Below are 215,425 nucleotides of genomic sequence, written 5' to 3'. Positions count from 1 at the left end.
ATATATGATAAGACTGTAATTTATAGCAATACCCGCGCGATGTGCGATCTTGTTGTGGAGAAATTTCCCGACGCCGGAAGACGAACGATCATTCCAACGACAGAACAAGAAAACTAGAGCCAGGGGAAACAAATCGGACCGGATATCACGCTTCGCTTTACGATGGCGTTGGTCAGTATCAGTTTTAGATAAAAAAAGGCACAGGTGGTCAGGTCAGGTTTGCACATATCCTTCCCAAACACTCTTTTTCCTTACAAAACAGGAAGCCAAACGAGAGCATCACGCGGCGTTCAGTTATTCCCACCTACGGTTCCGGATCGATGGAGTGGTTCGGCTTGATTTTTCCCGTCCGTTCCGTTGTGTTTTGCTCGTTTTTGTTGCGGAAGGAAGTACCGATTGTTATGATTGTGCTTGCGTGGCTCTTTATAGCTTTTACTGTGCTGGAAAACGGAGCTTTTTCGTGCGGTAAAAAATTTAATGCACGCAGTTAACTCTTTTGCCACCGCAAACCATCGGAACGAACGTTCGGATGGAGGAAGAAGTCACCGGAGAAAAAGGAGAGAACACGCTGTGTTGCAATCTGTACGCGTTGCGATCGGTTCGATTAAAACAACACATAAATCGACAGTTTAGTTTTGTTTTCCACCGGGGAAAACCGGCTCGGGCTGGTTAGCAAATAAAAATAAGATAAGAACAAAAGTTAAAAGCAAGCCTCGGGCAAAGGCAAGCAAGAAATATTCTACTGGAGCGGAAAGGTGGAAGAGCAAAGCGAACTATTAATAGGCAATTTAAAAAAAAGAAATCATACCTGGAGTTTAAAATTATGAACCAGAGGAAAAAAAAAGCAGAAAGATGTAAGATATTTGTTTCATATATATAATAATACGCAATATACGGTTGGCGGGCAAAGAGAAAAGGGAGGTAGGAAGGAAAAATGTCTCACACAACGATCGCTACCAGTCTACCACCGACCCGAATGCCCAGTCATGCTTCGTTATACAATCAGATAACGTTGTTTTTTTGTTTGCGGGAAGGGATGGGACATTGGGGGATGGTACGACGAAAAAGGACACTGTCTGGAGCAAATGCACGACGCGCAAGAGGAAACGAAAAGCAATGCCCGCCTGATGAATCAAAAAACCGCAGTTAACAAGAAAGGACATCGATGGGAGGGAACGTTTGATAGGAGACCGTGTGAGAGGGAAGGAAGGAAAGCAAGAAGAAACCACAAACACACACACCCACAGAGCAAAACAGCAGAACACCAGTTGATCGAGCAGTCGATGCGAGTTGGATTTCAAAGCGGAGTTCAACCGGATTTCGGCCTGCCAGAGCTGGAACACATCAGCCCATTATATTTTCTATTTTGATCTTCTGTTTTTAGACTCCCAAAAGGAAGGCTGGTGTTTGGGAAAACACTGCTCCGCCGAGGCAGCCATTCATCGAGTTTTCGGATCGCACACACTTTCAGAAAGGACACACTTCAAAGCAATGTGAAAATCTTGCCACCGAGCGTTTCCTCGGATGGCCATATTCCCCCACCCCAGTCCCACCCGGGCACCCTGGAAAAAAGGAGGAAAAAGTGTGTAGACATCAGAGGAGAGGGAGAGAGAGAGAGAGAAAGGGAGCGTTGGTAGGGAAAAGATGTGATTCTCTTCTCACGTTGGCGCTACGGTTAGTTGTAAATATATGTATAAACGATTGGGCGACGGAAAGGCAAATGTGGAAAGTGGTGGAACAAAACAAAACAAACAAACAAACAAATCGAAAAACAAAACACACAGACACATGATAAGAAACAATGAATGGTGAAATAGAGAAAACAAATATAATGATACGAAAATGTAAAAAAAAAATCGATAACTGAAGCAAAACGAAACAAACTTAATATGAAAATTCGATCACAAGCAGCAAAACCGGAACACGAACGTTTGGCCAGGAAGCGGAAAGTAAGCGAGGGAAAGAAAACGATGAAAAACCCCCGTGGGGGGGGGGGCTCGACGGCATGCGGTTGGCGGAATGGAGCGGAAGTCCCGAACCCGAACAGTTTGAAAGTATGAATGGGGGGAAAAAAAGGTTAAATGCAAATATAGTATTTATATAAATAAAAACGATGAATCCAAACAAAGCTGGAAAGGGCCGCACGTGGTTTTATATATTGATTCCGAAATAAGGACATGGTGTTGGTAGGGGTTTTTCTTTTCTAAATTAAAGGCTTATTGTTTTCATATCTATATTTATTCTTAAATCAATAAACCGTTTTTTTGTAATAAATTTTTTTAAACTTTCGAAGTTTCAACAAGTGACGCCCTCTATGAAATTAAACATGCATTGCTTTAGACATGATCAGTGGCGCCCTCTATTGTACAGAAGCTCAAGCTTAGAGACTGGATCTGCTACTGATCTAGTTTTTCCATCGATTTTCTACTGATTTTCCGTACTGACGGGTAAGAAAACTGGAAGTTGATAAACACAGAGTTTTGTGGGGATTTTTTTTTCCAGAATTCAACGTAATAAAGTAGTTTAAGCTCTGCGCTCTCGATTCCAAGTGAAGGGTTACACAACGTAAACAAATCGCTACCCGTCCACACGCAATCACGACGAAATTAAGACTCATACCAAGAACGATGCGCGACCTAACGGTACATTTGGCGAACGACGCGACAAACCGCGGGGTGCGAAATCACTGTCCCCGACGCCTGCCCTACCCTTGGACTTGGCCAGCACACACCGACAACAACAACAACAACCAATCGGCCGAGGCTGAGGTCATTCATACACCGCATGCAACTCGCACAACGACGCACAACGCGCTCTGTGACATCAGACGAACTCCATCATTCCCTCCTTCCACCAACAAACCCACCTTCATTTTTTCCTCCCATTTTTTTCTGAAACAAGAACGATGGTAGTGGAGGGTGTTTAAGAAGAACGTTTTCGTTGCAGAACATTAAGCGATTTCTTTCCAACGAGCGGAGAAAAGAATGAGATCATATGCGGTTCGAATGCAAGGCTTTTGTAAACTGCAAACCGTAAGGCGAAACAGTCCCAAACCCTTTCTAATCCCCCGCCTCACCTTTTATCCTCGGGAGAGAGGGAGGTTGGGAACAAACAAAAACATCCTCGGACGTCCAGAACGCAATAAACGGGGTGACCGAAAACCTGTCCCGCCGGGTTGGCCCGGGAACCAGTTTCGTATCTCCGGGACGCTTTGTCACGGCTGTCCCGGCCTAATTTCGTCCCCCCCCCCCCCCCCCCCCCCATCCCCCCCGGCAGACATCCAAACAACACCGACGATGGACAGAGGAAGTTGATGGGGGGGAGGGAAGCTAAAGTGAGATGGATTTGTCTAGCTGTTGTTTAGTTTGTTTTTTTTTAGCACACCCGCCCGGTGAAGATCCCTCCGAAAACCGGTATGCTCAGCCCAATGGGACATGTTCGGTAACATTTCGCAAAAAAAAAAAACATAATTAAAATACGACTCCAATTTCAAATGCTAAAGAACCGTTAAAGCCAAGGCAATATTTATTCTTTATGATAAATAAAGTAGGAATTACGATCGATTCAGCAATCAACCACCGACCATCGACCTTGCCTGGTGTCCGAGGGGGAAAAACTGGAGCGAGCGCACCGGATTAAAAACGAAAGACTTCAACGATCGCGTAGGCGACGAACCGCACTTGCCCGACATGTGTTTGTCATTTTATTTATGGTTTTAACAGCGATCGGTTTGTGGTGGTTGTTGATCGAGAAGATCATCCGGCAATCCACTTTAATCCCCCCCCCCCCCCCCCTCCTCCCCTCCTCTAGCCGTGCTTTCCTATTTTACAACATTCACTAGCTCTATTTTTCCTCTTCGGTTTTATGTTTTATTGCAAGAATTTTACTAGGGAAAAGTTTTCCAAAGACGAGTGCTCGGGCAGTGGTCGAGAAACACTTTCGGCCCGGCCACAAGTAGCGCCGGTCCGCGCCGGTCCGCGGGTTATTGAACCCGCCTTTGAAGCTCTACCTCGGTTTTGGTTTGGTCGTGGAGTGCTCGTGTGTGTGTGTGTGGGGTGTGGGGTTTTTTTTCGGCTGTTTGTTCACTCTCCCGTGAGCTGATGTGTTATTTTGTGTTGTGATTCAACCCCCTTCCTCCCCTTCAGTCCCCGCCCGTCCACCTCACGACGGCCTGTTGACCAAAAGATGTTGTGTGAGCTTCTTCTTTACCATTACGTACGTCACCGCGGTTGGCTAGATTCTGGACCATCCACCCTTCCCCCTTCCCCCTTGAGCCGGGAATGGAAAGTAATGCGCAAAACGTGGTCAACGTGGCCAGCTCACTTCGGTTTGCCCAACCGTACAGGAAAAGGCCAGAAAACAGTTACCCGGGACCGTCTTGCGGTTGGTAAACCGTGGTTCTATGTTTGCTCCATCATTTCAGAACGACAAATAATAAAACACATCACTTTATCTATATATATTCCCGTTTTTATACTGTCTGTTTTAATTTAATCTTTTTAATCTTAAATTTTCTTTTTTTAAATATATTTTGTTTACGTCTTTTTTCAATCAGGTAAAATTTAACAAAAGGAAAATGAGTCACACTTTTTGTTCCTATGAGGTATCCGTGCCGAAGAAGGCGAAGGAAAACATTTGTTAGTTAGTTATTGTGCAACAAACCCAGATCCGTACCGTTGAAGTCTTTCAAACTAGAATAAGTTCACGAAACACCCTAGAACCAAACCTATGGAGGTCACATCGCAACACATCTGGTAAACAACAAGTTAAAGTGAGAAACACCCAACCGGTCGACAAAATAAGGTGAAGAGCCGCGCCTCGTGAAAAAAAAGGGAGTCACATAACAGTGCAGTTTGTAAAAGTTGCTCATCAAAAAGCCGGGAACGAAAAGCGAACGAGAACGGAATGGACGCGAAGAAGAACGGAATGAAGGCTGGCTGTCGAAAATGTTCGAACCGCGGCCTTTGGAGAGGCCATCGGATCGCCAATACCGTGCCGAGTGGCGGGTGAAAGAATCGGGCGCACAAGAACGCACCGACCCGAACAACAATGTAAACAAATTAAGATGGAAAAAGCAAAATGAATGGGAGAAAGGAACAAATCTGAGGGTGAGGGCGAACGCGCGAGAGCACGTAAAAATAACCGGAATTAAAATGCGGTAGAAAGACGGAGGGCAAGAAGAAAACGCTAGCAGTAATACATAACAATCAAAAACAACACTATCGGAGGAGGGAGAGAGAGGAAAAGGGAACGAGTGAAAGACCAGCGTAAAAGGGAGCCATCGCGCCATGCCAACGTGGCCCCAATCGTTGGAAGAAAAGTGCGATGCGATAGAACGGGATGCGTTCGTGAAGGGAAGATGAAATGTTAAAAATAACATAAAACTAACACAGAAAACCGCACGGGAGACGAAAGCGACTCGGGTAAAAGAACGGAAGTTGGAGACGACGATGGCCCAGAGTGGAGGGTCGAAACCAGAATAAGAAGCTTGCCATGCGTAGCAGCAATAGGAACAAAGGGAAAGAGGAAAGGGGAGAAACTGAAGAATAAAAGTAGCCAAGAACTGGAATGCTGCGGTGCAAATTGTTGCAAAACTAGCTCGGTCCGAAATGGCGCGGTGTATAGAAGAACAAACTTCATCGAGAAGGATTAAAAACTAAAGCCCACAACAATACCAACCACCGAACACTGCGCAATATTCGCATTCGACAAGCATACAAAAACCCACAAAATATATCGTATGTATGCAGGAATAATTTCAACTGCAGCAGAAGAGGTTGAAGATAAATAAATAAATAAAAAAAACACAGCTTTATCAACCCATCAAACGGGGGGGCAGGAAGGGATGCGTCACGAAATGGGGGAGGAAACAGGGCGGGAAGGAGCGCGGAAGAAGAATCTTGATTGACAACTTGGACTTCTTCGGACGGTCGTAACGGTATATGATTTCATTTTCAAACGAACCTGGTGAACTGGTTGGAAGAATTCTTAAAGTCATGCCCAGAGTGCAGGACGAGGGGAGGGGGGAAGGGAAGAAGGACGTGTAATACTGGACGATCGCGGGCGCACGCGTGTTAAATCGATGTATGAGTCTGTGTGTGGGGAAGGAATTTGGATGAGCGCTCGGACGCGTTAAGATTCTGGCAAGAAGATGGAAGACACGAGGAGGTTAGAGCGGGACAGCATCGTAGTCCACTGTCGCGGAGGAAGTGGGTATGGGAAGTACATGTCCTGCTAGGTAAGGTTGTTTTGTTCGTTGTTTTCTTTCGTTAATCTTTGCATTTTATCGTCTTTTATGTGTATGAGGAAATTTTTCCATCGCCGAGATTGCTGGCGTTCTTCTCGCAAGGGATGGAGGCGTAGGAAGTGGTGCGGAGGGGAAGGGGATAGAGCATTTTCGCTTCGTTAACCCTTCAAGCGTAGTATTTGATCTTCAAGATTCAATCCATTATTTGTTGAAGATCTGAATGAGTGAGGTAGCTCTCCAAACAGTTGTATCCAACCTAGCTTAACTTGTCACAAATATCACTCAGTAGTTCTCTGTAGCTCAATGTCAGCTGAGTTATTCGAGTGAATTATTTCATTAACTCCATCGTGAGCTCAATGCTTTAAAAGTGATTCATTAATCGCAAAATCTCTGCTCGGTTCAGTGAGCTAGAACGCTTACATTAACAACACAGTATTTTCAAACAAAATTGTTTTTTACCACCGAAGATTGTTTGAACGTGGAAGATTCATGGACCTTTCCAAAACTCCTCCCATATCAGCACTCGTGATGAGAAAACTCCAAAATTTCGGGAGCAGATCAGATCATTTGCTCTCAGCCAAAGAACGGATCAGATCAGAAGAGCATAATCTCCAAAGCCATAATGGTGCATTTGCTCTCATATTTTCGGATCAGATCAGATCATATAATCTAGCGAGCAGATCGGATCATTAGAACCTATTCCTTCTTCTCAGCACTAATCAGCACAATGAGCTAGACAGCTCACATCAACGACTCAGTATTTTCCAAACGTCTCCTCAATTCAGTGTTCGATTAAGGTCAGTAACTCAATAAGCTCCGCGGCTCATTTCGGCTAAGCGATTTAATATCCTCTGGTGTTGGCATTCGGATTTATGGATTCAGAATGACAATTCCAAATAAATCTTCAAAGATACATGAATCTCCAGTCATGAATCATGAACGAATCCCTACTCAAAAGGCACAACTCTAGTTAGGGCGAACCTTACAAGGCTCAGTGGATTGTCTAGTTTTAAGCTAGAAAAGAAGATGCTCGATTCTTTATTCGAGGCACTCCGGTTTGTTGATTAAAGGTTGGTTGAAGGTTGTGTCTTCAAGGGTTATAAACCGTATTCTCCTCTTCAAGCGCTAATAAAGGTCCGTTCTCCAACTTTGGCTATTTTCGCCCCACTGCGGAAAACATTCAACAAACATCGGCTAGAGCTAGCTAGGTACAGCTTGTTCGCAAACTCTTGCAAGTACAAGTACGCCCCCTAATCGTTGAATCGGCTCACCGGTAGGAGCACGTAGGGTTGAAACCACCACGGTGGATGATCAGCTTCGGCTTCTTCCCGCGATGCACGCAGGTGAATCGAACGAACCCACATAATAATGAGGGAACGAAACAGCGGGATGGAAAACAGAATGCGGCAAAGAAGCAGCAAACCCCCAGCGCACGGGAGGGCGGAAAGGAGGCAAGGGGGGGGGGGGGGGGGCGGGTGGTTCGGATGGTTGATCGAAGCGGAACAGAACAGGAAGCGGATCGTGGAGGAAATCAGAACGCGTGGAAGAATCAGAAGAAGCACTCCTCGCTCCGAAGAGAACGCCCCGAACGGACGTGATTTTTCACTTTTCTCGACGAAGTCTATTGGAGTGGATGAGGGAGAGGGAGGGGGGAGGGGTGGTCGTATGCTACGCTAAGCACCGTTTATGTGGCTGAAGCTACATTCAAGGGTCGAAGAAGCGAGAAACCTTCGTACGGCATTCCGGCGAAGCGGTTCGCTAGCGAAGTCTAGCGTCGGAGTCATTACTGGGCAAGCAGTGCAAGCACACTCCTTTTAACCTTACCCATGCCCTTGGAGAGCAGTTTCCAGACAAGATGGTCCTCCCAGGTCGCCTTTCCGCGAGAGAAACAAAATGCCTGGTAGCGGAGTTGAAAGCATTTAAAGCACAGTCGACATTTGAAGCGAACCCAAAGCAACCCTTATCGTTCCCTTTGTTCATTTAAAGTACAATTATGCAATGCAAAATTACAAATTATTCGAAAATGAAGCATTCAGCACTTTTCAAAGTAAAATAAGATGAACGGAGTTAAAAAATCAAAGAAAAACACACGCTAAACAAGAAGCTGTCACTCGTTACTCGAACGAATAGAGTAGTGAGACTTTCTTCTTCATAAGTCTTACGAAACGGAAAGCTCCAGAAAGCAACAATTGGAGTGAATAAGGAATTTCCAATTTAATTAGTTCTCGAGACATAAACTAAAAGACGGTAATTTACTTTTTGATTTGGAAAATAGCTTTTTTAAGAAAAAGTCTAACGAAATCCAGTTGAACAATGCTAAGTACTACAAAGAGTAAGACAATCCATTCTGTTTTGAATACAACTTGAGTAATTTTACTGTTAATTGAAAGCTGAATACATTACATAAGTTTATTAAACTGTAGGCTTCATAAATTGTTTTTCTCTCTGAGGAGTTTATTTTATTCGTTGGCATACATTGTTATTGCTTTCTCTACACCTTAGCTTTTTTTTATTTTAACTCTTACTTGTAATAACATTAAAGAAATCACTTTTATAATTTAGTGTTAGTTATCTCTCACATTAACTTGGAATTTAGTTCGTGATATAATCTGTAATATAATCCAGTATTTCAGTGTTATTTAATCATTGTACTCCTAAAGGCTTTCAATGGTAGTTCAGTACTCTATTGCTTAACAGCTGTGGGTCGTTTATTATGAATTTCGGGAGTTTCGTTCTGCATTTGTTGGAGCTCTTTTAAAGTGTGCAGTGTGTTAAAGTATTCCACACTGCGATTCTGAATTATATTTCGTATACTAGTTGCGTTTTAAATTATTGGGTTTGGTTTGGTAAACCAAATGTGACATTATATTTTGATTTTCACTTGTTGGGGAATTTTAGTTACTAGTTTATGTACAATATTGTTCTCCTAATGTACGTTTGCGATGTGAACTAATTTCTAAAGATTAGATTAGAAACTAAGATTTCCTAAATCTCCATTCTCCTCAGACAAAACTCTTTCAACGTTAACCAAAGTTGCACATAATTTCATGAAAGTCTTAAAACATTCATCTTCTATCGACGCTTTGTAATAGGCTTATGACGTTTAAGAAAAACAATATGAATAGAAACCTTTGTGTTAAACAAGTTTTGCAATATCAACAAGTTGAAAAATTCTTCACGGAACGTGCGGTTTTGATTATTCCTCCAGGTTTCAACCCTTACACACATGCTACCGCGATGGCAGCTGCCGTTTGAAAAACGAAAAAACATAAAACCAAAAGAAAAGTATTATAAAATTGTCTAAGGAATAATAAAGCAACCTGTCGATGAACGAGCACAGAACGAACGGAAAAGCTTTTGCCGGCACATATGCAAACATAATCAACCTACACACACACACACATGCATGTGGACGATAAAGCAACGAATAATTGGGGCAGGATCGCTTTCCTAGAAGCAACATAAAAATATGAAACGAAACAAATGGCTGCCATGGCGAACGCATTCTCGCGTGCGATGAAGCCGCGCTACAGGGTAGAGGGAAGCAATAGGATCCAACGTTCGCTTCCTACTTCTAGTCTTCAATTTACCCCCACCCCCTTGCCCCCGCCATTGTCCACTTCTCGCGACGTTCTCAGCGAGTTGAAGAAGCAGGAAAAGCAGTGAAAAGTCTAAGCAAGAAAAACAGGCGGCTGGCAACACTGGCCGCGTCCAGCCTCTCCCCAATAGTAGCCACGTATGCCCGCACACACACACACACACACGCACACGGGCACACACCAGCACCAGCAAGCATACAAGTCCTTCGTCTTTCACAAGCCAGCTCTTTTTCGAACGCGAACATGAAGACCTGACGGCGTATAGGTTCTAAGCAGGTTCTTAAGACTCCAGTGTTTCTCTTCTCTCCATTCCAATCTTCTTCATCATGTTTCTCTTTCTTTCCCTCTGTCTGTGTCTCTCTTTCTATCTCTCTTTCTCTTTTTCTCTCTGCATTCATTTCGGTGTTCCGGGAATGTAGAACTTGTTGGTGGCTGAACGCCGATTGCTGTTACTATAACTGTAGTCTTCGCATTGCGATTCCCTCCCCATCCCTCCCCCATTACCTTCCGCAAAACCCACACTAACACACACACACACGCGCGTGGCCCTTCTTCGCCCTACGCCTTCGAGGTTCGTTGCAAGCGACGCCATGTTCTCGCCATGTCCATCCATTCGTCCACGTCCAATTTCAGTTCTTGGCTGCGCTGCTCGCCCCATTCTTCCCAGCGTCCCTATTTCGCCCCCCTCCCCTCCCCCAACACTCCAACTGGGGGGTGGGGAAATGGAAAGAAGCGAAGGAAAAGAAAAGGAAAATCATGTTCCGCGATGGCCGATCAAACTTCTGCGCCATTCCTCAACCAACCCCCCACCCCCAACCCTTCCCCTTGTGGGTTCCTCCTGCTACAGTGTTCTGTTTTTCCTTGCACCGCACTGCTTTCCTTACTTCCAAGCCACAAAAAGGGGAGTGAAAAGCGCGAACGAAAGAAGGGGATGGACAGAAGAAGGAAAAAAACACCATGCACATGCCAGCTAAAATCCCGCAGGCTCCAGCCACGAACAACAACAGCAACCGAACAGCGAACCCGTTCAAAAACCCAACCCCGGGGAGAAAAACCGGTCTCTCGGGCGGGATGGAAAGAAAAGTCGAGCCTGAACCTGGGGGGGGGGGGGAGAGAAGAAGCCATCGAGAACCAGAACTGAAGCTGGAAGAACTGTGAAGAAAAGCGATGAGAGGAATGGTAAGGGGGGGGGGGGCTGGGAAGAAAACCAGCTTGAGGGAAAGAGACAGCGACAATTAAATGGGGAGGGAAGAACTATCCGGTAGGGCGGTTTTAGTTGGCGGCGTCCATCTTTCTTTCGGCCGGGGGGGTACGACTCGGGTTCTCGGGTCACCTTCACGCGCGCACACACACACACACAAGCGCACGCAAATCCACACGGAAAAAGCGCCACAACAACCAGATTCTTCTTGCGTTCTCCAGCCAAACGTCGTTTTTTAACCTAATTTTCGTACGGCATTAGGAATCCCTGCTCGTCTATTCTCGGAAAGGGAAGTGGAGAAGGAGGGGGGGGGGGGGGGGGATGGGAGAAGTTGTACGTGTTCTGGCGTTCTTCGCCATCACACATCTCCGTTCCGTTGTTGGCCGTAGCATTTAGTGGCGATTTGGGGAGGAGGACTTTATTTTTCGTTTCCTGTCCCGTCACCCGGTTTGTCACCCATGGATGTGGGTGGAGGGGGGAGGGGGAAGAGGGGGGGGGGGGTTTCATTCTTTCGCGTGAAGAATTAGAAAGTTTCGTCGCGCACCACCAACAACAATCTCGGCGGCAACAACTCCGAGCCGGGAGGCACGAACTCCGAAAAAACGAACAAGGGAGGCAGGAAGGGTAACATTCGAAAAAATCAAACAGCCCCGAACAGCTTGCTAGAATAGGTGAAATGTTATAAAAATTCTTCTTCCCCAACCCTACCACCTACGACGAAACCCGTAAGGCGTAGGAAAACATTTCACAAAAAAAAACCAAAGGTTCGTCGCTTGACCAAAGCGGGGCGAGCGTTTAAGTCTTTCGTACGCCTTTCTCGGCATGCAGCCGCTGCCGACGGTGTGTCCCACATTTCAAAAAACCCCTGGGCGGGGGGGAGAGGGGGCGTTGATTAAAATTCTAAAAATATCATCCCACCTCCAGAACCTTCCCTCCCCCCCCCCCCCACCCCTTTTTTTACCCTGGGCCCGCGCTCCGTCTGAAGATCGGGGAATGTGCCTACCAACGTGGCCCGGTCGTGCTCCCCCCCCCCCCCCTCCCCCCACCGGTTCTGGCCTCAAAAGCCCTCCACTGTCTTCTTGTTTGTCTTGTGCTTGCTCCGATCGATTGCTTTTCTTTTCCAACCAGAACGCTGACGCAAGAGTCGCGTATTCCGTACGCCTTGCTTGCCGATGCGTCGCACGTTCTGACGAAAATACGGCAAAAGAGAGGGAGAGAGTTTTCTCTATCCGAAAAGCAGCTTCAGGAGCAACCCGCCAACAAAAACTAGTTGCTTTCATGAATCAATCAATTCAAAAAATCAGTAGTCTCTAAACTGATGTCTCTAATCAACGGTTTAACCATTGTACCAATGCTTTTCCTTCATTGTATCTACGTTGATTTTTCTTTACTTCCTTAATTACGTCGTAAGCGAACATTGTTTGCGATTTTGTAAATTGGCATCGCAGGCTGGGACGAATTCAAATAATTTCTTAAAATCAAGGAACTGTTGTGAAACTATATCGGAGTTTCCAGTGAGCTAATTGTATATTCTTAGAAAATAAAACTCAATGTTCTTCTGCTCCCTTACTGGAAGCAATTTGCAATTTATGAAAACCTTATTTAATTTACATACAACTTGTTTTTGTTTTTCTCTGCAACAAACAGCTTCAAAAGGATTATATGTTCATTCTAGATACAAAAGAGCTTTTTTCCCATCTTATAAATATTGTTCTTGTATTGCACAGGCTTTAATTATTGATTTGGAATATTTTATTGCCATAATTCTATTCTTTACCTTAAAGCAAACAATGGTTTACGATTTTTATCATTTGCATTTGCATGGATTAAATCAGTTTTGAAAACGAAGGACGTGTTGGAAATTTATATCAGAGTGTTCGATAGTGTACGAGTGTAGTTTTAAGTCAAAATAATTTTTTTTTTCAACTCTCTTTCTGGATAGCCTTTTGTTTGTAGAAATTGTAACATTTCTTCAATCCAAAAGCCACTAAAACAGGATCGTAGTTCACGATTATCAACGCCAAAGAAAGATAGACAACTTTTGGGTTTGTTTTTGATCACGTTTTCGGCATTGAAGTTTAGATAATCAATTGATTGAGAAGCAAATTAATTTGAACTTTAAGAAATCATAAATCAACCGCTTGGCCACCGAACCAGAGGCACGTGAAAGAAATGTTTTGATTGATTAAGCAAACGTTTTTCGAATTTTCACATTTGGTGGAAATACATTCGCTCGAGCGCGGATGAGTTTTGCTCCGTTACGGCAGACGGCTGAGATGTTTTCGTCCAGCTCGGAGCAGTGGAGTGTTTCCCCCTTGTGCGCGTGTGTGTATGTGTCTATGAGTTCTTGAACGCTAGCAACAGAAGCAGCAGAAAGCGGCTGGCTGAGATGTGGTCAGCAATCTTGCAGCGCGAGCCACCATTATCGCTATCGCCATCGTCATCAGGTTCGGGGCGTCCGCGTGCCACGAGGCCATCGTTCCTTGCGCCGTGCACAACATAATTGCAACTCGCGAACAGGTGAACGACGCAGGAAGAAACTGCTTCCGAAGACGGTGCGAGTGCAATTCTGCGTAAACCGCTGTTTCTCGTTTTGCTCGCTCATCATCTTGTTTATTTAGACACGCCTGGAGGGGGAAAAGGGGAAGGAAAAGGGCCTTCTTTCGCCGGACCAAGGAAAGGGAAAAAAAGAGGGAAGTGAGAGAGAGAGGGAGAGATATTACCGTGCCCAACAAGCATTCTGTGCCAATGAGAAATACAAACAAGTGCCTTTTCCCTTCGGACCGGACCCATTCTTCCCGTCCCCAGCATGGTTCCAGCCTCTCCAGGGCTAGATTTGCAATTTTATTGCCATGAGCTCAGCACTTCCATGATTATTTTTCATGCCCGCTTTGTTTGTTGTTACCCCGAGTCAATAAATACATCTGCGTACGGCGACGCACCGACATGTTTAATCAATTTACACATTGTTTCAAAAGGACTAAACGACAGCACAACACACTAACGTTATTCAACACGGTGTACAATAAGTTCTAGTACAAATGAAAACGTTGAGCATTGATTTTCTTGTTTATTCGAATTTCAATTAACTCAGTTTTTGCATATACACCCTTTTCCTATAAGTGAAATTTGAAGAATGAACAATGAAATCTAATTGTCATAGAGAATGTATTTCCATGACTTGTATAAACATAGTAGAATATTACAAAAATACGTTGAAAGTGCATAAATAATTAAATTGAACACGTCGTATACTTAAATACAGCTACGCAATGCAAGGATGTCCTTTTCCTATAATTGAAAGTTAAGAATGAACCATGAATTCTAATGCTTGGATGCATTTTAATCAATTGTTTTAAAAACAGTAAAATATCGCAAAAATATGTGGAAAATGATTGAATAATCACATTGGACTAGTCCGATACCTGAATACAGCTACCCAATGCAAGGATGTCCTTTTCTAATAATTGAAAGAATGAACAATCAATTCTAATTATCAAACAGAACGAATAAAAATGAATTGTGTCAAACCAGTAGAAAATAAACTTAAATACAGCAAGGATGACCTTTTCTTATAATTTAAATTTAAGAATGGAACATTAATTCTAATAATCAAACTGAATGAATTACCATGAGTTGTTTCAAATCAGTAGAATATCGCAAAAATATGTAGAAAGTGATTGAATAATAACATTGGACACGTCGTTTACCTAAATACAGTTACGCGCCGACGCCTTCTAATTCATCTGTACGAAGTTTCAAAGCAACAAAACGACATACGAACGCTTTTACAATGTTACCTCCTCGTGATAATGCACTGTACCGGTAAAAAACAACGGTCGGGGCAGCAAAAGGCCCCCGTCGTAAATCGATGACGGGCCGCATTCGGCCCACCGAAGGCGGCCCTAATGAGTAGCGTACAAAACAAACCGCCCACTAAAACATACAAAAAATACAGAAAAAAGGACACACGGAGGGGGAAAAAAACGAGCCAAAGAAAAAAAAAAGGTGATGCGATAAAAGAGCAATAAAGATAATTCGCACCACCGACTCGGGAAGGACTCAGCCCTCCGGTGCCTGGGGTTTCTACCTGCCGCAAGCGCATCCCAAAAGCACCACCATTGATTATCGCCGAAGCCTTTCGTTCCCGGGTTGCCGGGTTTACCCTTTGCCTAAAGGATCCTACCTGATGGGAAGCCGCTTCCTACCCGCACCGCACTACCGTTCCATTAAGAAAACAGGATGCTCGAAGCAAACGATGTCCCAAGGGTAATCCTTTGGATTCAAATTGGGAGAGCGAAGAATTTGTCACCAGAATGAGGCAGAGGAAAGTCCCGCAATTAACTAGAGGGTTTTTCTTTTCGTGAGGGGGCGGGTTTTGTTTTGGAAAACAGTTAGCGGTGCCCATGATTGCTTGTAATTACTTCATGGAAAGTACCGTGGGCCGCGGAATGGGGCGGGTAACGGGGAAAAAGGGGGCTTCCAAGTTTATCGGCGTGCAAATACCTTTTGTTTTGTTTTTTTTCCCGTTCCATGCCAAAAAGGATACAAATATACGAAGGTTAAGTTTTTGAACAGAAAGTGAGAAAACGCTGCTTGCAAATATGTCGTCATTAGCGTTAGGGGAAAAACATTCCCGCTTTCCGAGGGTGGAAAAGAACGCCCCGGAAAAACGGATTTTCTCCCCAATGCTGGTGAGATTTGTGCACGAAATCCTTCTCTGGGTAAGAAAAAAAAGACCCAAAGGGGGGTTAAAGGGAGACAGAGGTAAGTTGTCCCACCCCTTCCCCTCGATCTCCTTGGAAAAGGGGTTTTATTCCAATGTTTTCCACCTTTCGGGGGTGTTGGTTGTAATTTTTCCCGCAACACAAACACTCACACACACACGCAGTGCAAGAACGCGCTCGTTCCCCGAGAACTTGACTAGTGACTTGGATGCGCATAGGCGAGGAACCCGCCACTGGGGGAAAGAAAAATGCGACCAGACCAAGGCGCGCTGGATGAGTCTGGAAAATTCTTTCCCCACCGTGATTGTTGGCTGTTGCGTGAAGAAGAAGGAGGAGGAGGAAAAAACAAGCCGGGAAGAAGAAGACGGAAGGAAGGAAAAAAACAAGCCGGGAGGAAAGCGGGCTGAGAGACGAAACGGACGCGAGAACGAATTTCACACAAGCGTGGTGTAATAAAAGCGCGATTGTACCGTTAGAAATGGGAAAAACGAACCGGCAGGGTTTGGGAAGCAAGGCAGTGGAAGAAAGCAGCACTGGGAAGCGTAGGAAAAGAAACCCCAGGGTGGTGGATGGGGGAAGGGACTGGGGAGAGAAGATGTAGTAACGAGCGGCGGAACGAACTCAACTCTCCGGTTCGTGTTGAGCAGGAAAACAAAACACAAACGAAGCTGTTCGCTAGCTAGAGCGCATAATGTTTTTCTGCACTTAGAATTTTGCCCTATGCGCCTGTGTGAGTGTGTGTGTGTGTGTGTGTGTGTGGATATATTTGTGGGGTGCATTTTTTTCTTTTTCCCTTTTTCTGCGGCACACAGAAGCGAAGATAGAAAACGGGGGAATCGGAATGGGAATCTGCTGGATCACTCAAACATAATTTAATTGAGGCAATTTATAATACTTACATTGCCGAGCAATATGTCAGACACGAAGTTAATGTGTGCTACTGGTGAAGATTAATTGATCGGGGTGTTTTCTTTCTTATCTGTCTTAGGATGAGAAGAGGAATGTATATTTAGCGAAACAGGATTTCGCTAGACAAATATGACTGATGCCTATTATATGAAAATGAAGTAGGAAAAACGTTTCTGGAACCCCCTTTTTGTGTAATGTACTCAGTAATGTACCAGCAGTGTCGTTTTTGTGATGTACTCAGTTGTCTACTTAACGCAGGTTTAACAAAAAAGGTTTGTTTACAAAACAAAGTAGCTGTCAAAATATCAAAAGAGTCATTCGTTCGTTCAATTCCGAAACCCATTCCGAAATTGTTGGTCTTTCAAGGAGCTAGGAAGGGGGGGGGGGGGGGGGGGGGGGGGTGGAAGATGGACACGTACGGACCATTTCCCCCCGCGATTTGCTCCTTCCCTTTCCACCTTTCCTTTTCGTGTCGGAACGGCATATGTCATACAAGCAAGTGTGTTGCTCCGAATATATAAATATACACACATCCGCTATTTTCTCGAGCGAGCACGACAAATGCCCCCCCCCCCCACACCAACATTTCCACCCTTGTCATAAAGGCACACACCTACCGACACACGCACATCGGCAGTAAATGATGCGCGCATCCGTTAACCTGCGCCCGAAACTCGCCAAAAAATTCGCGCATCCGGTTGCTCGCACGAAAGTTCAACAAACTTGCGCGCCGGGGTGGAAAATTCGCCTCGGGCGCGTGTATGTGTTGGTTGGTATTTTGGATTGGCCACGGGTGGAACGGTTTCCACGCGGTTCTAGTTTGAAGCTGCGTTTGCGTTGAAGCAAGCAAACTTGCGTTTCCAGATTATTGTCTCGGGAGAGCAAAGGTTGATTCTTTCCCTGCTGAACGCCCCAAAACACACACTACGTAACTTTTTCACCACTCAAATTAATTAAAATTATTCTTGTCTTTAATTTATTCTTGTCTATATTAGTTCTTAACTAACTTTTTAGCTGTGTCTACACTGAAAAACACCTTTTCTCTGATGCGGTTAAAATATGAAGAGTCTTAAAAAATGTTGAGGATTATCTTTGGCAATGTGCAAGACAATTTGTTAGCTAACCATTTATTTTCATGGTCCTCTAACCACTTTGAAAGATTTTCCTCTTTTTGAATAAATTCTCAATCTTTTCAAAAGAATTCTAGGATTAATCAATAATTTTAGGCTCGTTGTTTCAGGTGAATACTGTTATTTTTGTATACAGCATGAAAGAAGTTCATTTTAATACTTTATCTTGCAATTTTTATCATCAGAAAATCAGAAATAAAAAAATATCAATCAAGAACGCGATTATCAAACACAGAATTTGCACCAATTTTCAATTAAGATACATCTGATTGTCAACTAACTGAAAACTCTTCAACGAATTACTTCCGAAATGGGATAAATTTGAGAAGAAATGTAATCAAAATTTCTACTAAAAGTGATACTGCCATTTTTGTACAAAAAAAAACAACTTTTGCGAAACATCCTTGAGCAGTGGACAAGACGGGACAAAATCGCGTGTAAATTTTCACCCTTTTTGAACCTCTAGCCAACACTTGTAGATGACATTTACCACGGGCAATGTGAAATGCTTCTTAAGCGCATCTTTTATCGTGTTTGCGTAACTTCTTACGTTACTATTCAAATCGTTTTAGGCTGTTTTGTTTTGCGTTTTGCCAGTAGATCAATGGAAATATGTGTTTTACTTTGATTATTTACGAATATGCTTGAGTTGAACCGAAGCGTAATGAGGGAAAGATGTTGTTTCCTTGCTTCTGAATGTTACTCTTGATAGTTCTCAATTCTCTGTAAATCAATTTCTTCGTCAATTCTCTGTAAATCGATTGTTTTCATGTTGTACTATCTTATGTGCAGTGCTCTAACGTATTTGGTTAAACTTTTAAAACAATCTAGAGATTTTTTAATCAAACTATATATTACAATAAGGAAACAATTTTGTTAGAAGAAGCAGCATTAAGAAACGTTAAGTCCAGTGCAACTAAGATTATTGAATGTTGTTAAACGATGTAATAATGTTTCGTGGAATCGATGAAAGTTGCTTTAATTTAATTTGCGTTCAAAGTGTTGAGTTTTAAACGAATGTACACATACGTGCACCTTAACATTTTCCACATTTTACAACCGTGTGTTTCCTCGACTTGCAATTTCCTAAAACCCAGTTAACTTGATTTGCAAACGTGTATACCTTTCATGAAAGGCGAATAAAAAGATGCGAATGTAAGGATATCGTGTTTTTATCCTGTTTTTTTTGTTGTTTCTTGGTAACTCAGAGGCCTCCTTCCCTGGGATCGCCCGAACCGTCCGCTTCCCAAGGCCGAACCTAGATTTCCCTCCCTCTTTTGCGTCCTGGAATTCGAAACCCGACCGAAAACGCAGCATCCCGAAACGATGGGCACGTTGGGTTTTCCTCTTTTTCGTTCGCTCGAAAAGGGAAGGACTCGAGAAGCAAAGTCCTAGCGATCCTTGTTTGGCCGGGACGCCTGCCAGCCGACGTCTGGTGCGTGGGAACACGGAACAGGTGTGCGTGTTGAGGGTTTTCGGTTTTGGGCTTTCGGGTTCGTCCGTAGGTGAACTTTTTTTCTTCCCTCCGTCTCTACTCGGCTCGACGCAAATCTTAGACCCATCGCAAAGGTAAGGCCCGGCATCCTCGAAACCGAATCCGATCCCCCTCCCGCGCGCGCCTTCCCCCTCGACCGAAGAGCCAGCCTCCCTTCGGTAGCTAAAATAATAAACCGTAGATTTTCGTTTGCTTTCCGTTGGATCGCCCTGCAAACGCTCCCTGCCTCCAACCAACAGCTTCTTACATTTCTTCTGTCTTCCCTTCGATGGGATACACTTTTCGGGAAAAGGACGACGGAACGCAATCCGACGCAGCAACAGCAGCTCAACGCAAAGAGATAAAAACGTCCTGCGCACCCTCAGGATAATTATTTGTTTTGACGTTTTTTTTGTTTCCCCTCTCTCTCTCTCTCTCAGATCAAATCAACGAAATCAAGGAAACACTCGCCTGCTTGAGTAGTATATTGACAAAGGGATGTTTGCACATGGAAATACGATCCTTGATGGGGTAAAAAAGGACAAAAAGATTATTCGTACGAAATAAATGAAACAGCTTTTATACTAAGCGGCTTAGGAAATAAAATGATTTATCTCTAACCCGTTAGTGTTTTGATTATTATGTTTTTAAATCTGTATGTTGCTCACAGCTTTAGCGAAACAAACTCTGTTGCTGTCCATTAGAACATTTGAACAAAACGTTTGTTATATTATTTATATATTATTTGGTTTTTGTTATTTATAAAATAGCTAACATTGTTGTACATTGTTTTATCAATCAACATTCAGCCGTTGCAACACGCTGTTGCAGCACTACGCAATAAAGATAAATATAACGTACCAATTTTTGTCTTTAAAACAACAAGATTTGTCTTGTACGCATTCATTATTGCCTTTCAGTCATGTGCTTTCACTTTTGCTGAACACTTTCATTTTGTAATGATAAATATAGCGTTTTAATTTAATTGAGGAGAGCTGTAATTTAATCTAATTTTGAGTCCTGATTAAAAATGTGTATTTTAATCTGATTTGAAATGTTATAAATGATATTGCAACATAAAGTTGGATGATGAGTGTAATGTATGTTTTGGCGCCTTCAACTTATAGCTTCTTAGGGTCCCTAGAACACTTAACCAGCCTCTGTCCAAGGCATCTAGCTTTTACGTAAATACATCAATTAATGTATCCTAAACAGCAGGTTTTGTCTTCCATGCATCCAATTTTGCCTTTTAGTCGTCTGCTTTTGTCTCACATTTTATTTTATGATCCCATCCCTTAAACTGTTTGCTTGTTTCGCATGAGATTAAATATGACGATTCCTGTAAAAAAAACCTACGAAAAAGAGTGTTATGAATAATTGTTAAAAAAATAAAAGTTCGGTAAAGTTCGAAGTTTAAAAATACGGAATCAAAATAGTACTCGGAACAGCGAAAAGAAAGTGTAATGTCAATCGAAAGCATACATTTACATACATATGTATTAATGTTTATAGTTGTGAGAGCTCCTCGTACCAAGAATAATCAGTATTATCTTTCTATTATTTACTTCTGTGCTGCAAGAGATTAGAAAAAGAAGACTACGTGGCAAAAATTGACGAGTCATGTCAAAACTAAATGCCCAAATGATAAAACTGAATGTGCTATTTAAAAAAAAAAACAAGGTACCATAGGGTCAATTAACGGATGCCTTTGGTAATAGAAATCTATCATAATTTATTTTATATTACTTTCAACAGCTTCGGCTGCTCCTTCTCCTCGAGCGTTACTTGCCAGCCTTCCTTCCAGTTGATTACATTGTCGCAACCGAGCGACGTCGGATGGAATCCGGATGAATTCGGTGGCCAGTTTTTCCAGGAGCCTCTCGCTGGAGCTCGTCTTGGTGGCCGATCGTCCGATCATCACTCAAACCCAACGCATAGACAACTCCAGCGAGTGATGGTGGTGGCTTCGCAAGCAACAACTACACCCTACCCTTCGCACCCCCCTCCAAACCCCTGCAGAGAAGAGCCGAAAGCCAACCGGTAGCAACGCGTTTGCCCGGTTCCACACGTTCGCGTCCGCTTCATCCTCACGCCGCCTCGCCGTTCTGCGTTCTGTTCTGGAAACAATTAAATCCCGTTACGGCTTTCCTTCCTTCGGGAGGGTGCACTATCGCACCTTCGGACACCCCTCCTTGGTATGGGATGAGGAGTGGCTGGGGGGAATGAAGCTGGGCAAGAGCGGCCAAGATCCGGTTGCTTTAGGCTTTGCGTTCTTATGAGCGCTAGAATCCCCCACCTCGAACCCCAACCCCGTCGGTAATGATGATGGACTGACTGTTGCTGCTGCTGCTGCTTGTGGCTGGTAGAGAAGCGGGTGGGAAGGGAGGGAGAGGGGGGGGGGGGGGAGGGAAGATGGTGCCGGTAGTTCATTACCACCGCTAATCATGGCAGTGGCACCCAGCGGATGAAGAATATGATGTTGATGATGCTGCCTCTGCTGCCATGCGGAGCGTAAAGCTCACCAACCTCCTCCAAATCCCCCATCCCCCCCTCCCCTCTTGCTTACGGAATGGAAACTGTGGTTTCCACCTCAATTTTCCAACCCCACCACCATCTGTTGGGAGTTGTTCCTGGGCCTTGCTGGCGGAACGGCCAACTTCTACCGAATTCTAAGTCGAGAACCGGCACCAGCGGCGCGAAGCGTTGCAGTAAGAAAATTCAATCGATCGGAAAAGATTGATGGAAAGTTCCGACCGAGGGAAGGGGCGTTTTGGGAAGCCCGGATCGAATGAAGCTAAATTAACAGACCTTTAAAAAAAAGTGTAAAATGAATGAAACGAGTAAAAAGTTAGTTAATAAAACAGAACAAGAGCAAATGAATCTGTTTGTGGTTTTTAGTGCTCAACAAGATAGGAAGCTGAATGGAATGATTCATTTAGAAAATGTATATTAAAGGGATCAGTTTTGATAATTTGTTAAAAAAAATGAGGAACATTTTCAGATGGTTTAAAGATGATGAAAATACACGGATAAACAAGAGAACTGTCGTGAATATTTTCAACGAGTAATGCTAAAAGAATTATCAAAATGTTTTACTTAAAACTAAAAACTAACTTAAAAAATACTGCAAGCCATACAGGGTTGACTAACTTATCAAATTGATACATAGAGAGTTATATTATGAATTCAATAAGCATTACGTATAAGTTTTTTTTTTTTTTTATGTGGCACGACATCCCCTAGTGGGACAAGGCCTCTCTCCGAAGAGAGTTTGTGTGACCGAAAGACGGTATATTATAGATCGGTGGTCAGCCGTTCGTAATACCGGAGGGTGCCAGACTCGAGATTCGATCCCACACCTGTGGTGTGGTGTTTCCTCGCGCTACCGCTGCGCCATGGGCACCCCCTTACGTATAAGTAAGTAATGACAAATTAAATTAATAATATTGAAAGAGACAATGTAAAGGATGTAAAACAATATTTAATAGCCTAAAATTAAGAAAAACGTAAACGTATGAAGGTAATTTTGTCTATATTTATTTTGAACTGTTATTTTATTCATATGAACTACTAAAATGAATGTTAAATAGTTACTTAGTGAACGTTTTTGGGAATTAAAGTTTCTTAGGCGCCTTAGAATCGTTTAATCCACCACTAGAAGAAGGATTTGCCTATTTTTTTGTTACTTTCAAAACACTTTTAAGTAAAATCCTAACCTCTACAACCTTCCCGAGCACATTTTTCTTTCCCGTTTGATCGGTTTACCCGTTTGCGTTGTCCCATGGTAATTTTAAACCATGTTTTTGTTGGTTTTCGGATCGTGGAGTACTTCTGGATGACGTTTGAGATCAATTTAAAAAGATTGACAATTTGTGTTTGACGTTTCGGTTAGGAATGTGTACGTTTTTAACGATGCTTCAATGGTTTCTTCACCACCATAGTTTTGTGCGATCGGAATTGTTTCATTCTCTCTAGAAGCACATACATACACACAAATACATACGCAACCGAGCACAAAATAACAACTTTCCCCAAACCATGGCGCATGATAGACTTCGCGAACGCTACGATTTCGATGCTTTTCACATGCTTCGGGTGCTCTTTCGCTAGTTTTTCCTTCCCTTCAACCCCTCGTCTAACATACTTCGGGGGGACGAGGCGGAAAAGGGAGGAGGTGCTGCTGGCTCACCACACCGTTATGGTTTTTTACACTTGAGAACAACCATCCAAGAACGGTTCGGAAAAGCAACGCGCAGCCCTCCGGGTTCGTTGGCTCGCTGGTGATGAAAGTCAAGGGAAAAGGAGGACGAGGTGAAGGAGGGTGAACCGAGGGGGAAATGGAAGACAAGACGAGTGAAGACGCTTGTCATGGCGTGATCGAGAAAAACAGAAGTAAAACCCAATGGTTGCTGCGGTTCTTTGCCTTCCCCGTTCTTGTTTTTCCTCCGGGTTGCTGGCTCCCGTGATAATTATTTTTCCACCATATCTCCACCCTTCCCCCCATCACCTTCCGACCAAGCACGCCGCGCACTTGCTCGCCCCACCGCAGGGGGAGGGGTTAGCAGACGAAAAAGTCGTAATAAAATAATTTACTGTACCGTGGAAGCGCTTGAGCCGTGAAAAAACGCATCTCCTTGCCAAAGCCCAAACCACCATCCCCCCCCCCCCCTCCCCACACCACCCCCTTTTTCTTCTCCTCCTTGCACTTGGCAGGGAAGACAATCTCCAATCCGTTCTTCCACGCCACGCCATTGTCTAGTGCGCGGCCACTTTTCCTTCCCGCTCCCGCTTCACCTTCTCGCAACGCAAACGTTTATTTTTGTTCTCTTGCTTTTTTTTGTTTTCTTTCCGCAAAAGAGGAAAACTAAACTAATCCTAGCGCGTTTGGAACTCCACGGTGGAAGTTGTACCCAAGGAAAAATCAAATTCGCCATTCTTTTCCCACCGAAAAACCTGGCGGGAAAATGTCTCGATCGAAGCAAGACACGTTTGGCTGAATGCAAGGGAAAACATTTGTTTTTTTTTACTAAAACACTTTTGTTCTAATAATATGTAAAAAAAAAGGTTCGTCGTCGGACGTGACGCGCAAGTCTTTCAGTGCGATACCTGATATTTCTGTAGCGAGCGGTGAATTTAGCCGATCCTTTCGGGGTTTTGGGATTAGTTTATACTAAATCTATTTGTTTTCTACCGTCTGCAACAGGTTTTTTTTTTGTTGTTTTGCATAAAAATATCCACGTACGCAAGCCAGCTGTTACCCGATTTCGTTATTCGAAACTGCTTCCATTACAAACTCCATTCGTTAACGTGTTTAAACTCGTATATACTGTGGTATACATTTATAAATGGTTTGAATCTAATGAAGCCAACATTCCGTGCTTGTGCGTTAGCGACGAACCCGAAAGTAAATTAGTTTTCCCCTCTTCGCGGCTTCTGCTTTGCGTTCTATTCGATTGCTTTTTGTTTTGTATTTTTATTTTCGCCACCTCAACAACCGTTACCCGGGCCTTTTTCCCGGGCGGCTTTCCTTAGCGTTGTTTGGCGAAATTCGTCAATCGCCAAAACCTTGTTACCGCACGCTCATTGAAATCTCCAACCGATTGCTCGATTGTGAGTGTAGGAAAGATTCATAAATTGAGAAAAAAAACGCGAGAGGTAAACGTTTGCTGTATCCTTTTTTTTTAATGGCAATTTTTGTCGAAGGTTGTCGATGGGTTAGTCCTTGCCAATTTCGACTACCCGCACGGTACGGTAGGCGACGAACCCGTGTATCCTTTCCAAGGTGTTTGCGAATAAAAGTGTTAAGTAAAAAAAGGATGAAGTCTCGCTTTGTCGCTAAAAAACATACCAACAAAAAAAACCATAGCTGGGTACCCTTTCCCCCGCCGGCCGTCGTAACCCTGTCGCCGTAACCCTTGTGCCTTTCGTGTCCTTCGGGACGGATACTTTTTAACGATCGGTCTACCCTCCCGGTGCATTAGGGAAGGGAATAAAAAAAAAAGAAAAAGGCAAGGAGGAAAACACAAAACGTGCAAAACGGAATCTGAAGATGCCCCTTTCGGCCAATCCATCAACGGCGGGCGCGACCGTAAAAGAGTATTCGCAAACAGACACACACACACGCCGAGTTCGCTCGCTTCCCCTAAGGCTACCCCTTCAATAAAACCGACCGGTGGAATATAAAATAAAACCGGCAGCAGCAGCAGCAGCAGCAGGCAAGCAGGCAGCGAACCCCTTATACCTTACGGTACATCGTCATTTTTTTTTATTACGATTTTGGCGAAGGAAATTTTAGCAATTACAATAAAAAAAAACAAACCCTGAAAGCGGGCGGCCGGGTGGGAAGAATTGAGGGAAAAAAGGGGCAACCTCCCACCCCCCACCCCCCGGGGACCTCTCGGACGGTTGATTAGCCGAACCGAACCGATGGATTAGAGTTCTTGCCGAAGGGTTAGGGTGCCGACTACCGCTACCGGTGAGGGGTATTTGGTTTTTCTCTTCGTCTCTTGATTTTTTTGCCAGTCGCCAGGCCGCTTTTGCTATTACTTTTGCATCTTATTGCACATCCTCCCTGGGGGGGGGGGTAGAAGAAAAACAAAACAAAAAAAAAACGGTAAAGTTCCAGTGAAACACCGGGTCACCTGTTGGAGGATGCAAACACAAAATATGGTTGAGCCTAAAAAAGCAAAGCCTTACCGCCATAAACACATCACATTTTGGCATCATTGGCTGCAGTCTCCATCGACGAATCTCACGTGACAATTGGCGAGTTAGGGTTTTGGGCGACGGACGGTTTTTTTTATGGCACCCACAGAACCGGGAAAGATATGCAAAACAACAACAGATTAAATACGATGAGCGGGAAAAGGCCTGATGAAAATCCGGTAACGGTTTAACAATTCGAGATGGTGCAAAAGGGTTCGTCGCCTAACGTCTTTCCGGGCGAAAATGTTTTATTTTGGAAAATCGCCAACAATTCGCGAAATCAAACGCGAAATCGCGCCAACAAACAATCGCAACACTTTGTCTATGCTGCGTGGTGGCGAAAAGCACTGTTAGCTTGAAATGAGTGGAAGAACAGGCGGAGCGGTTCGTCGCCGGCGGTCGCGCACAAGTCTTTCGATCGATGCGAAGCTGCGATAATTCGGTATCGAATTCGGCCCAACCGTACGGGATGTTGGGTTCAAAATTGGCCGCAATTTTCACATTGCCAAACTGACGACGTGAAGGTGCTGCGTTTGTTCTTCCCTCCCTCCCTCCCTCCCTTCATTTCCATATTGGAAAATAACAAATAACAACAACAAAGCTAATGAACGATTCCAAGAACAATAGAACGAGGCTCCTTGGTTGGCCGGCGCAGATGTTGCAAACATGGCACCTCCAATCAACCTCCTCCCACCCCCTTTCTCTTCACTCCAACTTCCTCCGCTTCTGTTCCATTTTCCTATCGTATATCGGCAGGGAAATTTCTCGATCGACTCATCAACCGGCATCTGGCATCTGCTGCGCATCCGTTTGCACACTTCGAGGAACGACGAATTTTCTTTCTCATTCTTCTAGTGTGTTTGTGTGTGTGTGTGTGACTGTGTGTAGGCACACTGTTTTAATTTTCTTTCTCGCGCCTTCCTGCAAGGCGAAATCGTTTCGCTGTTCCGGCAGCTCCGGTTCCGCTTTCGGGGCCCGGGAACAACATAACAAGACGGGCAACAAGGGGTTAAGGTGGGAGGGAAGGCCAGCCAGCAGGCACGCAGTTACACGATCGCGAGTTCGTTGACTCACTTCCGTAAGGTTCTTTTCTCACCTCACCTCACCGCTCAAATCGCTCGCATCTGTTACGGTTCCGTTCCGTTCTCGTTGGATTACGCGGCTTTCGCGTCGGGTTCGGGTTTTCTCGTACCCTCACCCCATCCCCTCCCCCATCGACGATTGGTGGGCGGAAATACTGGCGTTTTGGGAAAAGCTTTCCGCCGAAGAGCCTCGCACCATATGCGGCACGGTTTCGGAATGGGGAAGTGAATTCCTTGCGCGAAGAAAAGCGTCGAAGCGGAAAACGCCGAACTGCCTCTCGTCTACAGCTGGCTCCTCCGGTTCGCGTTTCGGGAAGACGATTCCTGACGAAGGAACGAACCAACTGCAAACGGTTATCCTGTTCGTTTCGGTCCGTTTCAACATCCTTTTCGCATCCGGTTCCGGTACCGAACAGCAGGCACGGTATGGAGGGGGTTTTTCCAGAACTCTTTGAAGGCACTCGTTCTTTCTAGACATGTAGGAAATGTCAAAAATAGTTTTTTCGGATTTTTTAAAAAGCTAGATTATTTTTCCGCTAATCTAACGGTAACTGGTAATAATTTTCATCCCAAACCGAAGAAATGAATCACAAATTGATTCGTCAATGTGTCGTGTTCATCAATGCAATGATTCGTAGTGCAGCATCGATGCCAACCAACGGCAGTTTTATATCACGTTAACGAAAGACTTCAATGCAACGTGCAGCGGCGAACCTGCTACATCTTCCTTTCTATTTAATTTCCTCCTCTCTCGCCGGGAATAATCACGAAACGGTGTCCCTTCTCCCGTGCAGTGATGTGCACGTTCGGCTGTCACGGTGATTATCCTCCTAGAACCCGCGCCGTAAACGTACCGTTCGTTTCGAACGCCTCCCAATCGGGAGATGATTGGGTTTGTTCGGTTTGGGTATTGGGTGTTTTCCCTTCTGACTGCCACCGTAAGTGCAATGTGTGAAATTCATAAAATGTCATACGTAGCGGACCGCGCGTCCCCTTTTAATCCCCCTGCGGTACTTACGGCCGAAGGGAATGTCGTAATGTCGTAAAGGATTATCTTAATGTAATTGCGAAAGTCTATTTTCTTCCTTTAGAAGCAGCGAGTGAGTGGCTATTTCCCTTTTTTTGCCCCGTTCGCCCGGGGGCCCGAAATGAGAAATGCTCGCATCTTTCCTAGCCACCTCGCCTACCACCTACCCCGCTCCTCTTTAGCGTGCAAAAAAACAAAATGGGTAGAACCAGTGAACCATCGGAATCATCGATTCGTCGGCAGTGGGGCCGCAATTAAAGCTCAAAAGAAAAGTACCGTTTCGGGGCGCATCGGTGGCTGATGGTACGATGTTGATGCCCTAATCTAACCCCTCGCGCGCGCGCTCTCTCCCTCTCCCTCACCACCTTTATGACTTTGCCCGTTCGAATCCATCGAACTGTCGGTCCCGGCTCGGCATTGTGGCGCAAGTGACGCCAGAGGAGACGGGGAGAAATTTCCTAACAACAACAAAGCCCCCTGGTGACCGGTGGAGGGTAAAACGTACGCACTCAACATTTGCTCTCCGCGCAAGCAATTTTGGGGGGGAAAACAGGCAATGCGAAGAAAAGTCAAGCACCAGCTTCTGCAAGATCTTCCTATGATGGCGGTGGAGAGAAATGGATGGGGGGGAGGGGGGTCAAAGAGGTAGCGAGTTTTTGGTTTCCTTTTTCTCGCGTGTATGGAGTTCCCCACACCCAGCGAGGCTGGAGGCCAAAAACGCGCTGCAGAAACAAAGGATTTCGTGTGCCGGTATTCTGTCTTCTAAACGAAACTCCTGAGCGGGAGGGGGTATGGAAGGATGCTAAAACAGGATGAGGAAAGGGAAGGGGAGGAGGGTTGGATTTGGGGGTTTTTCCAGAACGAACACGGGTCGAGCTAAGTTAAATCGTTCGAGAGAAAAAAAAAAGCAGACGACGAACCCTATCCCTCGGCGAGAGAAGGAACCGAAAACAAAAAATGACCCCAACCGAAGGAGGTGAGAAAAAGTGCTTCTTAAGAGCAGGGAAAACATCTGCCGGCGATGATCGCGTTGATGATGATGCTGCTGCTGATGACGATCATAACCTGGCATCATCGCTCGACAATCGTTTCCTTTCATCCATTTTCGTTCGCGCAACCGTTGGATAATCCTTTCTCGCGGGGGGTGGTTGGGAGCAGCGAGTGGAAATGGAGTGTTGAGGTCACTCGGGGAAGGAAAGTGGGGAGGGGAGGAGGCCAGCCGGGAACAATTGTCGGTGGCAAATAGACGGAACGCCGGGCCGGCGATGATTAGACGCCGCAGGTACACACAGAACGGACGTGCGTGTGTGTGTGTGTGTGTGTGCCTCACCATTAGGCGCCCCCCACCCCCTCTTCCTCTTCCACTTCAATCGAGTGGAACGAGACGGGAGCGAATTTTCAAGCGAATCCCAACGAGCAAACGCGAAGACCAACAATTGAGTTGAACAAGAAGAACTGTGGAGAATAAAAAAACCAAGCACCCAGCTTCCATCTGGAGGGCGAAGAGAACTTTCGGCTAGGAGGAAGGGAAAGCAAAGCCCCAACAATCGAAAAATAGACAGAACAAGTACCGTAAATTTTCAATACTTCAACTACCTCGGACCGGGTTGGGTTTTTGGGTTCTAAATGAGGCCCGATGGAAACGGTGGCTTTTCTCGTGGAAGAGGAAGCGTTGGAGGGGGGGCTACTAATGATCACCCGGACCGGCCACCGGGGCAAGGGGACGCCACAGCCAACAGCAGGTAACATATGGCCGATAGCCAAATGTTGCGCTCTTCGGCATTACGGCATCGGTCCCGGGAAGCGAGCAGAGGGGGGAGGGTGGGGGGAGGGCGTGAAAATCATATAGTTTGCTTGTTCTTCAGCATCGAGCATTATGCTCGGAAAGGTGCTCCGAGGGATGAGATTCCGAAACGTGATTTTAAGCCCAAACCAAAAACCCCCCGAAAGAATAGAAGGAAAAGAAAAAGCTTAGAAGCCCAGCCGGGCGCTGTCTGGTGGAGCGCATCATAACATAAAATAAAACGAACACGAGACTGAGAGAGACAGAGAGAGAGAGAGAGGGAGAGAGAAAGGAACAAACCCAAAAAGGCGAACCTTACTGCGCGGTTGTTCTGCGGGGAGGACCTCTAAATCATTTTCTTTCCCTTCCTTCGACCCACGGTGAAGGCACGGAAAGTCTGTTTTATTATTTTGCCCCTTTTTTTTATAAGCCTCCCCTCCCAACCCCGCCAAGACAAAGCCGACCAACATAGGGTTTTGGTTGAAATTTGAAAAAAGGACCTCAACAAGGTGGAGCATGGTTGAGCTGAGGGTGGAAAAGAAGCGTTGGATGGGTGAGGGGGGGGGGGGGGGGGGGGGGATTGTAAAATAGACAACCGGGACAATCTGACCACTCGCACCTTTTCCACCTTTCCGCGATCGAGGCAAAATATCCAAAACAAAGCATCAAGCGACGAACCTCACAGAAGCGCAGATTTGCTAGCCTTTCAAAATGGGAATGTTTACGAGTGTCCCCCAGGTGGAGAGCCCGTCGAAAATCTCCCCCACAACAAAGCAGGGGGGGGGGGGGAATGCAACAATAGCGATCATGATTGGTTTTCGAACGTGCGTCATAACGAATGGTTTATTTTAATGCGTTATTCTAATGCAATTTCCTTTCGAAAACAAAGGCCCGGGGGGGGGGGGGACTTGTTTTGGGGTGCGCCCGGGCTTCTGGCGGTGAGGTGAAATCATTTCAAACCCCACCGAAAAACACCGACGACAGCGATCGCGGGAAAGGTTCGTCGCTTACTCTCCATTGCCTTATAATAACTTCCACGTTCACCGCGTGAATATTGGATAAATGATTTCTTTTTCAACGATCAATTCACAATGAAAACCTTCTATTGAAAGGCTTAAAACCCAAAACAAACTAGTCAGACTTGGCCATTTCTTGTTTGATTTATCTTCCCTTGAAGTCTCCGAAATGGAAGAGAAACGACTTTGCAAAGGAAGTCGTCCAAGATGTCGCAACAACAATAGTTCATTTGCTTATCCTTCCAGTAGGCAGCATATTTTGCGGCATTCTTAAGAGTCGCCTGCAAGAGAGACGTGCACGTAAAGGAGACGGAACGCTGACGTTATTATATTCAACCAAATTATGATAGTCGAAGGATACGACTCGGTGGCCGAAGAAGGAACCACAGCTTTGCGGTTACCGGTTATTACGTGCGTGATTATCTAATCACGCCCGTTCGCACGAGCAGACGAGCCGAGAAATGCACGCGCTCCCCGCGGTAATGTTAGGTTATGTTTTCATCCGGCGAGACCCCGTTTTTCGGCCCCGAACAAACCCACACCAGAAGTGTGCGTCCGGGCGAAAGGGCAGCAAGGCATCGGCATCGGCATCATCATCATCATCATCGTCATCAGCAGCATCGTTCTGGGGGGAGATACTCGAGCGCACGGGGCTAATTATGATAATGAACAGCGACGCGGTCGACCCCGGTCGAGTCGCGCGGGTCCTTGAGCTTGAGCCTTGAGTGGTTGCGGCCCTGTCTGGAGGGCAGCTGTCTCGCGATCGTCTTCAGCAGCACCCGGGAATGCCCGGCAGTGTTGCCCTTTGTTATGGAGGAGCCATCACCGTTCGAACGGAACCTCGCTCGACGTACGGAGTCTCTGCCTTCGGAACCTTTGCGATATGCGAGGCAGAGTTGGCTTTCCGAACGCAACAAAGCAACTTGCCAAACACCAAAGTCAAGGATGCTCCAAAATGTTCGCCTCCGAGGCTCATGCTTTGGCCCCTCTTCTCCCTCCCGCTTCCCTAGGTTCTTCTTCCCCTACCAGATGTCATTATTGGGCCCCGAGAGAAGATGACTCCCGTGCAAGAAGGCGCAGACAGCGAACCGAACGAATCGATCGACGAAAATGAAGTACGAACTAATCAAAAACGAGTTTTTGGTGTTTTCTTCTCGCAATCCCCCCCCCCCCCCCCCCCCCCCCCCTCTTTCCTCACCGTATATCGGCTAACGTTAGTTCTGGTTTTCGGTCTTGCTTTCTTGGTTGGTTGGTTGGTTTGCTTTTTCCTTTCTTCCCGCATCCTTCGTCGTCTTTCCCCGAAAAGAAGAAAAATAAACGCATCCCCATCCCGTTCGCTCAGCTTGCCGCGGGTCTTTCTGCATCCCGCTCCCACGTTCACACGCACGGATGTTAGCTTCAATTCGCTGCTTCATCGAATTTGTTATGTTTTTTTTTATCCGTCGCTCCACTGCGATGTATTTTTAAGTAATTTTTATCGAAATCGAAATGTACCGTTCTATCCCGTTCGCTTCCCGTTCGGTGTTCCCGCCCGACTTCACCCGGCCATCTTGTTTCCACGTGGGCCATGAAAAAGCTGGGCTCCAAACAGCCAAACACTTCTCACACACAACCGGAGGGAAGTTGGAGAAAAAACCATCCCGAAAACCATCCAACCGATCGGTTCAAACGCCCCCTGATTTGGTGATGTAAGGTTGCGGGGTGGAGGGGGGGGGGGGGGGGATGGCAGGAGATGGAAGCAAATTGTTATACGACCAACAATTTAGCTACGTTATTTATGCACCTTAATTAACACCGCTCGCACAGGCCTTTAGATCGGTTCTAATCACGAATCTGAGGTTAGGAACGATCGCACCGTTGATCTGATGTTCAGGCACAAAGAAGAAGGGGCAGCGAGCGGGGGGAGGGGGGGGGCTGAATTGATAAAGAGAAACCGCGAGAGTAGCGGCATGTGGAGGAATAATCAAACACACACACACACATGAGCCGCAAGGATGGACACATGGAGCCCGGCTGGAAGGAACCGAGCGACGAACCCGAACTAATTGGCACCGTAGTCCGAGATGCGTGTCTGCGCGAACCTCCAAAATTTCATTGGATTGGAAAGTGCACTGCTCGGGCCGGCTTACGCGGGTCGCGAAATAAAAATAATTAACCGAACCAGATCTAGCGCCACGCGCAAGAACTCGACGAGAAGACGTCTGGAACATTGGAGTGTGTTCAGGCGGCCTATAAAGAAAAAAAAACGGGCTCAATCAGTATCTACGGACGTCTCCACTCCGTGGCTTGATGAACCTAACTGCACTTCGTGGCTTATTGTTCTATTTCTTGGCTGCTTTCTGCTGACCACATCCACAATCACACGCACACACACACACATGGAACAATCTATTATAGCGTTTAGCAAGCGTGCAACAGTTTAGATATCAGATTTAGGATGAAACAATCAAATCCGAACGGCAACTTCTTCTGAGCTGCTCAAAGAACTGATTTAGAACTTCAGCATTTTAGGTTCCTCGCAGTTTGCAACACATTAAAATATCTGGCATGTTTGGATTACTGAAAATTACCAGGTTCTCAAGGCTCTGGTAAGAGATTTAGAACTTCAGTATTTAAGAATTCTGAACGTTTGGAAAAGACTCAAAACTACGGCAAATTTGGCGTGATGGTAGAGATGATTATAGGATATCAACTGGTTTTTAAGACTCCTGTAACAGATTTAGAACTTCATTATTTTAAGTTCCTCAGAGTTTGCAACACATTCAAAACTCCGGCATGTTTTGTGTGATGGTAAAGACGACTACAGGAAATTCACAGGTTGTTAAGGCTGATGTAACAGATTTAGAACTTCATTATTTTAGGGTTCCTCCGAGTTTGCAACACATTAAAAACTCCGGCATGTTTTGTGTAATGGTAAAGACGATTACAGGAAATAAACAGGTTCTTAAAGCCCCCTAGGCTGCTACATATATTTCAAGACCTTTGGCAATAAGCAAGAAGAACCCGTAGCAAAATCATCCGCATATGGTAATAAAATGGTTAATCCTTCTTAAATATATATGTCCGCCTGTTTACGATCAATTAGAGGTGTTTTACGAGGTTATCGACGCCGGTCTCGTTATGAAACCGAGCTCTGACGTAAAGCATCTCTGCATCGCACCGGTCAGCAGACAAGCCGTGGACCGCCTCGTTTACGAGAGCGCATCGGACACTGCACTTCTTAGGGGTGCGTCGTAAACGGATCCGCGGCGCAAAGTCGTTTATAGAGCTGTCAAAAAGATTTACGCTCATCGGTCATAACCAATCGGAGCTAATCGTGCAATTTACGGCTTTTGCGAACACTCCCGGGTCCAGGTTAATGGCCGTACAGGCTGTTGTCTTAAGGGTCTAAGGTGTGGAGTCCATTCCCGACGTGTTTACAGCATCATCTCGGAGCCTTAAAGTATGATTTCGTAGTTTCGCCAAAATTCTGGACGACGCGTAACGTCAAACACGAGAATAATGAGTGTGTGTGTGTGATTTATGTTACGGTAGCGTATTCCTGCATCTGATTGCCAATACTGAACGAGACGAGTCAATAACAGGCTGGAATTCAACGTGCATTTCCTCGACTCCCCAATATCGGAATATCCCTTGAAGTTCGGACGATGCGAAGAGGACCCAACAGAGGCAGAGGAGTGGGTGGATGGGGCTTGGCTCTCGGTTGGCTCCAAAAATGGAGGTTAGTAAAGCCAGCATTGCGTGACCGAGGGCCTGTGCGTGTCCTCGGCCTTCCCCCCGGCCCCGCCAGTTCCTGGAAGTTCCAGGGAGCCTTTTATTGCCCGTCGCCCGTGTTTGTGTGTGAGGCCCCCGCAGTGACGATTAAAATAACTGCGCCCGGAAGGCACAGAATGTGGTGAGAGGAGGCCGAGAAAATACACATAAAACCCCGCACCCCTACCACCGCCACCGCGGACGTTCTTCAAAAGTCGCAACTCCGGAGAACCGGGAGTTCCTCGGAGATGCTGGTGAATGTCGGTTGCTATTTCCAACGCTCCAAACCATCGTTAGGGACCGGTTAGGGTTCTCCCTTTGTTGGTGACCCTTTTCCCCCATGCTCTTCCCCTCAGCCATCCCCTCCTCCCCGCCCTCCCATCCCCCGCTGGTAAGTAACAACATCGAAAGGATGCATTTTTCGAATGGGATAGAATGTTCTGAAAATGGTCATCAGGCCGCAGTGGAGCAGACGTCGCCGAGGCTCTCGCTGTTCCCGAGCACGATGCCCCCCAACACCCTTCCCGTCGCCGCCAAAGTTGTTGTTGTTGTCAGCAGCAGCATCCCATCACCCATTCCTCGCGGGAGAACGGTTCGTCGTGGGTCTTACAAGCTGTAAATTATCGCCGAACGACCGGATTCGGGTGGTTCGGAACGTGTTTGACGGGACAGGACTGGGCTCCTTTTCTCTCCCCCCACCTACTCCGTTCCACAACGAACTCTCTCGGCCGGCGTAGAAACCGGTGTCGGCTTCGGGATGGGAAAGGAGAACAAAAACAGTACAAAATGTTCTGCTTTCGTGAAGACATATGCACCGACACACACGCACAAACGCGGGGCGCGACGTTTTTCTTTGCCCTCACCCCCCTCCCCGGAAAATGCACCCAGCGGCCGGAAGCCACGGAGCGCGCAGTTTTGTCACTTTGTGTGAAGTTTTATTTCCCCAAAACGCATTTTTGGGTCGTACGGTTGCAGACCGTGGGATTTCGGGTCCTGAGAAAACAAGCGTTTGCAAAAAAAAAACCCACTCGCCTTTTCCGCTGCGAATCGTCTTTCCGGAAGTTACGGAAAGTGGGAAAGCAGGAAAAAACTCCCTTCCTAAATGCTACAGCTTCAGGCTGGGTAAACAGAAGGAAAGAAAACAAAGTCGCAAGAAATTGAAAACCGCAAATCCATAATGGCATCGGCGGTGCACTCAAAAGCACACCCACACACACACATGCGTACTGAAGTCTAGCCTGTGTAAAGGATCCTTACCGGGTCGGATGATCATAAAGCGTGGAAAATAGTGTAAGAAAAGCCGCGTGTTTAATCCATTCAAAAATCCGGCAGCAGGTAAATTGGCATCTCACGTGATCCGCTGCGTTCTCACGAACTTCATCCACCCGCACACACACACACGTGGAGAACGAGAGGCGGGAATCAAATCGGGTATCGCGTGTAAACAATGCGCCGTATCGAAGATCGGAAAATCTAGCCCCGGTTTACGAGCCGGTTTTGGGAAACGGTTCCCAAGGCGTGCAGCGCTACCTGCGGGGAAGTAAAAACGACAACACAACATCAAAGAAGCAAGCAAGGAGCGAAAGAAAAGCACGAAAAGGATGCCTGAAGGACGGCAGGACATGACTCGGGGCATTTCGTTTCACCCGATCCGTAGAACTGTACCTTTTTTTCTTCACCCCGGTTTCCTTTCATTTGCAAAGTGGATAACGGACGAGGTGAATAGACGGGAAGTGTGTGGCATGTGTTTGTGTCGGAAGGGAAGGGATGTGGAGGGAGAAGGGGAGACGTGGGTGACGCTCAGGATACAGTCGGGAACGCATCGAAATGCCTATTTGCACTCACTGCTGCCGTTGATCACCTTTCTTTGTGTCTTTTGCTGCTTTCCTCATATTTATTTTCTAGTTTCCTTTTCTTTCTCACACTCTTTCCCTTTTCTTCACGTTGGTGTTCCTCTGCAGTTGGTTTTTTTTTTCTTTCTTACTCCGTTTTTTACAGTTTTTTGTTATTTCATGTTCTAGTCCTTTGCCTACTCCTTCCGCTTCCTTACCGTTCGGATGCGTGTTCTTGCGCTTTGTTTACATCGTCGAGTCAAGTTGGCGTTTTTGCTGGACAAACAGAAACGATCGTTGCCTTGCTGCGGCAGGTGGCACCGTTTTACTTACATCTTATTAAACTCCTTTCGGGCAACGAGCGTTTTCGCGGTGGAGCGGCTCCTACTTCAATTAGCTTTAACCTCGCGTCGTTGTGCGTAATTTCCCGTGGGGTGTTCCATCAACACAATAAAAAACACGAACGTACGCATTCGATACGAAAGGGTGCCTGTTTTTTTTCCTGATTCGATGTTGTATTTCCCTTCGTTTGGGCGTTTCTTTCATGGGAACTCCGATGCGTTTTGGGCAACAGATGATATCCTGCGTTTCGGGTGTGCGTGGGCTGCAGTGCGAAGGTAAACACACAACAGACAGTGATATAAAACCCCGAATGGCGTTGACACCCCCACTCGCGCGATCTTCGATCCTTTTCGAGGAGGCAAAAAGGATACATCGAGCTCGAAGCGGAAGCACGGGAGTGCCTGGAAGGCGGAGACCGGGCAAGAGTTACTCCGATGGACGGGTTGAGCCCGATTTATCGTCATCCCATTTCCCAGCTGTGATTGTTAGCGGCCTGTGTCGAAATCTCCCAACTGGATCAACGACGTCGATCTGGACGGTGGGAACCGATCGAGAACTCCGAAACTCGCCGTACCGTGGTTATTGGTGTTGGTTCTGTTGCGCCTCCGTTTCGCTGCAGCTGAATTCTGACAGCGCCTTTGTTGGCCATTAAATCTAACGCGCCTTTTGTGCCCCGGACCCCGAAACGGTGTACAGTTACTAGGTTAATTTTTTTATCACCGGATCCGCAGGACACACACACACCACACTGCTCCGATCCAGCTACATCCCGTTAACAAGTGTATGCCGTGCGAGTGTCACCATGTTAAACCGCGGCTCCCTAATCGCTCCCTGGCGACAAATGGCGGCTCTACGATTAAATAAAAATCAATCAAACGCTCGTAAACGAATAAACGTATAACCGCTTCGGGTGAAAAAAAACGGCACACTGGCGATGGCGCTGGCCAAGCGCGGTGCGCTTTTAATTAAAAACGATTTAATTCCAACATAATGGCGGGGGTAATAAAGTTCGGGCGACGCTTATTTGCGCCTGTAATTGCGCCTCGAGTCCTACCCGATATCCCGTGGCAAATGGCCTCCGAAATGGGGTGCCGGGAGGGGGGGGTGGTGGCCCGGAGTTCTTCCGTCGCCTCCGGGCGATTAGAGCCAGCTAACTGTGTTTCGGTGTGCGCCACTAAAAAACCGAGGAATTGTCCCTGGCCACCCTGCGGACCTAGGCTTTACGGCCTGCCTATCAATCCCGATCCGCACCCGAAAGGCGCTAATCAATGTCGGCTATTGTGCAGTTCCCACCGGCGTTCCCACGGTTTCGGTTTTTTGGGTATCTGCAACAGAACGTGGTTCCTGGGCTGATTGCAACCGAAACCTTGCCACAACTGGGTTAACCTCTATGGGCGGGAACTTGGTGTACAAACGACACCACGATCTAGCAATGACTTCGTTTAGGCCTACCGCACACCGATCTTACCTTGGACCACCAACATCGGATGTCGGGGAGAACAAAGAAGCGCATAACGGGTTAGAACTTCTTGTCCAGAACACATCAAACGTGGTTGCACAAAGTGCAGGTGCCGACTGCTCTCAGCGACTTTGCACTTCTTGCAACTTTTTTTTACGTACTCTTTAGTTTTTCTTTCGCCGACTCAAACGTTCATAAGAGTTTGACGTTTTTTCATGCATGCGTTCATAAACTAACAACGCATTCTTGGAGGTCTTTTTGAACTGAACGCGCAAAATAAACAGTTATTTGGAGACTAATTCTCAGCGTTAAGGCAACATGAGTTTTCCCATAACATGTACGACAGGAAACTGTTAAAAACGGCGAACAGCCTGAACGCCGCTAACAGGACTTCCCCCCTTCAATTCCCGAAGCATTCCCTGGAAACGTATCCTGCGAACTAAAGACGTTGGAAGCATGCATTTTGGAAGTATCTAGCAAAACAAAAAAACAGGTACGGGAGGAAGCTAACAGGACTTCCCCCCTGCAATTCCCCAAGCATTCCCTGGAAACGTATCCTGCGAACGTTGGAAGCATGAATTTTGGAAGTATCTAGCAAAACGAAATTTCCCACCAAAGGCACGGGAAGAAGACAATATGTAGAATGAAGAACTTGAAAACCAGAAAATCGTTCCAGGAAGATCTGCTCCACTACAACTTGTTTAAGAAGAAAAAGATCTTACAAAAGGATGTAAAAATGGTGTACAGAATGTTGTGAAAGGAATAAGAATTTCCTTAAGGTAGATCAATATGCATATTTTGGGTATGGAAAATCTTTAGCATGATTTCAACAAATGCTAATTTCCCTTTTCGTTAACTGCTGAATCTCTAACCAGCACTTCTAAACGCCATTCACCATTAGCCATTAGTTTTCTGGCACAAATTTATATTCTAGAGTATTTGACTTAGTTTGGAGCGAATTGTTGTCAAGTACGCTGTTACCTTGTGTCAGAAGGTTGCGTATAATTCTGTATTTGTCTATATACATTTTGTGTTGCTTCTAAAAGTTATCCCTTTGTAACTCTAACAAAATTTTATTGTTTTTCTTTTATGTTGTGCTTTTTTGATGCTCAGCAAACTGACATATTTAATGAAATTTGATTAGTTTCGTAAGAGTATTTGTGCTTGAGTGCAAAAACATTAACGATTTATTTAGGGCCTAACACACGGAGTTTGGGCAACGCTGTTAACCCTTTCCTCTATGACGTGCTGGCGTTCGCATTGCTGGCGAGTTAAATTTCTGCTCAGCCGAACATTGGACTGCCCAGTGTGTCGTCTTCCGTTCCGGCAGTGCAAAAAAAAAAAAAAAAGAAAAATGTGCATCGTATTCAGCATGTGTCGTCAGTTTCGATGGTCGGAAAGAACCAGCTGTGTAGAGTGTGTTCGGTGTATGGCGCGACTTCGCTGGTCGGTTCGAATTTAGCCGTGGAGCCAGCTAGCCGTGGCCGCAGCCGTGTGCGTTGGTGTGTGCGCGCGCGCCCGCGCGTGACACTGAAATTTTCGCACCGCAAAACACACATCAGCCCGGTTCGCCAAGTCAGCGCTTCCAGCAGCGGGCGGGCGGGCGGCTGTGCCAATGTCAAACCGTGCCCCGCACCCGCCCGCTGAAAGACGATCTTTCTCCACGAAGGGGGAGCGCGGGGGAACAGTGCGGTTAGACACGTCGGAGATGGCGCGGTTCCTTGACCACGCGGGACGGCGGTGGTGGGGGAGGGGGGGGGGGCCGGAGTGACAGAACGTCGACAGCCAGCGCGCACACACGCAGTGCGCGAAACCTGTTTCGATTCTGCACACACACACACACGCCGGTGCGAACGCGCGCGGGGGGAGCCACGCACACAGCCACCGGGAGCGGACCCATCCGCGCGGGCACACGGGGACACTACCGCACTGAAATGCAGCACAACGGCATCGAAGCCGGTTCGGATCGAACGGCACAACCTTAGCCTTCGGTCGCAAAGAAAGGCCGCGAGCGATCGCTACATCGTCTGACAGCGGCGCTGGCGGGCCTTGAACACGGCACGATGACGACGACGACGACGACGACGACGACGAGCATACAACGGGAAAGGAATCTCGATCGCACTATTGCCAACGCGATGCTCGAGCGGTGAGGAGGGATGGCGGTGGGGAGATCAACGGTTCGCTCGGACGTGAGTGTCACCGGAGATAGCAGCAGCACCAGTACCACCAGCAGCAGAGTCCTTGCGTACCTGTGAGTGCTCGCGCACTATGAACCGAAATCGGTTGGAAATTAGCATCGCATCTCATATACGACGCTTCACGTGATCTACCATTCGCCAACCGGCAAGAAGTAATACAGCTTAAGGCTTCTTATCTCTAGTGGATCCAATCCGGTCTGACCGCGGAGACTGTCATATTGCCACAGCATGTTAGAAATTGACATTTTTCGGCGTGAAATGAAATCAATTTAGAGGAATCTGCTTATCGCCAACCGGCAAGATATAAAGTAGTTTGGGGCTTCGAAACCCACGAGTAGGGTCTATCCCCTCTGGTTCGCGGAGACTGCCATCATGTCACTACACGGTTGAAGCAACCTTCGACATGGGTCCAGTCCGTTCCGCTACCTGTAAGAAATCATTATTTTACTGGCAGTAAGGACAATTTGTAGTTCGAAATGAAATCGATTGAACGAGATCTACTTATCCCCAACTCGCAAGAAATAGATAAGTTGAAGCCTTGTAAGCCCACGAAGAAGGTCCAGTACGTGCGTTCCGCCAGTTCGCATGGAATTATTAAGCCTTGTAAACCCTCCATGTAAGTCAAGTCCGTCTTGGCTGTCATACTGCCTGCCACTACATGGTTGAAGTCGACATTCTACCTGAATTGTAACCATTTTTGGTTTCGAAATGAAATTAACTAATAGTCATATACTGATCGCGCAGGAATAAAGCAAATAAAGCCTTCCAATCTATGTAGGGTTAAGTTCGTTCAGGTCGCTCGATTCGATTAAAGTTGAGCTCGCAATCCCTGCGTATTACATCGGATTCTTCTTATCCAGTTCTGGGTGGAGCTTCTTCCGGCCAGCAGAGCGATCGGTGGTTGTAGCGCCAGAATACACAACACTCTTCTTATCATTGTCGATTGTAAAAGAACCCAACGAATTCGTTATTGTGAGTATAAATAATATTTAGTAATGTGCAATGTTCATCACTTCTGAATCAATTCCTTTTTTGTGGGCTTGAATTGACTGAACAGCCTTCCTAGAATTACAAAGGATGGTTAGATATAACATCTGAATATTTACAGCATTCTTATGCATTCTATGTTTTGTCCAGCGTAGTCTCCTTCCCGCAGTGCACTGTACGTAGCCCGTACGCACGCAATGGGGTGCGTTCGCGGTGGACGCACACAGTCAAGGGAAGGGGACACGCCGCTTAATCGCACCTGTACGGTTGGCCCTTGGACACCGTAACGACTTCGCGCACTGTTTCTCACTCTCTCTCTCCGTCATTCCATTTCCTTCACACAGCATAAGCCGCGCATTGCAACCGTGTGGCGCGAGCCTTTTGAGTCAGCCAGGGCCCCACGCCGTTATGGCCTTGTCTGCTCCAAGCGCTAGCAAAACGGCCCTGGCCGCACGGCCCAACACCAACACCATGTCGCGCACATCGCGCGCACGACGATGCGGGATCCTCATCCTGTTCCGCTCGGTGACCACGAAGGCAGGCGATATTCTGAAGACGTACGCATATTCTGCTTCACCCGGTGACGTTTACCTTACGAACGTGAGAAGATGCTGGTCGGGCTGGTTTTTCCTCCACTCTATAAAACGTCAATGATCGTTGTTTACTTTAAAGTACACAGTTTACAGTTCGAATGGGGCCAATAAAGTCATAGCAAGCAGCATTTGCACAACACGCGGTGTCAATTCTGGAAAGTGTAAACACACACGCACACACAGCAGACGGTCACAATGTTCTAAAAGTCTCCAACCTTTTGGGGAACATATTGGGAAGCGAAAAGGGAATGCCAGAGGACAAAACAAAGCACATTTGTTGCATGCACGATGTAAAATTATAATAACAACAACTTACGGAAGGGTCACCAAAACGCATTCTTTTCGAACAGCTCAAGAAAAATTAGACATGTTGTAGCAATTGGCGATAAGTTCCGAAAGCCTGTAAACTAAAGTGGCTTAGTTATAGAACTCTTCTTTTCAAAACAATTGAGCCAAGGGCAAGGGATCCAAACGGAACCGGACAGCGTTTGTGCAAAAATGGGTGTTTTATACTTTGTTTCGGGTACTGCTTTCATTGGCTTTTGGAATGATTATCTTCCTTCGGTTTCCCTTCGTGCGTATTTGCTATTTGCTTGGGCACTATCGTAACGCGTTCTTGTTCGAGCGTCAAATCGTCCAGCTGAAGAGATATGAGGCTGGAATAATTGCGAAACGGTGCGCTGGGGAGTCTTCCGCTTCTGCTCCGTCGTCGGCCCGGGAAGGCCCGGGGCCCGCATCAAATCGCGCGAGGACTCGCGGACCAAACACACACACACACACACGCGCGTACGCAAACAGATGCGCGAAGGGCTCGCGAGCTGTGCTGCAGCAGCAGCAGCACCTGTGTGCGTACCTGAAGCGAAAAGGGACCCGAAGCGGGGGCTGGCGTGAGCGAAAAGGGCAGTGAGAATGAGGGAAACAGAGTGAGAGCGAGTGAGAAGCATCGTGCAAGTGAACTACCTGCAGCGATCGGATCGCACGGCTACATTCTTCCCGCGAGCGAGGTGTGCGTGGAAGCGAGACGGCAGACGAGGGCGACGGTTCGGGGCGTGCGAGCGAGACGCGCCCGTTGGTGCGAGCGAGACGGGATGAGGACTGGACGGGAATAAGCTTTCGCGGTAGCGGTGAGCTTTGCGAGCAGCACGATCGGTCGACGGCCGTCAGTTTGGAATAGAACGTTGGATAGAATTCACGCTTCGCAAGTAGCGCCTCGCAGCGGTGGAGCGTTCTTTTGCAGCACATTCGGCAGACCAGAGGCAAAAAGGCTAAAGCAATCAAATCTCTTGCTAAAAAAAAGGGGTAGCAGAGGGAGGCAGCAGAACGGAGTTACTAGAGCACTACGTTACTCACCAGCGTAAGTCAGCGTAAAGTGTGCAAAAGTGCGCCCACTCCGGGGCATCGGCAGAATGATGCTTCAGTAGTGCAACAGGTTGTTTACCGCCAGCTCTCGGCACTTAGTAGTGAACATTAGCTCTGGACTGTTTAGTGTGTGTCGCGAGTAACAACCGGTCAGTCGTTTCCCATTAGGGTGTTGGTAGTGTTCCATTCCGCAGTGTGAACAAGTGCTGCGCTACTATTATTCACAATTGTTGTGTGCCGGCCCTTCCGCGTTCCACGCCCTTCCCCCACGGTGTGTTTGTTGTATGTTTGTTCGTGTGTGGTGTAATTTCGGTGTTGTGCCCCCGGAAGCAACAAAAGGCCAGTGGCAAACGTATTCTACCCATCCCATTTTGACCGAAAAACGGAACAGAAAAACAAAAACAAACGTCTATCGTATGGAATGAATCGCGCGCACCCACCATCAACCAAATCCACCAGCACAACGTCCAACCCACAATCACAAGGGATGACATAATCGCCGGGAGGAGAAAAACCCGCGTGAAAGGGGGTGAAAAAAGTTCTCGAAGAAACGAATCTATAATAAAAAAAAACCGTACAAAAATCCTCCCGTGCCAATTGAGTGTCTTTAAAATTGAATAAAATATGAAGCAAACCTCGCCCCTCGTGTGTCTCCGTTGGAAAAACAAAATGTAAGGAACAAAACGGTCCTCCAATCAACCAGAAACGAAAACAAATTACAGCGAAAATGTGTGCAATCAAGTGCGTGTGACGACACCGTGGTTTTGGAGTTTTTTTTTTTCTTCGGGGAGCTCGTGAAAATCGGCACGAGACCGATGTGATCACAATCAATCAAAAGCGCCAGAAGAAAGGTGTACGGTGTGTGGAGGTGCGGAGGTGTGTGTGTGCGTGTGTGTGTCTCTTTGTTGGAGAAAAGTTTCACTACTCAAAATCAGTTGCCAAAGGATACGAATTGTAGCGCCCTAGGATCACTAAAGGATACCAATTGAAAGAGTAAAGAAAAGAAGGGAAAAAACAGTAGTGATCTCCATTGAAGCATACATACACACGCACACATACACACAGAAGCACACAGAAACACGCAGGTGCGCGAACGTGCAAGGATTTGGCCAGCAGGATTCAAACAGTCAACGACTTCTTCTGCGGCGCCCCTAACTTTCATCTATCAACCTTGGTTTTGGGGTTCCGAGAAACTCACAGAAGAAAAGTTCTAAGTGCAATTTTCCCTGCTTCGAATTTCTTTTGCTTCCCCCTTTCCTTTCCTACGGCGTGTGTGAAACGGCCGAGGGGGAAATAGTTCAAAAGAAGTGCGTGTCTTTCCTCCTTGTTTGTTCGTTTAGTGCAATCCCCCCCACCTCACAGTGTGCGATACTTGTGCGATTGTTGATTTCGAACCGAAATGCGTTGTGCCCGGCACCATTTTGTTTTCCCAGAATTGTGCTTTCTAGCTTTCCATTTCCATCCAATAGTTTTGATTAGAATTTGTTTATACATTCCATTTCTTTTAACCACTTCCGGTGTTTCGTTTTCCGTAGTGAGCGCGTGATTGAGCATCGGGCGGAAAGAAGTGCAAGAAGAAAAGTGCGCGTAGGGTAGAGCCGACATAGGGGCGAAGTGGGAGGCCCGCCAGCAAACAATTAGCCGGTCCCCCTCACCCCTCTCGAGGGGAAAGGAGTAACAAGTAAGAAGAAACGAGAAAAGGCAACAGAAGCAGCAGCGATGCCGAAGATATTCCTCATCAAGAATCGCCTGCACCAGCAGCAGCTGCGGCTGGTGGAGGAGGCGCAGAAGAACAGCCACGTCGGGCCGGGAGGCGGAAGCGTCGGCGTCGGCGTGGTGGACAGCGTCGGCAGCGGCAGCGACGATGGCAACGAGCCGCTTTCCCTCGTCTCGCGCAAGCGTGAGCACGAGGACAGCGTCGGTAAGTGCAGTCTCCTTTGTTAACTCCGCTTTTTCCCGTCTTAGATTGATTTTGTCCAGAACGCTCCGATCGAGCAGATCAACTCGGTCCAAACACATCGCCACACTCCCACGTTGTGGTGTCCCTTCAAGGGAAATTGAAAAAAAAAACTCCCCGGAAAAGAAGGTCAAGGTACGGAATGTAGCAAAACCCCTGCACAGTTCCCGGCCATCAATCCACGCAAGTGCAGAATGCAAACGTGGCTTAGGTACATTGAAGTAACCGTTATCAGAAATTTCGGGGAACCTAAGTCGGTCTTGCACATTCCGCGAAATTGATTGATTGGGATTTTGGATTAGAGAAACTTCAGTAAAGGTGAAGAATTACGTGTTGCAAGTATCCAAGGTATTTGAATGCCAACAATTAACCCCCCTGCCGGGTTTAGCTAACCCTACAATTTTGTACCTAGGGTCTCAGGCATCGGTACCCTGAAGGTTCAGGTTGCAAATGTTTCACAGGTGCATTGGTGTAATTGTCATCGGAAATTTTTGGGGAATCCAAGTTGATTCCAACCATTTCGTGGAAGTCCAGCATGCAAACGTGGCTTGGGCACGTTGGAATAGCCGGCATCAGAAATTTTGGGGAACTCAAGCTGACGTTAAACATTTCGTGAACTTTACGAACCAAGGCTTTGGATTGGAGGAATTTCGATAAGAATTGATTTGAGCACTACCGTTGGACGAAATATTTGGTTGTCGCCGGCTTAGGACGCCTACCTTAGTAGCATCTCCAGGGTATATTCAGGTTCAGAACATGTTTAGTCAAATAAATACGAGTTCTTACGCCGCTCGGATGTGCAAAATGTTGCGTCGTGTCTCGCGGGTGCCTAAGGGAGCAGGCCAGATTTCGGAGTATGCCGGTCAATTTATGTGCCGGTGCGGCGGGGGTGTTGTGTGAGGTGCATGTATAATAGCTGAGCGCGCCGGCGAACGAACAGGAAGGCGGAAACCACCCGGAGCCCGCTCCTGTCGGCGCTAAATGTTTTCAAATGAATTTTTCATCCGCTGCGCGCGGGCTGGCGTCGCCTGTCTCGTAATCATCGGGCGCATCACGCCAACACCAACATCACCACCACCACCAACACCCTCCCCGCGTTCCCGTTCCTCTGCGCCCGGCCAGCTTGTTGTTATGAAATGGTTCCGGCGCACAGACGCTCTATTATTCCACCGCACCATCCCCTCCCCCGCGCAGGTGTGATGGGGAGTCGTCGGAAGGGGGAGGGTGGTGGTTCGATGCACCGAGAATGCTGCCATTCTCGGTGCACCCCTGCCCTCCAACCCTCTTTTGAAACAATAAAGAAAAACCCAAGCGAACGAATCCGAAAACAAATTCACTCTCGCGCGCGCATCGCTAATCGCGGAGGGATGGGAAAGACACGGACACGACGAGGCTGAGGGGGGGATGTTACGGTTGTTTTGCGTTTTGCTCTGCAGCTGCCCCGGCCACCAATTTGAATACACGTGGTTCAGTGTCCTCGAGAAGGGACGGGCGGCAACAGAACAGAACATTCCCCGGGTTTCGGTTCTTGGCGCACAGTGACCCCGACCGGTGGACAATTAGTTTAGCCCAGAATATTATGAAATGCAAAGGGCCTGAAGTTTTTTTTTTTTTTGTATGCATTTTTCGTATGGAAAAGGAAAAATGACCATCCTACAACTTCCGCAAGTGAGCATCTTTTAGGTTCCGTGGCCTTAGTTGAGTATGGTTGTAAATTTTACCTCATACACCCGAAGCTAAAACATTGTGTCCCGAAAGAATTTACTACTGGGTCCCTAAGGCGCACCTCAAAGTTTTCTATATTCAATACGTTAACTACCATGGTTATCATTTTTGAAAGCCAGCTGCCATTAGTTCTAAAACAGTGTATGACCCATAAATAGATGAAAAAGCAACATAAAAATTCTAGTAATATTTAATATCAATTCTTTGGGAAGCTAAGTTTTTGCTTAGCCTTCAAACATCGTTGGTTTAATAAACGTGTCGCGCAAATTTTATTAAAAAAGATTGTACTAAAAACGCTTGGCAGTCAAAGTGTTAATACCATATATTTCTTACCGATATTCAGTGTACATTTTTGTATTCGTGTTTCAAAACTAAGTATGTGGTTATGAATTGACTCGATGGTTGATATTCCGACCATCTTTTTAATTTGCGTATCAGTATCGAACTTTTCAACTTCGTTAAAAATAATGTAAATAATAATTTGCATTTCAATTTCACAAGTTTTAGATAGAGACAAAATTGATGGACGAGGATGAAAATGGATACGTTAAAGATAAGAATGGTCAATCATGTGAGGGGTTTCAAAATGTATCCGCCTCAGAACCCACTGTGCGGCAAGCGCGCGCACGCTCGCTAATTGGACGCAAAAATGATGCTGCTACGGCGAAGTGTGTGCACACGCAGGCTTCGACCCGAGGAGGAGCTGTTCTGGAAGTTCCCCAGTGGGAAACTTCTTCCATCTGGCGTTCTTTGGCTCCGAACGCCCAAACGGCGCGGTCGTTTTTCGATTCCTCCGCCACTTTTCTGCTGACGATTGCGCAAGCCGTCAACCCGCGAATAAGTAAGCGAAAAATACAGAATGGTAAGGAAAGGGTTCTGGATAGGGTTATTTGCGCGCGCTTGTTGTTAGGTGTTAGGTTCTCGCTGGGCCCAAAATCGCACCCGTAACGTGATCGACCGTGCACACGGACCGGTGCAGCGGTTCTTCTTCTCTTCTTGGCCAACCCACCGAGGAACCTCCCGTCATCTTGGGCCACGCTCTAGTGATGGTATGCAAATCGTAATCAAACTTGCTCCCGATTTTTGCTTCCATCGAATTTGGTGTGCCTTCTCTCTGTGGAGTTAAAAATGCAAACTGAAAAGAGCAACCGACGCCAAGAAGCGAGCGCGGCAGTGTTGGCAAGAGGAATTTCGGATGAAGCGTGTGCACGCTCCTCGAACCTAACCTCACTGTGTCGTTTTTTGGCGTAAAGCGCTTCCCGCGTACTTCACTCCGGTTGGTGCGCAGAATTTCGAGATCGAGCGGAGATCTACATACAGGTCCGGCGGCGATTGATTGCACAATAAAAATATACCCCCACACTCCCCCACCCCATCCCTCCCCAAACGCCACGGAATGACCAAGTGTTTTCATTATTTTGCCTCCGGTTTGTGGTTGGGTCCTCGTTAGAAATTCTATTTGCCATGCGTCACACTTGCCGTCTGGCGGCACGATCGACAACAACAGCGGCAGTGGCGGTTGCTCGCCATATTGGAATATTGGGTTTGTGGGTTTGCTTTACACACTGTCCCTCGAGGGGGACTTAGTTCCGATTCTCATTCGACGATCCAGGAATTTGAATGTCGATGTCGACGGAGCCTTTCGTCAGGTGCTCTTAATGCTTTCATCAGCCAGACCGGAAGGTGTCGTAAGCGTCCTTAATCCTCAATTCCAGAACATGGGATCCAATATAAGGAAGTCTTTTGAACAACTGGTAAAGCGTGTGATGTCTGGAGTACTCCTGTTTTCCCTTTAGAATGGATCGCCACCAAGTTTCTCCTCATCCTATTCTTGTCCTGGATCTAATCGGAAGAAGTATTCCAACATCGGGAAAAGTCTTGATAACTTCGTGTCTGATACCAGGAGTACTTCAGTTTTCCCTTTAGAATGATTTGTCGCAAAGTTCTTTTATGCCTCTAGACGTTATGCGGGATGATCTCTAATCCCAAGGAAGGGTTTAAATATCTGGTGAAGCGTTAATGATCTTAGGCCTAATATTTGGGGTATTCCTTTTGGAGTTCTCTTCAGAGTGGTTTACCGTAAGTTTTAGGCCAGTTTTTCTCTCTTATGTTCAAATTCCCGAATTCCAGAATATGGGATCGTAGCCAAGGAAGTATAATCTGCTAAAGTCTTGATCCCTTAGAGTAACTTTCCTCAACGTTCCAACTTGTTCTAATTGACTTCTTTAATCGCTTTTCTCGGCGTAGAGGTTCGGAATCCATGCGACGACAGAAAAAGCTGAAACGTGTTTCGGGTGTTCCCTTACAGCCCGCGGGATATCTGAAAATGAGAACAAAAATAAGAAATTACTTCCCACTTCCGGCAGAGTGTGTGTATAATCCTGGAGTTTCATATATTGTGGACCCCGTTTTCGTGCCGAACGAAAAGAACGCCAAGATGAAGAGGTCGAACTCTGGGTTTCCGTTTGCGTCGCCAATGGTTCGAGTTTCTAGCCCCCCATTCTCCACCACTCGTCTCCCCTTCATCGGTGTGTGGCATACTTACCCTTACTATACTTTTATTTTTCTTTTCCTACCAAATTTCACCGAACGTCAGCGGAATTGCTGCCAGCTTACTCGCTGTTGCTGCCGGGGCGACGATGTTGGAGTTGGAATTGTTGTACTTTTGTTGTTTTCCCGATCGGGCCAAGGGTTCTTTACTCCTCACCCCATCTCCCTCTCTGCCCTCCGTGCCACGAAACTTCCGCGTGTGCGTCTTATCCGATTGCGTCCTCAGGTCGCACCCTCGGCAACCGGTGCAACGCACACCACGTGTGTGTGTGTTTCGGGTGGCCAGGTCGGTTTTCCGATGCGTCAGCATCTCCTTGTCCAGCTCGAAAACCCCTCTTCGGCCGTTTTTCCTTCCGTTCCGAAATTAAAAAAAGAACACACCGATGAGAGTGATTAAAAATATATTTATTCTTAGACTTGAGCGCTACGGTCTTTTCCGTGCATCGGGGTATGCGTGCGTGCGTGTGCATGTGTGTGTGCCCGTTTCGATGTTGCGAGGTGAAAAAATGGTGTGTGCACTTTACATAAATCGGGGCCGCTGCGCGCGCTCGCCAATTTCGCTCGCGCGTAATTTCGCTTTTTTCGTGGTCGAGGTGAACCCCTTCGGCGATGGGAGAAGGGCAAAGAAAAGCGGGAGGGAGCGGGGGGGAGGGGGGGGGGCAGCTAAACTGTTAGACAATGCCATCCAAGTGCCACGCTCGCGCTCCCCTTGCGGCGAAGTCGCCTAGACTCTTGTGTGATGCATGATGTCGGTTCGTTCCGTTCCGAGAGGCGGTTCGCTATTATATCATCCCTCTCCCCCTCCCTCCCCCACGCACCATTCCATCGACCGGACAATTTTCAAGAGCAGCCACCCAACACACACACACGCATACAAACGCCAGCCAACCTCCAGCATCTCGCGCCACTCGGAGGTTTTTTTTTTGTTGGTCATCTCGCGCGCGGTTCGTCGCTTGCTTGCGGGTTGAAGTTTTTCCTTCCACAAAGCAAAACGGTGCCGCGTTCGCGAAACGATTTGAACGCGTGGGGCATTGGGGGGAGGTAGACGTTTCGCGGGGGGTCCTTGGTCTTGGCGTAGCACAAGACGTAGTGTGTGTGTGTGTGTGTGGTTTCTGATCACATTTGCGACGACCCCTTCTTAATTCTCTCCCACAAACAGGCGCCGATTCTCGACCATAAAACCGAGTCACCAACTCCGCGCACCTACCGTTACCGAAAAAAATGGATCATTTCGAGCACAACAAGCATGGGCTTTTTTTTCTTGTTTGAAATGATCATTCTATCGATTTTGGTCTTTTTAAAACGACCCAAATGTTTGTGTTCCACTTTTTAGAACATTTTGGATAGCTTCCTTCTAGCGTCTTTTTTTAATTTCTTTAGTTTATGATTTCTTATTTAACACGTTCCGTACAAAGCGTTTTACTACACATTTTATTACATTTTTTCAAATTACAATTTGTTCATAATATTTGTTAAACCGATTGTTTTCGAAGGCCAAGCAAAAACTTAGCTTCCCAAAAATTTATATAAAATATTACAATAATTTTTATGTTGCATTTTCATTTATTTATGGGCCAAAAACTTATTTGTACTAAAACAGCTGTCACCCATATTTGGGTGACGCGGTACGGAACGTGTTAACCTACGGTTATCGAAGGCCAAGTGAAGACTTAGCGTCCCTAGTTTTGATGTTGCATTTTCATTTTATTATGGGTCAAAAACTTGTTAGAACTAATTGCTGCTGTCACCCACTTTTGCGTTTTTAGTACAATTTTTTAGTACAATCTTTTTTGATAAAATTTGTTTATAATATAATCAAAAAGGTGGTTTTCCGAAGACCAAGCAATGGCTAAGCGTCACAACGAATTGGTTTTCAATACTACTCTGGTTTTTATGTTTCATTGTTCACTCATTTATGGGACAAACATTTTTTAGAACTAATGACAGCTGTCAAAAATGATCGTCAACATGTTAAGCTGGTTTAACTTTACTCCAATGTTGTCTGTATAGTCTCCACAACATACTCTACTTGAAATAGGGTTGAGTTTCTACGTTTAGGAAATGTGATTAAAATGGCGGAAATGTGGCAAAAATCCAACTGTGTGCCGAAACGAAAGCCGACCATTTTGTGTGTTGAACGTTGGTTTCAGTAAAATCCACCTCGAGTCCGGGCTAGGAATGTTCTACAATGTGAGGGTCTTCTCACCTTTTCTGCGGAGTTGTAAGTGGTCTCTCCTGCTGGTCCTCGGACTAACGTAGTAGACTACGGGTGAATTGGAGCTCACGGTTTCTCCCCGTCCTGCTCGAAGGGATGGAAACGGTAGCGAGGGGGTGGGAGGGGGGGGGGGGGGGAGGATAAATGCGCATATTGGCGCGGCGTGCGTTCAATTCCGATCGAGGCGCGAGCGCACGGCCGCTTGTGGGACGGCACTTTTAGGTCAGGGTTAACGGCTTCGACACCTACCCCCATCCCCCCTCACCCCCTCCGGCTTCTTCATACGCACACACCACGTCGCGGAGGGAAGCTCATTGCCAATCCATGTGTGTTTGTGTATCGCTCGGTGTCCTGATGAATACCGGCGACCCCCTCCTCCCCCCGCCATCCTGTTGTTTCCGTCCCGGCAAGGCGGGGGCGGGGAGAGGCAACCATCACCTTGAGAAGAAAATATATTATTCCAAAACCAAAACCCCCCAAGAAGCCACCAGAAAAAAGGGGGAAACTGCCAAAAAAGACACACACCACACACACACACACGGCCGAGGACACATCTTAGAGGGGTTAGTTTGCCTGTGCGAATATGGTGGTCTATGCCTCCCTCCTCCCCTTCACCTCACAACCTTAAGCGAAGCAAAAAATAAAATCGGAAATAAAACGGTACAAAATCTGCATAATCTCCCTGCGTCGCGTCAGGAATACGTAACTCTGTCGGGGTGAGGGAAGGGGGTGAGGGGTTTGCCTGTCACCTTCGTGCAAAAACACACACGCACACGCACAGTCACAGCGAGTGTATTTATAATTCAAACTGGAAGTTAAAAAAAAAATTACTCGGAAGGAGCCAACCCCCCTCCGTTGAGTGGGGGGGGGGGGGGGGGGGGACCGGGTGGAGGGGTATGGAAAAAATCAACAACATCACACCAAACGTCAATATCAAGCACGAGACGGCGGCACACACGCACGCTCTCCGCAGGCTCAAACCGCTCATTCGAGGCGGACCGGTTCGCAGAGCTGGGCTGAGGAGAGGGGACAAGGGGAAAAGTTGGTTCGGGTCGGCTCGGTTTCGGAATCTAGGTCAAGTTTGGTGTCGCCTACGCGCTTATGAGCTCGCGACGGACGGCGATTTGCGCGGCCTAGACCGTCAGCAGCCCCCGCCAAAGATCCGGGTGGGGTGGGGTGAGGTGAGGGGGGAAAGAGGCCTCTGTCAAGATCACCGAGCTGTGAGTGGACACAAGCTCTGAGGGGGAGGGGAAAGGGTGTTGTTTGGGGTGCACACAAAGACACACAGCATCTCTCTCGGAGGCGGCAAGAAAGGGAGCGAAGGAGTTTATTTATCTGCACGGGAAGCGGTGGTGGGGACGAGGGGATTGCTGGAGGGGGCACGAGCGCACTTGCAGAGAGCCTCACACTTGGCAGATGCGTAACCTTCTCGCGGAGCGGCTTAAAAAGAATAAGAGAAAAAAAAAACAAATCCACCACCATCTTTTCTTCGCTCGATCCACTCGGAGGAGGAGGAGGAGGGAGGGGGCGCGAAACCTCCGTTACCTTTCCCTTTGCTTGGGAAGGGGGAGAGAGGGGTACACGGACACTCACTGTCGAACGGTTTTGGAGCGAAGGTCGCCGTGTGCGCTTCCGATTAAAATAACGCGCCCGAGCGCCATCTTTCTTCCCTAGGATGATGATGTGCTTCACGCGTTCAACCTTGTCCCCGTGCAAAAAACACACACACACACCCACACACATTTCAAGGATGCTTGTATACAGTCAGGTGACAGTTTTTTTATTTGTTTGGTTTTATGCTGATTAACTTTTATTGCTTTTATGCAAATATATGAGTCGTGTTCTAAAGGTCTATGCGAACAGAGACAACCTGCTCGGCTGAACCCTGAAGCCTCTTGGGGGGACACTAAACGGACCGCAAGGGATCATTTTACCTTGTGCTGAGGTTCGTGATAACTTCGTCCCGAGTTTCGCTTCAATTCAAAATAAAAAGCGTTCATTTTTATCTTCTCATAACTCATTTAATTTTAGGGGTCATTTTGACGCCCTCCCTCGAAAGTGGGCTCGTTTCCGGTTGCCTGCGAACAGAGTGTTGCACAAATGCTCGTAGACCAGGATCAGATTTACTCCTGATAGGACCCAAGGATCTTTTCTTGGGTGGTTAAAATATACGGAATCAAATGACGTTTAGATTCATCTTCATAGTCGTGCAATTTCAGCAGAGAAGCATTTTGGATCACCTCCAACCAGATCTACGATCATAGAGTGGAGGTTAAAATAGGAATAAAACTGTTGAAATTGGTGAAAATTCGATTTTTTTTTAATAAACATTGGTACGCATAAGAAGTACAGACAAAAGTATAGCGTTTGGTGGGTTTAAATGTAAATTTATACTTCGCTATATAGAAAATACACCGTTGAAAATGCTCAGGAAGTGTTGTCAACGAAAAGCGTTTCGCAGGGTCAAAGTGACCCCTGGAACATTTGCTATAGTTGCAAAATCCTCTAGTAATCAAAATTCTCTAAAGCAAGCTTTCTTAGTTTGATACTGGGTATCTCTTCCGTTTGTGTCAAAATGGCCCGCCTTGGTCCATTTAGTGTTAAAGCAGCCCTCTCATTTGCCATTCAACTTCGCTCCTACCAAATCCGTTTCCGATTGGTTTTCAATCAATTGCAGTTTTTATTCCGTTAACGTCTTTGCTCTTTTTTTCCGTTTCGTTCCGTTTCGTTTTGCTCGTTAAATTTATATTATTTCCACAACGCTTCGCGTTCTAAGTGCCTGTTTTTATTTCCCTCCCTTAAGTAAACATACAAACAGTTAAAAATTTTATGTTTTTAAGAAGGAGGCAGGAACACTCCTTTTCCGTTGCGGAGGAGATTTATTTTCGTCCGCCGTTCGGTTCGAACGGTTTTAGCTTCACGGTTTACGATTCCGCGATTATAACCCCTTTTCCTTCCCCCTCCCCCCGCCCCAAAACCTTTCTTCTCCGGCCAACAAGGCCAACCTGATGCGCTCTCGGAGTGTAAATTCGTTGCGGGCTTTTTTTCGCTTCTCTCTTTCTTCCCGCCTGCTTTAAAAGAAGGGAGGGCGCATTCGTAACAGCATCCGAAGATCAAGGCTGCCGACGAACGGCCGAAGTGTGTGTCTGTGTGTTTCTGTGTGCTACGTTTTCATACTTTTTTAATGTTTCGATGGCGCGCGGTGTGTGTCTTATACCCGGAATATGACGGGCTTTTTTGTTGTCGCTTCTTATGCTCAAAAAACCACCGTTTACCTTGTTGCGTGCTTCGGTAACACACCACTTCGAAGTACAGTTTTTGTTTGTTTGTTTGTTTGTTTTTTGTTGCCAGGCACAATGGTGTACTCCACTCAATAATTATTCACGAATACAAATTTTTGGTATTAAAAATGTTGCAAACCGTGTCAGAAATAAAACAAGTTCGCTCTAGAAGTTTGCAATCATAATATTGAATCTTGCAAGCAGTTAATCGAAATTCTTCAATCATGACATTTGTAGGGTTCCCCCTAAGAACCCTCGATAGAACTCCACAACTGTTTGCGTGGGCTCAAAGAAAAGGGTTGCATACTACTTTTAATTGTATGCAACATTCCACAGCGGGCTTGTATCGATGTGAAACATTCCACTAAATGATTCAAGCGTTCCATTGTACGATTCAAAACCTCCGTTTTTACTGGAAAGAACAAATTTCAAGTCGATGTCGACTCGTTTATTTGTCCTACAGATTATCCCATCTCGAACTCTCGACTTCATGATTGCCCTGTTTAGCAGCGTCTATTTGCCTTTCGCCATTATATCGAACTGCTTTTCTTTTCCGAAGCACTTTCGTTCGCCATCATCACCGTCGCTTCCGGCGCGATAAATCGAACATTTTACGACTTCCAGCCCGGCAAACATCGTAAAGCTCGTTCGGTTCTCGTTCTCTGCCGCTTCTCCACGCCTGCGGCTACTACTCGTGTTCAGCTTTATGACGTTCGGAATAAGATCGATTGGAAATGGGCCCTCTCGAGCTCGTTTTATTACAACCTCCTCTTCCTCCTCCTCCTCCACCTTCACCTGAAGGTATGAGCTCTGTGCATAGCTTCCCATTTGGCACGTCTCGCGCGTCAATCGCATGAATAATGGTCTCTGGATTGTGTCTCTTTGCGAGAACGAGAGAGGAGTAGTACCTGGAACCCGGCGTGGTTTGATGTCCGTGAGCAGCTTCTGTTCTGCTCGCGGTTTTCTGCCTTTGTAACGGAAATGTATCGACGACGAAATGAATCTGAACAAAACTCTCCAACGAGCGGGAGGGGTAAGGGTGTGGGGTGTGTGGGGTAGATCGGAGCGAAGATCAGGGTGAACGGTACACGCCATCGACCCCCTCGCCTCTCCTCCACACGCGAGGCAAAAACGGGGGCTTGCGCCGCGTCGGCGTCTCGGCGACGCGAAGGTCAATATCTTCTAAAAGTTTGACCTTGATAAAACCTGATTTTCCTTCTCCGCCGGCGCGCTGCTGCTTTGCTTTGCTTTGCTTGCTTGCTTGCTTGCTTGCTTACTTGCTGCCCTAGTGTGTGTGTGTGTGTGCGGGGTGTTTCGCTCGAGCGCGCGCCGCCGTCTTCTTGTTGTACGTTTTACGGTTTAATCGCGCTCTTAGAACCGGAAGAGATGGGCGCTGTAGGTGGGGGAGGGTACAATGATTGCATTCTCTCGCCCTACCGCGCGTGTGTGTGTACGTGCATCATCCAGCGATGCATCTTTTGTGTAGGACAAATAAAATAACAATCATACATAACTTCCTTTTTCTCCCCCCTCCCCCCCAAAAGCAACCCAGATAACGTTCTTACGAATAACTGGGGAAGTGTGGGGGGAGTCCACACACATATGCACACAAACACAACGAGAACAAATGGCATTTCATGGCACTCTTCGAGCACATGGTCATCGTGATGTGCTTAAAAGGCGTTACACCTACCTTCCCGTTCGTTGTTGAGGTTAAATTAATTGCTAACTGCAGTCGAGAAAGTAACTCTCTAGTGTGTTGTGATTCATGAATCTTTTGGCGAGATTCATTCATATGAATCTTTCACCTAAGATTCATTCGGATGGATTCATACATCTTTCGGGATTCGAAGCTTTAAATCTTAATGAATCTCTCGAAACCGTTATGAATCTTCATGACTCTTTTATGGATCCGTCATGAATCTCAACGATTCTTTCATTGGAGTGGATCATGCGACCAAATAAAAAAATTGTTCATCACTTTTCATCATTTGATGTATTTTTGGGATTCATGAATCTCTCGTCGAAAGATTCATGAATCTCTAAAACACAAAAAATCATTTAAGATCCATGCATCTGAATCGGAATTACACAATTCTACAACTCTTGTTGCATTCAGAGCGAGTGAAACATTTTTTCAATGTAAAATACTCCGGGGGTTCGTCTCTTAACCGCGCGTTGAAGTCTTTCGTGCGCTTCACTCCGCCGTACGCTGCCCTCCGGTAGGAAAACCGGGTAAAAAAGAAACAAAAAGGAGTTGGATGAAAAAAAAAGCAGAGCACAATCCAAATCGAATCACGTCGTTGTTGTGGTGTTTGTTGTTCGTTCGAATTTCTTTTCCCGTTTTTTTTCGCTTTTTCCCCCTCCTAAGGAACTTTTTTTTTTATTTAAGAACGAGGGAGAACACGAGAAAAAGAAGGAATAAAGGCAAAACGGTACGTCTTCGGGTCGAGATCGAGATCTCCCACCGTTCTTCTGGTGGTTGGTTTAGAAAATCGAGAAAAATCCGTTCTACTACAGGTTGTTGGCTGTGCCCATCCCCCGCGGACCCTTCCCTCGCCCTTGTGTGTGTGTGTTTGTGTGATTTTTTTCCTCCTATTTGTTACCTTTTTCTATCTACCACTTTGTTTTTTCATCCTTCGAAAATCATCCCTCCCATCGGCGTGTGGGATTTTTCCTGCCGTCTCGGCCATTTGAGTCTCCCGCTCTCTTCTCGCTGTGGGCTCTATTTTCGTTTCCTTCGCCTTCGTCGCCCTTCCAAGACACGGGCGACACAACACTCCAGCGCGCTCGTCTTGGCTGATGTTACTTTAATAGAATTAATGGACCGGGCTTCCTTTGTGCCCGAGCGCGCTCGTTTCTCGACGGGCGGGTGGCGGCAGGGAGGGGGAAGGAAGGGGCAGTAGAAGGAAGCTCTCCGCTCCTAGCTATTGTTGTCCGGGGAACACACACCGCGGATATATATGCTCCCATGCGCTATGTTTCCGTGCGGCTAGAGATGATCATAGTTTCTGAATAGATAGATCGACCGCATGTGCGTGTGTGTGTGTGTGTGTGCACACTTTAGCACGCCTATGTTGGTACGTTCTGGTGCGCACCCGAAGCCCGTGCAAAGTAAAGCTCCTCTCTCTACCGTGCGCTGAAATTATGATGATGCGTCTGTCGTTTTTGGAAGGAAGTCGGGAGGGGATTTGATTCCACTTATGCGAGGGGGAGGGTTGAGGATGGCTCCTAGAAAGAAACCCGGCGATGATGATGATGATGATGATGATGGTTAGAGCCCCCCACCCCGCAACAACAACAACAACCCACCCCCTGAAGTGAGACGAGAACCAATCGAGCCCCGGAATCGAGCCCCGGAAGCGAGCTCAGCAACAACGACGAAAAAGAGCCTAGAGGGAGGGAGAGAGGGGGAGGGGAGGGGGAAATAATGTTATTTTTCCTTGCCCATTGTTGTGCTCGGGCCTCTGGCGTCTTCGGGGGAAGGGAACCTCTTCTGCAGACTAAAAAGGTAGCATCGCTAGATCGCATCGACTGAAGACTAGACGGACAAATACACACAGTAGGAAGAGAACGGGAAAGAATCGAAACGGGTGGAAGAAGAGAGGGTTGGGGTGGGGGAAGCCGTGCCGTTGCGTTCTATTCCCGTTTCTTCCCTTCCCGTGTGCCTTTCCTTCGCCTTGGTTCGCTTCCTTTTGGTGTGGATTTTTCTTCGATCTTTTGCGAGAAAGAAAATCCAAAACCCACACACACACACAGGTACATATGCACAGGTAGGAAAACCCGGAGAAGATACGGGTGGGTTTTGTTTTTTTTTTTCTTCTTCCCATTCTGTCACGAAGATGCACGAAGAGATCCCTCGCTCGCCTCGAGGAACCTGAAATGCTTCCCATGATGAACACACACACACACACACAGTTCCGGGGACAAGTGGAATCCGCTGGTGTGGGGTGGGAGTGTGAGGTATTTCCCCTCGCTTGCAGCTAGCTGTTTTTCCTTCCACTTCCTCCCGGGGAGTGACTTCCTCGAGCGGAGACCGGTACAGTTGCAAGCTAGGTTTGTTCCTAAAAGTAGGAAACGAACGAACGCAAGGGTGTGGGAGGGGGAGTGGGAGGACGGAACGAGCCAAGATCCTGATCTTGAATCAGTCCCCACTTCCTCCGTGGACGTGGGAAGGGAAGAAACGAGAGCTGTTTTTTTCTTTTTGCAGCTAAAAAGCAAGCAGTTTGCCTCCTCCGGAAGCCTCTTCCCTTTCTTTGGCCTCTCGCTTAACTTATTAGAAAGAAATCGCACGGTTGGTACTGTGAAGGATGAGAAAAACAACACTGCAACACCTTTCCTATTAATTTTTCCCTCGAAAAACAGGTGTTATCATCGCTAAAACACCACTTTTTCGGAAACACGCATCCAATTTCGCCGCGAAACCATTCACTTTTGACATCGCGTTAATCTTTGCCTCTAACACATCTGTGTTTTGCCTCGTTGTCATCTATGTTTGCCTTTGAGAATCGTTTCTACATTTATATTTAATTTTTCCTTTTATACGCAATTTTTACCTATTTTTTGAGTATGTTTTTCATTCTAAATCCGAATATAAAAGGATTTATAAGTATTTTCATAGCTTTCAAAAGCGCTACCATCTCGTTTGTTTGCATTTTTCCGTTTATGTACTATACCGAAATTTTTATTTTTTTGTATCTACCATTTGCATCATTTTATTTTCATACGCCACATATTTCATGTACATTTAAATTTTTAATCGTCAAAGGTTGAACGCATTTTTACTATTTATCGTTCTAAAATGTGCCAAACCTACGGTTTTCGAAGGCCAGCAAAGACTTAGCATTCCAAAGAACGCTTTTCTAAATATTACCATCGTTTTTATGTTGTATTTTCATTTATTTATGGGTCAAACACATTTTAGAACAAATTGCTAATGTCATACACTTTTGGGTGTCTGTCCCGCGGTTTCGGGCCCTTTTTTTTCGTCATCCGGTCCATTTCAGGACCCGTATGCCCGACCCCTGATCTACGGGATTTCGACGGGACTGTGCTTTATGGCTCCTTTGGCTCGCAAGAATGCAAAAGAAGCAAGTGGAAAAGGGGAATTTAAACATTCTAGTTAGAATGTGTGGCACACAAACAGTGGGGTGACCCCACACCAACAGAGGGAATAAATTTAATTTGAATGTAATTGCTAGAAAGGGTGTGGTGTGAGGACCATGACCAAGCAGGAACGAAATATTCAAAACAGAACCGGTGCGCAAGTTTTTTTTTTCGTTCCTCCCCGTTGTGCGTTCCTTTAAATGAACTGTTTCTATTTGTTTTTTTTTTTATATTTTTACCGGTGGCTTTATTGAGCATTTTAATTGTACACCTGATTTTGTTAACTTTTTCCCCACTGTTTTTTTGTTTGAATAAGAGTTGTTCTAAAGCGAAACTATTTGCTACGGCTCTTGGGAAATAATAAAACGAATATGTTTCAGGGTAAGGGGACCGGGGAGGGGGTGAGTAGTTCAACCCCGCATTTCACACATTGTTAAAATATTGTAATTCTCTGCCTCTTTTACGAAATGATATGATGGTGCAGGGGCAGGGCAAACCACCACCACCACCAACCCCGTATTCGGACGTTCCGAGCCGCATAATGATCGTTGAAGGAGGAGAAGGAGGGAGGGGGTGGGAGATAGGGGAAAGGGGGGAGCGCATAGATGATGATGTGCACGTCGTCGCGGGTAGCTCGCGGAACCCGCGTGTATGCGTGTGAATGACAGAGAGGGAGTGGGAAGGGGAGAGCGAAGAGAAGGAAAAACGCCGTTCGAACGGTTCTTCTTTATTAGCGTCAATCGCTCGTTTTTTTTTTTTTTGTTTTGTTCCGTACATGTTCGCTGCCCATTTTGGAGTCTACCAGCGTGCAGGGGCAGCGGAAAAGAGGGGGGGAAGGAGGGATGGAGGAACCGGATTGCCTGCCCTGACCACGCAAGGGCAGGAAGGAGGCGATTCGGTGGGAGAGGATTATGTTCTGTTCGAGGAGCAATCGAAGAAAACTTGGCCCACGAAAAGAAACCCAACACAACGCACCGCCGCGGAAAGGAAGAAGTGTTGTGTGTGTGTGTGTGTGTGTCTGTATGTATGGAGAATATAGAATACAAATAACGACAAACGAAGACAGTGGAAGACGACCATCTTTTGACGGTTCTTTCGGGCCTTTTTATTTCGTTCTCTTTTGCCGTACAATATGTTGAGATGGCGCGACGATCATATGATGATCATATTTTGATCACATCATGCTTGACTTACGGTGCACAGTGGGCCAGCACGGGTGGAACTACGCGGTCAAAGAGTTTTGTTGTTTTTTTTTGTTTTTTGAAGAAGTGTTTGTAGATCTTTTCAGTTTTGATAACTGTCAAACCAACATCTTGTTAATTTAAGAACTGAATGTTTTCACTTTTATATATTTTAATTTATACATTAGAATGTTTTTTCACAAAAATGTAGCTTGCTTAGGTTATTTTCCTTTTCTTTGTAGTTCGTTGGATGTTGTTATGTTTTTTTTTCGGGGAATTTTTTTTTTTCATTTTAAAATGGATCTTACAACTTCCCTTTGGTTCGCTGTATGAGGGCATACATAATACACACATACATAGAAGCACACAGTTGCCCAGTGTTTTACCACTCCTTTGTATCTCCCTTTCCCGTTTTGGATGAGCGATCATCGCGCCGTCTGGATCCAAGACGCAAACCAAGAAAGAGAGAGAGGGAGGGAAGGGGGGGGATGACGGTTTGAGCCCAAGGAAAAGCAGGGAGGGGGGGAGGGGGACAGACACCGTCGAGAAAGATCGTGCCGGGAAGCTAAACGCTCTGAAGCGAACGAAAGACTCGCCTGGCTTCGAAGCGACGAACCCCCCTTCAGAACGAACAGAAGAGGGGGGAGGGTGGGAATGGCCGCGGCCGCCGCTGAGGTACAGTTAGACCGACCGCACGGTGTGCGTGCCCCTATACCTCCGCGCGTGTGTGTGTGCATATTTCAAATTACACTTGTGTAAAAGAAGAGATGTCGCGCGCGAGGCTTTTGTGTGCGCTGCGTTTTAGTACGCTTCGGCGAGTACCGGTTCCGCGCCCCGCCGCGTTGCCATCTCCTATTCCACCTCCTGCCCCCCCCCGCCACCACCTTTCTGCGGTTCTCTTCCAGGGTGGTTGTTGTGCGTAGTGTTTTGAGGGATGAAAATCAACGGTTTTGGTACAAAATTATCAACAATCTTGTTGTGTCAATGGAATTTCAACACACACACACACATACGGAGATTATATGAATCCTTAAAAAGAAACAAAAATCATTTTCTTTGGATCTTATTTGTTATAAATGTTGTTGGTTTCTTTTTTATTTCTGCCCATCGGAAGAAAAAGGAAATTGCTGGAGCGCAACCGAACCTCGCGGCCATTTCCCTCCAGTTTTGTTTAGGTTGGGTGAGGGGTGGAGGGAGTAGGGGAGAAGCAAATCTCAATGTTCTTTCGACTCCATGAGCAATAGAAACGTACCGAAGGGGAAAGACGGTTACCCGGGATAGAGATAGAGTGAGATAATTGAGAGGAAAACCCTCCCCCCAAGTGGGGTGGAAGAACAGTACAGGTGTGGGGGGGGGGAAGAACGCGCATCTTCGCTTCGCTTGATTGATCGCCCGCTGTTCACTCCGGCGCTTTCGTTCCTAAGGTGCCGGAAATGACGAGCGATCAGCGGAGAAAGGTCGTTGATCTTTCCCTTTATTACCCAACCCCACCTCATGCGCTTTTCTTCAAGAGAAGGCCAGAGAAGAAAAGCCCACGGATGCGCCTCGTTTCAATGTTCAGGGAAAGAGCAGCAGAGTACAAAAGAACAAGAACAACGACCGGCCGCTGATGGGGGGGCCATAAAAGAGAAGTAGTCGTAAAAAGAGAGAGGGGGAGGAGGGAGGGACCTAAAAGGGAAGGGAAAAAACAACGCGCAACAACGGACACTGAAACGGAAACAGCGAGAAACAAAGGAAGGTTAGGTTGTTTTTCACGGTCAAGCGGTGTGTTCCCCCCCCTGAGGGCCTTTTTCGTGCCATGCCTTGTTGACCTCTGCTTACCCTCCCCCCACTTTCCTCTTTTTTGCCGAGAAACACTTTTCCACCAAACCGAGCGGGTTTTTTCCCTCTTTTACGTAACATTTGACAGAAAAAAATGCATCTGCCAACGGAGGAGGAAGCTCCAGAGAACGCGAAAAAAGGTGAAAAGACGGGTAAAAACCCAAAGAGAGGGGGGGAGGGAGGGAAGGGGACATTTTACAGCTGCATATGCTTGCTGTGTTGACTGGTTTATTATTCTCCTGCACTAATTTAACAAAATTAACACCGAAGAGACGAAGAGAACAAAACTAACACACACACACATACACACACAAACAGGGAGGGTGGGTAAAGGGAGGGGGGTGGTCATTCTGAGAGATGATGGTGGTTCGGAGACCTCGAGCTCGCGTTGCTGAGTGTCGTCAGTTGCACCATTTCCGTGTGGATGCTGCTGAGGCTGCCGACGGGCGGGGTGCCGGAGGGCAGCAGGGTGGCGACGGTGCGGCGGTAGAGGCGCACGAAGGGCTCGAGCAGGAGGGTGCGGAAGCCGGCGCGGAACTTGGCGTTCATGTAGCAGTAGATGAGCGGGTTGTAGCAGCAGTGCGACATGGCGAGCCAGTGGAAGGCGAAGTAGAGGTAGGGCAGCGGGGCCCAGGAGGGGTCGTCGAGGGGGGCGAGCAGGAAGACGTTGAACGGGAGCCAGCAGATGACGAAGGCGGCCACGACGGCGAGCGTCATGGCGAGGGTGCGCTTCCGGGCGCGCCGGAACTGCCGCACGGACGAGACGGAGGAGGTGCCGGTGTCGGTGGTGGTGGTGGTGATGGTGCGCTGGCGGCGCCAGGTAGAGGTCGGCAAGGTCGGGGCGGGCTCGAGCGGGGGTCGGCGGGCCCAGACGCGCCACCCGATGCAGCCGTACGTGTAGACGAGGGCGGCGAGCGGGACGGCGAACTGGGCGAGCATGAGGGCGAGGGAGTAGCCGCGGTCGGCGGCCGGTTCGGGCCAGACCTCGGTGCAGACGGCCTGGCCGCAGTGCGCATGCCACGGACTGGGTTGGACCAGCGCGGAGAAGAGCGGGATGGGGAGGGCGGTGGCACAGGCGCCGAGCCAGACGAGCGTTATAAGGAGGTGGGCGCAGGGCTTGCGGAGCCGGCGGCGGGGGTGCATCGGCCACATGATGGCGCGGTAGCGGTCGGCGCTGAGGGCTACGAGCGTGTAGGCCGACACGAGCACCGACACCGCCTGGCAGTAGTTGACCACGCGGCAGAGGGCGCCCCCGAACGGCCAGTACTGGAGGACGAACAGCGAGACGAAGGTGAACGGGACGCAGAAGAGCGTCATCAGCAGGTCGCCGAGGGCCAGGTTGGCCAGGAACAGGTTGGTGACGGTGCGCATGTGCGGCTGGGTGGCGACGATCGCGATCACCGAGCAGTTGCCCACGATGGAGGCGGTCAGCGTGCTGCAGTAGGCGCCCCACACCAGCACCTGGAACTCGGCGTTCGCAATACCCTCCGGCACGGCTCCGCTCGCACCCTCGCACTCCAGGTACTCCTCCACGCCCAGCTCATCGTCCGGGTAGTAGTGGTGTTGGAGGTCTTCGTCGTACGCGACAGTACTCGAAGCCATCGCACGGGCCTACATTTAGTACCAAGCAGTCTCTTATATCTCTGACGGAACTAGGTTCTAGGACCAAGTCTATGCCATTCGCCTAGTAACTACCTCCTCGAGTCCTCGAGTTCCTACTTTGCGTAATAACCAGCACCGACACTTGGAGAACTTATGGGAGAACGTCCTCGCGACTTCCTGTGTGAACCCCAAAACTTCTAACACCAACGATGGCCCATTCGCCTAGTGACTACCATCTGAGTCTCTCGAATTCCACTCTCTAACACCTTCTTTACGTAACAATCACTTTCTTTTGGCACCGACGCTTGGAGAACCTACGGGCGAACGTTCTCTCCTAGGCCTCCCACAGTTCTTGAAATGAACCAAAGCATAGGTTTAATGTTCAATAGGCGATTCTCTCCAACGTCACCGGCCGAGGTGTAACAAGTGGATATCATTCCATTCCTTCCGGATCGGTTCTGAACGTTCTTTATTGATTGGGTACTGCCGGCAGATAGGGGACTACCTTCTCTTGACACTGAAACTTGGCGAACTTCTTGTCGATGTACTCAATTGAACGTCTGCGGTTGAAATGATGCCAAACAACCACACGTTTTAGGTTTTTGGGGGTTCTCTCCAGTTGGACGCTTCTAGAATGACATACGCCTAGGGACTTCTCTCGAGATCCAGTAGCTCTAACACTCTTGCAGAACTGATTGGCGAACGCAATTCAACGTTTTCATGGAGTTTGTGCGGCTGTTGAAATTATCCAAAACACCAACGATTTAAGGTTATCCAAGGGGTTATAACCCCCTCCTGGACGGAAGCGTAACCACCTTGCGCGCACAGCTAAAAGCAACCTATTGCAACTCACATCCGTTCTGTGACAATCCCATTCCAGAAGATGAGAGAAATTCTGCGGCAAGTTGTTGTGTTTTTTCTTTCTTCATCTTTGCACGTCTGTGTTAGGTAGTTAACGATCACCCCTCTACGATCGCTGCTGCGTTGACACCGTTCGGCTAATTCCTTTGCACGTGCTCGGCGGGGGCTAGTCCAGTCCAGGCCTAGAGTTTAGTCCCTTCTTCAACTCTTCGTTGCGCGACCGCACTGTCTTTTGTACGCAGTGAATATAGACATCAGCTAGGGTCACATAAAACTTTCCCAAAATACCGTTCCGACGAGAGAAGGGTCCTTCCCCTCAAGGGAATGCGCAGGGCTCCTCCAGCAAACATCATATTTGGGGGTTCTAACTTCGTCCATTAATAATTACAAGAACACGTTCCTCAGAAGACCGCAACGGACCTCGTATCCACCTGTGTCCTATTTAGGACCGGCGCATTCTGTAGGCCACGCATTCTCAGACAGAAGAATCAGGAGGGGTTCTCATTTGTATGACTTGAATATTCCACATAGGGGACCTACACTGCTTCACATTCCTCCGCATGGATAGAAAGAGAAGGGTTCGGGGTTCTTTGTCGATATGCTAATGGGTGTCTTTTCCAATTCCAAAAAGAGAGACACCCACGGTTTAGGAGAAAGGGGGTAGGAACGGGTTTTTTTGTAATGGGTTATGTCGCCGATCGTTTGGTGTGAATCCGACACCTGCCTGAATCTATAGGAGCGGTGCGTGGGGGGGGGGATTACATCACAACCGACCACTCCTCCTTCCCTACCTAGTACCTGGCGATTTGTTTGTTGACTTTCCTGAAGCAAACGCGGTTGGGACTACAGTGCAAGTTCATTGTTCCAAATAAAATCCCATTGTCCGTTTTACCCTTTTTTAATTACGCTACGCCATTTTGGGACGCCCATATCGCATCTGCTTTTTAGGCGTTGTTGTGTACAGCCCCGTGCTAACATCATCATCAATGAAACTAGCGCTTGAGTGAGCGTGCGAGCGAGGTAGCTCTTTTGGAGCATCGGCGTTGTTCTCCATTCGCGACGAGTTCCGGAGTTCGGATGTTCTGGTGGCTATTTTTTGACTTTAGCAACATCCGGAACAGAAGCGCGTTCCATTACCATATTCTGTGCCCACTCTCTCGTTCCCCCCCCCCCCCCCCCCCCCCCCCCCCACACGTCAGAGGCATACACGCACCGCGGAGTAGCTGCGCTGCTGTTGCCTCTGATTAGAATATAAATGAAATACCACATACTCATGATGTCGTCGGGGCATGGAGTTCCCTTATTAAGAAACCCAGCTATTTGGCACACGGAATGGAAAAAGAGAAGCATGTTGTGGACAGCACAGAAGAGAAGCCGCTGGTGTCGCTTTACCGCGGTTGGGGGAAGTAATGTAACACACCCTTTGTTGTATTGTACTCACCCATTATTTTTAAGGTTCTTCCTTTCTCGAGTTCGGATTTTCATTCTGCTTCTCTCGTTCGCGCGGATGGATTCGGTGGATTCGAATGCAAATCAGCAGTCCCACTCTCTTCACCACCACCCAGGACTTTTTTTTTTTGGCTATTCGTCCCACTATTGTGTTCCTCCGGGGTGTTGTTGACCGGAAGCGGGATCGCCAGCAATCGGTTGGTGTTTTGTTTATCGCTTTCCGCACTGAAGAGAAAATAATTAAAACGCGTCGCAGAGGTAGACAATGTAGGCAATCGCACCTAGGGAGGAATTGGCCGCCATTTTGGTGTGGATTTCCATACGAGACGATAAGACCGGCGACACATTCGCCGCCGAAATCTATGATAGTCCAAATGCGGGAGTCGATGCTCCGCTCTCTGCAGTGCGAGACAGGGGTGGGTGATTCCAGGTGCAAATTTCTCGACAAGAAGGGAAAAAGAGCAGTGGGGAAGAGGTGTTTGGATTCGTGCGACACGTGGCAAAAATGCAAAACACTTCCTGCGGCCTGACGAGAGTCGATTCTTTCCCTCAGAAGCCGACTACGCCGGCTTTTCCGAAGGACATTCGATGCTAATTTTCTCCGGAGGACTCGGAGTTTTATGTTTTGGAGATCTGTATTCTGCTCCCCCTCGGCAGTATCCCGATTACGCAGATTGCCTCTTTGGACTATCCAAAACATTGAATCGAAACTGACATGGACGAACGTACGAATATGCATATATTCAACGGGTCTCGAAATTGAAAACAGTTCCGAAAAGTAAGTGTGCGTGTGTGAGACTCGCTCACGTTTCCTTGATCAACGCACCCAACCGGCGGATGTGGGTGGAGTTGCGAATTGAGTGACTGCCACGTGACTCACGCGCGCCCTCTTAAATCATTTGCGGAAACAAACAAGGAGGGGAGTCCTCCGGGTGGCGTCCTTTTTGAAGAGTTTAAATGAACACAGGGCTTTGATCGATATAATGGAATGTTTCAAGTGGCAGAGGGAACATTCCAAAAGCAAAGAGGATATTTTCAAACGGTAGAGAGAACTGTGCAATCATATAGGGGAATGTATCAGACAGCAAAGGGAAATGTGCATATCAAACGGGTCTGTTGTTTGAAGAAGTACCATAACAACTCGAATAATAATGATAAATAGAAGAATATTTTTGTATTTTAATTGAAAACCACATTCATGATTGTAAAACAACACATTTCAAACATTATCGATAGGATCATCATTGACTTACAACAACGATAAGGTTTGTGAAGTTGAAAGTTAACTCGTCTAATCGATTGCAAAGATTACCGATGCTTCTGTAAACATCCTTTCCGTTTAATTAATAGATCGACATTCCATTATATAATAGATCGAAACCCTTGCAAAGGTTAGTTCTGGTGGAAGAATGTTTGATAACTCCTTAAAAATCATCCGAAAAGGATGAATTGAATTAAAATTGAATGAATTCAATTGAATGAAATTGCATGAATTAAAATATGGAAGAACCAAACTATGCAATGAAAAAAACTTAACCAATATTGAGAGAGATAACTTAACTTTCCTTGTGCCCACTTTTTGTTTGCTTTGGTTCAAGAAAACATTCTCCACTCATTTGTGCAACTTCCTTTTCGTCTTCGTTTGTTTTTACTTTAACGAGAGTGTTTTTTTTGTTATTCAACGGTTTTTAGTTTCCTTCCACCCGAACATACTCATTTGTTGCCGCCCGTTTTCCTTCCTGAAGGTGGGATGTTTTTTTTTTATAAGTTTTGTTTCAGGGTTTCCTTTCGCGTTTTTATCTTTACCCCTTTTTTTGTGCCTAAACTCGGTCTTCGGTTCTTCCGATCTTCAGCAACCGTTGTGCATTGGGTACCTTTTTTTCCATCTCGGCCACATAATGCTGAAGAACTTGACCTCTTCTTCCTTGCGAACTCCGATGTTAGCGGTAGTTGTTTCGTTTCTTTTTGAGCGCAGAAAAATTTGGTTCGGGAAATGCGGGCCCGGGAAAAGGGTGCGGAAAAGGAAGGCAGTCGAATCTTCTCCAAAAGCGGTAACGCGCAAGACGCGTTAGCCTTACGTTTCTTCGCATGTTTTTGCCGACGGAAATGTTCTTCGGAGTAGCGGCGACCGCCAGCCGAAAATGTTTGCCAAGAGCACACACAACCTTCACTCGAAAGAAGAACGGGCCGACGACGTTTAGAAGTGTGCGCGGGGGCGCGAACGGCGGGAAGTTTGCCCTTGTGCGCCTGCATTCTACCACGTCTGTTGTTTCTGTTTGTTTCTGCACGGTGCGTTTTGTTGTGGTGGGATGATGGTGGCTTTCACCTTCACCGCCGCGACCGAAACCCCCCTCCCCAGAAACGAGGGGGACCTTGCCCCGCCCCGTCGTTCGTGACAGTTTTGTTTGTCGCATTTATTTGCGTTTGTGTGCTGCTAGCAAAATAGACAAAACCAAAACTTTAAACCCACCTGCCCGAAGTGAGCTTAAAGATTGGACAGAAACACCGTACGTACCGCCGTCCTGTTTGCACGCACTTCGTTGTGAGGTCCTTTGACGTTTGTAGGGCGAATTTTTCATTAGATTTTTCCATTACAGTTCCGTAGAGATGATAGTTTATTTCTTTAGTAAATCGCAAGCATCGTTAAATCTCCTTTTTTGTCTTTGCGGCTTGTAGTTTTCTACTGCATTGGTTGCTTTTTTAGAAATCTCTACACTTTTGTCTTATTTATAAATTCTATACGTCTAGACCAAGGTTACTTCACATGGTTATGTAATATAGAACGAATTGAATTTAGAAAAACTAAAACAAACATTCGGTAATGAACGTTCGAATTCAATTCTATAGCAAAAAAAACAGTTGAACCAGAATGTAAAACACAACATGTGCATGTCCTTTTGCTCTTCTTCTCCTCTAAAATTGTTCCTTTTATTAATAATGTGTGTATTTGTTCTTCTGCCTTTCAGACCATGACATTTTCGGCGAGGAGAACCGACTCAGCCCGCCGTGCCGGAAGCGCGCGACGTCACCCTCGCTGTCGATCTTCGCCGCACCGCCGTCCGCCGAGTCGGCAACAGCGGAGGGTGGCCACAACAGCAATGGAAGCAGCAGCCACAGCCACAGCCAGAGCAGCAGCAACAGCAGTCTGCACCTGGCGGGAGCGAGCAGTGGTAGCCGGTCGGCGGCGGCGGCGGCGGCGGCGGCGGTGCATCACCACTACCACCATCATCCGTATCCGCACCTGCAGGAGCAGCACCACCCTCACCACAGCCTCGGTGCAGCGGCCTACCTCGTGAACACAGCCCTCTGTCTCCGCGGCAGTGGCCCGTCCGCCAAAGAGTCCTCCTCCTCGTCGTCGTCGTCGCAGCGGCTGTACCAAAAGCTGCCGCCCGTCGAAGACGACGAACCTCTACAGCAGGAGTCGAAGGAGATGCAGCGAACAGCCGCGACGCCATCGTCGTCGTCGTTTATCAGCTACGGTGGCCCACCCGTGGTCAACCTGGACGCGGGAGGAGGTGGCGGAGGGCGCGGAGGTGCCCGGCGGCAGCCACCCATCGCTCCACCGTTGCCGCCCCCACCGCGCAACAACACCGCCTTCCTGAAGCAGATGGAACCGACGACAACGACGTCAGTGGTAGCGCCCAACAACAACAAGGAGGCGAAGGGGGGAGTCCGGCGCGGTGCGACCACCATTGTGAGCCCGTGCCGGCCACCGTACGTGGTCGGGGTGCGCGGGCACGTGCTGACGAACGCGGAGCGGAAGGTTTACCCACCGACGCCACCGCCGCCGACGCCGCCGACGACCCCAAAGTCGCCGCCACCTCCGGTGTGCGCCGCCGAAGAGGAGGGGGAGAAGGTGGAGGAGCCAGTGACGGCGGAGGTGGTGGTCGACGACGAGAAGCAGCAGCCGGAAGAAGCGGCTCCGAAAGATAAAGCAGCGGCGGCGACATCTCCGTTGCACGACAAAGAGAAGGCAGGGGAAGAGCACGACGAGCGGGAGAAGAAGAAGGCCGAGGAGGTGGAGGAACGGGAGAAGGAGGAGATGGTGACACGCAGCCCGCCGCGGCTTTCCCGCAAGGACGCGACGAAGAAGGCGAAGGAGGAGTGCGAAGTGATAATCCGCGACGAGCCGGGGCTGCCGGGAAGCGGAGAGGTGCGGCTTCCGTCTCCGAAGGGGCCACCGGCCAAGGCGCGTGTCCCCTCACCGCCCGGGCCCGTGTCACTCGGGGCCGTGGTGCGCTGCTCGGTCATCCAACGAACGCCGGCGGTTGCCCGGAAGCCTCCGACCGAGCCCACCTACCCCAGCAGCAACAACAGCAACAGCGTGGTGGCTGAACCACCATCACCACAACACATCGACGCGAACCCGCGTGCCGTGGATCTCAAGGTGCGGCCGCCGGTGGTGGTGGTGGTGGAGCCGGAGCAGGAGCAACCGATCGACTACCACATCCCGAAGCGCTCCACCGAGGGCGGCGGTGAGGAGGAGCGGGGAGCCGCACCGGGTAGACGGGAGCGGGAGGCACGCCAGGCGGCCGTCCTGCACCACCACCACCCGCACCATGGCCCGCAGCACCATCGGCAGCCGTTCCGGGCGCGGGCGGCGGCGGCGGCGGCCGTCATCAGCGGCATCATGCAGGGTGCGGCCGGACACGGTCGCTCCTCGAACAACGGGGGCGGTGGCGGAGGAGGAGGAGCAGGAGGTGGACAGTCGGGCGGCGGCGGCAATGGGGGCGGAGGAGGAGGCGCCGGCGGTGGTGGAGGCATCAACTTTTCCTCCGGCGGTGGAGGCGGCGGCGGAGCGGGTGGTGGTGCGCTCGGAGGAGGTGCGGGTGGCGGTATGGGAGGGCGCGACGGGCGCTCCAACTATGGGCCGAACAGCCCACCGACCGGCTCCCTCCCGCCGTTCTACGAGAGCCTGAAGGGGGGCGGGGCGAGCGGAGGTCTGAACGGGTACAACGCGAACGGAGGTGGCGGCCCGGGCGGGGGTGGCGGAGGCGGCTTCCTGAGCAACTCGGCCGCCAGCTATCAGCAGCTGCTCAACTCGCTGGACATCGAGAGCGGGCAGGATCCCCTGGCGGGGGGCGGTGGAGGCGGAGGCAGCGTCATCCTCGGCATGGGAGCAGGCTTCCCGTACGGCAGCGCTACCGATGGTAGCGTGGTCGGTGGAGGGGGTGGAGGCGGCGGGGGTGTGCACGGAGTGGCGACGGCGGCGGCGATGAGCAAGCACTGCACGCTGATGCTGCACAACTTCGGGCTGGCGCTGAAGGACGAGGTGGACCTCGGCTACGACACGAAGGTCGACCCGACGCTGCACGGCCTGTACGTCACGGCGGCGGCGGCGGCCGCAGCTAACGGTGGTGGTGCTGGCGGCGAGGGCGGCGGAGCAGGAGGTGGCAATGGTGGAGCGGGAGGCGGCTATGATGTGGCCGACTCGATGATCGACATGGGCGACTCGATGCAGCTGACGGCGACGCTCACGACGTACCCGTCGTCGGCCGGGGGAAGCCCGGGCGGGCTTCTGGAGGGATGCCTGAGCGACGCCGAGTTCTCGCTGTACTCGCGCGGCATGCACGACGAGCAGTCGAGCAACTGCAACGACCTCGAGCTCACGTCGACGCCCTCGCTGACACCGGACTCGGTCAGCACCTCCCTGCACCAGATGGACAACGTCCACGATCCGCTTGCCGACGCCTACCCGACGTCCGCATCTGCCGAACAACAACAGCAGCAGTCTGGCGGCGGCTCTCACCCACACCTCGGTGGGTTGGCGCGCGAATACACCACGATGGCGGCGGCGGCCTCTTTCGGCGAACATAACCTCAACAACAACAACAATAACAATAACAACAACAACAACGGGCACCACCACCAGCAGCATCTGCACGCGATGGTAGCGAGCAAGTATCACCAGCAGCAGGATGCGAATCAGCCGCCCGCCTACCTGCAGTCGGCGGCCGGCGGCTCGTACGGCTCGTTCCAGCCGCTGCTGCGCTACGATCAGCTCGATGCGCACAGCAACCTCTCGCTGCCGTCGCCGAGCGGCGGCTCGTCGCTCGACTTCGACCTGCAGCAGAGCCTGCAGCCGCTGCAGGGCCCGTTCGCCATGAACCTGCAGCTCGGAGCCGCCCACCATCTACACCAGCAGCAGCTGCACCAGCACCGTCAGGGTGGCGGCGGCGGTGGCAGTGTCCGATCGCCCGGTGGCAACTCCACCTCCTCGTCGGCGTCCGCGTCGTCGGTGACGGTGGCCAACCTCAGCGCACACAACGTCCCGGTGGCCGGACCGCCGCCCGCCGTGCTCGCTAGCACCATTCAAAACGTATGTACCGGGTTCTACACTGCCTTATTAAACCATTACAGTGTGAAGTACCTAAGATTAAAACATATTTTTTTTCATAGAAATTGATTTAAAAAACTACAATTGTAGTTGAGGAATCGGTTTTTACCGGGTTTCGATCCATATAATGGAATGTTACAATAGGTAGAGAGAACATTTCAAAAGCATAAGGGGATATTTTCAACCGGTAGAGAGAGCATTGCAACCATATAGAGGAATGTTTCAGACGGTTTACTTTTGGACGCTCATTCGTTTTGCTTGCTTGGTGTGAGATATTGAAAGTAGAATTGGGAGTCATTTTTTGGCGAAGCGTAGGGTGATGATTTTTATGCAGATAATTTTCCGTTCGACTCATTTCAACAATTTCGGCAGATTGCAAATAGCAAAATAATCTGCTAAATGACTCTGATGAGAAGCAATTTGGATGATTCATGATCTGTTAGATATTTATGAGTTCTCAACAATCACAGAATACTCGTACATGTTCTATTCTATGATTCCGATTCAGTTATTCGGTTGAAAGATTCACTCAGATTCATTATTCTGAATCAGCCTGTGGCCCATCTCTATTGAAAAGCGAAGATCAATGTTTTTCGGTGGGAAATAATGGGAAATTTGATTTTATTTTCTAATGTTATGTGGAATAACTCCTTTGATGAACTTCGATTAATGGTGCTAGTTACCCCCTTTTGTTGTTAGATAAATCCTCACACATACACACACACGTACACGATTTACATACTCTGTTTTACATCCTTAACTTGCAACTAATAAGTCTCGTTTTTTTGTTCTCTTCCCTTACCGCACTCCAATTCCGTCACCTTGCTTGGCTGCGTTTCGCCCACTCTAAGCAGTTGGGCCTTCCTGCCGACTCGGAGCTACAGTTCGTGAACGGCGGCCACGGCATCAAGAACCCGCTGGCCATCGAGAACGTGCCGCTGCGAATGCGCTCGGAGGATCGCCACGGCGGTGGAAAGCAGCTGTCGACCGGCAGCAAGTCGCGCAACCACCAGCACCAGCAACAGCAGCTGCAACAGCAGCAACAACAACAGCAGCAGCAGCAGCAGCAACAGCAACAGCAGCAGCAGCACCACCATCAGCATCAACACCAGCAGATTCTACAGCAGCAGCACCTCGAGAACGTATCGGCATCGTCTTCGTCCTCGTCGTCGTCGTCGTCCTCGTCGTCCTCCTCGTCGTCGTCGTCCGGCTCGTCCCCGAACGGCTGCGGATCGCCGTCGGCGGCGAACGGGGGTGGGGCGAACGGGGCCGGCTCGGGGCTCTGCACCACCGACGACGACCAGAACCGCTTCGTCTGCCGCATCTGCTCGAAGACGTTCAGCCTGCAGCGGCTGCTGAACCGCCACATGAAGTGTCACTCGGACGTGAAGCGCTACCTGTGCACCTTCTGCGCCAAGGGCTTCAACGACACGTTCGACCTGAAGCGGCACACGCGCACGCACACCGGCGTCCGCCCGTACAAGTGCAACCTGTGTGAGAAGTCCTTCACCCAGCGCTGCTCGCTCGAGTCGCACTGCCTCAAGGTGCACGGCGTCCAGCACCAGTACGCGTACAAGGAGCGTCGCACGAAGGTAACCTACCACACCTCTAGGATGTTGAGGTTCTTAAACCACTATGAGGCTCTCTCTGTAACACTTTAACATGTTGACTGCTATGGCTATCATTAGTTCTAAAAAGTTGTCGTCCCATAAGCAAATGAAAATGCAACATAAATATTATTGTAATATTAACAAATAATCCTTTGGAAAGCAAACTACTTACTTAGCCTTTGAAAACCGTTGGTTTTATACATTATATAAACAAATTTAACACGTTGACTGCCAAGCGTTTTCAGCAAACTTTTTTAGCACAATCTTTTTTAATAAAATTTGTTTATAGCATTTATTAAACCAACGATTTTTGAAGGCTAAGCACAAATTAAGCTTCTCAAAGAATTTATGTAAAATATTACAATAACTTGTATGTTATATTATCGCAGTCAACGTGTTAATAAAAAAAAGAGTGTACTAAAAAAGTTTACTAAAAACGCTTGGCAGTCAACGTGTTAACACAGCGTTTCCCAGCACAAGACACTTTGTATTTTAGTATAAGCATTTTCAATTGAAATTTGATTATGAAAATTGTTTACATATAGAGCTCCTTAAGGATACATTTTATAATAGTTATAACATACTATTGTATTAGTGTAAAGGGCTGATGAGGATTGCTACCATCACCCACAATGTCGGTGATGTGCTACGTTTAGTATTTTAGTACAACAGGGTTCGACAACCCCACTCTATATTTACCTTCCAATGGTTTACTAACTTGCCTCGATGTTTTCTCTCCCTCTCCCCCCCGCAGATGTACGTGTGCGAGGAGTGCGGACACACGACGAACGAGCCGGAGGTACACTATATGCACCTGAAGGATAAGCACCCGTACTCGCCGGCGCTGCTCAAGTTCTACGACAAGCGTCACTTCAAGTTCAACAACGCGGCGTTCGCGAACAACCTGCTCGGCTCGCTGCCGATGCCGGTGCACAACTGATGGGTCGGCGACGCGTGTGTGACCGGTGCATACACTCCCCTCCCCTCCCCCACCCTCTCCGACACCAGCAAACGAACGCAATGACCCCGGACAACCGGGGGGGCGAAGAAAGGAGTTTTCCGAGAGGACGATAATGGCCGGCATCCGTTGTCTTAATCTCGAAAGGCAAGAACAAGGAGGGGAGGAGGAGGAGGAGAAGGATGAGGAAGGTGAAGGATCAACAATGGAATGTAATGGAAAGCATTAGCGCGATGACGATGGGGAAGGAGGTCGGGGAGCGGAAGGAATACCGAATTTCTCCCCCGGGAGGAGACGTAGTAGTGGAATAAGGAAATATTTATTTGCTGCAATATTAGTTTTAAGGCAACAAACAACAACAACAACCCCCCCTTTAGTCGGTAAAACAGCGACACACTTTACGGAGTAGTGAGCGCTCTAGTTATAGTCACGATCTTACTCTAGGTTGTAAGGAAAAAACGGCGATGGGGAGACTCTCCCAAACACGTAACACATCCATACACATACATTCCATACACGCACGGGCACAAGGATACATACAGGGGTTGGAGTTCGCTCCAACCCTCCCGAGTGCGCGTGCATTATTGCGAGAGAACCGATCTTCACGGCGAATGAACGGGCCACCCTTTGGGGGGGGGGGGAGGAAACCACCCCCGTGGCGGGGCTTCGACTCATTTACTTTTACTTTAATGTTCTTTTAAAATATACTTTTGTATTTGTTTTCGTTTTCGACTCTCAAACTGAGAAACGAATCGATTTTTTTTTTTTTTTGGGAAGCGATATCGCTCTTTTATCGCTCAAAAGCGAAGCGGGAGGAGGTGTTTGGGGGGTAGGAAATGATCCTCATTTGATGAAAATGTTGGTGGAATGATCCGGGAAATTTTCCCGGACAATGAATTTTGGAGGAACACTCTTGGATGAATTTTTAGAAGAACACGGAGGTTTGGGAACGGGAAGTGGGAGGGAACGGGAACGGACCCTACCAATCCCTCATCCCATTGCACACCTTTCCCCGCTCCACCTTTTTATTTGTGTTGCTTCGTTTTCGATAATGACATACTTTATTTTTCTCTTCAAGAAACTTTCGTGTGTTGTTTTAATATGTTTTTTTATAATATATTTTTGTACGCATAAACGCCGTCGAAAACTGTTCCGGCCGAAGAACTCTATAAACGACCGTGCGAAGAAGAAGTGGAAGAAGAAGAAGTAGAAGGAAGAAGAAAACACATAAAGAGAGGAGAGAAAAAAGTCTTAATCGCAAATGGATTCACTAAGGTAGTAAGCGTGTGTAGTAGAGTTGGTAGGTGGCAGTGAGGAAATGATGCATTTATTGGTCATGTGCGGGGGGTCGTGTGGGTGAGAGAGGCGGAGACGAAAATGATCTGAAACCGAGTTACTAGACTGTAAGAAAACGCAATTGGCGGCGCGGGCGAGCGAGGGAAAAAAGAAAAGCGCGTGTTTATTCATTCACTTCAAATCATATTCGACAGCTGGAGGCGCTCACAATGAACCACACAAACACGAACCTTAATTATTAATGGAAATTAGACTAAAAAACAAACCGTGGCAAAGAACAGTGACACGCATATGAGTATGTGTGTAGGTGTGTGGATGCGAATCGGATGACTGGATGAACTAGATGAATGATTAGAATGCGAGAGAATGCGCGAGAAGGGAAAAATACGGCTGCAAGCTGCAAGGGTTAGAGAATTATAAAACCGAAAGTAAAAGAACTAATGAGCTCAACTATCAAAATTGTCGATTAATTCGCGAACTTTTCACCGTCAAGGCAAAGATGGTGTGAAACCGTCACCGTCAGAATAAGAGAATTACATTGTTGGACAGTGTGTCCCCGTAGCGAACACAGCGCGCCGGTCCTCCTTCTCCGGTAGAGAAATTAATAATTTTTGGTTCCTTAAGTTAAATCTTCCGGACGCGCAGAGGAGGGAGGCACAAACGCACACAACCAAAAGGGTTTAAGGGCGCAACATAGAGAACCGAAATCGATTTCCTCCAAGCCGCCCTCCATTTGCCAGCATTTTGTTCCGGCAGAAAACCCCTTTTCGCGACATTGTTTTGTCCACCAGGAAAAGGGTTGTGCGTTTGTTTGAAGAAACTACTTTTGTTTTTCTTCTTCTGATGTGTGGGTGCGTGTGTGTGCGTCGCTCGCCGCCCGTCGAGACAGGAAGGAAAGGAGGGGTGGTGCACGCCTACTTGATTATCGTTTAAGGACCTCTTAGGATAGTGAAAGCAAAACAAACAACTAGGAAAACATGAGTATAATCGGGGTTTTTCGTGCAATCAACATATTTTTCGTCGGTGTTGGAATAATTTAGTGTATAGCAAAAACGGATAAAAAAATGCAAACAGTAAGCAAACAACCAGCGCCGCTGTGTTAATCATTTATTAGGAAGTTTAAGCGAGAGAGAGAGAGAGAGACCGAGCCAGATGGAAGAGTTGCGTTGGGACGAGGCAGAGGAAACGGAAGGGTCGCGAAGAGCAAAGTAAAGCAAGAAAAAAGGACGAAACAAACAGGACAAACGACTACCACAGGATGCAATTTTCGGTATGAACTCGTGAAGACTGGGGACACATTTCCGCATGCAACCAGTTGCAACCTACCCTCCTCCCCCCCACGTTCACCTCTGTGTTGCCCTGCACACTCGACGCATTTAGAGGACAATCACCAATTTTCTTTATTGTTCGTTAATAGTAGGTATGAAAACTTTTCATTCAACTTGTCAAACTCTAGAGAGAGAAAGAGGAGTGTGGGTGGGAATGGACTGAAACTCTAGTAAGCAGATGGGGGGGGAATGGAAAGCGGAAATGGATCGTACTTAAAAGAAGAAGGCAACAAACAAAATAAAAACAGACGAAGACTAGGACGACACTGAAAACTGCTGGAGGGGAAGAATGCGAATGAAACCGAATCGGGGGAAAAGCAAGCGAAGGTAGCGGGGAGGCCGGTCGGAGCAACGACGAATAATTCTATCTTTTAAGGCATAATCATTATGATGGAGTACCTTTTTATCTAGTTTTGTAAGATTTAATCTACAGTTAGGCAGTGGAAAAAAGTGTTAAGCAGAAAACGAGCGGAAGAAAACACACACACACTGGTGCGCTAATAATACAGACAAAAAAACACAGATCATACGCAACGAACAATCGAAAGCAATATATCCCATCCACACGCACACCACATCCGTTCGGGCTGCGTTCCGGGTGTCGTCCATTGGAAGGGATGAAAATGAATGCAATTTAGTTTTCCATTCCCGGAAAAATCCTTCCCCTTCTTTGCCGCCCTCGCGATCATGTTGCATTTATAGGAAAGCGGAAGAAAAAAAAGGAGTATACAAAACCAGAAGCGTGAGGAGATAGAGAACCACCTTTCACGGAAAGAAGAGGAAGAAAGCGAAGCACCAAGGGGACATGGACGTACACCCGGGCACCCCCCGGCAAGGTGGGAAATTCAGGACCGAATGAAGAAAAACAAACGTACCCGGCTCGCTCTCCCCACAGAGAGAGAAAAAGAAAGAGTGAAAAATCACAGATACCGAAGCGATCAAAACATTATCTCAATTACACCGCATAGAAGAAAAAAAAACACGTGAGGGAATCTTTAGTTGAAAAGTGAGAGGAAAGGAGACGAACGAGTTGGTGGTGTTGAGAAAGCATTTATTTTTTTTTTTTTCGTCTTCGCTAGCGCGAGGAACCGTCTTCTTCTTCGGCCTCGTCGGAAAAGAAAAAGAGAAAACCACGGCGCGGACAATACAAAACTACAAATAAACGAAGGCAATCATATATGTGTTAAAAAAAAAATAACCCCGCGTTGGAGCGTTCGATTCGGATCCGAAACATCATTTCTGCCAAACCTTTAGTAAAGAAAACTAAATAACTTGATAACATGAGTTTTAAATGAAAACAAGTGCACGTTGTATGAGACCATCGAAATGATTCGAAAAGAAAATTCCCTTTAACAGCAAAATCATACATCTTGGACGATTGAAAACACATAGGTCCGTTTTTGAAAATGAAAGAAACTGCTTCTATTTATTTGTCCTTTGTTTTGGTTTCTTTTCGTTTTCCGTTTGTTTCGTTTTGCGTTCATGATCGGATTGTTCGGTTGTTGCTTACAGTAGTAAATGGTGTATTCAAATCATCATTGCATGTGTGGTTTGAGTTTGTGAAGTTATTTTTTCCGGTTCGGGTTTTTTCTTTATCTGCCTGCTTTATCTGCCTGTTTTATTATGTAGTTGCTGCTAGGAAAATCAAACCGGTTAGGGTTGTGCGGATTAGTTTTTCTCTCGTTTCTTATAATATTTTTCATTCCGCTAACGTGACAGTATGTGCGTAGTTGGATGGGTGGAGAAGCGAAGATAATGTGTGTCCGGGGTGTGGTAGAATTTTTCACGGCCTTCGATTTTTCCGCCCGAGCAGTAACCGGGCGGTTTAGTTTTCCCGTCCTCGATTTGGGTTGTTTTGTATGTTTGCTTCGTATTGCTTTTTATCACTATCAACACCTTAAAATGTAGTTGTTCCCGCAAGTTCTAAAATGTGTCTGTGAGTGAGTGTTGTGTAATGGTAGCGAATGGATTGACGCCGGGGCAGCACGCGTGTCCCAGCCCGGTGCCTTCCTAGCTAGTCTAAGTTTCAAGAGTATATTTATATATAACTTCATATAAGGTAGTAACAAACGGGTAGCAATCGTTTTAGACGTTCCGCGTGTTCTAATTGGTTTAATATTTTTTGTTTCTATGCGTTTTCGAAGGAAAATCTCTCCGCGTTCTCGGGGTGGAAGAGTAATCGAGACTGTAATAGTCGTGTTGTTATTTTTTGCTTTATTTTTTTTCTCTATGCAATTAGGATAAACGAACCCCGGCCCCGGTCCTGTCCGGGTGGTGTTTGTGGAGAGAACGCCGCCGGTCCGGCGCGGAGTCAGGCAGTGTCCATCACCGTGGGCCCTTAACCGAACGTTTATTGTACGTGTACGTAAATGCCGCCGTTCCATTCCGAGTGTGCGCGTGTGTTTATATATGCCAGTGGAAGGCGAGGGAGCGGGGAAGAGGTTTTCCTTTTTAATTTACGTTTTTTATAACCCGATTTTAGCTTCCGTCAGGAGTCCATTTTCCTCCATCGGAATAACTTACGGCGAGAAAAAAATGGAAAGGAAAACAACATTTGAAAAATGAACGCAATGAAGAAAGTGAAAGTGAGAGCAATAGTAAATAATTTCTTCGTTATAAAACAAACAGTTACATTGCCTTTCTTCTTTGGTGTGCCACTTTCTTTTACTTCGACTTAAAGGAAGATAACAAACCGGAGTCAACCTCTTCTCTTTCCCAATGGCGTAAAGCCCCATTTAAACGATTGGAACTTTCACTAATTTTGTTAATTTTCAAACACTTTACACCTCGCCGTGATTACTTTTTGGTTGTAATGCGAAGTAATTTGTTTGTAATTCTCTTCTCTCGTTGTAGTGTAGCGATTTATTTTTATAGTTTTCTAAAATTTGATTGCAGTCTAGTTAACTTCAAACTAAAGTTTCAAATTTGAAAGAAACCAAATGATGAAAGTTGCAATCATTTATTTTAAACGGCTTTTCGTTTGTCTATCGGTCGTGCATTTTTCCCTCTTTCCTCTAGCTGCGCGGTGTTTACAAAAGGATGTGTTTGCGTGTATGTGTGTGTGTAAGTGTACGTGCACTTCGGTAATTGTATCGTAAGTTAGTTACGCTATGTATATATCAATATCTATGGTTTTTTCTTCTACTGTAAGTGTCCTCAATTCGCGGTCTCATTCGCTTCCTATCACTTGTTTTGCTACTGGCATTAGAGAGTGGTTCTACTACGGTGTGTGATTTGAATTTGTTTTCTCACCACACCGAACCGGATAGTGAACGTTTGCTAAAATCACCGTCTGCCGTGGGAGGGGGGGTGTATTTCGCGTGGCAAACGGACGTGGAATCAAAAGGGTGATGGTGAAGACGTAAATGGTGGGTGCGCCGCCCGGTCCTAACCTCTAAAACGGCACCGTGGTAGAAAAAACGCGTGGTTTTGTTGTCTGTGTTGCTTGTCCTACCTGGTGACCTGGCTCTACGCTATATACGCTATACGCTCTCTATGTCTAATAAGTGCCCGTTAAGTCACCTAACCTCACCTCCGCGGTACCTCCTCGCTACGTTTAGGCAGGTTAAAAAGTGTCGTATCGAAAGATATTTGTCCTACACACCAAACACACAACAATTCGTTCCCTGAACTAAATGCTACTTCGTTTGACCTTGTTTTTTTTTGTTCTACCTAGCGTGCACCGTGCGGAGGGGTGACATCGAATCGCTGGCCGTCAACATCAAGAAGGTACTCTTGCCCTAGGAACTGTCCACAGCCAGAAAGCGGGCCCCAAAAAAACCCGCACCGCGTCTACTCGCGTCACGCAGCACTATCCTGAGTTGAGGGCGGAGGACCTTTTTAACCCGCAATCCTTTCCTTCACTTTTACAGGGAATGTTGTTGCGGCAGGCTCTAGTGAAGTTTACTGATTTCCACTGCACAACTCGAAGGTATTTCCTAGTTCCTAGACTGCTTTTGCTAGCCCGTTTGGTTGTGTGGCCAATCAGGTAAGCTACTGATGCTACATAATTTGTTTAGTTTTCTTGTTTGTCCACACCAAGGAAGACCTTTTCTTCGTAAGCTGGTAAGTACCAGGTGTAGTCATTGAAATTGTCCCGTTTTACTTTTCAAAGCCGGATGGTCGAAGTTCAATTCGATTTACAAAATAATGTTAGTTTTTACGTTGTACATTAAAATGAAACGTTGTGTAGATTTCTCCAGAATAAATTACATAAACTTGACCAATTTAAATGAAGCTCAATGTGTCTTTCTAAGTAGTTTCCAAACAATTACAGTTATGGAATATATGTAGCCCTCCGCTGTACATCCTGCAATTGGTCTCGTCATATAAATCTGTTCGATATGCATTTTCACTTGAGCATCACTTTGTAAAACTTTGAAATATCTAAAACTTAGCCGGGAACATTATCTTGACAGAACTGGTATGAACATTAATGATATGAATATTATTTCCTTAATATTGTTAAGGAAAGCACAAGCGGGTATTGATTCGGAACGTAGCAAGTGGAAAGTAAACAGACAAGTGATAAAAAGGCAGCTAGAAACGTTGAAAAACAAACAACAACAATAATATGCAAGACAATCGAAGAGCTCAGTTTAAATAGATTTAAGACAGAAAAAGTTGACCATGATAAGTTAAAGGAGAAACGAATGTCAATTATAAAAATGATCTAAGATGATCCTGTAACCGCACGAGCTGACAAAGTAATAAAATAGACTAGATTCAATTCACGTGTGCAAGTAGCTACATCAGAGGTGGATCAACCTATGAGGTTAAGGGAGCCCCGGGGTGAAATTGTTCTTTATCACTTATACTCTTCGCTTTGGTATACTTCGATATTGCTTTATCATCGTTAATTTTCACCCTTAAAGCCTTGTTAGAGCCTTCCTCTATTAACAATTTAATAAATTCGAAGTTGTTGAAAAGAAGTAGAAAAGAATTAACTTATAAGAGAAAAGTATTAAAAAGAGTACTTTCCAATAGGTCCGCTCAGTTGGGGATTTGGAGGTCATAATGAATAGATAAAAGGGGCAACTTTTTTAACTTGTTTAGATTGTGCAACTAATTTCTAAAGTTTCTCTTAATAAATCGGAAAAAAGGAAGAAAAGGAGTTCTTAATTACAAATCAAATTACATGGTTGATGAATTTGTAGAAGTAATAATCTGACTCGAAATCTAAACGATACCAAACTCTTATAAAAAAAGGTCCAAGTTTGACCTTTAGTGTAGAAACAATTAAAACACGTTGACTGCCAAGCGTTTTTAGAACACTTACAATCACAGTACAATCTTTTTCGATAAAATGTGTTTATAACATTTGCTAAACCCACGATTTTCGAAGGCCAAGCAAAGAAAAAAAAAAGAAATTGTTTTTAAGATTACTATACTTACTTCCAAAAGAAATTGTTTTTAAGATTACTATAATTTTTACGTTGCATTTTCATTATTTTATGGGACAAACACTTTTTACAACTAATGACAGCTGCCTATAAAAAAAAGATAGCCATGACAGTCAACGTGTTTAGAGCAATGGAAATGTCTGGAGGATCCCCGGAATGGATTGATCCGACTCTGAAGCTGTATACAACTTAACTTTTATACTTTCAACTTGCTAACGTCCGCTTTTAACGTGTAAATCAGTTATAAACCGTTATTTGGAAGTTCCTACGCAAAGGAATGTGTTTTTCCGGACAATTTCAATGAATACAGCCTAGTAAGCCTGTGGTCCTTCCCGTCGCCGTCGTCCCTTCCGGCCTGGCCTGATGGCCGTCTGGTGTCTGGTTGCATGTTGTCGGTGTGGATGTGTGTGTGTGCTTAGACCGGGACGCCGGTGCGGTCCTTGATTTTGCCCATCACGCTCGAGTGCATCCGGCTGTAGCCGCCGCTGCTCTGGGACTTGGGGAGGCCGGCCGCCACCGTGAGCTGGCCGTCACCGGGTAGGTAGAGGTGGTGTGCGCTGGCCGCGCCGCTCATCGTGGTGGTGGTTGTGTTGTTGGCGCTCCCGGTGTGCGGTCCGGCGAAGAAGAGCGTCCCGTGGTGGTCACCGGTGCCGGTGGTCGGTGAAGGGTCGTGCGGCGACGAGTCGTGCTCGTCCGCCGGCCGGCTTGGTGGCGGCAATGGGGGCGGCACGGCGGTGCTGCCATTCGGTGGCGTGTGGTGGAGGTGGTGGTGGCGGGCTAGCTGCTCGAGCTCGGCGTCGATCGCGCGGAACTGCCAGGTCCAGTTGGCGCGGTACAGGAACGGGCGATGGTCGAAGCGGTTGTCGTCCGGGCTGTACGATTCGGCGTGGTAGGAGGGCGTCAGCACGGTCATCTTGTGGCGGTTGATGGCGTAGCAGCGGAAGAAGTGCTTCACCTTGTCGGCGATCTCGGCCGGGTCGCGGCCACCGGCCGCCGCCAGCTTGCAGAACATGCTGAACGGGCCGCAGAACGCCTGCTTGCGGAGGCGCCCGAACTCGCCGAGCTCGGCGTACGTGAGGCCCATGTCCTGCTCGTCGGTTTGTGCGATCGCACCGTCCACGAGCGGCTCCAGCTCGGCCGTCGGGGGCGCCTGTACGATCTCGGCCACGACCGGCAGCGAGAACTCGCGCTGGGCGTAGGCTAGGAAGCGGCGCAGGTCCACCTTCGAGATGCCGCCGATCGGGTTGACGTCGGCGGACGAGCAGTCGTACTTGGTCATGTAGCCGCGCAGCGCCTCGTCGACGTTGGCCGAGCCGAGCACGAGCAGGCCGCCGGGGCGGCCCCGCACCCACAGCATCAGCTGCGCGAACAGGTACGCCAGCACCATGCGCGTCCGGGCCTGGATGTTCTGCAGGGCGAGGTTCTGGCGCGGGCAGCCACCGTCGGTGCGGAAGCGCGGCGTCTGGCCCGTCGCCAGCCGGAACACGCCGAGCAGCGCCGACACGGCCGTATCGATGCCGATGTCCAGATGGTGGCTGCGGATCTGCGCCGCCAGCGTCGACGCCCGGCGGCGCGTCTCCTGGCTCGAGTTCTCCGTGCCCATGTAGCAGGTGAAGAGCAGCCGGCCGCACAGGTCGCCGGCGTCGGTGGGGAGGTAGTCCGGGTCGGCGAGGATCTTGCGGCAGTCGTCGCGCACCTGTCGGTCGCCACCCGCGACCGCCTCCACCACCAGTCGGCACATCGAGTACACGATGATGGCGGTGCTGCTGGAGTCGACGCCACCGCTTAGTGGCAGGAAGAAGCCCCCCTGCCCCGACCGCCGCAGGTAGTCCCACAGCCAGCAGGCCGGTCCGAGCGCTATCTCCTCCTCCGGCCTATGGTAGCTCCATTCGCCGCCCTGGGTTGTGGTGGCCTGAGGTTCGCCGGCGGGGGTCGTGTGCCAGTTAGCCGCCAGTCCGGCCAGCTCGATCGGCAGCTGGATGCGCGGATACGTCGGGGTGGAGGCGGCGAGGGAGCTGCGCGAACGGAGCGCTCCCCGGTAGGCGCGGATGTCCTGAAGGTCGAAGGCGGCCACCGTCACCTCGACCTCGCCGAGGGCGAACTGGCGGCCGCGGGCCACGACCTGTCCGTTCAGTGCGACCGCCGAGCAGCCGTTGAAGTAAACGCGCTGGCCGTCGCAACCGCGCAGGTTGGAGAACAGGTACGCCCCGCCCGCCTTGTAGCTGGCGTTCCGGATCAGGTCGGTGGTGATGTGCGCCTTGCGCAGCTGCATATAGCTGCCCGAACCGTTCACGATGATCTCGACGCCGGCGAGCGACATGTCGATGTGCTTGCTGCGCGGGTTCCACAGCTCCTCGCAGATCTCGTAGCCGAGGCAGGTGTCCCGTGTCGCGATCACCGCGTCACCGATCGGGACCGTCTCCTGGCCGAGCGCCAGCGCCACGAAGCGCGGCAGCTGCAGCTCCTCCGTCTGGCGCTCCTTCGTCCAGGGCGAGAACCAGCGCGTCTCCCGGTAGTTGCCATCGTCGCACATAATCATCTTCGGGCGCACCAGCACGATACGCTCGTTGTAGAACGCCACCCGGCAGTTGTACGCCACGTTCCGGTGCTGCACCGGCATCCCGACGTCGATCAGCATGTTCTGCGCGGCCGGCGCCCGCATCAGCTCCAGCAGCACCTCCCAGCAGTGCAGGTACGTGTCCGGCTCGTGGAAGTGGTCCTCGCAGCTGTACCCACTGCAACAACCGAAACGAAACCACGGTGCATTAGAACCATTTTGTTAGTTGTTATCTTGTTATTTTATTTATTCTACCTAGTAATTGAACAGTTTGCCGTCTGGAGACCCCATTCGGGGTCCTAAAGCCATACCGGTTCTCATCTGATCACATCCTTGTGGCGTGCTGTCAACGCTGCCTCCTGACACCCATCCTGATGGATGTAAACAAACATCAAATGGGATGTAAACAAACTTCACTTCGTACGGGAAAGTGGGGCAACATACCCTACTTAACCGAAAAACATTTTTCTCGTCATTAAAAACATTCTAATTTTTCATAGTCTAATCCCTACACATCTTTTTTAAGTACAAAAAATATGAAAACCCACTTCGAACTAATAAATTTCTTGTAGACGCTTCCGCGGATTAAAAATCCGCCAACAAACGGCGTCACAGGTGTCTCTGTCAGGCAAACGAAAAGTTGAACTCTTCCCGGTTGACAAAAATTGAAATTTTTTGCAGCTGTCATGTAGTACCAGCAAGTTTTTCCATGGCAGATTGCTGGGACTCTTGCTGGAACTACATAGTACCAGCAACAATGTCAATTTCTGTCAACCGGGTTGATTTTCAGGTTTAATTCGTGCTTTTTTTTTATTATTTTCAGAAATATTTGATGCTCAGTGTTATTATTGTTAGGTTCTAAGTGCAGCAAACATTTTTACACATCGTGGCCGAATCCAGTTTTATGTTACTGGTTCTTGCTTTGTGGGATAGCCTAGTGTACTTTTCCTATTCCTAAAATTGTTCTTTAATTTCTTCTTCTTCTTTTACTTACTGTCTATCGTTTATGTTACGGTTTAGTTCCGGTAACGGTAACCGAAATAATCAGAATAAATAAAGAAATAAAACGGGTCTCAGATTGCATTTCACAGTACCAAAATCCGTGCATTTGTTCTAAAAGTCGTTTGACAACTCGAAACGAATGTCGTTGTTGTTCGCGTTGCTGATTGCCTACATTTAGGCACCAAGCATTCGAAATGCAGCGAATTCCTTTTTGTTTGTTTGGTTTTTTTCCGACAATGTTCTAGTCTACTCAGTGTGGCAGTCTTGTCTTCGGTGAGGACTGCTGCAAAAATGCAGCGATGCATACCTTACTTCCAGCTCCGGTCCGGTGCGGTAGGTGGCGCCGCCCGCGACGGCGATTTCGATGGAACGCAGGATGCGCTCGAGGTTACCCTGGAAGTCCATGGCCCACTGGTTGAGGGTGGCGACGGCCACCCGCACGGTGTGTCCCATCGTGCGCCGGGCCCGCTTCGTCTGCAGCTGCAAGCAAAACAGGGAGAAGGTATAGGAAGGTGATTATTGAAGGCGGCAAGGAAGCAGCGAAGCACGTAACGTAAACAAGCGCAACATCGACTTTTTCGCAGATTACGTAAATGGCTCGAGGGGAAAATAAATGAACGGGAGATTGATTGTTCCCGGCGGGATATTTGTTGGTTGGTGTCTGTTCTAAACTGTACTAAAACTCCATCACTGTGGAACGATGGGTGTCACGGTATGGTCCCAACAGTTGGGGGAAGGACAATAAGGCCCACAAGTCGGCCAAACCACCACATGACACTGTCACTGCGTGCGGGAAAGTACCTTGACGTCAGCGCTGCCACAACACTGCTGCTCCATGCTGCAACCGTCACGCGTTTTCGGTATGTGCGTGCGTATGTGTGTGTGTGTGTGGTCTGATTCGAATGTGATTTTTGGTGAGTCGCGCTAGCCAAACTTTGCCTTGGGCACGCCCGAAAAACAAACCCCTCCGGACCGGAGAGACCGAAACTGAACCGAACCGACGCGAGGTAAAATGCGAATGCGAGCCCAACTTCCCGGTCCGGACCCGATCCGATTCGACGCTTTTCCACCTGCTACCTGGGCTTCGTAGGGCAAAGGTGAATTATCGATCAAACACACCCTCCTTCCGGGGGCGGTTTTGTGCTTTTCCCAACTTTCTTGGAGTTTGCCTCCATTTTGGCAAAGGGGGTCGTCGAGCTGGACCCTCTCGCGGGGTCGAAAGGCGAACCTGGGGCTCAAGCTCAAGCTATAGGGGGGTAGCTGGCCCATTACTCATCTGAACCGCAGACACCGGGGGAGAGAGGGGAAGGGCACTGGCAGGATACTCTCGCCATTTCGGGGGTTCGTTTACCTCGGCCGAGGAAGCAAACCTTCAAGCAGCACGTTGGCCTCCTTACTGGAAGAGCGCTTCTTCCGAACACCTCCTAGAAGAGGACGCTGTGTAGCTGGGAATGTTCGTCATGGAATCAAGAGGTTACTGGTTGCTTATAGTCAAACTATAAGAATTTGAAGTCGTTATCCTAAACTTTGAGGTTTTGGACTTCTGAACTTCTGGACTTCATTACCAGTTCCAAACCGGGTAACGACCACCAGTGAGTCTTTATTTCGAGGAATTCCAACTCCAGGACGTCAAATTCTTTCAACTCCAGCTCGCGAAACATTCCACCAAAATATAGCGTGCACTCTCCGAATCGTTTCAATCCGTTGCAATAGAGCTGAGGCAAACACGGAAGGTTCACCCGGGCACTCGCCTGCCGTTGCCGCTAGCGAACCTGGGGTCAACATCGGGCCGATTGAGGTGAGCAAAGGACAGATTCTAGATTAAAAACCGCAGTTTAATGTTCAAACCCTTTGCCAATCGCGTACCGTCTCGGTGTTGTACGGGCGTTCCAGTTCTGTGCCTCCTTCCACCTGCGCCAAACTAAAAAAAACTTGATGAGTGAGGGCAACAGAACTGGGTCCCCCTTTCCCTCAGCGGCGCGTCTGTGGTGGAAGGACCTTTGGAGTTCGCTCCGGTTTGTATTTGCGTTGCGTGTCAGTACGACCAGGCGGGGGTTGAAATGTGGGTCGCCAGGAAGTATGTGGACTATCCGCGAGGCAGGAATGGTTTATGGGCAGGAATGTAGAGCGCGCGAGAACGCTAGCGAACGGTAGACAACAACGACAATACTACTACTCGGTACACGTACGCGTGTCGGGTGGGGAGCGCTCGGAGGTTGGAAGCTTCCGCAGACTTCTGGGCGGTCGGGAGCACAGGGGAGGTAGGTTGTGTATCGGTATGCTCGATTGATCCAGCGCCGCACGACCGACGACAGCTTCGGTTGCCAAGTGGCCGAATGTCGTGGCCTTATCTGACGTGGTAGTTGTCGTCGTCGTCGTCGTCGTAGCCGATGTCACAACTCTCGTATGGGCGAGATATTCCGGAGTTCCCAGAACTCACCCTACCGCTTGCGCTGGGAGAAGTTTCGGGTGGATCCAACTAGTCTTTGCGCTCCTTCACCACCTCCTGCCTGCGTGGGTCTGCTGCAGAATGGCAGGCTCTCGGTGGCAAGGGTTACGTTCGTGAAGTCCTATAAGGTTTGAAGGCTCCACGGGCTCAAAGTTCCACTTCGCGCGCCGAAGTATCTTTTGTCGCGTGCTTTTATCTACTGCTCAGAGCGTGCATTCACGGCCGTGGCAGCCTGTATGGCCGCAGTCACTCCTTCCCCCTTCTCCGCCTGCCACAACACACAAAGCAACTTACTGCTGCGAGGCGCTGGCTGGCATGCTCGGGTCAGGGGTTCCTAGGCTCCCCTAGGAGGTGGAAGCGAGAGCGGGACCACGGTAGCACGGCGCAGTAGCTTTGTAGTGGTGGGCGAGCAACACCACCAGCGTGCCAGCACAGTACCAGCTCGGCCACGAGCCCGGCAGTAGTAGCAGGCAGTAGCAGGTAGTGTCTGGCGAAAAAGCGCACGGCCAGCAGGCAGTGCGAGTACGAGCGCACGACAGCCAGATCCCGGAGGCCATCCCGGTGACGTGCGGTGACGTCCAGGCTGACCTGGAGGCCCCGAGGTGGCCATAGTCCGCGACCCGTCTTCTCAGCGCTAGTGTCCGTGTCCGGTCGTGAGTGTGTGTGTTTGTGGCGGTGTATGCGAGCTGCTACCTCGAGCACCGAACGTCCGGCTTTGGAAGGACAGGCCATTGGCCCCGTTTTGACAGCTGAGCTTCACTACAATCAACGCGCGATCAACGACGGTATGGCGATGTTCAGCGCCGGAAGATTTACAGCTTGATAGCGTCAAAGCCGGAATAGCCGGAAGGTTTTGATAGCACCGAGTCCAATATAAACCGTGCAAGGAAGGAGGAGATACCTCTTACGCCAAATAGTAACCAGAGTCCAGGAATCTCCGGCCCACGATGATGGACGCCCCGCTGAATCTCAACGAAGGTAAGTCGCCAAATGCAGGTGCTCTCACACATTGCAGATCCTCTGAACATCTGATGCTCCAACTAACTTAAACATGAACTTGCTATAAAAAAGTGGACGCACTGCCATAAAGTAATTTGTACGCAGTACGGTGACTGTTGCCTTTGGCTCAGCAAGACATTGCTGTCGCAGGAATACGAAAGGAAATAACAATTAAGTACATTTCACGCGCGATCCCAACGGGATGCTCTCGTCAACCTTCCCCACGAATGCCATTTTGAGGTCAGTAGGGCAAGCAGGGAAGCGCCACGCAGGGAACTTCCCGGAGCTAAGCTATAAATCACTCGCCGTGGAAGGGTCCCTCGCGCCCTCAACGATGCGGTCTGGTGTGTTCCAATTTCCCGCTCGCTTCGCATTAGGCGAACTGTTGTGAGGTTCGCAGTACTGTGACCTCCTTCTACCAATCGGGCGGGTGACATACACAAACGCACTGTCACTGGGTGACGTCTGCGGAGAAACAAGTTCACAGCAAACTATCGATAATGCAGCGGCGAATGCCCGTTTCCGCTGGTGTGTGGGTGTGTTGGTTTCATTTCTTTTCGGTTTTCTGAACGAACATGTCCTGGGAACTTGGGTATATCCCTTTGAGGCGCCTCAACTAACTCAACGTGGGGGTGTAATTGTTTCGTATAATGATGTAGAAAACTTGGCTTCAGCTGCTATAATCATGTACTTTAAATTGGCAGATCGGGTAGTTGGTATTACAACGACCTACCTCTAGGGGAGTTCCAAGTACCAAACACGTGGATAAATGGAGATGCAAACTACAACGAGTCATTTTAAATGGAGGATTCTAATTCTGACAATAGCACAATTTGTCTTTCATATGAAAGAAATATGTTAGTACTGGAGAAATTAATATGAGAACACAATCATGGTTAAGCTGTATACTAATCCACTTTAACCAGTGATGGGAAAATCGACTCCTTGTACGAATTCGGTTCTATCCTGAAATGCGTTACTCCGAATTCAAATCCCAATCCGACAAAGAAAACTAGCGCGCTAATAAACTTATAACACGCTTTTTCCGTCGAAAAACAAATCGTTGCGAGGTTCGCCGTACTACTTCACGAAAAACGCTTTCAGCTCTTTTTTAAATAAAATTTGTTCATAACATTTGTTAAAACGACGGTTTTCAAAGGCCAAGCAAAGGCTTTGCTTCCCAAAGAACTCGTTTTTAATATTACTATAGTTTTTAAGTTGTATTTTCTTTTATTTATGGTCCAAAAACTTTTTAGACCTAATCGTCGCTGTCACCCACTTTTGAGTAAAGAGGCAACTTACGTGTTAATAAGATTCCATTGAGAGTCTTATTCTAAATCTAAATAAACGAATATATTAAAAATACGATGAAGTATTTCAGTTCACAACTAATCCAACCGAATTATATCGAGTCTAAGTAGAACCCGTTTCGAGTTCCAAGGGGGTCCAATTAGAATCGACTCAGCTGATGACAAGGAACAAAGTCGAATCGAAGAATAAAATTGCATCCTAAGCGAATCAATTCATATCTGAATCGAATCCGTCATATGGGATTCAATCCTATAGAATCCCTAAAGGGATCAACTCTCAGCTCTTCCAAATCCCGATTCGACCAACACTAGTCTATGCTCCTTTTTGGCAAGCGATCTTCACACCTGCTTATGGACGTATTGATATAAATAGCGAATAGCTTCAATTGAATTTGAAAACTGTCAGAATGACAGGAAATTCCCATACAAAATTTGACAAAATTTGGGAATTCCCATACAATTTGGTGTGGAGACGTAAAGGTGCGTGATTTTCGTAAGCTGGTGCTGAAGGCAAGGCCTATATCAGTTCTGTAGTTCAAGAGGAAAAAAAGAAACCAACGCATCGTGCTGTCGAGTTCATTTACCCCGTGCGGGGGCCGAGACTGGGCCAAAAGGGATTAATCGGCGGTCGTGCAGGGGATTAATTGAATACAATGTATGATTCGCGAGCGGCAAAACTCGCACCTCCCGAAAGGGTTGCTCAATTTACGACCCAGCAGACGAGAAACAGCGACAGCTGGAGCGTAGCGAAGGAGAAAGCGCTAATGGCCGCCGGTGGGGAGATGGAAATCTGGGTGCGCAGAAGCGGGGTTTTCCCCCGTCGCTGGCCGTATTTCCATGCCAATGTCGGACACGCAGCCATGGTGAGCGAGTCCGCTCTGCTAAGGGTGATTTGTTTGGTCAATATCGCGAAACGGAATCCCCCCCGCCAGGGATGCGGCATTAGTATTGGTATGTGGAAAACCCCGGCACGCGTGTGTGTGCGCGGTTGATAGATAAAAGAAAGTGGCAGAATTCGAGAGGAAACCCCCAGGTTCAGCTCGTTTTGATTTATACGACCCGATCAAAATGTTGTTGGCCCCCTTTGGTGTCTCTACAGTGTTTTCCAAACCAATTTAATCTGGTATGGAATTAATTATAGCTTTAAACGAAAGGTTGTCAGTTCAATTGTAACACAGGAAAAGAACTACACCGCTTTCGAACAAAGTCGTAAAAATAGGCGATCGTCAAATGAAAACGAAACGATCGTTTTTATTGAAATCGTTTTCCAACCTATCGCATCCGTCAAAACATTTGTAGGGAAATTTGTCGAGCGCTTCAATTAACGCAAAATTTTCTGAGTTTTGTTTTATTAATCGTTAATTTGCTCGAAATAGGTACTTAAAAGCCTGAAAAACACTGTGCTAGTGCTAAATGATCACGTTTATTCACGCAAACAGTATTCATCTGCAAATAGCAACCCAATGTGGTTGTGGCTCCGTGCACCGGCATTCCCTTCGCTCCCGACAACGCCCGAAAGCAGTGACATAGCGACGCCGAACCGTCTGTTTTCGTTCCATCTCGCTTCAATCGGATGTCAATACACCTCGGAAGGGGGGAGGGAGGCAAATACCGCAACTGCTTACGCCGCAACGTTTTTGAAAAGGGGTAATTCCTGGGGGTTAAGCACAACAGCACAACAAACTTCGCGGGGAAACCAAGCCAGCGTTTGATCGTGTTTGTTCTAAAAAGGCACTGGCTTACATTCGTATGCACCGCAAACGACCAACCAATGTGCAGCAATAGGATTGTTTACGAAAGCATTTAAACACGCATTAAAACTTGTGCATACATTTATCTTATTCTGATGGTGATATTTTATTTGTGAACACAGAGATTATTTGGTTCTCTAGCCTACATGAATCATTCAACGTTGAATCTCTAGTTCAACCGAATAATTTTGACTACAGCACATTTTTTGGACATGTTGTGGTCATGTAGATTCACACAATTTATCTTCTCGACATTCGGAAAGAACTTCGCAGGAACAGGTAGAATGAAAGTTCCTACAGTCGTTGCCAGTAAATTCTGTCTCTATATCAGGTGTTATTGTCTCTATTGTACTGATGTTTGTCCCCAACGCATCCTGGCCTCGATGTGATCTGTGCTTGTTAATAGCCGTCAAAACAAATAAAATAAAATGCCAATTGAGGTTATTCCAGATAATTAAGTTCGATCAATAAGAAACTGACAAATCTACACTGCTAAATCTGTTCGCTCTAGCAAGCACCTGTCAAAGATGATAGAAAAGAGGAACTATGATAGATAGGAAAATGTACAAATAAGAGCGAAAAATAGACACCGTCTTTTTCTGTCACAAATTGTAATTGGAGTAATAAAAGACCAAATTTGTTAATTTACACTAATCGTTTGTAACACACTAGCGTTGATCTCGAGGTATCGTGTGTTCATATTCTATTTGGCACTCCAGAAGTATATTTTTTTCAATCTATAAACTGATCCGGACTGACGTTTACTTTGTTCAAAATTTTACATTGTGTTATTTTTGTAGGATTTGTTGGTGTATTTTATTCTTCATGTTGTGACTTCAAGTAAAATAACCAAAGTCTAAGATGGCCTACAATTTTAAAAGAATAAAAGATTGATGCGTTAGAGACAAAACTGGATGCGTTATGTCAAAATCAGATACCTTAGAGACAAAACTTAGTGATAACGACTGTAAAACAACGCTGTGGTCGTGGCTCTTAGAAAATGTTCGCAGTCGTGTAGTAACGCGAAACCCGTGGAAGTTCCTAAACACGAAACCTAGAGGAGGAGGGGGTGGGGGGAGGTTGCTGCCAGAGTTTGACAAGATGGCGGAATGCGAGTGGCAATCGGAACGGTTCGGAGGCAAAGACCGAGCCGAAGGCGGGTTTAATTTCACCTGGCTGCCCTGGTAACCCGCCCCGCCAACCACTCCCGGTGTCAAATACACATAAACAATCGTGGGCATGACATGTGGCATCCTTTTCTGGTGCCCAAATGCCAGCACCCAATGGGTGAGTGTGTGGAGTGAAGGTACGCCGGGTCTGACGTAAACCGCGCGGTTAGGGTGTCCACCGTGTCCTCTCTCTTTCTCCCTCGCTCCCTCTGTGGTTTCCCATCGTCCACCACATCCGGCCACTTCCGGAACGACCGGAGAGCGAAAGAGAGAGGGAGAGAGAGAGAGAACCCATAAGACGTCTATCGGATTCTACAGGACTATTATGATGGGCAATTTCCTCCAAAGTAGATTAATAATTTGAAATGGTTTAAAGAAAGAGAGTGAAAGGGGGTGGGGGGTTGTGTGCATATTTTTTTGGGAAGTGGTATGGAAGGGAGAGAGAGAGAGAGAGAGGGAGAAAGGATCGGCGGCAAGGACGAACGAACAGTGTGGAGGCTTTATGACGAACTGCTGGAGAATAAAATAATGACGCGGCGAAGGGCGAACCTCCTGCAAGGGGTTGAGGTGGCAAAGACCTCCTACTTCTCCCACCCCCTTTTCCCCCCACCCTCCCTCCCCCAAGGGAAAGGTCCGGGGATGTGGCCTGGTCTACGCGGCCAGGAGAGGAGACCGGGAAACCTTGGACTGAATTGTCCTCCCTGCGCCGGGTGGAAAATTTGCGATTCGCTTCGAGTTGCCGGCCTGCCTCTCCCACTCTTCCCCGCATCCATTGCTGGGCTAGCAGTGCGCCGGTACCGGGCGTACCGGGCCGTCGCCATCCATCGCCAGCAAGCGTTTGCCGTTCCCTTAGCGCGAGTCCCGGCAGCAGAAGCGGCAGACGCGTCGGCCCGAGTTGAGTGTGCGAGAGTGTTCGCGGTTTCGCGCGCGCTGTTCCACGTTCCGGTTGTTCCGTGGTCGTTCCGGGTTGCGCTTTGTTTACCGGCATTTCCGCGGCGCGTGCCGTGACGATCCGTGCGGTGGATCCAGGCACCGGTGTAAAGCAGCTTCCGAAAAATCCCTGCCGGACAACTTCACAAACGATCGGCGAAAGGAAGAAATAGAGCAAGGGAAAGAGAGAGAGGGAGGGAGAGCGAGTGACAGAGAGTGAGAGAGAGGACGTGAGAGAGAAGGAAGGTGGCAGGGAAGCACGTGATGTGTGACGTGCGGCCGACGGAGCCGAAGGACGACGGCCAGCACCAGCACCAGCACCAACACCATCAACGCCAGCCGCCCCAGCAACCAACCCGGCACCATGAACTGGAGTCTCACGGCGGGCGATCGTGTCCGGTGCCTGCAGACGCAGCTATTTCCGGTCTGCGCCACGCTCGCGGCCAAAGGTTAGCGCTTTTTCTGCACTGCTTCTACCAACAATATCCAACCAACCAAACACTCCAACAGTCCGCTCGCGATGAGTCATACGACGTTCCGTCCTTTCGTGCATGCCAACGTCATCCAAATACACCCCTCCCACCCCAAACCCCTCCAGTGTTTCCTCCCTACGACGGTTTTCAATTTAAATTTACCCCTTTCCCTCCACAGAGGTTCAGAGTCCAGTCTTTTGGTTTGACACTTCATGAAACCAATTTTCAAAATCTCTCTTTCATATTAAAAAAGGAAAGTTTAATAATAAATTTCCAGAATATTACTCATTTTAAAGTACAATTGCGGGAGATATTGCTCTTGAAAGTTGCGTCGAAATGAAAACAATTACGTTTTCATTCAAATACTTGCTTCGTTATTTAATTTGTAATATTTGTAAAATATTAACTTAACAGTTTTTGAACGGCATACAACTGTTGAAAATATTTGGTTTTTAACTACACTTTTTGACTGTTTATTCTAAAGGCGCCATGCTCTGTAAAAAGAGTATAAATACTATAGAGTTAGCGTTAGTAACTCTATAATATTTAAATAGAGTTTAAAAATGTGATTGCTGAATGTAAACAAACAACCAATATGACGATAACGATATAACGATGGAAAATCATAATTAATAAAAAAAGAATGTCGTTTCCACGCGTGAGATATAGTTGAAAATCTATTCTCATACCTAAGAAACATTTGTGAAAAGTTGACACAAGAGTTGAATCTTATAAAATTATGAAAAACGGTAACTTGAAATGTTAGCAAATTTGATAAAAATCTAGTCGAGTAAAAGTAAAGACGTTACAGTACACTTTCTACATAGTTTATTAAATATTGTATTTGTCCTGCTGCTCCTGTCTAAAACTATTCTTACAATTATATTTCTAACATATTCTTTTAATTACAATTATATGTCGTAAGAATATTCTCACAGTTACAGTTTCCGTTTAAAGCATACCAAAACATGTGCACTTGTTCGATGTAAAATTACCTTTCAACTAAAGGAAAAACTAACTGAATTTTATCTGCTCGTTTTGATTCTATTCGAATCGAAGTGAAACAATCCTTCACATAGGAGAATGTTTAAAAAACTCCATACCGACTTAAAAACATTCTATGGATTTCACCTGAGAGTACAGTTTCTAAGTACAAACAAGTAAAAATATAAAGTATATGCAAATTGATGAAAACAAATTTAAAAAGTCATCTAAAATATACTAACTACGAAACAAAAGCTCGATGGACCTCGTAACGACCGTGTAAAATCAAAATAAGAGCAAATAATTGTTTTTCAATCACGATAAACATGAGTAAGACAGAGCATTGTTCCATTGAGAGGTATAATAATTTTTATAAAACGATTTACAAAATCATCCTAAGTAATCAAGTAAATTGAAAAAGCTTCATTTACAAACATATGATCTTAAGGAACACATACAAAGGTAATGTTCTGCACGCGAAAAAACATCAAATCTACAAGTTGTAATAGTTTCCTCATACAACTCCACGATTTGAAGATATTATAAAGAAATTCGCCTCAAAAAATGCTTTAAGCTTTAAAAGAAAATGGAGGATCCTCTCCGGTGACTATAATTCAAAGCAACCATAGCGTGCGTTAGGCCGTGAAAATCATTTCCACCTGCCATTTTCACCAAACCACATTCCCGCACTGCGGAATGACACGCGTGCCGAGCGTGGGCAAAAGAAAAGCAGTCTTATTGTTCCGAAATACGAGTCGGTTGCTATTTTCTTCACGTTTGCGGGCCTTTTTTCTCATTGTTTTCCCGCGTTGCGTCCGGTTTGGCTCTCTCTACTACCTAGCAACAACAATGCACCCCCAGGAGGGTCCTGCGCGTCATACCGTTGGTTGTTGGAAAACAATTTTCAACCGTTGATTCGTTTTTTTTTTTTGAGTGCAGTTCCAACCATTTTCCGACTACCAGGTGCAACTGTCGAAGAACCCCCAAATTGTGGGTCAGAGTGGACTTTTGGGGTCGGGGTCGACGCCGAGAATGCATGCGGGGAATGCAACCGACCCTGGGGAGGGGGGAAGGGGGAGCCCTTAGACAGCAGCCCCTTTTTTTGGGTTTGTTTATTTATTAACGTGCCGAAAAACGCTCAAAACTACTCCAATGATATTAGAAAATTGGTAGAAAAATCGGTCAAAGTACGAGCAAACTCACCGTCCTAGACATAGTTTTGGGCCCAACCGAGGAATGGAGGTAGAAAAAATGGGATAGTTTTGTGTTAAAATGTTAGTGACAAAGTTTTTCCTCGATCCGACCCGTTTTCCGAATCTTTGTCACGTAATTAACGTTTAACGTATTAACGTAAAAAAAAGCAAAACTTTAACAACTTTTCATGCAAAAACGGAAAACGCTAGCAAATTTCCGTTAAAAGCCAAATTAAGAGTAGGTTTTCTTTTAAATTTGAAATAAGTTTGACAACTGTATAATTTAAATTGAATCCATTGTGGCCAACAAATTGAATCAACTACCTTTAATTATACGTTGAAACATCCAACTTTATCACGAACCACGTAACCAAAGATTATTTAAAGCCGACAAGTGGTAAAAAACCCCGATACTTTATATGGCTTTTGAGGTTTGTTACAGTGTATTTAAAATGTTTTGGGGTCCCTTAACTACCATTGAACGTCATATCGTGGCTGAAAACCAGCGAGAAAGATTTGCACAAAGTCGCTGTCCTTCCTTTCAAGACTTATGGCGTATGGAGAAGTGTATAGTGTGCAGTGCCTTCCAGAATATTTTTCGAAAGTACTTAAAAGATGTAACTTTACAACAAAAATTACTTCATTCAATTAGCTTTTTTATCTTTTTTCTTATCACCGATGAAAGTTTGTCTATGTTTTTAATGCAATCGTTCGTTCTACTTCAACTGTGAGTCTTAAAAATTAAAAAAAAAATCCGTCCTAGAAAACCAACTTTGTGTAGTTATGTTCTCGAAAAGTAAGGGCACATTTTATTTAAAATTGTCATCGAACATTTCAAGCACTTGAAAACCTGACGCATTCCTGAGCAGTGAAATAAAACGGTGAGAAATAATCGGTCGCTGCGTCACGAGATAAAGATAAAGAGTGTGACATTTTTTTTTCGCGGCCAAGAAAGCGTTTCCTCATGCTCGGGGGCATCCTCGTCAGCTGTTGCCCGACTGTTCGCGACTGTTCTCCTACCCTCCTCCTCCTTCTCCTCCTCCTCCTTCTCCTCCTCCTGCACCCCATCGTCATCGTTTGTAGGTGTGTTTTTCACTGTCTTTCTCGAGCGGGCGACATTCGGGCGACATTCAGCGCAGCTGCATCAAACGAAACCTCGCCAAGACAGCTGACAGGCAGCACCGACGGGCCCGAACAGATGTTCAGGTGTGGGGTGGGGGGCGGGTTAAGAATAGTGTTCTGGTTCGAAGGGTCAACTAGCATCCTCCCCGTCATCCACTCGCCCGCCGCCCACCGAAAGGAGAGAGAGAGCGAGCAGAAATTCTAAACCAAACGCTACCCGGCAGGACAATAGCAGACAAATGGCCCTCCCTTCGCGAACAGTTGGCGTACGATCAGCGGTTTCGTTTTATAACTCACTTGCGATGATGCAAGCGACCGTGAAAAACGAAAATGGAATCAAATAAAACACCCACCGGCAAATGTCGCGCGCGACTCGATCGAACGCTCGCATCGATCGAACGCGCGAATCGGTCGCCGCCGCCGCCGAGACAATGGCTATTTTTTGCCACAAACACACACATGCACACCCCTGCATCGAAAGATCACCGATCGGCATCACGTGCATTGGGGGAAAAAGCTTTCCCTCCGCAGCCGGTTTCGAAAGCGTCAGGCGAGATTGTGCGACCGCCAAAAATCGACCAACACCAACAACGCCAGTCTTCGGCAACCCTGCTTTTACTTCTTTGTCTGTGTTTTTGAAAAAAAACAGGAAGACTTTACAAAACTTGTTTTTTCCGAGTTTAACATTTTCCCAAACTACTATCTTCGCCTTCGGTGATGGATAAGTTGCATATAAATACGGTATAGTTATTCTAATAAAACACACTTACCCTGTGTGGATGCGTGAAACCGGCAGCACTCGGATGTTTTAAGCTGAAAAACAGAATGAATATAACGTTAAAATTCAATTGTAACAATTTAATGTTTAAATAAATAAATCTTAATAACATTTAAAAAGCGAAAATTTGAAACTCCAAAGCATTCTTGTACGCGAAATGAAAGCACGAGACCTGTTATGTCATGATGAAAAAAACAACAGTGACTCACCGCCACAGTGTGCGTTGCTGATGAAATAACGTTTTTTTAATGGGAATAATTCCTCCTGATTAAACATTTTAGCAATGTTGTTGGACCAAAATCATCTTGCATATAGTCATCAACAGTTCCACCGGACTTGATTGATTTGCAACCAAATAATGTCCGAAAATAATGTGGTAAAAATGTTTTGATTACCAGAGAAAATTCATTTGACTATGTCCTTACGCTGAATTGAATCCAAAATTTTAATCCTTTGGGATGCTTAGTGTTAACACTTTGTGAAATCGTTTAGACTAGCTGATTGTGTTTGGACATACATTATTGCACCAACAACTAGACTCACATTTTCCCCCGAAAAAGAATATATAACAGCATCAATTAAATAAGTCTCTCTCTCTCTTGCCTTGCGCATTTTTTTGTCATCAGTTTGGTAACAATAACGACATTTCGCGCTTAAACACTAAATCGTTGCTTTGTTTTCCAAAACCGTAGGTTTAATTAATTTTACAAAATAAAATGTTATGGCCTGCTGGATTCAAGTGTAAATTAAACTATAGAAAATTTTCAGCGAAAATACAGACCCCACACGCCAAAAAATTTAAAATAAATAAAAATCACTAGATGGTGTTGACGACCGCTGAACGTTACGCACGAACGCGTTACATGACGTTACACCGGCACCGATTTTTCACCTTTCTCTTCGCCCTGTCCCTGCCGTTTTGCAAAACGAACCGCTTGTACTGTTGCCTTTTTTGCTTTGTTTGTTTGTGTGTGTGTGCGTCGGTTTCTTTTTCTTCGGAATTCTGTTGCCGGCGGGCGGGCGAACAACAAGCGTATTATGAAAGATCACTTTCCAACAGCGCCCACGTATTTTTTATTCGTGCTCGGGTCCGTGTTCTAGCAAAAGACGACGCCGTTCGCTTAAGTTCGGAATGAGATAACAATATTATTTCACATGCCAAATATCATCCTAGCGGAGGGTAAAGGAAGGTTGGTGGGGAATGGGGGGGGGGGGGAGTAAAACAATCCAGCGCGCCACCATGTCGCCTGGGGTTACTTTTCATTCGAGTCGAGGCAAAGGGAGGATTGCGGGATGGGAGGAGGGAAGCGTTCGGGGTCGATGAAATGTGCAAATGTATGTTTGGATGTGTGTGTGTGTGAGTGTGCGTTTATGTTGTTTTTTTCGCGCGATGTTAACGCGACCTGTCACGTCATGATGAAGAAAAACAACCGGGGGGAAAAAAAATATCCACAAGGAAAAGAAAAGGCTTCCGTCAAGCGAGCAACTCAAGAACAAGCGCAAAAAGTGGCAAGCGACCACGCACATTGCTGAACGAAGGTACAAGCATGCCGAGAAAAGAAAAACCCGTGCATTTTCACCATCTTTCCGCAAAGATCACCTTCCAAACGGGGAACGGTTTTGTTTTTCAAACTTTTGTTTCTAATTCCCTCGCAGGGAAGAATACAAGAACGCGCACACACACAAACACACACCCACACGTGTTTTCTAAGCAGACAACCTTTCCATACCCCTCCTACCCACCCGGGCAGGGGAAAAAAGCGTATGCCAGGGTCTGAACGATGTTCACTTTTTCCTTCGGAAAATAAATAATCAAAAGGCAAAATGCCTCTGCTTGTTCCGGAGCAGAATCTCGTGGATCGCACATTTTTCATACTCGGCTATTACAAACCCACGGGCGGGGAGGTGTGGCGAGGGCAAGCGGGGAAGTACAGAATTCCACCCGGACGTTTCGACACACGGACCACTTACATTCGGGGTAGTACTTGTGCCCGAAAGATAAACGGAAGAAGTAAGTTGTTGAAACAGGTTAAGAAACATCCATACATCACCACTTCGCTAAAATGGCACTTAGAGTTGTCTAAAAACACATCGACAAGCCGGGTGCGGCAAGAAATAAGAAAGCATAACCTCTCAAAAACGAGACAAAATTGAATCAAACGTTTAAAATGGAAACAGGTAATGTGTTTTCGAAACAAGCAAAACAAGAACGAAGTTTTGCCCGAAAACAAAATGGAGAAACGATGGACAAATCTACATAGTCCGAAGGGAAATATTCCTAGATAATTTTAAAGGATCATATGATAAGTATAAATAAACATTTTTATAAACAACCTATTTTTACCGAAACAAACAAGGGCATTTAAATATTTAGAAAAAAAAACAAACGTACCGAATGTTTGATGTTGGATCTATTTTTATTTGATAATTTGACCAAACAAAAGATGGACGAATGTGTTAAAATTCCATCAATGCCTAGTGACGGTTTCAACAAATTCGGTGTTGTTTTGGTGATGCTACAAGCGACGTCATCTCGAGTGCATCAAGAGTTGCGTACCGCTCGAAAAAGTTCGCCCCGCTGCAACCTGTTAGAGGATGCACATGCACACACATACACACACTCACTGGCAAGACACGGTGTGATCACGACCGATGCTGGTGTGATGCTCTCGAGAATGATTCCCGGTTTACATTGCCTGCGTTACGTCGGGTCGCCTACGCATCTTTCGTATGCTTACGAGTTTCTTTTCTTTATCCAACCTTCCTACCTTTTCCTAACTCCATCCGGCGGTTTCGTTATGGTTCCACTCTCCCTATTTCCCAGTTTTCTTGTTTCTTTCCTACCAAAGCAGCAGGTTGTTATGATTAAAAAGAGAAATAAAAAGTTCACGCTGGATACAACCGATGGACAAAACTTAAGCCGAACATAAAATAAGTTAAAACTAAAGTAATGGCAACGGGGAAAAATTCAATCTTGGCCATACGACGAAAACCAATGCTTCTCAAAGCATTATAAAATATTACTTCTTTTTGTCGCACGTAACCTATAACACACCATTATACAAACATTATAAATAATATCATTAGCATCGGATAAATATCTACTAAATGGAATAGAGTAATTGGCAAATAAAGAATTGGATTGGGTCAAGAACTGTATCTGAATTTGTGATAGTAGTAGAAAATAGTTTTAACACGTTGACTGCTACGTCACCAAAAAAAAAGGGTGACAGCAGTAACTAGTTCTAAATGTAACATAAAAACTATAGTAATATTCAAGACAAGTTCTGTGGGATGCTAAGTCTTTGCTTAGTCTTCGAAAACCGTCGGTTTAATTAAAGTCACTAACAAATTTTTTTAAAAACAAGATTGTACTAAAAAAGTATGCTAAAAACGCTTGGCAGTCAGCGTGTTTATACCTATATTATATGTACATACGTTTATATTGGTACTAATAACGTCACAATGCACGGCAAACCACCATACATTGTTAATACTAAATTAGAAAAGGAGGAATTTAAACCGTTAAGAGAATACGGTAAAATCCGCAGGACGAAATAATGCGGCAAACCACGAGACCAAAACAGAACTCGCTCTCACACCAGAAATAGTTGACTGTGTCATTTTGGCCGGCTGCATTCCCACCGTGCAAGCGTAACGGTTACGTGAAATCTGCATCAGCTGAGCTTCGAAAGGCAAAGAGCTCCGGTTCGCTCGCGACATTCACAGGCGCTCTCTCGCACCGGGAACACCACCATCGGTATTCCCTGCTCGCTCTAGCACACACACACACGCGCTCGCGCGCTCCCCCCCTTCGCCATCGCTTTCTTTCAACGAAACGTGGTGGAAGGGGTGGGAGGGAGGGGTGGGGGGTTGAAAAAAGAGCATAAAAATTAAAGGAATAACAGCAGCAGCAGCAGCAAGCAGCAGGGAAAGAAAAATAAAACGGGCACACGGGTGCACACAAAGGAAAGCGCCTGCCACAACACGGGTTGGCGGGATGATGGGAAAGGGCGGGAAAGAGGGGTTGAGCAGCGTTCCCTCGAGACATTCCCATGCATACACACGGTGCGCTCGCGAGACAACAAGCCAGGCGGTCGCAGGATTGCGCCGTCAGTCGCTCGGTAGACGCTACGCGGTGGAGACGCCTGGTCAGTCATTTCGGTAGCAGTGGCACAACAACACAACCCCGTCGCGTAACCTCAAAAAAACATACACGCAACTCCGGGAGCGACTGCAAGTATCCATCCGCCGGGTTTTTTTTTTTCGTGTGTGTGTTGCGATTTTCAACCCAATCGAGCCGTGTTTTGTGAGCCGACAAATCAAAAACAAACGCGAAAGGCACAACAAAGCTCGTCCCACCGTGCCTTAGAGTGTTGTGAGTGTTGTGTATGTGCGTGAGTGCGTGTTAGTGTGCATGTAAGTGCGAGTGTAGGATCGTCCCGGTTCCGGTTTATTTCCACGATCAAAAAGCGACCCTGATCAAACCTTCCACCAACCTTTCGGTACGCATCATCCTATTTTGTTTGCGTGCGAGAGATTTCCCGCGGAAAACTCTTGGCGGCAAAGAGTCGAAACTTACCCTTAAGCTACCCCCCCCCCCCCCCCCCCCCCCCGGAATGCATTCATGACAGATGCAACCGCACACCAGCACGAAAAACCGATAGGAGGAAAAAACCAAAACCAAACGAGCTGAAACTTTCAATCAAAAAAGCGACGCGGACGCAGCAAAATGTCCCGCCACGGCTCGACCGCGAAGCGAAACGCACGGCGCAATGTTTTTGTAAACATTCGGTCGCCACTCATTTGCGTCCCCACCCCCACCCTCCGAGAACAGCTGATCGATGGGACAGCTCATCTTCACGGGGGTTTTTTGGGTGATTTTGTCAGTGCATTTGGACATTTTACACTCGCGCTTGACAGCCGGCAGTTGGATACGGTTCTAGCCTCTCGGGGTTGTTTGACTGGTGCCAAATTAAGATAAGAGTGAATAAAAATGGCGGTTTGGCGGGGGTGAAGAAAAAAAAAAAGATTCACTTTGAACAAACCACCAGGCGCCTCCATCGGCGTAGTTTATCATCAGCAGGCAGTCGACAGCGAACGCCGTCATCCGCTCTGAGCGCTAAATACCCTTTCCTTACCTTCATTCCCGTCACCTTTCCCTCCTCCCCACCCTCCGTTTCCCCTCGTCCAACCGCATCCAGGCGGAAAAGTTCCGACCGCACGCGTCTCAAAAGCACGTTGGCTCGTACGGCTCCTCTCGTTGAGCAGCTCATTAAGGGTCATACATTTTTAATGCACGTGCCATACACCCTTTACCAACACCCCCACCCGCCACCACCCGTTCCCCAGGTTTCTTGAAAGTTTTCGCAGGAGAAAGGAGAAACCCTTTTTTGAATCAATTTTCCTCGAGAGATTCTTTCGGCGTGATTTTGCATCACATCGATAATGAAAGCTATTTAAGAGTGTAAGATCAAGGTTTCAATTAAAAGAAAAATCACCGTACCGAAACAGAACGTACCCTCGAGAGTGTGGTTGCAAATATCGCTTTTACGAGTATTTAACACGTTAACTGCCAAGCGTTTTTAAAACGGTTTTTTAGTACAACAATTTTTGATGCAATTTGATTGTAAAACATATACTGAAAGTTGTTTTTAAACAAGCAACAAATAAATCAAGCTGTCCAAAGGATAAATTTGTACATTTACGATAGCTTACCACTGTATTATAGTAATAATATATGAGTTTCGTGACAACTTGCGTCACCCCACCTGTCACCCCATATTTGTAGTGAACGTGTTAAAAGAACAGAAGAATTACACTTGGAAATCAAATTGAATCAGTGCTTAACCTTTTTTTGAGTTTAGAGTATGGAATGGGGAGATAAAACAGAATTCGCTTGATTTAACATTTTATAAAACAAATTATTCAACCAACTATTCTAAATAGAATAATTACTTAGCACATTTTGACGAAGGACGGCTGAAGTTTATTTTAAATTAGTTACTACTTATGAATAGTAGAACTTCTTACTAAATAGGTAGACTGGTTTCAACTCCTTTATGGTTCTTTTACCGAACGCCAACCTGTTTTCTACTTGTTCGAGATTTTTCTTTTCACGAACCCTTGCTAACTAGTTTAGCCTCCCGAGGATAATAAGAGCATTTTTCAGCATCATCACTCGCGAAGGGAAGCAAACCGGATATGATCACCGGTTGGTGGGTGAAAGTTCGTGATTTGGTTTCGTTCGGAGGCAGAAAAAGAAAGAAAATAAAGGCAGCGAGAAAACTGGAAAATCAGTACCAACTCCCCGGGCTAACCTAACTTCTTTTTTTTTTCTTTCTTCTTCCTCTGTTGCAAACGTTTTCATCAGCCGGCTACCTGGGCAGCTTTCTGTCGAACAGCCTGAAGACGCACCAGCTCGAGGTGAACACGGACTCGAAGACGCTACGGCCGATCGCTCGCCTCAAGGAGCCGCGTGAACTGTTCGCACTGCCGAAGGAACGAGACTATGACTGCCCCCAGCAGGCTCCCCGATGGCCCATCGAATGTCAGGTAAGGTGAAGAAGGTGCACAAACATGCAAACACACACACACACACGCACAAGCACCTTCGAGCGAAGCACGATTTCACGCGACGAAAAAAAAAATAAACAACGCAAACACAAGAAAGGTCTACAGCAGACGCTCAGACTAGACAATCCCAACCAACCAAACAAACCGACCAGTGAACAAGAACGAAGGAAAAAAAAACACGGACTGAAAAAACAAAATCAAATGTGTCTATAAAACGAAATGAAAGGAAGCGAAGAAAGGTGTTTAACCGAAGTACGGAACGCGAGACAACCAGGGGTTGGTTTCAATCATGAACCGAATTGAAAGAAAAAACCAACAAAAAAAAAACAAATTCAAACCATTGGCGCGCGATTCCACTTCAAACTTTGACTACCACTCCCTCCCACTCTCTCTATCTCTCTCTCTCTCTCTTCGTGCCTGGAAAATGACTCAACGAAAATTGGGGGTAAAAAGCCGCTCGGGCGAAAGCCGCTGAAAGCTGAACCGGTTGTCTGTGTCGCAAAAGGATTCCGCACCGACACCTGCACACGCACGCCACACACATACACACGTTGTGAGGCGATGGGAAAATCGCATTCAATGGAGGCGCATGGTCGTTCACTTGAAGAGGCGAATGGGAAAAGAAGAAGAAAAAAAAAAGAAAACCCATCCACAAGCAAGCACTCCTAAATTCGAAGACAAAGTTAAATAAAAGAAGTAAAAGAAAAACTAAAGTACAAGCACACACACACACAGAGCAAGGAAGGAGAATGGAATCAAAATTAAACTGCCACATCACGGTTCCTTACTCCTTGTTTGAATTTGTTTTCCATTCATTTTTTTTCTTCCACCGTTTAATTCTCCTTTAAACCCTTGCCCTGGTCGCGATGACACTGCGACCTCGCAACATGTTTCCTAAAAAACAAAACAAACAAAAAACTTACGATAAACCCCCACACAGCTTTCGGTTTTCCCGGCGCTTTGTTGCGATTTTACCCGGTGTATGTTAATTAACGTGCCGCGGAAGGAGATTTTCGTTCTGTTTGCTGCCCTTACGCTTGCCTTATTAGCCAGCTTGCCATCGGGGTTCATTATTACTGCTGCGATTCTCCCGAACGCTGATCAGCGCCGTGCTTTCCGTTTCGAACGGAAAGTAAGACATTAATTATGCATACCAGAACGTCACAGCGGGGGGCCCACCGATTCGGGGAAATGTAGATAAGGGGGTTAGGAAAATACCCCGAAGGCACCCCCAAAGGGGAAAAAACTCGAAACCCGTATGTTATCTTGCTTCTGCCTTTGATTGGGAAGCGCCGCGATCAAAGCATGCGACCGATTTGATTTTGTTGATTCTGACGACAGAATAATTACGCAAGGAAAGATAAAAAATCAAAAGGGAAACGCAACAGAAAAAAAATGGAAAATAATTTTAAAGAGATTAAATTCGACGCAGCAACGATCTACTCACTCTTGGCTTTAAACTTTGTTCTTTACAATGAAGAGGTGTCGCTTTGTACGGTTGGGGAGCTTAAACTGCTTCAATTTCTGAAGTTTTCCAGTTTCCAGTTTTCATCCTTGAGGTTAACTGGTTTGCTTTAAAAACCGTAAATAATTTACCTGTTTACCATCTGATCTTTGATCAATTCAATCATCTTGGAAACCGTTAAAAGATATATTGTTTACCATATTTTCATCTTACGCTTTATTGGTTTGTTGACAAATTATCAATAAAATATGTATTTAGTAGTTTGCCATTTTAACATCTATTTGGTTTGTTTTCAAAATACATTTCAATAAGTATATAAATATATCGATTTTTTTTTCCTTTCTGATTTGGAAAGCGCTTCCAACTTGCAGTTCGCGAAATTGTTCCAGCAGGTTTTGACGCCACATAAAGCATAAAAAATAAAAACAAAAACAAACTTCTCCCTCCCTTGTGCTGCTAATTATATGACGCAGAGGGCCCCTAAAAACACGGAATCGCGTACATTGCGTGACGTGTAGCGCATTCGGCTTAGGAAACTATATTTAGTTTCGGTTGTGGCCTTTTGTGACGTTTAGTTTAAGGGTGGGAGGGACGGGTGGAAGAGTGGCTTTATTTTTATTTTTCTGCTTTCATCTGATGATTTATTGCAACGGAAAAGACCGGCTTTTTCCCACTACCCCGAAACGTATGCAGAGTGCACACACGCATATGCACACACATACACACACATGCATACATAAAAACACACACACACAAATAGGCATGGAGCGTATTGGAGCTGCTTTGGGATTGGTTTGGAGAAAGTTTTCTTCTTCAAACGAACTGGCGAACTCCTTTCCGATCGGAAAAGCAGAGCAGATTGAGGGAAAAGAAGGGGGAAAAACTCATTTTTCCACTGGAAAATTATTCCACCTCCATTTTAAAGCCGCGCCGGGGTCGAATGTCCGAGCGAAACTGATTTCCCCACGCGCCCTGCGGAGCCTTGAAACTTTCCAGCTTTTCCGCGCGGGCTTGTACTTTTTGCAGGCGGAAAATGAAAGTACAACCGCTTGAAGCCCATGGGCACTGGTTTGGACGTCTCCCCGGACACTCCCCTCCCCCCCACCCCACCAGCATCAGACAAATCTCCTATCGTGCGCGCCGCGAAAACTTTTCATCGCAATCGCGCGCTGTTGTAGCGAAGTGGTGAAGGAAAAATGGAAAATGTAAAGGAAAAAAAAAACCACACACTTTCTCGACATACGCCAGTCAGAGGGTAAGCACTCACGCAAACACACGTACACGTGCACGGACCCACAAGGATTTCCCGGGAATGCCTTCGTTTCCGAGAGGTTGGATTGGTTAAATATGAAGATCAAAGGGAACCTCCTTTCGGAGTCGAAGCCGTCGTTGGCCAGAGGGTGGTTGGAGGAGGTGAAATTAATTTACCCTCTCGCCCACAAATCCCTCCCACAACCCCCGAGCCATCCCCAAAACCACAGACGAGTCTCGGCCAACAGAGGAGCCCTGGATGGTACGTTTATTTATTACTCGCTCGGTTTCGTTTCTTCTTCCTGTTGTTGTCGTTCCACGTCAACGTTTTGGGAGATTTTCTTTTTCCCACCCCGCCTCGGGGGGAAACACTCCGCACAGCACCTCGCAAGTGCCGTACCTTTATGCTTTTGTGCGGGAAGCATTCTTTGGTTCGTTATTTTTCGGAAATACTCTTTTTGGGTTTTCCAACCGATGCCGACAGAGGGCGCCGCCCAAAGCCGAATAAAAATTCCATCAGCAAAGCCTTCCAATTACGGAGAAATTTCCCCTCGTACCCCTCTCTTGCTTCGAGAGCTACCGATTGGCTTTCTTCTGGAAGGCCAAAGAAAAGAATGTGCCGATCGAAGAAATTGGAATCCATAATAACCGATAAGGTATACCCCCCGGCCGCTTCGTCCTGGCACCTACGTTCATCGAAGCACACACACACACACACACATACACCAAACGTGCTCAATCCGTGGAACATGCAATTTCGGGTATTCCATTAAAATAAGGTACAATGACTTCTGTCCGTTGCCCCTTTCCAGTTCACTCGCTTGTTTTTTCTTCCCCCGTCTACGGGAAGCGCGAAGAGCTAAATTTAGACCTCACAAGCCCACCCTTTGCGCTCTCCCTTCCCGGTGTCTATTCATCACGAAAAACGGAGGGAAAACCCCGTTTTCCTAGCGTAGACGGCAGAACAGAGGAAATAAATAAAAAAAGACACGGGAAAGCCCGGGTGGCCCACTAAAAGGGCTCAGAATCGATCCGATTTACCACCCACCCCCACCCGTATGCTTCCTCCCCCCGCCTCCCTTGTCCCTGTGCCTTGGATTGCCCTCGGCAAAGAGGTGTGCGATGATAATGCCCCTTGCCCTGGCGGGTTTTCCACCGACACAAAAGGCTCCGGCAAAGGTAAGGGAGGGGGAGGGAACGAAATGTGGGAGAAGTTGTCAAGTACAACAGCACACTGGGCGCAACGAACTGGCACGGTTATCATCTTTCCTTGATTCAATCCACCGTCCAAGTTACGTCACCGCAAAACGAAACAAAATCACTCACGAACGGCTTGTTTTTCGATTGAAAAACCTTTTTTCACACCTACACACCGAACGACCTCCCCCCTGCTTCCTGAACGTCCACCGAAGGAGAACCGATCGTGTACATTCGGTCGGTTTCGTTATCGGTTCATTTAAATTGCTAATACGAACTGCTAGCCCGGAGCTAGCGTTTTTTTCCCTTTTGGCTGGTCTAGTCAATCGCCTAATTGCGGTATGCTACGTTTAACGTGTTGCCAAGCTGCTAATTGCACCAGCACTTGCTAACGATAGGCTACGATCGCACTAATCCCTTGTCTGGAGCTAAATTTGGTCGAAAAGGTCACCATTGGAAACGTCTTTCGGGAGTTCAAGGAACCACAAGGAGCTGATTTTTTGGTCCTAGCGTAGGCGATACATGCGCATTTAATATTCCATGGTACAGAAAGTACGAACATCGTTAACATATATTAATGACGTACACTCGGCGTGCTTCGATACATGGAAATTAAATGAAACGGAAAGGTTAGAAAGCAACATTAACATACGTTGCTGAATATGAAACGCAACAAAACACGATGAAAAGGGATTGGCGCTTGAAGAAGTGCGCAATGAATAATACAAAACATTTGAAAACGGTTGGGGAGGACAGGAGGATCAAGTTCTAGTGTGGAATAAAATCTAAACAACGACATAGTATTGCTTTTCGGAACAAATTCCCGTATGCTTTGGAGCGGTCTATTTCAAAATGTTACAATTTTTCATACTTTTGTAATATTTTGAGGATCTTTAGAACATCATTATTTGATTATCTTTGGGTGTTTTTACTTTTTGATTACTATTGATAATTCAAAAATGATTTAACACGTTGCCTGGCAAGCGTTTTTACCACACTTTTTACTACAATCTTTTTTAACAAAATGAGTTTATAACATTTATTAAACCGACGGTTTTTTTAAAAGCAAAGACTTAGCATCCCAAAGAGTTGATATTAAATATTACTATAATTTTTATGTAGCATTTTCATTTATTTATGGGATAAAAACTTTTTAGAACCAATGACAAGGTGTTAAATGTGTTTTCAACATTCATTTTTTCGGAAGAAAACAGAAATTGAATACAAAAGTACATGTTTGGAAAATAGAAATAGATTTTTTACGTTAAAAAGTGACACCTCTAATTGATTTTAGAGTTGCGTATGCCTGAACTTTACAGAGTTTGTTTTCGTTCCATGCTTTGTTCAAACTTTGGATGCGTTACTATGTAAATTAGAAATGAGAAAAGCCTTTGCTTGAAATTAACCACTATTACAACAACAACAAATCAAAACAAATACGGGTTAGCTCAAAAGTTGATAATACAAGAGGGAAGACATCTTTACAAAAGATGAATGAAATGTTTGTGTTTAAATGGTAAGAATGTATAAATTATACTTTACTGAACTAAATGAGGAGGAAATGAGAACAAACCAAGTGAAATTTAACTCGCCGAAAGTAAAGACAAAAAGGACGATAACAAAGGCTAAAGCTCCCGCTTTATTATCCTCGAGTTTCCCGAAGCTAAACCCTACATAAGACCAAGCAGACACCGCTCACCTAGTAGCATTTGCTGATTGATATTTTTACAAAACTGTTTACATCGACAGGTACTCGAGGAGCGCGTGTACCATCTGGATGACGCACCGGAAACGCCGGAACCGTACTACCAGCCGACCGGGAAGGAGTTACAGCCGCGCCCGGTAGGCGAGGAGAACGGCATCATCGTGTACAACTACAATCCCACCAGCGCCGTCCACTACGTAAGTGACCCTCTAGGCGCGCGTCCCACTAATAGCAGATAAGCCCGCAGCAGATCAGATACCGAGATCCAATCGCCTTAGCCGCCCCCGTGTTGTCCGTGACGTTTCCGTGTCGCCCACCGCTCGCTCTCGCTGTGTTTCGCTGTGTTGCTGTTGGTGTGTGTGTGCGTGTGTCTATTTCTCTGTTTCTGTACATATTGTGCTCGTCCTTCCTGCTGCCGTTGCGCTTTGCCATTCGTACGAACGACGACGGAAAACACACCTCTTCCATTAGCAAACACCAACTCCCAGTGGCCAGCTCGCTTACCAAAACGGAGCGGGAGGAAGAGGGTGGACGGGTCGAGGAAGGCAGACGAAGGGGAGAGAAGGTGATCCCAAGAGCGTGCATATCATTAACCGGTCCAGTCGAGTCCAGTGTGCTGTCCTCGTGTGTCCTGCACGAGCCATCGTTAAAGCGGCCGGCGCCAGAAAGACGAAGTTCGTAAACAAATACTAAATGTCCCGCTGCCCCACTGCCCCGCATCCTTCCCCAACCGCATCGCCACCCGCACACATACACACTAGTGATGGGAAATCGGGAATGGACTCCGACTCCGCTTTTGCTAAAACCACTCCCAAATCCGTATACCCTTATTACACGATGACTTTTACTGTCATCTTAGCTCAGCAGTTTTCTGTCAAAATAGACCCTTGGCAGCGCGCTTGACATAAAGGCGTTTGACACAAAGTTCAGCCAAATGGGTTTTGCAGTTCTTTGATCATTTTATGTTCAAATTTAGCGTATTGTTCAACTTAGAGTAGCGAACAAAACCTGTTGTAACCAACAGAGCAAAAAGTAAACAAATCGCCAATTTGACATAAACATTTCAGTCGAAAGCAAATCGAAACCGGTCGTGCCCGGTGACCGCAAAAGTGCTATCAAACACGATTAGACACTACTTTCCAAAATCGAATGACAGTAATATTAGGTGGAATCGCATACGGATTTGTTTAGTTAACTATCGTTTAATTTGTCGTCTAGCGTTTATTTTCGAAGAATTGGATGCATTTGTCAATCGTTTTCGTCGAAATAAATTGTCATTGTAATCAGTACAAACGATCGTTTAAATTACATAAATCCGTATGCGATTCCACCTATTGCTCCACTAATAAGGGTATTAAAAAAGCTGGATTCAACTTCGGATTGCTCCTGCCAAATCCGGATTGTTCCAGCTAAGCTCAGATTGCTCCTACGTTGTTGATAAACACGTTTACTGCCACGTCACCCATTTCGCGGGTGACACCAGCAATCAACATCAGCCTTTTACACTAAAATAGTAGTGCAGTAATATATTTGAAGGCTATAATTTTATCAAAAAAGATTGTATTAAAAAAAATTGTTTAAAGACGCTCGGAAGTCAACGTACTTTAAGAAAAAATCTGCGGTCGCTTACACTTGCCTTGCAATACGCATTTGTACCAACTAATACTAGTACTAAATATTGGTAACAGAAAACATAAATCGGTAAACAGAGTTTGATCTGGATTCGTACCGGAGTCGGATCGCTCCAAAACCGGTCGCAGACCCTTTTTGCCCATCACTTATACACACACAGTTTAAGATTTGCCTCCCGGGAAATCCCAGCTTCTCCTCGCGAATCGCTTGGGCAGTGTCCGTGTGTGTGTGTGCGTGTTTATGTTTGTCTTTGTGCTCATTATCGAGACATGATGACGTACGTGAACCACCGCTTGAACCGCTCGCTCTGCCTCTGCTGTTGCGTTCTGTGTTTACCGCTATTTCTATTTAGTTAGTTTTCCTTTCCATTGTTTTCTTTTTTTTTTTGTTCTGTCTATTGCTCTTCGGTTCTATTTTTTCTCGTCCACCTCGACGCCTACACTGACGATCGACTGACCCCACACCGAACACCGCCCCTACCACGTTTCATCCACCACCATTTCTTATCGCTTCTGCACATGTTGATGCATGCGGTATGCGCATCACTGTTCACCACCGACCAATGCCTCCAACCTTCACCTACCCTCCCTTACATCCCTACGTCCCTTCCTGCCTGGCACAGCATGGTGACGACGGTTCGCCATCGACGCCGCCACCGGAAGCGTTGGCAGAGGAGGAGGAGACCGGTCAGGGACGGCGGAAGTCGCCGCAACCGTTGGAGGCGATGCCACCGACGCCACCGCCTGACGCGGAGTACCTTACGCTGCGCCAGCTGCGCATACTCCGCCGCCGGTTACTGCGGCAGCAGCGACAGCTGGCGGCGCGAGTTCTCCAGTGGGAACCAAGCGAGTACGACGACTACCAGTACTCGTACGACGAGATGAACGATACGCGCGAGGTGCGACCGTACGATGAGCAAAATGAGTGCCTGACGGCAGCAGGCTCGGCAGGCGATAGCAGCGAGCTGGAGCCGCTGCAGCCTCACCTAGAACTGGACGCGTCGGTGAGATGTTCCGAAACCCCCGAACGCCAAGTGAGGATCGTAGAGATCGACAACGCTTTTGGCGCTCCCGGGAATGGCTACGCCACTGACAGTACCGTCGCTGAAGACGAAGATTGTGTAAAGACGCGGGAAGTGGTGCTGGAACTACAACGGGACACGAGCTGTAGCTCGAAGGAAGGCATAGGTGTCGATTGTTTTGAACCCCTTGAAATGGTAGTACCAAGGGGTACCGCGCTGGGACCTGATATTCCCGAAGGAGGCTCAGAATGTTCTGGAGCTCCAGAGGACACTACCCAGGTTGATGGTGAAGAGGGTGTTGACGCCCATTTGGAAGATCCTGAAACTCCTTGCGCAGTGTTTGAACCTGAGGTTCCAGCCATAGCGCTTGACACGCACAGCAGTAGCACGAGCTGTAGCCCAGAAGTTGGCCCTAGATCTCCATTCGAACGAAAACGAGACCTGGTACTGGCCGTTCCAGGACTTCAGAAGACCGCTAGCAGCTGCAGCAACGACTACTATAGCGTCGACGATTGCGACAACGAGTCGGACGACTCGGAGGGCGAGCAGAGTGCACCACCACGACCACCAACATCACCACCACCTTCATCGGCGCTCGGCGAGAGTGGTGTTCTCGGGCACGGTGCGGTCAACAGCGACTACACTACTAACCCATCGGCTTACGATTTCTGTCCGCAGTTTAGCCGCTCGACCGTCGGTGGCTCGAAGGCTCAGCCAGCCGCCCATCCGACGCCGCTCGACCCGGACGACCTGGTGTTCGAGTCGCGCTTCGAGAGCGGTAACCTCGGCCGGGCGATCAAGATCACACCGACGTACTACGAGCTCTACCTGCGCCCGGATATGTACACCAACCGGCACACGCAGTGGTTCTACTTCCAGGTCAAGAACACCAAGGCGAAGGTGGTCTACAGGTAAGTCCCCACCGTTCTATCTCTTAGTCCTCCTGAACTCGTCATAAACCCTCACCTTTTCGGGTGTAACCATTACGTAACCAGTGTCTTGCTATATAAAACAAACAGCTGGGTGTCACCAGTTCACAGGATCGTCTTTCATCAACCGGTTCAGACCACCCATCAATGGTCAAGTCGATATATTTCCGCGTGCTGATGGAAACCGATCTCTGGCAGGCCGTGTGCAAAACGCGCGACACGTCGCTCTGGCAGCTCGGGCAGGGTGTCATCTTACATCTATTCGAGACATCCCACGCTCCAAAGTGATCAGTTGTGGATTCGCGTCGATTCGATTCGTGTGCGTGTGTGTGTGTATCGCTCCATCATCGCCCAAAGAGCACGGCCACCGCTCCTTCCTCCCCTGTCCCAGCGAACGACACATACAAGCGCCCGCCATTAATTACTTCCCCGAGAGGAGCGCTGGGCGTTCCCTGGTCGTGTATAAATATCCACACACGCGCACCAAGCGATCGGAGCGTGTTGTTTGCAAGCGCAGAAATGGCCGGATTATTGCGCTTAACGATCCGACGCACCGCCAGCGTCGGGACCATCTCCATCAACAAATGCGCCCCGGACGGTAGCGTCGTCGGGCTGACAACAGCTGATTTTCCGGCTGTTCCCTGGGATCCCCCGAGCGTCGCGCAAAGAGTTCCGTGTTTTGCTGCTCGCACAACACGACGGTGGGGGGTTCGGGGTGATGGTGGGATGATGTTTTGCTCGCCGGGGTTTGCGGATTTTCTCGGGATTTTCTGCTCAGCAGCAACTCGGAACCTTTCGACAGAGCCATTTGGCGCGTGCATGTTGTTCTCTGGTAGACCGGGCGAGACCATCCAATACCAGGCCCAAAGAAGAGGGGGGAGAGAGTGGAACGGGGACAGGAGCAGGACACGGCGCGCACACCAATTAAGTCGACGCAGCTGCCACCGATGTGACTATCGGCTCCATCTTTTCGTCGTTCATCTTGTGGTTTGTTTTTCGAGTTTTTGATGTTAATTTCTTCTCGGGAGAAGCGAACCGGCGACCGTTTGCATGGATTCGCCCGCTATAAATAGCGCCCTACAACCAGCGACACTGTCACCGGACCGGACTCTGGCTCCCGTAGCGCGCAGTATGTCATCTTCCGGCCGTGTTACGGTCCCTTTCCGAAATGGAAACTGCAAGCGTGCCCGATCGGGCGATATATTGTGCGAAACATGTGAATCTTACGCCCCATCGGGACGGTTCCTACTCCTCATCTTGCCATAAGCACATGCCGTACACGTTGTGCATTTCGTTCGATGCGAAATGAAACGGAACAGACACGCATGAACCTTTTATTGCTACTACCGTGTTTATTTTCCTAAATCAAAAACCATGCTGGCGGCGCTAGGTGTGCTGGAACCTGGCTCTGCCTGCTTCGTCTCCTTCGCTGGCGCTATTTTAAGCGCCATTGCGAACGGCTGAACAGTTGTTTGGCAACCGAAGGCCATGCTTTTTTCTCCAAAGACGGCCAAAGAAGCGAACCGTGAAGAAAGACCACGGGAAAACCTGACGAATTTAAGTCCACATGACGTCCAGTTGCCATAATACAACCTATACTTACCTATACCTATAAAGAAAATGAGAAAGTTCTTGCAGCAAACTAAACTTTACATTAATTTTTAAGTATATTACTTTGTTTACATGTTTCACCTGTCCCAATAACACTTCTTTTTACGTCAATTTAAACAATAAACAGCTGGCAAATTTCTCTAAGTCCTTATTACTATAGTTTTTGGTAGCTTTCGACTAAACTATACTACCAATATGTCTATGAATCTCAGGTTTGCCTGACTTTCAGTGAACTTATGAGCGCAACCTCATTTAGAACTATATATTCATTCACCAAACCAAGGTTGACTTATAGCAATGGAACAGAGTGTCTCTACGGCATCGAGCTTAACCCATTTTCTAAATGCTCCGTAGAACTCTTTTGCGAATATATACCAATTCTACGTTATCTAGACCCATAAAAAGGAATTGCTTTAACCGTTGTTTCAATTCGCTTCGTTCTGGGTCTCAGATTTTCCATCATCAATCTTACCAAACCGGACAGCCTGTACAAGGAGGGCATGCGGCCGCTAATGTACTCGACGACGGACGCCGAATGCAATCAGGTCGGGTGGCGGCGGTGCGGGGAGAACATCGCCTACTTCCGCAACGAGGACAGCAGGTAAGAAGCCGCGCAGGTGGAGTTGCCTGTCAACCGCTTCTACGGGTTTGCTCATGTCGAACAACTCCATTCTCGCGCCCAAACGCCCGGGTGCGGTCGCTGCTGCGTGCAGCAATGGGTACAATTACAGCCACTACCACCACCGGCCGGCGGATGACGACGAGGACGAGTACATCGGCACCAGCTCGTTCACGCTGTCGTTCAACATCGAGTTCAAGTACGACGGCGACACGGTCTACTTCGCGCACAGCTACCCGTACACCTACTCCGACCTGCAGGACTATCTGATGTGCATCCAGCGCAACCCGGTCAAGTCGAAGTTCTGCAAGCTGCGGCTGCTCTGCCGCTCGCTGGCCGGCAACAACGTCTACTATCTCACCGTAACCGCGCCGACAACGCACGAGGACGACAATCAGAAGGTACGTCCACTGGCCCAACCAACCTGAATAGGGACTCGCCCTTGTTTTGATTTACCGCCTTTGTTTTGGACAGAAAAAGAAAGCAGTCATCATCACCGCACGTGTTCATCCGGGCGAAAGTCCGTCTTCGTGGATGATGAAGGGTTTGATGGATTTCATCACCGGTGATTCGTATGTGGTAGGTGCTGTGAATTGCCATAGCTTTACCAGACATTAAACTCTCTCTTTTCTCTCTCTTTCTCTCTGTCCCGAACCGAAGGCGAAGAAGCTGCGACACAAGTTCATATTCAAGCTGGTTCCCATGCTCAATCCGGACGGTGTCATCGTCGGCAATACGCGCAGCTCGCTCACCGGCCGCGACCTAAACCGCCAGTATCGCACGGTTATACGCGAAACCTATCCCTCGATATGGAACACGAAGGCAATGATAAGAAGGTAGGTGGTTTTCTAGCTCTTGAAACCACATGTTGTTCCCCAGCTGGAAACCTAACGAGAGTACAGCAGAGTAGTACTTAGTTGAATTTGGTTACACTCGTGAATCTGAATTAATGATACGAAAACTTACGAGATTCATGAAGATCAACGATGCATTCATCTTCTGTGGATCATTAATTTTTGTTACTTCATGAATCATAAACTTGTGTTCAATATTTCAAGAATTCTGAATCTCAAACAAATCTTGTATCACTCACGATTGACGTACCCTCAAGACCCTCGACTAGCTTCTACATCGGTGAGGATTTACTCCTGCCTTTCTAAGCCTTCGCCACCTACATGATGTATACCTCTAATAGGTTAAGGACCAACTTCCTAAGCCTTCGCCATCTGGAAATGTATAGCTCTAATAGGTTAAGGGCCGACTTCCTGAGCCTTCGCCACCTAGAGATGTATACCTCTCGTAGGTTGAAAACCGGCTAAACTTAGAGTTATATTTTTCGTCTGGGAGTATGACAAGCCACGTCGAGGAAGTCGATATCCTTATTTAGTTTAAAATTTCCCATCATCTGAGGCTGATACGCAATTAAATCGACAAATTACAATTCACCAAAAGAGCTGGCACTGAATCTGTCAGAGGTTGATAAAGGTACGTTAGTTCTGCGTTATACATTGAAATACTTTAGAGAATCATCGCAAAGGATTCATGAATATTGGTACATAAAAGAATCTCCCCAACAAATTAAAATGGCCTATCAATGGTAGTCCTCAGAAAACATTGTGTGTCTGCAAGATGTTTCCATGAGAGGCATTTGTGTGAATGAGTTGGTCGATGTTTGGGCAATACCTAATAGGATGCCCCGGTAATAAACCAACGTCAAGTCGTGTGCCGTGCAACAGACGTTTTGACACCGACCTGTTCGGATCAATTAAAATCATATTTGTTGGTTCCCTAATGACCCAGTCGGGAAGGAAGCTGCCGGTAACGATCTGCCCTCGACGTTCGTCTATTTTCAAACGATAGTTTTGCGTATAATTTTGTTTATGTGACGAGCGTTCCGTGTCGCAGAAAAAAGGTAGGCAACATTTACCATCGATGTCGCTAAAAATATAACAGCGAGAAGTCGCGCTGAGGAGCGATTATCCGGTACAAAGTCACCCAAAAACCACAAGCATGTCGCCATTGAGAGATACTTTATTGGTAACGTTAATGAGAACAAACAGGTTGAGGTTGAGGTTGGAATTGAGGACAAGTGGCTTCTAGTGTTACCACAAGAGGCATCGTTGTAGTGCTCTTCATTAAATGCTCTCCCCTCCCCCCTCCCCCTCCGCCAGACTGATGGAAGATTGCGGCGTTGCCATGTACTGCGATATGCACGCACACTCCCGCAAGCACAACGTGTTCATCTACGGCTGCGAAAACCTCAAGCGCCACCCGGACCGGCGCCTGCTGGAGCAGGTGTTTCCGCTGATGCTGCACAAAAACGTCGCCGACAAGGTACGGGCCCGGTATCGCTCTGAGTCGGGACTTGTCCACACACACACACACACACACGCTCGCTAACGCTCCGGTTCTCCACCATCTCTCTCTCTCTCTCTCTCCTTAGTTTTCCTTCGAGAACTGCAAGTTTAAGGTACAGAAGAATAAGGAGGGCACCGGCCGGATCGTGGTGTGGGTGCTCGGTGTCACCAACAGCTACACGCTCGAGGCGTCCTTCGGCGGCAGCACGATGGGAGGCCGCGCCGGGACACACTTCTCCACGGCGGTGAGTAGCGCGGGGAGGGCGCACGGGATGTGTTGACCATTTTCACAACCCGAATGTGTTTTCCATTCCTTCTTCCCCAACCCCCACCCTGCAGGACTTCGAACACATCGGTCGGGCGTACTGCGAAACGCTGATGGACTACTACGACGATAATCCGATCAAAGTAAATTACTATCTAAGACGCATTAAGAAAATACGCAAGAGGGAGAAAAGGCTGCGGAAAGAGCTGCGGACACGGCAGCAGGATAGCTTCTGGTGGCTCAATGAAAGCTGAGACCCCGTCCTTTCGCAAACACCCATCCTCTTGTCGTTCCGAAAATCATCCCCCATCCACCGACGTGGTTGTGTTCCATCCCTTTCGCGCGGCTGTGATCAAAGGCCAAGAAAAAGCATTAACCGGTCCAATGATAAAGTAAAAAAAAAGCAAGATGCAAAAACAAACGCATCTAACGCATCACACCACACAACCAGCAATAAAATGTCCCGTAACTCAAGCTCTGTGCGCGATAAGCCTTTCCCAAGCTTTCTCTCCGCTCTTCATTCGTTTCCACCCTTCGTTTTCAACGTGTAATCTTTTTGATCTCTGTGGAAGTAGTAACGAAACGAGTTGTGTAACTGCAGCTGTACACCAACACAAATCGCACTCATAACACAAATAATACAATTACTACGCCACCGCCACTTGCACCTTAAAAAAACACGCGACTACTACCGCTTTCACCGCACCAAAGGGAAAGGACGCTGGCCGGCCAGGGAACCGTTCCTAACCGTTTCATTAACTTCATCTAACACTATGTACGTCAGTTGTTTTTTTTTTTGCTGCACACGCAGCCTTCGTGTTGAGGCTTCCGGAAGTTGTTGCACACCCTACCATAGACCAACTGTATGAAGCTCGAGTAGTAGTAGATGCATTAGTAAATGGTCCCTAACCTCTTCCCGTTGTCTTCGTATTGTCACATTCTTATTCGTCCGCATCTTACACTGTTTTCTGGACAAATTCGTCCAAGCATTAAGCAGTTCTTTACCCGCAATAACTAGTTACTTGCCCCCGCGACTCTCTGTTTTCACCTCTCAAATGTTTCGGGGTTGTTTTATAAGAGCCGTTGTTGTATTTTAAGGGAAACAAATCTTTAAAATTATCATTTTCGAAGTTGTTCTGCGATCAAAAGCTTTGTTTTAATATAGTTATCTTGTAATAGTGCTTGTGAGTTATGTTTCAAGATTTTTAGTTTATTACACGAGGCATAAAGAACCGAGTGCAAACACAATTTCACCGGGCCCTTTCACGGTTCAGCCGATGTATAATGACGAAGCTGTATTTTAAATCTTAGAATCAACTGTTCATTAAAGGTGTACACTTTTAGCTGAACAAGTTTTACTTACACCGGTATCAATTAAGTTTACAACTTCTATTCAAGTATGTCAAGAAAAAGTTAATAAGTTTCAGCCAAAACAGATGTGCTGCTATGCTAAGGGTATTGTATTTTAACATTTGACCAGTAAGTTCATTAAAACATTGATTTGCTTAAACTACGTGAAATATAACTCTCTAAAACTGTTTTAAGAAAAACTATACAAATATAAGGCTGGTGAACATAAAGCAACATCTTAAATGTCAATTCTAAAGAATTATTTTCCTTAAAATACAATGAAGGCGTATTCAAAACAATCACGCAACGTTTTACAGATGAAAAACAGCTTTTCACCAAAGTTACTCTTATTAAGGCTAACGTGCTCCAGGGGAATCAGCTTGTTATTACGGGCAAAGCACAGTTTGATACGGATGAATTGGCCCCGCGAACAGTCCTTTAATACAACCAACAGTGTTATTATTTGTCCCGTAAACGTTCGTACCGTTTGCTCGCCTACATGACACTTATTGCGTCCGTTTGTACTTTCACAATCGAAAACTGTGCGTCCCTATCTGTGCAACCGATACACACACACCCTCCTTGCGAACCCTTGTGCTCCATAATGACACCCTTGGTACCACGAACCACGAAATCCGCCCGAATTCAGAGCGGCTACCGGCAGCTGGTTCGCAAGTATCTGTGGTACATGCTGAACCTGCACAACCCGGACGGCAGCCCACCGTCGGAGGCGGCGATCGCGCTCAAGCTGCGCCAGTTCACGCGCATCCCCGTGCCCCGGACGGCGGATGAGATGGAGGCGCAACGGGCGGAGCGGCTGGAGGAGGAGCGGGAGCGGGTGGATCGACGGCGGAAGGCGAGCGTCGGGCGGGTCTACACCTACTACCCGCTGCGCCAGAAGCCGGAGAAACCGTTCCTCTTCAACTGGCGCAACTGGTTCTGGCCGTGACACACACACACACACAATTCTATCGAGCATCAGAACATCGCCTGTGTGTATGTGTGAGTTTGTGTGTTGGTGATGGTATCCTCTTTTATGTCTAAAACGAAAAGGATTCGATATCAAGCTCAAGCATAGGGACAAGACATAAGAACTACAACCGGAAGTGGAAGGCAACCCGTGGCGGCACACCATACAACGATACACCTACTACTACACGGCCACGCCTATATTGATCCATGTTGGTGCTTCGTCCTACGAGTGTTGTGCGTGTCCGGTGCGCGTCCAGTCGCAGTGTTGTCGTTTTCCGGCGAAAAAAAAAGATGGAGCCTTGTCGCCTACGCTTATACTAATGCTATTTTAATGTTATGCTTATACCATATATGCAATGCGTGATCGGCGCGCGCCTACACTAATGCACACACGCACACGCCTTACTGTCCCTGCCAAATCACCTGCTACACGCTTCAACCCTCCCCCACGACAACCCTCTTCCTCTTCAGCGAGCGTATCGGCGCAAGGTACGCCAGTGTCTCTGGTTCGTGCTGAACCTCTACCATCCGGAAGTGGGTCCACCGTGCGACGAGGCGATCGAGCGGCGGTTTCAGCACTTCCTGCGCATACCGGTGCCCCGCACGCCCGAAGAGCAGGAGGCGCTCCGGCGGGAGCAGGCGAAAGCGGCCGCGAAGCGGAAGGTTGCCACCACCCGCAAGCCACCGGTCGCCAACGAAACGCCGACCAGCGACAAGGGGGGGCAGGTGCGCCGGCGAAAGGTGGTACTGGTGGTGCGAAAGCGTACGGTGCCGCGCAAACCTCCGGCCGACGAGGAGGTCGGGGACGGGCGGCAAGTGGCAACCACCGTCGGCGACCGGCGAGTGGCGGAGGGACGGGCGAACGAGCGCTCTATCTGAGGTGGCCGGTCGCATTGTTTTGTTTTCTTTTTATACTCTAGTGCAATCTGTATCCGTCGTAGCTCGCGAGCTGTTTCTGTTTATTATAGATTAAAACACATATTATTTGATTCACAGTACACCCCCTGGTAGAACTTTTCTTTGCGTTTGTTTACTTGTTGGTTTGCTTGCCGTAGTTTGGACTGTGTTCCCCCCTTATCACCTTATGGTAACCGATACTTCCCTTAAAACCCACCCGTGAACCCGGGAAACCTTCAGAGAACTTTTCCCAAGGCACATCATGCCTCGTAGGACTTTGGGGCAAGAGGCTGTAGTGTTGTCGATTTATCTTAGTAGAAGAAATAAGCCCTCAATCAAACCAGAGATCTAGGGAACTACATCAAGCGAACCCCTCCTTCTCGAACTATTCCTTCAATGCAACCGAAACACCCACCCACACACACACCGTGGAAACCAGGAAAAGCTGCGCATGAAAATACTGACGCGCCTCTCGAAGGAAGGCTCGAGCGCGGAGGAACCGCTCAACATACCGCTGTCGGACTACTCGAGCGACGAGGGCGACACGAGCAGCAGCAGCTCGGAGGACGAGGGCAAGGACAGCATGGCGGAGCTCGAGGGCCCGTGCTGCTCGACGCTCAAAGTGCCCCCATCGTCGCCGGTCCTGCCCCAGAAGCTCAAGGGTAACAAGAAGGTAATTGTCCTCCACAGCTTCAACGACAAAGTTTTCCCTGTCTTGGGCGAACTTTGAAAGGTTGCACAATCTCGAAAAAAACCAACGCTGTTTAAAGATAAATGTGACCCGATAAAGTATTGAATAAGTCATTCACTTCAACAATCAGATGAGGAATTGATAAGCGAAACATCTGCAGGATGCTGCTATGTAAAATTATTTGTACAAACAATCCTCCCGAACATGTGTGTATGTGTGTATATTCCTTTGTACAGTGGACTTGCAAGTAGAACCAAGAGACTAGTAAGACATAACGTCATGAAGCAGTGAGTGGTGAGACTGGTTTGCATGACTTATCAAAATATAAACACTTATTTGATTGATGTCGCCCTCACGATAGTAATAATGCTATCCGTGAATTCAACATCAGAAGGGTCTATGATTAAAGTTATCAATCTATTAGAGAAGTGGTTACTCAGAAGATGGTTTCCAATCTTTTACTGAGGGAAACTTGAAACCACTCCCGAAAAATTGTCGGTAGCCGGTCTCACAGCATCGCTTCACGCTGATTTCACTTTCCAAAAACACCCGCCTTACAGAGCGACCCTGGTCTCTGTTGCTTTCGCTTTCCCGGCAGAACAAGAAGCAGATGGCGCAGGTGCGCCCGGCTTACCGGCGCAAGTCGCACAGCGTGCAGCGCATCGTGCTGGACATTCCGACCACCGAGCCGGCGAGCGACTTCTTCGAGTACACGTCCGAGGACGAGCTGCTGCCGCCGGCGGCCGTCTCCGATACCGAGAACACGATCAAGCGCACGTTCCGGCGGCGCAATCGGCCGCGCAAGACGGACAACATCCGCAAGCTGACGCTGCTCGGGTGCGAGACGCAGTACCTCATGCCGCCGGAGCTGATCGTGCGATCCGCGGCCAACCGGTACCAGTCGGAGGACGAGGACGAGCAGAGCAAGATGGTGATGAGCATCATCAAGGAGTTCCCACCCGTCCTCGGCAAGGAGCGCGTGTGGCAACGCTCGAGCGGCAGCGAAAGGTAGGTTTACGTGCGCGTTAATGGTTTTACACCTAAAATAAGAAGTCTGTCACGAAAGTGTGAATTATGCACAATTATTTTTTGAAAAACCCATCTAATTATCATAACTAGAAGAAAGTATTTTAATGTAACCCTTCGCCATTAATCGATTTGATCCATTTAAACTCGACCCTCTCTCGACTTTCCAACGACAGGACGATCGATGCAATGAAATCCTCCAGCCCGGACAACTATCAGGTACGATTCTCGCTTAAACGATCCATCTGGATGGGGACGCACTCGGACGGGTACGTGAACGATTGCTACAACCCGCGGCCGATTTCCTGGGGCGCACCGCCCACACTGGTCAAGTCGACGCACTACGACAATGAAGCCCTTCTCACGTAAGCTAGAGCTGACGGGGGGTCGTTGGCAGAATGGCACCTATTTTACATGTTCCTATCACGCAGGGCCTGTTCGCAAAAGCTAGCGGCGTGGAAGGACGAAAAGCGCAGCCTGAAAGAAAAGCACCACAAGAGCTCCCTGGCGAAACACCACCACCACCATTCGCATGCGCTTGGTTCGAACAAGGACAAGGAGAACCGAAGCGTCCGGGTGAAGATCACGGTAGGGTCGGAGCAGTTCGCAGCAGCGGCGGCCGCGGCGGCTGCCGCCAAGCAGCGCTACACGTCCGGCACCATCGGGGAGAAGAAGCAGGCGGTGGACAGTTCCGAGAGCGGTGGTATTTCATCGCGCGTCAAGCGGAAAACACGGTACGATAATCCTTCCTTTGCGCGGTAGTATTGTCCTTGGAGAAGTCTCAAGTTTTTCCCTCATTTCTCATCCCCCCATGCGCAGTTCCACGCTTAGCAAGATAGTGGAGAAGGCGGAAATCATCACTCACCTGTCACGGAGCGCGCGCGTCGGTCAGTCTCGGCGGCTGCTGGCCACCAGCTCGCTCTCGACGATCGGCTCGCCGCGGAAGGCGTTGCTTAGCGTTCCGTCCACGACCGCCCTGTCGACCGGCGGGATCACCAACGCTAACGGCACGCCGAATGGCGTCAACGGCACGGGCACCCACGGGCCCTCGGCAAACTCGGCTGCCCCGTCACCCGTGGTGAAGCACCCGAGCAAGTTCAAGACGGGCGGGATTGTGGTCACCGCCGCGCAGCCGCTACCGAAGATGCGCAAATCGTTGGCCGCACGCGCCAAAAGCACTGCCTCACCAATCAAGCTGCCCACTACCAGTATCGATATTCAGCTAACGACACTCTGCTCCGAGACGGAATCTGAAAGAAACGTAAAGGTAGTCACCGGTAAGAAACACAAGAAGAAGCGCACGCCCAAGGACAAGTCGGCCAAGCTGCCGTGCTGAATGGAGGGGTGGACATTCCTCCCAGGGGTTCTAACCGGAAATGCACGAGCACCGGAGCGTACCGTAGGGTCCAGTTGAATGTTGTTGTTTAGAAGACACTCAAGAGCGAGGGACTCCCGCGCTGCGCCGCTGCTCAGCGTAGCACCAAGGACTCATATTCACACATAACAAACAAAAAAAAACATAAACACCCACATATACATCCACACCTTGAATACGGCACCAAAGTGCTGGTTGATAGCAGCCGGAAGATATTGATAGATGCATTTAATAGTGGCAACCAACGTAGTGGCAAACGCTCGAACGTTTTGTATACTGAGCAGGCGGCAGATAAGCAAACTCAATTGATATATAGAAATAAAACAGAAACGGTAAACGTAGTGGCTTGGGGCACCAAACACGAACAATCTCGTTCATCGAGAGCTGAATATGTCCTTCGAACGTGTGGCAAGCGTTTTCATTTTATCCCGATTGCTGTTTGTAAATACACCACATGTTGGTGTAACCGAGATTCCCGTCTACTTTCCCTGCGCTGAAATGGGGAGACAACGAAAGAGACCAGGGAGAGAGCCAGAGAAAGTGTGTTTAAATTACGTAAAACTTACCACTAACGACAAGTGTTCAGGAGCAACAGGAACATCAGGATTGGCACGGACGAGGATGCACGCGTGCTAATCGAACCAATTCGAACACTGCCGACATGTAATCGGTGTACTGCTGTTCACGCGTCCTACACTCTGATCGGCCGACCTACACTATTCATATTTTAATTTTTCACTGTCAGGAGAGGTGGAAATTAACGAAAAAAAATCTTAAAACTTGTCCGGCAGCGACGGTGCGCAAAACAATACCGTCGGTTCGTCTGTCAGATGACTTTTCTCGCGAACGTCTTGTTTTGGTCGCGCTCGAATCGAGCAGCCGGAGGAAGGGAAAAACAAAGCAGAAATCGAGCAAGGTTTCGAGCAGTCGAGTGGTGTTTTAAAATTTAAATCAACCGATCCGCATTTTGCTTTACTTTGAAAAAGCAGTACCATCTTCTGAAATCCACTTTTTCTTTCAATATGCATGTGCAACACCCATTAACAGGTTTAAAAGTTCGAAAGAAGTCGCCGTTTTTGCGTCAATCAGGTTCATGTTGATGAAGGCCGCATTTGTTCCCTATGTGTAATTTATAAAGCAAATGCGAACGTATACGAATATCGCTATTTCTAACACTTTCATTCTTACTTTTAATCAACTACTGTCGAATTGGATCTATGTGGGATGGGCATGACAGTTCAACATGATTTACGATAAAAATAGTTTGACTGGATACTAAAATCTAACAAAATCTACAATCGGTGTGTTCCTTTCTTCGCTGGTGGTACGAACTAGGTTGGGTTTCATACGGTCAGTATTACTCCCATTTTTTCGACACATCAATGTATTCGCCATCCGGTTGCTCGTAGTTTTTGATTGGAGGTGTTGCCACCGGTCCCTCCGCACCAAATGGGACCAACGCTGAGTCAGGCTGAATGGCTTGCTGATACAAATCCTCGGACTCGAGCTTCAATTCGTTCAATGCCTTCGTCTGAGCGGTCACAATTCGGTCGAACAGCTGATAGTCAGCTAGTTTCTCCTGCATCTTGAACTTGGCCCATTGCTTCTCCAGCAATGCACGTGTCTCGATAAGCTCGGGCGATAGCTTAGACGAGGCACGCCTTCGTTTCCTATGGAATAATGTATGCGAATGCAACGTTCAGCGAGTCCAGCAATCAGCAGCATCGTTCTTACCCCTGCTCATCGATAAGTTCCATCGGAGTTTCCAGCTCCTCAATTGGTTTCAGCTGACGAGCATTCTTTTCCAACCGTCTTATTTGTTTTTCCAGCCGTTTTCTTCTGCGCTCTTCCCGCTGTTTGATAATCTGTGGATCGAGTTTTTTCTTCTTTTTCAATGGTTCTGCACAGAGGGTCGGTGTACACCGAAAGAGGAGCCCGCTACTGGTGTGTAACGCCCTGGTACGGCCCAGCTGTGATGAAAATCTGCAACGAAGCCTCGCTTAGAGTTGTCCAAGTACAACAGAAGGTTTACTTACCGGCTTAAAATAGGAATGATCCACATAGTTTCAAGTAAACTGCTGAACCATATAAAATACAAATAAACAGATCCTTCACTCCTCAACGCATGCGGTACAAGAAAAGCGTTTCATAACAAACATGACAACATGCTATACATGCCGCAAATCAAAAGGAAGGTGTAGTCATAACACTTGTTATTCAACCACTTTCTGCGTCTTCACATTATATGAGGTATTTTCCATGATTACTTAGATAATTGCTCAGAACTAAGTCTAGACTTCCGTTTGAAGGTACAAGAGGTTTTTCGTCCTAGGAAGATTGAACGTTTGTTAATTTATTTATACAGCAGCATTAGCAGAATATTGCTAAAACGGAGATATATAGCTTCATTTAATTATATTTTTGCCAATTTTGATACAGTAATCAAACTAATTTTCTAAGAAATTTGGAATGGAATGAGCATATACATTATTAAATTATGTTACCTGCTGCACTTCGTAGCCTTGGTTATACCAAAGTATTCGCGCCTACTACATTTTTTTTTCTCTTGAGTTATCCCCTAAAAATGGGAATGGCATATTGTTTTCACTATTTTTTATGATTATTTATTGGTTTCTTTAACGTTTGATGTATCTTTTCCAGAAAATATGTAAACCAATTATGCCATGCATCCGCGTCATATTTTTGACATAACGGTTTCAACCTCACCTGACCTGACCTTAATGCCAAAATAAACGTCATTCCCTTTAATTTTTCATAACTCCATTTCCATCAGCACACCATACTGCGAGTGGCAAATTCGACGCAATCTCGGGACTATTTCTGCGATCAATTTCCCTGCTCCGACCATCAACCATGAGCTACCAAGTAAGTATCGTTTGTGGCTTGCCAGATTCTTGGGCAAATACAGTTCTTCAGCTAGTGGACCTCCAGTTTTTGAGTGTCCGAAAAATAGAGTTTTTCTCAATTACGTAATTTAACCCTTGATTCCGACAGAACGTTGCCCGCTTGGTGCTGCAGAACAGCCGCCAGTTCTCCCGTACCGCTCCTGCCTCGTCCGGCGAGGTGGCCGAAGGCTACAAGCAGCTGAAACACATCCAGGAGAAATTCCAGGTACGTAACCTAACAAACGGCCCGGGAGGGGGGTGAGATGTGAGTTGGGTCTGATCGGGTTTCGATTGGTTTGCTTACAGAAACCCGATGGCAAGCCCGTGTTCCTGAAGGGAGGCCCAATGGATAACGCGCTGTTCGGTGTGACCATGGCGCTGAGTCTCGTTGGATTGGCCGGAATCGGAAAGCTTTTCTACGAACTGAGCTACCCCAAGAAGGACGAATAGAGTATTTTACTAATAACACGAGAAACGATGCTATGCTTAGTACGTTGGCGCTGGACGAGCAATCCAATCCGCCACGAATGAGTGAGCGTCGTTGTAGTTCAAAATTTGTGGTCAAAACGGTATTTATGTGCCGAAATTTGCTAGAAATGTGTTTGGCATTAGTGTACATCTCCCAGCCCCTTTGCAGCAACTTCATCATGAATGTTTCCAGTTGTGCTTGTCGCGATCGATACGGGATGCAAAAGTGAACGAACGATTCCATTATGTACGATGGTACACATTTATAATCGCATTTATCAGCAAATAAATATGTGTTTTGAACGATAGCTGATAGCAGTACCCATCGCAAGGCTTACCTATGCATTCGAAAAATGTTTCTACACGCCATATTACCTGGGGTAGAATAAAATCGCCGCTATTGAAGATAAATTGCACTCCTTACATAACGATGCACACAATCACAGTGAGATGCATGTTACACGGTTTGATTGAGCAGCTTTAAATTGATAAAACATTTAGTTTGACTCCCACGCTGGAGTTCAATAAATTATGACTGATGATTTGAGATTTAACAAATTTTTAACGAAAGAAAATCTCTTCCAAAATTCTTTACCTATCATAGAGTAGATAGGAAGGAAAAGTCAATTAAAAATTGGTTCGAACTAAGCGACACTTTCCAGCCGTAAACCTATTTCACTGATTTGAGCTATCGCACTAACGGTAAAATATGCACCGTTTCATTTCGCCCTGATGGATGATGATAATAATTCATGCATTTCATGTAAACCGAGCGATTAAAATAACATTAATTCCGCCCCCTCCCGTGCACCAGTGGTTGATGTGTTGAAATAAAAAGAAAAACAAACGGACCCTTGCAGATTCCTTGCACATTCCGCGTGACCAGACCGCACTGTCAGTTCAATTAACGCACATCCGAACGAAGGCTTCTAACGGACAGTGGAGGATGTTAATGAGCTACCAGACTGCTTCCCAATCTTGCAGACAATCGAGAAGACGGTACTGGTAGGAAAAAAGAAAAGTGCCTATTGGTTTATGCAGCAAGGACATGCGCCAGCTACCCTAGCCTGTTGGTTCCTGGTGGGTTGATAACTAATGAATATGCCTAAGGTTGACCCATCGCAGCCGGTACGGGGGTGCCGTGAACCGTCTTAGCAACAGACCCGGGTCCGGCCACACACTTCTCGGGCTCTGGGGGTAGAGGGCAAGGGCGAGCTATAAAAGGACCTGGTCGAATTCTTCCAGCAGACACAAACCGTTGGGGCTCCGCATCGAGCACAAATCGAGCCATTTGGTTCTTAGGTGTAAATAGACACTCGATAAACCACCATTGATGGTTTGAGTGGTAGGTGTTTAAAGTAGTGTAATTTAAGCGTATCGTCGTTGCTTCCTAGTTCTAGTGCTTTAACCCCACGGTTTACTCCGTACCGAGCCAGGTTCTAAGCTTTAGCCGAAACAAAACAGTACAGCCAAAAATGTCCTCCGGAAGCGTGCTTCTAGTAACAGTGCTGCTGATAGGATACATCTATTGGAGCCTTGCGCAACCGTTAGTGTCCCATTGGAGTTGTGTGTAGAACATTGCCTCATTTAACATTTTAACTTAACTTACCTTACTTTTCACGAAATTGTAGAACCAACATATTTGAAATCCGTTGCAAGCTAAAGAAGCCGGTTAAGAACCCACATAGCGTGTGTACCCACGGAGTTTTCATAGATCCGTGTGGCATGGAGGAATGCATACGTGTAAGTTGACCTGGTTGGGTGTGAAGAATGTAATGTCGATTAATGATAATAATCGGGTAACTATTCTTGATTGCGCACAGGGCCCTGGAGAACTGTGCGGGACCACGACGTATGAGATAGTGAAATACGGCCAGTGCGACCACGATCTGCTGTGCTGCAACAACCGCTGCAGAGGCTGCACCGCCCAAGGAGTCTGCTTCGACGAGCCGTGTCATCCGCCGAAACAGCACGGCATACAGCACCGCTCCGACCCCTACATGCCGCGGCGACACCCGAACCCACTTTTCGAGTTGTTCGACTATTACGGTGGCGAGTAAGGTGGTCCCACATTTCGGCGTGGTTCCGGCAAGAATTCTCGCGCTCCCAAATGGACTGCAACTCATCCCAACCTACTTCGATCAACGACGACCAGCAACGGCCTTTTCCACACACTCCGACATAGAGACACACTTCTCTCCCAACGAAGACGGATGCTCTGCCAGCAGCTATGTTATGTGCTTCACCCGAAAACGAGTTCCCGAAACATTTGCAATGGTAGCCAGTTCAATGCCAATGCGAGCGATTCAAGATGTAGAATAGTGCACTACTGGATAGCGTTACCCAGGATAAACCTTTCCCCACTGTCGCCCTGGTTGCTGTCACTTGCTGAGGTCACTTCCGCCGGGATGGCGGAAGCGCGTCTAGCGACACCGCGGCGAAGAAGGGGAAAATCAGCCAATAATCTAGTCAATATTCTATCCCACCGGCGCATTCGCATTCGTTTGCAGTAAAGCTTAGTCTCAATGAAAAATAAAAAAAAAATCACATTCTAACACAAAGAACTTCAAAAGATTTAATAGTTTCAATTTGAGCGAAAAATCCACAGACCGAATTTCTAATTGAGTCGTCTGGGAGGGATTTAGGTATCGATCGGGTATATATGTGAACAATAAGTAATTCTGATTATTTTATTAATCGATATTCTAAACTTGTTCTCTAATTCTAAACAAATCAAAAGATCTAAATTTTAAACTTTCTCTTCGAATTCAAACTAAAGCAACATTAAATAAAGCGCAATTGGTTTACGCGTTTGGCAGCTGATAGACAAAATGGCTGACAATTGTTGCTAGTACTGGCTAATAAGAAGCTTCTTGCGTTTCAACCAATATTCTTGAATATTCACAAGTGGGATTCAACAGCGACAGCGAAGTTCAGTTAATATGATGCGAGCTTGATGTCTTCACATACGCAACATACGATATTATCCGAAAGATACGCTGTATTTTTATACGTATTCCATAATTGATGCGACTTTTTAATGCTGACATATCGAAATGATCATTGTGCTAAGTGTAGAAACATCAGTTCTTGCAGTTCGCTCATCGATTCTAGTAATTATCGTGTTACCGCAATTGAACCTGTACTAGTACATGCTTCTCGAAAAATTGCACAGACCATACCTGACACAGTTCGCAATGACTCAAACAAACCGATGGTATTCGTTTGGGTAAACACACTTAGATGTCCATGCACTAAGCTGCCCTGCTTTTGCATTAACATTTCTCAGAAGATGCAAGCAATCCATAATGTCTAAGTGGCTGTGAATAAATCAAGGATCTTGGAATCGAATCGCTGATGCAAGTAAAATAAGCTTGTCAATCTTGTTAGTTGTGATTTTTTTGCTTGCTGTACTCATAACTCCGGAGTTCTTGATGCATTTTTTTACCATTCTTCAAATAAAATGAAAACTGAAATAAAAAGATATAAACTGCGGGATGCACAACAACGTATCGGAACATTTGCTACTGTCTTATCACATCTTCTTTGATGGAAAAAACTGCCACATCACTTCCAGCGACGTACTTGCAATATATTTGATTGACTTCACTAAACTTAAATACTCAACACTGGTATGTGTGTTGAATATGATAAGTTGGCGTTTTGACAGAAAATCACATGGGAAGCTTTGTATTCATTTGTAGAGTCCGCAAGCTCCATGATTGGATCAGGAATTTTCGCAGTTTGATCTGATGTAATCTTGTCCACCTTCCATAAAAATACGTGTACGTGTATCAAAGCTCTCAGCCGATATTGAGTATTAGCGTTACAAACCAACAAACATTAACTTCTATACCTTCCTTGGGCACAAAAAACAAATCATACGAAGATAGATAAGAATAACTTACACATAACACGGTCAGAATATAAAATGATCCTTAAACAGCGTAAAATAATGTCATCAACTTGCTTTTCTCAACGTGATATTTTGCACAATAAGACAACCACACACGTACTGAATTTAGGATTCAAGGCTTCTAACGAACAGTGGAGGATGTTAATGAGCTACCAGACTGCTTCCCAATCTGCAGACAATCGAGAAGACGGTACTGGAAAAAAGAAAAGTGTCTATTGGTTTATGCAGCAAGGAAATGTACCAGCTACCCTATCCTGTTGATCCTTATCCCTATCCTAGTGGGTTGATAACTAATGAATATGCCTAAGATTAACCCATCGCAGCCGGTACGGCGGTGCCGTGAACCGTCTTAGCAACAGACCCGGGTCCGGCCACACACTTCTCGGGCTCTGGGGGTAGAGGGCAAGGGCGAGCTATAAAAGGACCTGGTCGGATTCTTCCAGCAGACACAAACCGTTGGGACTCCACATCGAGCACAAATCGAGCCATTTGGTTCTTAGGTGTAAATAGACACTCGATAAACCACCATTGATGGTTTGAGTGGTAGGTGTTTAAAGTAGTGTAATTTAAGCGTATCGTCGTTGCTTCCTAGTTCTAGTGCTTTAACCCCACGGTTTACTCCGTACCGAGCCAGGTTCTAAGCTTTAGCCGAAACAAAACAGTACAGCCAAAAATGTCCTCCGGAAGCGTGCTTCTAGTAACAGTACTGCTGATAGGATACATCTATTGGAGCCTTGCCCAACCGTTAGTGTCCCATAGGAGTTGTATATAGCACATTGCCTCATTTAACATTCTAACTTAACTTACCTTACTTTTCACGAAATTGTAGAACCAACATATTTGACATCCGTTGCGAGCTAAAGAAGCCGGTTAAGAACCCACATAGCGTGTGTACCCACGGAGTTTTCATAGATCCGTGTGGCATGGAGGAATGCATACGTGTAAGTTGACCTGGTTGGGTGTGAAGAATGTAATGTCGATTAATGATAATAATCGGGTAACTATTCTTGATTGCGCACAGGGCCCTGGAGAACTGTGCGGGACCACGACGTATGAGATAGTGAAATACGGCCAGTGCGACCACGATCTGCTGTGCTGCAACAACCGCTGCAGAGGCTGCACCGCCCAAGGAGTCTGCTTCGACGAGCCGTGTCATCCGCCGAAACAGCACGGCATACAGCACCGCTCCGACCCCTACATGCCGCGGCGACACCCGAACCCACTTTTCGAGTTGTTCGACTATTACGGTGGCGAGTAAGGTGGTCCCACATTTCGGCGTGGTTCCGGCAAGAATTCTCGCGCTCCCAAACGGACTACAACTCATCCCAACCTACTACGATCAACGACGACCAGCAACGGCCTTTTCCACACACTCCGACATAGAGACACACTTCTCTCCCAACGAAGACGGATGCTCTGCCAGCAGCTATGTTATGTGCTTCACCCAAAAACGAATTCCCGAAACATTTGTAATGGTAGCCAGTTCAATGCCAATGCGAGCGATTCAAGATGTAGAATAGTGCACTACTGGATAGCGTTACCCAGGATAAACCTTTCCCCACTGTTGCCCTGGTTGCTGTCACTTGCTGAGGTCACTTCCGCCGGGATGGCGGAAGCGCGTCTAGCGACACCGCGGCGAAGAAGGGGAAAATCAGCCAATAATCTAGTCAATATTCTATCCCACCGGCGCATTCGCATTCGTTTGCAGTAAAGCTTAGTCTCAATGAAAAATAAAAAAAAATCACATTCTAACACAAAGAACTTCAAAAGATTTAATAGTTTCAATTTGAGCGAAAAATCCACAGACCGAATTTCTAATTGAGTCGTCTGGGAGGGATTTAGGTATCGATCGGGTATATATGTGAACAATAAGTAATTCTGATTATTTTATTAATCGATATTCTAAACTTGTTTTCTAATTCTGAACAAATCAAAAGATCTAAATTTTAAACTTTCTCTTCGAATTCAAACTAAAGCAACATTAAATAAAGCGCAATTGGTTTACGCGTTTGGCAGCTGATAGACAAAATGGCTGACAATTGTTGCTAGTACTGGCTAATAAGAAGCTTCTTGCGTTTCAACCAATATTCTTGAATATTCACAAGTGGGATTCAACAGCGACAGCGAAGTTCAGTTAATATGATGCGAGCTTGATGTCTTCACATACGCAACATACGATATTATCCGAAAGATACGCTGTATTTTTATACGTATTCCATAATTTGTTGGGGATTTGGGTGAATGTGATATTCGCAATTGAACGACACTTGAAATCAATGGAAAACACCTTTTATTAATGACCACACGACATAGGCTAATTACATATGTGCGATGATGATGATTTAATAATTTATAGAGGTTTTGAGCCGGGAGGCTTCTTTCACCTCTACATATGTGCGACTAACTATTTCGTTGCGCGCTTGACGCTTTTATATGTGCCGGCGTCCGTCACTCACGCGCGTGACACTCGTGCTACACACGATCGTGTTCTACCCGTGCTCCATTCTCTCTTGCTCAACCTTCATTGCTAGCTCTCAACACTCCTCCTCAATTAAGGTTGACACAATCCCATTAATTCACTAAATTTTCTATGTTTGATAACACCAAGCGGTTTAGTAAGAACATCTGCGATCATGTCTTCCGTAGGGCAATACTCAAGCTCTAAAACATTTTCTTCACATAACTGCCTGACGTAATGGGATCTAGTCTCAATATGTTTCGAGCGTCGATTCGTTCGTTCAGAGTTAGCAAAAATAATGCAGCTTTGATTATCTTCCATTATTTTGATCGGTCCTGCACAAGTCTCGCCTAGATCGTTTAGCACACTCCTAATCCAAACTAATTCTTGGCACGCTTCACTAAGTGCTACATATTCGGATTCCATTGATGATAATGTGACGCTTCCCTGCTTTCTACTACCCCATGAAACTGCTGCACCAGCTAACATATATACGAAACCGGTAGTAGACTTTCTAGTTTGGATATCGCCAGCCCAATCTGCGTCCGAATAACCAATTAATTCGCTGCCACGGATACTATCATATTTCAATCGATAAGTTTTGGTCTCTTTTAGATAACGTACTACTCTCTTTGCTGCAGTCCAGTCCCTTTCGGTTGGTGAGCTTACGCGTCGTCCCAGAATCGAAGTACTGGCCGCTATGTCAGGCCGAGCACAAATCGCTATATACAGTAACGCGCCAATTAAGCTTCTATACTTGGTTGCATCAGGAAGTATAGCACTATTATCCTCTTCTTTTATGTATCCTGATTCCATTGGGACCTTGGACCCTTTCAAATCACGCAAATTAAATTTGTCTGTTACCTTGTTGATATAGCTTTCTAATGAGATACTATATATGCCAGTATTACAATGAATTTCTAAACCTAGGAAATAACTCAAATCGCCTAAATTCGTAATATCAAAATTCTGCTTCAATTCATTGTAAACTGTAGTGATTTCATCTTCGTTTTCGCAGCCAACTAAAATATCGTCGACGTACACTAAAATATAAACTCGATTTGCATTCGCTAGTTTCGTGTACAGACATGGATCCGCCGTGCTTTGAAGAAAACCTATTCTTTGGAGAACTTCGTCGAGCCGTTTGTTCCAACACCTGGCCGATTGTTTCAGGCCGTATATGCTCCTCCTCAAACGGCACACCAGGTTCTCCTTGCCTTCTACCGCAAAACCAGGTGGTTGCACCATATAAAGTTCCTCGTCGAGTTGTCCATTCAAGTAAGCTGTTTTTACGTCAAAGTGTTTTAGTTTTATTCCTTTTCTACTTGCCATTGCCAGAAGAAGTCGAAGCGTTGTGTGTGTAGTCACCGGAGCGAACACCTCGTCGTAGTCTTCGCCGTATTGTTGCGAAAACCCCTGTGCTACCAAACGTGCCTTATACTTTGTTACCTGTCCAGCTGCGTTTCTTTTTAACTTGAAGACCCAGCGGCAACCGATAGGCTTCCGTTTTTCAGGTAGAGTTACTAGTTCCCACGTACCATTGTCCAGGTGTGACTTCATTTCATCCGACATTGCCGCTTGCCACTCTTCTTTGTTTGCACTATTCAACACTTCTTTCACATTTTTCGGTTCCTTTTCTTCAATGAACGCTGTCTCTGCGGTGAACGCCTCTTCTATGAGTCTTTTAGGGGGAACTCCCTTCGATGTTCGTGTTGACGTTCTGGCTGGTTTAGATTCACTCGAAACACTTTTAAAAGACGAATCGGTTTCGCTTCCACTATTGTTTTCCTCCCATTGATCGTTAGAATGTTGGACAATGTACGAATCGTCGTCGGAGTGTATTAATGGAACGGTCAAAACTCCTCCTGTCGCTGTAGCTTCGGAAGTAGATGGTGGTACCTGCTTTTCAACACTCGACTCAATAAATTTTGCGTCCCTGCTGATTGTCACTTTACACGTTTTAATGTTCACGAAGCGATACGCCTTTTGTTTCACCGCGTACCCGACAAAAACCAGTTTCTCGGCCTTCACATCCAGAGCACGCCGTTTTTCTTTTGGAATATGCACAAACGCGACACATCCGAAAACTTTCAAGTGTTCATACGATGGTGTCTTTTTATGCCACAGTTCGAACGGGGTCCGTTTGATTGTTGAAGACGGACAGCGATTTTGTATATAATTCGCGGTACTAATCGCTTCTCCCCAAAATCGTTTGTGCAGTCCTGAATCTGATAACATGCACCGCATCATTTCCTTTAGATGCCTATTTTTCCGCTCGGCCACTCCATTTTGCTGAGGTGAGTATGGAGCAGACATTTCTTGCAGGATTCCGTTATCGTTCAAAAATGTCTTTAGACCACTGCTCAAATATTCACCCCCGCCATCAGACCGAATTCGTTTAGGATATTTTCCAAATTGATTTTTCATAAGTTGGCAGTAATCACGAATTTTGTCGGCAGCATCATTTTTATGTTTTAAAAGGTAAATCATAGCATAACGACTATAATCGTCTACCAAAATTATATAAAAACGATTGCCACTTGGAGTTGGTATTTCCATCGGGCCTGCCAAATCACTATGGATTAGATCACCCACTTCACTTGATCTGCTACTGGAAACTTTTGGAAAAGAGTATCGACTCATTTTTCCTTCACAACATGGAATACATACGGATTTCATGTCACATTTGTCCATCTTCAGGCCTTTTCCCAAATTATTGTTCACTATTTTGGCTATAGCACTAGGGTCACGGTGCCCTAGACGGCGATGCCACACATGCTCACAAGATCCGTGGTGTGTTTTAATGGCCACGTTCTCAAGCACGTTAAAGGTGCTATCACTAAATTGTTCCAAGTGGTATAGGTCACCTTTGCGTTTACCCACTAACAACACTTCATCACCTTTTGAAATTTTACACTCAGTTTTACCAAACCAAACACTAAGGCCTAAATCCGAGATTTTACTAACCGATAGTAAATTGCCCGCAAGTGTTGGTACGTGTAAAACATTTGTTAGGTTCACTTTCACACGCGCACCTTTATCATTCACTCCATAAAACAGCGCCGATCCAACACCAGCCGAGGAAATCTGATTTCCGTCGGCTAAAAATATGGTCGAACTGGACCCGTTGCATCCTGTAAGGATTGAGGCGTCTTTTGTCATGTGGGAGGTTGCACCGGAATCAAGGTACCATGAACTCACCTTTCCAGTTCCCACGGCAGCAAGACACATCTCGATTTTTGACTCAGCTGGTTCGACAGCTATGTTGGCCTTTGGTCGGATTTGCCTGTCATGCTGGAATTTTCTGCAGTCGCGACGGTAATGCCCTTCCTTTTTGCAGTAGTGACAGATCTTTTTGTAGTTGTTGTTAGGTCCACTCAACACAAGTGCCTTTTGATCATGTCCACTATCCTGCGTGCGTCTTCGCCCTTCGTCTAAAAGCTTACCTTTGACGAAATCGACCGTCAGATCTTCGTCTGGCCGACTTTCCAGAGCAGTTATAAGCCCATCGTAGGATTTTGGTAGGCTTGATAACATTAGTGCGACGAAAGAGGGATCCTTTATTTCCTCCCCTAGTGCCAACAGTCTCAACCGCAATGTTGCAAGTTGTTGCAGGTGTTCTCCTACGTTGTCACCCTCCGACATGCGTGCGGCGAACATTTGGCGCATTATATGAATTTTTGAGGAAAGTGAGGCTCTTTCGTGGTAGCCTTTTAGGGCATCCCACATCTCCTTCGCCGACTTTGTCTGCATTACGTGGATCAGCTGGGAATCCTCAAGTGCTAATCCAATCAGCGCCTGTGCCTTCTCATCGTTCGAAGTCCAGACCGCATTTGCTGGCTCTGGTTTTGGATTAGTAACTGTTTCCAACAGCTTCTCCCTCATCAAGAGAAGGCGAATCTTGTACTTCCAGATTTCATAATTCTGGTCATTCAATTTTTCAATAGCAACCTTTTCAGCCATTTTTAGTCAATATCACTTTTCACAAAAGAAGTATCACTTTTAACAAAAGACTTCACTGCACTAAAAACCCTGGGCCCATAACCTGTTGGGGATTTGGGTGAATGTGATATTCGCAATTGAACGACACTTGAAATCAATGGAAAACACCTTTTATTAATGACCACACGACATAGGCTAATTACATATGTGCGACTAACTATTTCGTTGCGCGCTTGACGCTTTTATATGTGCCGGCGTCCGTCACTCACGCGCGTGACACTCGTGCTACACACGATCGTGTTCTACCCGTGCTCCATTCTCTCTTGCTCAACCTTCATTGCTAGCTCTCAACATAATTGATGCGACTTTTTAATGCTGACATATCGAAATGATCATTGTGCTAAGTGTAGAAACATCAGTTCTTGCAGTTCGCTCATCGATTCTAGTAATTATCGTGTTACCGCAATTGAACCTGTACTAGTACATGCTTCTCGAAAAATTGCACAGACCATACCTGACACAGTTCGCAATGACTCAAACAAACCGATGGTATTCGTTTGGGTAAACACACTTAGATGTCCATGCACTAAGCTGCCCTGCTTTTGCATTAACATTTCTCAGAAGATGCAAGCAATCCATAATGTCTAAGTGGCTGTGAATAAATCAAGGATCTTGGAATCGAATCGCTGATGCAAGTAAAATAAGCTTGTCAATCTTGTTAGTTGTGATTTTTTTGCTTGCTGTACTCATAACTCCGGAGTTCTTGATGCATTTTTTTACCATTCTTCAAATAAAATGAAAACTGAAATAAAAAGATATAAACTGCGGGATGCACAACAACGTATCGGAACATTAGCTACTGTCTTATCACATCTTCTTTGATGGAAAAAACTGCCACATCACTTCCAGCGACGTACTTGCAATATATTTGATTGACTTCACTAAACTTAAATACTCAACACTGGTACGTGTGTTGAATATGATAAGTTGGCGTTTTGACAGAAAATCACATAGGAAGCTTTGTATTCATTTGTAGAGCCAGCAAGCTCCATGATTGGATCAGGAATTTTCGCAGTTTGATCTGATGTAATCTTGTCCACCTTCCATAAAAATACGTGTACTTGTATCAAAGCTCTCAGCCGATTTTGAGTATTAGCGGTACAAACAAACAAACATTAACTTCTACACCTTCCTTGGGCAAAAAGAAACAAATCATACGAAGATAGATAAGAATAACTTATACATAACACGGTCAGAATATAAAATGATCCTTAAACAGCGTAAAATAATGTCATCAACTTGCTTTTCTCAACGTGATATTTTGCACAATAAGACAACAACACACGTACTGAATTTAGGATTCAAGGCTTCTAACGAACAGTGGAGGATGTTAATGAGCTACCAGACTGCTTCCCAATCTTGCAGACAATCGAGAAGACGGTACTGGAAAAAAGAAAAGTGTCTATTGGTTTATGCAGCAAGGAAATGCACCAGCTACCCTATCCTGTTGATCCTTATCCCTATCCTAGTGGGTTGATAACTAATGAATATGCCTAAGGTTGACCCATCGCAGCCGGTACGGCGGTGCCGTGAACCGTCTTAGCAACAGACCCGGGTCCGGCCACACACTTCTCGGGCTCTGGGGGTAGAGGGCAAGGGCGAGCTATAAAAGGACCTGGTCGAATTCTTCCAGCAGACACAAACCGTTGGGACTCCACATCGAGCACAAATCGAGCCATTTGGTTCTTAGGTGTAAATAGACACTCGATAAACCACCATTGATGGTTTGAGTGGTAGGTGTTTAAAGTAGTGTAATTTAAGCGTATCGTCGTTGCTTCCTAGTTCTAGTGCTTTAACCCCACGGTTTACTCCGTACCGAGCCAGGTTCTAAGCTTTAGCCGAAACAAAACAGTACAGCCAAAAATGTCCTCCGGAAGCGTGCTTCTAGTAACAGTGCTGCTGATAGGATACATCTATTGGAGCCTTGCGCAACCGTTCATGTCCCATTGGAGTTGTGTGTAGAACATTGCCTCATTTAACATTTTAACTTAACTTACCTTACTTTTCACGAAATTGTAGAACCAACATATTTGAAATCCGTTGCAAGCTAAAGAAGCCGGTTAAGAACCCACATAGCGTGTGTACCCACGGAGTTTTCATAGATCCGTGTGGCATGGAGGAATGCATACGTGTAAGTTGACCTGGTTGGGTGTGAAGAATGTAATGTCGAATAATGCTAACTAGTACTGTGTGAAATAATCGGGTTATTATTGTTTATATAGGGCCCAGGAGAACTGTGCGGGACCACGAAGTATGACATAGTGCTATACGGCCAGTGCGACCACGATCTGCTGTGCTGCAACAGCCGCTGCAGAGGCTGCACCGCCCAAGGAGTCTGCTTCGACGAGCCGTGTCATCCGCCGAAACAGCACGGCATACAGCACCGCTCCGACCCCTACATGCCGCGGCGACACCCGAACCCACTTTTCGAGTTGTTCGACTATTACGGTGGCGAGTAAGGTGGTCCCACATTCCGGCGGGGTTCCGGCAAGAATTCTCGCGCTCCCAAACGGACTACAACTCATCCCAACCTACTACGATCAACGACGACCAGCAACGGCCTTTTCCACACACTCCGACATAGAGACACACTTCTCTCCCAACGAGGACTGGAACGAATTCCCGAAACATTTGCAATGGTAGCCAGTTCAATGCCAATGCGAGCGATTCAAGATGTAGAATAGTGCACTACTGGATAGCGTTACCCAGGATAAACCTTTCCCCACTGTCGCCCTGGTTGCTGTCACTTGCTGAGGTCACTTCCGCCGGGATGGCGGATGCGCGTCTAGCGACACCGCGGCGAAGAAGGGGAAAATCAGCCAATAATCTAGTCAATATTCTAACCCACCGGCGCATTCGCATTCGTTTGCAGTAAAGCTTAGTCTCAATGAAAAATAAAAAAAAATCACATTCTAACACAAAGAACTTCAAAAGATTTAATAGTTTCAATTTGAGCGAAAAATCCACAGACCGAATTTCTAATTGAGTCGTCTGGGAGGGATTTAGGTATCGATCGGGTATATATGTGAACAATAAGTAATTCTGATTATTTTGTTAATCGATATTCTAAACTTGTTTTCTAATTCTAAACAAATCAAAAGATCTAAATTTTAAACTTTCTCTTCGAATTCAAACTAAAGCAACATTAAATAAAGCGCAATTGGTTTACGCGTTTGGCAGCTGATAGACAAAATGGCTGACAATTGTTGCTAGTACTGGCTAATAAGAAGCTTCTTGCGTTTCAACCAATATTCTTGAATATTCACAAGTGGGATTCAACAGCGACAGCGAAGTTCAGTTAATATGATGCGAGCTTGATGTCTTCACATACGCAACGTACGATATTATCCGAAAGATACGCTGTATTTTTATACGTATTCCATAATTGATGCGACTTTTTAATGCTGACATATCGAAATGATCATTGTGCTAAGTGTAGAAACATCAGTTCTTGCAGTTCGCTCATCGATTCTAGTAATTATCGTGTTACCGCAATTGAACCTGTACTAGTACATGCTTCTCGAAAAATTGCACAGACCATACCTGACACAGTTCGCAATGACTCAAACAAACCGATGGTATTCGTTTGGGTAAACACACTTAGATGTCCATGCACTAAGCTGCCCTGCTTTTGCATTAACATTTCTCCGAAGATGCAAGCAATCCATAATGTCTAAGTGGCTGTGAATAAATCAAGGATCTTGGAATCGAATCGCTGATGCAAGTAAAATAAGCTTGTCAATCTTGTTAGTTGTGATTTTTTTGCTTGCTGTACTCATAACTCCGGAGTTCTTGATGCATTTTTTTACCATTCTTCAAATAAAATGAAAACTGAAATAAAAAGATATAAACTGCGGGATGCACAACAACGTATCGGAACATTAGCTACTGTCTTATCACATCTTCTTTGATGGAAAAAACTGCCACATCACTTCCAGCGACGTACTTGCAATATATTTGATTGACTTCACTAAACTTAAATACTCAACACTGGTACGTGTGTTGAATATGATAAGTTGGCGTTTTGACAGAAAATCACATGGGAAGCTTTGTATTCATTTGTAGAGCCAGCAAGCTCCATGATTGGATCAGGAATTTTCGCAGTTTGATCTGATGTAATCTTGTCCACCTTCCATAAAAATACGTGTACTTGTATCAAAGCTCTCAGCCGATTTTGAGTATTAGCGGTACAAACAAACAAACATTAACTTCTACACCTTCCTTGGGCAAAAAGAAACAAATCATACGAAGATAGATAAGAATAACTTATACATAACACGGTCAGAATATAAAATGATCCTTAAACAGCGTAAAATAATGTCATCAACTTGCTTTTCTCAACGTGATATTTTGCACAATAAGACAACAACACACGTACTGAATTTAGGATTCAAGGCTTCTAACGAACAGTGGAGGATGTTAATGAGCTACCAGACTGCTTCCCAATCTTGCAGACAATCGAGAAGACGGTACTGGAAAAAAGAAAAGTGTCTATTGGTTTATGCAGCAAGGAAATGCACCAGCTACCCTATCCTGTTGATCCTTATCCCTATCCTAGTGGGTTGATAACTAATGAATATGCCTAAGGTTGACCCATCGCAGCCGGTACGGCGGTGCCGTGAACCGTCTTAGCAACAGACCCGGGTCCGGCCACACACTTCTCGGGCTCTGGGGGTAGAGGGCAAGGGCGAGCTATAAAAGGACCCGGTCGGATTCTTCCAGCAGACACAAACCGTTGGGACTCCACATCGAGCACAAATCGAGCCATTTGGTTCTTAGGTGTAAATAGACACTCGATAAACCACCATTGATGGTTTGAGTGTAGGTGTTTAAAGTAGTGTAATTTAAGCGTATCGTCGTTGCTTCCTAGTTCTAGTGCTTTACCTCCACGGTTTCCTCCGTGCCGAGCCAGGTTCTAAGCTTTAGCCGAAACAAAACAGTACAGCCAAAAATGTCCTCCGGAAGCGTGCTTCTAGTAACAGTGCTGCTGATAGGATACATCTATTGGAGCCTTGCGCAACCGTTAGTGTCCCATTGGAGTTGTGTGTAGAACATTGCCTCATTTAACATTCTAACTTAACTTACCTTACTTTTCACGAAATTGTAGAACCAACATATTTGACATCCGTTGCGAGCTAAAGAAGCCGGTTAAGAACCCACATAGCGTGTGTACCCACGGAGTTTTCATAGATCCGTGTGGCATGGAGGAATGCATACGTGTAAGTTGACCTGGTTGGGTGTGAAGAATGTAATGTCGATTAATGATAATAATCGGGTAACTATTCTTGATTGCGCACAGGGCCCTGGAGAACTGTGCGGGACCACGACGTATGAGATAGTGAAATACGGCCAGTGCGACCACGATCTGCTGTGCTGCAACAACCGCTGCAGAGGCTGCACCGCCCAAGGAGTCTGCTTCGACGAGCCGTGTCATCCGCCGAAACAGCACGGCATACAGCACCGCTCCGACCCCTACATGCCGCGGCGACACCCGAACCCACTTTTCGAGTTGTTCGACTATTACGGTGGCGAGTAAGGTGGTCCCACATTTCGGCGTGGTTCCGGCAAGAATTCTCGCGCTCCCAAATGGACTGCAACTCATCCCAACCTACTTCGATCAACGACGACCAGCAACGGCCTTTTCCACACACTCCGACATAGAGACACACTTCTCTCCCAACGAAGACGGATGCTCTGCCAGCAGCTATGTTATGTGCTTCACCCGAAAACGAGTTCCCGAAACATTTGCAATGGTAGCCAGTTCAATGCCAATGCGAGCGATTCAAGATGTAGAATAGTGCACTACTGGATAGCGTTACCCAGGATAAACCTTTCCCCACTGTCGCCCTGGTTGCTGTCACTTGCTGAGGTCACTTCCGCCGGGATGGCGGATGCGCGTCTAGCGACACCGCGGCGAAGAAGGGGAAAATCAGCCAATAATCTAGTCAATATTCTAACCCACCGGCGCATTCGCATTCGTTTGCAGTAAAGCTTAGTCTCAATGAAAAATAAAAAAAAAATCACATTCTAACACAAAGAACTTCAAAAGATTTAATAGTTTCAATTTGAGCGAAAAATCCACAGACCGAATTTCTAATTGAGTCGTCTGGGAGGGATTTAGGTATCGATCGGGTATATATGTGAACAATAAGTAATTCTGATTATTTTATTAATCGATATTCTAAACTTGTTCTCTAATTCTAAACAAATCAAAAGATCTAAATTTTAAACTTTCTCTTCGAATTCAAACTAAAGCAACATTAAATAAAGCGCAATTGGTTTACGCTTTTGGCAGCTGATAGACAAAATGGCTGACAATTGTTGCTAGTACTGGAGTCACTTCCATCTCCAGTACCGTGTCGTTGAAGGAAGTCGTTGAAGTATAATGTTTGCCTTCCCCCACTTCCTTCACCGAACCGACGCAAACAGACTAGCGATTCTAGATTCTAAACAGATTTTATAAAAATAATAAGAATAATGAAGCGCACGGTCAGAATATAAAATGATCCTTAAATAGCGTTAAATAATGTCATCAACTAGTTTTTCTCAATGTGATATTTTGCACAGCAAGACAACAACACACGTACCGAATTTAGGATTCCAAGGTTCGCTACAGCTTTATTGCTTGACGATTTGCATGTTTAAAACACGCGGTAGAGTTTTGTATTATGTTTAGTTTGTTTTTTATTTACCCGCCCTCTTCCCACTTGTCCTTTTATATTTTTTGTAGTTTTAGTTTGTTTTCTATGTATTTTTTTTCTTTTCAATTTGTTGTTCAATTTTATCGGTTGTTTGTTTAACGGGTTGTGGTGTTTATCGGGTTGTTGAGATTTAAGTTTGCTTTGCGCTTTTCATTAACTTTTACCGTTCAATCTTTTTATCGCGTTGCGGTAACGCTAACGGGTTTTGTTTAGTGTAGCTAGCCTAGCTTGCCTTAACGATATGCTTAAGTTTTGCTTCTGCTCCTTTCAGAACCTTCGTCTGTTTTGCGTGCGTTTTCTTTTGGTTGATTATTGCATTGGGCGTGTATTGGCTTGTCGTTCCAATGTAGCGTATTGCATTTTTTGGTTGCATTATCGGTAGCGGGATGGCAAGTGCAAGGAGAAGAACTGGCAGACTAACCGTAGCCTTCTGAAACTGCCTGTGTTGCTAGCGATAAGCGTGCTTCTAGGTCCCTAAATTCGATGTTCATTGAACGACGATTTCCAGATCGTATATGAGCGATGAACAAGAATAGCTGAGCTTCAACATCGGCAACGCGCGCGCTTCCGGCTGACGCGAGCAAATGGAATGGATTAATGAATTTTTGGTGAAGTATATCCGGCGGTGCTGCTGGTGCTGCTACTGCTGCCTGCCATTGCCCCGCCGCCCCGACTCGGCACCCCAACAAAACGCCACCTTGCTGCCACGTCGGAGAAAACGTGTTCGTAGACCATTCCGAACCGGATCCGGCGGATAATTTGGCGCACACGACGTACACCTCCACCTTCCCAAACCCGGTCGTGGCAGAGATAGTAACGGCGGATAGTGGTGAACGGCAGCGGCTGCAAAACGATCGTTGGCTTTTTTTTAGGAAACAGCGTTGACACGTGGCTGATGGTGTGTGTGTGTTTTTTTTCTGGTTTACTAACGTCTGCTTCAGTTCGTTGCGACACACACCGCGAACCGGGGGTAGTGGTGAGGGGGGCAGTGTGCAATGGTGCGGGGAGCAACACGTGGCTCCCACAACACCCAACACTGCCCCGAGCGCGGGATGTACGCGGCGGTTTCAGCTACTCTGGACGCACGCACGCATAGCGGAAAGGGGGGGAGGGGGGGGGGGGGGGGGGGGGGAAGGACTCACATGGTGGTGTGTTGCATTTTCGACCCCCTCTCGACCTCCTTGCACCTTCGCATACCCCCCGCGGAAAGGACTTCCGGTGGAGCTATGCTGGTTTAGCAGGCAGAGACAGGGAGAGGAAGGCAGCAAGACAGGGTGTGAGAGTGAGAGAAAGGAAGAGAGATAGTTTTGAGGAAGCGTGTCGTGGAAAACGAAACGTTTTAAGGACGAAAAAAAAGAGAGATAGAGAGCGACCCCAACGGTAGGAAGCCCGAGGGACGGTGGCGCAAATCGGCCTTCCGGCACGGTTCGGGTTCGCCGCGCAAGGTACACGGTCTGCGGGAGGCGGTCACGACGGGGCAGGGGTGTTGAGCAGCAGCAGCAGCAGGAGTGGCAGCCGCCACGGGCCACGAACGGAACCAGAAACGATGGAAATGAATACAATGTAGGTTGGTGAACTCCACAACACCGAACGGATGCATCTGGCGGTTTCCTCTCGCTATTTGCACAATCCGAGCACAAACACCGCACGGCGTGGCACTGCGCCCCCGGAACGGGTGGGGGGAGGCCCCGGACCAGAACCACCGACGCGCGCGACACTAGAGCCACGGCCACAATCCATCGTACGGGACACTCACGATTTATATATATACGTATGTATATACATATTTGATTTTTTAACGTTTGTCTGTTTCGTTTTGTAGCTTAAAAAAAGGTTAAAAACCGAAATTTGCGCTTCGTTTTGCTGGACGGCGGCTCGCTTATGATCTATGGCTGGCAGAGAAAAAGGTTCGTGGACGGACGTACGGACGGACGGCATTCAGCGCACACTTTGGTTTGTCGTTGATGATCGGCGGATAAATAATATATATTTGAAGCTTAAAGATAGAACGAGAAGGTAGGAAGTGAGTCCGTGAGACTGGGTGTGTGTGTGTGTGTTTGCGCGCGTGCGTATGTGCGCCGTTTGCCACCGGACAGGGTCCCGGACAAAAACACCAGCCGACAACCTCCCCCCGGCCCCGCGGGGGGGACGAAGGGAGCGAGAGCTCGGTGTCGTAGCTCGGGGTTGGCGCACACGCACGCACTGAGGAAAAAAGAATTTTCGTTATTACTATTATTTTTTGCGTTCATGATGGATCGTAGAACGGGTCGACCGGGGGATGGCGGGTGGAAGCCTTGGCCCTGCGAGATGGTGCGGGCCCGGGGACACACCCGCACCGGTCCGAGGCCGCTCTCGAAACCGCGCCATCCGGCCCGCGATCCGTCTCCCCGTGTTGCAGGGGGTCGAGCGTGATCCTCTTCTTAATTCCCACAACCAGCACACAGCCCTGTTTTGTTGCGAGGCCCGACGATGGATATACGGATGGTTCGCAGATTCCGGCCGCCGGCACACGGAGTGCACCCGGATCGCGTCAATCGTGGAGGAAACTCTGCGCCCGTTTCGCTTCAGGGCGAACACCAACCAGCAATTTTTTGGTAGCTAGAATTTACTTCGACATCGACGAGGGAAGCGAGCGAGCTGAAGGATGTTGAAGCGTCAGCGCTGATTCTAACTGGATGTATTACCACTAGTGACGATGATATACTAGCACTATTTTCTGAATCTGCACTACTTTTGCCTTTTTAGTAGTAGAACCGACAGATGTACACGTGCCAAGCATTCGCCGTATTTCGAAGAGGCGAAATGCGAGCTTGCAAGCAACCGCCAAGCACCATCACCAACACCACCAACTCTACAGGGATCACCCGGCAGGCCTGTCCCGTGTCGCGGTCCGCTGACGGGCTCTTTTCACCACTCCGATCGCGTGCGCCGAATCTGCTGACGGGATGTGGACACGGGGAACAGAGTATGTTCACGGAAAAAAACACACGAAAACGATCACGTTCTTCTACTTCGGCGCTGAGGATCGGTTTGGCCGCCGCCGGCGGCGCCATGAGGAGGAGGAGAAGGGGTCGCTGTTTCTCTGGCTCTTTCGATATATATATATATAGTTATATATGTATATCTGGTTAAGTCTCGTTTGGCGGTGCAAATTCGTGTTTTTATCTACTGCTGCTCGCTTACTCGATCTAGCTCATTCGCTTTCCTCCTGGCTCGTGCCGATCCGTTTGCAGGAATTTGTATAGTTTACGCACGCACACACACACGCACAACCGTGCAGATCAGCGTTCAGGCGAATGGGGCCGCGTACGATGACCCGGCGGTGAGGGAAGGCGACTCCGATGCGGCGACTGCCCGCTTGTCACCGTCAGCGCGGAGGACACCGTATGCACACACAACTCACACACTCACTCACAACAGGGTGGCCGTCCTTGCCGGACGGTGGCGGACAGGGTCGCCGCCAGCGCAATCGCCACCGGCGCTCACCGACCCCATTGCCCCGCCTGTTCCACCTCTATGGTTGGCAGCACCAGGCGGGCGGTGGCCACAAGCGAAACAGACGTGTTGTGATCTGAACTCGCGTCGCTTCTGGTCGGGGGTTTTTTTTTTAATTAAAGTGGCAAAAGTGGATAGCGCTGCATCACCGGCGATTCGCAGGCGCAGACGTCGATTGGAGCCGGCTGGAGCACAACGGTTGTCATCGCCCAGGGCGACCTCAGAGCCGCACCACGAACGGGTTATACTGTCGGGGGTACCTGACAGAGGCTGGTGGCTGGGATGTTTATGATGTGTGGCTGGTCACGGTTCACGGTGGCACACATCCGATCGGATTGAAAAGATTTCCAACACAGACGCTAAAGATCTGCACAGTAACACACTTTCTGCTGGTGGGTAGCAATCCACAGCAATAGCTGCGGTATATCCGTGGTGCGTAACGATCGGCTCCATCGGTTCGCGACGCGTGCCTTTGGAATCGAAGAACTTTTCCTCCCAGCTGCCGTCAACAAGCTCGACCGGAAGCTTGCCTGCCACTTCCGCTATGTGTTTAACCAACGGAGCCGGATACTACCGGGTGAACCGAAGGGGGAAGGCAGCACACGGAACACGAGTACACATGGAAGCGGTGGGGAAATTCCGGTCCGGTACACGGTGCGCGTCTCGATGGTACGATTTTCTCGAATTCCGTTCTGATTTGCGAGTCCATTCTATTCACCTCGGTTCTGTCGTATTTCACCAGAAACCGCCCGGAAGCCGGATATAACGAGTGGGGTTGAGTGTTCGCGCCGCAAGTAGGATAACCGTATCGGGAACTAGCTGAAAAAATGAGGAACCACCGCTTCTCTTCCCTCCCGGGAGACTGAGCCGGAGCACGCGCGAACCGGCTCGGCCCGCCGGCCAGGACCCTCGCCATCAGCACTCGGGGAAACGCTTCATCCCGGATGCAGATCCATGGCCATGGCCACACGTTCCAATCCAGCCGCGGCTCTGGCAGGCCAGTCGAGGAAGACGGAAGCAAGGAAAAGGAAGACCAAAAAAACGAAAAGGGAGTGGAGCATGGACATGGAGTGATAGAGTAATAGAGAGTTTTAACATCAAATACACCCAGGATGGATAGCTTCAAGAACCATCACATCACAGTGCGCTTGAGGGGGATCATTATTGGAGGCTGGAGGGTGTGAAAAAGTGCTTCGAATTCTTCCGACCGGTCAACCCCGACCGAAACGCACACGGATTCTCCGGATGCTGGATGCTTTTTGTCCCTGTTCTAGCTTAGCAAATAGGCATGCATGATGCAAACATCAATTGCAACTAGATTCTCTAACCAAACCGATCATGATTTTAAATGTCCCGAGGTTCATGCGGAATTCAGACAATAAAACTAAAAAAGTAACCAAATAAAACCTGGGACGTGTGGCATAAACGCTCGTCAAAATGAACGTACTTTAAGATGCTCCTTAATCTTAGTTAATTTTCCTTGATGGGTTTCTGTTTTTAACGTTTTTAATCTCTCTGTCCCTTTCCCTGGCTAGAACTTAAACTTGTCTCAACTTATGGACGGATTGTTGTATTCCTTATATGATCGCAATTCACCGACAGGTAGCAACAATGTGGCCTACGGCTAGTAGTAGCTTGTCTTTCCTTTTGCTTGGCATCAACTTCGCGATACCTTGATTGATTGAAGTACGCGAACGTTTTTCTCGATTGTCTTTTCTCCGTTTTTGATTTTTTTTTTCGTTTCATTCGCCGCAAGTGTTTGCTTTCTCAGACCGTGTCTTCGTATCTAAGCTCGATCTTGTGCATCCTTTCGTGCGCTCGCGTGTGGCCTTTCTAGCATCTTCTCCCTGTTGGTCCTCTTCTGATAGATATGGGACGGGACTAAAATTGAAACGGGACTAAAATCGGCCAAACAAACGGAAAGACGATAGACAGAATCGATAAGAGAACAAGCGTAGGAGAGGAAAAAATGGAAATGCAGGACGTTACCTGATCGGGTTTTGCGCGAAAGGCTCTTCGTAACCACCGGAGGCATGGATGAGATACCGTTTGCCATACCATAGACGGGCAAAGGAGGCCCGACCATTTCCGGGGGGGAGCCGCGTCTCGTTTGGAAAACATACGATAGGCTTTTTACATCATCGTCCTGCCCGCGTGTCATTCTGGGGTTCTGGATTTCGATCGCGTCAGGGTTAGTTTTACAATGTTCCGATTGGCTGGTTTGCTTCTATCACGCAGCTTTCTTTTCGCGTGTCGTGTAACGGGCACAACTCGGTTATGTGCGACCGTATTTACAACCGTGTCAGTGTTTTCTCTTCTCCGGCGAGTTCACCATTACCTGTTGCATTTCGATTCGTAAGAATCTTATTGCCATATTTACCATGTTTGTAACCGGGCTTGCTTTAACGCTTTCGTGAGATACCCTTTACTGTTGCCGTGATATTCGCTTGCAATCTTTCCATCTTCTCTTCTTTCTTCGCGCTTTCAAACCTCAACCTCCTTGTTTTGTTTGCTTGCTCCTTGAGTTTAAGCCTCACACACACACACGCTGTCACAAGATTTCAGAGGCATCGCGTCAGGCTGGCCCAACCTAGATCGAACCACACGAGACAGGCGACTGAAAGGAAGTGATCAGCGTAAGGCTCCTTTAGGGCCCGGACCGGAGGATATAAGCAAGAGAGAAAAAACGATAGAATAGACACAGGTTGCCGCCATACAGTAATGGTATCCTCGGAGTGAGGACGAAATAAAACAAACAATAAAAAATAGTTTGGAGGTGACAGCACACCCAGCGATTCGAATGTTTGTGTTTTGTTTCCTTGGTCCAATCAAAAAGTTACAACAGAAAGAAAGGCTTCGTTTCGAAATGAAAGTGGAATTTTATTGGACTATTTTGTTTTTCTTTTGTTTTTAGCTTGCTCGTTTGCTTTGCTCGATTCTTTTTCCAGTACGCTTGTTTAACCATTGCCCAAACAACCAAAAAAGGCTGGATGGGCGAGCATCATCATCTCTCAGGCACATCATAAAGTGACCGGAAACACTCAACGGTCTTGGGGGTTGACAAACATTTTTCAACGTGTTCATTTCTCGTTCTGGCTCTGAGTAGCTTTGCAAAGCAACATTTGACATTGGAGTTTTGCGTCCGGGTTAGCTAACATCTGGTGCCATAAGACATCAATGATGCAAACGCTAATATATGGGGGCGCCGCATGCCCCGGGACAGCAAACAGCCATTGGATTCCTCTTTTCTGTTCGACCGTTATCAGTTTCGTTGTTCGTGTTTTAGTTTTAAATTGTTTTTTTTTTGCCCGCCCTCTTTCCCACATGTCCTTCAGAATGAGCCGTTGGCTTAGTAACGAATCCTTCTGATAAGTTTTGTTTTTGGTTTGATCAGGATCTTCCACCAACTTCGTTTCCGTCAACGTGTTTGTGTGTAATATACTTTTAGCGACGATTTAACTATGAAAATGATCATATCATTTGCTTTTAGTCAGTCTTTTGTTCAATACTTGTTTGCGTTTTACGGCATCATAATGATAAGGTCGTTATTCCATTTTTCCTTCTTCTAGTAGCTATGAGATATCATTCTCCTTTCCCGGGATAACTTCGAGAGCGTTTTTTAATCACGTTCGACATTTCTTGCCTTTTGCTTTGATTTTAAGTTGCTTGAAGTGCAGACAATATACTCTTTTACAAACTAATTGATCGGCGAAAGAAGCCGTTTTGATAGGAACTTTTGCACGGCATAAATCTTCGTTTGTGCTCGTTATAAAACTAAATTCCATCGCAATTCCAAAGATCGCACAAAGGAAAAATAATTCTGCAGACGCAAGGCAGTCACTTCTCTTACATTGAATTTTACGGCCATCCAAAGCAATGGAGCCGATGTTTGTTATTTTATATCCGTGTGACTTTCATAAGGTTGTTGCGCGCAATGTGTGTTTATAAACCGCATAAAGCACTAACAACATTGCTATTTCCCGTTTATGGTCTACTAAATCGGGCCTTTTGGTTATTATTACGATAACATTTGTTAAACCGTGCCTGCGCTGCCGTAACCTTTTTTTCTCGCTTAACAACTAGACTCTTACCGCCGGAAATATGTACGTGGCACGAGTAGTCAAAGCTGTTGCGATTTTGATGTGGCCGATCAAAAATATCACCTTTGCTCCCCCCGCGTAGTAACGACGTTGGATTTTGCTCTCTTCTCGCTGGCCGTTCCCCAGGCACCGTCCGTACACTGGGGACTCTTCACGCTTGCCAAGCAGAACCATACATCCTGTCCTTCCGCTGGAACCGCCGGCTCCGCCGCCGCCGCCACCGCCCCCCATCGCCTACCCGGAACCCGGAACCAAATACACTGAAGACACTGGCGAAAATATTTTAACTCTTTGCGACATTATCACCGCAGCCTCTGCTCGGGACGATATATACGTTGAGTAGCGCTGTTTCAAAGCGACAGCCAAACTCTTGCACCACCGCCGCAGCAAACACGTGTGTCGTCGGTGTGCTTTCTTCTTACAGCAGGGTAAAGATCAGAAGCAGCTAACCTCAAACAGCTGGAACAAAATCGATCACAGCTGCAGGTAGTACACGCCAAGGAACGCCGCATAGAACCGCCGCTTACTACGTTCACTACGATCATCAAACTCATTTGATACTAAAACGTTTGCTGTGCTGCCATGCCAAGATTCATTCAGCAATCCAGTTGAAATCAACTCGTTCGCTTCGTTTACACAAGCTACGATTAGTAGTTGCACCATGTGTGTCCGTGTAACAAATCATCTTCATGCTGACTATAGGCGTGCTAATACATCCTAGTGTTGATTGGTGCTTCGTTGTAATTCACCAGTACTGCTTTGATAACTTTTGCATTTGAAGCTCGAGTTCACTAACGCTTGTAGCGATGATTTGTTGTGGCTTCTTTTGTATATCCCGCTCAACCTGGCTGCATAATAGATGTGATTGATGTCGATTCCAATCCCGAACGAAATAGTTTCCTACTACTACCAACACATGCGTGAAGTTTTATCATCAAATCCGGCCTGTAGTTTACAGGAATTTTGGTTTTGAGCATTTCAGCTACGATCATTCAGATTATAGACGAACAATTACAATGATTATCTCTTCCCCTTTTCTCTCTCTCTCTCTCTCTCTCTCTCTCTCTCTCTCTCTGATGGTGACATGATGTCTGTGTAACATGAAATGGGCAGGTTTCGTACGATTTTCGGTCGATACTGATTCCTAAATATTTCGCTGGCGCCTTCGTATAGTGGCCTAAACCAGCTTGTAGCACATGGCGTATATTCATCAACTAACAGGGTCTGCTTCGCTGTGTACAGGCAAGGCTACGCCTAGTCAGCTACATTATTCACAATCAAAAACTATCATATTCGTATGACTCCATTGATTCTCCTCTGCTGATTGGACGAGCACGCTTGCAGGGGTTGCGTAGGAACGGCTCGGTTATAGAATACTTCAAACCAAATTCGTTCACTCCGATGTCTTTCGTTTACGAAATGAGGAACGTTGCATCACCGTTTTCGCACGATCACACTTCAAATCGGTAAAGTTCATTCATGCCAACATTTCACTGTGATTCACAATGCCTGTTTTCCTCGTCGTATCCATGGTATGAGACGGGACGAAGAATTGTGCACCGTGCCAGATGCCTCGATGGAATTGCGTCACAGAGACCATCTGTACAACTGCCCAAGACAACTGTTTACCGGAGCAACTTCTGGTAGTATGCCTCCAGTTCCAAATCCTCGTATTTTTTTATTTTAATGCAGAGTGTGTGTTGTAGGTGTGCTATTATCCAATTCCCTTTAGACAGGGATGTATATCACTGGTGTTCCGCTGTTACTTCTTGCTGCCATTCTCCATCGCGGGATAAAGCCGGAGTACATCAAAATATGGTGGCACACGAAATACTGCTGCCTCTGCGAGCGAACCAACAGCGTCGTGCTGGATCATCACTGTCACAAGACGGAGCGCGGTCCATCCAGATCGGGGCAAAACGCAGGTTACTCGAATCCTCGGCGATCTGCCTTCAAAAGCAGCACTGCTCGCGAATGTAGGTAACCAGCCAAAACCCGGGCGAAAAAAAATATCCTTCGAAGTCAGTCGTGATGAAGTGAACGCGTGTATCCCAAGGGCTGGAGCGACGCTTTCCAGCAGATAAGGGTGCATGAGCAAACCGATACGCCGATCGATCTTCTGCCTGAGAGGGGAGGGGTTGTGGTGAATGTGACAAGGTCCAGTCATCCCGGTGATGTGGATCTTCTCCAAACGACGCTGATATAGAGCTCTAGGAAACCGCCGGGTGGACATCGCACGCAAGGGGAGAAATAGACCTCTCGATCGCACAGTGAGGCGCCCGTAATGGGGACAGTATCATCTCGAACATAACACAGGGCATTAATCCATCGCTCGCGTACTCAAATCTACAAAAGAAACTCCCAGTAGTTAGAATACCGCCGCGACGGACACCTTAATGGCATGCCGTCCAAGATAACCGCCACCCCGCAAAAATCATTCAAACCAACATTTCGCTACGATTCACCCATGATCCGCCTTACGTAGAACTAGATGTCCCCAGTCGGTGGTGTGTGGTTCGTTCAATCAGTATCAGCTCGAAATCCGGACGGGCAGCACATACCAATCTCCAAGGGGGGGAATAGAACATGGCAAACGTAACCATCGTGATAGGGCAATACCACCCACCTGTAATCTCCAAGGTGGGATATATCTTCTTCTTTGCTTACACTCAAATCTACAACGAAATTCTAGTAGTTAGAATGCAGCCCCGCGACGGAGCCTCTCAGAGCTGAGCCGTCGCCCTTTTTTATATGCCCAAAAATCAACCAATGGAAAACACGAGACGATTCACCGTTCTTCCGCCGCCTTTGGGCGCGTTTGTATGATGATGATCCGCTTGGTGACGTGTTCGTTTTCTCAGTATGAACTCCGGGAAGGCATAGCCTATCTTCTCCAGACCGGTGTGGCTAGGGGGTAATAGATCTTGGCGCTCACTTATTCTCTTCGCTAACACTCAAATCTACAAAGAAATTCTAGTAGTTAGAATGCAGCCCGCGACGGAGCCTCTAGAGCTTGCCGTCCACATGTAATACTACGCCCAGAAATCAATCAATAGAAATAGTGAGATGATTCACCGATCTTGCCGTGCGTACAGCGCTGGTATGCTCTTATATCCCAGTCTCTCGATCATTGTGCTTCGTCGTAACGTCTGCCTGTCGTCAGTTACATATTCCTCCACGGACGCGTTAGGTTGCGTTTGTGGCAAAGCTGACGGTGCAAAACACGGTACCTAAAGTAAGCAAAATTCGAGGAGAAATGGAACAGAACCAAAAATCTACAAAGAAATTTTTTTAGGGGTTAGGACGCGCGCCTCACGGGGCGTAGCTTTGTCAGCTATCTTTTCCTGCGTGTGAATGTGTCTCCAAGCAATCGAGGGACAAAAGATGACTCATCGGATTCGCTCGCCTTCTTGTTTGAAATTTGTTCGTCTTCCCGTTGGGAGGGTGCTGTGACTTTCTTCTTTTCGTCAGTGCCTTTCTTCTGGCTGTAATTGCAAGTGACCTTTTCTTTTTGGGCTCAAGCCGACGGTTTTCTTTGGTGGACCGTTTAGGAGGTTGTTGGTGCATTTTGTGAAAAGTTTGTTTGAATAGTTTCCCAGTTGACGTTCGGTGGATTATATCTCTCTAGCTGCTAAAAATCAGCAAAATAAATCGATTTATCTTCACCTGCGCTTTAATAAAGCTGCGTGTGATGGTGTTTTTTGTTTTATAAAATACATAATAATTTTTTTTATAAAATAATAGAAAACAGAACTTCTCTACCTCTTCAGATCGCCGAGATGCAATCCCAGGCTGTAAGAGAGAGGGGAGAAAGGTACTAGATGTCTTGGTCGATGCTGGAAATAGACAAAAATGAAAAAACAAGAATAAACATATACGTTCGTCGTTGATTCCGGGCTTAAATTCAGGTGAAATTGAAATGAGTGTAATTTAAAAATATACCATACCAACAAAAAATAAGCGTGAACCAAAGTATCTTGATTAAAATTACATATTTTAAAGGAATTATAGAAAAAAAAAGAATTCATATAAAATTATTATAATTCTCTAGCTGAGGTTTAAACGATAAAAGAAACAACATATTATATACTCATTTTCGGTACAACTTACTTCAACTCCGTACAAAAATTGATTTCAACTGTACGGTTTTGTGATAAAAAGACTGGGTAAGTTATGAAGTCAGTGATGACCAGTTTGGTCTACGTGTGCATCGATCTTCGGGAAGAGAGAAAGTTGACGCAGAGGAAAGTTGAACAGTTGTCGACCTCCGTTGTGTGTGTTTGGAAGAAATTCGTAATGCTAAAGCAGGGAAAGGTGACCATAAACTTTTTATGTACAGCATATACCCAACCTGGATTGTGCATTTCTCTAGCGTCTCTCCATGCATGGCTTCTTCAAGACGTCAAAGAGCAACTGAACTTGTTGGAAAAGTTGAACAAACTGGGGTCTAGCTCGAAAAGGGCAACCAAGTTATTGCCACCACAAAGGACGGGATGACGCAAACGGACAATTTTCATCTCTACAGACTCAGTCTGTCTGCCCTCGGCGTTGGTACTTGAACTCCGGGAGGTCGAATTTTCACCCCCACATAGAGCGATGAGTTATTATTGAGTTTGTTATTTATAAAAATAATCTTCCCTCATCCGACGCAATTTTGTAGACACAGTCACGCATTGGGTACTGGCTAAAGAAGATTGTAGAAAATTCTAGAAATATTATTATTTAACATTAAACCAAACGAGGAAAAGTAAATTGTTTTTCGTTTCATTTCAATCGTAACATGATGCAACGTGCCAGCAGAACGATCGGCACGAAGGTTTCGATGATTTCGAATAAAAAAAGGCCCTTTTATCTAAGCACGCAGTTCAGTGAAGATCCCCCTCCTCCTCTTCCCTTCTTCTCTTCCCCTGGCTTGAAACTTCGGTTGTTGAGGAGGGGATAATTGTGCCTGCAGACATGTTTTTTCAATGTCTATTATTTTTTGCTGCAGCGCGTGGAAATTGTCTATACTGTACGCGAATGCCACAATGCCAATGTACGTTTAAAAGTTATTTTTTACAATTCATTTTACACTACCTTCGCTTCCCATGACACAAGGCAAATCAGCTGTACAACTTTTGTTCTGCTTCCCACTGCGCAAATAGTGCACTGACACGACGGAAGGGCGAATGAACGATGTGAATAAAATCCTAATATTATTGCTTGGAATTGAAGCATTAGGATATCTCCAATTTTATAGAATTGTTAAAAAAAATTAGAAAATTTTCCGTCCTATGCCTACCAGTGTTTTAAATACAAAATGTAAAATTCCGTTGTTGGCCTTTAGTATGACGCAAAACTGCTACCCTTTCTCTTTTTTCCGTCCTATTCGAATCATCTTTTGTCACTTTTTCTCGCACAGGGAGGTTATATTGCATCGTTTCCCGATCGTTCTTTTTTACTTGTTCGCAGTGCAACACGTTGACGTGGTGCACGTACGCCATTTTGCAAAGCACAGCGCAATGGAATTTGTACATTTTACCGTATTTTAATTTAGTTACAAAGTATGTGCCACCATCTGCTCGGGCTAGGGCACAATTAACACGCATTAGAGCACGTGGAAAAATATATTGGACTTTTAAAAAGTCTGCATAACAGTCCCGAACGGGAAATGGAAAGTATAGTTGGAAAGTAAGGTTAAAGGGCTCTAGGATTAAAAAGTACATTTTATGCTAACCCTAACTATAAATTTAACCTTATGACGCATGAGATAATTGATCCTACCAAGCAAAGAGGTATCGGAAATTGTTAATGCGTAGTAGCGGAAACCAGCTAGACTTCCTTCCTTTTAGATGGAAAACGACATGAATCTCCATTCCCATTTCAATAACTAGCTGGAAATTCCTCACCAAGGCAACTAGCGATACACTTTGAGGTTTCTTTGTTACACACCTGGATTTCGCTGGCTTGCAGACACTTCCTTGAACCACTATCCAATCACTAAATGCCACAACCAACGAGAAACAACACCGACTTCCACGACGGCTAGCACCTTTCTGAGCATTCGATGTGCTGGCGATCATAGGCAAACCTCACCATCAGCAGCAACATACTTGCAGCTGTTATGCTGGTGTTCGTGCCGTTGTACGGCGCAGGGTGGGGAAAATCGTGGCCCATTTCAATTTTTCTTATTTTATTGCGTAGTACATTCAAGGATTTCTCTGTATGAGACGTCGTCGACAGGGCGAATATTGGAATTTCTAGTGGATGGATGCACTAATGACGCATCGAATACTGGATGAATCATGTGCGAAAATTCCCTTGAATATTCCTACATCCACATACTGCGGTAAAAGGATGACGGGGTGGCTGTACGAGAATTTATTGTGCAAGGCCATAAGATGAGGCACGGGTGTGTTGGTAATATGCTTCCGCTGACATAAACACACACGTAGCGACATGGACCGAGCAGCTGAGCGCATGTTTCGTCATGTTCAGTTGGTCTTCCTTTGTTTTCCTAACTTCTTTTTCTTTTCTCTTCTTATCTTTTTCACCCGAGGAAAACTGGAGATTTTCATAAGAAGATCATTGAAAATGTCATTTGATTAGCACAGCGAAACCCGCACACGAAAGACCTGGAAAAAAGAGCGTACTTTTTAGAAGTTTTTTACTAAAGTAGCTGTAAAAAAACATACATAAATCATCGGTTGTTTTCTTCGATTCTTCTAGAGCGAGACGCAGTAAACTTCGTCGCTTTCTATTGTTCACCCTACTGTCATGAACTTATGTTTACATTGTTATTCTAGCACTGCACCTTCCTAGCTACATAAATGCAACCATATTTAATTTGAACGAACCGTTGGAAAATCTTACTTCGTTTTTATGCAAGCCGTTTGTCGAAATTTAGATTGTTATTTGTGTGGTATGAAATATTTATGTTTCAAATAATGAGCTCACTACGAAAAATAGAAGTAACACTATAATGTTTTATGGGCATGATTTCAATTCAAACAATTGTGATTTGCATGTTATAACAATCAGTTTCAAAACCTTTTGCCATATTATAAAATAATGTATTTGAATTATTGTTTTGTGAGAACAATCAAGCGTTGATAAAAAAAAAAACTTACACGGTTCTATTTTTATGTCACTTCGTTTTTCATTAATAAATGGCTGAATTCGACTGAAAAGTAAGAAACTGTCCAGAATAATACGAAGGTAATGGATTAAAAAGATGAGAAACCGATTGTAAAACATTCTAAACTGGAAAAAACACATGCAAAACTGTGATGGTGCAATTGTTATTTCGCTCGCTAATGAAATTGATTCCCACAACGGGTTTTCTTTGTTTTAAAATACTCCAGCGCTCATTTTCACAGACAGACGATTGACAACCGAAATAAGCTGTGGAATCTTTAATTTGTAAAAGTATATCTTTAACGTTTGTCAGGGCAAATATGATTTATTTCTTTTTGTGCAATAAATTAAGCCATAGTGGCTGAAATTACCTGAATATATTGGTTGGTTCAATCATTTGGGTTCACCGTATTGTTATTACATATAATCAAGGGTTAAGCTACTTACTGAAACAATTCGTTACAAATTAACTTTATTAACTAAGCCTTTCGGTGATTATAAATGGGAAATGAATTCATCGCATCTGTGCCTCCCCATAGCTCATTTTAAAATTGTTCCTACGACATTGCAAAGTTCATGAGGAATTTCTGTGAACGAAAGGACAGAAAATAATCGTTAAAATGGGTTCGAACGATCGCACGGATGAGGAGAACGTTACCTTGACCGGCGGGAGTGCATTCGTTAGGGTGAGACCGATACTGCGGAGTGCTACGGTTGGCACAAAATCGGTCGTGTACAGCCGTTGGAGGCTGTGCGTCGTGAGGAGAACGGGCAGATTGTGCTTCAGCCGCTGCTGTTCGTACCTAACCAGCTCGTTGAGGTTGTTGACGCCCAGCCCGGCGTAGTTGGCGCTCGCCAGCATGTCGGTAAGCGCCTGCACATCGCCAAAGCCGAGATTGACGCCCTGGCCAGCGAGAGGATGCACCCGATGGGCGGCATCGCTGCAGTAGGAATAGAAATGAACAGCATTCCATTAACATTTAGGTCAGGAGGAGGTTTCGTGTTGGAGTGGGCTTCTTCCCGACCTACCCGATCAAACAGACGCCCTGACCAACGTAGGTGCTTGTGTGTCCCAGCCCGAGTGGGAATGCGGCCCGGGAGTTCGGCACTTCCGCCTCCACGACGGGCGCGGACTCGAAACGCTGGCCGCCGGTGGTCGTTTTGATCAGTGTGTGCACGCTCTTCATCACATCGTCCACCAGCGAGTTGTGGGGTACCGGTTTGTTCTAAAACGGAAATGGTGGGTTTAGGTCTGGCGGTGCTCTGAATATACACACCGTCGCAACGACCGGCGGCAAAACTTACGAAGGCGGCATTGACCGCACTGGCGAATGCAGTGGCGTCGAGCTGTAGGAGTTGTTTCGCCTCGGCCACACCGGTCGACCACACCAGCGAGCTCATCTCGTCGTTGAGCGGAAGCAGCGCAATCGGTCCCGTCGGCAGGAAGCGCTGCCACGCCGTCACGTTGTCCGCCGTCCGCGGCGGCGCCAGGCGGAGCGTTGCCACCACGCCCATCTGGTTGTAGGCCAGCGTGAAATTGTGTACACCCATCTGCCTTCGCACCAGCGAATTGTAACCGTCGGCACCGACCTACGAGAAAAAAAACATTTGTTAGCGAATTATGCATTTGGTTTCCGGTGCCGGTTAAAGCAGTTCGACCACCAGCGAACTATCGTTAAAACTAGAACCACCCTAATGGTTAAAACGGACCGATGTGAGTTTCACAGATTTTCAATCTTGTGAAAATAGTGAGGTTTGGGAAGGAGAGGTAAGAAAAATATCAAGTACCAAAAATAAACACTAAATAAAAGGCTGAATAAAATCTTCCGTCTACTGTAGTTTCCTAAACGTGTGTTAAAACACACACAAACAAACGCCAACCCAGACAAAACAAATATCTTAAGGCCATATTAAATGTTCCTTCGTGACACCGGAGTTCGTCTTGTTTCACAGAAGCGACAGAATAAATACCATCCATCAACAAGTAATAACATAAACATCTAACTTAACTTAAACTTTTGGATTCAAACGGTTCTGTAGAACAGCCGTCTTGGAAAATTCATTTACAACGCTAAACGAATCGCCAGTGCATGTAGTTGCTGGATCCTGGGCAGGCAAAATATGTTCCTCCAGCTGCGCTCTGTGTACGACATGGCTTTTCACGTGTTCGACCCCCACACATCGGTATGCAATGCGCCGGACGGAAAGATGAAAGGCGGACGGAATTGCGCTGGTTAGGCACCGATAATGCGGGAGGTAAGTTGGTAACGCATCTTAATTATAACCACGTTGTTGTCCCCCGAGTTGCGTTTGCTCCCCCTCTCTCTCTTTTACTCTCCCTCACTGTCCTTCTACTCCTTTTATGGCACACATGTTGGGGTTGGTTCGCGTACGAGAGTTATCGACAGCTTGAGATCATGAGACCGGATGCGAAAGCATTTTCCCATCGTCGCACGCCACCGCCACCACATTGGACTCATTATGCGCGTTCTGATTCGGGTGCCAGTGGTAACGTGATTCCACCCCCAGGTTGGCCAGTTCCGCCGACGGACATAAACGATCTCCCGCCGGCACCGGTGGCGACAACGGCGACGACGACGACGACGACGAGTGCTAATTAGTGCCGATGCTAAACATTCCCATTTTTTTCCACCGTCATCAGAGCTGGGGAGCTGTCCTCCGAGCATTCCCCACCGCAGCAGGCGAACACACGGAGGTGGTCGTGCACCATTTCCTCTCGACCTGCCTTCTCCCACCAACAAGAGGGGGGGATGGGCTTAACATCGTCGTCGCCACTGATTTTCCACACTCGGCGGATGTTTCTGTAAGCGCGTCGGCGTCCTCTTCGTACGACCACTTGCGTGTGTGTGGTACGTCCCACGCCGCCGACCGCCGTGTCCTGCTCCCCATTCCCCCAATGCCATCGCTTGCTGCCATTGCCATCCCGTTGAGAGGCACTCCATCTGGTTCTCATTTTCATCCGGCTCCCGAAAAACCACCGCAAATCGACCGCGGGTGGGAAGAAAGTATGCGCGTTCACGGGAAGACGTTTCGCTGATGGTTTTTCACGCCGCCACATCCTCTTCGCGGCGTTGGGTGGCCAGCTCTCCCGCGCAGCAAAATTCGCTCTTTCGCTTTCGCCCGCGTTGGCCAGGCGCATCCTGCATGGCGCGCAGCATCTCTCCATGCTCTCTCCAAGACGCTCCCGTGTGCGTGTGTCTGTTCGCACTCCTGTGTATTTATATATTCATATTCCTTCTGCTTCTCCAGCGGGGAACCGCGGCGGGGCGGGGCTGGCGCGCTCCGGGTTTTAGAAAAGCGTGAACAGATCATGTTCTCCTGAACGCCGCTCTCTTCCATCGGTGGGCCGTCTCATGGCCACGGGGTCGGGTAAGGAAGGAAAAGTTTGCCGGCAGGGTGGTGGGAGGGTTCTCTGCCGGTGGCCAGTCTGCGTAGGGTGTGCTGGTTGCGTTTCGCGGCGGCGGCTGGCCGGGTCCATCATCGTCGGGATCGTTTGCATCAGTTCTCGGTTGGCGTTCGACGCGGTGCGGGCTCAAGGAAGCCTTCGGGTTCGCGTTGCAAACGGGAAAGCCCTGAAAGACGGCAAAGTGGTTGTTGTTTTGGTGGTGAAACCATTGCCCCATCGGAGGGCCTCCCAAGGTAGGAAATCGCCGGCATTCGACGCTGCCCGATCGGGGGACTTCGATCAACCCAAAGCCTAAAAGGCACGAAATCTGGAAGCCATCAAAATAGTCCACTTATCCAGTCCAGTGTGGTACAAGTTGCTAGTGGCGATTCAGGGAACACAACAGGATGTTCACGAGTGGGAAGGCACGCTCCTGAAGACTTCTGAGAAAAAGTGTACAACAAGAAAGTGTTAATATTTGGGACGGTCTGAACGTGAGTTGAGTTTACGGATTGTTTTTCCATGGAAAACGAATTCCAAGCGGATCTGCTTTCTGTAACGATCGACTGCACTGTCCGTGCAAGATTTAGGAGCTCACCCGTCTAATGTTGCGCCGCGGCAATATAGGTGTCTGTGCAATCAGAGGCATCGCTCCCCAAAGTGGACTCACTTCCCGCAACGGAGCACATAAACACGGCTAATTAAAAGCGTGATCAGCGGCTTCAAACCGCACGCGCCGACGAAATTGATCATTTTCCTCTTGTTTTTCCGCGAACCGTCGCCGCGCGCTCGCTCATTTTCCAACCGCGCGCGCCAACACCGCACACCAAATTAACGCCGAAAACGAATGTTTTGTTTACAAATTCCAAATCTTCCAGAAGTGGCCTCTTCAGCGAGTGCGGATGAGCGGCGCCCTTGCTCGGCGTGTGGTAAAAAAACATGGTGTCGTCGTCGCTGCTTCCCCATGTTTCCCCCCCAACTAGCCCTCCCGCTTCCCCTCCTCTTGCATGCAACTGGTGGCTTTGGGTCCAGGCGGGCATTGAAAAGCAGACCGTGCGGAAGAACACACAAAAATAAAAGAAAACAAACTTCTGACTTTGGGGAGCAACTCCAGCTGCACCGAAACCCCCCCACACGAGGATATGGTTGGGAATGTGCAAGACGCCAATGCCTTTGGGACGCGCAGAATTCCAGATTGTAATCAACATTAAAACTCTCTTACGTCAGAACAACACAAAAGGAGAAGCATTTCTGGCGAACGTGAAGCAGGAGGAATTTCACGGTCAACCTCAGGGAGTTCTGACTCAATGCTGTATAAAAAGTCCTATTTTCCGACTTTTCATATACAGCTATTCTTAAAAGTGAAGGTGCAGTGTCACTTTTTATATTTAACTCCAAATATCTTGGCTACTGTTTAACGCAGGTCGAATATTCCAAACGAAATTTGATTTGCTTTTGCAGTTTTGTTTTACGCCATCAACGTGCAGGATCCTTCAGTTGAACTGGCAACTAATCAACCAGACAGTAATAGTTTCATTGAATTACATTTCGATACATGATTTAAACTTTTAATTCAAACACCCTAAAAAGGACACGAGTTTTTAAAGTAGTTATACTCTGCAAAACTATATCGTTTATGGTATTTTCCAAGGAAAAACAATGGGAAGTATGATTGAACTTTTTTTCCTAGTTGACAACTTCCCAGGTCAAACATATGATAAGTTCAGGTTTTGAAAATGTTGGCGTCAGAGCTCGACACCACTATTAAAGATAAAAGAGAACACATCCCTTCAACATTTGATACATTTGCTAGCTTGCAAGAGATAGCTTTGTTTGGAAAAATGCGTGTGAAGCCGGATCGCGTATGGTGCATTCTCCTGATGCGATTCAAACATCCTAGGGAGATCCAGTCTTTTCGTCAATATCCTCCCATTTAAAAGACACATTAAAATGATCAAATGGCGTAGCATTAATTAGGATGGCCTTCGTAAACTTTGACTAAAACGTAGAACGTTTCGTAGAAGGAAAATCCAAAACGGTGTACATCTAGTTGTAGTCTCACTAGCGTGCTAATTCGGATCGTTTAGGCGAAGGTTTACAACCCGTTACAGGTCGTAAGAATTAAGGGTGTTGAGTGTGGATCGTTTTGGTTTCGCGATCCAACACCTTTGCAAACACTATTGGTGCACAGCCTCTGCTAGGAAAGCGAACAACAAGTCGCATCTTCGCGGCTAACGAGACGACGCAGCATCGCACCGGACGTGCCAACGGATGATGGTGGCCGGTGTTCGCGTTTAGCGGTGTTTCAATTTTCACCTTCCTTCCTTTAGCGCAACACGTCGGTCGGTTCGAGATTTGTTCCACTTCACGGTGGCCACACCGCCAGCTCCGTCTCCCGGGGCGAAATTAGTTACAAGCGCAACACTAAACAAATCTTTCGCTGGTTATCCAAATAACGCACCCACACACCGGCCGATCGTAGCGGGTAGGTGTGGGAGGAGAAATGGGAAGCGTCCCGTTGACGTTGCCTTCACCGGGAGTCGCTGGTCGTGCACCTCCATCTTGCCTTGTCGTGTAGCATGCAGTTCCCGTTTGCATGCTCGCCCCGGGAAATTGCTTGACGAGTGACACACGCGAAGCAGCAGTCGATGGATTGCGTGTTGGCGTCGAAATCCCGGGTTTTGCGGTGTAACATGCCCACAGCTCGCTTACATAAACGTGTCGTTGGACGCCCGTTGGTCGTCCGGGGGTTCTACTCGGGGCTTACATAAGCCCAGCTGGAGCGGGGGTTGCAATCATCCGCCCAAGATAGCCGATGATGTTGTTCGGCTCTGTAAAACAGTCTCTGATTCGTTGCTACTGCGTTTTGCGCACACCGTTGGCGGTCGGCGTGTGTTTACCTTAGCGTCGGAGGGGGCCCTTACGCGAAGATCGGTGACCATGGCTGCACTAATTGTTCGCCCTTCCATGGTAAACGTTTTCCTAGAATAAGTAGGTTCCGGGAGCTGCAGCAAACTGCATACGCTGCTGTGGCATTATTCTTCCCTCCAACCACGACTAGCTTGCCTGCGTCTTCTCCGAGAGGGGTTCCTCTAGTTGCACACTTGCTGTTCTGCGGCGTGTGGTTGTACTAAATCATCTCGTTTTTTTCACCCCAGCTCGCCGGTGAGAGGGTACACGGATCTAGTGTACTGACATCGAGCTGCTGCTAGAGGCCAGCGCGTGCGGCATGGACACGGTGCGATTTTCAATCATAGTAGGCTCCCGTTCACCTTGACCGGCATTGGCCCGGTACCTCCCAACACACACACACACATACTGATCGGTGGTTTGTGGTTTTGTTTCCGTCCGGATAGGAGAATGAGATGCGGTGGGAGGACGAGTACCGGATGTACTATCAGGAGCCGGAGGACGATGCCAGCGACCCGCCGGACAGTGCCGGCCGCTACCGGCTGAGCATCTCGAGCGAGAGCGACGTCGGCGGGGTGGAGATTTCGTCGCCCAACCAACCGCACGACTTCGGGACGGGCCGCGAGAGTCAGGAGGAGATATGGGCGTACGCCGAGATCGAGTCCGGGCTGAAGGAGCTGCCCGACGGTGAGCGGATCGCGGAGCTGCTGCTGTGCAGCCTGGTGCCGGTCGGCGACATCCTGCAGGACTTCGGCCAGCACGTTACGACGGTGCTGTTGCTCGCGGTCTGGTACAGCAAGCACGACCTGCTGCGGAAGGTGCTGGCGCTGGAGGGCCCGAACGTGCACGCGTGCGACACTGCCGGCAGATCGGCGTTGCATCTGGCATGCTACATCGGCGACTACAAGGCGACCGAGCTGCTGCTACAGCACGGTGCGAAGCCGCACTGCTGGGACAAGGAACGGGCTGCCACTCCGCTGCACTGCGCTGCCAGGTAGGTCCACTTCGATCCTTCCGATACACTCCTATTGTAGTTGGCTACAAGTCATTCGTATTAGTGGTAATAATAAATGGAAACCAACAAACATATCAATCGGCGACGAGGATTTCTGAAGCGTATCTCCGGGTAACAATGCACAAGTTGACTGAACTCCTCGTTTGGCAGCAATTAAACACGAATCTACAAAACCAAAGTCATAGCGAAAAAGTTATCCAATCAATCGCTTCAGGAATTCTAGATTCGAGGGAACTTTTTTCGACTTCTGGTACACGCAGAAGCGGATCAATCCGTTCGGGGGCCCCAAGCGGTTGGATAAACGGGACCCTCCAGACATTTCCATTGCTCTAAGTGTTTCTATACTTATGGCCAAAATTGGACTTATTTTTTACAGCAGTTAGCAATCCTTTATACATATTTTTAGCAATCCTTTATACACATAAAGGACGCATATTTGCTTATTTTATGAAATCAGACATTAGATCTTCATTATCTGAAAATAATCGCAATCGCAATAGGGGTTTTTTAAATCGCTCTCAAATTATCAAATCTTTTTATCAATTTTAACAGCGATGACGAAAACATTTTAAATTTTTTTTTTTTTGCTGGTAGACCGTAAATTGAGAGCATTTGAAGTCAAACGGACATTATTAGATGAGAAAGAAGATTCATGAAAACATATTCTGGCAAGGTTTTAGGTGAAAATTAACAATGGATAAGCAATATTAAAATACATCTGTACTAACTTTGATCAAAGTATGTGTACCGCTGAGAGAATAAATAAAATTGGTAGTTACTTTTGCGGTCTGGGGTTTTCATCACGGGGCCCCCTTAAGCTCGGGGCCCCCCGCGGCCGCTCAGTCCGCTCATAGGTAGATCCGCCTCTGGGTACACGGACATTACGATGATGGTTACTACGGAAATTAAGTACTTAAGTAAAGTATTAATCCTTCCGAAACAACTCAGAGAACTCACCCTTCATGAAACAGCCAACGTTAGGAAATTGTTTGGACGACAGAAACCGCTTCTTCACGCAAGAAATCAGTGTTTGCAATGTGTGAAAAATTAATCAGACAATTTTTCAACGTTTGCTCACGATTAACGATAAACATTGTGAGTCGTTTCAACTATACAAGCTATCCGTCGATCAATGTTTAACGTGTGTGGACTTCAACCTCTGTGATTCAGAAGATGGCAAATAATGAATCTACGGAAGTTCTAGTTCATCTAGCTTTGGATATTGTGAAAGAGCACTTTCGCTTGACAAGCTTGAGGCAAGATGGTTGGTTGGTATCCATTCTATTCGCCATATTAAGATCAACCCAGCGAACCGGGTATGAGTTTCAATCCCATTTCCCAATGTCCTCTACCTTCCACCGTTACAGTTGCGGGAGTCTGGAGTGTGTGACGCTGCTGCTCGACCAGCACGTGGACATTAATGCCGGCATCGAGAAGTATTCGGCGCTGCACTACGCGGTGATGCGCAACAGTAAGAGCTGCGTGGAGCATCTGCTGCAGCGCGGCGCCAACCCGAACACGCCGCAGGTGTACACGCAAACACCGCTGCATGTGGCCGCAGCCCTCGGGTACACGGAGTGCATGGAGCTGCTGCTGGCGCATGGTGCCGACGCACGCTCGCAGTACGGTCAGAAGAAGATCACCGCACTGCATCTGGCCGCGTCCGAGAACTACCTCGAGTGCGTGAAGCTGCTGGTGGCGGCCGGGGCCAACATCGACGCACGCAATCGCGACCAGCAGACGCCGCTGCACCTGGCCTGCCTGTCGCAGTGCCACGAAACCGTCACGTACCTCATCGGGCAGAAGGCGGACGTGCACGCGGTCTACCGGGACGGCCGGACGGCGCTGCACGCGTCGATCGTGAAGGAGTCGCGCTTCTGGGACTGCACGCTCAGCCTGCTGAAGGCGAAGGTGGACGTGAACCGGGCGGACCATTTCGGCTACACGCCGCTGCACATCGCCGCCCTCAACGAGTTCAGCACTTGCGTGTACATGCTGATCGAGTACGGTGCGGACATAACGGCCCGCACCAACGGTGGCGTGTCGGCGCTGTCGTTCATCATCCGCCGCACGCCCGAAATCATCCCGCGCTACATCGACAAGCTGGACGCGGCGATCAGCGTCAACAGCATCCACGAGATCGGCGACGTCGACTGCGAGATCCGGCTCGACTTCCGGCTGCTGGTGCCGAACAACGAGCGCGGCGAGACCGAGCTGCTGCTCGCGTTCATCGAGGTCGGCCAGAAGCGCATCCTCAAGCATCCGCTGTGCGAAACCTTCCTGCTGCTGAAGTGGCGTCGCATTCGCAAGTTCTTCATCTTCAGCCTCTTCTATCACGGTCTGTTCGTGCTGCTGTTCACCGCGTACGTGCTTGGCGTGTACGTGCAGGACTGCCGCACCCGGAACTGCCAAACGCCCGCCTACGTCCCGGCCGTCGGCTACATCATCATCCTCTTCAATCTGGTCCTGCTGACCAAGGAGATCTTTCAGATGATGCACGGGTTCGTCAGCTACGTGCGCTACTGGGAGAACTGGTTGCAATGGAGCATCGTGATCGGCATCTTCCTCTGCACGGTGAGTAACCTTTTTCACCTCCAACGCACCAAGAGCCGGATAATAAGACGGTAGTCAAAACAGGCAGCCTGAAGTGTCGAGGGTTTCAAACTTTTTGATCATATTTTTCCAATTTTAATGACGTTTCAATTCATGAGACTGTGGATTCACGTTCACACGAAAGAATATCACTGACGTATTTCAAAATATGAGTTTGATGCAACTGAACTGTCTGAATTTTGGGTCACAAACTCACACCCGCTTTTTTCCGGAAAAGTATATTACGTTTCTATCTTTCGTTCTCTACCCCTTCCCGAACAAGCATAATGGACTCAGCGACGTCAACTCCGTCATGATATGGCAGCATCACGTAGCTGCTGTCGTAATTTTTCTCGCCTGGCTTGAGCTTATGATGCTGGTAGGGCGCTTTCCCATCTTCGGGTTGTACGTTCAAATGTTCACCACCGGTAAGAAGACACAACGGGATTTTGTTTTTCTTCTCCTTCACTCTGCCATTGCCCCATTTGCAGTGGCGGTCAATTTCTCCAAGTTTTTGATGGCCTACTGCTGCCTGCTGATCGCGTTCGGGCTGAGCTTCTGCGTGCTGTTCCCGAACTACATCGCGTTCAAGGCGATCCCGCGCTCGCTGCTGAAAACGATCGTCATGATGGCGGGCGAGCTGGAGTTCGAGGACATCTTCTACGGCGAAAACCTGAAGATCGAGTACCCGGCGACGGCGCACGGCATGTTTCTCGCCTTTGTGCTGCTGGTGACGGTGATACTGACCAACCTGCTGGTCGGTCTGGCCGTCAGCGACATCCAGGGGCTGCAGCAGTCGGCCGGCCTCGACCGATTGTCGCGCCAGGCCGAGCTGATCTCGCGCCTCGAAGGGCTAATGTTTTCACGCCTGCTGCGCAAGGCACCGATACGCATCTGGGCCCTCTTTCAGCGGATAGCGCTGCTGAAAACGTCCCGCTGCCGGCTGCACTTTCGTGTCAAGCCGAACGATCCACGCGAGAAGCGGGTACGTATAAAAAAGGGTGAATAGTGCATCAAGGCAAACCCATTGATATATGTACCGTTGTAGATCCCGAAGGAGCTGATAACGTCCATCTACAAGCTGGTGGCCGAGCGGCGCGAACGCAACCAATCGATTCGACGCCGGCAAACCTATCGCAACATGCAGACGTTCAACGACCTGCTGATGGGCGACGACGGTGCGGTGACGCTGCGCCGGAAGCACTTCAAGACGATCAACAAGAATCGCACCATCTCGGAGAACTTCTACGGCGGTACGCGCCCGGACACGATGCCGGCGGCTCCGACGGTGCGCACGAGCGCGACCAGCACGGCCAAGGCGCTCGAGGAGACGCAGAAAACCATCCTCAAGCGGTTGGACGAGCTTAGCAAAGACCTCGATATTATTAAGAATAAAATAAAGAAATTGTGAAGCATGCACACATAAATCCCGGGTCGTGTACTCACCAGCAGATCACAGCAAAGACGCTCGCCGCTGGCCAGCTGCACCGTGCTCTTTTCCGCACCGTCACGGATCAGCTCGCAGCTGGCCAGCTTGGACGCGTAGCGTATCTCGACGCTCGGTACCGACTGCAGCTGACGGTAGACGCTGGCCAGTAGCACGTCGTTCTCCACTATCCAGGAGATGTTCTCGGACAGGTCGTCGTAGTTGAACGTGATCAGCGCATCGGAACAGGCGTCCCATACCTGCATCTTCAGCACCGGCTTCACCCGCGTCCGCTCGATCTCTTCCCACGCGCCAATGCTCTGCATCAGCCGGTACGTGCCCTTGCTGATCGCCGACACCCGATTGCTGTACTGCTCGGCAGACGGTTCCTTAAAGCCGGGTGCTGCCTCGAGCAGCAGTATGCGCTTGTCCTGCAGCCGACTATTTTTCCCTGCAATATGTTACGAAATCAGATACCGAGTGAAAACCAGCGAGCCGGCGAACGGGTTGAGCCTTACCGAGGGCGCACGCGAGCGCCGTGCCCACCATACCGCCACCGACGATGATTATGTCATAATGCTGTGGTGCGCCATCCGGTCCAGTTGATTGCGGGCGGTTGATCGTCGTGGCTATCGTTCGCCATTGGTTCGATTTGAGCGCATTACTGGCGACACTTTTCAGTAGCACTCTTCCTTGGATTAACCGGTTCATTTTCACTGCACTTCTGTGTACGTCCGTTGCATTTCACAACAAACCTTTTGACAACTGCGGGCCAGACCAAGTTTTCCAAACAACAGGTTGCACCGAAGTACCTTCCCACAGTCCGCCATATTGGAACGGTTGTTTATTTACAAAATATCACAAATTTTAGTATCAAATAATTACAGAAACAATATGCCAGCCATCATGCAACTAGTTTGAGCATTTACTGATAACCTCCTCGATTACTGATGATTGGTGAATTTTTGTTTTTGACCCCAAGTGCCTAGTGGTTGTTGCAGGTTTTGAACGCAGGCTAGTGCATTTAAATTTCAAACGGGCCGTTACTCCGAGTATTACAATCTAATCGAAACAAATAAGATACATGCAATGGGTGTAATGTGTTTGCAACACTCTCGGGCATGATGACAGACGAATGGTGAGTTGTTAACGCTTGCGGTCATCCCAAACAGACACAGTAAGGCTAACCATAGCCACCCTTTATCGGTTATAAAAGATATATCGCTAGTGAAATATCACATACAATTCAAGCTAGGAAAAGACGTTCTTACCTCAAAGCGGCTAGCGCTTTATGATCGACGGTAAAATACAGACACTAGCAATTGATAGCAAAACGAGCCGCTGAATTTTGTCCTATAACAATCACTTTAGATTTATTACGTTTTATGCCCCGATAAGGCCAGTGCATTTCGCGTTCTGCCGATAATACAAGGTTTAAAAAAATAAAAAGAAAACGAAAAAGCACATACTACGTCGAATATCGAAACAAACCGCTTTGATCCTTAATTTATCGTTGGAATGTGGCAGTCAGTTTTACTTCTATATGGTTCGTATATAAGGTCTATTCAAAGACATGTGTAAAGTGCTACAGAAAGCTAACAACAGTTCGTCTCAGCTCGTAAGAAGAAAAACATCAACTAAATTAAGTAACCAACGGGTATATATTGTATGTATCTAATTCGAAAGTGTCTACTCTCCGGGCGCCTACTTGATTCGTTTATACGTTTATATCCTACAACTAACCCTAGGAATACCCTTTACGGTGAAACGCAGTGGTAAGTCCAATCGTAACGCGCAGTGTTTAGCATCATCAATCCACAGCATTCGTTTGTGTTTCCCTTTTTCGAAAGGCCAGGCGGTATTGGACAATGGACTATATTTATCGTTTCGCCACACGCATACGTCTGATGTGTTTCGTTTTCTGGTGTGTTTTTATTGGTATAAATAACGTGCGTTTCATTTATCTTTCTTTTTCAATTTTCGTCTAGCTTCATATACCAACTCTCTAGTATCACTCATTTAGTTAATTTTTCCTATCGCATTTCCCACTCGTTTCCAATATGTTAGCATATTGGATACTGCTAGTAAATGCGCCTGCCTTGTCCCCAATTTATCCCTGCAGATAGACATAAGCGCACACACGCACGCACTCCATTTTCGATCATCATGAACGCTCGCGCTTTTTGAACACGCGTATCGGGGGTACCATTATTAAATTGATCTACTATTTTTCACTGCGTGGTTGTGTGATTACCATTTTGATTTTGATCATATTTAGACTCACTCATGGTTTTGTATTTGTTTCCTGTTTTTTACTAGCCCCGTGCTGTCTTTTCTGCTAATGTGCTATTGGTTTTCTCTTCTAAATCGCTTTTTAAATGATGAACGATGTGGATGCGCATGTGTGCCTGTGTTTATATGCTCTATTTACAGCAAGTCATTTGCTGGGGCAGTCTAATACAGGTCGGAGGAGTGTGAACAGAATAAAGTATTGGTGGTCTTCCACCCAAACAGATGATTTACATCTAAATTCACAACAAGAAAGAAATAGTAACTAGGGGGGGGGGGGGGGGGGGGGGGGGGGGGGGGGACACACGCTTCTCTGCCAAATCAACTCTTGCTAATTGAGAACCGATGGAAGTAGTCAAGGTAATAATAATAGGTTAGCTTGGAAATATGGTAGAAAATGAAAAAAAAAAATGTGTGCATTAGGCAAGCACGTCCATTCAAGTACTCCACGCAATATGCCTATCACTAATATTGATGATACGATGATGGTTGTTTCAACCGCAGCATCCGCTATACCGAACTACAAACTATAAAATAACCGAACTCGTGTACCGCTACGTAAGCCCAAGTTGCTTCGCAAAGGAAGAGATCGATCGACGATGGAAGAGCTTGTGCAGTTATCCACTGTTCCCGTGTGTTGTTTTTGCACTTCCCCGCGTTCAAATCCGATGACTTCTCAAATAGTAATTTGGATTGGTGGCTTCAAACGGTGCCATCGGGTTGAGGAATCGACTGGTGGTGGATGATTAGTTAGCTTCGTTTTGTGTGTATTGCAAGACACCCGCGTGAATCGGTCCTGTGTACGCCGTCAGTTACCAGTGCGGCTGTATCTCCTGGAACTTCCACGACTGATAGGCATTGTTGATATCGCACGGCATTAGCGCGAGCTGGCGCGTCTGCGGCTGGTAGCCCATGCACTTCTTGTACGTTCGATGGAGCAGCGTACCGGATTGCTCGTCGTACTGCCACGGGCCGTCGACGGTGCCGAGCCGGCAGAAGGACAGCTTGATTTCGGCGTTGTACGATTCGATACAGCGCTCGCCGACGCCGAGCTGACCCGCACCGTTCAACCTGAGCAGCTGGTTGTGGCCCTGCCCGTGGCACGGTTGCAGCCCGATGTTTGCCGGCGGCTGTCGCCCCAGTGCATCGACACACTTTTCCATCCCGACGTTACGCAGCTCACCCCACTTGACGTTCGCGGGGAGCATCGGGTACTTGTCCAGCACGTCGTACGCCACGTTGTCCATGTACCAGCGGAAGCTCTTGCACTGTAGCCGTTCCTTGAGTGCCAGCTGCTCGCTGATGTCGCCCATGTCGAGGAAGCGCGCGAGCGGCTCGCGCGTATAGAAGTACTCCTTGTACTGCTCATCGAACCACGTCTCGATCACGCGCTTGTAGTTGATGGTAATCAGCGGACCCTTCTTTTTGCTCGCCAGCTTGCCAAAGTTGTACGGCATGAAGCCACGATAGACGTGGCCGACGCGCGAACACGGCACCCACTCGATGCTGCCACCGCACTGCCAAATCTTGAAGCTCAGCTCAAAGTTCTCCCCGCCCCAGACGAGCAGGCCGGAATCATACGCGCCCAGGTCGAGGAAGAACTTCCGGTTGATTGCAAACAGTCCGCCGGCGTGAGTCGGACTGCGATACGGTTCGCTGTCGTGCTTGCGGCGCTTCTGCTCGCGTCGCGGCACCTCGTTCTCCTTGTACAGCATGCCCCACTCGAAGATGCCCCGGTAGTGGTGTCCGTCCGCGTACACCGGCCTGTACTCGAACGTCTTGTGGTCGATGCCATCGATGATCGGCACCGTCATCACGGTCCGATCGCGATGAATCGGTGCCAGAAGTGGCGGTAGCCAGTTCGTGTTGACCTCGCAGTGCGCGTCGAGGTACACGATCACCTCGCCCGTTGCCTCCTTGGCACCTCGCGATCGCGTCCGGATGAGACCCTCGCGCTCGCTGTTCCGTATCAGCTTCACCATGCTGCCGAAGCGCTCGATGTACTGCTCCAGTTTGCCACGCAAATCCTCCTTGTCCGAGAAGTCGTCCACGAGAATGATCTCGTGCAGCAGATGCTTGGGGGAGCGGTTCAACACCGAGTGCACCGTTCGCATCAGTACGCTGAAACCTTCGTTGTGGAACACGATGATGACGCTCGTCTTCGGCAGATCGTACGGATAGTCCCAGTGGCGGCACTCCTCCAGCCGCGTGTCACGTATTGTCCGGTCGAGCGAAATCGCATCCGATACGACGATGTTCATGCCGTACTCCATCTCCGCATCGGTCGCCCGGTTCTGCTGATCCTCCGGCAGAACATACGCCTTTCCACCCTCGCCCGGTCCCTCCTTAGGGTTCAAATCGGTCGGCTCAAAGTTACCGAGCCCCTCCACCAGCTGCGGTACCTCCTTCGGATGGCTCTGATCTTCCTGCTCCACACGGCCGCTTCCGTCTCGGCGCGCCGCAAACCGGGCATTGTACGCATCCTGCACCGACCGGTGGTCAACGCCGGACCAGCTGGCGAGCATGTACAGTATCAGCACCACGATCGCAAGCCCGATCGCGATCCGGAATATCCGGCCACCCCGTATGTTCGTTACACGCATCGCCAAACACTACCTTTCTCCGGAACCGTTTCTGGCTACGTGTCCTCTGCTTCTGGCTGCTGTATGTATGGGCGCACCAATGTCACCTACACAGCTCCACGGCTGCACTGCGATGGAAGACTAGGAATATAATGGTTCCGATTGTTTATATACAACTGTGTTCACACAGCTAGTTTTACCGCTGTTCCGTTGTTTTATATCCCACGTCGCCTGCTCGATGTTACGTTCCACCTAGTTCTGGACCGGACTAGATCCGGTTCAAAGGCGGATGTCACGGATTGTCCTTGTTTGCACTTTTTTGTTCTTCAATCACTCCACACTGCTTCAATGTTTTTGACTTCGTTCTCAAGTCGAAATGCCGGTATCAGCAGATAGTTCGATAGAAGCTACATCGGATTAGCTGCCGTAGCGGAATGCTCGGTCCATCTTATCTGTCCTGTGTCGGACTCTAGTTCGGTAGATGCATGCGTGTGCGATTTCGTTCATACGTAAACAAATGTCAAACTATGCAGCAAAACGTACGTTTGTCCAGCAGCATCTGCCTATTTGCTCATTTCGTTTTTAATTAGCTACTTAAAGCGCTGGTGTTGGTTTGATACGCTTTAACATTCTATAACGAAAACATAATTTCAATTATCACTTTTATCCCTTTTGCTTTTGAAACTAAAAGTTCAAAAATCTACGCCTGTCTTTGAAAAAACCAGTACAATGGCGGATATTTTTATTATTTTCAGATAATCGCGCCGGACCATTCGATGTACAATAGAATATTATGAACATTTAAGGAGGTCTGGATTGTTTGCAGAATACCATCATTTCATGAAATTAAGTTATAAATTAATTATAGATCATCAAACTGATAGACAGTTGGTGAGCCTAGAACTCCACCCTGTAAACAGACGTATGTATCTTGAAATCCGGTATATCATCCAGTCACATGTTTTTGGTGTTATAAGGAAAAGTTTTTCAAGTAGACGGAGTATTCTACGAATACGTGAGTATTTATCGAAGAAAATAAATTCCAGTGTATTCCATTCACTTTTGTTTCGAATCTTATCTGTGTTCGACTCATGCCAGTGATATGTTCTTCCAATTCGGATGTGAAAAAAGCAATTCTTTGGAAAGAACGAGATTGTTATCTATGGCAAGCGAACGGAATTGCGAAATACAACAGTAGGCACAGCTGCAACCGAGAAGGCAGGGTATTAATTAACGCTATTCGTGTACAAAACTGCTCGATTCCGCTTATTGGGTTATTGACTGTCAAACGTGTTCTGCGCACATGCTCCGAATTCGCGAAAAGGCTTTTCCATCGCCCACCATGGCAGCTGTCATGCTGACTTCCGTCGACGCACTGACCAAAGGCTTTATGGTTTCTTTTCGAGCTGACACTCTCATCCGGGTACATGTGTTTAGCATTCGTCCATGGTTATTAGATTAAAAATTTAGTGTTCTTCGATCGAATCATCAAGTTAAGTGAAGTTACTTGTGTGGCGCCCGATAGTAAGATGCTTGATGTGCTTGAAGTTTTGTAAATATCATCGGTTTATGCGAAACAAATCGCAATGCCGATCTCGCAGGCCACTTGCCGCACAGAGGATGTCGTAAAAATGGCTTGATGATTCGACGAAAGAGCAATTGTTCCACCAGTAGCTGCCATCACGAAAGTGGGAAGATTAAAGCTTTTTCACACAGTGGATCGCGTCTGGCATTAGTATTTCGAAGTTTTATTTCTGCTATCTTACTGATATTTTAATTTTCCATTTCCAGTTGGAGTAGCCCAATATAAGGCAGGAACCATGCAACTACACGTGCGGGGATTGAATACCCATGTCCTGGATGTCTTGCCAGGCGACAGCATTGCCCACGTTAAGGTATGTGTTAGTTGATTTTAGCGTTAAGGCACGGTATGATTTTTTTGGGACAACAATGATGAACGATAACACGAAAATGGTGTGTGCAGTGATCAGCAGAGACTAATTTCTCATTGGGTTAGCCTCCCTAGAGTCGTTGCTAGAGGAAAATCTGAACATTCGTAGCGCGTTCCAAACCAAATACGGTTATTTGGAATTGTGTTAACCAAAGTTTAGAACATTTGTTCTTAGACAAAGGCTGTTGAGAGATTGTGGCATCAATTACCCAGATTCAAAGAATATCAGTTTGAGATGTTGAAACTTTGTAACAGATAAACGTTAACACCAAAATGGTGTGTGCAGTGATCAGCAGAGACTAATTTCTCATTGGGTTAGCCTCCCTAGAGTCGTTGCTAGAGGAAAATCTGAACATTCGCAGCGCGTTCCAAACCAAATACGGTTATTTGGAATTGTGTTAACCAAATGTTTAGAACATTTGTTCTTAGACAAAGGCTGATGAGATATTGTGACATCAATTACCCAGAATCAAAGAATGTCAGTTTGAGATGTTGAAGCTTAGTTAGTAAAACATAAACGTTAACACCAAAATGGTGTATGCAGTGATCAGCAGAGACTAATTTCTCATTGGGTTGGCCTCCCTAGAGTCGTTGCTAGAGGAAAATCTGAACATTCGCAGCGCGTTTCAAACCAAATACGGTTATTTGGAATTGTGTTAACCAAATGTTTAGAACATTTGTTCTTAGACAAAGGCTGATGAGTGACATCAATTACCTAGAATCAAAGAATGTCACTTTGAGATGTTGAAGCTTAGTTAGTAAAACATAAACGTTAGCACCAAAATGGTGTGTGCAGTGATCAGCAGAGACTAATTTCTCATTGGGTTAGCCTCCCTAGAGTCGTTGCTAGAGGAAAATCTGAACATTCGTAGCTCGTTCCAAACCAAATACGGTTATTTGGAATTGTGTTAACCAAAGTTTAGAACATTTGTTCTTAGACAAAGGCTGTTGAGAGATTGTGGCATCAATTACCCAGATTCAAAGAATATCAGTTTGAGATGTTGAAACTTAGTAACAGATAAACGTTAACACCAAAATGGTGTGTGCAGTGATCAGCAGAGACTAATTTCTCATTGGGTTAGCCTCCCTAGAGTCGTTGCTAGAGGAAAATCTGAACATTCGCAGCGCGTTCCAAACCAAATACGGTTATTTGGAATTGTGTTAACCAAATGTTTAGAACATTTGTTCTTAGACAAAGGCTGATGAGATATTGTGACATCAATTACCCAGAATCAAAGAATGTCAGTTTGAGATGTTGAAGCATAGTTAGTAAAACATAAACGTTAACACCAAAATGGTGTATGCAGTGATCAGCAGAGACTAATTTCTCATTGGGTTAGCCTCCCTAGAGTCGTTGCTAGAGGAAAATCTGAACATTCGCAGCGCGTTTCAAACCAAATACGGTTATTTGGAATTGTGTTAACCAAATGTTTAGAACATTTGTTCTTAGACAAAGGCTGATGAGTGACATCAATTACCTAGAATCAAAGAATGTCACTTTGAGATGTTGAAGCTTAGTTAGTAAAACATAAACGTTAGCACCAAAATGGTGTGTGCAGTGATCAGCAGAGACTAATTTCTCATTGGGTTAGCCTCCCTAGAGTCGTTGCTAGAGGAAAATCTGAATATTCGTAGCTCGTTCCAAATCAAATACGGTTATTTGGAATTGTGTTAACCAAAGTTTAGAACATTTGTTCTTAGACAAAGGCTGATGAGTGATTGTGACATCAATTACCCAGAATCAAAGAATGTCAGTTTGAGATGTTTAAGCTTAGTTAGTAAAACATAAACGTTAACACCAAAATGGTGTATGCAGTGATCAGCAGAGACTAATTTCTCATTGGGTTAGCCTCCCTAGAGTCGTTGCTAGAGGAAAATCTGAACATTCGTAGCGCGTTCCAAACCAAATACGGTTATTTGGAATTGTGTTAACCAAAGTTTAGAACATTTGTTCTTAGACAAAGGCTGATGAGAGATTGTGGCATCAATTACCTAAACTCAAAGAATATCAGTTTGAGCTGTTGAAACTTAGTAACAGATAAACGTTAGCACCAAAATGGTGTGTGCAGTGATCAGCAGAGACTAATTTCTCATTGGGTTAGCCTCCCTAGAGTCGTTGCTAGAGGAAAATCTGAACATTCGCAGCTCGTTCCAAACCAAATACGGTTATTTGGAATTGTGTTAACCAAATGTTTAGAACATTTGTTCTTAGACAAAGGCTGATGAGATATTGTGACATCAATTACCTAGAATCAAAGAATATCAATTTGAGAGGTTGAAGCATAGTTAGTAAAACATAAACGTTAACACCAAAATGGTGTGTGCAGTGATCAGCAGAGACTAATTTCTCATTGGGTTAGCCTCCCTAGAGTCGTTGCTAGAGGAAAATCTGAACATTCGTAGCGCGTTCCAAACCAAATACGGTTATTTGGAATTGTGTTAACCAAAGTTTAGAACATTTGTTCTTAGACAAAGGCTGATGAGAGATTGTGGCATCAATTACCTAAACTCAAAGAATATCAGTTTGAGCTGTTGAAACTTAGTAACAGATAAACGTTAGCACCAAAATGGTGTGTGCAGTGATCAGCAGAGACTAATTTCTCATTGGGTTAGCCTCCCTAGAGTCGTTGCTAGAGGAAAATCTGAACATTCGCAGCTCGTTCCAAACCAAATACGGTTATTTGGAATTGTGTTAACCAAATGTTTAGAACATTTGTTCTTAGACAAAGGCTGTTGAGATATTGTGACATCAATTACCTAGAATCAAAGAATATCAATTTGAGAGGTTGAAGCTTAGTTAGTAAAACATAAACGTTAACACCAAAATGGTGTGTGCAGTGATCAGCAGAGACTAATTTCTCATTGGGTTAGCCTCCCTAGAGTCGTTGCTAGAGGAAAATCTGAACATTCGTAGCGCGTTCCAAACCAAATACGGTTATTTGGAATTGTGTTAACCAAAGTTTAGAACATTTGTTCTTAGACAAAGGCTGATGAGAGATTGTGGCATCAATTACCTAAACTCAAAGAATATCAGTTTGAGCTGTTGAAACTTAGTAACAGATAAACGTTAGCACCAAAATGGTGTGTGCAGTGATCAGCAGAGACTAATTTCTCATTGGGTTAGCCTCCCTAGAGTCGTTGCTAGAGGAAAATCTGAACATTCGCAGCGCTTTCCAAACCAAATACGGTTATTTGGAATTGTGTTAACCAAATGTTTAGAACATTTGTTCTTAGACAAAGGCTGATGAGTGATTGTGACATCAAATACCCAGAATCAAAGAATGTCAGTTTGAGATGTTGAAGCTTAGTTAGTAAAACATAAACGTTAACACCAAAATGGTGTATGCAGTGATCAGCAGAGACTAATTTCTCATTGGGTTAGCCTCCCTAGAGTCGTTGCTAGAGGAAAATCTGAACATTCGCAGCGCGTTCCAAACCAAATACGGTTATTTGGAATTGTGTTAACCAAATGTTTAGAACATTTGTTCTTAGACAAAGGCTGATGAGTGATTGTGACATCAATTACCTAGAATCAAAGAATGTCAGTTTGAGATGTTGAAGCTTAGTTAGTAAAACATAAACGTTAACACCAAAATGGTGTGTGCAGTGATCAGCAGAGACTAATTTCTCATTGGGTTAGCCTCCCTAGAGTCGTTGCTAGAGGAAAATCTGAATATTCGTAGCTCGTTCCAAACCAAATACGGTTATTTGGAATTGTGTTAACCAAAGTTTAGAACATTTGTTCTTAGACAAAGGCTGATGAGTGATTGTGACATCAATTACCTAGAATCAAAGAATGTCAGTTTGAGATGTTGAAGCTTAGTTAGTAAAACATAAACGTTAGCACCAAAATGGTGTGTGCAGTGATCAGCAGAGACTAATTTCTCATTGGGTTAGTCTCCCTAGAGTCGTTGCTAGAGGAAAATCTGAACATTCGCAGCGCGTTTCAAACCAAATACGGTAATTTGGATACGTGCTTACCAAATGTTTAGAACATTTGTTCTTAGGTAAAGGCTGTTGAGTGATTAAAGTATCACTTAGTTAAACTCAAGTCAGAACAGTAGTGAGAGTAAAACTAAAACAATTATAACATAGTTTTTGGATTGTTAAACGGAATTTAGACTGTGCAGTGTACAGCAGGGCCCAGTTTTCCATTTTTTGAGCTAGGCTCGCTGGTACCCACTGCCAAAATATAGTCTGAATAGTTTGACCCGTTTTCCGAAGCGCACGCATGGTTATACGGGATAAATCTTCCGTACAACAAAGACATGTTAAGTAAAAACAAAATAGTAAAATAGGACAGAACAGCAATCGTTACCAAACTGTAACACTTCGTCACTCAAGGTACGGTTTAAGAACGGTTGCAAAAATAGAAAGGATCACAATTCTCCTAGAGAATCATCTGATTATGCATCGCTTATCCCGTGTTGCACGATTATTGCTCGCCGGCACGGCTTAATTCTATGCAACAGTTTGAATATAAATTGTACGAAACGTATGAATCAAAAGCAGATTATTGCACAAACACCTGTGAAAGATTTAGCAATAGTAAATCTACCCGGTTTCTACGGCTTCTCATAATAACCAGGATAACGAATATTGGATATTAATCCAATATTTGTTCGTACAAACCAAAGAATTTTACCTTTTATCAGCAGAAATACGTATCATTTGTACCCATTTTGATTTTAAACATCTGCGTGCACATTTGGCCCGATTAACACGAATGTTCAAGGTGTTTTATCTCTAAAGTGTACGCGAGATAATTAAGTAGTATTATCTACCCGACTTGTGTGGTTTCTCATGTTAATCGGGATCGCGATTACTACAACAATTTACAAACGTATATCATAACATATTATTCTGATAATGTGTTTGCTTCGGAAATATTGAGAAGCGTTTAGATGCAGCACCTCTCGTAGCAAGGGCCGTGGATTAATTAGATTTCTACACCTACATGTCCATTATCTCACACCCATGCAGTTACAATTATATACGAATATAATACGAATACTATAGGGAGATAAAATTAACCACATTCTCAAAGTACTGATAATCTATCGCAAATGCAAAAGAACTGATGATGATTAGCGAGAAATTAAAGCATAATTAATGTTTAGGGCAGATCCAGCGGAACTTGCAGAAAATCAACTGCGGGAATCCTCCAATTAATCGTGCCTATAAAATGAAGCTATGCTTTGGAAACACTGAGAAGCGGATATGCGACACCTCTGGTGGCACTGACCGTGGTTTAAATAGGTTTCTACACATTACATACATGTTCGGCATTTGTAAAAAATCAATAGTTATGCCCATTCTCTCACAGCCATGCAGTTACAATTATATGAGTGTTTGTTTAGTATTCTGCTAAATGAATAATGATGGCTGCTATACCAATTTGGAAGATTTGAGACCTTTACAATCGCACTCACTATCGATACTAAAGGGAGCTAAAATTAACCACATTCTCAAAGTACGCATTTACGATTAATGAAAATTTAAAGCATAAATATGGTTACGGCAGATCCAGCGGAAACTTGCAGAAAATCAACTGCGCGAATCCTCCTACTATTAATCGTGCCTATAAAATAAAGCTATGCTTTGGAAATACTGAGAAGCGGAGTTGCGGCACCTCTGGTGGCACACTGACCGTGGTTTAAATAGGTTTCTACACATACACTTACGCGATTGATAAAACTATCGGGATTGCGATTGTTAAAACAACTGATAAAAGCACAACAGATCATTTAATAATATGTTGCATCAAATTCTATTTGAAGCATATGCGTACACCTTTGGCCCGATTCACACGAAAGTTGATGGTGTTTTATTTCTAAAGTGTACGCTAGATAATGGTAATACTATCTACTCGATTTGAATGGTTTCTCATATTAATCGGGATCGCGAATATTACAACAACTTATAAAAGTATAAAAGTATATTTAAAGCATATGCGTACACCTTTGGCCCGATTCACACGAAAGTTGATGGTGTTTTATTTCTAAAGTGTACGCTAGATAATGGTAATACTATCTACACGATTTGAATGGTTTCTCATATTAATCGTGATCGCGAATATTACAACAACTTATAAAAGTATAATGTTAGGTATTATCCACATTCTCAAAGTGCGCATTTATGATTAGTGAGAAATTAAAGGATAAATATGGTTACGGCAGATCCAGCGGAAACTTGCAGAAAATCAACTGCGGGAATCCTCCAATTAACCGTGCCTATAAAATGAAGCTATGCTTTGGAAATACTGCGAAGCGGATATGCGACACCTCTGGTGGCACTGACCGTGGTTTAAATAGGTTTCTACACATTACATACATGTTCGGCATTTGTAAAAAATCAATAGTTATGCCCATTCTCTCACAGCCATGCAGTTACAATTATATGAGTGTTTGTTTAGTATTCTGCTAAATGAATAATGATGGCTGCTATATCAATTTGGAAGATTTGAGACCTTTACAATCGCACTCAATATCGATACTAAAGGGAGCTAAAATTAACCACATTCTCAATGTACGCATTTACGATTAATGAGAATTTAATGCATAAATATGGTTACGGCAGATCCAGCGGAAACTTGCAGAAAATCAACTGCGCGAATCCTCCTTTTATTAATCGTGCCTATAAAATGAAGCTATGCTTTGGAAATACTGAGAAGCGGAGTTGCGGCACCTCTGGTGGCACACTGACCGTGGTTTAAATAGGTTTCTACACATACACTTACGCGATTGATAAAACTATCGGGATTGCGATTGTTAAAACAACTGATAAAAGCACAACAGATCATTTAATAATATGTTGCATCAAATTCTATTTGAAGCATATGCGTACACCTTTGGCCCGATTCACACGAAAGTTGATGGTGTTTTATCTCTAAAGTGTACGCTAGATAATGGTAATACTATCTACTCGATTTGAATGGTTTCTCATATTAATCGGGATCGCGAATATTACAACAACTTATAAAAGTATAACGTAAGGTATTATCCACATTCTCAAAGTGCGCATTTATGATTAGTGAGAAATTAAAGGATAAATATGGTTACGGCACATCCAGCGGAAACTTGCAGAAAATCAACTGCGTGAATCCTCCTATTATTAATCGTGCCTATAAAATGAAGCTATGCTTTGGAAACACTGAGAAGCGGAGTTGCGGCACCTCTGGTGGCACACTGACCGTGGTTTGAATATGTTTCTACACATCCATTTACCGGATTGATAAAAACCTACCGGGACACAGACTGCTGCATTATCTTACATCCATGCAGTTACAATTATATGAGTGTTTGTTTAGTATTCTGCTAAATGAATAATGATGGCTGCTATATCAATTTGGAAGATTTGAGACCTTTACAATCGCACTCAATATCGATACTAAAGGGAGCTAAAATTAACCACATTCCCCAAATACGGATAATTTATTACAAATGCATAAGAACTGAGACACATTTTTGGTAAATGAGAACCTAGAGCATAAATATTGTTATGGCAGATCCAGCGGAATCTCGCAGAAAACCAACTGCGGGAATCCTCCTAATATTTCATCTTGCCAATAGGAAAGTTAGGGAATGCTGAGAAACTGATAGATGCGTCGCCCTGTAGTGGTACTGTACTGTCCGTTGGTTGTAAGCTTCCCACATTCGTTACACCACATCGTGTTATCGTTGTCTTCATTATAGTTTTAGGTAGAGTACTTAACTGTACATTGAGCAAATTTTTATTTAATACTAATCTTGTTTTTATTATTCTCTTTTTTCGTGTGATCGATTCTACCGTCTGCAATTCCCAATCCCCTGTTCCGGATACCGTTCGTCCGATGCAGGCGTTGGTGGCAAACCTCGAGTCGGTCGAGGCAGAACAACTGAACCTGTCCTGCGAAGGTACGCTCCTGGCCGAGGACTTGACCGTTTCGCAGCTGCACTCCGTCGAGCTCGACGTGACGGTCGGTCTGCTCGGTGGTAAGGTGCACGGTTCACTCGCTCGTGCCGGTAAGGTGAAGGGCCAGACGCCGAAGGTCGAGAAGAAGGAAAAGAAGAAGAAGAAGACGGGCCGTGCTAAGCGACGCATCCAGTACAACCGCCGCTTCTCGAGCGTCGTCCAGGCGTATGGCCGCCGTCGCGGACCGAACGCTAACTCTGCCACTTAGGTTGGAGTCGTCGCGCCCGGCAACCACAAACAATCATGAATAATTTCGTACGTAAGCAGAAAGAATGAAATGAAAGCCTATGATCGTTTGCGGCAGAAGTGGTTAAAATAAATTCGTCATTCACGATCCCAAGCTTCACGTCGTTTTTCCTATTCTGAATTTTTGGGTTGGAAATCAATAATTACACTAGCCTAAACAAAGCTCCTAAAGACAGTTGTTGACAGTGGCAAACGTAAGTAAAACGTTGCATTTGAATGGTAGTTGAAGTAGTATTAACAAATGTCTTCCCATTGCAGGTAGCCTGTTTGTTTACCGTCTTCATGCTCTGCTATCAAATGCTCATGCTCATTAGTGAGCGTATTATCCGAAAATATCTGCATGTTCGAATTGTGTACCCCAACTGGCATCAATCAAGAAAAGTTGAACAGATATCTCTATCAAACCATACAACTGTTCCTATTCCGCTGGCTCCACTAAGATAATGTATCTAGAATTAGGAAGTACGTGTTTTCATTTATTTGCAATTGTTACCTGTTTGCGCCTTTTACTCAACCGTAATTGTTTACTAGGTAAGAATATGAAAAAAGGTAAAAATATGAAGCCAATGCGGATTTTCGACCAGCTGGGTGGCATAGCATGAAAAACTACAGCACATCTTACTATTATTACGTTTTGAAATACGTGATTTTGAGGATTTTAAATGCATCGGGTTCCCCTTGGCGTATCTCACATTTTCATGTTAGTAACATAACTAAAACCGTGCTTACCGATACTTATTCGCAACACGATAGATATAGCGTGTTGGCGGCATAGTTTTCTTGCTTTGTTTTAGTTATGTATATAACATCGAATTGATTGATGTAGGGCGATTTACAAACTTTTCCGTTCCTTGATTTTAACATTCGTTTTCATAATAACAATTGACAAATAAAATATGTACAGCTTAGCTGTTTCATGCCCTCCACATCATTACCAAACGAAACTTGTGTATTAAATTGATTTTCTGGAACTTTACATGTTAACGATATCTTTCAAGTCTACTTTGTGTAGGTATCATCACATGACTGATTGGATATCTCTATCTCGATTGCAATTCCTTCTTTCCTATAAGATGGATCTTCCATGAAAAAACGCTATGTAAACTAATAAATTTTAAAAGAAAAACCACATTTTGAAAATGTTTGTCATACAAGGCTTACGGTATTTTCGTGTGGGATACAATCGAAGCTTATTGGAAGCAGAATATGTTTTGTTTTGAAAACAAATTTCTGATAGCACTTTAAAATACTTCTTTCGTATATTTTTAATCACTCACCAAAAATAGTTAAAAATTCAATCAAAGAAATGGAAAGTAAAACAATTCCAAAATTTTTAAACCCTCCTTTAAGGCCTATTTTTAAACAAATTATGTCTTAGGTTTGAGTTCATGTTTTTATATCGTTCAATATTACTTTAACATCAATAACTTGTTTCATTTATTTATTCTCATTAATATAACTCTTATATTTTATGTAGTAATGCAAGCGAATAAATATCAAAGAAAAACTACATTTTAAAAATTGCGTTCCTATATGGTTTACGGTTTTTGTTTCTCTCTTTTGCAAACAAACAACAAATAATTTCTCTTCAAATCGCTTCATCTATACATAAATTGGTCTCTAGTCGAATGTTTATTGCATTGCATAATATGAAATTAGTGATAAGCTAAGTTCGAAAATGAATCGAATTGAAATAAAAAATATGGATAGTATAAACAGTTCAATAGCTAACATACATCTATTAAAGCATTTGCAAACTCTTCGCTCGTATTTATCGACTGATCCTAAATCAATGCATGAGTTTTTACGCTGCAAATAAAGGTTGCTTATTAGGATAGTAGATTAATTTGTGTCGTAATTGGTATGTTAGCTGAACTTAAATTTCGAATATGTTCAAACAGAAAGGTTAAAAAGGAACCACAAGTTTGTGTGTTGTGTGTGTTCATACATGCCAGTAGCAATTTATTTCTTCATCATTTGTCTGATAAATGATTATAAAAAAAATGTTTGAAACAATCATTATCATTTTAATAATCAAAATAGAAATAATTCAAAAATATTGTGGGAGGCCGCGACATACTCAAAGCAATCGCAGGCAGTACAAGAAAATTGAACTTTCACATAAACAACACACCACCATCTCCATGGAAAGCACGATTACAGACGACGACCGCGACGGCCACCCTTCCTGCGAGTGGAATCAGACGGAATTGGCGTAACATCCTCAATACGGCCAATCTTCATCGATGAACGGGCGAGCGCACGTAGGGCGGACTGGGCACCTGGTCCAGGAGTTTTGGTGCGGTTACCACCAGTGGCACGCAGCTTGATGTGCAACGCGGTGATACCGAGCGACTTGCACTTCTCCGCCACATCCTGATTGTACATACCGAAAGAAAACACAAGAAAATGTTAAGGCAACACAATTCAGATAGGTGCACTGAGGGGGTTTGTTGAAACTTACCTGAGCGGCCAACATAGCAGCATAAGGTGATGCCTCGTCACGATCGGCCTTCACCTTCATACCTCCGGTGACGCGGGAAATGGTTTCCTTGCCGGACAAATCTGTGACGTGCACGAAAGTATCGTTGAAGCTGGCGTAGATGTGCGCTACTCCGAAGACAACCTCGCCATCGCGCACCTGCGGTCCGAGCGAAACCTGCACCTCTTCCTTAGCAACCTTGTTCTTCCGTGATGGAGCCATGGCTTAATGTTGATACTGTAAGATAGAAACAGTCCCAATTAATAGCTGAACGTGTCAGATACTAAACATAATGCGATAGGTTAGGGTAAAACAACAACGAGTTCACTTTCAACCCAAACTCGCCGACATTCGGTGGAACAACGATGATAAACTCACAAGCTGAACAAACTATTCAACCTATCCCAAGCATCAATGATATCATTGTTCACTGCTTCAGTAATTCTTTACCGAGATTTATCAACGATTGCACTTTTATTTAGTGAAAAAATATTCTATTTTCCTTACCTCGCAACAATACGTGCTGCCTCGCAGATACGGAAGTTAAAAAGAGGCCCGTCGATGATTGACGTTAGAGCGGCTAGCTTGACAGACCGACGTTTCCTTTTCGAAGAGGCCTTTTTGTACTCTGCGGACAAAATGTCACAGAAAGCCAGCCAAAATTATGTATTATTTTACGAATATCTAAATTGTGATTGCTACAACGATGTGCTCATTCCTTACAAACAAACGTGCTATAATTCTGGTGCTTAATTCTACTGGCTGGTGATTCCTAAGAAATGTATTTATTCGTCAGCGGAAAACTGCTCGAATCAGCAAAATAATATGGTAGATGGAAACACGCTTTCCAGACTGCACCGTCGCGTAACGCGACGTCGCCTGACAGGCGCTGAACTCCATGCAAAAAAAATCTAGCGCGATTCACACGACATCGCGCAAGGTTTTTTTTTATATGGAGTTCAGCTCCTGTCAGGCGACGTCGCGCTGTAGTGTGGACCCCGAGAAAGAGAGCATATTCCCGAAATGTAGATCTAGGAGACTGCAATAAGCCATATTCCACTTAAATCATTAGCAAAAATAGAAACAAATTGTGTGTCCATTTCGAGATGCTCTAATCCGTTTTTTTTTGCGGATATTCAGCTTTGTAACCTTGGGCCCCCCTCATACCGCGCCACGTAGGTTGATTGCGTAGCCTAAATTAACGGTCCACACAACGGTTTAAATACTCGTTGATCGAAATTTACGAATTTATGTATCACCTATTACATACATTCAGTTTAAACGTCCACAAGAGGTGTAGCCTCGATCGAAAACATGGCGGCCGGGGCTTCAGTTACTCTTTTACCCCAATTCCAACTAAATTATATACTTGGGAATAATATTAACCTTATGGCATGTGCATTGTAATGAGTTTTCTATCTCAGGAATGCAAAAATGTACAGAAAATTATGCGTATGTCAAAACTAAATTTTAATCAATTTTTTTCCTATGGAGTTTTCACCCTAGAGAGGTTTGACTGTATATACAGGCTTTTAAATCCCTTTGTACCCTGAAGGGAACTGTCAAATATGCCCTTGAGGGTTGTCAAATGATCTGACGTGTTATTTGTTTATTTTGGCCAGGACGAAACAGCCCACTGACACCTACGGCTCAGTATACATCTTCTTTCCGTCGCGTGCGAGCGTGATTATTTCTAGTTTCTTGTTTTCGTTCGATTTACTGTTTTCTTTTCTGTTACCAATCAACCGGCAGGACCCAAAACAGAGCTCTCGGCGGTGAATGTGTACTATTGATCGGATATCGCTCATGTGTAGTCACCTCGCAATGCTGCAAATGGCGCATTCCGTCGCTTCAACCAGACGTTATGTGCAGTGAATAGTTGTGTGAGGATTTTTTTTTGTTTTATCATTTGATAATCTGCTCAGTTCGTAATCAGTGCTCCTCGGCCTCGGGCAGCCCTTGTTTGTGCCGAAAAATATAATCTCCTCAACTTCGAGCTGCCACCGTTTTCCATGCCCCATAATTCACCATAGTTATCATCATCCCGTCGTTTGTTACCCAACAACATCAGCAAATTCTGTCAGATGTTGAACCGCATGTTACGGCAAAGGGACGCACGCCACTTCAATCCTGTTGAGTTCGTGGATTCTTTGTTTGCAGCCGTTCGGCCGGCTATGTTATTGTTTATCACCCTACAGACACGTAAAAGGTAAGTCGATCTAGCGAGGGGAAATTTAACCGGGAATTAAAGAAAACGGAACGTGTTGAAATCAGTGGGATTTACTACAAAGAAGTCGAATAATTTAATTTTAGAAGAACAACTGCCATCGATCGATTTTAATCTAGACGATCTAATCGTGGAGAAACATCCTTAATGCGGAGCAACCCTTTTTGTCGGTTGACGGCAATGGTACGAAAAAGATAATTTGACAACCTTCTGCTAGACGAAACACGGGTGTTATCTTCGGCCGTGATAAGATGGCCACATTGGCCTTCCCAGATATTTATTATCGGAGCCGGATGATTTGTTATGGAAATGTCTTGCGTACAGACATTCGCATCATGTATCAAATCTCTTTTGTTTCGATCGCCCCGCTCGTATGGTCCAGTTTCTGCTCGTAATCATGCCTTCCGCGTTCTCGTTTTGCTCTAAGACGGAGACGGATTACTACTACAGCACACAAGACACCAGGCCCGCACGCGTCAGAACCGGACTCGCCCTGGAAACCTGTTACCGATTCCTTTCATGGAAACAACCGATCCGATTCACTCGGTTTGGCGGCCCAGCAAGAAGGGGCCTGTTGCTAATGCTGTTGCGACGGATGTCGGTGCGAGCGGAGCAGCCTTTAGTTGCTGGGCAGGCGAAGGCGATCCCGGACCTGTTTGAATGTAAGCTCTCCTGCCGCCACGATCCCCGCCCGAGCCGGATCAACCGTTTCCCGCGTCAGCTGCACCGCTGCAAATACGGAACATTTCCCTTCTGCTTCCGACTTTCGTTTGCACAGCAGCCGCTCTTGCCGTGTGCATTGTTTAAACCAAGCGTCTTATCTGTGGCGGCCGGGTCCAAGACCAAGACGATCGCAATTCGGGGGTTGATGGGTGCGTTCTTCATCTATACCGAATAATTGCTGCGAACCTCGTGCGGAGATGATGAATGATATCTTATCACGTTATCGGGATTCTTATATGGTTCAGTTTCCTTTGAGATCTAAGAAAATGGAACGACCCCGATGGGGGGGAGGGACACATTTGCCAATAAAAGGCGACCAAAAGCGATCCAGGTAAAACGCAACACTTTCTCGTGCATTTGATAATTTTTTCATCATTGATTCATCATCACAAACATCGTCTTTCCATGGCTTCATTGGTAAAATGCACGTCACGGCGAAGAGCTGATAGCTTGCATCGCGTTCTCCAAATGCATTCCTTCTGCCAGCGAAAACACATCGGCCCACATAAACACACAACGGAACGTGAACGCAGGCCTGAAGAGTTGATACCGCACGGCGAGAAAGATGGGGGCGCACCATAAAGTGAGGCGATAAATTTGTTTGCAGAGAGGCCCGCGGGCTGGACTCTGTTTTCCTCCAATTGTGTGCCGTTGTAACTGCGATGCCGCCGACCGCCACCTTCGGCCATCGTTAGGTTAGGGCGCTGGCTTTAGCGCATCATGCACGCAAGCTGTACGCGAGCCTTGAGTCCCGCTGTTCCCGCACGAACACTTCTGGTGGCTAATATTTGTTGCATGCTCTGGCAGGTTTGCATAACGAATTTTTGAGAACCCCCGGTTCGTTAACCTTGTGTGCATCGGAAGAAACACTTCAGTTCCATATGTATCCATGTACACATATAAATCGAACAAACAGGTTTATTTAAACCACATAAATAAAGCTCCACCGAAGATTATTTTCTTTGCATTCCGGTCGAACTTCGATAGAACAGGACCAATGAACGATGTTTCGAACTTCGAAAACATTTTGCCAATCGATAAAAAGAATCTTCCGGGATAAGAACACGAAAGCGACTGTTTCAGGTTCGACAAATATTTGTTGTTATTTCATTTGTAGTCCTTCTGCTATGGCTAGCGTGATTCATGCGGTCGCTCTCGGTTTATGCATTAGAATGACGACGCTAATATACATTTAGCCCCCCAAGGTTTCACCGTAAGCAGGTCCCATAAAAGTGCCAGTAATTTTTGGTTTGAATTCTCGAATTAAATCATTATATAACAGCTAACTAGATATTATTGATTTAACATGTGTTTTTCATCTCCTTTGGAAAGTAATTTGAGGATCCAAAAGAATACCGTACAACTAAGCTTAACTAAACCCAAACAACTCAATTCTTTCGTCCTTAAAAATTGATTATTTTTATAAACAAGAAATTAAAAGTAAATAACATGTAGTGCTTTGATAACTATCGAAGGGAATAGTATTTAACAATTTATTTGGGAATTCTTTGCTATAGACATGGTGAAAATATTGAAACGTAAACGGGATAAAACATTTCGTTTAAAATTGGTATATTGTTGTGTCGATAAGAGGTGCGTAAGCATATCATGATGATTAGGCACCGTGGGATAGTAAAGTATGATAAGTATGCAAATGAGTCCTTCGTGGCGAATTGAATCAAAGGCGGTTTTATTTTGCTTTTATTTTATATTGCTTAGTATGATTCGTTTAATCTGTTTTTTACTCAACTTTTCAACTTTTTAATTACAATTTTTAAATATTCAAATTCAATTAACCATGCTGATTGGTATGAACTTAGTTGAATTACGAATATTAGTTTTTATATTTTTAGGATATACTCAACTGTTTCCAACCTTCTACAAGAGCGAAGCATTTGCATACCGTTTGGCTGTCTATCGTTATTTGAAAAACAATGGTTGGGCTTCCTTCAAAGCGAAATATGTGGCATAAAAAAAAGGGTAAAACTGGTAAAACGACATGCAAGTTGCCTTCGCCCTGAATCCAGCCCGCTTTCAACCGGGCACTTGACCTTCCCGGTACGGCGACGGTTGGGACATGATATCATGCCGTTGCCATGAGGGCTGGCCAGATCTCGCCCTCGCGTGATCGTTGCGGTGGCACGCTAGGGGGAGGGGTTGGCGACGGTTTATCGTGGATCGTGATTTTAATGGCCTATCGCGGGACCGTTCCCCCGGCCCCCGTCCCCTTCGGCAAGCCTATCACGCCATGGTACAGTGAACCCTTTCCCGCAGGCCCTGATAATGCCTCAAGTCCTCAGGTGACGTCGGACACGTGGGTGACGCATGGATTGCATCCGGTTTTGATGGCCGGCGTGTCGAGCGTCGGGTGGCAGGGGGGAGGTGTGTGGGAATTACCGAACCGTCCCAACCCGAAGCCGAGTGCAGTAGCGTGTTCCGCAGCGCAAACATCGTTGACCCAATTCCGGGCGAGTGGAGAAATGTTTGAACCGTATTTTAAAAAGGGCCCGTTTTGTTCCTCCTCTCTGCGTTTAAATGTTTATCTAAACCGTAACCAAGGGACTGCATCTTTTTGGCAGTCGGAAACGGGACGGAAATCATGGTCGGAGGAATCAAACACTTGGTGACATTGAACCGAAGAACGTAGCGAATGCTGGTTGTGTATTTTGAAGTGCGTCATACCGACGGATTCGGAACCCGATAATGCCTGCTTGTTCTAACCGACCTTTCGTCTTTCAGCTGCTCCGATGATTGGCAGTGACACGGTTAAGGCGACAGTTTATTAGAAGGTTTTTTGGCGTTGGCGACGTTTGCGTTAACGCGCACGCTAATTGCGCGCGCGTCGCTGTACCATCAACGCAAGACTCCTTCGCCCGTGTCTCGTTTTACGGCGATTAACGGCCACGGTAAGATGGCATCCAACTGCGCTTGATGTTTCCATGCTGCCGGCGCAGCTAGCTGACGTCTGGATTTCCTTTCCGTGGCGGTTTTATTTTAAAATTTGGAACAAATTAGCAGCAAACAGCCATTTCTATATGCCAAGACGATGGTGGTACCGGCGGCGAAATTCTTCCAGTTCGCCATGCGGAAAAACGGCCATCACTCTTATCGCCTGATCACACTCCACGAGTTCGTGGGAGGAGACAGGGGTGGAGGGAGAGTTGTTTAAGGAAATCTATTTACCTCTCATTAGACGAACGGTAATGCAATTAGATTTGAGCGCAATTAACAGTGATTGCTTATCACCTCCCTTGCCTATGTGTGTGTTTTGCGGCACGTGTGAAATGTTCCATACGAAAAATCTTACTCGAATTAAGTAATTTAATTACCGAATCAATTTAATCTAATTTCTATCAACAGTTACCTTGGAGCCCCGGAGAGGTTCGGGATAGGAAAATACATAAAATAAGAAGTTCGTTAACCACCTAAAATGCAACTGCATTTTAGATTTTAGCATTGCAAGAACGATGAGTAATACGAATACGACATAAAAAGTCTAACTAAAAGTACAAGAGAAAGTCCCCTGGTCATTGAATAATTCGTTCAACAATTTTAATCTTCATTTTGGAGAACAAACAAACCTGACCTCTTGAACAAACCAATTCAGAATTGAGAAGAAGCACAAAAATGTTAAAACGGACCGGATAAAATCAGTTGGCGGGTCGGACATTGCCGACCCCTAGTTGGACAACAAACAAGTGACAATGTGGGGGAAAGATGCAAACTTCTCTAGTTGAGACTTCTCTCATTTCCAATACTGATACTACAATTCTTTTTATTTGTCTTTCAGACTGTAACGACCGGCTCGTGCAATTTGATACACACTTCTGGCGCGCCGGAAAGGAAAATCTACAGCAGTGCGCTCCCGCCGCCAGCAAGGTGGCAACATGCAACGTCAGCTATGAACATATGAAGCACTGGAGCTGAAAAAAGGGCGGACGCTGGTGTAATATCAACAAACAAACAGTGCTCGCCGCACGCCACACGCTAGCTGCTGGGAGGTTCGCGAGCTCTAATGTGCGATTTCCACCTTTTTATCGGATAGTCTGAAGCGTCGGAAGTGCGGAACGCACACACAAAACACCCCAAATCAACCCCTCGCGAAAGGAGAGGTGACGGAGAGCAGGAGGAGAGCACGCCGTGCTAGAAACTCGGGAAACATCCTCGCCGGCGTGGAAGCCCGGTCACTGGTTGCAGGATGAAGTTCGCGGAACATCTATCCGCCCACATTACTCCGGAATGGCGGAAACAGTACATCAACTACGAGGTAGTGGGATTGTTCTACTATAGTTTGCTTGTTCTACAGTCGTTACCAATAGCTGTCGTTACCATTTTACTTTTAAAAAAAAGTTGTGTTTGTAATTGATAAAATGATTGATGTAAAACAATAGATTTTTATCTCTGGTTATCAAAGAAAGGATGATAACAGTCATAATTAATTTCTTTGGATTTATAGTATTTATATCAGTTTCATCGAACAGTCTCGTTGCTATATATTTACTTTACTTACTATATTTTTGTTATTTTCTTTACACTGTTTGCAATCATTCCGTTCATTAAATATTTATTGAAAACATACCGAATTCTCGAAGAAACAATTGTGGATGTAAAATGTGATGTTATAGACGCGAAAATATGGTAACTTTACGATACATATTTTGCTACCTAATAGATAAAAGAACAGCAGTGCGAGGTGCAACTAGTCTCACCGCATTGTGCATTTATTTTTCATATTGACTGTTGTAGGAAATGAAAGCGATGCTCTACACAGCCAACGAGGAAGCACCGGCGCTGGACAGTGTCGAGGAGGACGTGCGCAAGCGGCATTTTGCAAACTTTGATGAAAATTTCTACCATTACTGTGATCAGGAGCTGAAGAAGATCAACACGTTCTACTCGGAGAAGTTGGCGGAGGCGACGCGCAAGTATGCCGCCCTCATCACCCAGCTCCGCACCACGCTCGAAAGCCAGCAGAAGAGCAAAAGCAAAGGCCACAGTCACAAGCCGATCAACTTGCCGTACCGGAAGGCGCAGGAGCTGAAGCTCGCGTTCAGCGAGTTCTACCTGAGCCTGATTCTGCTGCAGAACTACCAGAACCTCAACCATACGGGCTTCCGGAAGATTCTGAAGAAGCACGACAAGATCCTCGCCTCGGACAATGGCGCACGGTATCAGAAGGAGCACGTCGAGATGAGCCATTTCTTCATCAACAAGGACATTGACAAGCTGATCAACGACACCGAGTCGACGGTGACGTCGCAGTTGGAGGGTGGCGACCGGCAGCGGGCCATGAAGCGGTTGCGTGTGCCGCCCCTCGGCGAACAGCAGAGCCCGTGGACGACCTTCAAGGTGGGCCTGTTCAGTGGCAGCTTCGTGGTGCTGTTCGTCGCCGTCATCCTGTCCGCCGTGTTCCACGACAGTGCCACCGGGGAGAACCTCAAGATTGCATTCCGGCTCTACCGCGGTCCGCTGCTGCTGATTGAGTTCGTGTTTCTCATCGGCGTCAACATCTACGGTTGGCGCTCGTCCGGTGTCAACCATGTGCTCATATTCGAGCTCGACCCGCGCAACCATCTGTCCGAGCAGCACCTGATGGAGATGGCCGCCATCTTCGGCGTGGTGTGGACGCTCAGTCTGCTGAGCTTCCTGTACAGCGCCAGCCTGAGCATACCACCGTACGTGAACCCGCTGCTGCTGACCGTAATTATGATCGCGTTTCTGATAAACCCGCTGCGCGTGTTTCGCTACGAGGCGCGCTTCTGGCTGCTGCGGACTATCGGGCGCATGGTGGCCGCACCGTTTTTTCACGTCGGATTCGCCGATTTCTGGCTGGCGGATCAGCTGAACAGCCTCGTGACGGCACTGCTGGACTTTCAGTTCCTCACCTGTTTTTACGTTACCAACGGCAACTGGCTGGAGGCAGGGAGTGAGTATAAATATTCGATCATACGATCATACCCCAAGTACTATTTAAAGCTTTATCATGGTTCTAACGATGCTGTTAATGATATATAAAGAATTTTTTCTTAAGAGTAAAAATCCGTACTGTGATAAAACCTTTACAAAACCACTTTAAGTCTAACAGGGGGTAACACTACGGAACACACAACAATATTTTAGAGTTAATGGTCGTTAATGGAACTACCTTTAAAGAGTTTTAAAGATGTTGAAATGATTGAAACTGTTTTGCACCATATAATTCCTTTATTAAACTAATGCGACAGCCATGATAAAACTTTCGAAGATCGAAGTAAATGTGTTTTTATTTTTTCTTTTTCAACAGACACCCGGCAGTGTATGGAAGAAAGTTACATCATTCGCCCGCTAGTGAACTGCTTACCCGCTTGGTTTCGATTTGCTCAATGTCTTCGGCGTTACCGTGACTCCCGGGAAGCTTTCCCGCATCTGGTCAACGCCGGCAAGTACGCCACTACGTTTTGCGTTGTAATCTTTGCCACACTTCGGTCTGCTCATGCCTGTGAGTATTCAATTTGGTTCGTTTGCAGAAATCACACTAACGGAACACATTCTTCTCTTACCACTTGACAGCCAAGTACGAGGATGCGTCTGAGAATGTTTTCTTATGGCTGTGGCTTTTGAGCTCCGCCGTGTCGTCCTGCTACGCGTACACTTGGGACATCAAAATGGATTGGGGGTTGTTCGATAAAAACGCCGGCGAAAACACTTTCCTACGGGAGGAGATAGTCTATTCGATGCCAGTAAGTACCGTCTGCCGGAAAAGGGTCGTTTTTGTTTTTGGATAATGCCAATTTCCCTTTGTTTGTTTGCAGTTTTTCTATTATTTTGCCATCATCGAAGATTTGGTGCTGCGCTTTGTTTGGATTGTTTCCTATGCGCTGACGGAAAACGGTTTGGTCAGCGGCGACCTGATGACGTCCATACTGGCCCCGCTCGAGGTGTTCCGCCGTTTCGTGTGGAACTTTTTCCGTCTCGAGAACGAGCACCTCAACAACTGCGGCAAGTTCCGAGCGGTGCGAGATATCTCGATCGCTCCGATCGATTCCAACGATCAGGTGATCATACTCAAGATGATGGACGACGAGGATGGTGTTGTCAATCGGTAGGTAGTACGTTGTAGAGCCGCTGTCCTTTGAAATGCAAATTTGTTTCACGCTGTGTTTACATTCCCGCAGGTACAACAAGAATAACCGACCGAAGCCAAAAAAGATGAAAGATGATCGAAGACCGTTACTTCCGGCGTTCAAAGGACCACTGCACGAAACGCCGGCCGATCCAGGTGCCACGAAGAATGTCTAATGCGTCGCTTCTCGACATCCGTTTGCCGTGCCGAATGATTCCAGGGACGCGCACGCCCGTGTGTTGTTCCAAGCGGTATTTCTCAAAGTTAAACTGCGTTGCCGAGGACCTTTTTGGACCTGGAGTACAAAGCGAACGCATAGACGATAGAGTTTTACGAATCCATAACCGGCTTGTACTTATTGTTTTTTTTTTTTATCGAAAGTCTACATTTGATCTTGCTTGTTCAGTTTTTAAACATTTGATTTCTTTGGTGCGCATTACCGTAACGCATGTTACTTAAAATAACACTTACAAGGCGACATTCCCCAATCATCTAGCGTGGTATCGGTTTGGTTACAAACTCGGTTAACCCCAAGCAAACGCCAGCCAATCTGCTGCATACCAATACTTTTCTTTCTTGCAACTGCGATTATCACGCAAGTTTTGTGTAGAACTTTATAACGATATTTTTAAGCACAATTATTGGAAAAACAGTTGGAGGTTTGTTTCTGCGTACAGTTCGTGAGCCGATAGAAAAAAGTCTTTGATTGGAAAAAACACACAATGACGTACCACTCAGTAAGTAAGTTAATGTAAAGAAAATTGCTGTAACAAACAATGCCTTGCGCAACAACAAAAATTGGGGTTCTTCCAGTTCTTTGCCTTACACGTTGCCTTTTTTACCAAATGTACCTTAAAAGTGAGTGCAATGTTAACACAAAAAAACGGTTAGATTATAGTGCAGTGTACTTCCACGGAGCTAGGAGCATGTTTATGAAGTGCGCAAAACAAGCTGCGAGAGATTCGATTGATGTAGTTATTATATACCAACGGGGATGCTTCGTCCCGGAAACGTTTGCCATAAAACATTGTTGACGTACGGACTCATTTCTTTTACTGAATGGAATTGGTATTTATTTTACGTCGCCTAGATGGCAGTATTATTTAAAATCTGTTTAATCACGGCCTGCCTTCTTAAAGAATTTTCATTTGCTATTAACACCTTCGATTGTTTCCATAGTTTCTACCTTCATCAACTTCAACCCCCCCGTTCACGTACGTTTTCAACCCGCCCCGTTCCTAAACATTTGTCCCGTCGAATTTTGATGAAAAGCTGCTACGAATTGTTTAGTTTTTACTAAATCCAATTTACATTCGAAAGTTACCCGATTCGAGCAAATAGAGAGAGATGAAGAATTTTGGTCAAATCATCGCGTATGTGATCTGGAATGTGATTAGGGTGGTTTTGTACGTGGTTCTTTTGTAAGCTCATTCCAGAATAAAAGTGTAATATTTTTAGACCACCGTGTACATTATACTGCACCTTGTTACACCCCCCCCCTCCCTCCCCGCCCCCAAAAAACTGCATTACACAGGGAGAACGTAAGCGTCAAAAGGTAACATATGTGATATTCTCACCATTCGTGTAAAGTTGGCATGCGAAATTAGCTCGAGGAATTAAATAAAAATACTAATTAAAATCTCGTAGTAAACGATGTTTGCATTCCGGTAGAAACTATCGGCTGTATAGAGTTGAAATAGCGTAAGTAAATTGTCCAAACTTTGTTACACCGTTTCGAACATATGTTTGAACATTCGTAAGATTGCTTAAGACAGCGCGGAGTTGTTTCCCAATCACGAACAACTTAGGTTAATTATTACCAAAACTCAAACTCTCGAATCGATGTTGGTGCACGGACGACGTGTCACAACAACTCAATTATCACTAATAATTTTCGTTGATCAGTAAACTACAACTCGGAATGAATTATGTTATACAGCAGCACGCGACCTATTCATGCCCACCTGCGACGCCGCATTACGAGTGCTAACACCATTAGGATGATTAGGGGTTCTGTGCTGCTGCTTTGCCCTGGATTTACAACTGAAAGAAACGGGGTTGAAACGGTTCGGAGTGACCGACCGTTAATATGGAGTTGATGCATGAAATTTCACCTCCGACCGGCTGCAGTGTGCTTGCTAGTGTTAATTGCCGGTAGCAAATGGTGCTAATTACCGAACGTTGGTGGTCATTCGTTCAGTTGAAAATCCTGTATATTGTGTACACATGTTGACTTCACCTGGGTTGAATGGTTTGAATTCAGCTACCAAGCGTTGTATTAGTAACATTCTAGTTTCATCTCTTCTTTTCCCCAGATACGAATCGATGGTTTGTTGGCAAACTTTGAACTAAACTTATGCAAACCGGACAATCTAAGCTGAAGCTGGAAATACTTTAAAGAAGGTTTCAACTTTATCCCGAAATGATTCCTGGTTGGCAGCGAGACGAACGAAACTTTTTCCGGTAAAGGCAGTGCCTGAAGCTGTGAGCTTGCAGTGATCCTTACGTATTGAAGGTATTTTTATCTTCTTTTACGTTCTTTTCCAATACGCACGGAAGGTGTGCCTGAATCCGATCGAAAGTTAACTCTGACAGCCGATGGGAAGTTTTGTTTCGCTGGGAAAGTTTTTCGCTCGCACGCTGAGGTTTCCCATTTTGGAACAAAAAGGATAAGTTAAGAATAATATCATTCCGGTTGCGGACTGGGAAACCCAATTTGTTGCATGCTGTGCTTTAATTTTTGGTTAAAGTTTTTAAATTGGTTGTATTTTATTTTCTTAACAAATGCTATTCGTATTGGTTTGTGCAATTTTTTCCTAGTAATTTCTTCCTTAGAACATTTGTCAGTTTACAGACTAAGTGGCTGCATATTAATCTTAAACTTAGAGTGCCGAATTGTCGCGTGAATAACACAATCTTTTACACAATATTTAATTAATTATCAATTTACACGAGCGATTTTCGTTATAATTTAGCTATATAAGTGAAATAAATTAGCAAACTCAAAATTAAAATCAGGAAAACTAAAACAAAGAACCGAGAAAGCCCGGGATAAGGCCTAACCGCCGGGAGGAAATGCCCTAAGAACAAAAAAGTCTGTTAGAGCATGTCGACCCTCACAATACGGCAATGTCCGTCATACCACAATAAATAAATAAAACTAGAACAAAGAAAATTTAGCGTAATCTTATTTTCTACCACTAAAACATATGGACATGTTTTAAATATCACCCCCCAATAAGGATCAGCTCATGTTTTAGCTAGTTTGTTTGTTTCTTGGTCAGTAGAGGCTGCCCCGAGCTTTCAAGGGCCTCGTCATTTTTGCCCATTTATTTTTTTAAATTTCAATATTGGAATTATCTTTGCTATTTTGTGATAAAGCTGTTTGTTTAATCAAATGCGTGATGAGGTTTTGGGATAAAATATGAGATTGATTAAGGATAATGGACAAGGATTAGTAAAAGTAATGTCCTGCTCATTTCCAATTATAGTAAATTTCCTTCACATTATTTCTGCCTTTTCTTTTTCAAACAGTTCACGGTTGTAAATTTTAAATCACCTTGAAGTAATATTCAATTTAAAAGTAACAACATAAATTACTTGACAATTGAGTTCATGGAAAATAATATTCGTGGATAATAATTCTCATGAAAAGTTATTTACCGTTTCGCATGCAATAAAGCTCTGTAAATCAGGCTTTTACTGATGAAAACATTTCAATGCAATAACATTCGTACTCGTACTCGTACTTGGAAAATCGTACTTAAATTTAAATTTCATTCTTTATTAAAAATGTGTGGTTTTATTTAATAAATTTTTGAAACATAAAGCGGAATGGAAAATGTTTTGCTTGTTTTCGAGACCTTAAACTTTTTGCTGCTTGGGACACCCTAGAACGCTTAATCCGCTTCTGTTGGTCAGTTTGTTTTCTCAAAGCATGCAATCCAATTTTCCTAATGTTTTGTTTACACGCTTCCCATTTCAGATGGTTCTCTACAATGAGTGCGGTGTTTACATTCTTTGCTGATACCGGGCGAGCTTGATCATCTGGTAAGACGATCATCATCAGCTTAGCATTACCCTTTATCGTCGAAGGTGTGTGTGTTGGGTCGTGTCGCAACGGATGACACGCTTGAACGCGCATCTAGTGGATGTGGAAGACAATCGGACAGAGGACGTGGAAAAACCGGGCACAAGAAAAGGGCGCCCGAAAGATGGGAAGCGAAGCGAGAAAGAAGCCACGGGTCCGCGGGATGCGGGTTCCAGAATTAGTACAGTGTCGGCAACGGTCGGTAATTTCACGGAGCGTGGCTAATGAAAGCTTACTCCCGGCCTTAATTGAAGCGATTCGAACGAACCTCGGAAGGGGCGTCGGGAAAGCGAGCGGGTAGAATAGAAAATAGAACTCTATAATTTTCGAGTGCTAATTAAAATGTATTATAGCACCCGGGCGTTAAGTAGCAGGTAGCACCGTTGGGCGCGATGATGACGGTTGGAAAATCAATCTGCAGAATCCCACCGAAACCCGGGAAGCCCCATGCGAGCCTTGGCCGAGCTTTGGTAAATAAGAAAAACAGAAAAAAAATTTAAAAAAACACCCCGGATGGCGGGCGGGAAGCGAAAACCGGGAAGAACTGGATAAAAGGGGCAGTCCCGCATAACGGTGCACCGGAGCATTTGCTGCAGGTGATCGAGCCCGCCAAGATACGCCGCCGACGCAGATAGATAACCTTTCCAGAGGGCAAGAAGCCCGCGCCCGAACGATCGATCCCTGGCTTGATGAATCTTTTATGCTGCGTGCGGCTGCGGCTTTTATTAGCTTCGGGTTTCACCGCTCGCAACGTATGCAGCACCAACGTATTAATTATGCAAATTTTGCTCCACGGTTTCCATTTACAGTTTTACAGGCCCCGCCGCGCGGTTGTGGGACCGAAGCTAGCATAGAATGAAAAATATGCTCCCATATCCAGTGGGAGATTTGGAATTGTATTTGGTTTTTATGTTTGCATGGTCTCAATTCCACATGCGGCCCAGTTTAGAAGTGGCATTGGCAAATTAAATTAAATACAGTTAATTAGCAGCGTTCGGCTGGGCTTGGAGCAGAATATATTTAGACATCATGTTAGAAAAAAAGATAAATTATCATATCATTTGAACTAATAGTTGTAGAAAAAAAAAGGAACTCGGTTGATCTGATTTTAAATATTTAATTAGAGAAAGGTGAGCAAACATGTGTGTGTTGAAAAGTAATTAAAAAGAACATCTGCAGTTGCAAACGAGTGGAACGATTAACGCTATTTATCCGATTTTCATTTAGTTTTGTCCTTGGATTGCATTTTGTTTCATGCAAAATGGTATCAAAAACGAGTACCAAGGAAAAAAAATACAGTTTTGAATGATTGATGTTTTTTTTAAAAAAAATAAGAGTTAAGATATGGAAGAAATGTTGAATGTTGTTATAACCCTTCGGGAACACATTTTGAATCATTGCCAAAAACAAAAATCCAAATGTTAGTGTTATTTGTTGGGAAAATAATAAAAATAGAAACTGATTTCTTTTGCTCAGTTAAACAATTTTTTTATTTACGCAGACACAATTATAGTTTTTGTTTTACAGACTCAATTACAACAGAATAAGAGTTCGTTTAGCTCTGAAAGAAATGTAGAATGTTGTGGACGGTTTGAAAAACAAATAACATTTCGCAGTGTTTTCACTCTGGTTTCTTTTCCTAAAATAAAACAAATACATATTAGGTCCCAAACAAAAGTTTTCCAAAGATATTAAAATAAAATAAAATAAGAGTTTGTTAGACTGTGAATGAAATGTAAAATGTGAAGAACAAATAGTATTTCACAGTGTTGTAACTCTGTTTTGTTTTCATGAATAAAACAAATGTATATTTAACCCTCAATATTTAAAATGTTCAGAAGAAAAGAAACATGTTTAATATCAGAAAACAAACATCCAAATGCTTGTTTTATATTAAAATCAGTCTCAGTTCAGTTTTCTATGATTTGTTCTGCATCTATCTTTATGATTTGTGGATGAGTGGATAACCAGGTCTTCCGGAATCTTTGTAACAATCTCAAACAAAGGCAAAGAAGCTGTTTTGTTGATAATTATGCCATAAAGACACGAACTTTGTATGATTGCTGAAATGTGTATTTCCATTTGTTACAATTAGTTGCTGGCATTCCTCAATATCGACCCAACTCCGCGCACCATTTCGTATCGGCAGCACCCCCTGCCCCGCTGTATCCCGTGCCCCGTAGCATAAGCGTTAGCATATAAGAGGAGAAAAATCGACCTACAGAAAACAAAAAAGAAAAACCAAAACAAAGGTCCCACGCCAAAGCGATGCTCGGCGACCATTTGGGAGTTAAAGAAAACCTGTCCGAGCATGTGTGTGTGTGTGTGTGTGTAGGAATATGAATAAATGTTGACTAGCGATAAATATTTTCGCCTCTCAACCCTTACCTCCACCCCACTGAAACAAACCCTTCCGCACGGACTGATTTGACTGATGATGATGATATCTTGGGTCTCGCAAGATTTGGCCCCATTTGGCCATCTCCCGGCCCCATCTGATCGGTTTCCGAGCGCGCGAAAACAAAATGACTCCCTGCGTACGGGGGTGGCTTGCCGAGGGGCTCGAGGGTTTATGATTCGGTTTTTTTATTGGTTCGCCCTTCTTTCGCCCCGGGGTTCCCGGTTCTCCGCGGTTGTCGGTCGGCCAGCATCCCCATCAGGTGTTGAACCCCTTAGCCCGGGAGACGGAAGACGAGAAGGAAGATACAAGAGGGGGATGCCCACTCGGCACATTGATGACAGGGTACATTAAAAATCAATTTGTGCCATTTCAAAATATGTGTACAGGGGATAAAATTCAGAGCTGCGCTTCGGGAGAAGGCTGATCGTACACTAATAAGCGGGTCAGCTGCGGCATGAGGAGAGGGGAAGTGACAAAAAGGTGTTCCAAGGTGGCTTAGCGAGCGATAACTCACTTAAAATGTATGCCGCGTGTCCATCGCCGAAGGATTGTTCGTCGGCAAAAGTGGTTCAAATGAGGTTTCTGTTTTCCTTATTCTTTCCGATGTTAAAACATTCATTAAGTGGCTATACTTTTGAGCTTCTATTTGGTCTAGTTTAATTAATCCTACTGATTTTTAAATGTCTTACAATTGCTGATAGACAAGGACAAGTTCTCGAACTAGAAAATATACCGCATTACTTTTAATTTTTCGCTTTATAGTTTTGCTCAAATTGAAGTAAAAGAAACTTTATTTAAAGTAAAAGCACGGGACGAGCAAGGTGGAGGGTACGGCTGCTCGGGCGAGTTCTGGTTCAGGGCTGCTCTGACGAGTTGTGGTTCAGGGCTGCTCGGGCGAGTTCTGGTTCAGGGCTGCTCGGGCGAGTTCTGGTCCAGGGCTGCTCGGGCGAGTTCTTGTTGGGGGCTGCTCGGACGAGTTCGGGTTCAGGGCAGCTCGGGCGAGTTCTGGTCCAGGACTGCTCGGCAAGTTCTGGTCCAGGGCAACTCGGGCGAGTTCTGGTTTGGGGCAGCTCGTCCCGAGCATGGTTAAGGGCAGCTCGGGACGGGTACGGTTGAGGGCAGCACGGGACGAGTACGGTTGAGGGCAGCTCGGGACGAGCACGGTTGAGGGCAGCTAGGGATGAGGGCAGCTCGGGACGAGCACGGCTGAGGGATCTGATCGGTTGATCTAATTTTAATTTAGTTCTATTCTTGAAAACATTTTTTTTTTGGTAAAAGAGTAAATGAGGCCCCGGCCGCCATGTTTTCGATCGTGGCTACACCTCTTGCGGACGTTTAAACTGAATGTATGCAATTGGTAATACATTAATTCGTTAAATTCAACCTACGAGTATTTGCACCGTAGTTTGTACCGTTAATGTCGGCTACGCAATCAACCTACAGGTGCGGTATGAGGGGGGCCACGGGCCCCCCTTATTTCTCAAAACTATAACAAACTCTCTTTTTCGGTAGACCTAGCGCAGTCCGCTCGCTGCGCTCGCTGCGGGCGCGCCGCCGTTTCCAACTCATTTCTTCGACTAAACTCATTGTTTCATGCTGTCCATCATGTGTGGTATAGTTTACTTACTAGTAACTTAACATGTAAAAGTATATTAACCCGCATTCAACCTCCACTGCGTGATTAGTTTAAACCGTTATGGTCTTTAAAGCGAACCGTTAGCGTTCAAAAATTCGAAACGAATGCATGTGTCGCGCTTTGCATAGCTTCAGGCGCTAAATGTGAACCAGCAGGAAGAGGAGAATCTAGCCCGGGGCCTCATTTACTCTTTTACCGGAATAAAAACTGTGCCCGAAAATGGGCAACCTCTCTTTGAGCAATTTTGAATTTAAAAAATCCTCCAGTACGGAGAACTTGTAAAATGTAACAAAAAATAATGCATTAGTAATGGTCTCAAACTGACAAAAATATAACGTTAGGATACGCTTATGCATCATCATTCATTCCTTGCGATTCCTTCGCTTTCTAATTCACTCGCGATATTAACTGATGTCGATCGGCGATGAACGTTTGATGGCAACCCTAGCGATTGGATGAGCCCAGGGTAACGAATGGGAAAGGAGAAAAATGGCTTAAGAAAGGTAGAAATCCGCTGCACCACGTGGGAAAGTCGGATGCAAAACCGCCGGGAAAATAACAACATGACGGGCTCTCAGCAACTGTCCGTCGCGAAAATGAAGTAATCGAGCGCACAGACCCTCGACCCTGTAGACATATGGTGGAGGAAATAAGGGCGGAAAGCAGGGGAGATGATTGCATGGAGCCCTTTTCGGAGGGAGGAACGTATGTATGTATGTAGGTGGATGGACGCGTACCTCATGTGCCGGTCGCCACTTGTCTTGTGGAGGGGTGGATTCAGGACGCTTTGGGCGGAGGAGGGAGGGACCCGTTAGCGTCATGTTATTTCACCTCTCCCCATGTTTCCTCTCTTTTTCGCTGTTACACCACCAAGAGGAGGTCCGGAGGCAGCAGAAGTCGGCTCGAACGTCTTAAGACCTACCGCAAAGCAGTGCGCACTTCATTCCTTACGTCAACGAAACGTTTGGTAGACCAAACGATGGGAAGGAGCCCCACCATGGGCGACGGTGCACAAATCTACCCACAGCCTCAGCCCACCACCACCGAAACCTCCGAAACGCATAGGAAGCATTTTTCTTTTTCCTCTACTTCTGGCGAAATATCGTGACAAACATTGAAACTCAATAATTATTTAATGAAACTTATCATACGAATAGTACCTAAACAACGTGAGCACTAATTAACACAAAATATACGTTATACAACAAAACAAACCGAAAGTGCGGGCCGGATAACTTAAGCGATGATTTCATGCCTTCATAGTAGTACTAAACCCTTTTGAATGGAGTATCAACTGTTTAAATAGTAAATTCACTTAAACAGTGGTATAAGATAAAATATTTGAAATTTAATCATTAAACCTTTTTAAACATTTTCATACTTATTTCTGTTAAATTTTGATCTTCGTGTGGTTTTTTGCATTGCTAATTAATTTCTTTAATTACACTTGAATTTAATCCAATACTCAATTTATTTTAAAACATCTTGGTTTGAAGCTTGGTAATTAAAATAACTCAGCGTCGAAAAGTTTTCAATATTTCGCGTTATTTTGCTCGGAAGCTGGGTCATCAGACTTTTTTTTATATTTAACTAATATATTATTATATTATTTGAGATTTTGTAGGATAACTGGGTGCTAAATTATAGTTTCCGAAATGTTTAACATTTGTTGGAAATGAAAGAACTGACTCACAGAAGTTGCTCAGAAAAGTTAAACGCTGCTGACCTTTGGAATTAATTCGTAAAATAAACAGGATCCTGTTGACTAGTGATTGATTTGTTAAATTGTTGCTAGTTCTTCATTTACCTCGTTTACTACTTGTTTATGTTGGATGTGTCAAATAAGGTCGTCATCTTTAATCCTTATTTCTTTCTTATCAACGCCTGAGAGTTTACTTTATTGCAAACAAACTGGTTGTGATATCATTTTTGTTACACGCTTTCTTCTCTTATCTTATCTTGATAGCTCGTCTTATCTTATCTTGTGTTATCTTATTTTATCTTATCGTATCTTATCTTGTTGCAGTTGTTTCTTATTATTCCACACGAACTAAAGGAAAACAATATAGATGTAAACGCTGCGTTGTTGCGAAACTCAAACGCCTCCTGTTTTGGGCAAGGTCCCTTGTCTCCAATTTCAAGGTATTCGTAAATTGCTCTCTCTCTCTCTCTACTGTTGTTGGTCCTTTGACGTTGCAACCGGACACTTTCCGCCGTCCCGCCCCGCGAATACAAAACCCCGCCTGCTCGTCGACGGCTAATTTTCCTAAACCGTTGACTGCGTGTGGCCCGCGTCGGGTGGACGCACGGGACGGTGGACGGGCGGTGCATTTTCTCATCGCTAAAGTGAGTAATTATCTTGTTAAGAGTGAGGTTCGCTGTTTGTTTTGTGCCAACCCTTGCGCGAGCGCCGGTTGTACTTTCGCGCGGAAAGCGAAGAAAACCACGAGGGAAAAAACGTCGCCCGAAAACGATCTTGAAGGCCTCAAGGCTGGGCAAAAACGCCGCGGCGGGCTGGAATGCGAACCGTTTTCCTCCGGCTTCATTCTTCCCTTCCCCCCCCCCCCCCCTCCCTTGTCGTGCGTGCGAGATGGCGAGAAGGGAGAGGCAAGGCGTACCGTAAAACATTTCGTGCGCGCATTTTTCGTGAGGTCCATTTTTTAAACGGTTTACTTCGCTCGCTCTTCCCGTGTTTGCGGCTGCCCAAAATTTAATCTCCTGCTCGTCCCGGTGCATTTCGGGCATGCAGCTGCACTCCACGACGGTCGCCACGGTTCCTCGGCCTGTGCGGAACTGCAAGATGCTCCATCGCTTCGGCATTTCGTCGCCAGGGGTGGTCGGTCAGTTGATCGCGGTCTTCGCTATCCGCGGACAACCAACAGTCACTTTGAATGGGAGGGAGGGGGCACACGGGGTAATGAATTTGCCTTTCGGTTAGTCATGACCTTTGCACGGTTTGCTGGCGATTGGTAGAATGGGTTGCTCTCGGGACGGTATTTTCTTGATTTCGAGTGTAAAGCAGCACTCTGGGCAATCGAATCAAATGAGAGTTGGTTTGTCTTTCGAAGTTGATCTGAAGCCTCCCACGTTTTAAAAATATTCTGTTTAAGAACTGGGAACAATAGCGAATTGTGGTCTTCTCGCTTTTGGGTGGAAAGCCATTATCTACGATTATAAATACTTTTATATGCATTTGTATAAGTATACTTTTATATATGCTTGGATTTCCTACTTGGATGACGATTGACACTAAACAGCGCAGTGATATTTGAACACCAGTCGCGTTCAAAAACTAGTGATGAGAAAACTCCAGAAATCCAAGAGCAGATCAGATCAGATCAGAAGAGTATAACTGTACTCCAATGCCATACAGCTACGGGTAAATGCGTCAAAAAGGAGCACATTGGAGCATCTGCTGTTATATTGTCGGATCAGATCAGATCATGTTAGCTTAAGAGTAGAACAGCTCAGCAGAAGCTTTTCCTTCTTCTCATCACTACTTCTCTATTCAAATCTGTTAACCAACACCTTAACTCTTCGTTATGGTCCCTTATTCCACACACGGTTTTGAGAAGTTTACAGTGAAGGATTGCTTTCACTGAAATATTGCTCCGATCGGATTCGTAAGTGAGCGAATGCACTCTGGAGCTAAGGCTAAGACTCCGAAAAGATGCCGGAGCCAGGCATCGGATTTGGATTCTCATAGGCCCTGTGTCACTCGGACTGGTTTGAAAGTTATTACATCTCCGACCAAACAAACTTTTCCAATGTTTAGTAGCACAGTTTCAGATTAAACCAGATAGGTTCAGATAGAAAGGCTCTATCCTTTGGGTGAGCTCGTTCTGCTTTAGTCGCTACTTCCAAGCAAACCTGGAGATTCCTGAATCAGAAAGATACAGGGAAGTTTGGAGAGTCATTACTGTCTAGAGATTCGAATTACAAAAGATTCTCGAACCAATTCGAACGAATCTCCAATCTACGACTTGAAAGTACTTAGATAAGGAAAAACAATGAATACTTTGTGCCTTGACATGATGATTGATATCATCATACCAGGTCGTTTGTGGATCACCCAGAGCGAATCAGATCGGCAGACAGAGCCTTTCGCGGCTCCTTTAAACCAAAGCCTGGTCCGGAGTCGGATTCAAACTGGTCTGAAGAGATACAGATTGGTAGAGGGTCATCTGGAGTTGATCGGAGTGGGTTCGAGAGCCATGATTGTAATGTTTTGAATTTGCTCCCCATCACACACCATCTGACTACGCAAATCACTCCGGAGCGGATCAGAGGGAGTTACAGATCCTTCTTCCCAACTTCCACAACTGATCAGAGGACCACACACACCGAAACGTAACGGAAATCAGCCGTCGCGCTGGCCTTTCGGTTTGTTTGTTTCCTTTTTTCGTTTCCCAAAGTCGCAATGGAAGTCGCCCGAAGGAAGAGCGGATTCCCACCATTCCCGGGAGTCCCTTCGATTCGTTTCGATCGCGATCCCCTCCCCTCTGTCGCCTGTAGGAAGTTGCCCTTGTTTCTTAGCCGCCCTTCCGCTCGCTTGTTATGAGATTTGCACGCAAACTTCTTCAAATTAAGGGCGGACGGCCACGGATATAAAGAGGGGTGGAAAACAGATGGTCTGGAAAATCCCGGTGACCACCCGTGCGGTAGGTGCAGCACTTTTGCCGATGATGGTGAGGTTGATGATCGGCCGGTGCAATTAGTGCATGGGGTTATTTTCGTTAATTTTCCTGCGAAATTGTTTTATAAACTTGATTGGCTGCTCTACGTTCGTGCGGGTTTTTATTTTCCTCTTCAGTTTCGCTTCTGTTGACTTTTAGCCTCGCAGCTCGCTGGAGGTTCATTAGCTCTTAAGGCGCACCGGGAGGATGCGCCTATAGTCAGGATCTTTGAGGTGCACCTCGTTGTCTGGTGTATGATTATTGTCAATCTTGGAACCTTCGATGGAGCCGACCTTAGTTCTGCCAGTGTGCGTGTTGAACCCATGTTGAGAACGATATATACAGTCTTCCCACGGCTCGGCACGTGTACCGTTCGGGGCGGTGAGTCCCACATCCTTCAATGCGACAACGTTGTCCAGAACCGGTTTCGTTTCGGCTCACCGCCACCGGAAGGCATGTGTTTTATGGGTTAGACCTCCTGAAGCCGTCATAATGGAGCACCTAGGACTGAAAGGGATACGCGCGGCGATGTAGACGGCAGCACTCGGCAGGATCCGCATACCGTGGGACCGTGCTCTCGCGGCGGCATAATTCCCTTTGATGGTTTGCGGATCGGTTGACAGCCACACAAAAGGACGAACAGCGAAAAGGACGGAGCGCAAAGCGAGGTCGTCGAAGACCGCAAAGAAAATGAACGTTTGGTGATTGCTTGCCAACAGGGATCGCTTTGTTTTTGCTTTAACAAAAGTAGCTCCGAAGGACTGGATAGACTTCTTACGCCCGCCCCAAGGTTGG

The 215,425-nt window shown here is 46.3% G+C and overlaps 15 protein-coding genes and 1 long non-coding RNA gene across 21 annotated transcripts; 10 read left to right on the top strand and 6 right to left on the bottom strand.

Annotated features, from left to right (window-relative positions):
* Window positions 1-43,379: 43,379 nt before the first annotated feature.
* LOC131269360 (transcriptional regulator ovo-like) lies at window positions 43,380-76,061 on the top strand. Its single transcript, XM_058271710.1, has 6 exons — window positions 43,380-43,421; window positions 44,962-45,347; window positions 70,141-70,373; window positions 70,422-73,493; window positions 74,363-75,103; window positions 75,876-76,061. The coding sequence occupies exons 2-6, from the start codon at window positions 45,146-45,148 to the stop codon at window positions 76,059-76,061; spliced, it is 4,434 nt and encodes a 1,477-aa protein (XP_058127693.1). The 5' UTR covers window positions 43,380-43,421; window positions 44,962-45,145.
* An 8,054-nt stretch (window positions 76,062-84,115) lies between these two features.
* On the bottom strand, window positions 84,116-128,458 carry LOC131269716 (glutamine-dependent NAD(+) synthetase). The gene is made up of 5 exons (XM_058272209.1): window positions 128,328-128,458; window positions 127,252-127,636; window positions 100,815-100,857; window positions 87,972-88,144; window positions 84,116-86,840 (listed from the first exon to the last, which is right to left on the bottom strand). Exons 4-5 carry the CDS (start codon window positions 88,115-88,117, stop codon window positions 84,521-84,523), a joined length of 2,466 nt encoding a protein of 821 aa, XP_058128192.1. The 5' UTR covers window positions 88,118-88,144; window positions 100,815-100,857; window positions 127,252-127,636; window positions 128,328-128,458; the 3' UTR covers window positions 84,116-84,520.
* LOC131269715 (cytosolic carboxypeptidase 2-like) lies at window positions 96,637-127,762 on the top strand. Its single transcript, XM_058272208.1, has 16 exons — window positions 96,637-96,721; window positions 107,196-107,377; window positions 113,061-113,213; window positions 116,348-116,580; window positions 118,661-118,810; window positions 118,923-119,229; window positions 119,303-119,407; window positions 119,489-119,664; window positions 121,000-121,162; window positions 121,272-121,430; window positions 121,525-121,593; window positions 125,109-125,342; window positions 125,959-126,368; window positions 126,563-126,751; window positions 126,818-127,120; window positions 127,206-127,762. Exons 1-16 carry the CDS (start codon window positions 96,637-96,639, stop codon window positions 127,720-127,722), a joined length of 3,435 nt encoding a protein of 1,144 aa, XP_058128191.1. The 3' UTR covers window positions 127,723-127,762.
* Window positions 128,459-128,835: 377 nt separating the features above from the next.
* On the bottom strand, window positions 128,836-129,929 carry LOC131269153 (large ribosomal subunit protein mL40-like). Its single transcript, XM_058271481.1, has 3 exons — window positions 129,798-129,929; window positions 129,496-129,744; window positions 128,836-129,431 (listed from the first exon to the last, which is right to left on the bottom strand). The coding sequence occupies exons 1-3, from the start codon at window positions 129,821-129,823 to the stop codon at window positions 129,119-129,121; spliced, it is 588 nt and encodes a 195-aa protein (XP_058127464.1). The 5' UTR covers window positions 129,824-129,929; the 3' UTR covers window positions 128,836-129,118.
* A 586-nt stretch (window positions 129,930-130,515) lies between these two features.
* LOC131269067 (cytochrome c oxidase subunit 7A, mitochondrial) lies at window positions 130,516-131,443 on the top strand. The gene is made up of 3 exons (XM_058271383.1): window positions 130,516-130,647; window positions 130,777-130,893; window positions 130,974-131,443. Exons 1-3 carry the CDS (start codon window positions 130,636-130,638, stop codon window positions 131,115-131,117), a joined length of 273 nt encoding a protein of 90 aa, XP_058127366.1. The 5' UTR covers window positions 130,516-130,635; the 3' UTR covers window positions 131,118-131,443.
* A 1,117-nt stretch (window positions 131,444-132,560) lies between these two features.
* On the top strand, window positions 132,561-133,195 carry LOC131269460 (uncharacterized). Its single transcript, XM_058271828.1, has 3 exons — window positions 132,561-132,681; window positions 132,767-132,878; window positions 132,959-133,195. The coding sequence occupies exons 1-3, from the start codon at window positions 132,611-132,613 to the stop codon at window positions 133,193-133,195; spliced, it is 420 nt and encodes a 139-aa protein (XP_058127811.1). The 5' UTR covers window positions 132,561-132,610.
* A 2,529-nt stretch (window positions 133,196-135,724) lies between these two features.
* On the top strand, window positions 135,725-136,309 carry LOC131269488 (uncharacterized). Its single transcript, XM_058271864.1, has 3 exons — window positions 135,725-135,795; window positions 135,881-135,992; window positions 136,073-136,309. Exons 1-3 carry the CDS (start codon window positions 135,725-135,727, stop codon window positions 136,307-136,309), a joined length of 420 nt encoding a protein of 139 aa, XP_058127847.1.
* Window positions 136,310-143,324: 7,015 nt separating this feature from the next.
* On the top strand, window positions 143,325-143,970 carry LOC131269264 (uncharacterized). The gene is made up of 3 exons (XM_058271611.1): window positions 143,325-143,445; window positions 143,531-143,642; window positions 143,734-143,970. Exons 1-3 carry the CDS (start codon window positions 143,375-143,377, stop codon window positions 143,968-143,970), a joined length of 420 nt encoding a protein of 139 aa, XP_058127594.1. The 5' UTR covers window positions 143,325-143,374.
* A 2,492-nt stretch (window positions 143,971-146,462) lies between these two features.
* On the top strand, window positions 146,463-147,047 carry LOC131269490 (uncharacterized). The gene is made up of 3 exons (XM_058271865.1): window positions 146,463-146,533; window positions 146,619-146,730; window positions 146,811-147,047. The coding sequence occupies exons 1-3, from the start codon at window positions 146,463-146,465 to the stop codon at window positions 147,045-147,047; spliced, it is 420 nt and encodes a 139-aa protein (XP_058127848.1).
* Window positions 147,048-153,369: 6,322 nt separating this feature from the next.
* On the bottom strand, window positions 153,370-161,832 carry LOC131269414 (uncharacterized). The gene is made up of 3 exons (XR_009179005.1): window positions 161,739-161,832; window positions 153,697-159,643; window positions 153,370-153,605 (listed from the first exon to the last, which is right to left on the bottom strand). It is a non-coding gene; the product is annotated as an uncharacterized LOC131269414 (long non-coding RNA).
* A 1,408-nt stretch (window positions 161,833-163,240) lies between these two features.
* On the bottom strand, window positions 163,241-175,009 carry LOC131268729 (ubiquinone biosynthesis monooxygenase COQ6, mitochondrial). Its single transcript, XM_058271000.1, has 6 exons — window positions 174,791-175,009; window positions 174,293-174,723; window positions 164,229-164,513; window positions 163,953-164,149; window positions 163,582-163,864; window positions 163,241-163,510 (listed from the first exon to the last, which is right to left on the bottom strand). Exons 1-6 carry the CDS (start codon window positions 174,981-174,983, stop codon window positions 163,481-163,483), a joined length of 1,419 nt encoding a protein of 472 aa, XP_058126983.1. The 5' UTR covers window positions 174,984-175,009; the 3' UTR covers window positions 163,241-163,480.
* Window positions 169,559-174,257, top strand: LOC131268728 (transient receptor potential channel pyrexia). The gene is made up of 6 exons (XM_058270999.1): window positions 169,559-169,585; window positions 169,686-170,233; window positions 171,622-172,828; window positions 173,130-173,274; window positions 173,338-173,831; window positions 173,895-174,257. The coding sequence occupies exons 1-6, from the start codon at window positions 169,559-169,561 to the stop codon at window positions 174,255-174,257; spliced, it is 2,784 nt and encodes a 927-aa protein (XP_058126982.1).
* Window positions 175,010-176,855: 1,846 nt separating the features above from the next.
* On the bottom strand, window positions 176,856-179,635 carry LOC131269691 (N-acetylgalactosaminyltransferase 7). Of its 2 annotated transcripts, none has more exons than XM_058272177.1 (2): window positions 179,344-179,635; window positions 176,856-179,271 (listed from the first exon to the last, which is right to left on the bottom strand). In XM_058272177.1, exon 2 carries the CDS (start codon window positions 179,162-179,164, stop codon window positions 177,374-177,376), a length of 1,791 nt encoding a protein of 596 aa, XP_058128160.1. In that variant the 5' UTR covers window positions 179,165-179,271; window positions 179,344-179,635; the 3' UTR covers window positions 176,856-177,373. The 2 variants fall into 2 exon arrangements, with proteins under 2 accessions (XP_058128160.1, XP_058128161.1); XM_058272178.1 differs by having other exon boundaries at window positions 176,856-179,266.
* An 884-nt stretch (window positions 179,636-180,519) lies between these two features.
* LOC131269603 (ubiquitin-like FUBI-ribosomal protein eS30 fusion protein) lies at window positions 180,520-189,387 on the top strand. Of its 4 annotated transcripts, none has more exons than XM_058272060.1 (3): window positions 180,520-180,566; window positions 180,935-181,038; window positions 188,932-189,387. In XM_058272060.1, exons 2-3 carry the CDS (start codon window positions 180,964-180,966, stop codon window positions 189,253-189,255), a joined length of 399 nt encoding a protein of 132 aa, XP_058128043.1. In that variant the 5' UTR covers window positions 180,520-180,566; window positions 180,935-180,963; the 3' UTR covers window positions 189,256-189,387. The 4 variants fall into 4 exon arrangements, with proteins under 4 accessions (XP_058128043.1, XP_058128041.1, XP_058128042.1 ...); XM_058272058.1 differs by having other exon boundaries at window positions 180,562-180,592; XM_058272059.1 differs by lacking the exon at window positions 180,520-180,566 and adding an exon at window positions 180,665-180,695.
* A 1,838-nt stretch (window positions 189,388-191,225) lies between these two features.
* LOC131269604 (small ribosomal subunit protein uS11B) lies at window positions 191,226-192,343 on the bottom strand. The gene is made up of 3 exons (XM_058272062.1): window positions 192,283-192,343; window positions 191,758-192,012; window positions 191,226-191,669 (listed from the first exon to the last, which is right to left on the bottom strand). The coding sequence occupies exons 2-3, from the start codon at window positions 191,995-191,997 to the stop codon at window positions 191,451-191,453; spliced, it is 459 nt and encodes a 152-aa protein (XP_058128045.1). The 5' UTR covers window positions 191,998-192,012; window positions 192,283-192,343; the 3' UTR covers window positions 191,226-191,450.
* A 1,053-nt stretch (window positions 192,344-193,396) lies between these two features.
* LOC131269789 (solute carrier family 53 member 1) lies at window positions 193,397-203,296 on the top strand. Of its 2 annotated transcripts, XM_058272305.1 has the most exons (8): window positions 193,397-193,428; window positions 193,528-193,984; window positions 198,516-198,992; window positions 199,472-200,651; window positions 201,009-201,203; window positions 201,275-201,444; window positions 201,517-201,806; window positions 201,880-203,296. In XM_058272305.1, the coding sequence occupies exons 3-8, from the start codon at window positions 198,924-198,926 to the stop codon at window positions 202,001-202,003; spliced, it is 2,028 nt and encodes a 675-aa protein (XP_058128288.1). In that variant the 5' UTR covers window positions 193,397-193,428; window positions 193,528-193,984; window positions 198,516-198,923; the 3' UTR covers window positions 202,004-203,296. The 2 variants fall into 2 exon arrangements, with proteins under 2 accessions (XP_058128288.1, XP_058128287.1); XM_058272304.1 differs by having other exon boundaries at window positions 193,413-193,984.
* Window positions 203,297-215,425: the final 12,129 nt, after the last annotated feature.

This window comes from Anopheles coustani, chromosome X (genome assembly GCF_943734705.1).
Source record: "Anopheles coustani chromosome X, idAnoCousDA_361_x.2, whole genome shotgun sequence".
NCBI classification, from domain to species: domain Eukaryota; kingdom Metazoa; phylum Arthropoda; class Insecta; order Diptera; family Culicidae; genus Anopheles; species Anopheles coustani.
Note: the sequence above shows the minus strand (reverse complement) of the source record. Positions and strands in the feature narration are given on the sequence as shown.

Coding starts and splice junctions, on each gene's coding strand:
- LOC131269360 (XM_058271710.1), top strand. CDS start 45,146: ATGCCGAAGATATTCCTCATCAAGAATCGCCTGCACCAGCAGCAGCTG. Junction 70,374..70,421: donor CGGCGGCGGCGGCGGCGGCG/GCGGCGGTGCAT, acceptor CCGCACCTGCAG/GAGCAGCACCACCCTCACCA. Junction 73,494..74,362: donor TCGCTAGCACCATTCAAAAC/GTATGTACCGGG, acceptor GCCCACTCTAAG/CAGTTGGGCCTTCCTGCCGA.
- LOC131269716 (XM_058272209.1), bottom strand. CDS start 88,117: ATGGGACACACCGTGCGGGTGGCCGTCGCCACCCTCAACCAGTGGGCC. Junction 86,841..87,971: donor GGACCGGAGCTGGAAGTAAG/GTATGCATCGCT, acceptor CGGTTGTTGCAG/TGGGTACAGCTGCGAGGACC.
- LOC131269715 (XM_058272208.1), top strand. CDS start 96,637: ATGAACTGGAGTCTCACGGCGGGCGATCGTGTCCGGTGCCTGCAGACG. Junction 125,343..125,958: donor AGCTCAAGGGTAACAAGAAG/GTAATTGTCCTC, acceptor CTTTCCCGGCAG/AACAAGAAGCAGATGGCGCA. Junction 126,369..126,562: donor CGCTCGAGCGGCAGCGAAAG/GTAGGTTTACGT, acceptor TTCCAACGACAG/GACGATCGATGCAATGAAAT.
- LOC131269153 (XM_058271481.1), bottom strand. CDS start 129,823: ATGTGGATCATTCCTATTTTAAGCCG. Junction 129,745..129,797: donor ATCATTCCTATTTTAAGCCG/GTAAGTAAACCT, acceptor GCTTCGTTGCAG/ATTTTCATCACAGCTGGGCC. Junction 129,432..129,495: donor GAACTTATCGATGAGCAGGG/GTAAGAACGATG, acceptor ATTATTCCATAG/GAAACGAAGGCGTGCCTCGT.
- LOC131269067 (XM_058271383.1), top strand. Junction 130,894..130,973: donor ACATCCAGGAGAAATTCCAG/GTACGTAACCTA, acceptor GTTTGCTTACAG/AAACCCGATGGCAAGCCCGT.
- LOC131269460 (XM_058271828.1), top strand. CDS start 132,611: ATGTCCTCCGGAAGCGTGCTTCTAGTAACAGTGCTGCTGATAGGATAC. Junction 132,682..132,766: donor TATTGGAGCCTTGCGCAACC/GTTAGTGTCCCA, acceptor ACGAAATTGTAG/AACCAACATATTTGAAATCC. Junction 132,879..132,958: donor GCATGGAGGAATGCATACGT/GTAAGTTGACCT, acceptor GATTGCGCACAG/GGCCCTGGAGAACTGTGCGG.
- LOC131269488 (XM_058271864.1), top strand. CDS start 135,725: ATGTCCTCCGGAAGCGTGCTTCTAGTAACAGTACTGCTGATAGGATAC. Junction 135,796..135,880: donor TATTGGAGCCTTGCCCAACC/GTTAGTGTCCCA, acceptor ACGAAATTGTAG/AACCAACATATTTGACATCC. Junction 135,993..136,072: donor GCATGGAGGAATGCATACGT/GTAAGTTGACCT, acceptor GATTGCGCACAG/GGCCCTGGAGAACTGTGCGG.
- LOC131269264 (XM_058271611.1), top strand. CDS start 143,375: ATGTCCTCCGGAAGCGTGCTTCTAGTAACAGTGCTGCTGATAGGATAC. Junction 143,446..143,530: donor TATTGGAGCCTTGCGCAACC/GTTCATGTCCCA, acceptor ACGAAATTGTAG/AACCAACATATTTGAAATCC. Junction 143,643..143,733: donor GCATGGAGGAATGCATACGT/GTAAGTTGACCT, acceptor TTGTTTATATAG/GGCCCAGGAGAACTGTGCGG.
- LOC131269490 (XM_058271865.1), top strand. CDS start 146,463: ATGTCCTCCGGAAGCGTGCTTCTAGTAACAGTGCTGCTGATAGGATAC. Junction 146,534..146,618: donor TATTGGAGCCTTGCGCAACC/GTTAGTGTCCCA, acceptor ACGAAATTGTAG/AACCAACATATTTGACATCC. Junction 146,731..146,810: donor GCATGGAGGAATGCATACGT/GTAAGTTGACCT, acceptor GATTGCGCACAG/GGCCCTGGAGAACTGTGCGG.
- LOC131268728 (XM_058270999.1), top strand. CDS start 169,559: ATGGACACGGTGCGATTTTCAATCATA. Junction 172,829..173,129: donor TCGGCATCTTCCTCTGCACG/GTGAGTAACCTT, acceptor TTCCCGAACAAG/CATAATGGACTCAGCGACGT. Junction 173,832..173,894: donor ACGATCCACGCGAGAAGCGG/GTACGTATAAAA, acceptor GTACCGTTGTAG/ATCCCGAAGGAGCTGATAAC.
- LOC131268729 (XM_058271000.1), bottom strand. CDS start 174,983: ATGAACCGGTTAATCCAAGGAAGAGTGCTACTGAAAAGTGTCGCCAGT. Junction 164,514..174,292: donor GTCTTTGCTGTGATCTGCTG/GTGAGTACACGA, acceptor TTTTTCTCGTAG/GTCGGTGCCGACGGTTACAA. Junction 164,150..164,228: donor GTGCGGTCAATGCCGCCTTC/GTAAGTTTTGCC, acceptor TTTCCGTTTTAG/AACAAACCGGTACCCCACAA.
- LOC131269691 (XM_058272177.1), bottom strand. CDS start 179,164: ATGCGTGTAACGAACATACGGGGTGGCCGGATATTCCGGATCGCGATC.
- LOC131269603 (XM_058272057.1), top strand. CDS start 180,783: ATGATTCGACGAAAGAGCAATTGTTCCACCAGTAGCTGCCATCACGAA. Junction 180,832..180,934: donor CAGTAGCTGCCATCACGAAA/GTGGGAAGATTA, acceptor TTCCATTTCCAG/TTGGAGTAGCCCAATATAAG. Junction 181,039..188,931: donor ACAGCATTGCCCACGTTAAG/GTATGTGTTAGT, acceptor CGTCCGATGCAG/GCGTTGGTGGCAAACCTCGA.
- LOC131269604 (XM_058272062.1), bottom strand. CDS start 191,997: ATGGCTCCATCACGGAAGAACAAGGTTGCTAAGGAAGAGGTGCAGGTT. Junction 191,670..191,757: donor CTGCTATGTTGGCCGCTCAG/GTAAGTTTCAAC, acceptor ATGTACAATCAG/GATGTGGCGGAGAAGTGCAA.
- LOC131269789 (XM_058272305.1), top strand. CDS start 198,924: ATGAAGTTCGCGGAACATCTATCCGCCCACATTACTCCGGAATGGCGG. Junction 201,204..201,274: donor ACTTCGGTCTGCTCATGCCT/GTGAGTATTCAA, acceptor ACCACTTGACAG/CCAAGTACGAGGATGCGTCT. Junction 201,445..201,516: donor AGATAGTCTATTCGATGCCA/GTAAGTACCGTC, acceptor GTTTGTTTGCAG/TTTTTCTATTATTTTGCCAT.